At 50.1% G+C, this 288,358-nt stretch overlaps 1 protein-coding gene across 1 annotated transcript; it reads right to left on the bottom strand.

The window, feature by feature from the left end:
* Nucleotides 1–85,673: 85,673 nt before the first annotated feature.
* LOC138301822 (uncharacterized) lies at nucleotides 85,674–226,838 on the bottom strand. The gene is made up of 13 exons (XM_069242320.1): nucleotides 226,629–226,838; nucleotides 194,836–195,093; nucleotides 192,439–192,720; nucleotides 188,429–188,557; nucleotides 184,376–185,034; nucleotides 177,192–177,308; nucleotides 135,410–135,589; nucleotides 131,538–131,697; nucleotides 111,627–111,914; nucleotides 106,210–106,491; nucleotides 94,606–94,722; nucleotides 90,443–90,478; nucleotides 85,674–87,839 (listed from the first exon to the last, which is right to left on the bottom strand). The coding sequence occupies exons 1-13, from the start codon at nucleotides 226,705–226,707 to the stop codon at nucleotides 87,832–87,834; spliced, it is 2,595 nt and encodes an 864-aa protein (XP_069098421.1). The 5' UTR covers nucleotides 226,708–226,838; the 3' UTR covers nucleotides 85,674–87,831.
* Between the last annotated feature and the right edge of the window lie 61,520 nt (nucleotides 226,839–288,358).

The raw sequence follows: 288,358 nt of genomic DNA, 5'->3' as shown, positions 1-288,358 counted from the left end.
CACTGCTTTAGAGAGCTGCCTCTGCTGCCTGCTGATCTCTGCCCTGCTGAGGACAAGGACTGGACCCTCTCACTGGGACCCAGAGTGAGTCCAAGGGCTTGCTGGCTTCTCCCCTGTTCTCCTCCAATCTCAGGGATATCGAAGACTGTTAAAACCATTTTCCAAGAATTTGTTTGAAATACTACATTATTTTAACAAAACGTTCACTACAATTGACACCATTATATTTACAATTATATTTTTTAAAGTTAAATATTATTTATCAATTAATTTATAAAACACCCATTCCCTTACAATCCATACGTTCCAAAATCAAAAAAAAAAAACATTAATGTAATAAATTAATGTATAAAAACAAAAAATTATTTTACCCAATAAACTAACAATGACATATAAAAATCACATTTTATACCGAATTTGAGAAAAAAACAACCCACTGAATTCCCCTTCAAATCCAGAATTTTGCTCCTAAAACATTTGAACAATTTAGTTAAAAAGCTATAACATTTATAGTACTGCAATAATATCAAAAGATGATATAACATCCAAAGACATAATATACAATGGTTTTTGTAACAATGATATTAAAAACAACTCTAAAAAACGATATCCGTACCTGCTAAATTCCTGACCACAGCATTTTTGGTGTCATAAGATAAAGGCAATGGTAATATGGTGAGAAGATATTGACAACTTAATATTTTGGTCAAACGCCCTCTACGCTGCACTGAGCACACATTGCTGTAGTAAATGGCATACTGCGTTGGCTCACCTGTCCTATTTGTGTACTGCGATGCGTGTGCTGTAAGGTGCATCTAATGTACGCCCACTGCATGGTATGATGTACATTTTAACTGTTGTGTGCTTGAGGGCCCCTCCCTGCAAAGTACATGGAGGCCCCCCCCACTGGACTCTTTCAGGAGCTCTCAGGCCAGGGTACTGTGCTGAGGAGGGTGCCCCCGGAGCTCGCCCCGCCCCACACCCTCAGGGTGCGGGGCTAATGTTACTCCACTGGTGTGCTCTACGTTTCCTCTATGTGTGCACTCTATGCTATACTGACCCGTGTATGTGCTGTCCGTACTGTCCGTGATATACAGTGCAAACTGTAGTATGAGGCTGCTGTGTCCTGTGATCTCTTGTGTTTTGAATGTGAGTAATTTGTGATGTGTTTGGTAGACATACTGAGTGAGCTGTACACGGCTCTACCTGTTGTGCTGTACCATGAGTGTGATGTACGTCACATAACACAATACACGTTAGACAGCACAGAATACAGCACATGTATGTAAAAAGGGGCCCCATGTTATAGTATTTAGTTTGCATATACATGTGTGCAGTGCAGTGTGTGTGCACTGTAATGTATGTGTCTGCTGTGCATGCTGTGTTTCATTGAGTATTCACAATGGCCATTCTCCACACCTGCACCCTCCGATTGCCTCCAGTGCAGCCCGAGCTCTCCCTCTTTGACCATGAGCAGGACTTGTGCCCTGGGGCAGGGCAGTGCCCACAAGTAGGGGTCCATAGATACATTTCCACATCCTCAGGGGGGTAACTAGAGTGAGGTTTGGGGGTGGAAGGTAGAAACACGCCACCAGCAGTCACTTTAAAACTTGACGTTTTAACCAGGTGAGTACTAGGGCCCTTATTTACGGGGTTTTGGCGTAGCGCAGCACTGAAAGTCACCGTGCTGCGCCTCCCTACTCCAGAGTGAAAGGGCAGGAGCGCTCCGTATCTAGGCAATACAGCGCATTCCTGTCCTTTCCCTGGCACTGGTGGCGTGTTGGCAGTCTAGCTCCAATGTACGCACCCTTGCACCAGGGTGCATGGGTGCTTCTGTTGCATGCAGGATTGTTTTTGTGCAGGAAGGGACACCTTCCTGCACAGAAACAATCCAGAGAGGCATTGTCCTCTTTCTATGTGTGCTGCAGGACGCAGCCCACATAGAAAGAGGAAACAATGAGGAGAAATAAAAATATTTCTCCCCGTTACAACTCATCTCGGAAGGCATAAGGTTTTGGCACTTCCCCAGGTTTATGTGATGAACTGAACCTGGGGTAGTGTCAAAATCCATGGGTGCTGCGTGGAAACACCCATCCCAAAGCCCGTGGAACACCTTCCTGGTGCAGAGTAAGGCAACACAGTGACAAGCTTTGCCGTACTCCATATCTATGAGGCCATGAAAAGCCACGGAAAGTGGATTTGCGTGGCCTCATAGATATGGTTGAGAGGCTTACACCGTCAAAGCATCACAAAACGTGATGCTCCAGTGGCGCAAAGCGTCCCTAAAAAGCCCCTAAATCTCTGGGGTGCATGGGGGCCAGCTGGACTGCAGTCTAAGGGCCACACAAGGTGTCTGAGGGCTGGCTGGAGGGCAGTTGTTTGCATCCACAAGTGAGCTTTGAAATCCGGCTGAGATTCTCTGAGGATAAAGCAAGAGGGTACTGAGGGCCTCTGGGGGTGTCAGAGGGCACACTTAGGGTCTCTACGGGTAGCTGGGAAAGTTAGGACCAGCTGGGACGAACCGAAGACAGACTCAAGGTCATTTGGGGGCATGATGGAGGAATATGAGGCGTATCTTAATAATGTTAGTGGGTGTAGGTCTGAGATTCCCCAACAAGCAACCTGGTGGACCCACCAACAAAGGACAGGGGCAGGTTGAGGCAGTGGGGCAACACTGAGGGGATTGAGAGGCCTGACTTCAACTGCTGGAGCACTGTATCCCGGCACCCGAGGCAAAGATTGGTGTGGTCTGCAACCTCTTTTGTGGCAGGTCACTGGGAGTCATTCTAGCACTGGCAGACAGCTTTAAGTTAGAGTGTCCCCAACAGCTCTGAACTCTGCTTGCCAGTGCTTGAAGGGAGTTAAAAAAAGGTGGGGGGGCTGCTAAAGGGGTATTCCCACAGAAGCACAACTAGGAATCCTTTCTAAGGGGTATGGCCTATGTAATGTCATAGACTCTGGTTTTGGTAACAAGACTGTTGGATTTTGGGCAGCAGCACCACTGAGCGTGGGGGACTGAGGGCCAGATTTTCAAGGCCCTAGCCCCACCAGAGCATCACTTTTAGTGACCCACCGGTTGCGCTTTTCACTGCTCCATATTTACAAGGAGGCATTAAGCCACTTTTTGTGGCTTAACGCCTCCTTGTAAATACAGGCCCCTCTGATGCAGGTTTCTGCGGCAGAGGGGTGTGCAATGGGTGTTGTTGTGGGTGTTCCCCCGCAACACGCATTGCTTTTGAGTCTGCCCCAGATTTATGAGAAATCGTAAATCTGTGGCAGCGCCAAAAACTAACGCCACCGCAGGGTTGGCCTTAGCATGGCGTAACAAGGAGGAATGCTTTTATTCCTCCTCGTTTTTGCTTTTTCTATGTGTGCTTCATCCTGCAGCACGCATAGAGAGAGCAAAAGGCCATGAATGATTGTTTATGTGGAGGAAGTTGTCCCTTCTTGCACATAAACAATCATTCAAAAATGACGATTTGGTACTTCTATGTGTGTTGCATCCTGCAGCACACATAGAAGTGCCAAATCACCATTGTAGGTTGTTTATGTGCAGGAAGGGGCACCCTCCTGCACATAAACAATCACACCCCTCAATGCAGACACTCTTGCACTATGGTGCAAGGATGTCTGAGTTCGCACTGGCTGATAAATTTTGCTCTGGCACAGGGGTAAACACAGGCGTGTGCTGTATATCTGTAAATGCGATCCATCACTGCCATTCAAAAGTGGTGCAGAGCAGAGCTGCAAATGTTGTCGCCACTTTTTGTAAATCTGGGGCTAAATCTAATCCCACACCATGTGACAGCTGTCGGCCCAACTCTTTCCAGCTAGCTAGCATCCCCTCACAAGTACCAGAGGTGGAAGTGATGTGTGGCAGCCTATCGCATGACACTCAGACTCCTCAGGTACGTCGTGGTGGAGCAGATCTCATCCCTTTCTCTTAGTTATACAAGTCTCATACATGCAAGGACAAAAGAGAAGCAGGGTTGTGGTTCAATAGGTTTGATTGAAACAAGTGCATTCTGTGTAGAAAAGCATGAATTGCATTTATGAGGATAATGAAACAGCGTGTTATGACAGCAGTGACCAAAAGAGTGAAACACAAGAAAAATCCCATATTGTCATAATTGGGTGCCAGGTATTCCTACCTCCACTACTGAGTTTCTACATGAGAGTTAGTAACAGTGATAGCCCTAATCCATCCTTCTGGTCTCGGGGAGGACGCCCAACCCCTATACCTGTGCTAGGGTAGAGAAGAGATCTGCTAGTCCGCTGGGAGTCCGCACACGTAGACGAAGAGGAAGAAAAAGGTTTCAGCAGAAACTGCGACAGCGTGCAGCATGAGATGGCGGGATGGCGGATGGACCCCAGATGATGTGGGCAGTGTGATGTTTTATAATAACATATCTGTTGTTCGAACTGCCCTGACGTGACAACGCGGTCCAGCGCACGATGAGAATGTCGTGCAAATAAACAAATAACAGTTTCTGTAAGGAAAGACATCAGATAAAAGGAATAAAAACATCTCTATTAAAATGAAGCGTTGCTAAAATAATAAAAGGAAAAAAAACGAAAGGTAACTGGGTAAAAGGTCACAGGCCTCAGGCCCAGGGCGAAATAATGTGCCCGTGTAAAGCGCTCAGTCCCCTCAGGACAGTAATGAATGGGTTGGTGTGACCCCCTGTGTGAGACGCTGCTGTGCCTCTCAGCGGGGGCAGCTGGCCGGTATTTGCCCTGTGAGTTTTCTATTATTGCAGCCAGATAGCACAACACGCCTAAAATAAGGCAGGCCTATTGGCTTTGCTGCGTCTTGTTAGCTGCTTGAAATAAATGCGTGACAACAATGATCTCGTGTTGGGTATTTAGGAGGATGCAAGGTGAACATTACTGATGTCTGTGGAAGAAGTAGCGGTCTTCTAAGCGCCTCCGTCACTTCTGTTGCCGCCTTCATAGCACTATCTTCTGCAGTCTCACTCTTCTAGAAACTCGCACCATTTTTCTCTCCCCACCTTTCTGAAATTCTCATGTGCAGATCTCACCCATCATCGGTCCTCTCTCCTCCACATACTTCATTTCATCTCTTTCACTTCACCCCCCCCCCCCCCCCCCCAGTACAAATCCCATCCGCTCACCTGGGAGCACTGCGTGCTCTTTCCCTTTGGCGCCGACCACATTTTGACAGCTCTGCACCTTCTCAGTTTCTCATGGTTACATCTGTCATGCACCTGACCAACGCTCTGAAGAGAGGCCAAAGATTAAATGTGCATGTGGCACCTTCACCACCCAATGCCAGGGACTGTGAAAAACTCACTCTTCCTTAGGTCTCGGCTCCAGAGTTCTCAATGTCCACCGTCATAAAACCCCCACCCACAACCTGCCCTCACCCACAACCTGACCTCACAACCTGCCCTCACTCACAACCTGCCCTCACTCACAACCTGCCCTCACCCACAACCTGCCCTCACCCACAAGCTGCCCTCACCCACATCCTGCCCTCACCCACAACCTGCCCTCACAACCTGCCCTCACCCAGACATCTCGAGCAAACTCAGCTCCCAGAATGCACCACACACGAGACATAGGCTGCGTGATAAAACGACCTAAACACAACATCTGGAAAAGCAAATAATCTGAGGGGATGCACAAAAGTAAAACACGTGAAATGTGAGCAGAGACTGCATTGCTGACATAGATTATATTAATGGGTTTTACAATCAGGTTTGAGAAGTTGATCCATGTGAAGTACATGAATACGAGGCCCAGTCGGGGCGAGCTTCACAGGTGGGTTTCACCTGCTCCCTCCCCTGAAGGCACTGCTGATGCACTTCAGAGGCTGGAACCCCTCCCCCCCCCCCCCCCCGGCTGTGATAAGGTGGTAACTGCACCCGGCTGTCACTGCTGAGCCGGGCCCCCTATGAGATTATCTGGGGGAGTTCTACCCCATACACCCCCACCCCCTTGGAGATTTGCCCCTCCCCCTGAGAGCTGATTGGGTGAGGTTTAGGACCAGCAGAGAGCAGTAATGGTCGGAGGGTATCAGCGCCTGCTTTTGATTTTTGAGGGCGTGCTGTGTAGTGTCCAGCTGGACGCGTTCTAGTGTTTATGCCAGCCACTCTGCTGAGGGCTGGTCTTTCATTCACACCCCACACCCACCCAACAAAGGAGTCACCAATCAGGTGACCCTGCCAACAAAAAGGGCCGGGCGCACGTGCCCGTGGCCAGTTATAACTACCATGCTGCCGCGGATGTATCTATTATTTTAGTAGCATGAGGGCCTAGGGCCCCAACACTATATGCTGGAGGTGTCTGGGTCACAGCAAAGCTCTCGGACAGCACAACAGGCTGTTTAGATACCCAGTGGCCTCAGTGTAGACAGGGTAACTGTTGGGCATGTCTACTGCACACATGGGGGTGTCTACGGCCAAACTAACAGGCTGCTGGAGTGATCCAGAGGGCCAATTGAGGGTTTCTGAGGGTGGTACGGGGAATCTTCACAGACAGTGCGTCTAAGGGCTGGCTAGGGGGTCTCTGTGGACCGGATGCCAATGTCTGAACAATGGTTTTTAGTCTCTGAGGGACATAAGGCCTTTAATGACACATTATAAATCCTTGAATATGGGATGGAGACTGCCCAGCTAAGGTCCAACAGAGATATGCCTTGGGATGTTGGAGTGCTGGCTCAAGGGCCTCTCTGCCTTCTTGCAGTGCAGAACGTGTGCCAAGAGTTCATAGAAACATCTGGATGTGACTTCCAACAGCGAGCTGTGGATTTTCAACATGGATTTAGTGCTGTCTGACGACCAAATGGTGGGGTCTGTTTACGGGTTGAGCTCTAAGACATGGAGGGGGGCATACTGAGGATAGCTGAGGGCTGGCTCAGACTGTCTGAGGGTGTGCATTTGTGCAAACAACATATTTTTCTGAAGGTTTCCAAAATCAACAATTAAATTCAAGCCTCTATTTGTTTCACAATATCCATAACCCGTTTTACATAGCTTGTAACTTTGTGTGCTCCATTACTGTACGATTGAATAATTTATTGTACAGATAATAAAATCCAATACAATTGGACAGAGAGAAAAGAAATACAAATACAGTCAGAAGCTAAATGCATGCTAAAAACACGTCATGATTAGAACACACATAATATATTAAAAAGAGGAAGCCTTCCTACCTAAAAATATGAAACAGTCCTAAATATAAAAAATTCAATAAACCACCAAGCCCGGAACTCCGCATAATGCAAAACAAAACAAAAAACATAAGCCCAGGTCCTAAAGTGCGTATGGCATTAATGATGGCTTACAATAAATACCAGCACATGCCATTAAAATCCACAACTTAACCAACAGTGAACAGTGTGGCAAGAGCAGGGAAAGAGAAAAAGAAAAGAAAACATTCCAATCCTGCCTATCCTTTGCTTGCAGTGCCACTAAATTTAGATTGAGCAATTCTAATAAATGTAATCAATAACACCTTTAGCATTGAGTTAGCAGGGTCCAGAGACTGAATAATAGCCTGTCGACAGGAGCGAACTCCCAATTCATTCCATTTGCGTTTAAGTAAAATCTACACTCCTTAAGTAAAGCTGGACACAGATAGACCACCTGATCTAGGGTTTCATCCTCAATATTTCATCCTCTGCATGTCACCCCTTCCCCAGAGGATAGCCACCATTGAGGTAGATGTTTCAGGAAACACCAATCTCCCATCCTTAAGGCCATAAAGGCCCTTTTCAACCGAGACCCATAGAAACAGGAAAAAAATCTGGAAGGCGTACCTGGCTTGAAGGATTTAATTACTGACCAGGCATGCTTCTGTTGAACAAGGAGGGAGAGATCTGAGTGATACGAACACTGTTGAATAAGCCTTTTTACACCTAATTTGAACAGAGAATGGGGGGAATTATTTTCCCAAAAGTCATCAACGCCCAGTCGCCATTTGCATTCGGACAAAAATTGGAAGTATGATCCCTTCAATTTAGACTCACTAATTTCTTGCCACAGGACTGCCTCTAAACGGCCATCTGTGGCACGAAGCAGCTTATGACAGAGCTTCAAAAAAGCACCAACACCATCTGCCACCAAATCCAAAAGCCCAAATGCCAACCGTGCCTGCGCGGGTGAGGCAAGACGCGGAATATGAAAGACACTCTTATAGATTTTATTAACCAGCCTATTTAATAGGCAGGAACCTTTGCCCAACAGAATTTCTTGACCATAGGCCAATGAAGGGATAATCTTTACTCTCATAACTTCCATTAAGGGAAGAAGGGTCGGCCCCTTAGAAACTTTGCATAATTTGGATACGGCCACCTGCAATGCCACAGCTTTGAGTTCGATCTCCTTCTTGTGTTTAACGAAGCTGCCCCTGGAATCGTAATGCACTCCTAAATATTTGTAAGACTGGTCAGAAACAAGTTTACAGCTTTTATAATACCAACTGAAACCCGAAGGTTTTTTCCTTCCAAAGGAAACCACTTTGGTTTTAAGCAGATTAACTTCCAGTTGATTCTTGGAAGTATAAGATGCAAGTTGATTAAGCAGTCATTGAAAGCCGATTTTAGTATAACTAAATAGTACAAGGTCATCGCAGTAAAGCAGATGACTGAGCCTCAGGCCACCAATCTTAGGGGGATGAGAATTAACAACATCAAGAGATGTTGATACATCTGCAATAAACAAATTAAAAAAAGAGGAGCAAGCACACAGCCCTGTTTCACACCACAAGTGGTGGGTATTTTTCTAGAAAGAGAACACCCATCAACGAGCTTAATGTGAACCCAAGTATTTGTATGGAGTTCTATGATGGCTCCCAGGAGCACTGAAGGGATACCCCAGTTCTGTAGTTTAGTCCACAAAGCGCTCCGGGGGACCCGGTCAAAGGCCGCCTTAAAATCAACAAAACAACAATTCAGCGTTAGTGCTAGCATATTTGTCTAGGTGCCTGAACCAGCAGAAAACCCTATTTGAACAGTGGGAGTTAGGGCCTTTGAGTCAGCCCAGGCATGAAGATCTTGCAACAAAAGACCGGCATACAACTTTGCCTCGCTATCCGGCAGGGCTATCATTCTAAAATTAGTGGGGTCTGACCTTGAATCACTTTTATATAAGGGATGGAGAATGGAACCCCGCCAAGACTCAGGAATTGTTGAAGTCAGAAGGCAATGCTCAAACAAATGGGCAAGATGATTTGCCTAAAAGAGAGGATCCTGTTTGAACAGTGCCTGCGGAAGACCGTTGGGGCCGGGAGATCCAAATTGCTTAGTCCTGAAGATGATATGAGGAAGGTGTAATTGAAAGGACTTCTTCACTCCCTGTAAGGGAGTTGGTGACCCAATAAACATGGGACACGTCTTAGACAGAGCAGAAATAGGGCTATAAGCCCCCACTTTCAACAGTTTCCCATCCAACTTACTTGCAGAAAAGTGGGTCGTCAGATAAGACGTCCAGACTCCTACAGAAATGTTGGCAATGCCAATGCCCCTTTGATAGCTATTTAGATTGTTAATAAGGGACCAAAATTTCATAGAATTTGAATCTTTGCTTGCACTTAAACGTTTAGCCCAAAACTGATTAAGGTAGGACTGGTGGTCATCATAAGTAGCCTTCCTGTAGTTTTTCCTTAATTGTTTGTATTTAATGAGTAAACACTTGGGGCCATATTTATACTTTTCGACGCACAACTGCGCCAACGCAGTTGTGCGTCAAAAAATTTAACACCGGCTAACGCCATTCTGAAGCGCCATGCGGGCGCCGTATTTATTCAATGACGTTAGCCGGCGTTAGCCGGCGCTGCGGAGTGGTGTGCGTCAAAAAAAATGACACACACCAGGCAGCGCCGGCGTAGGGGAAAATGGAGCTTGGGCGTCAATAAATGGGGCAAGTTAGGCTGAGGCAAAATTATCGCCTCAACCCGATTTGTGCCATTTTTTTTTTTTACGCCCAGACGCCATTAACATGACTCCTGTCTTAGCAAAGACAGGAGTCATGCCCCCTTGCCCAATGGCCATGCCCAGGGGACTTTTGTCCCCTGGGCATGGTCATTGGGCATAGTGGCATGTAGGGGGGCCCAAATCAGGCCCCCCATGCCACAAAAAAAAAAATACTTACCAGCACTTACCTTAATGTCCCAGGGGTGGGTCCCTCCATCCTTGGGCGTCCTCCTGGGGTGGGCAAGGGTGGCAGGGGGTGTCCCTGGGGGCATGGGAGGGCACCTGTGGGCTCCTTCCGAGCCCACAGGTCCCTTAACGCCTGCCCTGAGCAGGCGTTAAAAAATTACGCTAACGCGGGTAGACGTCATTTTTTTTGACCCGCCCACTCCCGTGCGTCATTTTTGCACGGGAGTGTAAATAAGGCGCACAGGCCTGGGAGTCATTTTTTAGACGGGAACGCCTACCTTGCATATCATTAACGCAAGGTAGGTGTCCACGCTAAAAAATGACGCAAACTCCATGAACTTTGGCGCTAGACGCGTCTAACGCCAGAGTATAAATATGGAGTTCGTTTTGCGTCGAATTTGCGTTAAAAAAACTACGCAAATCCGGCGCAAACAGAGTATAAATATGGCCCTTGGAGTCAGGACTTTTCCTAAGTGCCACCCACCGCCTGCATAACATCATGGAAAGGAAATCTAGATTTGAAGGATACAATTTGTGGATGGTGGTCGCTCTCACTTCGAGGCAGAATCGAAAACTTTTCAATGAAGGGAAACAATTCACTGTTGCAAATAGTGTAGTCTAAATAGGAGTAGGATCGACCATCCGATCTTGTCCAGCGGGAAGGGCCATTGTCACATAAATGCCCGTTCAGGACTTTAAAACCCATACTATTACGGTGCATTACTGTGTACTTTCCCAATGGGCAATGCAAACTGAGGCCTCAGTTGTTCGGGAATTAACTGATGGTTACAGAGATCAAAGCCATCAAGAGTCTCCATTGTGTCTTGAAACAAGCTTGTATTAAAATCACCGGTTATAAGATAGTTAGCACAAGGATATTCCCGAACTAAATCGGCCACAATCTGCATCAATCAAGACAACCTGCCCCTTTTATTTTTTGTGCCAGGCGCAATGTAAACATTAACTACTATAAGGGTTTGCTATGAAGTCCCGTTCCTGATGACTGTCCCCTGAATCCAATTATCATCTCAGACCAGTGGCAGAATACTCCCATTTAGGTTAACAGTTACATAGGTGGCTAGCCCTCCCTTGGCACAGCCATTCTTGCTCGTTCTAAGAGCAGGTTTCCACATTTCTAAATACCCAGACAGCGGACAGCTGTTCTCAGCCCAGGATTCCTGAAGAGCGATTACATCATAGCTCTTCAAGAATGCTAAGAGATCAGCTGAGGCAAACTTGTGCACAATCCCATTGATGTTCCAAGAGCATAGGGACAGACATCCAGATGTTGTCCCAAGACCACCCACCCATGATGGTCAATGAGGACGTCCGTGTAAGAGAGTAGAGGGCAGCCAGTCCCAGCTGGATGCCCCCTGGGAACCAGAACCAGTGCGAGGGGTGCCATTGAAGGTAGACGTTCCACCTAGAGCACCTTTCAAAATTGAAAAAGGCTTCAAAACTATAGGAGCCGTTGGACATTGAAGTTCAGGATAACCAGCCTCAAGGAATAATTGTAATACCCAACAAGTGAAATAGGTCTCTCTTAGAAAAAATAGACTGAGCTATTGAAGCAGAGAATAAAGAAACTAGTGTGGACTCCTTGAACTAGACCCGCTTGAGTCCAGAAATTCAATAGACACAGAGGGGGTCATTACAACCCTGGCGGACGGCGGAGAAGCGACGGTAAGACCGCCAACAGGCTGGCGGTCAAATTTTTGCAATTTTGACCATGGAGGTTACCGCCATGGTCATCCGCTTCTTCTCCGTTCCGCCCGCTGGGCTGGAGACCTGGGTCTCCAGCCCGGCGGTCGTCACTATATCACCGGCGGTATTTGGACCCAACTGACCGCCATGGATTTCATGCGGTTTGAAACCGCCATGCAATCCATGGCGGTAAGCACTATCAGTGCCAGGGAATTCCTTCCCTGGCACTGATAGGGGTCTACCCCACCCCCCACCAATCACCCCCACCCCAACTCCCTCCCCTACACACCGCCCCACCCCTGCCACTCCCCAAAGGTGGCAGGACCCCCCCCCCACCCCTACCCCCAATATCACATCACTCATACACACCCGACATGCACGCAGGCACCACCAACACACATACACGCACAAACACCGACATGCATGCCAACAGCCACACACACAGTCAGACATGCACATCCACATTCAAACATACACACACTCATTCCCAAACACACAACACCCCCGCAAGCATACACGCACTCACACACCCCCTCTACATACACACACGCACACCCCCATGCACGCACATAACACCCCCCCACCCCCCTCCCCTAACAGACGATCAACTTACCTGGTCCGTTGATCCTCCGGGAGGGGACGGGATCCATGGGGGCTGCTCCGCTGACACCACACAGTCAACAGAACACCGCCACGCCGAATCACAAGACGTGATTCGGGAGGCGGTGTTCTGTTGACGTGGCGGTGGAGGTGGAGCAACCTCCACTTCCCCGCCGACCGCCAGTATAGCTGTTGGCAGCTCTCCATCCGAAAAAGGACGGAGGGCTGCCAACAGTCATAATACGCCAAGTGGAAAACCGCCACCACTGGCGGTCTTCAGCACGGCGGTCCCTCGGCGGTCTTGACAAAAGACCACCGAGGTCAAAATGACCCCCAATGTCCTTAGAGATGATGTTATTGAGATCCGAGATAGCATTGAAGAGCCTTAAAATGTTCCCTCTATTCAAAATGTCATGCCTTGAGCGATATTCAGGAATCAACACAAGTTTAGACGTTATACCCTCCAGTAAGGCCGTTGGGGGACATAGGGGGAATAAAGGTTGTAACTGATCTGTTACAGTATGTGAGCCTACAAGACCCACCAGGTTCAGCATATCCGCAGGAACGGACTGAAGGCTTAATGGCAAAATTGCAGGAAGGCATCTTATGTTATCAAAAGGCAGCTTAAAGGAAGTAGGAGAACCAGGGACCAGAACCTCACCACCAGCATTTCCACAGAATGTTTTAAGTTCAAACAATGTGGCCGTGGAGCAGGAAGGCCCTCCAAGTCCCCGGTGTGAGGCTACTGTATCCAATACACTGCCTAAGTTACCTTCTTCAACCAAAGTCAAAGGGTCCTTGGAAGGGACCTCAGTTCCCAGCACAGTAGTACCTGCAGAAGGGTCCTTAACAAGCTCAATCGAGGGAGGAAGAGCAACCAGTGGGGTCAACGGAGAGTTGGACAGTGATGACACCCGGGGGACCACCTGCGACTGCGAGAGCTGCAGCACCTCAAGACGGACCAACGGTTGAGCATTAGTTCGGAATCCTTGAGGGGGTTGGCTCCGCCTTTTGTTCTGTTGTTTGCGGAGTCCTTTTTTTCCCTCTTGCTCAGCGAATGTTGAGCCCCAAGATCAGCTCCTAGGGGCGTTGGATGTGTTAAAGCTGGTTGAGCAAGACTGCAGGGGGAGTGGGTGGTGACAGGCACCATAGACTCAAGTTCAAGTAAAGGAGAGATCTTGGGAACACAATTGGCCAAAATAACATGCTCTGAGGCTTCTGTAGCAGCTAGCCAAGAAGGGTTGGAAGAGGTTTCACTTTTTACTGGAAAGAAGTAATCAACCAATGGTTTTGGTTTGAGAGGATCCTGAGCCAAGTCAGAATGGGAGCTTGAATTCGGCTGGGGCACCACAGGCGCAGAAGCTGGAGATAACCTCTTGATTTCGCATAGAACCGAACTTAAAAAGGTGGGCAAAGACAAAAGGCTTTCAATAATTGGAGAGCAGCAGCATGTTGGTTGCGCAAGATTAGAGCTCACCTGGGCTCTGGAAATTAGCTGGCTAAGATTTTCTATTTTTTGATCAATACCAGCTACGCAAGAGGCCAGTGTATTCAGCACATCGACTTGAACGTCCAGCTTATCGGAGTGATAGTTCAAGGCTAGTACAGTGGATTGAAGAGTTTGCAGGAGCTGAGGCCAGACAGAGCCGGTTGCTGCGACCAAAGAAGAAGGCACAGGGTTAGATACCCTACCAGCCCCTCATGAGAAATTGGGTTGAAGACAGGAAAGATCAAGGAGCGATTGACCCTTGAACTCACCCTTGATAGGACCCTATTGGTAACATTAGATGAATACCGCCAGTTGAAATACAAATCCATTGGGCTGCTGGTGGGCTGGATGACATGGAAATGCTGCAGTCCTGTGGAGGCTCGTGTCAACTCACAGCCAGCCTGTCCTGCCGAAGGAGGAGAGCTGGAGAGGCTACCAAGGAGGTCTCCCACTCTCCAACATTGAAAGAATGATCGCTGGATATAATAATTGGTGTAAGTTTATGTGTTGACAAGGACGCGGCCGGCTGGCCCTCATAGGGTGGCAAAGGGCATACTTCATCCTGAGATGCTAGCTGAGAGAAGGCGGATAGAGCAGGACGATGGACTAGAGCCGCTGTTGTTGAATAACCGAAAGCCATGGGCAGAACATCAATGGTTGCAAATTCCGAAGAGACGCCCCAGCCTGGCACCGGCTCATTCTCCCCACCTGTTGCCGGATGTTCCTGCTCAGGGTTTTTCTTAAAGTGCGTGCTCTGTTTTCTGGGGCACACTCACAGAATACTTCAGGAGAACCGGGGTCCCCGTGTTAAGTGGTATTTTTATCCTGGTAGTCTAAAGTTGTTGAAAATGGCCAACCTTCTGTGGCACAGCCATTATGTTCTACCATGTTTTGACAAACATATAGTGCTAACATATTGGCCTTTTGTCCCTGCTTTTGAACCAAGGCTTACTGGGGGCGCCAGCTGGACCACCTAAGCGCCCAACAGCACCAGGACATACAGCATTTGCTGCCTGAACCACGCTCTGGCAGAGCTGGCTAAACACGCACAGTACCTGGGAACCGCATATTGTGTGTACGTCGTTTAGTTCATGGGGGGGCGGATAAAGATGTTACTGTAGCACCGGCACTGGCCAAGAGATGGCGGTATCCCCACACAGTTATCACAGGATGCTTTAATAATACACGGTGACTGAAATAAAGATGTTACTGTAGTACCGGCACCGGCCAATAGATGGCGGTATCCCCACACAGTTATCACATGATGCTTTAATAATACACGGTGACTGAATGTGACTGAAATAAAGATGTTACTGTAGTACCGGCACCGGCCAATAGATGGTGGTATCCCCACACAGTTATCACATGATGCTTTAATAATACACGGTGACTGAAATAAAGATGTTACTGTAGCACCGGCACCGGCCAAGAGATGGCGGCATCCCCACACAGTTATCACAGGATGCTTTACTAATACACGGTGACTGAAATAAAGATGTTACTGTAGCACCAGCACCGGCCAAGAGGTGGCGGTATCCCCACACAGTTATCACAGGATGCTTTAATGAGACACGGTGACTGAAATAAAGATGTTACTGTAGCACCGGCACCGGCCAAGAGATGGCGGTATCCCCACACAGTTATCACAGGATGCTTTAATAATGCACGGTGACTGAAATAAAGATGTTACTGTAGCACCGGCACCGGCCAAGAGATGGCGGTATCCCCACACAGTTATCACAGGATGCTTTAATAATGCACGGTGACTGAAATAAAGATGTTACTGTAGTACCGGCACCGGCCAAGAGATGGCGGTATCCCCACACAGTTATCACAGGATGCTTTAATAATGCACAGTGACTGAAATAAAGATGTTACTGTAGTACCGGCACCGGCCAAGAGATGGCGGTATCCCCACACAGTTATCACATGATGCTTTAATAATGCACGGTGACTGAAATAAAGATGTTACTGTAGCACCGGCACCGGCCAATAGATGGCGGTATCCTCACACAGTTATCACAGGATGCTTTAATAATGCACGGTGACTGAAATAAAGATGTTACTGTAGTACCGGCACTGGCCAGGAGATGGCGGTATCCCCACACAGTTATCACAGGATGCTTTACGGTGACTGAAATAAAGATGTTACTGTAGTACCGGCACTGGCCAAGAGATGGCGGTATCCCCACACAGTTATCACATGATGCTTTAATAATGCACGGTGACTGAAATAAAGATGTTACTGTAGCACCGGCACCGGCCAATAGATGGCGGTATCCTCACACAGTTATCACAGGATGCTTTAATAAGACACGGTGACTGGGAGAGGGGGTGACTGCTGAATACAGAGGGTTCAGCAGAGAGTCGGGGCCTCGGCGGGTGGGGGTGTCTGTCCGTCGTGGCTAAGAGAAGGGGACACAATCTACACCTCAGCAGCAGAGCACCAGGTGAAGGTCGGCAGAAGTGAGCGATACTGGAAGTATAAATATACTCCTACAATCCACAGCTCGGGGGTGGGGGGCTGTAGGAAAAGGGGGGATGAGGGACAGGGTCCCAAGGAGCCAATGGCAGTCAGCCTACGCCTTCCAGTGTGTACACGTTGTATACCAAGTGTCCCCCGAAACAGGATGAGGCGAACCCTTTAAAGGACACGTCCTAGCATCACCTGCTCCGTTGGCCAGGAAGCCACTGGTCCCTGAATGTGAAGCACGTGGGCTTCTTGGCAGCTCTGGTGGTTAATGCACGGGCTGCCGGGGTCTGCATATAATCTCTGGTCAAAGCTAAGAATAATACAATAATCTAGACAGTTCTGTGTCTGTTCTGCGTGTAATTTGCAGATGAACGTTTTTAGTCTACGCATGATGGATGAGTGGGTGAATGTTTCTGCTGCAGAGATCTTTGTGCAACAAAACGTTTATAAGCTTCATGTATGGTTAAATAGCTCAATGGTTCTGCAGCTAATGCCACCAGCCACGTGGGATCTGTCAAGCTCCTCTGTTAAGTCTTGCACGTTTTCATTTTTCTGAGAGTAATTAACTGGATTCATTGGAATGAGCTTAATAGATAACACTAATTATTGACAAGGATAATTCATTTTCAACTGAGTTCTGTAGAAAGTGCATGCATTGGTGCAATCACATGAGCAAATGTGCACAGGTTACACCTGAGAATGGCAAAAAGCAAGACAGACCCGGGTTCGGGCTCCGACCTTAGGGGGGCGGCAGACCCTGGGGGACCCGCTCTAGGCCGGCACTGAGTGCCAATGAAACCACAGAGGGGTTCCCTGAATGGGGTAGGAGCAGCCTGGGTTACAATATGAGAGTGATTGCAGCCTACCTGCGGCCCACCCCTGTTACCACCCTATCCACACACACACAACACACACACAACAAACACACACACACTCCACAAACACACACACACTACACACACAGACACACTCCACAAATACACAAACACACACAAACTACACACACAGACACGTATACATACAGACGCGCAGACGCGCACACACCCGCACAGACACATACACACAGACACATACACACAGACCCACACACACACTATACACACACTACATACACACTACATACTCACTACACATACACACACTCTACAAACACACACACACTACATACACTCTACACATACACTACACAACCCCCCAAACACTAGACACACACACACCATGCACACTACATACACACTATGTACCCACTACACACACACACACACACAATACATGCACACTACATACACACCACACACACACAGACACGTACAGGAACACACAGACACGTACAGGTGCACACAGAGACGTACACACACGCGCATTTTTTAAGTACTAAAATATAAGTTCATTCGGACTTTTGTCCTTTAAACATATTGAGAGACATTATAAAAATACAACACAGTGTGTTTAAAATAATAACAATATAAATCTTCCTCACACAGAACATTGATGAAATCATCAAAACACTCGAGGGCGATACCTGTGCATTTAATAGTCTTTGAAAAACGTTAATTTCCTACCCTAACGTCGAAAGAGTGCACATTCGCCAAAAGTGCAATAACTTCAAGTATCGGCCGTGTATGAAATGATCAAAACTGGTTTAAAATCCTCTTACGTCCAGTTATATAAAAGACCACTCAGTAAGTGTAAACTTACAGAGCATTTTGTATTTAAATTGCACAAGCAGTTACTACTTTTTCTCGTACTTTCATATAAAATTCACGTCTCAAAAACTGGGCGACAAGCCAGCATAGTAGTAGGAATTTCAGTCCTCAAACCTAGGCTCAGGTAAAGAATATATATATGGGAACAGATCTGTATCCCCCAATGTATCCAAAGAACCCGTCACTGAGGATTCATTAGGCAGACAGTTCCTGTCCAAGGAGTGAGACACGCGGAGGGTGGACTCACTCACAGAGTATTTATTTGGCAGCTGAGCCACATTAGTCCAGGACAAACTGACTATGTATGGGGTTCATTTCATGGGATCTTTAACCAGGAGCGAGGCCCCCTTCTTTCCACTAGTGAAGGTTTCCACCAAACATAGCTTCGATATTTCTTAAATAAGATTCGCTTGAAGACAATATGTTTAAAAATCTTAAAATCTAAGAGCCCGCCACAAGTTGCCAAAACCTGAGATTTAATTCTCAGCTCATGCTTTGAATTACTGTTCTCTTTGGCAGCTTCTATGTCTGGACCGAGGCTCCTGACTCTGCTTCTCTTTCCTTTACTGTAAACACACAACAGCCAATGAAAAACTTTAAATACATTTCCCATGAGTCTCGGCTCCAACCTCACCCCCAATCAGGGCCTATCCTCGTATTTAAATGTCCTTAACAACGAGGTTGGTTCTCTTTCTTTGCTGCTAACGCACAGAGCTAAGTACCTAATCACATGATCTTTGTTTTTTATGCAAACTTTGTTCGAATCTGTCAGCGCGGCTTTGTGCCTACAGGTGCTTTCTTCTGATTGCATTATCGCTTCATTTTGACTGTTTATTTACATTATTTCTTGCCCGATATTGTGCGTGTACACATTGCTTTAACACGCTGTTTACCGGTGGTGAGGAGTCCTGAAGGGCACATCCTGACAGGCCGTTTTTCATTTGTCGAACTCGTGAATGCGCACAAACGACGTGTTTAGTGCCAGCGCGATGTTTCGATGAGTGGAGATGTGCTTCTTCCCCTCCGTGTGCAGAAGCTCCTTATTTCAACATAACTTCAGGAAATAGGCCCGGAGGGGCTGTAAACATACAGCAGAGCTCTGCTCTAGGGAAAAATGATTGCTTTCTGTGCCCCCTCCACTGATATTTCCGGCAGCAATAATATTTTTGTGTGACACTTGTTTTTTTCCCCCCCAATTCTGATACTTGTGCAACTGGGACCTCTAATTATACTGCTTGTGCACAAAGTGATCATATATCAATATACAGAAGATGATCAATATGGGGGGTATGATGCTGGTCATTTCAACCAACCCATGGAAGAACACCTTGTGGAAGCTTTGGACTTTCACATGCAGGAGTCAGTTAACAAAGCCTTGGTGAAGGCATTGCATCCTTTTGCACAACCCATATTTAATTATGGGGTTAGGCGCTTTGGAGCAGGCTCGGGGAACCCCACCCCGGTTGAGGTCAATATTAATGAGCCTGGCCGGTCTTCTAATGACCTTATTGATCAGATTGTTAACACGTCTTGAACGACCATGAGTATGGGGCTTTCCAGGGTCGGCTACTGTACAGACTAGCCAACAGACTTCTGATTCTGATTCTTCAGCTTTGGACTCTTCCCTTATTCAAGATAAACCTAAGGGTAAGCGCAAGCACAAGGCTCATCACGCCGAAGATCCCGTAATGCCATCTTCTGGCAAAAATTTACAGTTTGACCCTGGCGCTATTCTGCATCCTAGGTCCACCGAATGGATGCCCTGTCAAGAAGTGGCTGATTATGTGCAGTCTAGACTGCGAAAAGATTTTGAGAAAGACGTTCGGAATACTCTCTGGTCAGAAGGCCCCCAGCCGACTCTCCCTTGCAAAGTTGCGGAAACTCCAGAACTTGATCCACACAAGGTGACTTTTCTAAAGAAGTACGCTAAGGATCCCAAAAAGGGTATCGATACAGCCTGGAGGGGCTGTCAAGATAACTTGTTAGATATTGCTGGGCCTCTTACGAAGATTTTAGACTTAGCTGTTCAAGCTAAAAAAACTCAGGGAGCTATAGATCATGAGATTCTATTGGAATGGTCTCAACTGGCCATTTGTCTATTAGGTAACGCCAACTGTTCCATTTCCACTGGACGTAGAAAATCGCTGATCCTTCACATAGATCCAAAATTGGCAGATTTAGCCCCATCAAATGCAGGACCTTCAGCAAATGGACCTTTATTTGGGGATAGATTTGTGAAAGACTTGGCCAAGTATGTGGCCACCTTCTGGGCCCTCGATAAGGCTCAAACCTCCATCAAAAAAGTTTTCAATAGTGGCCTTTTTTGCAGGGCCGGACGTTTTGGAGGTCGAACGTCAGGCCATTTCAATCCTCAGGCTTCCAGAACATACTACAGAGGCAGGGGCTGTTCAGGATCCCAAAATAACCCCAACTTCTGTTCTGCAAGAGGACGAGGCTACTGAGGCTGCAACCCCAGGGGTCCTTACGGAGGAGGACAATACAACCAGAACACAGCTCAAGCAGGTAACTCTTCTTCTGGCTGGGGAAGTTATCCTGGGGGGCAGAGTGAGTTTGTTTGTACACAACTGGTCTCTAATCACACAAGATGTTTGGGTGTTAGAAACAACTCAAGGTTATCAACTGGAATTTTATTCAAACCCAGAACAGTCCTCCAATCCTCCTCCTCTCCTTTTTTCCCAACAAGAGAGTTTCTTTATAAATCAAGAAGTAGAAGCTTTGCTTCAGAAAGGAGAAATAGTTCATTCTTTCCCACATCCCAGAGGGTTCGTCAGCACAATCTTTTTGGTGCAAAAGAAGGGAGGGGGTGCCCGCCTGGTACTCAATCTACGTTCCTTCAACTCATGGATTGTCTACCGTCATTTCGAAATGGAGGGCATACAACTCCTTCGAGACCTTTTGTTGGACGGAGATTGGATGGTACGGCTAGATCTCAAAGATGCCTATTTGACCATTCCCATCTTCGCTCCTCATCGCCGTTTTCTTCAGTTCTTCTGGAGGACAAGATGTTACGAGTTCTCAGCTCTTCCCTTCGGCCAGTCTTCAGCTCCTTAGTGTTTCACCAAGCTTATGCCCCCAGTCATACAATGGCTCAGAGAAAAGGGTGTTTGTCTTATAATCTATCTAGACAACTTAATCATGGCGCAGGAGAAGAGTCTAGTTCTTCTCCATCTTTCATGGACAATTCATCTGCTCCAGGATCTAGGGATTACCATAAACAAAGCGAAATCCCAATTGATTCCATCCCAACAGATAGACTTCTTGGGTTTCCAGATAGACTCAATTTCAGCACAATTGAAACTTCCGCTGACCAAGAGGTTGGCCAACAAGAAGGAATTGAAGAGAGCATTGTCTGTTCCTATAATTTCCTTGAGGGTTCTTGCCCGATTGGTGGGCCTCCTTGCCTCATCTATTCAGGCCATTTTTCCCAGCCCTCTTCATTATCAAGCCCTACAGAGAATGAAGATTCTGCACCTTCGCAGGGGCCTTTCCTATTCGGAGCAAGTCAACTTGTCACAAGAAGCCTAGACTGAGATTCATTGGAGGTTGACTCACATGGATACCTGGAACAGCAGAGCAATCTTTGCTTCGGTTCCGGAGATAGTCATGGAGTCAGATGCCAGCAGATGGGGCTGGGGAGCCAGATGTGGGCAGATGGAGACGGGGGGACAGTGGTCCCCAGATGAACTTCAAATGCATATCAATTGTCTAGAGCTTCTGGCGGGATCTTTTGCAGTGAGGACTCTATCTCCAATCAGAACACAATGTTGTATCCTCTTGAAAATGGACAACATGTCTGCCATCAGATACATAAAAAAACTGGGGGGAACCTGGTCCAAGTTGCTTGCAGAAATTGGAAAAGATTTTTGGCACTTCTGTCTAGCTCAATAGATATCTGTCACAGTGGAGTATATTCTGGGCAAAACGAATGTGAGAGCAGATTGGAATCCCCGACATCTTCGGAATGTCAGCAACTGGAGGTTGCATCCCAGAGTGTTTCACTTTCTCAATCTTCTTTGGGGTCCTTTTCCGATAGACTTGTTCGCGTCACGTCTGAATACGCATCTTCTGCGTTTTTACAGTTGGAAGCCAGATCCACAGGCTCTCAGTTTGGACACCTTCCTTCAATCATGGACGGGGGAGTTGGCTTATGCTTTTCCCCCCTTTTCAATGATTCCCCGAGTTCTCTCCCAGGTCCTTCATCAGAAGGCGGAGATGGTCCTAGTGACCCCTTACTGGAAAGCTCAATCCTGGTTCTCAGTGGTGTTGGACATTTGTTTCACGCCTCCAGTAAGGATTCAGTGGTCAGAGAATCTCTTGTTAGATCCGATGGGCCTTCCACATCCTCTCATTATGGAGAGGCAGTTATGGCTCGTGGCATGGAGGATTTCAGGAGATCGGAACAAATCCCTCAGGTTTCAGAGAGCACTAAATTCTTTCTCGCCCAATCCTTGGCCCCTAGCACACACAAGCGATATGCTTCTGCATGGAAGAGATGGTTGAATTGGTGCGGTCAAAGGAACGTTGATCCCGTGGGGGCCTCTGTGCAAATGATTGCAGATTTTTTATCACATTTGGCTACTCAAGGTTTAGCTTATAGAATGGTTAACAATTTCAGATCAGCTATTTCTGCTAAGCATCCTAGAATTGATGGTAAGCCGGTGGGCGAGCATCTGCTGATTTGTAAACTTCTGCATGGTATTCGTTTGGTTCATCCCCCTCAACCTAAATATTCTGTTTTGTGGGACGCTAATATAGTTCTTACATTTTTGGCAGCGTGGCCAGCTAATGAAGGGCTATCGCGGAAACAATTGTCAGAGAAATTGGCTATGTTATTATGCCTTATTTCATGCAGAAGAGTGTCAGACGTTAAAGCACTGGACATTGCAGGTAGAGCATTTACTTCGAATTTCAAAACAAGCAGGAATTGATATTTCGATCTTCGGGGCCCATTCTGTTAGAGGGGCCATGGCATCGAAAGCTTTTAATTCAGGAGCCAGACTGGAAGATATTATGCTGGCGGCGGATTGGTCTTCAGATTCCCCCATTAAACTTCTCTATCATAAACCTGTAGTGGATGTTGCTTCTGGAACTGTAGATCAGTTTAAACGAGCATCATCCGAAGCCTCCGGTCCTGACATAGGATCAATGATTTTATATTGCAACAAGAATTTTCGGTTCTATTAAGGACACGGAGGTGAGGATTATCCCACCCGTAATTTGAATGCTTAAGAATTTTATATGACATGATGTATTAAGATGTTTATGTCTCTCCTGAATTTGTTAAGATATCTACGATGTTATCCTCAGACGTGGATATCATGGTATTATTTTTCCCTTGTTTCAGATGACAAGACTACCTGAACAGTTTTCCAAGAAGTGGTTCCAGAGGTTTTCCGATGTATATTGCACCGGTTGTGCTGCTCCATCGCGATGAAGAGGTCACGATTGGAGTTCATTTGTTACAGTTGTTATCCTTTTGAGGAACAAAGAAAGAGGACTGACTTGGTTGTTAAGGACATTTATATACAAGGATAGTCCCTGATTGGGGATGAGGTTGGAGCTGAGCCTCATGGGAAATGTAGTTAAAGTTTTTCATCGGCTGCTGTGTGTTTACAGTAAAGGAAAGAGAAGTATAATCCTCGCCTCCGTGTCCTTAATAGAACCGAAAATTCTGGTTGCAATAGCTAGAAATTTTTTGATTCCTCTCCAGTTCACTGTGGACTCCAGACCCTGCTGCGTTTACAGACACTAGAGCCACCCCCACCCCAGGCCCAGACTGTACAGCATGCACTGCAACCTGACAAAGGACAGTGCCACAGCTGTGTATTCACACATCCACCACCACAACACTCACTACATGCAAAAACACACGTGTAAACACCAAAATGCACACTAACAGACTCATTACTTACTACACATACAAACTGACACTCATACAACACATACACACTACCACTCACACTTACTACATACAACACATATACACTACTACTCACAATAACTACTTACAACACATACACAGTACCACTGACACTCACTACTTACAGTTCATTCACACTACCACTGACACTACTTACAACACAATAACAGTACCACTGACGCTCACTACTTACAACACATACACACTACCACTGACAGTCACACTTACTACCTACAACACATATACACTACCACTCACACAAACTACTTACAACACATACACACTGACACTCATACAACATACACACACTACCACCGACACTCACTACTTACAACACATACACACACTACCACTGACACTCAGAACTTACAGCACATACACACCAGCACTGACACCCAGATCCACTACTTACAACACATACACACTTCCACTTACATTATGAAATACAGTATCCAATACTGTGAACCACAACACAGCCTCGGACACCATGGACCACGCCATGGCTAGCTCATCTTGCCAAGGCTGTGTCGGGTACATGGTGTGGGAGTGGCCCAGCCCCTGTGGGAGTGATGGCCCTCAGAGTCACAGGTGACATCATTGGCTCAGCCCCGGACCTGTGGGGTCCCTCAGGAGTCCTGCTATTCTTTAATATGTGTCGTCAGCTCCTACTGCAGGACCGGAGTGGACAACCTGAACCAGCCCTGGCAGAAATGCTCAAACCAGCCCCACTCCTTCGTCTCCTTGCACTCTCTCTCTTTCCATCCTCTCTGACTCTTTTTTGGTTTTATCTCTTCTCCTTCTCTGATCCCATATTCTCCACCAGCTGTGCCAGCTACAGTTATCCTGAGGGGACTGGGGAAAGTGACAGATGGAACAGCAGGGGTCCTAGTCTTACTAAACCGGCCACTGGGGGCTCCAGCCCACTGCGGAAGTGCCTGCTGGAATGAGAGGCCCCTTCAGCCCTGTGTACTGCAGCAGACATTGTCACATGTTGAACCTATGTCCTTCTGCTGATGAGATGTAGGATATGCCGAGGGCATGGGCATCGGACAGAGCCTCAGGAGACGAAGTATGGGGCTGCCAGATTCACACTGACTGATGGGTGATACTCAGTCTCTTAACTACCCATGTGGTCCTGTTTGGGCCTCCAGAGCACCCCTGGAATGAACTGTATTGGGTGCCTCATGAAGCACCTTTCTTCATCCCTCACATAAAAGGTGAAGGTCAAAGTTCTGCTTTCACAACATCTGAGTGCCCCCAGAGCATGTCACAGCCACTCGCGCACTTATTTGCTCAGGCAAAAACTGGAGGACTGGGACCCTCAGGCATCTCCATGCGCTGTGAATACACTTCAGTTCCAGTGGTGCAACCAGTGGTTTGAGTATTGACCTCTTCCCTTCGGCCCATCATCCGCTCCTTGGTCTTTCACCAAGTTGATGAGACCTATAGTGATGACCTTGAGAGCTCCAGGGGTAGGTCTCATAATCTACTTGGGCGAGCTCCTCATTCTAGCGCAGCACAGAACTCTTCTCCTGTTTGATTTGTCTTGGATGATATCCTTCCTTCAACAGTTAGGGTTTCCTCTGAATTACAAGAAGTCCATGTTGACCTCATCTCAATTGGTAGAACTCCTGGGGTTTGAATTCATTCTGTGACAGCGCAATTATTGTTACTGACCCAGAAGATCTGTGATGTCAAGCGGTGTCGCGTAGGTTCTCATATCAACGAGGCTACTGGATTTTGGTGGTAGGATCACATGGGTTGCGGATACTGAGTAAAATTCCACACCAGGTGACACCTGTCAGCCTAAACCGGGTTTTCCGGCTAACTAGCAGCGCCTCATCTCGAGCCGAGATGATTGTGGCAACCGAGCACATGGCAAGATAGACTCCTCAGGGAATCGTGGTAATCAGATCACATCCCTTTCTGTCAGTCACCAAAAGTCTCACTCAGACAAAGACAACAGAGGCAGGATATAGTTCAATAAGTATTTATTGAAATAACTGCATCTTAGATAAAAGCACATGTATAACAATAACTAGGATGGTAACACACAATAAAAGCAAGCATGTGACTAGAAGTGTAAAACACAAAATAATCCCTACCGTACTGTCAAAAGGGGAGGGGTCTATAATCCTCCTGCCTACGCTAAGTATGAGCACAGCTTACTAAGGGGGTCATTCCAACCCTGGCGGACGGTGATAAAGCGGCGGCCAATCCGCCAACAGGCAGGCGGTCCAAAAAATGGAATTCTGACCCTGGCGGGAACCGCCAACACAGCCCGCCACTTTAACACTCCGACCGCCACGGCGGTAGAGACAAACAGGTTGGCGGTCACCGCCAACAGGCAGGCGGCAGACAATGTACCACCCACACTATCACAACTCACCAATCCGCCACCTTTTCCGGGGCGGGAGCCCCGCCGATAAAAACACGGCGGAAACAGACTACGAACGGGAAAACGCTCGCCGAAACACACTCCACGAGGAATCTGGACAGTATGGAACCCGAATTAAACATCCTACCAGCAATTGTCTACCTGCTCATCTACCACGAGTACGAACGCCGGCGCAGACAACAACGGTTAGTACTGCACCCACGACACAGGGGAGGGGGGAGGAGGAAAGGTTAGGGGCACACACATAGGCGACACACCCACCCCCCCACCCCCAATCCCCACACACCAATGCAGAGCAACAAGTCAGAGTGACACCCCCCTAACCCCCCAGAATAACGCAAAGACATAATTAAAATGATCATAAATATTTATGTATAAAATAGGTTCATTTAAGTTGTGGTAAATATGCAATATTAAATATACAAAAGTACGAATGAATGAACTTAGTGTAAATTTGAAACATAGGCAATAAGTCCTGCACAGTCAGTTAAATTCCCATAGTCCGTGGGCCAATGTGTAAAACACATGGGCAAAGCCCACACAGGAGACCGGATACCATTGGAGAGAACACTGCAGGGGCATCAGATGATAAAACTACAGGCACCTCAGGGGGAAGGGAAGGGGGGGCACCTCAGCCACATGAGTCCACGACGCCAGATCCACGAGGGGCCTCCATGCCCACTGGAGTGCAAAGCCACAGTCTCTCAAGTCCATACAGTGGGTGGGTTGCCCACTGGACCATCCTGGGGAGTGCAAAGCCACAGTCTCTCAAGTCTCTACAGTGGCTGGGTTGCCCACTGTACCATCCTGGGGAGTGCAAAGCCACAGTCTCACAAGTCTATACAGTGGGTGGGTTGCCCACTGGACCATCCTGGGGAGTGCAAAGCCACAGTCTATCAAGTCTCTACAGTGGGTGGGTTGCCCACTGTACCATCCTGGGGAATGCAAAGCCACAGTCCATCAGATGGATAACAGACTCCACTGGTATAGGAGGAGGCATGGTGCCCAGAGTGCTTCGTGAACACCTGCTCGACACAGAACCGGCACTGTCAATGGGCCAGCGGTGCTTGAGACGGCGGTGCCCAGCGGAGCGGTGCTTGACAGGAAGGGCCCAGCGGAGCGGTGCTTGAGACGAAGGGCCCAGCGGAGCGGTGCTTGAGATGAAGGGCCCAGCGGAGCGGTGCTTGAGACGGCGGTGCCCAGCGGAGCGGTGCTTGACAGGAAGGGCCCAGCGGAGCGGTGCTTGAGATGAAGGGCCCAGCGGAGCGGTGCTTGAGATGAAGGGCCCAGCGGAGCGGTGCTTGACAGGAAGGGCCCAGCGGAGCGGTGCTTGAGACGGCGGGGCCCTGTTCAGCGGTGCTTCTCACGGCGCGGCCCTGTTCAGCGGTGCTTCTCACGGCGGGGCCCTGTTCAGCGGTGCCTGTCCTGGCTGGGCCCTGTTCAGCGGTGCTTCTCACGGCGGGGCCCTGTTCAGCGGTGCCTGTCCTGGCGGGGCCCTGTTCAGCGGTGCCTGTCACGGCGGGGCCCTGTTCAGTGGTGCTTCTCACGGCGGGGCCCTGTTCAGCGGTGCCTGTCACGGCGGGGCCCTGTTCAGTGGTGCTTCTCACGGAGGGGCCCTGTTCAGCGGTGCCTGTCCTGGCGGGGCCCTGTTCAGCGGTGCCTGTCCTGGCGGGGCCCTGTTCAGCGGTGCCTGTTCTGTCTCTCTAGGGAGGCAGACCTGGCCAAGACTCCCCGCTCAGTCGCCCTCCGACCTTGTGGTTGCGGGGCCCTCCTGTGATGGAGTCCTGGGCCCGTGGGTGTCCTCCATCACACCCGGAATGGGGCTGGTGGGGCCCTCCTGGTCAGCTCTCCTGCTGCATGACTTCTCCGCCCTGCTGCCCTTGCCTTCGCTTGTGTGGTTTGGAAGAGGGGGTGACAGACACAGTGGGAGAGGACACAGGTGACGTGTAAATGGCAGTGGGGGTGGTGACTGCACGTGTGCGGACTGTACTGGAGGGTGTGCTGGTGATGGAAGTCCTGGCTGATGGTGGTGTGCATGCAGGTGTGAGTGGAGACGTCACAGGGAGGGAGGAGGGAGACGAGGAGGAGGGGGACACAGAGGTGGCAGTGATTGTTGCCATGTCTGCATCTGGATGTTGCTTGGGTGAATGCTTGTGGGATCTGTGGTGCTTATGTCTGGATGAGCTGCCCTTGGGTGTTGAGGTGTGTGCAGGCTGGTCTGATGGTGTGGATGGGATAGGCTGAGGAACAGGAGACTGGGACTGGGTGGAGGCAGTTAGAAGAGGGAGGCTGGAGACAGGGACAATGGCTGCCGTCAGTGCTGAGGCCAGAGCGTTGAACGATCGCTGATGGGCAGCCTGACCCGAATGAATGCCCTCCAGGTATGCATTGCTCCGATGCACCTCCCTTTCTACACCCTGGATGGCATTCAAAAGGGTAGACTGCCCAACAAAGATGGTCCTCAGGAGGTCAATGACCTCCTCACTGAGGGCAGCAGGGGTGACAGGGGCAGGGCCTGAGGTGCCTGGGGCGAAGGAGATGCCCACCTTCCTGGGCGAGCGGGCACGGAGCGAAGGCTGAGGGGCTGCTGGGAGGGCGGGGCTGGTGCGCTGGGTGGCGGCTGTACCTGTTGTGGCGGTGGGCACGGATGTTGCCGCCACCGCAAGGGAGCTCCCTTCTGAGGACGTGTCAGTGTCGCTGACGTCTCCACGGGTCCCCGTTGTGGAGCTCCCCTCGCCCTCCGGATCACTGGTGTACTCTGAGTCTGTTGCATGGCCCTCCGGGGCCATGTGAGTTGCAGCTCCCTCGTGCTCCGATGCCAATTCTCCTCTGCCTGATGATGCTAATGCACACATGCACAGGAAGAAAAACAAAAAGGGTGGGGGGACAAATAAAGACAGGTTGAGTGCATGCATTGTCAACACCGTTGGCGGAGAGGACAGACACAGAAGCCCCCTGCACTACGCCGCGCAATCGGGGTACACTACTCAGTACTTGTGACTAGGCCTACAGGTCTATGGACAACAAATGCACACATGGGTGATGCAGGACCATGGATAGCTGTACTTGGCATCCTACGGAGGTGGGGGGCGGGGCACAGGGCCATGCCTAACGGAGGGGCCTAGCCTACAGAAAGCGCCCTGGCCTAGAGTTACCCACAGCCCTCCTCCCCAACCCAGACACCTCCACTGCGCGCAAAGATAGCAGAATGTGCTTGTACTCACCCCCTTGTGTCTGCTGTAATGTCCTCACGCGCCCATCCAAATCGGGGTAGGCCACCGCCAGGATCCGGGACATCAGGGGGGTCAATTGGCGGCTGGCACCCCTCCTACGTTGGGAGGCCATCCCCAGCAGAGACTCGGCGGTCTTTCTGGTCCCGCGGCGGATGTCCTCCCACCTCTTTCGGCAGTGGGTGCCCCGTCTGTTGTGGACCCCCAGGGCCCGGACGTCCTTGGCGATGGCACGCCAAATGTCGATCTTCTGATGGGCGCTGACCTATGTGACGTACAGGGAGGGAAAGGAGATATTATCACTTTTCTGCATGGTCGATGTGAGTGGCCCCTCCTCCCCAACCTTGCCATGTGGCACATGCTCTCATCTGTCATGCGTTGCACTCCTCATTCGCTCCCCTCCCCACCATCTTACATCCACCCCACTCAACACAGGCAAAGCCCATACTACGTGCTCCCAGTGTACTTACCTGTTGGTCTGGAGGACCGTAGAGTAGCGCATACTGGGGAGGACCCCATCCACAAGTTTCTCCAATTCCTCAGATGTGAAGGCAGGGGCCCTTTCCCCAGTCGCAGCAGCCATTGTCTCTTCCAGACCGAGGTCACAGCAGCACTTGCAGTATAGGTCCTCTCCTGTGGATGATCAGGTCTCGAGTGATTAAGCTGCTAGAAAATGGCGGTCACGCCCGCGGCGGTGCGTACCGCTACCGCCGGCGCACATCGTCATTGGCTAATGAAACCCATAGGCTTCAATGTTAACCAATGCGCCTTAGCACCGCGGTCTTCGACCGCCTACCACCACGGTGTGCCACGCCAGCGCATTGACCTCACATCCCAATGTCACACTTCACAGGTCAGGCAGCCGCCATTTCAAGGGCCCACATGGCATAATTTCAACTGCGTCACACAGTCCTAGGCCGTGCATTGCCACTCATACAAGCCTTTCTATGCATTGCGAATCTTTTACTGTGCAAGCTGTGTGAACGAACCTGTGGTTTGCCTGACTCTGTGCTCCATGTTGTCCTTCCTAGGCACCGTCAGCTGGGACTTGCGAGGAGAAGGATTAATCCTCCCGTGTACCGACCACTGGTGGACCTGTCGACAATGGAAGAACGACACATTATACTCAGATACAGGCTTGACCGAGCCACTATACATGAACTGTGTGCCCAGCTGGAGCCAGATCTGATGTCCCCCATCCGCCAACCCACAGGGATTCCCCCTCTGGTGCAGGTTCTGTCAGTACTCCATTTTTTGGCAAGTGGGTCTTTTCAGACAACAGTGGCCATGTCATCACGGATGTCTCAGCCTATGTTTTCTAAGGTTTTGTCCAGAGTGTTGTCTGCCATGATGAAATACATGCAGAGCTACATTGTTTTCCCTGAGGTGGAGGATTTGGCTACAGTGGCGGGTGATTTCTATGCCCTTGGACATATCCCCAACATCATTGGTGCCATTGATGGGACCCATGTGCCTTTGGTTCCCCCCAAAGGAAGTGAGCAGGTGTACAGAAACAGAAAAAGTTATCATTCGATGAATGTCCAGGTGGTCTGTTTGGCTGACCAGTACATCTCACATGTAAATGCCAAGTTCCCTGGGTCGGTGCATGACGCGTATGTTATGCGAAATAGCAGCATCCCTTATGTGATGGAACAACTACAGAGACACCGTGTGTGGTTATTAGGTGACTCTGGTTACCCCAACCTGTCGTGGCTACTGACCCCAGTGAGGAATCCCAGGACCAGGGCAGAGGAAAGGTACAATGAGGCCCATGGGCGTACTAGGAAGGTGATCGAGCGGACCTTCGGCCTCCTGAAGGCCAGGTTTAGGTGCCTGCATATGACAGGGGGATCCCTAATGTACTCACCAAAGAAGGTGTGCCATATCATCGTGGCCTGCTGTATGCTTCACAATCTTGCTTTGCGACGCCAGGTGCCTTTTGTGCAGGAGGATGGTCCAGATGGTGGTGTTGTGGCAGCTGTAGAGCCTGTGGAGAGTGAAGAGGAGGAAAACGACGGGGACGACACAGACAACAGGGATACAGTCATACAACAATATTTTCAGTAGCACACAGGTATGAATCACCCACGCCATTTCACATTTACTTGAGGCCTCCTGCGTCTCTACTGTCTGTGTTTCTCCCCAGTTCCTTTTAACTGAGTTGTGACTTTCCCTTCCCTTTTCAGAGCTGTGTGACCCGCTGCGTGACTTCTGCTTTGTTTGCCCATGGACTAAAGCTTATTGACATTGGTATGTTGTCAGCACAATGTAACTGGACATTATTGCACCGTTATGTGTAATACTTTTGTGAAAAATACAAGCAGAATCCTGTTATTGTAAGTGCAATAAGTGATTTATTTCAAGTGCTACATATAGGTACAGGATTGTAAAACGGTGATGGGTGGGGGTGGAGTAATGTCCATGGCAGAGTCCAGTTCTCAGACGCACAGGTGCATTGTCCATATGCCTGCGGAAGGATGGAACAGGGGCAGTTTAAGGTTGGACAGGGTGACAATGTGGGACAGTGGGATGACATCCGGGGGTATCTTATGCTGGCGGGGGTCTTGCAATCCTACTCTGTCTTCTTGTGAGATCTCAGGTTCCGCTTGCGGGGTGGTTGTTCTTCAGCAGGAGGTGGGGTTCTGGTGGCCTGTCGTTGTGTGGGGGCCTCCTGTCCACTAGCGCCGGCGGAGGTGGTAGGCTGTTCCTGGTCCAGGCTAGTGACAGGGGCCCTTTGGAGTGCCACATGGTCCCGCAATGTGGTGACTATCTGGTTAAGGGCCAGGACGATGGTCCCCATTGCGGAAGCAATGATCCTCAGTTCCTCTCTGTACCCCATGTACCGTTCCTCCTGCTGTGCCTGGATCTCCTGGAACCTGGCCAGTACCGTCGCCATCGTCTCCTGGGAGTGGTGGTATGCTCCCATGATGGTGGTGAGGGCCTCTTGGAGAGTGGGTTCCCTGGGCCTGTCCCCCCCCTGTCGCACAGCAGCCCTCCCAGTTCCCCTGTGTTCCTGGGCCTCTGTCCCCTGGACGGTGTGCCCACTACCACTGCCCCCAGGTCCCTGTTGTTGTTGAGGTGGTGGGTCAACCTGGGTGCCCTGTATTGGCGGACACACCGCTAATTGACGTGTCCTGGAGACAGAGGCATGGGCCCGCTGGGTGGGAGCTGTGCTGGTGTTCCCAGAGGGGGTTAGGTCTGCTGTAGCCTGTGGCTGTGTGTGGGGAACCGACTGTCCAGAGGTCCCCGATGGGCCGGGCTGGTCATCTGGGTCCAGGGAGACAGAGCTGCTGTCGTCGCTGGGGGCCTCTTCTGGGGGTGGGATGGACATCTCTGTACCCTCCGTGGCGGTGTGGTGGCGTTCGGGTCCTGCAGGGGTATAAGGGTATGGTTATTGCTTCTGTGTGTGGCATTTCGTGTGATGGGTGGGTGTCCGTGTACCCAAGTGCAGGCATTCCCTTGTGGGGGCTTTTGTGAGGGTGGCTGGTGGGGGTGATGTGTGTGTGCAGTGAGCATGCTTTGTGGTCGCATGCAGGGCTTGGTGTTGGGATGGGTGGGTTGTGATGGTGGGACATTTGCAAGGAGTTGGTGTGATGGGGGTGGGGGTGAGGGTGGGGGTATGTGCTGGCATGCAGGTGGGGTGGGGGTGGGAAGTAGTAGTTAGAATTGACTTACCAGAGTCCATTCCTCCAGATACTCCTGCGAGGCCCTCAGGATGCAGGATGTGCAAGACTTCTTCCTCCCATGCTGTAAATTCTGGGGGAGTAGGTGGGGGTCCGCCGCCAGTCTTCTGCACCGCAATGTTGTGCCTTGATACCATGGAACGCACCTTCCCCCGTAGGTCGTTCCATCGCTTCCTGATGTCCTCCCGATTGCGTGGATGCTGTCCCACCGCGTTGACCCTGTCGACTATCCTCTGCCATAGCTCCATCTTCCTAGCAATTGTTGTGTGCTGCACCTGTGCCCCGAATAGCTGGGGCTCTACACGTACTATTTCCTCCACCATGACCCTGAGTTCTGCGTCAGAGAACCTGGGGTGTCTTTGGGGTGCCATGGGGTGGTGTGGATGAGGTGAGGGAAGTTGTATGTGTTGTGGAGTGTAATGTGTGTGGTGGTGTGTGGTGTTTTGTGCGTGGTAATTGTGTGGGTGATGTTGTGATTTGCCTCTGTGTGATGGTCTACTCTAAGTAGTGCTGTCTCTCTCTGTCCTTGATTCGCAATTGTGGTCGTGAGGGTTTGTGGGTGATGTGGGTGTGTGTTTTATATTGTATTGGGTGTGTGGGAGTGGTGTGTATATGTGTCTCAGGTGTGTGTATTTTGAATTGTCCAATGTGGTTGTGTTTTGTAAGTGTGTGTGTATTTTGACCGCGGCGGTGTGTACCGCCAATGGAATACCGCGGTTGAAAGACCGCCGCGTGGATTCGTGGGTCGTAATGGCATGGGCGTATTTCTGTTGGCGTGGCGGTGGAGGTTTGGTCATCGCCATTTTTTCGCTGACCTTTGGTGTGGAGGACTTTTGTGGATGTCGGGTTTTTGGCGGTTTGCCAGTTGCGGGTCAGAATGACCGTGGCGGTTTACCGTGGCCGCGGCGGTGTTATGGCGGTCTTCTGACCGGCGGTAAGCGCCTTTTACCGCCGAGGTCAGAATGACCCCCTTAATTCTTAGAAATCAACAGTTGTCTCTTATTTGCATAAAGTACCTGGTTTGCGTCAAAATTACAAAGCACGGAGACCGCAGAGGAGGCAATGCGTGGAAAAATAAGGTGCACGTCGGATCTTCTGATGTGTTGTTTCTTTCCACGCTGCAAGGGGGTTTGCTTTGATTTCCGGTGCGCAGTACTGGTTCCGCGATGCGGGGATCTTTTTGTGCCTAGGGATGATGCGGGGAAAATCCTGGGTGTGCAGGAAGAAGTCACAGACGTTGCGTCGATCCGGTAGGTGATGCATCAAATTTTCTGTCGCACAACAGGCGCTGCGTCGATTCCTCACTCAGGAAGTCGGGCTGCATAATTCCAGCTCTGCTGTGCATCGATCCAGTAGGGCTGTGTGTCAAATTTCCAGTCACAACGCAGCCGCTGTGTCGATCTTCACTCAGGAAGTTGGGCTGCATCGTTCCGGTTTGGCTGTGCGGCAATTTCCCCGTTGCAGGGCAGGCTGTGTGTCGTTTCCTGCAGGCTGTGCGACAATTTTCGGCATACGTGATATACGTGTGACAGGAACATAATGTACTTTTGGAGGGAATTGTTTATGTAATTGCCGCCCCAAGCATGCCTTCTAATCTATTGTTTGGGAACATACCTGCGTCAGGGGTCCTACAAGATCTGTATAAATAAATTTCAGGCAGACAAGTTTATCAGAGGGATTCTTACCATATACCATCAAAGCTATCTATACTACACATCGCTGTGATGCAGACCTAGCCTTTGTGTCCCCACGGAGTCTGACCTAGAGGCCTCATTCCAAGGTACCAAGGGTTGGGGGGCGCTTCTCATGGACACAGTACTGGCAGATTAGGTTTAGCACACATAGCTCTCTTTAGGTTAGAGATTAGGTTCATTATGCTAGGGTATTAGTCTACTCATTGCAGTTCATGCATTTTACAGTAGATTGCAGTCTTGTTGATAAAATCTTTTGGAAACTTTACTGCATCTCTTTCATTGTCTGTGTGTCACTGAAACTTGTTGCTCATGTGAGAAAAGGGTAATCTCTGTTTAACTACATCTCCCCTAAGATGCTGCACTCTAGAGGAAGATAGGTGTTGAACTCATTACTCCTGTCCCTACCATTCCAAGGGTAATTTGGTCATGGAGAAAAGGAATCGAGATCTAAAGCAGTCCTTAACATCTAAAGTATTAGGTTCATGCCGCAGTTGGCTTCATCAACTATATGTGGTCTAGAGAGCACTGAATAATCTGCCATGATGGCCCTTGAGAGGACACACTCCTTATGAGGTCCTCTTTGGGATACCTACAGATGTCCCAGATCTAGATGACCCTAGTTTGGCAGCAGACACACCTTTTGACATAAATGCACATCTCACTGTCTTACATGAGCTTCAGCAATTTTGTGATAATTCATCTGCCTGAGCTGCCACTTTAGGAAAAAGGGATTTGCCAACAACTTCTACAGGCTGGATTCCTAAAGTAAGGGATCTGGTTTGTGCGAAGATTGCTGTGAAGAAGGAATTGGGCCCATTTTACAGAGCACCAGTCCCAGTCCTGGGAATACAAGGCACCAGAACAGTCATCTTACCACTGCAGCCAGGCTCTAAAGCAAATAGATTTGTCTCCATTGACAACATCAAACTTCACCATGTGGCCGATCCTGCACAGTAGACCCAGAGGTCCCTTGGGTAGTCCCCGGTTCCCCTTCACTACGCAACAGGACATACCTCTCCAAAGAAGAAGCAACAACACTTCTGCATACACTAGCATGTACTACACTGCTACAAATGCCTCCAACAGCATGGGAAGGGTGGAAAATTAACTTCTGCTAATATCTGTTACCACCTCACTGACAAGAACTGTCCAAGATGTGTCTGTCTTTTACTCCAATTCGACTCAAACTGATGACACCATCTACTATGAACCTCCTCATAAAGTGAATCCATCCACCAGTAATGCACCAGCTCCTGGGTTTGAAGAGACTTCTTCTGGTCACTTCGTCGACCTTGATTACTTTTCTTCAACTTTTTCCACACCTACAACTGAAACTGCTTCAAAGGCAAGTAAGCTGTACATATTTAGTTTATCCATAAAATTATCTGTGGATATAGCTGAAATTGCTATCTTTTCTATTAAGGATAGGCTTTGTGATTGTCTTCCTTAACGCTCTTCTGTCGAGCTAGTGAATGAAGTTCTAACTGCCTATCTTTCCTCACATAAGGTCCAGAGAGACTTGTCCCGTGAACATTTCACTGGAACCAATTCCAGATAGGAGTGTTTGGGATAAAGTTCCATTTGATATATACGCGACTACTGAGGTCATTCAAATTCCATACATGTTTAAAATTTCAATGACTGATGTAAGTTCACCTGGTGTTGTTTCTGATGACTGGGATGTTGAAACAGTTGATTCAATGCTTGCTGAGGTGAAAGACTATACTGTATTTGAAAGTGATGATGTGTATACTAACACAAATAATTATTGGGAAATGTTTTACTATAATCATTGGGGACATTACTACCTGCACCGAGCAACTAGACATAGATCAGTATTCAATTGTACACAGTGGGAACACTGTTCTCTACCTCCAGTGGGGAGTCCCAAGAAGTACACAGACAAATTTCCATATTGTTTTGGGCATGACACTACAAATGCAGATTCATATTATTTCAAATTACCACCTTCCAAAATTAGAAAGATTTTGCTAACTGACACTAAATTGATCTATTTAGATTCCTTTTTTCCCAACTTGCAGTTGAAGGATACGAATACTGGAAGAACACTATTGATGTAAACATTGTATGGGGATATCAAGATTGGGAAATTCAGTGTAGGGAAGCTTTGTTCAGAGCATGTCTTATTCCTGTTCAAATGATCTTTTTAAATGATACAATTCAACAGACATCCTGCCTAGGGTTGGCAAAAATAAGGGAACTCAATATGCCCAGTATCCCCACACCAGCCAAATTCAATGATTGGTAATCGATCCTAAATGTCACAGAGAAAGAATTAGATGCTACGGATTGGGATGGTACCTATAATTCTTCACTTTCCAGTCCCAGCGGGTGGTTATTATGGCCAATAGACACAAATGGGTGTCAGGTGCATTTTGTTAATTCCTCAGGGGGTTTCAAGATTAGCCGGCGGGAGCTTCGCTTTGTCTTGGGTCAGCGCTCGGGTATAGTTACCACATACAGTGTGGGCGAACTGTGCCAACAATGGTTACCGACTAACACCTTAGCGGCAGTTAAAGAACATCTTAATATGCTATCTAAGGTAATAGACTTGCAAGACTTCTTGTTAGGTCCAAGAAAACCCCGCTCTAATGGATTTGTGTATGCCATATATAATGAGATCTGGAAGCTTTCTCAGGGGGAAGTGGCTGCATGTTTAAGGCAGGTAAATAAGGACAATTTACAAAAGGCTTTAGCTGTTGTCAATAATGGCATGAATACTTTGTCCAACAGAATATACTCACTTAATAACATATGCCCTCATTATGACACTGACTGCCGCCAACATACAGCCACGGAGGCGGACATCCATCTGCCACATTGTGACAACTACATCCAAAACTGACAGAAAACAGCCACAACCACAAATCCGCCAGACCCACTGAACATGATAAATTGTCAGTACTACCACCCATACCATTACGCCGCTAACACTACGCTCTCCCAATAATGACCCACCAATCACCACAGCAGACATTCAATGACAGTAAACCATTGGCAGTGAACACCGCCGTGGCAGATAAGGCCACCGAAAGACAAAACAAGACAACACTGGCCACAACAAAAAACCCACACCACACACACCCACCAACAGCCCTATAAAACACACACCCACATCACCCACAATCCTTTGCTAATACAACAAGACCACAATAGCTAGCCACTCAAATCACAGAGACAACTTCACACACACACCACAACCACCCATTTATCCATCACGCATGGAACACCCCACACCACACCACATTACTGTACACCCTCTGCACAACACACACACCACACAACACCCATGTCCCCACAAAGGCACCCCTGTTTCACTGATGAGGAGTTGCCGGTCATGGTTGAGGAAATAGTCAAGGTAGAGCCACAGCTGTTTGGAGCACAGATCCAGCAGGTCTCCACTGCCAGGAAGATGGAGCTATGGCAGTGGATCATGGACAGGGTGAACGCCGTGGGACAGCATCCATGAACAAGGGACGACATCAGGAAGAGGTGGAACGACCTACAAGGGAAGGGTCAACCATTCAAGCAAGGTACCAGCTCGCCATCCAGAGGACTGGCGGTGGACCCCCACCTGCTCCCTCACAGCTGCCATCATTGGAGGAACAAGTCTTGGCAATCCTGCATCCTGAGGGACTCACTGGAGATGCTGGAGGACTGGACACTGGTGAGTCAATTTTACTACCTATCCCCCATACCTGCATGCCACCATGACCCCTCACCCTGAAACACATTCACTCTGCTCCATCCTGCACAGTGCACCACCACAATTAACTAACCCCAATGCCAAGCCTTGCATGCATACCCACTGCATGCACATCCTTTCAAGCCCTGCATGTACACCCACCACCAATACATGCACAGCATGGAGAACTAACAATACCACAATACATCACCATACAAAAACAAAGGTGGCAGGGCAAAACAATGAAATAGGGGAAGCTAGGGATGCTGAATATGTCACAGACATGTAGCATAATACACCACTTACATCCCCACAGGTGCCCCAGCCACTGCCAGCAGCGAGGAGGTGCCACAGCTACCCAATCCCCCAACAGAAGATGCTCCCAGTGATGACAGCTACTCTGGAGTTCTGGATATGGATGAACTCCCTGGCCCATCAGGGTCACTGGTCAGTCGGATGCCCCAGCCCACACCCACTCCTCCACAGAGCACCCCCCTCAGTATTCAACACCACAGCAGTCACTCAACATCCCCAGACCTCTGTCCCTAGGACACGTCAATCAGAAGTATGCCCACCTGTACAGGGACCCCGGTCCACACCTCACAGCCAAGACAATGAGGGTCCTGGGGTCGGTGGCAGTGGGCACACCGCTCAAGGGACACAGGCACCGGGGCCAGGGACACTCGGAGGACAGCAGTGTGCCAGGGAGAGGACAGGCCCAGGGAACCGACTGTCCCAGAGGAACTCACTAATGTCCTGGGGGCTTACCAACACTCCCAGGACAAGATGGGTCAAGTGATAGACATCATGCAGGAGAACCAGAGGCTGCAGGAGGAACACCACCAGGAGATCAGGAAAGAATTGCAGGCCCTCACCACCACCATGGTCTCCATAGCAGGGGTGCTGGGTGATACGGCCAACATCATAAGGGACTACACATCACACCAGTGGGCCCCTTCCACTAGCCAGTCAACTGACCAGCCCCCCACATCTGCTGCAGCTAGTATCATCTGCCACAGGCCACCAGCACCCCTCCCCCTGCAGAAGGTGAACCACCCTGCAAATGGTCCCTGCAACCTAGACAGACAACAGAGACACTTGCCAAGACCAAGACCAACTCCAGGAAATTAGACCCTCCTGAATGTCCCCCTTGTGTTCCACTGTATCACCTTGTCCACTTGTGAACTGCAATTGCCCCCCTTCCTATGGCCCCTTGGACACTGGACCTGTGCTACAAACAGACTGGCCCAAAACCCTGGACTATTCCCAACCATCACCCCACTCTACTGCACTTCCCATTGTAGAAATATTTTAAATAAACACCATTGGGCACAACTTGTGTAATAGAGAATTATCTTCAGGTAATGTACAATGTAACGAACTGTAATGAACTGCAAGATCCTGTGTAAATGTCCGGGAACATGTTGGCCCATCCAACAAATGTGTCTCAGCAGTCTGTACACATCACAGCAGTACACTTTTGGAACAACACCAACATCTTCAATAAGGGAAGATATAGGTGACAGTCAGGTGGGATGCAAAGGGAAAGACTGGCATCATGCTGCAGTCACACAGTACAACACTAAAATGTAGTTTTGCTTAGTCAACAGTCTTACCTGAGTGTCATTGGAAGTACTGCTGGATCAAATGTGACCTGTTGTCCACATCCTCCTCTTCCTCCTCCTCCTCACTGTCCTCAGTGTCCACTGCTGCCACAGCTGCATTGTCACCCCCCTCCTCCTGCAGATAGGGCACATGGCGTCTGAGGGCCAAATTATGCAACATGCAGCACACAATAACGATTCTGCAGGCCTTCTCAGGGGAGTAGCATAGGGATCCACCTGTCAGATGGAGGCACCTGAACCTGGCCTTCAGGAGACCGAAGGACCTTTCAACAATCCTCCTGGTACGCTCATGAACATCATTGAACCTATTTTCAGCCCCTGTTCTTGGACTTCTAACAGGGGTCAGGAGCCTGGACAGGTTTGGGTAGCCGGAAGTACCTGCAAGAAGTGAGGGACGCACATTAACCTTGCACATTCGCAGGTGGTATGACTCATGAAAGCATACACTGACATACATTGGGTGGCAACTCAGGCTCACCTATACGCCACACTCTGTGCCTCTGTAGTTGTGCCATCAGCTGTGGGGCACTGCTATTCCTCAGGACAAAGACATCATGCACTGACCCAGTATACTTGGCAGTGACGTGGGAGATGTACTGGTCAACCAGGCACACCATCTGGACATTGAGTGAGTGGAAACTCTTCTGATTCCTGTGCACTTGTTCATTGGTCCTTGGGGGGACTAAGGCAATATGGGTTCCGTTGATGGCCCCAATAACATGTGGTATATGTCCCATTGCATAGAATCCAGCCTTCACAGTGGGTAAGTTATCTACCTGGGGGAATGCGATGTAGCTGCACAAGTGTTTGAGCAAGGCAGACAAAACCCTTGCAAGTACAATAGAGAACATTGGCTGTGACATCCCTGCAGCCAAGCCCACTGTCACCTGGAAGGAGCCTGTTGCCAGGAAATGGAGCACTGAGAGTAGCTGCACAAGAGAGGGGATTGCTGTGGTGCTACGGATAGCAGGTAGCAGATCTGGCTCAAATTGCGCACATAGCTCTGTGATTGTGGCCCTCTCCAGACGATAGGTGAGTATGATGTGTCGGTCCTCGAGTGTAGCCAAGTCCACAAGGGGTCTGTACACAGGTGTTTGCCTCCTCCTGTTCCTCCGCAGTGGTTGGTACCTAAGGGACCCAAATGTAGAAAAGAAGTGTCAACAGGAACCATGAACACACTACAGCAGTATACACAGAGCATGTTTGTATGTTGGACACTGAAACTGTGTAGGTGAGTACATTTGACTACAATGACAAACTAATTAATCTGTACATGTGTACCAGCGTTAGAAAATGGCATCCACCAGTCCTGTATTCAGGGACAGGTGGAAGTGACCTCATGCCGCTGGCGTTGCCATTATGACGGAAGACAGTATGCACCGCCGTGCAATTCCTCATTGGCTAACAAGGCTCTTCATGGAGTATGGGAACCAATGATGAGCAACGCCGTGGACGTGACCGCCATTTCCTTTCTAACACTTCACTTGATTCCTGACTTTTCACAGAATGACATCTCCACTGTGTGTGTTGCTGTGACCTGTGTCTGGAACCTGCCACGGCTTGTGCTACAAGGGAAAGGGCCCCAGCCTTAATGTCAGAGGAGTTGTAGTGCCTTGTGGACTACCCCAGCATGGCCAGATGTATGGGCCTCCAGACCAACAGGTGAGTACATCATGGGTACGTTGCATGCAACATGACTGCATAGATGTGTGTGTGTGTGTGCTGGCAGTGTGTCAGGTGAGGGGGAATAGCTGGTGGCAGCGTCAATGCAGGGGTACAGGTCATGTGTGTGCCTGATGAGGAGAAGGGCTTTTTGTGGGCCATATGTGTGACAGGCTAGATTGTCAGGTTTCATGGTGTACTGCCTTCTGTGTTTCCTCTGCAGGTCACCGCCCATCAGAAGAAGGGATTGTGGTGTGCCATCGCCAAGGATGTGTGGTTCCCGGTGGAAGGACCTGAGACACTGGGACCGGAAGACTGCGGAGGCCCATCTGGGGATGGCCTCCCAACGAGTGAGTGGTGCCTGTCGGAGCCTGACCCCCCCTGATGGCCCGCATACTGGTGGTGGCCTACCCAGAGCTGGATGGGCGCTTAAGGGCATCACAGCAGCCACAAGGGGGTGAGTACAGTGTGCATGTCAACCATCTCTGTTGCCTGGCATTGGATTTGGTTGCAGGAGAATAGTCAGTGGGCCCCCCAATATGCCAGTTCAGATATTTCTGTGTGGTCCAGCTCAGGATAATAGGGCTGAAAGCATGTATTAGTTAACTAGGTAGCTGATGTCCCATGTCAGGCAGGGCTTAGCTGGTCCCAGTTGATGTGTGGCTCGCAGGGTTTGGCTCCTACCTGCTGTGGTACTTAGCCAATGATATGCCAGTGTGGTCCATACTGCCCATTCACAGTCTCAGTGTGTGACAGTGATGTGTCTGCTATCTGTGCTGTTGGTGCTGAGATTGACTCTGTGCTCCCTTTCTCTCCCACCCCTCTTCTTTTGTCATCCTTTCCATGTGTGCATGAGCATCATCTGGCGAAGGAGCAGGGGCTCTGGTGAGTGAGGGAGCTGCAGCCCACGGGACCCAGGAGGCAGAGTCCACCGACGCTGAGAGGAGCAGTGGGATGGAGAGTGAGGGGAGCACCACGGCAGGGACAGGAGGTGACACCACTGACTCTGAACCATCCTCCAATGGGAGCTCCCTGGTGGTGGTGGACTCCTCTGGGACCACACCAGCTACAGGTTCTACCACCACCCCCAGTACCAGCACTGCCCTCCCAGTAGTCCCTCACCGAGTTGCCCGTGCCTGCTCACCCAGGAGGGTGGGCAGCTCCTTTGCCCCAGGCACCTCAGGCCCTGCCCCAGTCAGCCCTGCTGCCCTCAGTCAGGAGGCTATTGACCTCCTGAGATCCATCTCTGTAGGGCAGTCAACCATTGTGAATACCATTCAGGGGCTGGCATCCTAGATGCAGCAATGCAATGCCTTCCTGGAGGGCATCCACAGTGGGCTGGCGGCACTACAGAGATCATTTCAGGCGCTGGCCTCTTCACTGATGGTAGCCAGTGTCCCTGTTTCATCTATTCCCCCTCCTACTACCACTACCCAGTCCCAGTCTCCTTACCCCCAACCCATCCCACACACATATTCTGACAAGGATGCACCCAAAACAACAGACAAGACTCGCACAAACAAAGACGGGCAGCACACATCAGTCCACAAGCACTCACACAACCAAAACCCAGATGCACACACAACATCATCCACTGCCTCCACTGTCTCCCCCTCCTCCCCCCTCACAGTCACATCCTCACTCACACCTACATGCACTGAATCAACATTCCCAGATCCTTCCACCTGCACAACCTTGCCCACAGTCCCCACAATAGCAGACCCACAGACATGCACCCCACACACCACATGTGCAGTCACTACCACCACCAGCACATGCAGCACACCCACCTCACTTGCAGACACCACCACAACATCCATTCACACGTCATGTTTGTCCTACCCTACCCTGCACTCAGACCCCCAAGTGCCATGCACCTCACACACACACTGTCCATGCACCTGAACCCAAGTCCAGCACAGCTCCTCCTCCTACAACCACTCCGTCTACCTCTACTCCCATCCCTCCTCCCACATCCTGACCCATTGTCCCTAAGAAGCTTTTCCTTTTCCTATTTGACCTCTTCCCTCCCCCCCGTCCTGCCCCTAAAAGGAATGTCCAACCATCCCAGGCCAGTACCTCAAGCACCCATTCCAATACAGCTGCTCCCCCAAAGTCTCCAGCTGGCACTATGGGGCACATGAGTGTTAGGATGGGCCCACGCAACATGGACACTCCCCCCACCAAACAGAGGGCTAAGGTGCCACCCCCTCCCAAACAGACTGGCAAGACCATGGGACCACCTACAAAATCGAGAGCCAAGGAGACCCCAACAAAGTCCCTGCCCAAGGAGGCCCCCCAGAAATCAAATGGCAAGAAGGACCCCCAGACAATAAAGGCCAAGAAGGTCCCCCAGAAAGCAAAGGCCAAGGTGGTGCCCAAGAAATCAAAGGCCAAGGAGGCCCCTCAGACACCCAAGGCCAAGGAGGAGCCCCAGACATCCAAGGCCAAAGAGGAGCCCCAGAAATCCCTGGAGAACGAGGCCCACGGATATCCCTGGACAAGGAACAGCCCCAGGAATCCATGTACCAGGAGACCCACAATATAGTGGCCGTGGAGCAGCATCCGGATCCAGTAGCCTAGGGGCACACAGTAACCAGTGGGCAGCCAGCCCCCTCCTCATCCTGTTGGCAGCCAGCCCCCTCCTCATCCAGTGGGCAGGAAGCCCCCTCCTCATCCTGTGGGCAGGAAGCCTCCTCCAGAACCAGTGGGCAGTCAGCCCCTCCTCATCCTGTGGGCAGCCAGCCTCCTCCTCCTCATACTGTGGGCAGGAAGCCCCCTCCTCATCCTGTGGACAGGAAGCCCCCTCCATAACCAGTGGGCTAGGAGCCCCCTCACAATGAGTTGCAATCTCCACCCACCCCACACTGCCCCCTGAGGTGCCTGCCCATTTCCAACTGATGCCCCTGAACAGTGGAGTCCCGATGTTGTCAGGAGTCAAGTTGGGGCTTGGACTTTGCCCTGTGGGCATTAGTGACTTTGGACTGGCCTTTGGGCCTGCATTTCTTTATTTCTGCAGTTGTGCATGTTTTTGCATTTTCCATGTTCATACAAAAGGAATACAGTGGTTGGAACTGTGTATGTGTCCTGCTTTTATTCACTCCGGGTTTCTATTGTTGTTTGTTCCTGTGCATGTGTTACAGGGTGTGTGTTGTGTGTATGGTGTGTGTTGTGCGTGTGTGTGTCACTTTCCCCTCCTCTCCGACCCTTGTGTGCTAGACGGCTGTACTCACCGTCGTCGTCTTCGTCGGCATTGGTGCTGCAGGATGGCCATGGCGTAGTACAGGATCGGGAATACTTGCAGTTCAGGTTCCATGACAGCCATGGACTCCTGTGTGTCCCTGGAGGTGAGTGTCTCCTTTTCAGTGATGTGTTTCCGCCAGGCTTTTGGTGTCATTGCTACTGCCCGGGAAATTGTGGCGGTGTGTTGTGTCATAAAATGGTGGGCGTATCCTTGTCTCCCACCTGCCTGTAGGTGGCTACCAGCGTGTTCGGTGTTCGTAACGTGCTGGGCGTTGGTGTGGTATGTTGGCTGTCTATGGGAGGGATCACCACCATGGTCATAATTTAGGGTTCTTTACCACCAGTCTATTGGCGGTTATACCACCACGTTAAGATCATAATGACCAGCATAGTGTCATCTGTGATTGACATAATTCAGAATGACATGTCCCTTTTATACCATTGACTATGTCAACTGCGTTCCATCATGCAGTTAGGTTGGACACTACAGATTCTGAAAAACGGCCACGTTCCATGGAAATATATTAACAGTAGTGACTTGTTAGCTGCTTTTAATTTATCCAAGGAATAACAGACAATGGCTAAAAAGGAAGCAACATACACCATGCTTGATATAAAAAACGTTAGACAAGCTGCCTTTCACTGTAGCAGAAAGTCATTCATGGCATTATAAATCTGCCAATTTCCACCTTTCGTTTCACGAAATGTTTGAAACATTTTGCTGTGGGCAGATACGAGCGGTTAGGCGATAGATATATTAAAGAAGAGTGGGAGTTGCCCTTTCAATATGAATGTCTGAATGGTGAAACAGAGGTATTTTTCAGCAGAAGCAAATGTGAGACTACTGTTAATCATTTAATGATTTGCAAACAGGTCATGGCCTTTGCAATACGGGGGTCACAAACTTGGCCTGTTTTCTAAATGGCACTCCCGTCCCTTTGATTCATCCAGCATTTAATATACTTTGAATTGGAAGTTATGTGGTCCTGAACGAACAAAGCTATTGCAGTATGAGACCATGAATTGCCTATGCAATTTCTGTCTCTAAGATTGTAACTTGTTTTGGACATGTTCTAGTCTCCCCACACAAGAGATAACAGTAGCAGAAATGTGGCCTCAGGTTGCTCTACTAAAGTACATTTTGACAGGCTGAGCAGACTAAAGGTGCTACTGTTCCAGAAACAAGTTGCGTTAACATCGGCTAAAGAGATGTATGCTCTCCAGATAGCAAGATCATCAACCGAGATACAATCCTAATTAACTATCAACTTCCCCAAGCACTTTAGAGAGTTGGTATCCAGAATATTCAACATTTCGAGCACTATCAGGATTGTGCACTTCTTTAAGGCTGTCGGGTCTGGGTTCATGTCCATCTTCCAGACTGTTTTCGGAGTCATTCCTTCAGCCATCCATTCACTCTTTTCAAGTGTGTTTGGCTGCTTTCCGGTGACTTTAGCATTGATTGGCGAAATACTACTGCTACTGTTCCTGATTTTAATACAATTTTACTATGGTTTTAGCTTGTTTTTAGTTCAGAGCATTTTAGCTTGGGATCATGCACCTTCTCTGGCGTCATCATTGTGGCATCATAGTTGTTCCGGCAAAGGGGAGGGTGTAATGGATCCTATTTAGTTTTATTGGGAACCAGAAGATCTCTTAGCAGTTTTGCTTGCCGGCCTGTGCCCCATCACCTAGTGACCTTTAACATACTTAGCCTGCTCTGATTTAGTTTAATTATTTCTTCTAAGATGTCTGCTATGTTTATAGTTAGGAAAACGTTTGGATTTCCCGTTATCAGTGTCATTCTGTGAAGGCATCACTATCAGCTACAAAGAAAAGTGATATACATAGGTATTCCGATTATGTTTCTTTCTCACTTATGTGTGACAGGAACATAGGCTCTCATAACAACCCTGGCGGTAAGACCGCCAACAGACCGGCAGTAAAAAAAATGGAATCACGATCATGGCGGAAACCGCCAACATAGACAGCCACTTTAACACTCAGACCGCCACGGCGGTAGAAACAAACAGCTTGGTGGTCACCGCCAACAGACAGGCGGAAGACAATGTACCGCCCACACTATTATGACAGGCCAACCCGCCACCTTTTCCGGGGCGGAACCAATGAGAACAAAAACACGGCGGAAACAGGACTTGGAAGGGAAAACACTCACCTCTATACATTCCATGAGGAACCAGGACGCCATGGAGCCAGAACTACAAATACTCCCTGCGATGGTATTCCTGCTCCTCTACCAGGAGCACGAAAGACGGCGGCGACAACCACGGTGAGTACTGCACCTACAACACAGGGGAGGGGGAGGGAAAAGAGAGTGACACACCCACGCAACATGCAACACCCCCACCCCCACCCTCACCCACAACAAAATACACACAAATACATACTGCAACATCACATTTACAACCCCTCACCCCCCTGGAAGAACGCAAGGACAAAAGGAAATGAGTTGAACGATTGTAGTAAATAAAAATCCATTAGTCAAAACTTGAAATACAGAATAAACAGTAACTACACAAGTCCGGATAGTGCACCATTCGTAGTCCATGGACCACTGGGCCCAAAATGCATGGGCGAGGACCACACTCGATACCAGACATCAAACGGAGAGAACACTGCAGGGGCATCAGATCGAAATGAAACAGGCACCTCAGAGGAAAGGGAAGGGGGGGACCTCAGCCGGATGAGTGCACGATGCCAGCTCCGCGAGGGGGCCCCATGACCACTGCTGTAGCCTGGGGAGTGCATAGCCACAGTCTCTCAAGTCTCTACAGTGGGTGGGTTGCCCACTGCTCCATCCTGGGGAGTGCAAAGCCACAGTCTCTCAAGTCTCTCAAGTGGGTGGGTTGCCCACTGCTCCATCCTGGGGAGTGCAAAGCCAAAGTCACTCAAGTCTCTCAAGAGGGTGGCTTGCCCACTGCTTTATCCTGAGGAGTTCAAAGCCACAGTCTCTCAAGTGGATAACAGTCTTCACTGGTTCTGGAGGGTGCTTTGTGCCCAGAGTGCTTCATCCTGCCAAGGACTGAGGTAGTGGATGCCTTTCTCCACTAGTTCTGGAGGGGTCTTGGTGCCCAGAGTGCTTCATCCTGCCAAGGACTGAGGTAGTGGATGTGATACTCCACTGGTTCTGGAGGGGGCTCTGTGCCCAGGGTGCTTCATCCTGCCAAGGACTGAGGTAGTGGGTGTATCTCTCCACTGGTTCTGGAGGGGGCTTTGTGCCCAGAGTGCTTCATCCTGCCAAGGACAGAGGTAGTGGATGTGATACTCAACTGACGGTGGTGCAACATGCAAGCTGCCCAGGCTCCTGGAACTGACCACCAGCCTCATACGACTGACCACTGGGGATGGCAGCCATGTCAGCAGTGGTGCCACTGGCTCAGGATGTCGCGGGCCACTGGCGGTGCTGGCGGCGGTGTCAGTGGCATCAGTGCTTGCGGCGGACTCTGTGGCATCGGTGCTGGCGTCGGGCTCTGTGGCCTGGGTGCTGGTGGCAGGCTCTGTGGCATGGGTGCTGGCGAAGGGCTCTGTGGTGGCGGTGCTGTTGGTGGTCTTTGTGGCGGCGGTGCTAGCGGCGTTCTTTGTGGCGGCGGTGCTGGTGGTTGTTTTGTCCACCGTGCAGGTTGGTGTCGACGTGGACCTGCCCTTGATTTTCTGCTCCTTCCCCACCTTGGATGGTGGCGCTGCCACTATCCAGTTTTGTTTTGCCTGAGCCCTTGGTGGCAGGTGTCTTCGCCTTCTCCCTCCGGGATGTGGGCAACTTTTTTACTTTTGGAGGTGGCGGAATGTCCTTGCCCTCGCTCCGTTGAACACTGGCAGCCCTGTTGCTTGGCGCACTCCAAAAGCCCGCAGTTGCTGGCACCACTGTGCCTGGTGATGTGGTGACTGAGGTGCTGGGTTGGGACCTGGAAAGGCGGGCCCTAGGGGACGGACGGGTGGAGGTGTAGGGAAGAGGTCAATTTAGACAGGAAAAGCTTTTTAAACACACTGGGACGGGTAGATGGAGGGGGTTTGGGAGTGGGGGAAGAGGTAGTGGTTGTAGGATGTGTACGTGTGCTGACTTGGGTGAAGGTGTATGGGCTGGAGGCTGTTGTGTGGTGGATGGCTGTTGGGTGGGTGTGTGGCTGCATTTGTGTAGTTTGGGAGGAGGGCTCACAGACACACTGGTAGAGGACACAGGGGATGTGTGAATGGTAGTGGGGGTGGTGAGTGCGCGTGAGCGGTGTGTAGTGATGGGCGTGGTGGTGATGGAGGTAGTGGCTGAAGATGTAGTGCATGCAGGTGTGAGTGGAGACGAGACAGGGAGGGAGGAGGGAGACGTGGAGGAGGGGACACAGTGGAGGCAGTGGATGTTGGTATGTGTGCATGGGTATGATGCTCCTGTGGGATGTGTGGTGCTTATGTTTGCCAGAGCCACCCTTGCTTGTTGAGGTGTGTGCATGCTGGTCTGATGGTGTGCTTGGGACAGGGGATTGGGTCTGGGTGGAGGAAGTTGGAGGGGGGAGGCTGGACACAGGGACAATGGCTGCCATCAGTGCTGAGGCCAGAGCCTGAAATGCTCTCTGTTGGGCTGCCTGGCCAGAATGAATGCCCTCCAGGTATGCATTTGTTTTTTGCAACTGCCTCTCTACACCCTGGATGGCATTCAGAATGGTAGACTGCCCAACCGTGAGGGATCTCAGGAGGTCATTAGCTTCCTCACTGAGGGCAGCAGGGCTGACTGGGGCAGGGCCTGAGGTGCCTGGGGCGAAGGAGATGCCCACCCTCCTGGGTGAGCGGCCACGGGACACACACTGAGGGGCTGCTGGGAGGGCGGTGCTGGTAGGGGGGTGGCAGCTGTACCTGTTGATGCGGGAGGCACAGAGGGGCCCGCCACCGCAAGGGAGCTCCCATCAGAGGAAGAGTCGCTGTCGCTGATGTCACCTCCTGTCCCTGCCGTGGAGCTCCCCTCGCCCTCCGTCCCACTGGTGGCTTCAGACTCCGTTGTCTCGCCCTCCAGGGCCATGTGGAATGCAGCTCCCTCCCGCTCCGGTGCCACTGCTCCTCCGCCTGATGATGCTAATGCATACAAGAACATGTATCCCACAAAAAGGGGGGGAAGGACAGAAGAAAGACATGTTCAGTGCATGCAATATCACTACCGTTGGTGGACACTACAGACACAGCAGCCCTCTGCACTACGCCATGCACTTAGAGTTCCCTAATTAATCACAGGGACATGGGGTACAAGGCCTATGCCCGATTGCTGCACACATGGAAGTCACAGGACCCTGACTAGGTGTAGTTGGCTCTTACCACTGGTGGGGTTGGGGTGCCACACAGCCTGCCTCACGAAGGGACCTTGCCTACAAAACTCGCCCTGGCCTAGCGAAACCCACAGCCCACCTCCCCCACCCAGACACCTCGTAATGCGCGCAGAGTCAGATGGATGTGACTGCACTCACCCCCTTGTGGCTGCTGTGATGCCCTCAAGCGCCCATCCAACTCCGGATAGGCCACCGCCAGGATCCGGAACATCAGGGGGGTCATGGTGCGATGGGCACTCCTCCCACGTTGGGAGGCCATCCCCAGCTGGGCCTCCACCGTCTTCTTGCTCCAGCGGCGAATGTCCTCCCATCTTTTACGGCAGTGGGTGCTCCGTCTGTGGTGGACCCCAGGGTCTGGACGTCCTTGGCGATGGCACGCCAAATACCCTTCTTCTGGTGGGCGCTGACCTAGAGGAATAGTACAGGGAAAAAGGAAAAACTTTAACCATCCGGACGGTCACAGTCATTGGCCCACGTTCCCACCCTTGCCCTGACGCACATACACTCACCGTCCGCTCATGCAGGGCTCAGTCCCCCCATGTATCTTCCATCCACACCATTCCAAACAGGCATTGCCCATACAGCATGCTCACAGTGTACTCACCTGTTTGTCTGGAGGACCGTAGAGTAGCGTGTACTGGGGGAGGACCCCATCCACTAACTTCTCCAACTCCTCCGAAGTGAAGGCAGGGGCCCTTTCCCCGAACACATGAGCCATCGTCACTTCCAGACTGAGGTCACAGCAGCACTTGCAGTGCAGGTCCTCTCCTGTCGAAGGTCAGGTATCAAGTGAGTGAACAGACAGAAAATGGTGGTCACGTCCGCGGCGGTGCGTACATCGTCATTGGCTCCTGGGACCCAGAGGGTCCAATGTTAAACAATGCAGGATTGCGCCACGGTCTTCGACCGCCTAACGCGACGGTGTACAACGCCAGCGCAGTTACCTCATATCCCCTTGTTCCACCTTACTGGTCAGGCAGCCGCCATTTCAGGGGGCCACATGGCATTATCTTTAAATGCGTCACACCTATCTAGGCCTTGCATACACACAGTGACAGGCACATTGCGGATTGACAAATGTGTGCAATAATTAATTTTTTAATACCTCACTGTTGGCTGACTCTCTGCTCGCTGTTCTCGTCCATAGGGCATGTCCGCTGGGGCAGGTGAGGAGATGGCGGCATCCTCCGGTGTACAGACCGCTGGTGGACCTGTCGACAATGGAAGAGAGACACGTAATAGTCACCTACAGACTTGATCGTGCAACAATCTATGAACTGTGTGCCAAGTCGGAGCCAGACCTGTTGTCAGCTATCCGCCGTCCCACAGGAATCCCCCCTCTAGTGCAGGCCCTGTCAGTACTCTATTTCCTGGCAAGTGGGTCTTTTCAAACAACAGAGGCCATTGCATCAGGGATGTCCCAGCCCATGTTCTCAAACGTGTTGTCTAGAGTGTTGTCTGCCCTGCTGAAACACATGCGCAGCTACATCATTTTCCCTCAGGTGGAGGGTTTGCCCACAGTGAAAGGTGACTTCTATGCCCTGGGACATATCTCCAACATGTGGCATTGGTACCCCCATTCAGGAGTGAACAGGTGTACAGAAACCGGAAGAGCCACCATTCAATGAATGTGCAGATGGTGTGTTTGGCCGACCAGTACATCTCCCATATGAATGCCAAGTTTCTAGGCTCAGTGCATGACGCTTACATTTTGAGGAATAGCAGCATCCCTTATGTGATGGGGCAACTCCAGAGCCACCATGTGTGGCTCTTAGGTGAGGATAAGGACCCTATACTGTGTGAACAGTTGACTTGGTCTGGGGTTGTCCCTAAGGGTTAGTGTGTGTCTAACAGTTGCCCCTCAACATTTGCAGGTGACTCTGGTTACCCCAACCTGTCATGGCTACTGACCCCAGTGAGAAATCCCAGGACAAGGGCAGAGGACCGCTACAATGAGGCACATGTGTGAACTAGGAGAGTGATTGAAAGGACCTTCGGCCTCCTGAAGGCCAGGTTCCGGTGTCTCCATATGACAGGTGGTTATCTCTACTACTCACCAAAGAAGGTGTGCCAGATCATCGTGGCCTGCTGTATGCTGCACAACCTGGCTTTGCGACAACAGGTGCCTTTTCTGCAGGAGGATGGTCCAGATGGAGGTCTTGTGGCAGCTGTGGAGCCTGTGGACAGTGAAGAAGAGGAGGCAGAAGAAGAGAATATCGAGAACAGAAACAACGTTATCCAGCAATACTTCCAGTGAGACACAGGTAAGAAGATGTCACTGCCTCCCACATCTCATACAATTGTTAGACCTATCATAAGTCTGTCACTTTCACCCAGTGTATGGACCCTGACTTGTCACTTTGCCTTTCCATTTCACAGATGCGGCTCCCACTGTGTGACCTCTGCTATATTACCTCATGGACTAGAGCTGTGTGACATAGGTATGTTGACAATACAATCGACATTGCTATTTTCCTTAGTTATTTCAAATACATATTTTTTGTGAAAGCACAGATTGACTCCAGATTGGTTTGTGATTCAAGGGTGTTTATTTCAGTGCAAGTTAGTGGAGGGGGGTGTAAAATGGGCAGGGGTGATGGTGGAGGATTGTCCACGGCAGAGTCCAGTCTATTTGTTTCACAGGTGCATTGTCCAAAGTGGCATAGGAAGTGGAGCTAGGGCAGTTGATGGATGGACAGGGTGACGAAGTGGGATAGAAGGATGACATTCAGGGTGGTCTCATTTCTTGGCGGGGGTCTTGGCATTGTTCTCTGTCTTTGTCCTGGATCTCAGGGACCATTTGCGGGGTGGTTCTCCATCTGCAGAGGGTGGGGTGCTGGTGTCGTGGTCCTGTGGCGGTACCTCCTGTCCACTAGCACCGGCGGAGGTGGTGGGCTGTTCATCATCCAGGCTAGTGTCAGGGGCCCCTTGTTGTGCCACAGTGTCCCTCCTGGTGTTCACAAAGTCCTTCAGCACCCCTACAATGGTGACCAGGGTGGTGTTAATGGACTTGAGTTCCTCTCTGATTACCAAATACTGTTCCTCCTGCAGCCGCTGGGTCTCCTGAAATTTGGCCAGTACCGTTGCCATTGTCTCCTGGGAATGATGGTACGCTCCCATGATGTTGGAGAGGGCCTCATGGAGAGTGGGTTCCCTGGGCCTGTCCTCCCCCTGTCGCACAGCAGTCCTCCCAGTTTCCCTGTTTTCCTGTTCCTCTGTCCCCTGAACCGTGTGCCCACTGCCACTGCCCCCAGGTCCCTGGTTTTCTTGGGGTGGTGGATTTGCCTGGGTTCCCTGTAGTGGTGGACACACTGCTGCTTGACGTGTCCTGGGGACAGAGGGATGGGCCCGCTGGGTGGGTGCTGTGCTGGTGTTTCCTGAGGGGGGAGGCTCTGTGGTGGCATGTGCCAGTGTCAGGGGAACCGACTGTCCCGAGGTCCCAGATGGGCCGGGCTGGTCATCTTGATCCAGTTGGACAGAGCTGCTGTCATCACTGTGAGCCTCTTCTGTGGGGGGAGTGGACATGTCTGGAACCTCCTGTCTGGTGACGTTGGGTGGGGGTCCTGCAGGGGTGTAAAGGCATGATTATTGCATCTGTGTCTGCCATCCTGTGCAATGGGTGAGTGACCCTGTACTCCAGTGCTTGCATTCTTGTGGAGGACCCTGTGTGATAGTTGGTTTGTGGATCTGTGTGGAAATCTGTAGTGGACATGCTTTGGTGATGGGTGTCCATGCTTTGTTGTTGCATGCAGGGCTTGGTATTGGGATGTGTGGGTTGTGATAGTGGGGCATATGTGAGGTGTTGGAGTGATGGGGGTGAGGGTGGGGTGTGTGATAGCATGCAGGTAGGGTGGGGGATGTAATAGTTAAGATTTGACTTACCAGAGTCCATTCCTCCTGCTACTCCTGCAAGGCCCGCAGGATGCAGTATAGCCAAGACCTGCTCTTCCCATGTTGTTAGTTGTGGGGGAGGAGGTGGTTGTCCTCCGCCAGTCCTGTGAACTGCAATCTGGTGTCTTGAGACCACGGAATGCACCTTCCCCTGTAGGTCGTTTCACCTCTTCCTGATGTCATCCCGTGTTCTTGGATGCTGTCCCACTGCGTTGACCCTGTCTACGATTCTGCGCCATAGCTCCATCTTCCTAGCTATGGAGGTGTGCTGCACCTGTGATCTGAATAGATGTGGCTCTATCCGGACGATTTCCTGCACCATGACCCTGAGCTCCTCCTCAGAGAACCTGGGGTGTCTTTGCGGTGCCATGGTGTGGTGTGGGTGATGTGTGGGGTGGTGTGTGTTGTGATGTGTGAGGGGATGTGTTTGTGTGTGTTGTCTGAGGTGCGTGGATGTTGTGTGAGTGATGGTGTTGTGTGCCTGTGGATGTTAGTATTGTTGATGGTGGTGTCTCTCTCTGGGCTTCTCTCTCAATTTTTGTTGTAGGGGTTTGTGGGTGATGTGGGTGTGTGCTTTATATTGTATTGAGTGTGTGGGAGTGGTGTGTGTATATGTATCAGGTTTGTGTAACTCGAATTGTCCAATGTGGTTGTGTTTTGTAAATGTGTATGTATTTTGAGCGCGGCGGTGTGTACTGCCAATGGAACACTGCGGTTGAAAGACTGCCGCGTGGATTCGTGGGTCGTTATAGTGGGGTGTATTCCTGTTGGCGTGAAGGTGGAGGTTTTGTTATTGCCAGTTTATCACTGACCTTTGGTGTGGCGGACTTGTGTGGGTGTCTGGATTTTGGTTGATTCCAGCCTGTGGGTTGTAATTCCGCTGCCGCAGCGGTGTGTTGGCGGTCTTCTGCACGGCGGTAAGCGGGATATACCGCCAATGTTGTAATGAAGGATATAATGTACTTTTGGAGGGAATTGTTTATATGATTGCCGCCCCAAGCATGCCTTCTTATCTATTGTTTGGGAATATACCTGTGTCATGGGTCCTACAAGATCTGTATAAATACATCTCAAGCAAACAAAGTTATCAGAGGGATTCCTACCAGATGCCATCAACGCTATCTATGTTACACATTACCTTGATGCAGACCAAGCTTTTGTGCCCATACGAAGTCTGATCTAGAGACCTCATTCCAAGATAACAAGGGTTGAGGGCGCTTCTAATGGACACAATACTGGCAGATTAGGTTTATCACACCTAGCTCTCTTTAGGTTAGAGATTAGGTTGATCATGCTAGGGTAGTAGGACCTACGTTACATCTTATGTTTATTGCAAGATGGTGGGAGTGTTTGTATTCATGACGCTCATTTTCACAAAAACGCTTCTTGCACTGTGCATTATCCTACTAATTGCAGATCATGAATTTTATAGTAGATTGCAATCTTGTTAATAAAACCTATTGAAACTTTGCTGCATTTCTTTCACTATCTGTGTGTTACTGAGACTTGTTGCTCATGTGAGAAAAGAGAAATCTCAGTTTAACCACGACTCCCCAGAGATGTCTGCCAGAAATCACCTTTTACTTTTGGGATTTTGGTGAGGTACTGCTTATGAGCTGGCAGGGCTGGGCCGACAGTTGTGACTTGTTGTAGGATTTACTTAGTCACCTACAAACAGAAGTGCTGTCATCTCTAAACCAGCACTCTTCCCTAGAGCAAGAGTCCAACTACGACACCAATGACGAAACCATATCAATCATGGAACACATGAACATCCAGCTCCACGCAGAAGAGAACACCACTATCAAAGGCACCCTCGCAAACAGACCACCAGGACCAAGAACCATCTTCAGCAACGCCATCACTGAACTCATTACCCCGTTCCCCATTGAACCCGAACACTACGTCATCCTGGGAGACCTCAACTACCACCTGGACGACTTCACCAACTCCACCGACCTACTGGAAAGACTGGGCAACATCAGCCTCAAGCATCTGGTCATGGGCCTCATGCACAAAGCCTGACCCACGCTGGACCCCATCTTTACGTCCAGCAACAGAATAGGCTACAGCCACACCACAACACTCACCTGGTTGGACCACTTCACCCTCGTTGGATCCCTAAGCACCGCCCTATCTTCCATAGCGCCCCCTCCTGCAGCTCGACCAAGGTTACTCCACAGCAATGGACCGATGCCCTCAGCACCTCACACCCCAACACTACCACCAACTTCGATCAGGCAGTACAGAACTTTAACTAGTAGATCATCAGCTCTGCTGACCCAGTCGCCCCGACCAAACCAGGAAAGCCCCCAAAAAAACACAAAAAAAAGCCAGCTGGTACACCCCAGAACTCAGCAATCTAAACAAAGGTGCTAACAATGGGAGAGAAGATGGAGCACAAGCAAGAGCTACGCCAACTAAGCCACCTTCAAAATGGCCGTCAATGATTACCACCGCCTGAAAGCTGCGATAAAGAGGCCCTGACCTGCCGGATCGAGAACAGTGCCAACCAAACCAAGGAGCTCTTCACCATCGTCAGAGTATTTGCCTGCCCATCAGCCATCAAAAATTTCCACTACCATACAAGAACTCTGCGATGCCCTTGCCGATCTCTTCCACAACAAGATTGAAACCATTCTACAGTAACAAAGAACCCAAGCCCTCCAACCTCCACTTCTAACCTCCTGCTCACCACATAGGGACAACTCAGCACACCGAACACAATCTCACTCATGAGCTCAGTCCACTCTGGAGCACCCACCGACCCCTACCCCCCACAGGATCTTCAACCTCGGACGAAACAAGATCAGCCTCCAGCTCACCACCATCCTCAACACCTTGTAAAGCACGGCCACATTTCCAGAAGCCTAGAAACACACAGAGATAAGACCCCTCCTCAAAAGCCCTCTGCAGACATCAGTGAGCTCCAGAATTACCGGCTGATCTCTCTTCTCCCATTCTCCGCAAAAGTCGTGAAGGTCATCAATCTCCAAGTCACCGAACACCTGGATAGAAACAACCTGCTAGACCCCTCCCAATAAGGCTTCAGACTCAATCACAGCAGTGAGACAGCTCTCATGGCTGCAACAGATGACATCCGAGCCCTTCTTGCCAGTGGAGAAGCAGCTGCTCTGATCCTGCTAGACCTCCCCACTGCCTTCAACACCGTCTCCCATCAACCGACTATACCAGATTGGGATCACAGATGATGCGCTCAGATGGATGGCATCCTTCCTCAAAGGACACACCCAGAGAGTCTGCCTTCCCCCATTCACCTCACAGGCCAAGCATACCATCTGCGGCGTCCCTCAAGACTCACCTCAAGCCCAACACTCATCAGCGTCTGCATGACACCACTCGCAGACATTGTGAGATGGCACAACATCAACTTCATCTCCTACTCTGAAGATACGCAGCTTATCCTCTCGACCCCACCAAGATGAAGACCAACTTCCATAACTGTAAGAAGAACATATCCACCTGGATGAAGAACAACTGAAGCTCAACATGGACAAAACAGAGGCTCTGAGCTTCAGCAGACACTCAACCCTCTAGAACAACTCCTGGTGGCCAGCAGAGCTCAGACCCACTCCCACACGAAAGATCACACGTGCAACCTCGGCATCGTTTTCCGCAGCGAACTCTCCATGAAATACCAGGTCAATGCCATTTCCTCAGCCTGCTTCCACATGCTCCACATGCTCCACAAGATCTTTTAAGCGGCTCCCCACTAGCATGAGGAAGACAGTGACGCAGGTCCTCATCACCAGCTGACTGGACTACAATCCAGAATGCAGCTGCCAAGCTGATCTACAACCTGCGCAAGAGAACCTATATCATCCAGCACCTGAAGGACCCCATTAGCTCCCGATTCAGAAACAATGCCACTTCAAGCTCCTGACCAATGCCTACAAAGCCCTCCATTACCAAAGACCCACCAACCTGAACCACTGCCAACACCTCCACCAACCGACCAGGAACATCTGCACGGAACACATCGCTTTTGCAAAGATAACACACATACGCCGCTGCTGCGCCGGAAGACACTCCTTCTCCCACATCACAACCTAAGCCTGGAATGCCTTCCACCTCCACACTGCACCCTTGTTGACCCACTTCTGGAAGGAACTGAAAACCTGACTTTTTGAATAAACACCTGCAGCAAGCGCTTAGATACCCACTCTGGTGACAAGCCAGTCTATAGAAATAGCACCTGATTGATTTATGGACTGCCTCAGATCACACACAGAGAACTTCACACTAGCCTATTTTGATTGCAGACAGACTAGGACCAGGGCAAGGATGCAGGACATGTCTGTGGGGGAAGACTCCAGAAGTTGCTTTCACTTCAAAGCAGGCACCAGGTGTAAAATCAGGACCTGCAGGACTCTCAGAGGACTTCCCTGCTGCCTGTGGCATTTTGTGTACTTCAGAGGACTGTCCTACTGCCTAAACCCCACCCTGTGCCCTCAGAGGACTGTCCTTCGGCTAGAGACCCCCTTTCCTGCTTGAACCCAAGACTTCCAGAGTGACTGCAAGGGCTTGTTGGATGGCCTCCTGATCAGAGCTTTAGGGACAGCAGGGGCTCCAGCCATTTTGAACCCACACTTGGACCTTGCCTGAATGATTCCTGACCCTGCAAATGGTGCCCCTCCAATCCTAGACCCTTGGAAGTAGTGCTAAAAGTGTCCAGATAGCCCAGATCCAAAACTTTTCTGCCAGAAAGTGCTCTGAGAACTGAGAGGGGATCAGGGCCTACCTGCTTGCTGATCTGCCCAACGCACATCTCCGGTTGACCTGACATCAATGCAGCTCCCAGCACGTTCTTCTCCGCGGCACAAAATACAGTTCAGCAGCTCCTTGCAGAAGGGTTATCTTGCCTTGTGGAGCCCTAATGGGCTACAGCCTGCAGCTTTGTCCCACTGGAGATTTTCAACTTCCATAAAAGAGACTAAGCTCCTGATTTAGATATTGGCAGAAGAGAATACTCTGTCACAAACGTGATGGATATCATGTCCACCATACTATTATCCCATTATTACCTATGGAGATCGTAATACCGCAGATGGGATATCCGTCACGTTCTGACAGAATAGTCTATCCGCCAAGATCTAAATCAGGCCCCAAGTCCAAACGTAGAAATCTTCACCGCGACTTTGGCCAGCAGCTTCCCAACAATGACCTCTTCTACTCCCACAAGTGGTCCAGACTGTGGCCGCTAGAACTTATTTTAAATTCCCCAAACATGTATCAATAAAAGGGTCTACTGCAACTCTGCTCTGGCTTCCAGTGTCAGAAACAATAACAATAAGACACTGGGCTTGGTACAAAGGGTCATTAATCAGAAGCGGCCCATTATAGTTAGGGCCCCTCTGTCTCCGTAAACCCAATCAGGACTTTGAGGTCCTCCTACGAGAACCTTCTGAAGGTTCCAAGGATTCAAAAGTCTGGATGGGGGGGAGGGCGTTTTCTTATCTGCCCCCTAAACTTTGGAATTCTTTACCATCTCAGTTGAAAAAGGAAACAGTGGTGGTCATTACAACCCTAGCGGTCGGTGTTGAAGCGGCAGTAAGAATGCCAACAAGCCGGCGGTAAAAAATTTGCAATTACGACCGTGGCGGAAATGCCAACAAAGACAGCCACTTTAACACTCAGCCCGCCACAGCGGTACAAACAAACAGCGCAGCGGTCACCGCCAACAGACAGGCGGGAGACAATGTACCGCCCACACTATTATGACAGGCCAATCCGCCACCTTTTCCGGGGCGGATTCAGCGTGGATAAAAACACAGCGTAAACAGGAATTCCGAAGGGAAAACGCTCACCTCTACACACCCCACGAGGAACGAGGACACCATGGAGCCGGAACTCCAAATTCTACCTGCAATAGTCTTCCTGCTCCTCTACCAGGAGCATGAACGCCGGCGGTGAAGACCACGGTGAGTACTGCATCTACGACACAGGGGAGGGGGAAGGGAAAAAAACAGGGACACACACAAGCAACACCCCCACCCACTACAATACACACATCAGTGCATATTAATACATCACAGTTACACCCACCAACCCCCCCGGAAGAATGCAATGACAATAGAAAATGAGTGTAACCATTGTAATATATTATATAATCAAGTAGGCAGAAATATATATATATACACCATTTACAAAATATATACCAATCATAGTAGTCCAGGTAGTGCTCCAATTAAGTCAGTGGAACACTGGGACCACACGGTATGGGCGAGGCCCACACAAGATCCCCGACCATGACAGAGAGAACACTGCAGGGGCATCAGAGAGCAACTAAACAGGCACCTCAGAGTAGGGAAAGGGGGGGCACCTTAGCCGCTTGAGTGCATGACACCAAATCCACGAGGGGGCCACATGCCCACTGTTCCATCCTGGGGAGTGCAAAGCCACAGTCTCTCAAGTCTCTACAGTGGGTGGCTTGCCCACTGTTCAATCCTGGGGAGTGCAAAGCCACAGTCTCTCAAGTCTCTACAGTGGGTGGCTTGCCCACTGTTCAATCCTGGGGAGTGCAAAGCCACAGTCTCTCAAGTCTCTACAGTGGGTGGGTTGCCCACTGTTCAATCCTGGAGAGTGCAAAGCCACAGTCTCTCAAGTCTCTACAGTGGGTGGGTTGCCCACTGTTCCATCCTGGGGAGTGCAAAGCCACAGTCTCTCAAGTCTCTACAGTGGGTGGGTTGCCCACTGATCAATCCTGGGGAGTGCAAAGCCACAGTCTCTCAAGTCTTTACAGTGGGTGGTTTGCCCACTGTTCAATCCTGGGGAGTGCAAAGCCACAGTCTCTCAAGTGGATAACAGTCTCCACTGGTTCTAGAGGGGGCCTTGTGCCCAGAGTGCTTCATCCTGCTAAGGACAGAGGTAGTGGATGTATCTCCCCACTGGTTCTGGAGGGGGCCTTGTGCCCAGAGTGCTTCATCCTGCTAAGGACAGAGGTAGTGGATGTATCTCTCCACTGGTTCTGGAGGGGGCATGGTGCCCAGAATGCTTCATTCACCCCGTGACGGACTCAGTAGCATCAGTGCCCTTGGCACTCATGGGCCAGCGGTGCTTGAGACGGCGGTGCCCTGTTCAGCGGTGCTTGAGACGGCGGTGCCCTGTTCAGCATTGCTTGAGACGGCGGTCTCCATTGCAGGGACTCAGCTGCTAGCGGACCTTCATGGCCCAGCGTGGCTTTTGATGGCGGTCCTACATGGCCCAGCGGGGCTTTTGCTGGAGGTCCTTCATGGCCCAGCGGGGCTTGTGCTGTCGGTCCTTCATGGCCCAGCGGGGCTTTTGCTGGCGGTCCTTCATGGCCCAGTGGGGCTTTTGCTGGCAGTGGCCTCCTGGGCAGCTGGGCTGGTGCTGGCCTCCTGGGCAGCTGGGCTGGTGCTGGCGGTGGCCTCCTTGGCAGCGGGGATGATGGCAGTCTTCTCCGCCGTGCTGCTCTTCTCAGACTTGCTGGGTTTCTTGTGGCCCTTCCCCACCTTGGAAGGTGTCACAGCTGACTCCAGACTCCCACCGGGACCCCTGGGACAGGCTTTGGTGGCTGGAGTCATCCCCCTCTCCCGCCAGGCACTGGCCAACTTCTGATGCTTCACAGGTGGGGGACTGTCTGTGCTGTGGCTCCGTGCCACACTGGCTGCCCTGGTAGCCGGTGCACTCCAGATTCCGGTGACTACAGGCACCACTGGTCCCGGAGATGTTGTGGCTGAGGTGCTAGTTCGGGACCTATGAGACGGATGAGGTGGGGGAGGTGTGGGAAAGAGGTCAAGGTTGGACAGGAAAAGTTTTTTTGACACACTGGGATGGGTAGCTGGAGGGGGTTTGGGAGTGGAGGAAGAGGTGGTGGTTGCAGGAGGTGTTCGTTTGCTGACTTTGGGTGAAGGTGCATGCGCTGGAGGCTGTCGTGAGGTGGATGGCTGTTGGGTGGGTGTGTGCCTGCGATTGTGTATTTTGGGAGGGGGTGTCACAGACACACTGGGAGAGGACACAGGGGATGTGTGAATAGTAGTGGGGTGGTGACTGCACGTGAGCGGGATGTGGTGGTGGGTGTGCTGGAGAAGGACGTAGTGGCTGTAGAGGTAGTGCATGCAGGTGTGAGTGTAGACGAGACAGGGAGGGAGGAGGGAGACGAGGAGGAGAGGGACACAGTGGAGGCAGTGGATGTTGGTATGTCTGCATGTGTGTGATGCTTGCATGAGTGCCTGTGGGATGTGTGGTGCTTATGTTTGCCTGAGCTTCTCTTGTGTGTTGACGTGTGAGCATGCTGGTCTGTAGGTGTGCTTGGGATAGGATGAGGTACAGGGGATTGGGTCTGGGTGGAGGAAGTTGTAGGGGGGAGGCTAGACACAGGGACAATGGCTGAATCAGTGCTGAGGCCAGAGTCTGAAAAGCTCGCTGAAGGGCCGCCTGACTAGAATGAATGCCCTCCAGGAATGCATTGGTTTGTTGCAACTGCCTTTCTACACCCTGGATGGCATTCAAAATGGTAGACTGCCCAACAGTGAGGGACCTGAGGAGGTCAATGGCCTCCTCACTGAGGGCAGCAGGGGTGACTGGGGCAGGGCCTGAGGTGCCTGGGGCGAAGGTGATGCCCACCCTCCTGGGTGAGCCGGCACGGGGCGAAGGCTGAGGGGTTGCTGGAAGGGCGGTGCTGGAAGGGGGGGTGGCGACTGTACCTGTAGATGGGGGTGACACAGATGTTGCCGCCACCACAAGGGAGCTCCCATCAGAGGACGAGTCTGTGTCACTGGTCTCAGCTCTTGTCCCCGCCCTGGAGCTCCCCTCGCCCTCCGTCCCACTGGTGAAGTCTGATTCCGTAGTGTGGCCCTCCTTGGCCATGTGGGATGCAGCCCCCTGGTGCTCCGGTGCCACTGCTCCTCAGCTTGATGATGCTAATGCACACAAGAACAGGGCGACCACAAAAAGGGGGGACGACGACAGAAGAAAGACATGTTGAGTGCATGCATTACGCTACAGCTGGCGGACACGACAGACACAGAAGCCCCCTGCACTACGCCGCGCTATTGGGCTCCACTGTTCAATTCCTGGGAAATGGCCTACTAGGCTATGGACGACATCTGCACACATAGATGACACAGGGGCATGACTAGGTGCAGTTGTCACTCTACAGAGGTGGGGTGAGGTGCCACATGGCCTGCCTTACGGAGGGACCTTGCCTACGGAACTCGCCCTGGCCTGGGGAAACCCACAGCCCACCTCCCCCACCCAGACCCCTCCACTGCGCGCAAAGTCATCAGAATGCGAGTGTACTCACCCCCTTGTGGCTGCTGTGATGCTCTCAAGCGCCCATCCAACTCTGGGTACGCCATAGCCAGGATCCTGAATATCAGGGGGGTCATGGTGCGACGGGCACCCCTCCCACGTTGGGAGGCCATCCCCAGCTGAGCCTCCGCCGTCTTCTTGCTCCAGCGGCGAATGTCCTCCCATCTTTTCTGGCAGTGGGTGCTCCATCTGTGATAGACCCCCAGGGTCCGGACGTCCTTGGCGATGGCACGCCAAATATGTTTTTTCTGGTGGACGCTGACCTACATGATTTGTACAGGGGAAAGAGAAAGTAATTACCAACTGCACCGTCAAAGTGATTGGCCCCCATCCCTACCCTTGCCATGTGGCACATGCACTCACCGTTGTTTCATGCACGCCTCACTCTTCCCCCCTTCCTTCTTACATCCACCCCTCTCCACACAGGCATAGCCCATATATCATGCTCCCAGTGTACTTACCTGTTTGTCTGGAGGACCGTAGAATAGCGTGTACTGGGGGAGGACCCCGTCCACGAGTTTCTCGAACTCCTCCGATGTGAAGGCAGGGGCCCTTTCCCCAGACACTTGAGCCATTGTCACTTCCAGACCGAGGTCACAGCAGCACTTGCAGTGTAGGTCCTCTTCTGTTGAAGATCAGGTATCGAGTGATTGAACAGATAGAAAATGGAGGTCACGTCTGCGGCGGTGCGTACCGTCACTGCCGGCGTACATCGTCATTGGCTCCTAGGACCCATAGGGTCCAATGTTAACCAATGCAGCATGGCGCCACGGTCTTCGACCGCCTACTGTGATGGTGTACAACGCCAGCGCAGTTACCTCACATCCCATTGTCCCACTTTAGAGGTCAGGCAGGCGCCATTTCAGGGGCCCACATGGCTTTATTTTCAACTGCGTCACACATACCTAGGCCTAGACTCAACACACATATAGGCCACTTTTTGATTATGGATGGTGTTCTGTGTAAGCTGTGGGTACGTACCTCTGAGTTGTTTGACTCTGTGCTCGCTGTTGTCCTTCATAGGCACCATCCACTGGGACATGTGAGGAGATAGCGGCATCCTCCGGAGTACCGACCGTTGGTGGACCTGTTGACAATGGAGGAAAGACATGTTATAATCACACACAGGTTTGACCGTCCTACAATCCAGGAAGTGTGTACCCAGCTGGAGCCAGACCTGATGTCAGCTATCCACCATCCCACAGGAATCCCCCCTCAAGTGCAGGTGCTGTCAGTGCTCCATTTCCTTGCAAGTGGGTCATTTCAAACAACAGTGGCCATAGCATCAGGGATGTCCCAGTCTATGTTTTCCAACGTTTTGTCTGCCCTGCTGAAACACATGCGGAGCTACATCATTTTCCCTCAGGTGGAGGATTTGCCTACAGTGAAAGGTGATTTCTATACCCTGGGACATATCCCCAACATCATAGGTGCCATTGATGGGACCCATGTGGCTTCGGTCCCCCCCCCCAGGAGTGAACAGGTGTACAGAAACAGGAAGAGTTATCATTCGATGAATGTACAGATGGTATGTTTGGCAGACCAGTACATCTCCCATGTGAATGCCATGTTCCCTGGCTCAGTGCATGACGCTTACATCCTGCGGAATAGCAGCATCCCTTATGTGATGGGCAACTCCAGAGGCACCGTATGTGGCTATTAGGTGAGCACCTGGAAGGAAGACAGTGGGAATGGTTGTCTGGATCTGGGGATATCCCTACAGGTTAGTGTGTGTCTAACAGTTGTCCCTCGCCATTTGCAGGTGACTCTGGTTACCCCAACCTGTCATGGCTACTGACCCCAGTGAGGAATCCCAGGACAAGGGCAGAGGAACGCTACAATGAGGCACATGGGCGAACTAGGAGGGTGATCGAGCGGACCTTCGACCTCCTGATGGCGAGGTTCAGGTGCCACCATATGACAGGTGGATCCTATTCTACTCACCAAAGAAGGTGTGCCAGATCATCGTGGCCTGCTGTATGCTTCACAACTTGGCTTTGCGATGACAGGTGCCCTTTCTGCAGGAGGTTGGTCCAGATGGCGGTGTTGTTGCAGCTGTGGAGCCTGTGGACAGTGAAGACGAGGAAGCAGAGGAAGAAGACATGGACAACAGGGACTCAGTGATCCAGCAATATTTCCAGTGAAACACAGGTAAGGATACAAACCTGCCTAGTACATGTACTTAAACACTACTGCCTCTCTACTGTCTGTCTTTTTCACCCAGTGTATGGTCACTGAGTTGTCACTTTCCCTTACGATTTCACAGATCTGGGTCCCACAGTGTGACATCTGCTTTGATTCCTCATGGACTAGAGCGGTGTGACATATGTATGTTGACATTACAAATGAAAGAACTTTTTGCCACAGTTATTGCTAATACAGTATTCCGAAATCACAGACAGACTCCAAATTGTTTTGTGCTTTAAGGGTGTTTATTTTAGTGCTCAAAATTGGAGGGGGTAGCAAAATGGTGAGGGGTGATGGCAGAGGAATGTCCATGGCAGAGTCCAGTCTATTAGTCTCACAGGTGCATTGCCCATATGGGCATAGGAAGTGGAGCTGGGGCAGTTTAAGTATGGACAGGGTGACAAAGTGGGACAGTAGGATGACAATCAGGGTGGTCTCATTTCTTGGCGGGGGTCTTGGCAAGGTTCTCTGTCTTGTTCCTGGATCTCAGGGACCGTTTGTGAGGTGGTTCTCCCTCTGCAGGGGGTGGGGTGCTGGTGTGGTGGTCCTGTGGCAGGGCATCCTGTCCACTAGCGCCGGCGGAGGTGGTGGGCAGTTCATCATCCAGGCTAGTGTCAGGGCCCCCTTGTTGTGCCACAGTGTCCCTCCTGGTGTTCAGTACTTCCTTCAGCACCCCTACGATGGTGCCCAGGGTGGAGCTGATGGTTCTGAGTTACTCCCTGAAGCCCATATACTGTTCCTCCTGCATGCGCTGGGTCTCCTGAAACTTGGCCAGTACCGTTGCCATCGTCTCCTGGGAGTGGTGGTAGGCTCCCAATGTAGGAGGAGAGGGCCTCGTGGAGAGTGGGTTTCCTTGGCCTGTCCTCCCCCTGTCGCACAGCAGCCCTCCCAGTTCCCCTGTGTTCCTGGGCCTTCGTCCCCTGGGCCGTGTGCCCACTACCACTGAATCCAGGTCCCTGTTATTGTTGGGGTGGTGGGTTATCCTGGGTTTCCTGTAGTGGTGGACACACAGCTGATTGACGTGTCCTAGGGACGGCGGTATGGGCCCGCTGGGTGGGTGCTGTGCTGGTGTTTCCAGAGGGGGGAAGGTCTGTGGTGGCCTGTGCCTGTGTGAGGGGAACCAACTGTCCAGAGGTCCCCGATGGTCCGGGCTGGTCATCTAAATCCAGTTGGACAGAGGTGCTGTCATCACTGTGGGCCTCTTCTGTGGGTGGTGTGGACATGCGTGGACCCTCCTGTGCAATGACGTTGGGTAGGGGTCCTGCACTGCAAGGGTATAAAGGCATGATTATTGCATCTGTGTGTGTCAAGGTGTGCAATGGGTGGGTGACCGTGTACCCCAATGCTTGCATTCCTGTGTGGGACCTTGTGTGATGATGGTTTAGGGGGGTGTATGGGTATGTGCAGAGGGTATGCTTTAGTGATGGGTGTACATGCTTTATTGTTGCATGCAGGGCTTGGTGTTGGGATGTGTGGTTTGTGATGTTGGGACATTTGTGAGGAGTAGGAGTGATGGGGTGAGGGTGGGGGATGTAATAGTAAAGCTTTGACTTACCAGAGTCCATTCCTCCCCCTACTCCTGCAAGGCCCTCAGGATGCAGAATCGCCAAGACCTGCTCCTCCCATGTTGTTAGTTGTGGGGGAGGAGGTGGGGTTCTTCCCCCGTAGGTCGTTCCACCTCTTCCTGATGTCCTCCCGATTTCTTGGGTGTTGTCCCACTGCGTTGACCCTGTCCACTTTTCTTCGCCATAGCTCCATCTTCCTTGCAATTGAGGTGTTCTGCACCTGTGATCCGAATAGCTGTGGCTCTACCCGGACGATTTCCTCCACCATGACCCTGAGCTCCTCCTCCGAGAACCTGGGGTGTCTTTGCCGTGCCATGGGGTGGTGTAGGTGATGTGTGGGGTGGTGTGTGTGGTGATAAATGTGCTGATATGTAGTGTGGTGTTGTGTGAGGTGCGTGGAAGTTGTGTGGGTGATGGTGTTGTGGGCCTGTGGATGCTAGTGTTGTTGCTGGTGGTGTCTCTCTCTGGCTTTCGTTCGTGATTTGTGGTCGTAAGGGTTTGTGGGTGATGTGGGTGTGTGTTTTATATTGTATTGGATGTGTGGGAGTGGTGTGTGTATGTGTATCAGGTGTGTGTATTTCGAATTGTCCAATGTGGCTGTGTTTTGTATATGTGTGTGTATTTTGAGCACAGCGGTGTGTACCGCCAATGGAATACCGCAGTTGAAAGACCGCCGTGTGGATTCGAGGGTCGTGATAGTGTGGGCGTATTTCTGTTGGCACGACGGTGGAGGATTTGTTTTCGCCAGTTTATCACTGACCTTTGGTGTGGCGGACTTGTGTGGGTGTCTGAATTTTGGCGGATTCCGTGCTGTGGGTCATAATAGCTGTGGCGGATTTCCGCGGCGGTGTGTTGGCGGTGTTCTGCACGGCGGTAAGCGGCTTTTACCGCCAATGTTGTAATGACCGCCAGTGTGTGTATGAGGCTGGCCCTCTATGTAGTGTACAAACTAGGCACACCCTGTAAGTGGTCTAGGCAACCACACATTGGTTTCCAGAGACAAAAACTAGATCACCTAATGCTTTAATGTTTGTAGGTGGTCTAGGCAACCACGCGTTGGTTTCCAGAGACAAAAACTAGATCACCTAATGCTCTAATGTTTGAGCTAGCTTGGTCGAGCAGTTAGGCTAATGTTGAAGAAGTGCAAAGCATTTGTTGTACTCACAGTATCAATCATGCAACTCACAAACTCAAAGGAATAACGAGATCAATTTATAAAAATACTTCAGATTTGTATATAATTTTTAAAACTAAGATTATCAAAATCAGTTAAGTACTTTTTAAGTTATGGATTTTTAAAGTTTTAATAAATGCAGTCTTTCTGTGCGTAATTACACACCCTAGGAATCAATGAAAGCCCACCCGTAAAAATGCATATAAAATTGTACGTTCACTTTACGAAGTTCAGCTTTGGCAGGCTGGATGCAGTCATCGGTGGGCACACTGTGTCAGCAGGAGAAGTTTGGGTGGCTCCAGTTTACGGCTGGAGCAGTGTTGGAAAGACTCTTGGAGCTGGTGCAGGAACACTGTGAGGGACCACTTGGAAAAGATCTGCAGGAGCAGGGTTAAAGGTGGTGCGTCGCGGTCCTCTTGTGGTGTCGAGGTCACAAGGGGTGAGGGACCCTTGGGGCATAACTGGTTCCTCATTGCAAGGCGCAGGGCGGCAGGGTGCAGGGCGAGTTGTTGATCCAAGGGCTGTGCACAAAGATGCTTCTCTGGTCCAGATGCGGGATGTGGCCAGGGTCGCTTGCAGGACAACAGGGGCACTCTGGTGGGAGGTCTGGGGTGTTCCTAAAGTCTCTCGACTGGGGCTTCCTTCTGGTCCAGTTGCAGCTCAGGGGAAGCTGTTTTAATGGTTTCCGACATCCACTGACCTGTACCTGGGGTATTGGCATGACTCGGCCACTGGAGGTTGCAGTGCCTCCAAGTTTAGCACACTGATGGGGTTTGTCCCGGCGTTTGTAGGTGTGTCGTCCCGCCCAGCTGCGACTTCCGGTTTGGGAGATATTGGCCAGTCAGTGAAGTGACCCTCACTGGCTTGTTGGTCTTTGTTGGTTTGTACAGTGGTGGAGCCACTCAGAAGGGAGATCTAGGGCGATTTGTGACCCCAAGAAACCCTGGGCTTCTTGGGGTCAGTCCAGTGTCCAGCTCTTCTGTAGCGGGGATTTTCCGGTCCTGGGTGCAGCAGGAAGGGTTTGACACCTTTTCTTGATGCAGGAGGTCCATGGTTCTCTTGCTTTGGATCTTCTTTGGTGCTGTTCTTCTTTGTCATTTTGAATCTGAAACCTTGATCTAGGTGTGTCCACTAAGCATTGAATTTAGAGGGCGTTTTAGGGGGAACCTGGTAGTACCCAATGGGACACTTACGTTTGGGTGGCTACACCCACTATAATGACCACTTCCTGTGGGAAGGGTCACTACCCTAAACCTCATTGGCTATTTTCCTCTATCCCAAGATGGAGGAAACAGAAAAAGAGGGTCCACCTCACAGGCAACACCTTAGGGGTGGTGCATGCCAGGTGAGGCCACGCCTCCTACCCTTTGTTAGGTCTCCCACCTTTGCTCCCACCAAAAGTGGGGGTTTGCAAAACGGGATGCCAGCTGCTGCTAGAAGGCTTGCAGTCGGGTTTCAAGGGCACTAAGCCCTTTAAAGCTCACCACCAGGACAGTGCACATTCCCGAGGGAGGGGGTGTTAGCTCCTCCACCCAGGAAAGGTATTGTCTTTCAAACCGAAGAGGCAGACCTCTCCCCCAAGGTTTGTATATTGGCTGTCTGGAGGTGGCATCTGGATAAGACCAGTAAGCAACCATGCCAGGATAGTTAGCTTTTGCAAGGGGCCCCTCTAAGGAGGGCCCTGGGTACATTTAGGGGAAGACTGACACCAGTTTGGATTTATCATTCTGAGTTATTTGATGCCAAACAACCCAGAGTTCAGAGTAGCTATCATGTAGCTGGGAAACTTGTGTTGACCTGTGTCCAGCACATGTATTAAAATGGCTTCTTTGTTCACTCACTATGTCCCAGGTTTGGCAAGGACACAGTGGGGGCATATTGCTCATGCAGCTATGCCCTCACATATAGTATGGTGCACCCTGCCTTAGGGCTATAAGGCCTGCCAGAGGGGTGACTTACCCACAGTAAATGCAGTGTATGGTGGACAGGCACACAGGCAGTGTGCCATGTCGAGTTTTTGAGTTTTAGGTTTGCACCAGAACACTCAGCCTACAGTGGCAGTGCTGGGTGTATCTGGATGCATGGTCATAGAGAGTGGCACAATCAGTGCTGCTGCCCTCAGGGGCCTAACCCTAGTACCCCATGCCCTGGGCACATAGGTGCCCACATACTAGGGACTTCTGATGGTAGCTAAGGGTGTATCCAGTTGTGCCAATGCATCACAACAGATTTAGGGAACCTGGTAAGCAAGGGCCCTGGGCACCACAATTTCTAGAACACACCTACATAATGCAAAAGGTGGGGAAATAATCATGTCAAAAAGAGGACCTCTCTCACAGTGAGTCCTCCTTTAGGAAACTACTAAAGACCTGGCTATATCCACATTAACCCACTATCTTCCCCCCCAGTTTTGAGTCCTCACGCATGCATACTCTTACCTAGCGTGGGAAAGCCTTCGGGTAGCCAGATACTATACAAACCCTCAATACAATACCCGGACACCGCCGGCTACCTTGTCCTGCTGAACTTTACCTCTTCAGAATAGTTTTTTCAAGATTTCTTCTAAATCTGAAGGTAAGCAGAGACCGCGCCTAATCCACTTTGTGTATCCGAACCGCACTCCATCGTGGTGGGCCATAACTCTTGGTCTCGTGCGACTAGATGTCTGCCGTTGGTGCGTTGATCTTTTAGATGCTTTTAGATGCTATTTTTCACTTTAACATTTAAGAAATCATATCTCCGGTACTACTGATTGGATTTTTGGTGTTTGTGTGTCAAATAATTTATTGAAATATACTTTGTTTTTCTACATTGGTGTGGAATTTTACTTGTGTTGTGTCTTCACTTCATTACTTTTTAAGTGCTGCACAAATACTTTGCACAGTTTTATGCCAAGCTACTAGAGGGTTGAGCACAGGTTAATTTGGTGACTTTTTGTGGTTCGAGCTGACAAAGAGTGTGGTTGCTGCTTGAGAACCCCCCAACCAACAACTCAATTTCTCACATTCGCCACATGGGAACCTTTTTCCCTTGTTGCAGAAGGCACTGACTGTAGGAAGGCTGGCCTGGTGTGTGGTGGACACCAATGCTCTTTGCACCTTATCCCAGGTCCAGGCAAACCCTATCAGTTAGTGAAACAGTGTCTAGGAAGCCAAGGCTCTCTGGTGGTAGCTGTGGTGAGCAGCCAAGACGTATCTAGGAGGAGTGTAAAGCACTTGCAATACCACAGTAGTAACACAGTAGCTTATCTCACATGCAAGGAACCATAAAGGGTTGCAAAAATAAAGGTACTTTATTACAGTAACACTGAACAAGATAACTAGAGGCAGACCTCGACTGAAAGTAAGTATAGACTATATATATATATATATATATATATATATATATACAGGGAGTGCAGAATTATTAGGCAAGTTGTATTTTTGAGGATTAATTTTATTATTGAACAACAACCATGTTCTCAATGAACCCAAAAAACTCATTAATATCAAAGCTGAATATTTTTGGAAGTAGTTTTTAGTTTGTTTTTAGTTTTAGCTATGTTAGGGGGATAGCTGTGTGTGCAGGTGACTATTACTGTGCATAATTATTAGGCAACTTAACAAAAAAAAATATATACCCATTTCAATTATTTATTATTACCAGTGAAACCAATATAACATCTCAACATTCACAAATATACATTTCTGACATTCAAAAACAAAACAAAAACAAATCAGTGACCAATATAGCCACCTTTCTTTGCAAGGACACTCAAAAGCCTGCCATCCATGGATTCTGTCAGTGTTTTGATCTGTTCACCATCAACATTGCGTGCAGCAGCAACCACAGCCTCCCAGACACTGTTCAGAGAGGTGTACTGTTTTCCCTCCTTGTAAATCTCACATTTGATGATGGACCACAGGTTCTCAATGGGGTTCAGATCAGGTGAACAAGGAGGCCATGTCATTAGATTTCCTTCTTTTATACCCTTTCTTGCCAGCCACGCTGTGGAGTACTTGGACGCGTGTGATGGAGCATTGTCCTGCATGAAAATCATGTTTTTCTTGAAGGATGCAGACTTCTTCCTGTACCACTGCTTGAAGAAGGTGTCTTCCAGGAACTGGCAGTAGGACTGGGAGTTGAGCTTGACTCCATCCTCAACCCGAAAAGGCCCCACAAGCTCATCTTTGATGATACCAGCCCAAACCAGTACTCCACCTCCACCTTGCTGGCGTCTGAGTCGGACTGGAGCTCTCTGCCCTTTACCAATCCAGCCACGGGCCCATCCATCTGGCCCATCAAGACTCACTCTCATTTCATCAGTCCATAAAACCTTATAAAAATCAGTCTTGAGATATTTCTTGGCCCAGTCTTGACGTTTCAGCTTGTGCGTCTTGTTCAGTGGTGGTCGTCTTTCAGCCTTTCTTACCTTGGCCATGTCTCTGAGTATTGCACACCTTGTGCTTTTGGGCACTCCAGTGATGTTGCAGCTCTGAAATATGGCCAAACTGGTGGCAAGTGGCATCGTGGCAGCTGCACGCTTGACTTTTCTCAGTTCATGGGCAGTTATTTTGCGCCTTGGTTTTTCCACACGCTTCTTGCGACCCTGTTGACTATTTTGAATGAAACGCTTGATTGTTCGATGATCACGCTTCAGAAGCTTTGCAATTTTAAGAGTGCTGCATCCCTCTGCAAGATATCTCACTATTTTTGACTTTTCTGAGCCTGTCAAGTCCTTCTTTTGACCCATTTTGCCAAAGGAAAGGAAGTTGCCTAATAATTATGCACACCTGATATAGGGTGTTGATGTCATTAGACCACACCCCTTCTCATTACAGAGATGCACATCACCTAATATGCTTAATTGGTAGTAGGCTTTCGAGCCTATACAGCTTGGAGTAAGACAACATGCATAAAGAGGATGATGTGGTCAAAATACTCATTTGCCTAATAATTCTGCACTCCCTGTATATAGGTAAGTGCTAGGAATTGGTATAGAAAACAACAACCATTGGCAAGAAATAGCAGAAAATAACTAGGGCCCTATAGGGGGGCAAACCATATACTAAACTAGTGGAATGCGAAGTTAGTTCCCAAACCTAAGGATGTGGAGTCGTTAGTAGGGAGCTGGGAGAACTTGGAACCCCAAGGGGTGAGTACTTAGATGGCCCCCAGCGAACAGGAGAGCAGAGGTAAGTTACCTGGTCTTCCCACAGACTACAAAGGTACTTGGAGAAAGAAGTTTGCAAGAACAGGAACAGTCCAGTGGAACCCAATGGTGGATTCCGGAAGAAGAGAACCTGCAGGAGGAGGGGACAGAGCACAGTCCACGCAGGAGTGTCTAGGTGGAGCAGGAGCCAATGCCCTTCCTACTGTGGATGAAGATCCAGGATGACGGTGGATGATGAAGGCCAGCTCTGGAGTCCAGGAGCTGCATAAGAGTCCCAGAAGTCATGCAGATGCTGTCCCACGCTGGTTGGCGGGTAACAGATGGGTCAGTGGTCAGGAGGACCCCAACAAGCCTTGGCAAATGCAAATCAGGGCAGAAGAGGATTTGCAGAATTGAAGAAGACCAGCAAAGTCCTGGAGACTCAACCCTTAGAGGGGAGTCTGGGAAGTAGTTATAGCCCCCACAGGCAACCCACCGGCAGCAGGAACATTAAGTTGCAGTGAGGCCCAGTCAGCACACCTGGAGAGGAGTCCCATGTCACTGGAGCAGCAGAGAGGAGACTGTCCTTGCAAGGATGAAGTGTTGGAGGCCAGGGCTACTTGGAGCCTGAAGATACCTTGGAGCAGGAGTCAACAAGCCTTGGTTGCTGCAAGAGTTGCAGTGCACAGGTATCCTGTCCTGCAAAGAAAGGCAAGGGTTCACCATTTTCCAAGTTGGACAGAAGGCCAAGACGACAATGAGAACCACTCAGAACCACCACCTGTGTTTGGGGATACACGCAGTTCCAGAGGAGAGCAGATCCCAGCAGCCAGATGTTGTTGCCTTAGGTGCCTGTGGATGTATGGGAGTGACTCCTTCACTCAGAGGGAGATTCCTTCTTGCTTCTTTGGACCCCAGGGCATGCACAGCTGTGGAAATGTTGATTTGCTGGAAGGAGCTAGAGAAACAATGTTGCAAGGCAAGGTCGTCTCGGGTGTTGCAGGCTTTTTCAGTTCCTGAGAAGTTCAGCAGCGGTTCTGGTGACCAGGGGCAGAAGAGGTCACTGCAGAGGAGTCCTAGTGAAGTCTTGCATACCGGATCTGGGGACCCGCTTGTAAGGGATTCCATAAATAGCCCTAACGGGGGCTTGGTCACTCTGCAAGGTGACCACCTATCAGAGGGGGTCACTGAAGTCAGCTAAGTGTCACGACCAACCAGATGCTCCCAGGGGCCTCTGCACATCTTGTTTCTAAGATGGCAAAACCAAATGGCCACCTGGAGGCTCTCTGGCCATCACCCCTTGGGTGGTGATGGACAGGGGAGTGGTCACTGCCCTTCCCTTTGTGTAGTTGTGTGGCAGAGCAGGGTCTGGGTGTCCCTGGACTGGCACAAACCAGATTATGAAAGGAGGGCACAAAATGTGCCCTTCAAACCAGTCTGGTGGCGTGGGGAGGCTACCACTCCCCAGCCCAGTAACACCTATTTCCAAGGGAGAGGCTGTTGCATCCCTCTCCCACAGGAAATCCTTTGTTTTGCCTTCCCCTGCTTGAGCTGGTCAAGCAGCATGAGGGCAGAAACCTGTCTGAGGGACTGCAGCAGGGCAGACTGCTTGCAAACCCTGTAAGACTGGTAGGAGCACTACTGGGGAGATCTCTAAGGAGCCACTAGAGTGGACTGAATCATACCACCAATTTTAGAATCAGTATTGGGGTATGACTCTGACATGTTTGATGCCAAATATGCCTAGGTTCAGAGTTACCATTATGTAGCTGGACCACAGGTATTGAGTGACCTGTGTCCAGTACACACGTAAAATGGCTTCCCCGCACTTACGAAGTTTAGTGCATTGTAACTGAGGTTCATAGGGGCACATCTGCTCATGCAGGGGTGCCCTCACACACATGAACCTGCACCTGCCCTTTGGTCTGAAAGGGCCTAGTGTAGGGGTGACTTACAGTGACCTGGTGTAGTGACCAGCAGTGCATGGGTGCATGCACCTTTTCACACAAGCTGCAATGGCAGGCCTGCAGACACATTTTGCATGGGTTCCCATGGGTGGCATAATACACGCTGCAGCCCATGGGAGACCTCTAGTGTACCAATGCCCTAGGTACCTGGGTACCATATACTAGGGATTACAGTGGTACACCAGTATGCCAGTTGTGGGGTGTATGAGGTCTGAAGACAGGGGGAGAGAGCACAATCACTGGGGTCCTGGTTAGCAGGATCCTAGTGAAAACAGTCTAAGCACACTGATAGCAGGCAAAAAGTGGGGGTAACCATGCCAAGAATGAGGGTACTTTTTTACACTGACCATTAAAGCCCCATCAATGTTGGAGGTGTGTGCCCATTCCCTTCTGGATACAGATTGACATCTGCCCTTGACAGGAGTGGATATCTAAGTGACATCCAAACATTTGTGAATGTGTTCCCCTTGTTAGGCGGATATCCCTGCCCTCAAAAGCTCACAACCTGCTGGGAGCAAATATGCTGCCACTGTGAAGTGTAAATTCCCATTTTGTTAACACAACACGTTATATTTTTAGGCAGGTGTTCCAGCAGCCTTGCGATTTGTGAGAAGGCTTGGAGGACTGGGTTTGTCCTCTGGGAGGGCAAGGGTTCCGGGCCATAGACTGAGAAGGCCTGGGGAGGACTGGGTTTGTCCTCTGGGAGGGCAAGGGTTCCGGGCCATAGACTGAGAAGGCCTGGAGGGGCTGGATCTGTCCTCTGGGGGGGCAAGGGTTCCCGGCCATAGACTGAGAAGGCCTGGGGGGGATGGGTCTGTCCTCTGGGGGGGCAAGGGTTCCGGGCCATAGACTGAGAGGGCCTGGGGGGGCTGGGTCTGTCCTCTGGGAGGGCAAGGGTTCCGGGCCATAGACGGAGAAGGCCTGGAGGGGCTGGGTCTGTCCTCTGGGGGGGCAAGGGTTCCCGGCCATAGACTGAGAAGGCCTGGGGGGGATGGGTCTGTCCTCTGGGGGAGCAAGGGTTCCGGGCCATAGACTGAGAAGGCCTGGGGGGGCTGGGTCTGTCCTCTGGGAGGGCAAGGGTTCCGGGTCATAGACTGAGAAGGCCTGGAGGGGCTGGGTCTGTCCTCTGGGGGGGCAAGGGTTCCGGACCATAGACTGAGAAGGCCTGGGGGGGATGAGTCTGTCCTCTGGGGGGGCAAGGGTTCTGGGCCATAGACTGAGAAGGCCTGGGGGGGACTGGGCCTGTCCTCTGGGGGGACAAGGGTTCTGGGCCATAGACTGAGAAGGCTTGGGGGGCTGGGTCTGTCCTCTGGGGGGCAAGGGCTCAGGGCCATAGACTGAGAAGGCCTGGGGGGCTGGGGATGTCCTCTGGGGGGGCACGGGCTCAGGGCCATAGACTGAGAAGGCCTGGTGGGGCTGGGTCTGTTCTCTAGGGGGCAAGGGTTCCGGGCCATAGACTGAGAAGGCCTGGGGCGGGGCTGGGTCTGTCCTCTGGGGGGGCAAGGGTTCTGGGCCATAGACTGAGAAGGCCTGGGGGGGCTGGGTCTGTCCTCTGGGAGGGCAAGGGTTCCGGGTCATAGACTGAGAAGGCCTGGAGGGGCTGGGTCTGTCCTCTGGGGGGGCAAGGGTTCCGGGCCATAGACTGAGAAGGCCTGGGGGGGATGAGTCTGTCCTCTGGGGGGGCAAGGGTTCTGGGCCATAGACTGAGAAGGCCTGGGGGGGACTGGGTCTGTCCTCTGGGGGGACAAGGGTTCTGGGCCATAGACTGAGAAGGCTTGGGGGGCTGGGTCTGTGCTCTGGGAGGGCAAGGGCTCAGGGCCATAGACTGAGAAGGCCTGGGGGGGACTGGGTCTGTCCTCTGGGGGGCAAGGGCTCAGGGCCATAGACTGAGAAGGCCTGGGGGGCTGGGGCTGTCCTCTGGGGGGGCACGGGCTCAGGGCCATAGACTGAGAAGGCCTGGGGGGGCTGGGTCTGTTCTCTAGGGGGCAAGGGTTCTGGGCCATAGACTGAGAAGGCCTGGGGCGGGGCTGGGTCTGTCCTCTGGGGGGGGCAAGGGTTCTGGGCCATAGACTGAGAAGGCCTGGGGGGTGCTGGGTCTGTCCTCTGGGGGGACAAGGGTTCCGGGCCATAGACTGAGAAGGCCTGGGGGGGCTGGGTCTGTCTTCTGGGGGGGCACGGGCTCAGGGCCATAGACTGGGAAGGCCTGGGGGGCTGGGTCTGTCCTCTGGGGGGGCACGAGCTCAGGGCCATAGACTGAGAAGGCCTGGGGGGGGGGCTGGGTCTGTCCTCTGGGGGGGCACGGGCTCAGGGCCATAGACTGAGAAGGCCTGGGGGGGCTGGGTCTGTCCTCTGGGGGACAAGGGCTCAGGGCCATAGACTGAGAAGGCCTGGGGGGCTGGGTCTGTCCTCTGGGGGGGCACGGGCTCAGGGCCATAGACTGAGAAGGCCTGGGGGGGCTGGGTCTGTCCTCTGGGAGGCAAGGGTTCCGGGCCATAGACTTAGAAGGCTTGGGGGAATTGGATTTCTGTCCTGGGCTGGAGTTCAAGGCTCACAACCCAGACTCTGAGGACGTATTAGAGTTTGGTGGTTACTGGAAATCTTTGAATTGGTGAAGGAAGCACTGAATATGGAGGCGGGCCCGCTGGTGGTATTCTCCGCATCATAGCGTCCGGGCAGTGGTGGAAACTCCACCTGATTTTTTTCCCTTCGGATTCAGTGCACCCTCCACAAATCAGTATTTTCTGTTACTCTAAACTCCAAATCATCAGAAGGCTTATTCACAAGCCCCCTGGGCCATCTGCGTGTCACTTTTTGTGACGCACTAAAGGTGCAGGCTGCAGACGCATATCTACAAGACCACACAAAGCAACGTTGCGTGGCTTTTCAGGGCCTTGTATATATGGAGTAAGACAAGGCAGTGCAAGCCGCTCCATTGCCTTATTCTATGTCAAAGAGGTATTCCATCGGCGCTGCAGCGGGTGTTCCGATGCAAAAAACGATTTTGACGCATTCCCAGATTTACAAGACCATGTAAACCTGGGAATGCGTCAAAAGCCTATGCGTCCCCCAGAGAGGCGTAAAAAGGAGAAATATCTTAATTTCTTCTCGGTTTTTTACCTCTTTCCTTGTGTGCTGCATTCTTCACCACACATAGAAACAAGAAAGCGCCTCCATTGATTGTTTGTGTGCAGGAAGGTGTCCCTTCCTGCACAAAAACAATAATTTGTCTAACGTAAACACCATTGCACCATGGCACAAGGATGCCTGCATTGGTGCGAGGCAGCTAAATGTGCGCCAGCGCAGGGGGCGAGGACAGTAATGCACTGTATCTCAGTCACACACTGAAGATACTGTAACACCTAAAACTGCACAAGAAGTCTGGGCTTATATGTTAGAGATTCCTCGCACGTTTAAGAATAGTTCTCATCCAAACTATGCTTCTACATGTCAAAGATGGACCCATGAACCAGGACCCATAAGCCCTTGCACCCTCCAACTCAGCAGGTTCTCACCCATGCGAGACCCTGCCCGGGTATAAACCTCTAAACTCTCTGGGGTAAACCTCACTGCACAAGTCAGTGTTATATCTGAGACCACCTCCTGTGTCCACATCAGGGGATCCCCCTTCTCACTAGCCCCCACAGGTTCAACATGACTGGTGCAATTTCTATTTCTTTGCTAAGTTGTCTTAACAAGCACTGACCAAGACCACTGGTCAACTCCAGAGAACACAGATCAACCCCAAGTTATGTTATGTTTGAAAACGTATAGAGCGTGCATACACACAAGGGTTTCTTGTGCTGTGACACCCAGGAGGGAAAGCAGAGAGGGGTCAGGCTAATCGAACGCTTGCTTAAACAGCCCACCCTACAAAAGCTTCCTCAATCTCAGGAAGTTAGGTTCCAGGCTGACCAAGGAAGGGAGAGAGTTCCATAAGATGGGGGCCAGGACAGAGAAGATCCTTCCTCCTGCTCTCTGTCGTGTGAACCGAAGGGTCCTCAACTGGTTGGCAAGAGAGGATGTGTCCCCATCCCTGACAAACTGAATGTGGGCTAGAGATGAAGAACAGATTTATCTGGAATACAGACTTTCTAGTGCACAAGTCAATGCATTTATTGAATTTTGGATACTTCAGCAAGCTCTTCCACCCCAAAAGCCGACCAGATGTCCAAACTATCCGTGCTGAGCCAGTTAGCCACCCAGCTAGGTAAGTAGTTGGGCTTCACAAAAGCTCCTTCCATGACAAGTCTCCACACTCTGACACACCACCACCTGTTGTCTCAAGCTAGAAGACTTTCTGACATTTGGCAGAGAGCTCAAGATGCATGTGTCCACCACAGCCCTTAGATGGCAATGCCCCCAGAAGGACTGGCACCTCACAGTTGGCTCACATAAGTCTGGCTATCCTGCCCTTTCCCAGATGCCCTGAAATGCTGCAACAGATCAGCCAAAAACACTCCCGTAAACCTCCCACTACACGACAACAAAACCCCTCAAGCAGAAACTGCTCAGAAAGGTTGATGGTCTCTTTACAGATCCCCCTGGGACCTTATGGAGAGAGGAGAGTTGGGAGACACAATACACCACAGACAACATTTAATAAAATGATCAAATAACTTTATTACATCCTATGAAGGTTTCCTCTGAAATGTGCTCCATCCTTTACAAAGTGATCATGTCCTGAATTACACATTAGCCAAGCAGGCATCCAGTGGTCCAGTGCTCGGCTCAGTAGTACCCAAGGCTTTCCCCTTCAATTAACCAATTAATAGATTTCTAGAGTGCTAGTTGTCACCCGTGAGGAGCAAGGACCCATCACCTCTGCATGCCTCTGAGCAAGAACTCCTGGTCAAAGAAGCCTATAGGTCTTGAAGCCATTGCTTACCCTTCCGTAAGGCGTAAATCGGAGGGTAATGGCGTGCCACGTGCAAGGGTCAGAAGGCAATCTTGGGGTCCCACATGGTGGCCACATGGGAGGGTGTAACCTGTATTCATTATTGTTGGATGAACTGGGGCGGGGCCATGTTGTATCTTGTGCTGAAGGTTCTATGACTCTATAAGCTATAGGACACGACTATTCTTCGGTTACACCTTTTCTGCTCAGGCTTTTAGGTGCTTGGGTTTTTCCATCAGATAAAGGGATCTGCATCTTTTTATGAATAAATGGATGTATCAATACATACATCCAGATATATATATATTGCCCTGTTTTCCGACCCCCGTGCAAACTCCTCTTTGCTGTAGTACCACTCATGCGGTGTTACCACCTTAGTTTTACTGGGTGATTCCAAGGTCTGCATCTCGGAATGGGGAACAACATGTCTTTTCTGCATTTACCAAACGAAAGCAATGCATGTTCACCACCATTTGTGTAAATTATCCCAGGGTGTATCCCAGGTTGTATGACAGGGTGTATCTCAGGGTGTATGCCAGGGTGTATCCCAGGGTGCGTCCCCGGGTGTATCCCAGGGTGTATCCCCATGTGTATCTTAGGGTGTAGGTCAGGGTGTATCTCAGCATGTATCTCAGGGTGTATGCCAGGGTGTAACCCAGGGTGTATCCCGGGTGTATCCCAGGGTGTATCCCAGGATGTATCCCCAGGTGTATCTCAGGGTGTATCCCAGGGTGTATGCCAGGGTGTATCTCAGCGTGTATCTCAGGGTGTATGCCAGGGTGGATCTCAGGGTGTATCCCAGGGTGTATGCCCAGGTGCATCCCAGGGTGTATTCTGGGTGTATCCCAGAGTATATCCAAGGGTGTATCCCAGGGTGCATTCCAGGGTGTATCTCAGGGTGTATACCTGGGTGTATCCCAGGGTGTATCCCCAGGTGTATCCCAGGGTGTATCGCAAGGTGTATCCCAGGGTGTATTCTGGGTGTATTCCAGGGTGTATCCCAGGGTGTGTCCCAGGGTGCATTCCAGGGTGTATCTCAGGGTGTATCCCCGGGTGTATCCCAGTGTGTATCACAGGGTAAATCCCAGATGTATCCCAGGGTGTATCTCATGGTGTATCCCCGGGTGTATCCCAGGGTATATCCCCAGGTCTATCCCAGGGTGTATCGCAGGATGTATAGCTGGGTGTATCCCAGGGTGCATCCCAGGGTGCGTCCCCGGGTGTATCCCAGGGTGTATCCCCATGTGTATCTTAGGGTGTATGCCAGGGTGTATCTCAGCATGTATCTCAGGATGTATGCCAGGGTGTATCCCAGGGTGTATCCCGGGTGTATCCCAGGGTGTATCCCAGGATGTATCCCCAGGTGTATCTCAGGGTGTATCCCAGGGTGTATGCCAGGGTGTATCTCAGCGTGCATCTCAGGGTGTATGCCAGGGTGTATCCCGGGTGTATCCCAGGGTGTATCCCAGGGTGTATCCCCAGGTGCATCCCAGGGTATATTCTGGGTGTATCCCAGGGTGTATCCAAGGGTGTATCCCAGGGTGCATTCCAGGGTGTATCCCAGGGTGTATCCCATGGTGTATCCCCAGGTGTATCCCAGGGTGTATCCCAGGTGTATTGCAAGGTGTATTCTGGGTGTATTCCAGGGTGTATCCCAGGGTGTGCCCCAGGGTGCATTCCAGGGTGTATCTCAGGGTGTATTGCCGGGTGTATCCCAGTGTGTATCACAGGGTAAATCCCGGGTGTATACCATGGTGTATCTCATGGTGTATCCCCGGGTGTATCCCAGGGTATATCCCCAGGTCTATCCCAGGGTGTATCGCAGGATGTATAGCTGGGTGTATCGCAGGGTGTATCCCCGGGTCTATCTCATGGTGTATCCCCGGGTCTATCCCGGGGTGTATCGCAGGATGAATACCCGGGTGTATCCCAGGGTGTATCCCCCGGTGTATCTCATGGTGTACCTCCAGGCCTATCCCAGGGTGTATCCCCGGGTCTATCCCAGGGTGTATCGCAAGATGTATACCCGGGTGAATCCCAGGGCGTATCCCCGGGTCTATCTCATGGTGTATCCCCGGGTCTATCCCAGGGTGTATCCCCCAGTGTATCCCAAAGTGTATACCCAGGTGTATCCCAGGGTGTTTCCCAGGTGTATCGCAAGGTGTATCCCCAGGTGTATCCCAGGGTGTATTCCAGGATGTATCCCAGGGTGTGTCCCAGGGTGCATTCGAGGGTGTATCCCAGGGTGTATCCCCAGGTGTATCTCAGGGTGTATCTCAGGGTGTATGCCAGGGTGTATCTCAGCGTGTATCTCAGGGTGTATGCCAGGGTGTATCTCAGGGTGTATCTCAGGGTGTATCCCAGGGTGTATCCCCGGGTGCATCCCAGGGTGTATCCCAGGGTGCATTCCAGGGTGTATCTCAGGGTGTATCCCAGGGTGTATCCCTGGATGTGTCCCAGGGTGTATCCCCAGGTGTATCCCAGGGTGTATCCCAAGTGTATCGCAAGGTGTATCCCCGGGTGTATCCCAGGGTATATTCTGGGTGTATTCCAGGGTGTATCCCAGGGTGTGTCCCAGGGTGCATTCCAGGGTGTATCTCAGGGTGTACCCCAGGGTGTGTCCCAGGGTGCATTCCAGGGTGTATCTCATGGTGTATCCCCGGGTGTATCCCTGGGTGTATCCCCATGTGTATCCCAGGGTGTATTCTGGGTGTATTCCAGGGTGTATCCCAGGGTGTGTCCCAGGGTGCATTCCGGGGTGTATCCCAGGGTGTATCCCCAGGTGTAACTCAGGGTGTATCCCAGGGTGTATCTCAGCGTGTATCTCAGGGTGTATGCCAGGGTGTATCTCAGGGTATATCCCGGGTGTATCCCACGGTGTATCCCCGGGTGCATCCCAGGGTGTATTCTGGGTGTATCCCATGGTGTATCCCAGGGTGTATCCCTGGGTGCATTCCAGGGTGTATCTCAGGGTGTATCCCCGGGTGTATCCCAGGGTGTATCCCAGGGTGTATCGCAAGGTGTATCCCTGGGTGTATCCCGGGTGTATTCTGGGTGTATTCTGGGTGTATTCCAGGGTGTATCCCAGGGTGTGTCCCAGGGTGTATCCCCAGGTGTATACCAGGGTGTATCCCAGGTGTATTGCAAGGTGTATCCCCAGGTGTATCCCAGGGTGTATTCTGGGTGTATTCCAGGGTGTATCCCAGGGTGTGTCCCAGGGTGCATTCCAGGGTGTATCTCATGGTGTATCCCCGGGTGTATCCCAGGGTGTATCCCCAGGTCTATACCAGGGTGTATCGCAGGATGTATAGCCAGGTGTATCCCCGGGTCTATCTCATGGTGTATCCCCGGGTCTATCCCAGGGTGAATCGCAGGATGTATACCCATGTGTATCCCAGGGTGTATCCCTGGGTGTATCTCATGGTGTAGCCCTAGGCCTATCCTAGGGGGTATCCCCGGGTCTATCCCAGGGTGTGTCGCAGGATGTATACCCGGGTGTATCCCAGGGTGTATTCCAAGACATCGTCCAGGACTCATGCAATGTCAGCTAAACTCAGAATATCACATGGCTTCAGTCTGGTGTGATGGGAAACAGCCTTTACAGCGCAAGCATTACCACGCAACGCCTTTACCATAAGTATCACATGGCTTTCGTATGGTGTGATGGGAAACAGCCTTTACAACGCAAGCATTACTACGCAACGCCTTTACCATGAGTATCACATGGCTTCAGTTTGGTGTGATGGGAAACAGCCTTTACGGCGCAAGCATTGCCAGGCAACGCCTTTACCATGAGTATCACATGGCTTCCGTCTGGTGTGATGGGAAACAGCCTTTACGGCGCAAGCATTACCATGCAACGCCTTTACCATGAGTATCACATGGCTTCAGTTTGGTGTGATGGGAAACAGCCTTTACGGCGCAAGCATTGCCACGCAATGCCTTTACCATGAGTATCACATGGAACACTGCAACCTGCTGTCCATCAGAGGAAGCACATAGGCCCTCATTCTGACCTTGGCGGGCGGCGGAAGCCGCCCGCCAAAGTCCCGCCGTCAGGTTACCGTTCCGCGGTCGAAAGATCGCGGCGGTAATTCTGACTTTCCCGCTGGGCTGGCGGGCGGTCTCCTTCAGACCGCCAGCCAGCCCAGCGGGAAAGAGGCTTCCACGATGAAGCCGGCTCGGAATCGAGCCGGCGGAGTGGAAGCTGTGCGACGGGTGCAGTTGCACCCGTCGCGTATTTCACTGTCTGCGCAGCAGACAGTGAAATACATGTAGGGGCCCTCTTACGGGGGCCCCTGCAATGCCCATGCCAGTGGCATGGGCACTGCAGGGGCCCCCATGGGCCCCGCGACCCCCCCTACCGCCATCCGGATCTCGGCGGTCCGACCGCCGGGATCTGGATGGCGGTAGGGGGGGTCGGAATCCCCGCGGCGGTGCAGCAAGCTGCGCCGCCGCGGAGGATTCAATGGGGCCGCGGTACACTGGCGGGACCACGCCAGTGGTGCCGGTCCGACCGCGGCTTTACCGCCGCGGTCGGAATCCCCATTGGAGCACCGCCGGCCTGTCGGCGGTGCTCCCGCGGTCCTCCGCCCTGGCGGTCAAAGACCGCCAGGGTCAGAATGACCACCATAATCTGCCACCTCTCATGAGACATGACGAGCACTGCCACCTGCTGGCCATCAGAGGAAGCACATGTTCTGCCACCTCACATGGGACAATAGGAACACTGCCACCTGTTGTCCATCAGAGGAAGCACATATTCTGCCACCTCACATGAGACAATAGGAACGCTGCCACCTGCTGTCCATTAGAGGAAGCACATATTCTGCCACCACACAAGGGACAATAGGAACACTGCCACCTGCTGTCCATCAGAGAAAGCACATATTCTGCCAACACTCAAGAAACACGAACATTTCTAGGAAGTGAAAGCTCTCTGGAGAGAAAGGACAGGACACTTCTTTTTAATGGCGTAGAGTTCTTTTTTATTTGGGTAGCAACAGCTGCCAAGTTTGGTATTACGGATAACATGGGACTAATCATTGAAAATGTTACATTTCTACAGGTTAAATATTTAATCCTTAGATTTTCCATCACTTCCTCGTTCCAGTCGCGACACATGAGGTAATTTGAGGTAAATCCTCCTTCCCAGACAGACAGTCCGTCCGTTGCCTGAGCTCAACCTACTAAAAACGTGACCACCTCCCCCCAGCTGTGGTGGGTATTTCAGGATCACCTACTTTCAGGAAAATCTCCCTGTCTTGTTTATAAAGATGAAAGCAACGACCGAACTGTTGGATATTGCTCTCTGGCGTGTAGGAGACTTTTCATGGCAGGGATTGGTCACCCCAGAGGGCTGGGCTCGCAGATATATTGTTAACTTGTGCAGAATTCACCCCAGTCTCTTCAACACTTGACTGCAAATAAAAAGATAAAGTTCGAAGTTTTTGGCTCAATCCATAAACCGTGGTGTATGTCTGAGCAGGAGTGAATCAGGGATAACGTACTCCTGCTCTCAGCAGCCTCTGTGTGACTCAGGTCAGCAGTGTTTGCATTCACTCCGAGGGGCTCGGGTCAGGTTATCTCCGAGGTCAGGAACACATTTGTATGTGTTTTAAAACTGATTGTTTTGTATACAAATATACTGCCTGTGACGTTGTAACTTCAGATGACGTAAGGGTGCCAGGTGACCCCAAACACGAGGGGAGATGGGTGGAGTTAAGCCCCATCCCTAGAGTCCGGGTAGCCGGGGTGCCTGCTGCCTACATGGGAGGCTGCATTAGGGCCCCCCAGGGCTGTCACAACTTTCACAAACACTTCCAACTGCTTCCAAACTCACTTAAGAGGAATGACGTCTCTTACTGTCGCCGGATGAAGCCTCGTAGCGGCCTCTGTGGCCGGTGGAGAGGCCACGTTCACAGATGTTAGGACCCAACTGACTCATTCTAGGAGGCCTGTCTTTAAATTATATAGATAAAACAAGTGAATTCTCTTTAATGCAGTTTGGTGTCATGTACCTCACCGGGCCATTGACCAGGAGGCAGACGCAGCAACATTCACAAACATCATCGCCTGAGTTCTGTCTTGTACCCAGGGAGGAAGGCACTCTGTGAATACTGCCGCCTTGTGGCTTAGTGGACTAGTGCATCCATAGTAGGAGCTTGTGTTGGAGTTCATGTTCGCAGCTCCAAATGACAGTGGGTCCATTGAGCCTTTCATCCTTCTGAAGTCGATAAAATGAGTACCTTTGAGTTGTGTTACAAACATCTGTTATTCAGCGCCAAGAGGCCCTTCTGAGCGAGCGCGTGCTTTGCAGTACACGTAATGTTATACTAGGAGGGCAGAGGTAATCAGATTCATACCACTTTTTCCCAGAATCCTCCTCCGAAGTGAGCCGGTCCTTCTGTGATGGACCAGTGACTCAGCCCTGCAAATAAACCCAGTGAGACCGAAGCGACTGCGTTCGAGGTGTGGCCACTTCTACATGAGACCTGTGCTTCCTCCTGCCCTAAGGTCCAAGCCTCACATCAGCCGGGCACCCCTGAATCTCACCATGTTTACTGCATAGTCCCAAATAAGAGGGGACGCAGAACCCTAGTACCACAAGGACTTGTGCGAAGGAACTACTTCCGATAGGACATATTATCAGACACAAACATCACCCGCTTAAAGAACCCACCGGAAATTATAAACAAACATTCACTGAGTGCAGCAAAGATCGCATCTGGGCCCTGGGCTGTGCATGTGATGAAAGGCCCCAGAGACTTGGTTGACCCTCTTGTCAAGTGACTACCCTTTTTAATTCATGTGCTAGGACTTTTGATAACAGATTTGGACATCAGGCTCGGTACTCGGGTCCACCTTCCCCGTAGGACACACCAGAGCCCTCTTGGGTTGGAATGACAGGCCACCAGTGATTGGCCCCTTCCATGGTCTTTTGGCCCCACTTGGCTTCCTGGCCCAGGAGAATGATGTCATGCACAAGGGCTGAGCTCCATCGCGGCCGAGTGGAGAGGGCAGGTCAGGCACAGCGAGCTCCAGGTCCAGTGTCCACTTGAGGAAGGAGCAGTGGGCGATGGACACAGAAGGCGTAAAGTGTCCCCCGCACCACGAAGGCGGCTGTTCTAGGAGACTGAGAAAAGAAGACACAGAGTGGGCAATGTTTGTGGTGCTACAGGGAGTCGCACTGATACAACATAGGTCTCTGAAGAAGCACTAGACTAGATAAACATATATAGAGAAAAAGTAAAAATAACGCACTGAGCTCAGGGCAGAAACAAATGGCAAAATACAAACTCGGCTGAGTGCAGAGAGCTAAGGACATTTTTTTAGAAATACGTAAAAGGCATAATTAACTTTAAATGTAACAAAAAACGTATTAATCTACAGGAAGAGACAAATCAAAACCATGCTCCTTTGTAAACACAGCTGCAGGCTAACATTGAAATAAATGCCACACCTGGATGCAGAAAAATAGAAATAAACAACACACTCAGCAGCAGACAAATCTACTACAAATGGAAATAAATGACATACTCAACAGCAGACAAATAAATACTCAGGAGTAAACGGAAATAGACATAATCCGCCAGAAAAGACGACATTAAAGTGTACACTCAGGGCCTCTGGAATTACGCAACTGCGCAGCTGCAGCGTTTTCACATAATTATGGATTTGCCACTTAATCCATCGTCTACTGCATAATCTGCAGATTTTAACAAAAAATTATCTTGTTTCCAGATCAAACGGTTCAAAAGTTACTAAAAACGCAGCGACATGTGTTGCTACACAGCGGAAGGCCCTTTGCAAAGGCTGACGGCTACTCTTCTGTAGCTTATTGATACATCTGGGTATTGAACTGGTACTAATGGATGCAACCAGTACCCAGACAGTGTTAACAAGTGAAAAAATGACACAATCATTAAGTAATACTTCAACGAAATATGCAGCATTATGCAGCATAATTTGCCTTTTCTTGACACACAATTTACTCAACCCAGCCGCATTATTTGCCCCCCACATGCCGCATAATTCCAATGGCCCTTGCAATACTCTGTAGGAAATAGAGAGATATAGGATGTAGTAACTATCCAGAGTTTAGACATAAAAGAAAGACTCAACTTCAGACAGATACAGAAACAAAATACAGTCAGCTGTAGGCAGTTAGTTCTAGAAGTCAGAGAGAGTTACTTAGAAGTTCGTGGAAGCAGGTCATGTTGCACAGATCTGTGGACACCCTGCCCACCAATTTTGCAGTTCTCTTGTCTGATTTACAGACAAGGAACCCACAGTTTTTTTGACAGAGGAGCCTTGGTTGCTTTGCTGATCGAAAACGTTTGCCAGTCGTCCACCAGCTTACTGTTAAAAAGGCCCATCACACCCTAATTAGGGTGGGCCTTCCAACATTGATTTTTGGGTCCAGAATACCTGGCAGGCTGTCTGTTTGTGAAAGACATATTGTTGGCTTACCAAGAACAGACAGGGACTTGGAACCTACCAGTTGCTTCTCATTGATTGGCCACTCATTTGCCTGTTATTTATTCATGTCCCAGTTTATCAGGCTGTTTCTCCCTCCCATGGAGCATAGCCTCTTTACCGTCTCTTTGGATTAGATGGCTTCAATGCTTCCGCTGCTTACTTTTCAAGCACTACTTTTTTTGTTAAGCACTTCACAGGAGTGCATGTTTTTTCCAGGTGTCACCCTCGTGTACCGCACTCTGGTGGGCGGAAGCACACTTGCTCACAGTTGCCGTGTGCTTCCCTCCACCAACTTCCATGGTGAGCTGCTTCCATGTTTCATTTATCGCCTGTGCGCCTCTCCTCTCCCCTCTCCATGCTGCTATCTCAACCTATCTTTGTTCTTCCAACCACTCCCCTCTGTGATGCTTCCCAGGGGCCTCCTTCTCCGGTACTGGCCTCCCTTCCTCCGGCGATGCTCCGCACACCCACACTTAAAGAAGCACGTATGCACATTATTTTTTTTTAATTGCTGATCCAGCTCAGATCACCAGACACAAGGAATGAAAATAGAAGCATCGTGGATTTGTTTCTTATTTAGCCCTGCTGCAGAGCATCTGGGATGCTGTGCAGCATGGTTAAAACCAAATGACAAAGCTAATAGGTCTCAAAGGTGAGACCTTTGGATTTGCCAATGCTTATTTCTGCTTGTGATGAAAGCTGGAAGGTTTACCCCGAAAGGCATGATGGTCGCAAACAAGATAAAAGAATCACTGCATCCTACTAGCTGGGAAATAGTAAAACCCCAGGGTATCAGGAACACTGCAGTGAAAGACATGCTGAGCAACAAACATGGATAAAAGTAAGAGATGTGCTTGGTGGTAAATAAGAGATTGTAACAAACGAGATTCAGCTGTAAACAGAAATACACACTCAGCTGTAGACAGAGGTAGATAAAGGCAACAACATGAAGTTTCTAGAGTCAGAAACAAGAGGCAGACTCAACTGTAAAACTGAAAGAGACAGAGAAGACCTGCTCAGCCGAGGACTGACAGATAAACCAAGCCAGCTTTTAAAGACTTTGGTACTGCTGTAAGGGGGGGGGGGGGGGGTATAAATATTGAAAGGTTTAAGGAAAAGTAGAAAAAATGCAGACGAAATAAAGATAGTTCCCTGGTGTGGGGACCCTCCCTTCAGACTTGGGCTAAGAGAAGAAAGCCCCTGAATGACAGGACATGACAGCAGAAGTCAGAGACAAGAGGTCAGGAGGGAAGTCACCTTCAGGGTAGCTGTCTCCAGGGATAGGGACGTAGCCTGTGTAAGAAAAGAAAAACAACACAATTAGAAAAGCCACCTACTAAACCCTGCCACCAGCAGCACCCGACACAGCCAACATCTGGGAGAACCTCAGAATCAGCAGAAGAGCAGTCCCACTAATCACTGGCCCCTCAAAACTAGCCCCTCAGTAAATCTAGCGAGCACCACCGCCTGTTAGAGGCAGAACTATTACAAAGACACCCAGTTACAACCGACACTCACTACAACCTCTCAGAACCTACGACCAACATGAGCTCTCAGAACTAACCTTCACCATATACCCAACCAACCTCTAGAGTCAAGAGCTAACAAGTCCTCAGGGGGCCCCAACCAGCGTGGCCTCTCGGAGCCAACACACAACATGAGCTCCCACCATATACCCAACCAACCTCTAGAGTCAAGAGCTAACAAGTCCTCAGGGGACCACCAACCAGCGTGGCCTCCCAGAACCAACACACAACATGGGCTCCCACCATATACTCAACCAACCTCTAGAGTCAAGAGCTAACAAGTCCTCAGGGGGCCACCAACCAGCGTGGCCTCTCAGAACCAACAAGGCTGTCGGAGCCAACACACAACATGGGCTCCCACCATATACCCAACCAACCTCTAGAGTCAAGAGCTAACAAGTCCTCAGGGGGCCACCAACCAGCGTGGCCTCTCAGAACCAACAAACAACATGGGCTCCCACCATATACCCAACCAACCTCTAGAGTCAAGAGCCAACAAGTCCTCAGGGGGCCACCAACCAGCGTGGCCTCTCGGAGCCAACACACAAGATGGGCTACCACTATATACCCAACCAACCTCTAGAGTCAAGAGCTAACAAGTCCTCTGGGGGCCACCAACCAGCGTGACCTCTCAGAGCCAACACACAACATGGGCTCCCACCATATACCCAACCAACCTCTAGAGTCAAGAGCTAACAAGTACTCAGGGGTCCACCAACCAGCGTGGCCTCTCAGAACAAACACACAACATGGGCTCCCACCATATACCCAACCAACCTCTAGAGTCAAGAGCTAACAAGTACTCAGGGGTCCACCAACCAGCGTGGCCTCTCAGAACCAACAAGGCTGTCGGAGCCAACACACAACATGAGTTCCCACCATATACCCAAACAACCTCTAGAGTCAAGAGCGAACAAGTACTCAGGGGTCCACCAACCAGCGTGGCCTCTCAGAACCAACAAGGCTGTCGGAGCCAACACACAAGATGAGCACAGACACAACTGCCCTGAGCTAGCACTGCCTCTCAGCCTCACACTCGTCACATAACACACACCGCCTCGGAGTCACAGTCAGCGCCACCTCACAGAGCAAACTATCCGTCTCGTAGAATGAGCGCTGCCTCTGAGGACCGAAACCTCCTCTTACAGATGACCAGTGCTGGCTCTAGGGAGGCGTGACCGGTGCAGCTGCACCTGGCGCTGACCTCAGCAAGGGTGTGTGTGGGGGGGCGAGGTGGAGACCATGTTTGGAAAAACGCTGAATTAAAAAGCAGCTGCTACATTTGTTCCTTGTGTGCAAAAGTGTTTTCAGGCAACAATAAAAATGTCACAATAACTCTGGTGATTACAGTCCCTGCTGGAGGGAGATTGGAGTTTTTTCTAGCGGCAGTTCCTGTACATGATAAGGTAGCGCAGAGGGTTAACATGCCTGCTGCAGAGAATGTGTACCACGGAAGTCACTGGACTGTATTTGATGTGGTTTCTCAGTATATGGCTGCTTTTGTCACAGAGATCCTTCTGTGACTTGCAGTTCATGCCTTAGAACCCTAATCTAGCACACTGAGCTATGAACTGGCTTCAAAGAGCTACGTGTGAACTGCATGATATAGGTTAGAATGTAATGTTTTTACTCAGGCTTTCCTAATCCCAATATTGCTAAAAAGGGTTCCTCTGGGTAGAAATACATTGTTATTGGTAAACCCAAATCCCAACCACTGTGGTAAATTTTAATTCCTGAGTTTGTGCTTCTCCAGACCAAACACACTTAAAATATAGCGCCTACCAGAATCGGTGACGTATGGTTCCTACACCTTGTAACCCTCATTGTTTTTATAACATTTCCTATGAACTCATTTACACACTTATCATTCGTTGTCTCTGTATAATGTGTGTTTGATGTAATGTGCTCCGACACCTTCCATTGGTAGGAGAGGCACTATAAAACAAATGAAATGCATTGGAGAGAGGGACTGTGGGGCGAGAAGGGGCACTGGTGATGCGTGGTAGTGAGGGAATTAGTGGAGAAGGGGGGTTCTGGTGGGCACTGACAAACACTGTCGCACTGGTCCCCACCAGCACTAAGGCTGGCCCTGCAGATAACACACAAACCGTCACAAGCAGTCTCCCACAGCAAGAGATACCCTATGAGAACCTGTACAATGCTCAGTGCTCGAGGCAGGGCCCGGCCCCACCGGGGAGGACCTTCCTGTCGTAACAACCTCGCGAGAGGCAGCACACAGCGCCATCGGTGGGTGTCACTATACCGCTCAGAGATAGCAGACAATGTCACCCTTCAGACAACCACTCTCATCATCTGTGAGAGTTAGTACCACCACTCAGAGATAGCAGACAATGCCCCCTTCACACAACCACTCTCACCATCTGTGAGAGTTAGTACCACCACTCAGAGATAGCAGACAATGTCACCCTTCAGACAACCACTCTCATCATCTGTGAGAGTTAGTACCACCACTCAGAGATAGCAGACAATGCCCCCTTCACACAACCACTCTCACCATCTGTGAGAGTTAATACCACCACTCAGAGATAGCAGACAATGTCACCCTTCAGATAACCACTCTCACCATCTGTGAGAGTCAATACCGCCACTTAGAGATCACCGACAATGCAACCCTCCAGACAACCACTCTTAACCTCAGACCGTGCACCATCTGTGAGAGTTAAAATACCCCCTCCAGACAACCACTCTTATCTTCAGACAGTGCACCATCTGTGAAAGTTAATACCACACCTCAGAGATCACCGACAATGTCACCCTTCAGACAACCACTCTTATCCTCAGTCAGTGCACCATCTGTGAGAGTTAATACCACCACTCAGGGATCACAGACAATGCCACCCTTCAGACAACCACTGAAAACCACCCATCAGCCACTTCAATCTCTTGAAGCTCAGACACTGCACCATCTGTGAGAGTGAATACCACCACTCAGATATAACAATGCCACCCTTCAGACAACCACTCAACACCACCCATCAGCTAATACAGTCTCTTGAAATTCACACACTGCACCATCTGTGAGAGTTAATACCACCACTCAGAGATAACAGACAGTGTCACCCTCTTCAAACAACCACTCAAAACCACCCATCAGCTACTTCAATCTCTTGAAGCAAAAACAGTGCACCATCTGTGACAACATGGCCTGTAAGAACCAACACACAAAACAGCTTGTCAAAGCAAACATCTGCCATCTATTAGAGGCAAAACCCAACACTCTCTCTCACAACCAAACACCTTGTAAGAGATAAGAAGGAACAATACTGTCAGCACACACAAACAGCACTGCTCCTCAAACCTAGCAAGCTGTGACAACTATCAGAGCCAAAGACCACCACAGCCTTCGAGGATCAACAGGTAACAACCTCTGTAAGAGCAAAGAAGCAGCAAAACTGTCACACCAGCCTTCAGGGTCAACACTTCACATCAGCTGTCAGAGCCAAGACCTGTCAGAACAAACATGCAACATCATCTCTTAGAACCATAACTACAAACAGCAAGAGCGTCCTTCAGTACCAATAACACCCGTCAGAAGCAAGAGCCTCTCTCTGAATCCATCTAAGCCAACACCCAGGAGTCAATACTTGTTCTTAACACAACATCCATCTCACCACCGCTTGTAAGAGCTAACACTGCTACCGGCCAGCAGGCATTGCCACCAGTAAGAAGAAAAAAGTTCCGGACCCAACCACTAGATGGCGGAATAATGCACAGCATATGAGTCCAGAAAAGATTGACGCGGCAAAATAACACCTTGTGTTAAGTGTCGAGATTCCACAAAAGGGTTAGAGATGGGACAATGACTCACTCTGTCAGCACTCTCACACCGCACAGCACTGGCCCTTGCACTCCTTGAGTGGTAGAGTCACTTACCATCAGCACGTGACTTCTTCCAGCTGATGAGGCCGGCAAGGAGGAAGATGAGACCGAGGCCCAAGACCACCGCAGAGATACTGATCTTCACCATCTGCACCTGCGTCAGCCCAGGAGCTACAAGACAGCAAGGGAGAGGAGTTAAAGGACCAGTGAAGGAGGAAGGAGGAAGAGAGAGGTGACAGGACCGGTCATGGAGGAAGAAGGAAGAGTGATGTGAAAAGACCTGTCAAGTAGGAAGAAGGAAGAGAGAGGTGAAAGAACCGGTGACGGAGGAAGAAGGAAGAGAGATGTGAAAGGACCTGTCCAGTGGGAAGAAGGAAGAGAGAGAGATGAAAGGACCTGTGAAGGAGGAAGACGGAAGAGAGAGGTGAAAGGACCAGCTAGTGAGGCCAGCAAGGAGGAAGATGAGACCGAGGCCCAAGACCACTTCCGAGATACTGATCTTCACCATCTGCAACTGTGTCCGGGCAGGAGCTACAAGACCGCAAGAGAGAGGGGTTAATGGACCTGTGAAGGAGGAAGAGAGTGGGGTGAAAGGACCTCTGAAGGAAGGAGAAGGAAGAGAGAGGTGAAAGTACCTGTGAAGGAGGAAGAGAGAGAGGTAAAAGGACCAGTGAAGGGGCAAGAAGGACGAGAGAAGGAGAAAGGACATGTGAAGGAGGAAGAAGGAAGAGAGAGAGGTGAAAGGACCGGTGACGGAGGAAGAAGAAAGAGAGATGTGAAAGGACCTGTGAAGAAGGAAGAGAGAGAGGTGAAAGGACCTGTGAAGGAGCAAGAAGGAAGAGAGAAGGTGAAAGGACATGTGAAGGAGGAAGAAGGAAGAGAGAGAGGTGAAAGGACCGGTGACGGAGGAAGAAGAAAGAGAGATGTGAAAGGACCTGTGAAGAAGGAAGAGAGAGAGGTGAAAGAACCTGTGAAGGAGCAAGAAGGAAGAGAGAAGGTGAAAGGACCTGGGAAGGAGGAAGACGTAAAAGAGAGAGGGTGACAGGACCTGCAAAGGAGGAGGAAGAAATAGAGAGGTGAAAGGACCTCTGAAGGAGGAAAAAGGAAGAGAGAAAGGGTGAAAGGACCTATGAAGGAGGAAGAAGGAAGAGAGAGGTGAAAGATCCTATGAAGGAGGAAGAGAGTGAGGTGAAAGGACTTGTGAAGGAAGGAGAAGGAGAGGACCTGTGAAGGGGCAAGAAGGACGAGAAAAGGTGAAAGGACATGTGAAGGAGGAAGAAGGAAGAGAAAGGTGAAAGGACCGGTGACGGAGGAAGAAGGAAGAGAGATGTGAAAGGACCTGTGAAGGAGGAAGAGAGAAAGGTGAAAGGACCTGTGAAGGATCAAGAAGGAAGAGAGAAGGTGAAAGGACCTGCGAAGGAGGAAGAAGGAAGAGAGTGGTGAAAGGACCTGTGAAGGAGGAAGACGGAAAAGAGGGGTGAAAGGATATAGGAAGGAGAAGAAAGAGAGAGAGGTGAAAGGACATGTGAAGGAGGAAGAAGGATGAGAGAGGTGAAAGGAACTGTGAAGGAGGAAGACGGAAAAGAGAGGTGAAAGGATATAGGAAGGAGAAGAAAGAGAGAGAGGTGACAGGAAAAGAGAGGTGAAAGGACCTGTGAAGGAGGGAGAGAGGGACCTGTGAAGGAGGAAGACGGAAAAGAGAGGTGAAAGGATATAGGAAGGAGAAGAAAGAGAGAGAGGTGAAAGGACATGTGAAGGAGGAAGAAGGATGAGAGAGGTGAAAGGAACTTTGAAGGAGGAAGACGGAAAAGAGAGGTGAAAGGATATAGGAAGGAGAAGAAAGAGAGAGAGGTGACAGGAAAAGAGAGGTGAAAGGACCTGTGAAGGAGGGAGAGAGGTGAAAGGACCTGTGAAGGAGGAAGAAGGAAGAGAGAGGTGAAAGGACCTGTGAAGGAGGAAGAGAGAGAGGTGAAAGGACCTGTGAAGAGCAAGAAGGAAGAGAGAAGGTGAAAGGACCTGTGAAGGAGCAAGAAGGAAGAGAGGTGAAAGGACCTGTAAAGGAGCAAGAAGGGAGAGAGAAGGTGGAGGAGGAAGAAGGAAGAGAAAGGTAAAAGGACCTGTGAAGGAGGAAAAAGGAAGAGAGTGGTGAAAGGATAAAGGAAAGAGAAGGAAGAGAGAGGTGAAAGGACCTGTGAAGGAGAAAGAAGGAAGAGAGAGAGGGTGACAGGACCTGCAAAGGAGGAAGAAGGAATAGAGAGGTGAAAGGACCTCTGAAGGAGGAAAAAGGAAGAGAGGGAGGGTGAAAGGACCTATGAAGGAGGAAGAAGGAAGAGAGAGGTGAAAGATCCTGTGAAGGAGGAAGAGAGTGAGGTGAAAGGACTTGTGAAGGAAGGAGAAGGAGAGGACCTGTAAAGGGGCAAGAAGGACGAGAGAAGGTGAAAGGACATGTGAAGGAGGAAGAAGGAAGAGAGAGGTGAAAGGACCGGTGGCGGAGGAAGAAGAAAGAGAGATGTGAAAGGACCTGTGAAGGAGGAAGAGAGAGAGGTGAAAGGACCTGTGAAGGAGCAATAAGGAAGACAGAAGGTGAAAGGATCTGTGAAGGAGGAAGAAGGAAGAGAGAGGTGAAAGGACCTGTGAAGGAGGAAGACGGAAAAGAGAGGTGAAAGGATATAGGAAGGAGACAAAAGAGAGAGAGGTGAAAGGACATGTGAAGGAGGAAGAAGGACGAAAGAGGTGAAAGGACCTGGAAAGGAGGAAGAAGGAAGAGGGAGATGAAAGGACCTGTGAAGGAGCAAGAAGGAAGAGAGAAGGTGAAAGGACCTGTGAAGGAGGAAGAAGGAAAAGAGAGAGGGTGACAGGACCTGCAAAGGAGGAGGAAGGAATAGAGAGGTGAAAGGACCTCTGAAGGAGGAAAAAGGAAGAGAGAGAGGGTGAAAGGACCTATGAAGGAGGAAGAAGGAAGAGAGAGGTGAAAGATCCTGTGAAGGAGGAAGAGAGTGAGGTGAAAGGACTTGTGAAGGAAGGAGAAGGAGAGGACCTGTAAAGGGGCAAGAAGGACGAGAGAAGGTGAAAGGACATGTGAAGTAGGAAGAAGGAAGAGAGAGGTGAAAGGACCGGTGACGGAGGAAGAAGAAAGAGAGATGTGAAAGGACCTGTGAAGGAGGAAGAGAGAGAGGTGAAAGGACCTGTGAAGGAGCAATAAGGAAGACAGAAGGTGAAAGGACCTGTGAAGGAGGAAGAAGGAAGAGAGAGGTGAAAGGACCTGTGAAGGAGGAAGACGGAAAAGAGAGGTGAAAGGATACAGGAAGGAGACGAAAGAGAGAGAGGTGAAAGGACATGTGAAGGAGGAAGAAGGACGAAAGAGGTGAAAGGACCTGGAAAGGAGGAAGAAGGAAGAGGGAGATGAAAGGACCTGTGAAGGAGCAAGAAGGAAGAGAGAAGGTGAAAGGACCTGTGAAGGAGGAAGACGGAAAAGAGAGAGGGTGACAGGACCTGCAAAGGAGGAGGAAGGAATAGAGAGGTGAAAGGACCTCTGAAGGAGGAAAAAGGAAGAGAGAGGTGAAAGATCCTGTGAAGGAGGAAGAGAGTGAGGTGAAAGGACTTGTGAAGAAAGGAGAAGGAGAGGACCTGTGAAGGGGCAAGAAGGACGAGAGAAGGTGAAAGGACATGTGAAGGAGGAAGAAGGAAGAGAAAGGTGAAAGGACCGGTGACGGAGGAAGAAGGAAGAGAGATGTGAAAGGACCTGTGAAGGAGGAAGAGAGTGAGGTGAAATGACCTGTGAAGGAGCAAGAAGGAAGAGAGAAGGTGAAAGGACCTGCGAAGGAGGAAGAAGGAAGAGAGTGGTGAAAGGACCTGTGAAGGAGGAAGACGGGAAAGAGAGGTGAAAGGATATAGGAAGGAGAAGAAAGAGAGAGAGGTGAAAGGACATGTGAAGGAGGAAGAAGGATGAGAGAGGTGACAGGAACTGTGAAGGAGGAAGACAGAAAAGAGAGGTGAAACGATAGAGGAAGGAGAAGAAAGAGAGAGAGGTGACAGGAAAAGAGAGGTGAAAGGACCTGTAAAGGAGGGAGAGAGGGACCTGTGAAGGAGGAAGACGGAAAAGAGAGGTGAAAGGATATAGGAAGGAGAAGAAAGAGAGAGAGGTGAAAGGACATGTGAAGGAGGAAGAAGGATGAGAGAGGTGAAAGGAACTTTGAAGGAGGAAGACGGAAAAGAGAGGTGAAAGGATATAGGAAGGAGGGAGAGAGGTGAAAGGACCTGTGAAGGAGGAAGAAGGAAGAGAGAGGTGAAAGGACCTGTGAAGGAGGAAGAGAGAGAGGTGAAAGGACCTGTGAAGGAGCAAGAAGGAAGAGAGAAGGTGAAAGGACCTGTGAAGGAGCAAGAAGGAAGAGAGAGGTGAAAGGACCTGTAAAGGAGCAAGAAGGGAGAGAGAAGGTGGAGGAGGAAGAAGGAAGAGAGAGGTAAAAGGACCTGTGAAGGAGGAAAAAGGAAGAGAGTGGTGAAAGGATAAAGGAAGGAGAAGGAAGAGAGAGGTGAAAGGACCTGTGAAGGAGAAAGAAGGAAGAGAGAGAGGGTGACAGGACCTGCAAAGGAGGAAGAAGGAATAGAGAGGTGAAAGGACCTCTGAAGGAGGAAAAAGGAAGAGAGGGAGGGTGAAAGGACCTATGAAGAAGGAAGAAGGAAGAGAGAGGTGAAAGATCCTGTGAAGGAGGAAGAGAGTGAGGTGAAAGGACTTGTGAAGGAAGGAGAAGGAGAGGACCTGTAAAGGGGCAAGAAGGACGAGAGAAGGTAAAAGGACATGTGAAGCAGGAAGAAGGAAGAGAGAGGTGAAAGGACCGGTGACGGAGGAAGAAGAAAGAGAGATGTGAAAGGACCTGTGAAGGAGGAAGCGAGAGAGGTGAAAGGACCTGTGAAGGAGCAATAAGGAAGACAGAAGGTGAAAGGACCTGTGAAGGAGGAAGAAGGAAGAGAGAGGTGAAAGGACCTGTGAAGGAGGAAGACGGAAAAGAGAGGTGAAAGGATGTAGGAAGGAGACGAAAGAGAGAGAGGTGAAAGGACATGTGAAGGAGGAAGAAGGACGAAAGAGGTGAAAGGACCTGGAAAGGAGGAAGAAGGAAGAGAGAGGTGAAAGGACCTGGGAAGGAGGAAGACAGAAGAGAGAACTGAAGATAAAGTGGCAACTGGGAGGAAGCAGCATGAGGATAAATAAAGGGGGATTAGGAGAGGAAGGCAAATTAACTAGAAAGCCTGGAAAAAGAGGGAGAGGAAGAAGGGAAGTGTGGGAGATGGATGCGGGAAGAAGGGAAGGTAATAGATAGGGAAGGAAGAGGGGAGTACAAAGAAGGAGTAAAGGGAAAAGGAAGAGTCCACAGGGAAATAATGGGTGAGAGAACAGAGTAAATGGAGGAAGTGAAGAGCGAGAGAACAGAGGAGGAACAAAGGGAATGCGGAAATGTACAGAGAAGGAATGAAGGGAGAGTATAGAGAGGAACCAAGGGAAGAGGGAGAGTGCAGAGAGGGAATGAAGTGAAAAGGGAGAGTACAGAGAGGGAATGAAGGGAAAAGGGAGACTACAGAGAAAGAACGAAGGGAGGTGGGAGTACAGAGAAGGAACATAGGGAAGAGGGAGGGTACAGAGAGGGGATGAAGGGAAGAGGGAGAGTACAGAGAGGGAATGAAATGAAAAGGGAGAGTACAGAGAGGGAACGAAGGGGAGAGGGAGAGTACGAAGAGGGAATGAAGGGAAGAGGGAGAGTACAGAGAGGGAATGAAGGGAAGAGGGAGAGTGCGGAGAGGGAATGAAATGAAAAGGGAGAGTACAGAGAGGGAATCAAGGGGAAAGGGAGGCTACAGAGAAAGAAAGAAGGGAGGGGGGAGTACAGAGAAGGAACGAAGGGAGGAGGGGAGTACAGAGAGGGAATGAAGGGAAGAGGGAGAGTACAGAAAGGGAATGAAGGGAAGAGGGAGAGTACAGAGAGGGAATGAAGGGAAGAGTACAGAGAGGGAACAAAGGGAAGAGGGAGAGTACAGAGAGGGAACGAAGGAACAAAGGGAGAGTACAAAGATGGAAGTATGGGAAAAGGGAGAGTGTAGAGAGGGAACGAAGGGAAGAGTACAGAGAGGGAGTGAAGGGAAGAGGTAGAGTACAGAGAGGGAACAGAGGGAAGAGGGAGAGTACATAGAGGAACAAAGGGAATAAGGAGAGTACAGAGAGGGAATGAAGGGAAGAGTACAGAGAGGGAACGAGGAGAAGAGGCAGAGTACAGAGAGGGAGCTAAGGGAAGAGGGAGAGTACAGAGAGGGAACGAAGGGAAAAGAGAGAGTACAGAGAGAGAACAAAGGGAAGAAGGAGGGTACAGAGAAGAAATAAAGGAAAGACTACAGAGAGGGAACGAAGGGAAGAGGGACAGTAGAGAGAGGGAATTAAGGGAAGAGGGAGAGTACAGAGAGGGAACTAAGGGAAGAGGGAGAGTACAGAGAGGGAGCGAAGGGAAGAGTACAGAGAGGGAACAAAGAGAAGAGGGAGAGTACAGAGAGGGAACGAAGAGAAGAGGGAGAGTACAGAGCGGGAGCTAAGGGAAGAGGGAGAGTACAGAGATGGAGCGAAGAGAAGATTACAGAGAGGGAACGAAGAGAAGAGGGTGAGTTCAGAGAGGGAGCTAAGGGAGGGAGAGTACAGAGAGGGAGCGAAGGGAAGAGTACAAGGAGGGAACAGAGAGAAGAGAGGGAGTACAGAGAGGGAACGCCATCAACCACTGACTGAACCTCCATCAGCCTGCCAGACACCTGCGCTCCTCCTCACTCGTCCTCGCGCACACACCCCACATCCGTCGCAGCCGCAGCGCTGGCCGTTCTCTTCTCCTACATCACTGCAAGCCCTGGAACGACCTGCCCCTCCACCTTCGAGCAGCACCCTCCCTTGTGGACTTCAGAGAGAAACTCAAGACCTGGCTTTTCAACTGGACATTGCCCCCTAGCGCCCAGATACCCCTAGGGGTGACAGTGCTGCACTCTACAAATACTGATTGATTGTTTGATTGACGGATTGGTACTCTGCACGAGAAGCAAACTATGCAACGTGATCAGGTCTTGGAGGAAATTGGACAACTAGAGCAAAAAATAATAATGTGCTAAGGAGCTCCAGACTGACGATTAACACGACACTGCCTGCGACCAGTCACAATGCCGACGGCTTCATGAAATATTGCAGGGCTTATTACACCCCAAAATAGGAGGTGCTGGCTTAGTATTACACTTCAATACCTATCAAACAATCTGTTTTAAATAAAAATGAACAACTAACAACTATTTGTTCCCAAACTTCACTAGCTTTGAAATATTGGCAGATGAGCTTCGCCTATCAGAGATGGAAGACCTAGCACCTGGTTTAGGCCCATATTAGGACTTTGGCGGTACAACCCATCTACCGGCGCAGTGACGGCCGCCACCCCTCTTGCTCCCCTGTATCTCACTTCAGCTCCTTGTAATGGGCTCCGTGGGGTGTTCTGGTATTCCCCTACCTCCCTTGTGTCCCTCTACCTCCTTGTATCCCTCTACCTCCCTTGTATCTTACTCCAGTTCCTTGTCATAGGCTACCTCCCTTGTATCCCTCTATCTCTCTTGTATCCTACTCCCTGTATCTTATTCCAGCTCCTTGTGATGGGCTCCATAGGGTGTTCTGCTACCCACCTTCCACTCTTGTACCCCTCCAACTCCCTTGTATCCATCTACCTCCCTTATATCCTACTCCTTTGTATCTTACTCCAGCTCCTTGTGATGGGCCCCATGGGGTGTTATGGTACCCTTCTACCTCCCTTGTATCTACTCCCTCACTTCAGCTCAATGTAATGGGCTCCGTGGGGTGTTATGGTATTCCCCTACCTCCCTTGTGTCCCTCTACCTCCTTGTATCCCTCTACCTCCCTTGTATCTTACTCCAGTTCCTTCTCATAGGCTACCTCCCTTGTATCCCTCTATCTCTCTTGTATCCTACTCCCTGTATCTTATTCCAGCTCCTTGTGCTGTGCTCCATAGGGTGTTCTGCTACCCATTTTCCTCCCTTGTACCTCTCCAACTCCCTTGTATCCATCTACCTCCCTTATATCCTACTCCTTTGTATCTTATTCCAGCTCTTTGTGATGGGCTCCATAGGGTGTTCTGCTACCCATCTTCCTCCCTTGTGCCCCTCCAACTCCCTTGTATCCATCTACCTCCCTTATATCCTACTCCTTTGTATCTTACTCCAGCTCCTTGTGATGGACTTCATAGGGTGTTCTGGTACCTCTCTACCTCCTGTGTATCACTCCACTTCCCTTGTATCCCTCTACCTCACTTGTACCCCTCTACCTCCTTTGTATACCTGTACCTCCCTTGTATCTCACTCCAGCTCCTTGTGATGGGCCCCATGGGGTGTTATGGTGCCCCTACCTCCCTTGTATCTACTCCCTTGTATCTCACTTTAGCTCCTTGTAATGGGCTCCAGGGGGGATTATGGTATCCCTATACCTCCCTTATATACCTCAACCTCCCTTGTATCTCACTCCAGCTCCTTGTAATGGGCTCCATGGGGTGTTCTGGTATGCCCCTACCTCCCTTGTGTCCCTCTACCTCCTTGTATCCCTCTACCTCCCTTGTATCTTACTCCAGTTCCTTGTCATATGCTACACGGGATGGTCTGGTACCCCTCTACATCCTTTGTATCCCTCTACCTCCCTTGTATCCCTCTACTTCCCTTGTAACTTACAACAGCTCCTTGTAATGGGCTCCACAGGTTGTTCTGGTACCTCTCTACTTTCCTAGTATCTCTCTACCTCCCTTGTACCCCTCTCCCTCCCTTGTAATGTACTCCAGCTCCTAGTGTTGGGCTCCAAAGGATGTGCTGGTATCCCTATACTTCCCTTGTATCTCTCTACCTCCCTGTATCTTACTCTATGGACTCTGTAGAGTGTTCTGGTACCCCTCTACCTCCTTTGTATCCCTAACCTCCCATGTATCCCTCTACCTCGCTTGCATTCCTCTACCTCACTTGTATCGTGCTCCAGCTCATTGGGATGTGCTTCATAGGATGCTCTGGTCTTCCTCTACCTCCCTTCCATCCCTCTACCTCACTTGTATCTTACTCCAGGTCCTTGTGATGGACTCTGTAGATTGCTCTGGTACTCCTCTACCTCCCTTGTATCCTTCTACAGTCCTTGTATCTTACTCCTGCTCCTTGTGATGGGCTCCTTCAGGGTGCTTTGATACCCCTTGGCTCCCCCCAAGGTATCTTACTCCAGGTCCTTGTGATGGACTCCATATGTTGCTCTGGTACCCCTCTACCTCTCTTGTATCCCTCTACCTCCCTTATATCATACTCCCTTGTATCATACTCTAGCTCCTTGTGATGGGCTCCCTAGGGTGCTCTAGTACCTCTCTACCTCCCTTGTATCCCTCTACCTCCCTTGCATTCCTCTACCTCCCTTATAACCTACTCCCTTGTATCGTACTCTAGCTCCTTGTGATGGGCTTCATAGGGTGTTCTGGTACCTCTCTACCTCCCTTGTATCCCTCTACCTCCCTTGTATCCCTCTATCTCTCTTGTATCCTACTCCATTGTATCTTACTCCAGCTCCTGGTGATGGGCTCCAGAGGGTGTTCTGGTACCCATCTACCCCCTTGTACTGCTCCAACTCCCTTGTATCCTATTCCCCTGTGTCTTACTGCAGCTCTTTGTGATAGGCTCCATAGAGTGTTGTAGTACCCCTCCAACTAGCTTGCACCCCCCTACCTCCTTTGTATCCCTCTACCTCCTTGTATCCCTCTTCCTCCCTTTTATCTTACTCCACTCCCTGTGATAGTCTCTATATGGTCTACCTTGCCGTATCCATCTACCTCCCTTGTATCCTACTCCTTTGTATCTTACTCCAGCTCCTTGTGATGGGCTCCATAGGTTGTTCTGGTACCTCTCTACCTCCCTTGTATCCCTCTACCTCCCTTGTATCCTACTGCAGCTCCATGTGATGGTCTACCTCCTTTGTATCCCTCTGCCTCCCTTGTATCTTACTCCAGGTCCTTGTGATGGACTCCATAGAGTGTTCTGGTACTCCTCTGCCTCCCTTGTACCCCTCTACATCCCTTGTATCCTACTCCAGCTCCTTGTGATGGGCTCCAGAGGGTGTATGGTACCTCTACCTCCCTTGTATCCCTCGTCCTCCCTTGTATCCCTCCACCTCCCTTATATCCTACTCCCTTGTATCTTACTTCAGCTCCTTGTGATAGCTCCATAGGGTGTTCTGGTACCTCTCTACCTCCCTTGTATCCCTCGACCTCCCTTGTACACCTCTACATCTCTTGTATCTCACTTCAGATCATTGTGGTGGGCTCCATAGAGTGTTCTGGTACCTCTCTACCTCCCTTGTATCTCTCGACCTCCCTTATATCCCTCTACCTCCCTTGTACACCTCTACATTCCTTGTATCTTACTTCAGCTCCTTGTGATGGGCTCCAGAGGGTGTATGGTACCTCTACCTCCCTTGTATCCCTCTACCTCCCTTGTACACCTCTACATTCCTTGTATCTTACTTCAGCTCCTTGTGGTGGGCTCCATACAGTGTTCTGGTACCTCTCTACCTCCCTTGTATCCCTCGACCTCCCTTGTAGCCATCTCTCTGTATCCTACTCCCTTGTATCCTACTGCAGGTCCATGTGATGGGCTCCATGGGGTGTTCTGGCACCCTCTACCTCCTTTGTACCCCTCGACCTCCCTCGTATCCCTCTATCTACCTTCTATCTCACTCCAGCTGACCCCACCAGTACTTTACCCCGGCTCCTGCTGATCGGTGCCCTCCTGCTCCTGCCCTCAGTACTTTATCCCAGGTCCTTCTGAAGGGTGCCCCCCTCTGCCCCTACCAGTACCTTACCCCAGCTCCTTTTCATGGGGTCCAGCCGTCTTCTGTAATACCTTGTACCCAAACACGTCCTTCGGTTTAGTGTACCCTCAGGCTTTAGTGGTACTTATGGGGCTCCAAAGTATCTTATCCTAGCTCCTTGTGGTGCCCTTCTGATCCTCTCCCCCAGTATTTTACCCCATGCCCTCACCCCAGATCCTGGTGATAGGTGCCCTCAGGCTGCTTTGGTACCCATTTACCCCACCGATACCTAACTTCAGCTCTTGGTGATGGGTGCCCTCAGGCTGCTGTGGTACCCCTATACCACTTCAGTACCTTACCCTACCGTCTGGTGATGGGTTCCCTCAGGCTACTGTGGTACCCTCGTACCCCACCAGTACCTTACCCTACCGTCTGGTGACGGGTTCCCTCAGGCTGCTGTGGTACCCCCGTACCCCATTAGTACCTTACCCCAGCGCCTGGTGATGAGTGCCCTCAGGCTGCTGTGGTATCCCCGTACCCCACCAGTACCTTACCCCAGCGTCTGGTGATGGTTGCCCCTCAGGCTGCTGTGGTATCTCTGAACCCTACCAGTACCCTTCCCCAGCTCCTGGCTATAGGTGCCCTCAAGGTGCTGTGGTACTGTACCACTCCAGTACCTTAACCCAGCACCTGGAGATGGGTGCCCTCAGGCTGCCCTGGTACCCCCGTACCCCACCAGTACCTTACCCCAGCACCTGGAGATGGGTGCCCTCAGGCTGCCCTGGTACCCCTGTACCTTACAAGTACCTTACCCCAGCTTTTCTTCATTGGGTCCAGCAGGCTGCTGTGCTCCGCCCAGCAGCTGTACACGTCTCCTGGCCTCGGGTTCACCTCCAGGTACACCTGGGCCTGGTAGCTCCAGTCCCCGTTGGGCCGCAGGGTGCCACTGGTCATGCCTTCAGGGATTGGATCCCCGTTCTTCAGCCAGGTGATGGTAATGGGCATGGGGTAGAAGTCAGACACGTCACAGACCAGCGTCATAGGGCCCCCCGCGGTCTCAGGCTTGATGGGGGTGATGCGCACGGTGGGTGGACCTGGGGGACAGAAAGAAGTAGATGGGTGAGGGTCCTGAGTCTACAGCAGGAGGCAGCAGACAAAGACTTCAGCACTCCTCAAGGATACTGACATAAAGTGAAATCAGGGTGCATCTGAAAGGCCTGTAGGGCTGGAGCAGGGTCAGTCACGTACCCACTTCTGCCCTTGGATAAGTTAGGGTGAGCCTTAGACGGGTGAGTGAGACTAAGAAGGATCGCTTAAGGTCAGAGTGCAAGAGTGCATCATGGGAAGAGTTAGAATTAATTAAATGCACAGAACAGTGAAATGAATCCCCTGAGATGACACAGTCAGTCAGTGGCAGATCTGGGATTTGACACGTGCATGGAGGTAGGTGGGGATGGACTATAAAGGCCTGATTTGGATATTGGCTGACTAGGTACTGCGTCCCAATGGTGACAGATAGACCGTCTACCTAAATCTAAATGAGATAGGATATGTAGCAGAGTATCTCATCCTCCAAGATCTAACTCAGGCCCTAAGACCTAACATGATCTGGGGACAAAACAGGCGCAGACGAGGCACAGATTTTGGGGTGAAGCTGTGGTGAGTGATTTACAGACACAGGGGATGTCTGCTACTTAAGCAGAAGAGGAGAACAGGACGGTGTGTGTTTTTTTGGATAGGACTTGAAAGGAGCCCACAGTCACCTGAGAGGTCCTTCTTGGCCTCAGATGATGATAATCAAAAGCTTGGCCCTCTCCCCAACCCCTCAAGATGGCCCTTAGAGAGACCGCGGCGGTGCCTAAGACTCCGGTCCCCATTATAAGTTTGAAGAATAGGGTAAGGGGTTTACCACACATGGGAAATACCACTTCCTTTGGGTAAAGTATTTACCATGTGTTGGCAATACCTTTGATTCCGAGTTTTGAACTTGAAAAGTGGAATAACAGGCAGAATCGATATTTAACACACCAAAAGTCACATGTTTTGCCCTTTTCTGGGTCATTTCCTGGATTAATTTTGGCCAGTCTTACCTGCTGATTTCCGTCAGGGGTAAACTGTGAGGGTTTGATAATTATCACACAACTAGTAATTCCAATACATGTGCAAACTCCGCTTTTCTCAGGAATCAGAATTTAACACTAGGATCTCATTACGAGTAGGCCCTGATGATTGTGGCAATTAACTAAATCCAAGAAAATTCAGCACAGAGGGGTTCAGAATTTATCAGATGTGATCCTTATCGCCTATTTCTTTTTTGGGGGAAATAGCATGCAAATTTGCTTCCTGCAAACCAATCCATAAATACCAGGGCTTTCCCGCTGATCATTTTTGGCAGGTATCATCTGCTGAAAATGTTATTGCACTTGTAAATACCAGGTGTGATAAACATTGCTCTACTTATAATTGTGATCCTTAACGGGCCACCTATAACCAGGGCCCAAGCTTGTAATGAGGGCCTGAGTGTGAGCTGCAGCTGGAGACAGTTCCTCTTTTATAGTAGGAGGAGAATGAGCTATATCTAGCTCCTTGAAGACAAGGCGCCTTACGACTCGGGGTCCATGGAGGGCAGAGGAGATCCAGGCCCTTCTACTCACACCCAGCATGGGTCCAGGAGCTGAGGTTCCGATGAGCTGCGGCTTCCGACTCCGGCAGAGGGGGGCACACCCCCAGTAGCAGTACCAGTACTCCAGTCTAGACATCATGGCTGCCAGGACCGTAGTTGTTGTAAAGAGGAAGGGAGACGTTTTCATGTTCCACCAAGATCAGGCTGATGTCACGTAGGAGTCCAGGATGCGGACACATTTTACAAGGTCATGGGGTCCAAAGCTGACAACGGAAGGAGAGGGCTCATGGACGGGATCAGCCAAAGCAGGTGGAATGAGAGGGCTCATGGACGGGATCAGCCAAAGCCAATGAAAGAAGAGGGCTCATGGACGGGATCAGCCAAAGCGGATGGAATAAGAAGGCTCATGGACGGGATCAGCCAAAAGGGATGGAATGAGAGGGCTCATGGGTGGGATCAGCCAAAGCCGATGGAATAAGAAGGCTCATGGACGGGAGCAGCTAATGTGGATGGAATGAGAGGACTCATGGGTGGTATCAGCCAAAGCCAATGGAATGAGAGGGCTCATGGACGGGATCAGCCAAAGCGGATGGAATGAGAGGGCTCATGGGTGGGATCAGCCAAAGCCAATGTAAGGAGAGGGCTCATGGACGGGATCAATCATAGCCAATGGAATGAGAGGGCTCATGGATGGGATCAGCCAAAGCCAATGGAATGAGAGGGCTCATGGATGGGATCAGCCAAAGCCAATGGAATAAAAGGGCTCATGGACGGGATCAGCCAAAGAGGATGGAATGAGAGGGCTCATGGGTGGGATCAGCCAAAGCCAATGGAATAAGAGGGCTCAAGGACGGGATCAGCCAAAGCCAATGGAATGAGAGGGCTCATGGGTGGGATCAGCCAAAGCCAACGGAATTAGAGGGCTCTTGGGCAGAATCAGACAAAGCCTATGGAATAAGAGGGCTCATGGACAGGATCAGCCAAAGTGGAAGGAATGAGAGTGCTCATGGGTGGGATCAGCCAAATCCAATGGAATGAGAGGGCTCATGGGTGGGATCAGCCAAAGCCAATGGAATGAGAGGGCTTTTGGGCGGAATCAGCCAACACCATGGAATAAGAGGGCTCATGGACGGGACCAGCCAAAGCGGATGGAATGAGCGGGCTCATGGGCGGGATCAGCCAAAGCCAATGGAATAAGAGGGCTCATGGACGGGATCAGCCAAAGCGGATGGAATGAGAAGGCTCATGGGTGGGATCAGCCAAAGCCAATAGAATGAGAGGGCTCTTGGGCGGGATCAGCCAAAGCCAATGGAATAAGAGGGCTCATGGACGGGATCAGCCAAAGCGGATGGAATGAGAGGGCTCATGGGTGGGATCAGCCAAAGCGGATGGAATGAGAGGGCTCATGGGTGGGATCAGCCAAAGCCAATGGAAGGAGAGGGCTCATGGATGGGATCAGTCAAAGCCAATGGAAGGAAAGGGCTCATGGATAGGATCAGCTAAAGCGGATGGAATGAGAGGGCTCATGGGTGGGATCAGCCAAAGCCAATGTAAGGAGAGGGCTCATGGACAGGATCAATCAAAGCCAATGGAAGGAGAGGGCTCATGGACGGGATCAGTCAAAGCCAATAGAAGGAGAGGGCTCATGGACGGGATCAGCCAAAGTGGATGGAATGAGAGGGCTCATGGGTGGGATCAGCCAAAGCAGATGGAATGAGAGGGCTCATGGGTGGGATCAGCCAAAGCAGATGGAATGAGAGGGCTCATGGGTCGGATCAGCCAAAGCCAATGGAAGGAGAGGGCTCATGGACGGGATCAGTCAAAGCCAATGGAAGGAGAGGGCTCATGGATGGGATCAGTCAAAGCGGATGGAATGAGAGGGCTCATGGGTGGGATCAGCCAAAGCCAATGGAAGGACGGGGTTCATGGATGGGATCACCCAAAGCCAATGGAAGGAGAGGGCTCATAGATGGGATCAGCCAAAGCCAATGGAAGGAGAGGGCTCATGGACAGGATGAGCCAAAGCGGGTGGAAGGAGAGGGCTCATGGACGGGATCAGCCAAAGCCAATGAAAGGAGAGGGCTCATGGACGGGATCAGTCAAAGCCAATGGAAGGAGATGGCTCATGGACGGGATCAGCCAAAGTGGATGGAATGAGAGGGCTCATGGACGGGATCAGTCAAAGCCAATGGAAGGAGAGGGCTCATGGACAGGATCAGCCAAAGCGGGTGGAAGGTGAGGGCTCATGGGCGGGATCAGCCAAAGCCAGTGGAAGGAGAGGGCTCATTGGATAGGTTCACCGAAAACCAATGGAAGGGCAGGGCTGCTTGGTGGGGGTTCAATACCAATGGAAGGAGGGGGCTCATGGGTAGGATCACTCAAAGCTAATGGAAGGAGAGCGCTCATGGATGGGATCAGCCAAAGCCAGTGGAAGGAGAGGGCTCATGGATGGGATCAGCCAAAGCCAATGGAAGGAGAGGACTCATGGACGGGATCAGCCAAAACCAGTAGAAGGAGAGGGCTCATGGAAGGGATAAGCCAAAGTGGGTGGAAGGACAGGGTTCATGGACGGGATCTCCCAAAGCTGATGGAATGAGAGGGCTCATGGGCGGGATCACCCAAAGCGGATGGAATGAGAGGGCTCATTAGATGGGATCACCGAAAACCAATGGAAGGGCAGGGCTGCTTGGTGGAGGTTCAATACCAATGGAAGGAGGGGGCTCATGGGTGGGATCACCCAAAGCCAATGGAAGAAGAGGATTCATGGGCGGAATCAGCCAAAGCCAATAGAAGGAGAGGGCTCATGGACGGGATCAGCCAAAGCGGTTGGAAGGAGAGGGCTCATGGGCGGGATTACCAAAACCAACAGAAGACCAGAGCTTCTGGGTCTGGGGTGCAGGAGCACAATTCCAGGCAAAGTTGGGATCATCCATTGATGTGCTGGGGTTCCTGGGTTGGGTCACTCAACACAGTGCAGGGCTGCAGGGTGTGAACAAGGCCATAAACTGAAAGGGTAGTACTTCTGGGTGAGGGTCACTCACTACCACTGAAAGGGCAGTACTTCTCTGTGAGGGTTACTCTTGACCACTCAACAGGAAGTACGTCTGGGTGAGGGTCATTCACAGCCACTGACAGGGCAGTACTTCTCTGTGAGGGCAACTCCTGACCACTCAACGGGCAGTACATCTTGGTGAGGGTCCCTCACTACCACTGAAAGGCCAGCACTTCTGGGTGAGGGTCACTCCCTACCCCTAAGAGGCCAGCCCTTCTGGATGAGGGTCACTCACTACCACTGGAAGGGCGGTACTTCTCTGTGAGGGTTACTCCTGACCACTCAAAGGGCAGTACGTCTGGGTGAGGGACACACACTACCACTGACAGAGCAGTACTTCTGGGTGAGGGTCCCTCACTACCCCTGAAAGGCCAGCCCTTCTGGGTGAGGGTCAGCCCTTCTGGGTGAGGGTCGCTCACTTCCCCTGAAAGGCCAGCCCTTCTGGGTGAGGGTCAGCCCTTCTGGGCGAGGGTCGCTCACTACCCCTTAAAGGTCAGAGGTCCTGTCCTGGGCACGCGGCGAGTGGTCTGGGCTCAGGGGGGCGTGGTACTCACTGGTCCTCAGCGCCGTCTCCTTCCAGAAGCGCTGGGCGTTCAGCTTGCAGGCCTGAATCTTGGCCTCCATCCAGGCGCTGGTGTGGCTGTCCATGTTCAAGAAGGTGGTGACATTCGCGATGGCCTTGTGCACGTCAGGGATGAACTGAGTGCAGGGCACGAAGACGCCGCCGCTAATGTCGTACTTTGCGAGGACCTGCTTGTTGAAGATCAGCGCGTTAACAAACTGCATGTTCTCCAGGCCATCGCGGGTGGCACAACCTCCAAACATCTGCAGAAGGAACCCAGCTGTGGGGAAAGAGGGCACAATAGTGTCAGCCAGGCCTCTGGCAGTGGCTCTTAACATTTAGACTTCTGTTGACCCAAACGTAATCATTACTGCAATCCGAGGACCCCCACTGAGTCATTATTGGAAGCCAGTGACCCCACCACCCCATTGACTCATTCCTGGAAGTCAGGGTCACTGGCTAAGCATTTTCGATGATTTGAACCACAATGGAATGCACAAAACAAACAACCACTCATCAAACAAATATACAAATTATTATGGGGGTCATTACGACCCTGGCGGACGGCGGAGAAGCGGCGGTAAGACCGCCAACAGGCTGGCGGTCTGTTTTTTGCAATTATGACCATGGCGGTTACCGCCATGGTGATCCGCTGCTTCTCCCTTCCGCCCGCTGGGCTGGAGACCTGGGTCTCCAGCCCGGCGGTCGTCACTATACCGCCGGCGGTATTTGGACCCGGCTGACCGCCATGGATTTCATGCGGTTTGGAACCGCCATGAAATCCATGGCGGTAAGCACTATCAGTGCCAGGGAATTCCTTCCCTGGCACTGATAGGGGTCTCCTCCACCCCCACCCGACTCCCTCCCCTACATCCCCCACCACTCCTGCCACCCCCCAAGGGTGGCAGGACCCCCCTCCCCACCCCGACCCCCAACATCACAACACTCATTCACACATGACACGCACGCAGGCACCACCAACACACATACATGCACACAAACTGACATACATGCCAACATCCATACACACAGTCATACACGTACACCCACATTCAAACATACACGCACACATCCATACAGACATACCTACAGACATACACGCACTCATTCCCAAACACACAATGCCCCCGCAAGCATACACGCACTCACACACCCCCTCTACATACACACACGCACACCCCCAGGCACGCACACAACACAAAACACCCTACACCCCCCTCCCCTAACGGACGATTGACTTACCTGGTCCGTAGATCCTCCGGGAGGGGACGGGATCCATGGGGGCTGCTCCGCCGCCACCACACCGTCAACAGAACACCGCCACGCCGAATCACAGGACGTGATTCGGTGGACGGTGTTCTGTTGACGTGGCGGTGGAGGTGGAGCAACCTCCACTTCCCCGCCGCCCGCCAGTATGACTGTTGGCGGCTCTCCGTCCGAAAAAGGACGGAGAGCTGCAAACAGTAATAATACGCTGAGCGGAAAACCGCCACCACTGGCGGTCTTCAGCACGGCGGTCGCTCGGCGGTCTTTACAAAAGACCGCCGAGGTCAAAATGACCCCCTAAATATTTTATTTGATCCACAACAACAACAAAAAGTGTTAATTTTAATGGGAAGTTTGGAGCTTTTCTAAATTCAGTTTAGGCCACCCATCGTCCATGCAATATTCTGTTTGATGCACTTGCAGTGTTGCTAGAAATCAGTCTGATGATACCGACCTCATTCTTAGCCTCCAGTGTCACATTCTTTCACATTTACAGAAAGCTTTAAAAAGTTCAGTTCTACATTTTGCTTCTTCATTTGTATAAAGGTGAGTCCTGTGTTAATACTGTACAATTCTCTAAGCAGTGGTGGAGACCCGGAGGAGGCTCCACAAATTCCCGGGGGTCCACGGACCACAAGTTAAGCACCACTGCGCCAGGTGGTGGAAGGGCAGGCAGAGGAAGGGGAGGCGACTGGTGATGAGTAGGTGGGACTGTGGGGCAGGAGGGCGTCTGACTGAGAGGTGGGGGGCATGAGGAAGGAAAGAAGAGGGGGGTGGTGGAGGTAGAAAGGACGCCTGGGGGCAGCGAGGAGGGAGGGGGGGTAACGCATCCATGATGGAAGAGGGAGATGGCACCTTACAGCACGGAGGACGCAGCAGAGAGGAGGGTGGAACAGGGCGAGACCTTCAGGAGGAAACAGGGGTGGCCACAGAAGAAGTAAGGGGGCGGCACTGAGGCAGTAACGGGACAAGGCTTGGAGACAGGGGTGGAGGACAGAGGGGCTCTGACTTTTAGGGGGGCGCCAGGGGGAGCAGTCGATGCCCACACTTGGGGGAGGGGCGTGAGGCGACACGTCTGGTGCAGGCAGTGCTTTCATCTCTCAAAATAAACTTACAGCGCAAGCAGCCACAGTCTTGTATTAAAAAGATATCAGTACGGTTCTTCGTCATAGGACACGTGTGTTCTGCTAGGGGTGCCTTTGTTACTCAGTTTCTTGAGGGTGCCTACACCAGGGAATGCACTACCAGGGCTGATGCCACTCTAATGGCTGCCTCATGCCTGGCCTTGCCAGCACAGTTCGTTTCATTCCTCAGCAGCTCTGCCCAGCATGACTAGGAGGGTCGGACGGGGGCCGAGCGGCAGGGCCGGCCCTGGAGGACAACACACAGCGGCCACCAGTGGGCGCTCTGGGGCCATCAGGTGCTGCAGGAGTGGGGGGTCTCACGGTGCATAGGGAGGCTGTAAAGACTGAGTGACGGAACGTGGCCACTCAGCAGGGGCTCTCAGCAGGAATGAGGGCAGAGGGACCCTTGAGCCTTACGCAGGCGCCAGCGTCACACCCAGAAGATGTGCACAGGCACCTGGACCTCACACAGACATCAACGCTTGAAGAACAGACACCCTTTCATGCAAGGAGCAGACGCAAGGGCAACGAGCGGACGCGAACAGCCACACGATGGCACAGGGTGCAGGCACGCGGACTTCAGCAGCGCTTATCTAAGCCCCCACTGAGGCGGCTGAGGGGACACATGGGCGAGGGGCTGCAGCCTGGCTTCTCGGACCCCCTCACAGCTAGGGTCTGAACGCTGAGCTGTGGCTGAATCCCGCAGCCCTCCTCCTCGCCCCCCACTGCAGCAGCCACAAAGCCTTCTCGTCAGCCCTGAGGGATGGGGGTCCTTTGCCTCAAAGGATGCAGGCGAGAATACTGCCCCCGAGCCCTGCTTTCCGCTACACAGGTCTGCACTGAACACCGCAGAATTATTTACAGTCCTTGGGTATTTGGGCGAATGAAACTATACAATCAAATTCAAAGTCAGCCTCAAACGTTTAGGGGGACACATCCGGATAAAGTATATGTTCCTTTCAGTGTGCCACGTCTCCATGGCAACCATTACAAAATGTGCCGCCCTATGTTGCATAATTTGACTTTTTTTGTTGCATAATTTACTCAGCCCGAATACTCTTAAACGATTTTGGAAAAATATGCTCATAAGAGGCAATGTTGTACATCTTTTTTATAAAAAAAATATTAAATGTCCATGGAAAGCACATTACAACTAATCCGACATAAGGTGAGACAGAGAGGGCCCTCTCGACGGCCCATACTGATGATTGGTGCCTCATGCAGTTCTCCATCATGCCACGAGATGGCGATGCGCACAAGCTTCCTTCCTCCTGCCTGGGAAGTGAAAGCATCCTGGCCCCTGCGCACCTGTCCTCACCCTCTCTCTCGTGTTGTGCTTGTACACAGCAGGCTTCATCCTGGCCCCTGCGCTGCGCACCTGTCCTCACCCACCCTGCGCTGCGCACCTGTCCTCACCCACCCTGCGCTGCGCACCTGTCCTCACCCACCCTGCGCTGCGCACCTGTCCTCACCCACCCTGCGCTGCGCACCTGTCCTCACCCTCTCTCTCGTGTTGTGCTTGTACACAGCAGGCTTCACCCTGGCCCCTGCGCTGCGTACCTGTCCTCACCCACCCTGCGCTGCGCACCTGTCCTCATCCACTCTCTGGTGTTGTGATTGTACACAGCAGGCTTCATCCTGGCCCCTGCGCACCTGTCCTCACCCTCTCTCTCGTGTTGTGCTTGTACACAGCAGGCTTCACCCTGGCCCCTGCGCTGCGCACCTGTCCTCACCAACCCTGCGCTGCGCACCTGTCCTCACCCTCTCTCTCGTGTTGTGCTTGTACACAGCAGGCTTCATCCTGGCCCCTGCGCACCTGTCCTCACCCTCTCTCTCGTGTTGTGCTTGTACACAGCAGGCTTCACCCTGGCCCCTGCGCTGCGCACCTGTCCTCACCAACCCTGCGCTGCGCACCTGTCCTCACCCTCTCTCTCGTGTTGTGCTTGTACACAGCAGGCTTCATCCTGGCCCCTGCGCTGCGCACCTGTCCTCACCAACCCTGCGCTGCGCACCTGTCCTCACCCTCTCTCTCGTGTTGTGCTTGTACACAGCAGGCTTCACCCTGGCCCCTGCGCTGCGTACCTGTCCTCACCAACCCTGCGCTGCGCACCTGTCCTCACCCTCTCTCTCGTGTTGTGCTTGTACACAGCAGGCTTCATCCTGGCCCCTGCGCACCTGTCCTCACCCTCTCTCTCGTGTTGTGCTTGTACACAGCAGGCTTCACCCTGGCCCCTGCGCTGCGCACCTGTCCTCACCAACCCTGCGCTGCGCACCTGTCCTCACCCTCTCTCTCGTGTTGTGCTTGTACACAGCAGGCTTCATCCTGGCCCCTGCGCTGCGCACCTGTCCTCACCCACCCTGCGCTGCGCACCTGTCCTCACCCACCCTGCGCTGCGCACCTGTCCTCACCAACCCTGCGCTGCGCACCTGTCCTCACCCTCTCTCTCGTGTTGTGCTTGTACACAGCAGGCTTCATCCTGGCCCCTGCGCTGCGCACCTGTCCTCACCCACCCTGCGCTGCGCACCTGTCCTCACCCACCCTGCGCTGCGCACCTGTCCTCACCCTCTCTCTCGTGTTGTGCTTGTACACAGCAGGCTTCATCCTGGCCCCTGCGCACCTGTCCTCACCCTCTCTCTCGTGTTGTGCTTGTACACAGCAGGCTTCACCCTGGCCCCTGCGCTGCGCACCTGTCCTCACCCACCCTGCGCTGCGCACCTGTCCTCACCCACCCTGCGCTGCGCACCTGTCCTCATCCACTCTCTCGTGTTGTGCTTGTACACAGCAGTCTTCACCCTGGGGCTTGGTGCCACTCAGACTCGGCCTGGCACCTCCACTGGGACAGGGCTTGTCCGGGGATCTGCTGACCCCAGAGTGAGCGTCGTCCTCCTGCCCGGGGTCGTTCTGCGCCCTTTCCCGTGGAGATACGAATCTAAACGTGTTGCATGGTCCGTTCCGAGTGTACGTGCGCCCAGGTGCCCGGTCTGCAGTGTACGAGTGCCCACGTGTCCAGTCTAGAGTGTATGTGTGCCCAGCTGCCCGGTCTGCAGTGTACCTGTGCCCAGGTTTCCAGTCTGCAGTGTACATGTGCTCAGGTGTCCAGTCTAAAGTGTATGTGTGCCCATATGTCCATGTCACAGTGTATGTGTGCCCAGATGTCTAGTCTGCAGTGTACGTTTGCCCAGGTGTCCAGTCTGGACTGCACATGTGAAAGTGTCCATTCCGGAGTGTACATGTGCCTAGCTATCCGGCCTAGGATGTACCTGTGCCCAGATGCCCGGTCCAGAGTATGCGTGTGCCCAGATGTCCAGTCCAGAGTGTACCTGTGCCCAAGTGTCCTGTCTGCAGTGTACGTGTGCCCAGATGTCCAATTCAGAATGTACCTGTGCCCAGGTGTCCGGTCTGCAGTGTACGTGTGCCCAGATGTCCAGTTCGTAGTGTATCTGTGCCCAGGTGTCCGGTCTGCAGTGTACATGTGCCCAGATGTCCAGTTCAGAGTGTACCTGTGCCCAGGTGTCCGGTCTGCAGTGTAGATGTGCCCAGATGTCCCCTCCAGAGTGTACCTGCCCCCAGGTGTCCGGTCTGCAGTGTACATGTGCCCAGATGTCCAGTTCGTAGTGTATCTGTGCCCAGGTGTCCCGTCTGCAGTGTAGATGTGTCCAGATGTCCAGTTCAGAGTGTACCTGTACCCTGGTGTCCTGTCTGCAGTGTACGTGTGCCCAGATGTCCAGTCCAGAGTGTACCTGTGCCCAGGTGTCCGGTCTGCAGTGTACATGTGCCCAGATGTCCAGTTCAGAGTGTACCTGTGCCCAGGTGTCCTGTCTGCAGTGTACATGTGCCCAGATGTCCAGTCCAGAATGTACCTGTGCTAAGGTGTCCAGTCTGCAGTGTAGATGTGCCCAGATGTCCAGTCCAGAGTGTACCTGTGCCCAGGTGTCCTGCCTGCAGTGTACGTGTGCCCAGATGTTCAGTCCAGAGTGTACCTGTGCCCAGGTGTCCGGTCTGCAGTGTGCGTGTGCCCAGATGTCCAGTCCAGAGTGTACCTGTGCCCAGGTGTCCGGTCTGCAGTGTACGTGTGCCCAGATGTTCAGTCCAGAGTGTACCTGTGCCCAGGTGTCCGGTCTGCAGTGTACGTGTGCCCAGATGTTCAGTTCGGAGTGTACGTATGCCAATGGCATAATGAAACTTGAGGGGGCCCTTACACAGTTGTTGCAAGGAATAACACTGTAACAGGGAGGCTTCGAGGAAGTTACTTTCATGTAGGTTCATATTCTAATAAAGGAGCCCACATCCCGCATGTGGGTCTCCACGGAGTCCAGTCTCTAACTGCCAGAGTTGTAGATGGATACCACAGAGAAGGAATGAGGAGTGTAAGGAAGTCAAAATTAAATACATACAAAAATAAAGACCATGCTGGGTGCGAGACCATTGACAATATGAATATAGTTTACACTAAACATAAACAAAGGACTAAACTAACGTACATGCCTACCACTACAAGAGTATGTGGAGCCCCGTTCCTCCTCCCCCGCCCCCCGGACTCACGCTGGAGCTCCGAGGCCAGAGCACTGTGCTAAGGGGGCCCCCTGGAGCTCGCCCTCCCTCTGTACCATGGGTACCTTTGTTACACTACTGACGTGGGCCCAGATGTCCATTCTGGAGTGTGCGTGTACCCAGATGTCCAGTCCAGCATATGCATGTGTCTTGGTGCCCATTCCAGAATGTTTGTGTGCCCAGATGTCCAGGTGTCATTCTGCAGTGCACGTGTGTCCAGGTGTCCATTCTGCCGTGCACGTGTGTCCAGGTCTCCATTCTGCCGTGCACCTGTGTCCAGGTTTCCATTCTGCAGTGCACCTGTGTCCAGGTCTCCATTCTGCAGTGCACCTGTGTCCAGGTCTCCATTCTGCAGTGCACCTGTGTCCAGGTCTCCATTCTGCAGTGCACCTGTGTCTCCATTCTGCAGTGCACCTGTGTCCAGGTGTCCATTCTGCAGTGCACGTGTGTCCAGGTGTCCATTCTGCCGTGCACCTGTGTCCAGGTCTCCATTCTGCAGTGCACCTGTGTCCAGGTCTCCATTCTGCAGTGCACCTGTGTCCAGGTCTCCATTCTGCAGTGCACCTGTGCCCAGGTCTCCATTCTGCAGTGCACATGTGCCCAGGTCTCCATTCCGCAGTGCACGTGTGTCCAGGTGTCCATTCCGCAGTGCACGTGTCTCCAGGTGTCCATTCCGCAGTGCACGTGTCTCCAGGTGTCCATTCCGCAGTGCACGTGTCTCCAGGTCTCCATTCCGCAGTGTACATGTGTCCATTCTGCACTGCCCGTTTGTCCAGGTGTCAAGTCCTCATTGTACGTGTGTGCAGGTCTCCATTCTGCAGTGTACGTGTGTCCAGGTCTCCATTCTGCAGTGCACGTGTGCAGGTCTCCATTCTGCAGTGTATGTGTCCAGGTCTCCATTCTGCAGTGTACATGTGTCCAGGTCTCCATTCTGCAGTGCACGTGTGTCCAGGTGTCCATTCTGCAGTGCACGTGTGTCCAGGTGTCCATTCTGCAGTGCACGTGTGTCCAGGTCTCCATTCCGCAGTGCACGTGTGTCTAGGTCTCCATTCCGCAGTGCACGTGTGTCCAGGTCTCCATTCCGCAGTGCGTGTGTGTCCAGGTCTCCATTCTGCAGTGCGTGTGAGTCCAGGTCTCCATTCCGCAGTGCACGTGTCTCCAGGTCTCCATTCCGCAGTGTACATGTGTCCATTCTGCACTGCCCGTTTGTCCAGGTGTCCAGTCCTCATTGTACGTGTGTGCAGGTCTCCATTCTTCAGTGTACGTGTCCAGGTCTCCATTCTGCAGTGTACATGTGTCCAGGTCTCCATTCTGCAGTGCACCTGTGTCCAGGTCTCCATTCTGCAGTGCACCTGTGTCCAGGTCTCCATTCTGCAGTGCACCTGTGTCCAGGTCTCCATTCTGCAGTGCACGTGTGCCCAGGTCTCCATTCCGCAGTGCACGTGTGTCCAGGTGTCCATTCCGCAGTGCACGTGTCTCCAGGTGTCCATTCCGCAGTGCACGTGTCTCCAGGTCTCCATTCCGCAGTGTACATGTGTCCATTCTGCACTGCCCGTTTGTCCAGGTGTCAAGTCCTCATTGTACGTGTGTGCAGGTCTCCATTCTGCAGTGTACGTGTGTCCAGGTCTCCATTCTGCAGTGCACGTGTGCAGGTCTCCATTCTGCAGTGCACGTGTGCAGGTCTCCATTCTGCAGTGTACATGTGTCCAGGTCTCCATTCTGCAGTGTACGTGTGTCCAGGTCTCCATTCTGCAGTGCACGTGTGTCCAGGTCTCCATTCTGCAGTGCACGTGTGTCCAGGTGTCCATTCTGCAGTGCACGTGTGTCCAGGTGTCCATTCTGCAGTGCACGTGTGTCCAGGTCTCCATTCCGCAGTGCACGTGTGTCTAGGTCTCCATTCCGCAGTGCACGTGTGTCCAGGTCTCCATTCCGCAGTGCGTGTGTGTCCAGGTCTCCATTCTGCAGTGCGTGTGAGTCCAGGTCTCCATTCCGCAGTGCACGTGTCTCCAGGTCTCCATTCCGCAGTGTACATGTGTCCATTCTGCACTGCCCGTTTGTCCAGGTGTCCAGTCCTCATTGTACGTGTGTGCAGGTCTCCATTCTGCAGTGTACGTGTCCAGGTCTCCATTCTGCAGTGTACATGTGTCCAGGTCTCCATTCTGCAGTGCACCTGTGTCCAGGTCTCCATTCTGCAGTGCACCTGTGTCCAGGTCTCCATTCTGCAGTGCACCTGTGTCCAGGTCTCCATTCTGCAGTGCACGTGTGCCCAGGTCTCCATTCCGCAGTGCACGTGTGTCCAGGTGTCCATTCCGCAGTGCACGTGTCTCCAGGTGTCCATTCCGCAGTGCACGTGTCTCCAGGTCTCCATTCCGCAGTGTACATGTGTCCATTCTGCACTGCCCGTTTGTCCAGGTGTCAAGTCCTCATTGTACGTGTGTGCAGGTCTCCATTCTGCAGTGTACGTGTGTCCAGGTCTCCATTCTGCAGTGCACGTGTGCAGGTCTCCATTCTGCAGTGTATGTGTCCAGGTCTCCATTCTGCAGTGTACATGTGTCCAGGTCTCCATTCTGCAGTGTACGTGTGTCCAGGTCTCCATTCTGCAGTGCACGTGTGTCCAGGTGTCCATTCTGCAGTGCACGTGTGTCCAGGTGTCCATTCTGCAGTGCACGTGTGTCCAGGTGTCCATTCTGCAGTGCACGTGTGTCCAGGTCTCCATTCCGCAGTGCACGTGTGTCTAGGTCTCCATTCCGCAGTGCACGTGTGTCCAGGTCTCCATTCTGCAGTGCGTGTGTGTCCAGGTCTCCATTCTGCAGTGCGTGTGAGTCCAGGTCTCCATTCCGCAGTGCACGTGTGTCCAGGTGTCCATTCCGCAGTGCACGTGTCTCCAGGTCTCCATTCCGCAGTGTACATGTGTCCATTCTGCAATGCCCGTTTGTCCAGGTGTCCAGTCCTCATTGTACGTGTGTGCAGGTCTCCATTCTGCAGTGTACGTGTCCAGGTCTCCATTCTGCAGTGTACATGTGTCCAGGTGTCCATTCTGCAGTGCGTGTGTGTCCAGGTGTCCATTCTGCAGTGCACGTGTGTCCAGGTCTCCATTCTGCAGTGCACGTGTGTCCAGGTCTCCATTCTGCAGTGCACGTGTGTCCAGGTCTCCATTCTGCAGTGCGTGTGTGCCCAGGTCTCCATTCTGCAGTGCACGTGTGTCCAGGTCTCCATTCTGCAGTGCACGTGTGTCCAGGTCTCCATTCTGCAGTGCAAGTGTGTCTAGGTCTCCATTCTGCAGTCCACGTGTGTCCAGGTCTCCATTCCCCAGTGTACGTGTCCAGGTCTCCATTCCGCAGTGCGTGTATGTCCAGGTCTCCATTTTGCAGTGCATGTGTGTCCAGGTCTCCATTCTGCAGTGCACGCATGTCCAGGTCTCCATTCCGCAGTGTACATGTGTTGTTACATTCTATTTGTATCTCCTCTCTTCCGAAAGGGTGTGAAGCCCAGAACTTACATCAACACTACTGTAGACACCACCGTAAGTGTCCACAAGAGGGCGCCACATTGCAACAAACAGCTCTCAATAGACGTTACTGACAGTAAAACACAAACACCCAAGTGTGGGAAAGCTGATTTGCCTGGGGCACCAACTATCACTTCCCTGAGGGGCTGTGCATGCAGGAGCTGAGGTGCAGTGAACACCTGCAACCGCGGCCTGTCCTTTGGGGCTGAGGAGCCACGTCCCCACGCCTTTTACCCCTCAAGAGCCAAGGTCAGTCTGAGAGACAGACACCCTTCATTTTCAGGTCAGGCAGCCAGGAGCTAGACATAGCTATTTGTGAAGGCTCCTGGCTGCCTGATCTGAACTTTGTTGACCTCTGTCGCTCAGCAAAGGTCCCCGAGGTCCTCCCTATTAGTGGCAGTGTCACTTGTTGCCTTCGACCTGGGTGCTTCAGCTTTAAGCCCTGAAGTTCCCAGGATGAGTGTCAGTCAGTGAAGCAGCTCTGTGAACAGGATGGGACTGCTGCCTTCCCTCATTGACTGACCTAAGGTCAACCAATGAGGGAAGGCAGCAGTCTCAATCCTCTTGGGACCTCTGAGGCTGAGCTGCAGGTAAGAGTGTGTGTGTGTTAATTTTAGTGGATGGTGAGTGCGTGCATGTTTGAATATTTGGTAATGAGTGTTGTGAAACGATGTGTGAATGAATGAGTGTGAGTGTGCATGTGTGTCCCATCTGCCCCCCCCCTCCTAAGGTTACCGGAGCACCGGGCTCTGCGGTGTGACCTGGCAGGGCTTGCCAAAGACTACTTCTGCCCACATCCGCTGGCCGCTTTGGAGCCTCTGTGCCCTGGTCGTTGAGGCGCTGTAGCTAGAGGTGGGGGAGCCTCTGAAAGCTCGAGCCTGAAGCCGGGCTCTGGCTTCTGCCTCTCTCCTTCCCCCCGGGATGTGGCCGACTCTGAAGCTGGGGAACCAGGTTCAAGTCTCAGCATCGGCTCAACATCCTGTGATTCTGCACAAATCACCTAAACATGACTAAAAAACATTAGTCTGTCCTCATGTAATGTAGCTGGTGCTCATGCAAAGCACCCCAATACCTTTGGGGCAAGTTCCTGCTGTATAAAAAATACAGAAAAATGCACAAAGTGGTAAGAACAAAGCCTCAACATAGGGAAAAACAAATAGCTGGCATTTACTGGCTGACTTGTACGAAGTGAGACCAGAAAACCTGGATGAATTGCAGCTCCTCTGCTTAAATTGTGAGATCTTAGGCAAAAAGTATATTTCACCGAAACTCCTTTTTCTTCAATATCGTGTATGAAAGCACGTTCAAATATGTGGGATCAGGGCACCAGTTGTACAAAAAACTTTTTTTTTGCAGTTTTATGTAGCACGAACTCGACCCAAAGGTATTGGAGCGCTTTACATTAGCACCAATTGCATTACACGAGGACACATTTATTTTTGGTAGGCATAAGGAGATGAAGTGATTTGCACAAAATCACAGGATGTTGAGCCGACGCCGAAACTTGAACCGGGTTCCCCAGCTCCAAAGTCGGCCGCGCTAGATGTTTGATTTAATAGACTATAATGTCGCTCTATAGTAATATGGGTCATGTACAGGGTTTCCATGACAATTGTTCTTGTCTCTTAGTTTACTAATGGTTTGTGTTTAACAACTATCACTTTCAATGAGCACTTCTCAGTGCAGAGCTGTAATCTGACAATTAATGTCAAAGGTTGCACAAGTTAAATAGACTTTTTGAATTTGTTGAGACTTTATTATTATATTTTATGCAATGTTTGTTCTAGGATGTACATAGCAAGCATTGTCAGGACTTGTCTCAATCACGGGCTCGAAGATCCGCGCCGGACGCCTCCCATGAGACACCTTACTGCTGGATTGAAGATGTTTACCATTACCCAACTCATTGTTACTCATGTCATTGACTTCAGGAGGATGAAAGGCTAAGTGGACCTGCCAAGAATCATCCCTGCGACCATGAGGTCAAAGAGATATTGACAGTCGGGTTACACCGTCACAAAAGGTGACCGATGTCCCGATCCCATAGGAAATAATGGGATTTAGATTTCAGCAGACGAGATATCTGTCCGCGTTGTGCCGGGAGTAACCCATCTGCCAATCAGGCGGATGGGTTACTCCGGCACAACGCTCGAGGCCCGTGCTCGAGGAGAGGACACAGTCCACTGAACCACCGGGCCTGACATCCTTCCTTGTGGTGGCCACCTCATGAGGTCTTTGCCTCCCGGGCCCTCGATGCTTCCGCCTCTGCCTCATTGTAATCACAACTGGAAGTCTCTTCTGGTTCTAAGCCACAAAACTGGAGCAATGTCTGGTTTCTGAAACCACCTGGTGCCAACTTCGTAACATGATTTCTGTGCTGTGGTAAACAGCACAACTTCTCACTAGAAGAGCACCCCAGGTGCTCCCATTCCCATCCCAGCTGACCCTGAACCAGCCCAGCAGACTATCCGTAGATTTAGATGTGCATCACTGGAGCGCAAACTATGAACCTGGTGGACCACACCCCAAGGCAGTGAGGTCTCCAGCTCTGTGGTGTACTGCACCCTGGGGCAGTGATGTCTCCAGCTCCACTGTGGACTGCACCCTGGGGCAGTGATGTCTCCAGCTCTACTGTGGACTGCACCCCAAGGCAGTGAGGTCTCCAGCTCTGTGGTGTACTGCACCCTGGGGCAGTGATGTCTCCAGCTCTACTGTGGACTGCACCCCAGGGCAGTGAGGTCTCCAGCTCTACTGTGGACTGCACCCCAGGGCAGTAAGGTCTCCAGCTCTACTGTAGTCTGCACCCGGCGGCAGTGAGGTCTCCAGCTCCATGCTGTACTGCACCCCGGGGCAGTGAGGTCTCCAGCTCTATGGTGTACTGCACCGTGGGGCAGTGATGTCTCCAGCTCTACTGTGGACTGCACCCCAGGGCAGTGAGGTCTCCAGCTCTACTGTGGGCTGCACCCCAGGGCAGTGAGGTCTCCAGCTCTACGGTGTACTGCAGCCCAAAGCAGTAAGGTCTCCAGCTCTATGGTGGACAGCACCCCGGGGCATTGAGGTCTCCAGCTGTACGGTGTACTGCAGCCCAAAGCAGTAAGGTCTCCAGCTCTACTAGAGTCTGCACCCGGGGGCAGTGAGGTATCCAGCGCTATGGTGTACTGTGCCCTGGGGCAGTGACGTCTCCAGCTCTACTATAGTCTGCCCCCGGGGCAGAGAGGTCTCCAGCTCTGTGATGTACTGCAGCCTCATGCAGTGAAGTCTCCAGCTCTACTGTGGACCCCACTCCGGGGCAGTGAGGTCTCCAGCTCTACTGTGGACCACACCCTGGGACAGTGAGGTCTCCAGCTCTATGGTGGACAGCACCCCGGGCAGTGAGGTCTCCTTTGTGGGCTGCACCCTGGGGCAGTGATGTCTCCAGCTCTACTGTGGACTGCACCCCCGGGCAGTGATGTCTCCAGCTCCATTGTGGGCTGCAGCCTGAGGCAGTGAGGTCTTCAGCTCTATGGTGGGTTAATGGAAGATAATAGAAAGGCATGGGTGCTTGTGTGGAAGGGCAGACGGGTGGATTAATGGACACATAGATGGGTGCTTGGGTGAATGAATCGGGATACATGGGTGGATCTTGGTGGGTGGGTGGATGAATGGGAAATGGATGATTCTTTGTGGGTGCAAAGATGGATGGATAGATCATGTTGTGGGGGTCATTAGTGTTTTTTTTTTTTTTTTAAACAAACTCCGGCTTTTTTAGTTTGTTTTTAAAAAAAAACAAAATAAGTTACATTTTTGGTGAGTGGCTATGAAAAAGTGAGAGATATCTATCAAACTGTTAGTACATTGAAGGGAAGCGCCATGTACTGAGATGGCCACTGGGACTTTGGTGGGCAGTAGTCCCACCTGGGGCAGGAGGCACTCTGCCTGCCACATCCTAAAACCGGCCCATAATTATTTGCGTTATCCATGCACTCTAAAGAAGTCACTGTCTTGCGTGGCTGCGGGATTGTCACTGCTTGGGTCAGCAGCATTGGAAAAACCTTGCCAGATGTCCTGATAGCAAATGAATATCACGGGAGGGGATAGCAATGTCGGCTGCGAGAGGCGCGAGGACAAAATCTGCAATGTGGCCCGAACTCCGCCAACTCGGCCGGGGTATTGCGCCCACCCTGGTGTTGTCAGAAACAACCCTAGTGAAATACGCACACAGACACAAACACACTCTCCGATGTACTCCCTCTGTCCCTCTGGCGGTGACACCACTGCCCACGTCCACGGGTCCCATGGCTCGAGCAAGGGGCAGGATGGCACGCGACTGGCCCCGGGTCTGCTGTCCACCTTGGCCTGGTGTGCGCGCGTCTCCAGGTCTGGTGTGCGCGAGTCTCCTCCAGGTCTGGTGTGCGCGAGTCTCCTCCAGGTCTGGTGTGCGCGAGTCTCCTCCAGGTCTGGTGTGCGCGAGTCTCCAGGTCTGGTGGTGCGCGCGCGTCTCCAGGTCTGGTGGTGCGCGCGCGTCTCCAGGTCTGGTGGTGCGCGCGCGTCTCCAGGTCGGGTGTGCGCGCGCGTCTCCAGGTCTGGTGGGCGCGCGAGTCTCCAGGTCTGGTGGTGCGCGAGTCTCCAGGTCTGGTGGTGCGCGCGCGTCTCCAGGTCTGGTGGTGCGCGCGAGTCTCCAGGTCGGGTGTGCGCGCGCGTCTCCAGGTCTGGTGGGCGCGCGAGTCTCCAGGTCTGGTGGTGCGCGAGTCTCCAGGTCTGGTGGTGCGCGCGCGTCTCCAGGTCTGGTGGTGCGCGCGAGTCTCCAGGTCTGGTGGGCGCGCGAGTCTCCAGGTCTGGTGTGCACGAGTCTCCTCCAGGTCTGGTGTGCGCGAGTCTCCAGGTCGGGTGCGCGCGCGCGTCTCCAGGTCGGGTGTGCGCGCGAGTCTCCAGGTCTGGTGGGCGCGAGTCTCCAGGTCTGGTGGTGCGCGCGCGTCTCCAGGTCTGGTGGTGCGCGCGAGTCTCCAGGTCGGGTGTGCGCGCGAGTCTCCAGGTCGGGTGCGCGCGCGAGTCTCCAGGTCGGGTGCGCGCGCGAGTCTCCAGGTCGGGTGCGCGCGCGAGTCTCCAGGTCTGGTGGTGCGCGCGCGTCTCCAGGTCGGGTGTGCGCGCGAGTCTCCAGGTCTGGTGGTGCGCGCGCGTCTCCAGGTCTGGTGGTGCGCGCGCGTCTCCAGGTCTGGTGGTGCGCGCGAGTCTCCAGGTCGGGTGTGCGCGCGAGTCTCCAGGTCGGGTGTGCGCGCGAGTCTCCAGGTCTGGTGGTGCGCGCGCGTCTCCAGGTCTGGTGGTGCGCGCGCGTCTCCAGGTCTGGTGGTGCGCGCGCGTCTCCAGGTCTGGTGGTGCGCGCGAGTCTCCAGGTCGGGTGTGCGCGCGAGTCTCCAGGTCGGGTGTGCGCGCGAGTCTCCAGGTCGGGTGGTGCGCGCGCGTCTCCAGGTCTGGTGGTGCGCGCGCGTCTCCAGGTCGGGTGGGCGCGAGTCTCCAGGTCTGGTGGGCGCGAGTCTCCAGGTCGGGTGGGCGCGCGTCTCCAGGTCTGGTGGGCGCGAGTCTCCTCCAGGTCGGGTGGGCGCGAGTCTCCAGGTCGGGTGGGCGCGAGTCTCCAGGTCGGGTGGGCGCGAGTCTCCAGGTCTGGTGGGCGCGCGAGTCTCCAGGTCTGGTGGGCGCGCGAGTCTCCAGGTCTGGTGGTGCGCGCGAGTCTCCAGGTCGGGTGGTGCGCGCGCGTCTCCAGGTCGGGTGGTGCGCGCGCGTCTCCAGGTCGGGTGTGCGCGCGCGTCTCCAGGTCGGGTGGTGCGCGCGAGTCTCCAGGTCGGGTGTGCGCGCGAGTCTCCAGGTCGGGTGTGCGCGCGAGTCTCCAGGTCGGGTGTGCGCGCGAGTCTCCAGGTCGGGTGTGCGCGCGAGTCTCCATGTCTGGTGGGCGCGAGTCTCCAGGTCGGGTGTGCGCGCGTCTCCAGGTCTGGTGGGCGCGAGTCTCCAGGTCGGGTGTGCGCGCGTCTCCAGGTCTGGTGGGCGCGAGTCTCCAGGTCTGGTGGGCGCGAGTCTCCTCCAGGTCTGGTGGGCGCGAGTCTCCAGGTCTGGTGGGCGCGAGTCTCCTCCAGGTCTGGTGGGCGCGAGTCTCCTCCAGGTCGGGTGGTGCGCGCGCGTCTCCAGGTCTGGTGGGCGCGAGTCTCCAGGTCTGGTGGGCGCGCGAGTCTCCAGGTCTGGTGGTGCGCGCGCGTCTCCAGGTCTGGTGGGCGCGAGTCTCCTCCATGTCTGGTGCGCGCGCGCGTCTCCAGGTCGGGTGCGCGCGCGCGTCTCCAGGTCGGGTGCGCGCGCGCGTCTCCAGGTCGGGTGCGCGCGCGCGTCTCCAGGTCGGGTGCGCGCGCGCGTCTCCAGGTCTGGTGCGCGCGCGCGTCTCCAGGTCTGGTGCGCGCGCGCGTCTCCAGGTCTGGTGCGCGCGCGAGTCTCCAGGTCGGGTGGGCGCGAGTCTCCAGGTCGGGTGTGCGCGCGTCTCCAGGTCTGGTGGGCGCGAGTCTCCTCCAGGTCTGGTGGGCGCGAGTCTCCTCCAGGTCTGGTGTGCTCCAGGTCTGGTGTGCGCGAGTCTCCAGGTCTGGTGTGCACGAGTCTCCAGGTCTGGTGTGCACGAGTCTCCAGGTCTGGTGTGCACGAGTCTCCAGGTCTGGTGTGCACGAGTCTCCAGGTCTGGTGTGCACGAGTCTCCAGGTCTGGTGTGCGCGAGTCTCCACCTCTTTAATCCTGAAACAAGCCCGGGTACACGGGAGTGTCTGCCCAACGCTGGTGTGTTGTACACACGCCAAAGAACGCGCACCTTGTGTGGCTCCTACTCGAGTCCGATGTTCACTTACGTGTATATCTTGCCCGACCTACTCTGATGTGTCCCAAAGTTGACTTTTTGTCCTGAATTTTCAGTCTCTGCCCAGATTTCGCCTCCGTGCCAGGTGGTCGCCGTTTTCCCATCTTTGTCCAGCTTCCGAGGTGAAGAGCTAGATTGGGGGGCCTAATACTGGGGACCCGTGAGCAAGCGAAGTTCAGCACACTGAATTACCGTTCTACAGCCCCTGGACGCCAACCTACCACTGAATGTAAGGTAGCGCCCACCCTGCTCTGAGCCAGAGCGCTGCCGTGTGGTGGGGGGTCCCTGACTCGGGGATCCCCCGGCACTGGACAATCCTGGGGTACAGTCCTAGGAACCGGGACACCCTCGGGTGCTCCGCAAGGGGCCAGTTCCACGCCGGCCTCTCCCGACTGCCTCAGCTGAACTGTGGATAGTTTCACACCTGCCTGACTGCCCGAACTGGGGCGGGTAACTTTTATGTGGGGTCACTGGGTGTCACCCTTGGGGACCCCCTCGCCGACAGTCGCGGACTCCTCAGTGACATTTCTTTCAGTCACTGAATGCAGCAGCTCATGCATGTTTCTGGTGCAGGCAGAACCAAGTGCTCAGTCCTTTCAACTGCTGAATTCAGCAGTCAGGGTTCCTTCTCATTACTAGGGAGTCAAAGCACCAACTACTGCAGTTTTTGCTGCCAATTTCGTTAGGTAAAAGTTAATAATATTGACCGTGCTCCTCCCAACCCTGCTGCGTGGCCCCGCCCAGCTGTCACACTTCATGGGTCAGGGGGAGATGTCTTCCCGTCCCCAGCAGTGCTTGGGGGTCACACCTGGGCCGGCTCTACACAGAGACGGTGGTGAGTGAAGTGAAGGGAGGGCTGATTGAGGAGGAGAGAGGCAGGCCGGCCCAGCCCCCTCGTGGCTCCGCCCAGGTGTTTCAATTCATGGGCCAGGGGGGGATGTCTTCCCGACCCCAGCAGTGCTTGGGGTTCACACGCACCTGGGCCGGCACTACACAGAGGAGCCGGTGGTGAGTGAAGTGAAGGGAGGGCTGATTGAGGAGGAGGAGAGAGGCAGGCCGGTCCAGCCCCCTCCTGACCCCTCTCAGCTGTCACACTTCATGGGCCGGGGGGGATATCTTCCCGACCCCAGCAGTGCTTGGGGTTCACACGCACCTGGGCCGGCACTACACAGAGGAGCCGGTGGTGAGTGAAGTGAAGGGAGGGCGGCCCCTAGGAGGAGGAGAGAGGGAGGCCGGTCCAGCCCCCTCCTGACCCCTCCCAGCTGTCACACTTCATGGACCGGGGGGGGATGTCTTCCCATCCCCAGCAGTGCTTGGGGGTCACACGCACCTGGGCCGGCACTACACAGAGGCGGTGGTGAGTGAAGTGAAGGGAGGGCGGCCCCTAGGAGGAGGCGGGGGGAGGCAGATCGGTCCAGCCCCCTCCTGACCCCTCCCAGCTGTCACACTTCATGGGCCAGGGGGGGATGTCTTCCCATCCCCAGCAGTGCTTGGGGGTCACACCTGGGCCGGCTCTACACAGAGGCGGTGGTGAGTGAAGTGAAGGGGAGGGAGGGCTGGTTGAGGAGGAGGGAGGCGGATCGGTTCTGCCCCTCCTGCGACCCAGACAAGGAGACAGTTTCACTTCCCCGGACTTCCCGGAGCTGGGGACAGTACCCAGAGGTCCCTGGTAGGGGGGGGGGGGGGGGCATTTAGCCGGTGTGTGCGGCGGGGCCTTAGGGTGGGTATGGGAGAGCCAGGCCATGAGCCAAGAGAGGGGTCGCGGTGTGAATCCCGGCAAGGCCCAGCCTTGAAGGAGGAGGGGGTGTCAGAAATAACACGTTGCGTCAGTAGATGAGCCAGGACCAGCGCCGGGGTCAGGCCCAGAAGCCATGAATGTTAATCCGGAGATGGGACAGGGGTCCGCACTGTCAGAGACCCTAATCCGTGAAGTGCGTCAGAGCGGCATCAAGATACCAGCTCAAAGGGTCCGAGGGGCCTTTAAATACAATTATTCAAACAGAGAGATGGATTAACACATGTATAAAGCGTCCCACTAAGCCTAGCAAGGCTTCCAGGCGCTAAAGAGACGATTACAGAAGAGAGATAAGCACTGATGTTCTCAGTAATGCCCGGCCACGCGGTCCTTGGTGAATGAAGCAGGGAAGGGTGAAGGTGCAGTTTAACCAGTCACAGCTCTGCCACGGGCACATTAACCCTCTGCGCTATATTTTGTGAATGCATTCCTCGTACCAGGGCTCGCGCCCCTTCAGGAACAGAACTGAATCTCTCTATATCTATGGTCAGGCCTCGGTAACAGGTGCATTAACCGATCGAGCCACCCAGTTCTGTTAAAGAGCCTGGGCTCCTGGACATACAGCGCTGCGAGTCTGGATGTAGAGCCCCAGGCTCGGAGTACAGAGGATGCTCACCTGCCCCCACCCTCCTATGCTCATCCGTGGTGAGAGGAGCGGTGATGGAGAACACCGCGCCGCAGCCTTCCCCTGCACGGTGTGAAGTGTCTGTCCCGACCCTACCTGCCTCTCCGCAGCCCTCACCCCAGACCTCTGCCCCCAGGGGTTCGTGCTCCCCCCCGGGATGCAGATGATGCTCACCTGTACTTAGAGGACATGTGATGGCGAACAGCAGCGCCGCAGCCTTCCCCTGCATGGTGTAAGGTGTCTGTCCCGACCCTACCTGCCTCTCCGCAGCCCTCACCCCAGACCTCTGCCCCCAGGGGTTCGTGCTCCCCCCCGGGGTGCAGATGATGCTCACCTGTACTTAGAGGACATGTGATGGCGAACAGCAGCGCCGCAGCCTTCCCCTGCATGGTGTAAGGTGTCTGTCCCGACCCTACCTCCCTCTCTCCAGCCCTCACCCCAGGGATCTGCCCCCACGGGTGCTCGTGCTCCCCCCCTCGGGTGCAGATGATGCTCACCTGTAGTTAGAGGACATATGATGGCGAACAGCAGCGCCGCAGCCTTCCCCTGCATGGTGTAAGGTGTCTGTCCCGACCCTACCTCCCTCTCCCCAGCCCTCACCTCAGACCTCTGCCCCCAGGGGTTCGTGCTCCCCCCCGGGGTGCAGATGATGCTCACCTGTACTTAGAGGACATATGATGGCGAAGAGCAGCGCCGCAGCGTTCCCCTGCATGGTGTGAGGTGTCTGTCCCGACCCTACCTGCCTCTCTCCAGCCCTCACCCCAGACCTCTGCCCCCCAGGAGTGCTGGTGCTCCCCCCCTCGGGGTGCAAAGGATGCTCACCTGTACTTAGAGGACATGTGATGGCGAACAGCAGCGCCGCAGCCTTCCCCTGCATGGTGTAAGGTGTCTGTCCCGACCCTACCTGCCTCTCCCCAGCCCTCACCCCAGATCTCTGCCCTCCTGCCCCCACCTCCCTGGCCCCTCCCACAGTCAGTGCCACGGTAGCCAATGCGCTCCGGCCGTCACCAGTCACCGGGTGAACCCTCGGCGGAGGAGCCTGGCCGCGGAGATGCTTGTGAAAGTGAAAGCGGAGGTGGAGGGCCAGGGCAGGGAGGGTGGAGAGGAGGCAGGGGTGGACCCGCAAACACTGCCAGGGTGGCCCCTCCCCGAGGCTGGGGGCAGGAGAGTGACTCACCGTCACATGAGAGCAGCCTACAGCGCACTCATCTGACCAGGCTTTGTTTTTCAGTTTTATATAGCGCTAACTCGACCCGAAAGTATCGGAGCGCTTCATATGAGCACGAGTTACGTCACACGAGGACACATTCATTTTCCTTTTTTAAGTCAGGGGGAGGTTACGTGATTCGCCCAGAATCACAGGATGTCAGTGACTGCAGCCTTAGCCCTTGCTATTAAAGCTCCCCTAGGCAGGTACTTGGGGGCACAGGCAGTGTCCCCATGTCCAGTACGGGGCCCGGTGCATTCTGGGCCTTGATGTTTGACTGTTAACAATGCAACCACGGCTCCTGTTACATAGCTGAACAGGGTTCCCAGGTCCACGCCTATTGTTCTGCCCCGTTCAGTCCCCCCCCCCCCCACCCCCTTTGAGTTCTGGGACTTGTAGTCCTGTTTAATAATGCAATAAAGACTCCTACCGTAGTAACTACTCCACGCAGGATGCCCATGAAGTATGTTTATTTATAGCCCCTCACACCATAAACCTTCTCTTCTCCTCCCCAGCTGTCTCCAGCTGACCCCCAGAGCCCTCTAACACCACCTTATCTATTCCAGGTTCACATTCTAACAATCCCTAAAGACCCACTTACATGACCATTACTACACATCTTCCCGCTTCAATAACAGTACACACAGGTTTCAAACATATTCCAGTACACCGTTGCTTTATATTGTCCAATAACCTGCATTTTTATTTTCATTCTAGTCTGTTAGTTTAACAGGAATTTTAATGTGTCCACCATATCTGCCACTTCACACTCGTCCCTACTCTGATTATTCACTCCTTCACTCATTTGTTTCTCATTTTCATTGTCATTCCTCAGTGCTGCAAAATTATCATCCATCCAATCCTAGTTTCCGTTGCCTACTTCTCCATTTCTCTGCCTACATTTTGCCAGGTGACACAGGTGCCACACCTTCCCGTCACTTAATAATGCAGAATTACAAAATAATTTACACACTTTCATGGGCTTTAAAAATTTGCTTTTACCTTTGTGTACTTTACAACCTTTTTTCGCTCTGACCCACACTCAACTTCTATTGGTACTATTTTAACAGTTTGTTTCTTATTGTACCAATCCTTCTATGCTTGTTTTGCAGCTATAATTTTCTTTTTTTTACTTTCTCAGGAGACCATTCTATCCTTCTACTTGCTGGCAACCATGCCATATCCTTATTTATAGGTTCTCGACCTCTCATTATCACAAACTGCCTTTTTCCAGTACTACTACTAGGAGTTATTCTGTATGCCCAAATCATTTTGTTTATCTCCAATTCCCAATTCGCTCCACTACTAATGGCTATTTGTGTAGCCCCTTTTATGACCCGATTAAGGCGTTCTACTAATCCATTTCCTTCAGGATGATACACCAACATTAGCTTATGAACAATACCATTCCTTCTAAAAAATGTCTTCAATGCTTCCGCTGTGAATTGTGGTCCGTTGTCTGATAGTATACATTTTGGTAAACCTTCCTTCATAAATATTTTATTAGGAAATCATATTACATCTTCACAGTATACCTTATCAGTTACTTTCATTTCAGGCCATTTTGTAAAATGATCTATGACTACAATAATGTATTTTTTTCAAAATTCTTGTTCTCTATAGGTCCCATGATGTCGATACCAGCCTTTTCTCATGGCATATTGGGCCACAACACCGGACATAAAAGTGCTTTAATTGTTTTCTGCATTTTGTCCGACCTATTGCAATCCATACTTTCCTGCACTAATCTTTCAATTTCGGTGTCTAAACCTGGCCACCAATATATATTTTTAATTCTTGCCTTTTTTTAAATGCCCAAGTCTCCTTCATGACACACATTTCTAATTTTACTTCAGAATGTTGCTGGAGGTACACATTTTCCACATCTCAACAACATACCCTGTTCTTCACCTAATTCATTCCGAACTTCCCAAAAACTGTGACCAATCTGATTTAGATGCTTCTTCTCTGGCCTTCCTTCACATACCACAGGATGGTTTGCAAGTCGTTGTCCTCTTTTATTGCATCTCTCCATTCCTGTTTATTGATACCAACCGCCCCATCATCAAACAACATAGCCACTCACTCTTCTTCATCTTCACTCTCTTCACCTTTATCTGCTGGTATCGGCATCCGACTCAAACAATCTGCTCCCCTACTTCTGATCCCAGGTATGTACATTACATCATAATTGAAATCCAATAACTTCACAGAAATCCTGGATAATCTGGGTGATGCCTTTTGTCAACCTAATGTAGTAAGTACTCTGGTCCATGGCTTGTGATCTGTTCTCAGTGTTACTCTATAACCCCATATATACTGGCGAAAATGGCTTAAACCCCATGTACACGCAAGTGTTTCCCTTTCTATAAAAGAATATTTTTCTTCTGCCGAAGTTAAAGTTTGTGATGCAAAACCAACCACCCACTCATTATTTTCCTCATCCTGTTGTGACAACACTGCACCAATTCCTTTTGTACTGGCATCTGTGGTAATATACATTTTACATCTTGAGTCAAATCCCTTCAAGAATGGTGCATCACTTATTTCTTTTTTACTTTTTTCAAACTCTTTCTGGCACTCTACCATCGACACAAACCTTACTTTATTTTTAATGAGTTGTATAATAGCGTAAGTCTTTTCAGATAATGTTTTTACAAATTTCAGATAGAACTCTACCAGTCCTAAAAAAAGCTCTCACCTCATCTTTACTTTGTGGAAACGGAGCATTCTGAATAGCTTTCACTAATTCTACTTTTGGTTTTATTCCTTCCCCACTTATTACGTGTCCTAAATACTTCTCTTTTCTCACAGCTATTTTACATTTTCCTTATTCTACCGTAAGACCTTTTGTTTCAAATATTTCTAACACTTGTTTTAATTTTTCATCGTGCTCCTCCTTTATTCTTCCCATTATTAACACATTGTCCTGGAAAAACATGACATCACTGATATCTTCTAATAAATTACTCATTATCCTCTGAAACATTGCAGCAGCTGAGGCTAAATCAAAAGTTACCTGTAAGAATCGGAAACATCAAAATGGTGTAATAAATGTTGTTAGTTTCCTATTGTCAGGATGTAACCTCACTTGATGATATGCAGATTTTAAATCTAATGTCGACAAACAACTAATTCCTCTTGTATTAGCAAACATCTCATTAAAGTTTGGTATAGGATATTGATCTACCAATATATTTTTATTCAATTCCCTTAAGTCAACACATAGTCTAACTTTTCCATTCGCTCGTCTCACAAACACAAATTGGGAAACCCATTCAGCTGATTCCACCTGTTCTATTATTCCATCTCCCATTAGCCTTTTCAGTTCCTGGGATTCCTCATTTCTAATTGAAAATGGTACATAGCGTACCTCATGGATATAGGGTTTAGCATCATCCTTTAATTCTATTTTATGACAAAAGTCATTCAAACATCCAACCTTTCCTGAAAATACTTTTGCGTAATTTTTTTACATTTGCATCATATCAGAGGTATCCTGTTCACTCCCAATAGACAGAACAGAATCTGCACAGTTGGGGTTTAAGAGAATACCTAGTTTCCCTTGGTCATCCCACCCTAGCACTGAAGGTTCCCCTTCTGTTATTGCCTTCCTACCGTTAAATAAAATTCAATGTTTCGATATCCTATTACCTCTATTTTTTCACCTGTGTAACTTTTTGCTTTTACATCTGTTTTTTTTAAGTGATCTCCACACTCTTTATGGAACTTATTATTCCATACACTCTTATAAACAATAGCAAATGGTGAGCCAGAGTCCGCCATCACTTTTACTATAACGGCGCCAATATTTATATCACACATTGGTTTCTTTCTTTCCTCATGTTCAATGTTTAGCAGATCATATTCTATGCAAAATACACCCTATGTATCTGTATCTTCATCCTATGTATCCGAACTCTCTTGGTATAATTTTTCCTCCTGAATATATTTAATTTTAATGTTCATATTACTTCTACATACTCTCTCTAATGCCCTATCCTCTTGCAAACTGAACATTTTTGTTTTTTAGCTGGACATTTGTTATTGTCAGCTAAGTGCTCTGTACCTCCATACCGGTAACACTTCCTACTGCAGCTACCCCTGTTACTCGGTTTGCTCTCTTCTTTGTTTTTCTCTGTACATGTCTCATTTTTATTATACTCTTTACCACCCTTGACGATGTTCAACTGTTTGAATTCCTGTATTTCACTCTCTACAGCTTTGGCACATCGCCCTGTAAATTCTGCTTTCTTCACCAGCGCAATAACCTCTTTTAAAGGTGCTTTACCACTAACCCACAGCTTATCTGGGGTTGCTAGTATGCATTATTATTTGATCACGAATATGTTCCTCTTGCAACATCCCAGATCTACAGGTTTTTGCTAACTGCTTGAGTGCAGCCACATACTCATCCACGCCTTCCATTTTCCCTTGTTTCCTCTGGAAAAATGTATATCGTTCCACAGCAACACACACTATTGGAGAAAAATGCGCATCTAAGTCTTCCAAGGCTTGAGTGAATACATCACCCCCTTCTCCATCCAGTCAATTTTTTTGTATCCATTTCACTGTAAATTTTCAATCCCCCTGGACCAATGCAATGTAGTAATATTTTCTTTTTTTTTGTTGCTGAAAACTCGTCCTCCTCGAATGTCTCTATGTAATTAAAAAAAAAAAAATTCCATTCTTGCCATCTCATTGAGGGTTCACCTTTAGCAAGAAAGAATGGTTATGGTGTGGATACATTTAAAGTATTCATGCTCCCACAACACCAACAAAATAACAAAATAATTCTGTACTATAGCTGCTACAATTTAAGAGTTTCCGATGTAAGTTTCCTGATTCTATCCTCATGCGATCGTGCCTGAATTTGTAATCCACATACTCTATTGACAAGAAAACCAATCCAAAATGGCGCCTGCACGTTTAATTTACGTAGTCACATACATTGTACATAATGAGTGTTCTGCTCGTGCTTCCGCTAGCACGCGTTCAACGCTTTTTGAAGCTTCCAGCTAGTGCCTTCTCTTATGCTCGCTCTGCGCCTCTCATTGCTTCCAGCTTGCACGTCCACATTCCCCTTTGCACCCCAATCACCTGTAAATGCTGCCCTTCTGGGTACATTTCTGAATGTAAATATTAACAGTACCTTTGAGTTTACATTTAGTACTCTGTTTCCATCGATATTTCTTATTTTCCGTCCGTCTGCACGTCGCACATTGAATTTTTTCTGAACTGCATTTTCTTTCTGTGTGACTTGGTTGGTGTAGGGGCTAATGAATGTTGTTTTCCCTCATCACCAATTCTGTAGTAAGTGCTCCATGCAGGATGTTGATGAAGTATGTTTATTTATAGCCCCTCTGTAGGAGGCTGGACTGGCTTGTAGTGAGTACCAAGGGGTACTTGCACCTTGCACCAGGCCCAGTTATCCCTTATTAGTGTATAGGGTCTCTAGCAGCTTAGGCTGATAGATAATGGTAGCTTAGCAGAGCAGCTTAGGCTGAACTAGGAGACGTGTGAAGCTACTACAGTACCACAAGTGTCACTTGCACAATATCATAAGAAAACACAATACACAGTTATACTAAAAATAAAGGTACTTTATTTTTATGACAATATGCCAAAGTATCTTAGAGTGTACCCTCAGTAAGAGGATAGCAAATATACACAAGTTATATGTACACAATACCAAAAATATGCAGTATAGTCTTAGAAAACAGTGCAAACAATGTATAGTTACAATAGGATGCAATGGGGACACATAGGGATAGGGGCAACACAAACCATATACTCCAAAAGTGGAATGTGAACCACGAATGGACCCCAAACCTATGTGACCTTGTAGAGGGTCGCTGGGACTATTAGAAAATAGTGAGAGTTAGAAAAATAGCCCTCCCAAGACCCTGAAAAGTGAGTGCAAAGTGCACTGAAGTTCCCCAAAAGACAAAGAAGTCGTGATAGAGGAATAATGCAGGAAAGACACCAACCAACAATGCAACAACTGTGGATTTCCAATCTAGGGTACCTGTGGAACAAGGGGACCAAGTCCAAAAGTCACAAGCAAGTCGGAGATGGGCAGATGCCCAGGGAATGCCAGCTGCGGGTGCAAAGAAGCTTCTACTGGACAGAAGAAGCTGTGGTTTCTGCAGGAACGAAAAGGGCTAGAGACTTCCCCTTTGGTGGACGGATCCCTCTCGCCGTGGAGAGTTGTGCAGAAGTGTTTTCCTGCCAAAAGAGCGCCAAAAAGCCTTGCTAGCTGCAAATCGTGCGGTTAGCGTTTTCGGACGCTGCTGAGGCCCAGGTGGGACCAGGAGGTCGCAAAGTGGACCAGGAGAGAGCGGGGACATCAAGCAAGACAAGGAGCCCTCTCTAAAGCAGGTAGCACCCGGAGAAGTGCCAAAAACAGGCACTACGAGGATGCGTGAAACGGTGCTCGCCGAAGTTGCACAAAGGAGTCCCACGTCGCCGGAGACCAACTTAGAAAGTCGTGCAATGCAGGTTAGAGTGCCGTGGACCCAGGCTTGGCTGTGCATGAAGGATTTCCGCCGGAAGTGCACAGGGGCCGGAGTAGCTGCAAAAGTCGCGGTTCCCAGCAATGCAGTCTAGCGAGGTGAGGCAAGGACTTACCTCCACCAAACTTGGACTGAAGAGTCACTGGACTGTGGGAGTCACTTGGACAGAGTTGCTGGATTCGAGGGACCTCGCTCGTCGTGCTGAGAGGAGACCCAAGGGACCGGTAATGCAGCTTTTTGGTGCCTGCGGTTGCAGGGGGAAGATTCCGTCGACCCACAGGAGATTTCTTCGGAGCTTCTGGTGCAGAGAGGAGGCAGACTACCCCCACAGCATGCACAAGCAGGAAAACAGTCGAGAAGGCGGCAGGATCAGCGTTACAGAGTTGCAGTAGTCGTCTTTGCTACTATGTTGCAGTTTTGCAGGCTTCCAGCGCGGTCAGCAGTCGATTCCTTATCAGAAGGTGAAGAGAGAGATGCAGAGGAACTCTGATGAGCTTTTGCATTCGTTATCTACAGTTTCCCCAGAGACAGAGACCCTAAATAGCCAGAAAAGAGGGTTTGGCTACCTAGGAGAGAGGATAGGCTACTAACACCTGAAGGAGCCTATCAGAAGGAGTCTCTGACGTCACCTGGTGGCACTGGCCACTCAGAGCAGTCCAGTGTGCTGGCAGCACCTCTGTTTCCAAGATGGCAGAGGTCTGGAGCACACTGGAGGAGCTCTGGACACCTCCCAGGGGAGGTGCAGGTCAGGGGAGTGGTCACTTCCCTTTCCTTTGTCCAGTTTCGCACCAGAGCAAGGGCTAAGGGGTCCCTGAACTGGTGTAGACTGGCTTATGCAGAATTGGGCACATCTGTGCCCAAGAAAGCATTTCCAGAGGCTGGGGGAGGCTACTCCTCCCCTGCCTTCACACCATTTTCCAAAGGGAGAGGGTGTAACACCCTCTCTCAGAGGAAGTCCTTTGTTCTGCCATCCTGGGACAAGCCTGGCTTGACCCCAGGGGGGCAGAAACCTGTCTGAGGGGTTGGCAGCAGCAGCAGCTGCAGTGAAACCCCAGGAAAGGCAGTTTGGCAGTACCAGGGTCTGTGCTACAGACCACTGGGATCATGGAATTGTCCCAATAATGCCAGGATGGCATAGAGGGGGCAATTCCATGATCTTAGACATGTTACATGGCCATATTCGGAGTTACCATTGTGAAGCTACATATAGGTAGTGACCTATATGTAGTGCACGCGAGTAATGGTGTCCCCGCACTCACAAAGTTCAGGGAATTGGCCCTGAACAATGTGGGGGCACCTTGGCTAGTGCCAGGGTGCCCTCACACTAAGTAACTTTGCACCTAACCTTTACCAGGTAAAGGTTAGACATATAGGTGACTTATAAGTTACTTAAGTGCAGTGTAAAATGGCTGTGAAATAACGTGGACGTTATTTCACTCAGGCTGCAGTGGCAGGCCTGTGTAAGAATTGTCAGAGCTCCCTATGGGTGGCAAAAGAAATGCTGCAGCCCATAGGGATCTCCTGGAACCCCAATACCCTGGGTACCTCAGTACCATATACTAGGGAATTATAAGGGTGTTCCAGTAAGCCAATGTAAATTGGTAAAATTGGTCACTAGCCTGTTAGTGACAATTTGAAAGAAATGAGAGAGCATAACCACTGAGGTTCTGATTAGCAGAGCCTCAGTGAGACAGTTAGTCACTACACAGGTAACACATTCAGGCACACTTATGAGCACTGGGGCCCTGGAGAACAGGGTCCCAGTGACACATACAACTAAAACAACATATATACAGTGAAAAATGGGGGTAACATGCCAGGCAAGATGGTACTTTCCTACACAACCCCCCCGCAAACGAAGGACAATAAGACTAGCCATGACCTGATGAGTCTTCATTGTCTAAGTGGAAATATCTGGAGAGTCCATCTGCATTGGAGTGGCTACTCCCAGGTCTATGTTCCACTGTATAGTCCATTCCCTGTAGGGATATGGACCACCTCAACAATTTAGGATTTTCACCTTTCATTTGTTTTAGCCAAAGTAGAGGTTTGTGGTCTGTTTGAACAATGAAGTGAGTGCCAAACAGGTATGGCCTCAACTTCTTCAGAGCCCAGACCACAGCAAAGGCCTCCCTCTCTATGGCAGACCAACGCTTTTCTCTAGGGGTCAACCTCCTACTAATAAAAGCAACAGGTTGATCCTGGCCCTCAGAATTAAGTTGTGATAGGACTGCCCCTACTCCTAATTCAGATGCATCAGTTTGGACATATAATTTTTTAGAGTAACAAGGGCTTTTCAGGACAGGTGCAGAGCACATGGCCTGCTTCAGCTCCTCAAAAGCTTTCTGACAGTTTGCTGTCCATAATACCTTTTTAGGCATCTTCTTGGATGTGAGGTCATTAAGAGGGGCTGCAATGGAGCCATAGTTCTTAATAAACCTCCTGTAATACCCAGTGAGGCCTAGGAAGGCTCTCACCTGAGTCTGAGTAGTAGGGGGAACCCAATCAATAATTGTTTGGATTTTCCCCTGAAGTGGTGCAATCTGTTCCCCACCAACAAGGTGTCCCAGATAAACCACCTTACCCTGCCCTATCTGGCACTTTGAAGCCTTGATAGTGAGGCCTGCCTTTTGCAGAGCCTCCAAAACTTTCCATAGGTGGACCAGGTGATCATCCCAGCTGGAGCTAAAGACAGCTATATCGTCCAGATATGCTGCACTGAAAGCTTCCAGCCCTTGCAGGACTGTGTTCACCAACTTCTGAAAAGTGGCAGGTGCCTTTTTACAAACCAAAAGGCATTACAGTGAACTGGTAATGTCCTCCAATGGTTGAAAATGCAGTTTTAGGTTTAGCATCTTCTGACAATTTGATCTGCCAATACCCTGCAGTCAAGTCAAAAGTGCTTAGATACTTGGCAGATGCCAGTGTATCTATGAGCTCATCTGCCCTGGGTATAGGGTGAGCATCAGTTTTGGTTACCAAGTTGAGACCTCTGTAGTCTACACAAAACCGCATTTCCTTCTTTCCATCTTTGGAATGGGGTTTTGGTACAAGTACCACAGGAGAAGCCCATGGACTTTCAGAGTGCTCAACCACTCCTAGTTCTAACATTTTCTGGACCTCTTGCTTTATGCAGTCCCTGACATGGTCAGGCTGCCTATAGATCTTACTTTTGACAGGCAAGCTGTCTCCAGTATCTATAGTGTGCTCACACCAAGAAGTGGTACCTGGCACAGTAGAGAAGAGTTCAGAGAATTGATCTAGGAGATTTATGCAATGATCTTTCTGCTCAGCAGTTAGACAATCAGCCAAAACTACACCTTCCACAAGAGCATCTTGTTCTGTGGAAGAGAAGAGATCAGGTAGAGGATCACTGTCTTCTTCCTGTCCCTCATCAGTTGCCATGAGCAGGGTGAGATCAGCCCTGTCATAGTAGGGTTTCAGGCGGTTTACATGGAGTACCCTAAGGGGACTCCTTGCAGTGCCTAAGTCAACTAAATAGGTGACTTCACCCTTTTTCTCAACAATTGTGTGGGGTCCACTCCATTTATCTTGGAGTGCTCTTGGGGCCACAGGCTCCAAGACCCACACTTTCTGCCCTGGTTGGTACTGAACCAAAACAGCCTTCTGATCATGCCATTGCTTCTGGAGCTCTTGGCTGGCCTGAAGGTTTTTACTGGCCTTTTTCATATACTCAGCCATCCTTGATCTGAGGCCAAGTACATAATCCACAATATCCTGCTTAGGAGCTTTTAAAGGTTGTTCCCAACCCTCCTTCACAAGTGTTAGTGGACCCCTAACAGGGTGTCCAAAAAGAAGTTCAAAGGGGCTGAAGCCCACTCCTTTCTGGGGTACCTCCCTGTAGGCAAAAAGGAGCCATGGTAAAAGGATATCCCATCTCCTGCGGAGTTTTTCAGGGAGACCCATAATCATGCCTTTGAGAGTTTTGTTAAATCTCTCCACCAGTCCATTTGTTTGTGGATGATAGGGTGTTGTGAACTTATAAGTTACACCACACTCCTTCCACATGGCCTTTAAGTATGCAGACATGAAATTGCTTCCCCTGTCTGATACTACTTCCTTTGGGAAGCCCACCCTGGAAAATATTCCCAGGAGGGCCTTTGCCACTGCAGGAGCTGTAGTGGTCCTTAAAGGAATAGCTTCAGGATATCTTGTGGCATGGTCCACTACCACCAAGATGAATCTATTGCCTGAAGCAGTAGGAGGGTCAAGGGGGCCAACTATGTCAACCCCTACCCTTTCAAAGGGAACCCCAACCGCAGGCAGTGGAATAAGGGGTGCCTTTGGAGTGCCACCTGTCTTGCCACTGGCTTGACAGGTTTCACAGGACTTACAAAATTCCTTTGTGTCCTCAGACATCCTAGGCCAATGAAACAAGGGAACAAGCCTGTCCCAAGTTTTCATTTGTCCCAGATGCCCAGCTAGGGGAATGTCGTGAGCCAGTGTTAGGAGGAACTTTCTGTACTCCTGAGGAATCACTAATCTCCTGGCAGCTCCAGGTTTAGGATCCCTTGCCTCAGTGTACAAGAGGTTGTCCTCCCAGTAAACTCTGTGAGAGTCACTGACATCCCCATTAGCCTGTTTGACAGCTTGCTGTCTCAGACCCTCTAATGTGGGACAGGTTTGCTGTGCCACACTCAGCTCCTCTCTGGCAGGCCCCCCTTCACCCAAAAGCTCAGCAGTATCTGCTTCCAGCTCCTCTGGTGTAGGTTCTGCACAGGGAGGGAATTCTTCTTCCTCTGAAGTTGAATCCACTGTAGAGGGAGGGATAGTAGGAAGTGGTTTGCTTCTACTAGCCCTAGCTTTAGGGAGCACTTGGTCCATTGTACCAGGATCCAAGCTTCCCTATCCTTTTTGCTTTTTGGCCTGAGCCCTGGTTAAAGCAAAAATATGCCCTGGAATGCCCAGCATTGCTGCATGGGCCTCCAACTCCACATCTGACCAAGCTGATGTTTCCAAATCATTTCCTAGTAGACAGTCTACAGGTAAATCTGAGGCTACCACAACTTTCTTTGGACCAGTAACCCCCCCCCCAGTTGAGATTAACAACAGCCATGGGTTGGCTAAGTGTGTTGTTGTGAGCATCGGTTACTTGGTACTGGTGACCAAGTAGGTGTTGTTCAGGGTGGACCAGTTTCTCTACGACCATAGTCACACTGGCACCAGTGTCCCTGTAGGCCTGAACCCCAACACCATTTATTAGGGGTAGCTGCCTGTACTTATCCATATTAAGGGGACAAGCAGCTAAGGTGGCTAAATCAATAGCCCCCTCAGAGACTAACACAGCCTCTGTGGCCTCCCTAACAAGGCCAACCCCAACTAAGTTACCAAAAGTGAGCCCAGCTACTCCCTTGGATTGGCTATTAGTAGGTTTGCTCCCACCACCACTGCTATTAGTAGGGACACTAGGTGTAGCAGTAGGGGTTGTAGTGGTAGGAGGCTTGGTGCTTTTCTTTGGACAACTGGAATCTGTTGCCCAATGGCCTTTTACTTTACAAAAATAGCACCATGGTTTCTTTTCCTTGTTCTGATTAAAGGAGGATTTGGTCCCACCACCCCCACCAGAGTGTTTTTGTGGGCCTGATGAAGACTCATTTTTAGATTTGTCCCCACCCTTGTCTGAAGACTTACCATCCTTCTTTTTGTTGCCATCTTTGTCACCCCCTGTATGAACTTTTCTGTTCACTCTTGTTCTGACCCATTTGTCTGCCTTCTTTCCCAATTCTTGGGAAGAGGTCAGATCAGAGTCCACCAAGTACTGGTGCAACAAATCAGACACACAATTATTAAGAATATGCTCTCTCAGGATCAAGTCATACAGGCTTTCAAAGTCAGTAACCTTACTGCCATTTAACCACCCCTCCAAGGCCTTCACTGAATGGTCAATGAAATCAACCCAGTCTTGTGAAGACTCCTTTTTGGTCTCTCTGAACTTTATCCTGTATTGTTCAGTGGTTAAGCCATAACCATCCAGGAGTGCATTCTTAAGTACTTGGAAATTATTGGCATCACTTTCTTTCACAGTAAGGAGCCTATCCCTACCTTTTCCACTAAATGATAGCCATAGGATAGCAGCCCACTGCCTCTGAGGGACATCCTGTACAACACAGGCACTCTCAAGTGCAGCAAACCACTTGTTAATGTCATCCCCCTCCTTATAAGGGGGAACTATCTTGTGCAGATTCCTGGAATCATGCTCTTTTACAGGATGACTATGGGGAATACTGCTGCTGCCACCATGGGTTTCAAAACCCAATTTCTGTCTTTCCTTCTCTACTTCTAAGGATTGTCTATCTAAATCCAGCTGTTGCTGTTTAAGCTTCAGTCTGGATTGCTCCACTCTCAATCTATTGAGCTCCCTTTCTAACATTCTGTCATCAGGGTGGGTGGGAGGGACATTCCTAGACACAGAAGTATGGTGAGAATGGACAGAAGGAGACCTGTCCCTTACAGAAGCCACCCTAACAGCTTGGCTAACAGAAACATTACTACCAGTGTGGTGAGAATAAATGCTTTTGCTATGATGTGAGACAACACTATTTGTATGGTGTGGCCCTCCATCATTACCAACTATGCTAGACTGTCTAGTAATGGGCAGGCTAGGAAGTTTCTTTCCTGAATCTTTTCCTGGGGGAGACCCTGAATCAGATTGGGAACTATTAGGTACTTTTTCAACAGATGGGGCACTTATGGCCTTATCTTGTTCTCTAAGCATGTTAATTAACAATTCCAAGGAAGGATTCTTCCCTACACTCAAACCTCTCTCTATGCAGAGACTCCTTGCTCCTTTCCAGCTAAGATGATCATATGCAAGTTTGGACAGATCAACATTTTGGCCTGTGCCAGTCATTTTTAGAGAGAGTTAAAAGTGATAGAAAAAGAGAAAAAAGTTTTCAGAACTTTTTAGAAAGACAGAAAAAAACTTTTTAAACTTTTAAGAACTTTTTGAAAGTTTAGAAGTACTTTTCAGCACTTTAGAAAAGAGTGAAAAGAGGAAATGCAAAACTTTTTAGCAATGTGTACACACACTGAACTTGTTTTGTATATTTTTCTCTTATGAAAAGTACAATGACAAGAGTGGTAAGTAGTCTCAAAGCACTTATCCCACCGCTGCACAACCAATGTAGGAGGCTGGACTGGCTTGTAGTGAGTACCAAGGGGTACTTGCACCTTGCACCAGGCCCAGTTATCCCTTATTAGTGTATAGGGTGTCTAGCAGCTTAGGCTGATAGATAATGGTAGCTTAGCAGAGCAGCTTAGGCTGAACTAGGAGACGTGTGAAGCTACTACAGTACCACAAGTGTCACTTGCACAATATCATAAGAAAACACAATACACAGTTATACTAAAAATAAAGGTACTTTATTTTTATGACAATATGCCAAAGTATCTTAGAGTGTACCCTCAGTAAGAGGATAGCAAATATACACAAGTTATATGTACACAATACCAAAAATATGCAGTATAGTCTTAGAAAACAGTGCAAACAATGTATAGTTACAATAGGATGCAATGGGGACACATAGGGATAGGGGCAACACAAACCATATACTCCAAAAGTGGAATGTGAACCACGAATGGACCCCAAACCTATGTGACCTTGTAGAGGGTCGCTGGGACTATTAGAAAATAGTGAGAGTTAGAAAAATAGCCCTCCCCAAGACCCTGAAAAGTGAGTGCAAAGTGCACTGAAGTTCCCCAAAAGACAAAGAAGTCGAAGTCGTGATAGAGGAATAATGCAGGAAAGACACCAACCAACAATGCAACAACTGTGGATTTCCAATCTAGGGTACCTGTGGAACAAGGGGACCAAGTCCAAAAGTCACAAGCAAGTCGGAGATGGGCAGATGCCCAGGGAATGCCAGCTGCGGGTGCAAAGAAGCTTCTACTGGACAGAAGAAGCTGCGGTTTCTGCAGGAACGAAAAGGGCTAGAGACTTCCCCTTTGGTGGACGGATCCCTCTCGCCTTGGAGAGTTGTGCAGAAGTGTTTTCCTGCCAAAAGAACGCCAAAAAGCCTTGCTAGCTGCAAATCGTGCGGTTAGCGTTTTCGGACGCTGCTGAGGCCCAGGTGGGACCAGGAGGTCGCAAAGTGGACCAGGAGAGAGAGGGGACATCAAGCAAGACAAGGAGCCCTCTCTAAAGCAGGTAGCTCCCGGAGAAGTGCCAAAAACAGGCACTACAAGGATGCGTGAAACGGTGCTCGCCGAAGTTGCACAAAAGAGTCCCACGTCGCCGGAGACCAACTTAGAAAGTCGTGCAATGCAGGTTAGAGTGCCGTGGACCCAGGCTTGGCTGTGCATGAAGGATTTCCGCCGGAAGTGCACAGGGGCCGGAGTAGCTGCAAAAGTCGCGGTTCCCAGCAATGCAGTCTAGCGAGGTGAGGCAAGGACTTACCTCCACCAAACTTGGACTGAAGAGTCACTGGACTGTGGGAGTCACTTGGACAGAGTTGCTGGATTCAAGGGACCTCGCTCGTCGTGCTGAGAGGAGACCCAATGGACCGGTAATGCAGCTTTTTGGTGCCTGCGGTTGCAGGGGGAAGATTCCGTCGACCCACGGGAGATTTCTTCGGAGCTTCTGGTGCAGAGAGGAGGCAGACTACCCCCACAGCATGCACAAGCAGGAAAACAGTCGAGAAGGCGGCAGGATCAGCGTTACAGAGTTGCAGTAGTCGTCTTTGCTACTATGTTGCAGTTTTGCAGGCTTCCAGCGCGGTCAGCAGTCGATTCCTTATCAGAAGGTGAAGAGAGAGATGCAGAGGAACTCTGATGAGCTCTTGCATTCGTTATCTACAGTTTCCCCAGAGACAGAGACCCTAAATAGCCAGAAAAGAGGGTTTGGCTACCTAGGAGAGAGGATAGGCTACTAACACCTGAAGGAGCCTATCAGAAGGAGTCTCTGACGTCACCTGGTGGCACTGGCCACTCAGAGCAGTCCAGTGTGCTGGCAGCACCTCTGTTTCCAAGATGGCAGAGGTCTGGAGCACACTGGAGGAGCTCTGGACACCTCCCAGGGGAGGTGCAGGTCAGGGGAGTGGTCACTCCCCTTTCCTTTGTCCAGTTTCGCGCCAGAGCAGGGGCTAAGGGGTCCCTGAACTGGTGTAGACTGGCTTATGCAGAATTGGGCACATCTGTGCCCAAGAAAGCATTTCCAGAGGCTGGGGGAGGCTACTCCTCCCCTGCCTTCACACCATTTTCCAAAGGGAGAGGGTGTAACACCCTCTCTCAGAGGAAGTCCTTTGTTCTGCCATCCTGGGACAAGCCTGGCTTGACCCCAGGGGGGCAGAAACCTGTCTGAGGGGTTGGCAGCAGCAGCAGCTGCAGTGAAACCCCAGGAAAGGCAGTTTGGCAGTACCAGGGTCTGTGCTACAGACCACTGGGATCATGGAATTGTCCCAATAATGCCAGGATGGCATAGAGGGGGCAATTCCATGATCTTAGACATGTTACATGGCCATATTCGGAGTTACCATTGTGAAGCTACATATAGGTAGTGACCTATATGTAGTGCACGCGTGTAATGGTGTCCCCGCACTCACAAAGTTCAGGGAATTGGCCCTGAACAATGTGGGGGCACCTTGGCTAGTGCCAGGGTGCCCTCACACTAAGTAACTTTGCACCTAACCTTTACCAGGTAAAGGTTAGACATATAGGTGACTTATAAGTTACTTAAGTGCAGTGTAAAATGGCTGTGAAATAACGTGGACGTTATTTCACTCAGGCTGCAGTGGCAGGCCTGTGTAAGAATTGTCAGAGCTCCCTATGGGTGGCAAAAGAAATGCTGCAGCCCATAGGGATCTCCTGGAACCCCAATACCCTGGGTACCTCAGTACCATATACTAGGGAATTATAAGGGTGTTCCAGTAAGCCAATGTAAATTGGTAAAATTGGTCACTAGCCTGTTAGTGACAATTTGAAAGAAATGAGAGAGCATAACCACTGAGGTTCTGATTAGCAGAGCCTCAGTGAGACAGTTAGTCACTACACAGGTAACACATTCAGGCACACTTATGAGCACTGGGGCCCTGGAGAACAGGGTCCCAGTGACACATACAACTAAAACAACATATATACAGTGAAAAATGGGGGTAACATGCCAGGCAAGATGGTACTTTCCTACACAACCCCCCCCCAAACGAAGGACAATAAGACTAGCCATGACCTGATGAGTCTTCATTGTCTAAGTGGAAATATCTGGAGAGTCCATCTGCATTGGAGTGGCTACTCCCAGGTCTATGTTCCACTGTATAGTCCATTCCCTGTAGGGATATGGACCACCTCAACAATTTAGGATTTTCACCTTTCATTTGTTTTAGCCAAAGTAGAGGTTTGTGGTCTGTTTGAACAATGAAGTGAGTGCCAAACAGGTATGGCCTCAACTTCTTCAGAGCCCAGACCACAGCAAAGGCCTCCCTCTCTATGGCAGACCAACGCTTTTCTCTAGGGGTCAACCTCCTACTAATAAAAGCAACAGGTTGATCCTGGCCCTCAGAATTAAGTTGTGATAGGACTGCCCCTACTCCTAATTCAGATGCATCAGTTTGGACATATAGAGGGTCATTCTGACCCTGGCGGCCGGTGGCCGCCAGGGCCACCGACCACGGGAGCACCGCCGACAGGCTGGCGGTGCTCCAATGAGCATTCTGACCGCGGCGGTTCAGCCGCGGTCAGAAGCGGAAAGTCAGCGGTCTCCCGCTGACTTTCCGCTGCTCATTGGAATCCTCCATGGCTGCGGAGCGCGCTCCGCAGCCATGAGGATTCTGACCCCCCCTACCGCCATCCAGTTCATGGCGGGAAAGCCGCCATGAACAGGATGGCGGTAGGGGGGGTCGCGGGGCCCCTGGGGGCCCCTGCCGTGCCCATGCCAATGGCATGGGCACGGCAGGGGCCCCCGTAAGAGGGCCCCAAAATGTATTTCACTGTCTGCCTTGCAGACAGTGAAATACGCGACGGGTGCAGTAGCACCCGTCGCACCTTCCCACTCCGCCGGCTCGATTACGAGCCGGCATCCTCGTGGGAAGGTCGTTTTCCCCTGGGCTGGCGGGCGGTTTAACTGGAACCGCCCGCCAGCCCAGGGGAAAACTCGTAATACCCACCGCGGTCTTTTGACCGCGGCGCGGTAATTTGGAGGGCGGGATCCTGGCGGGCGGCCTCCGCCGCCCGCCAGGGTCATAATGAGGCCCATAATTTTTTAGAGTAACAAGGGCTTTTCAGGACAGGTGCAGAGCACATGGCCTGCTTCAGCTCCTCAAAAGCTTTCTGACAGTTTGCTGTCCATAATACCTTTTTAGGCATCTTCTTGGATGTGAGGTCATTAAGAGGGGCTGCAATGGAGCCATAGTTCTTAATAAACCTCCTGTAATACCCAGTGAGGCCTAGGAAGGCTCTCACCTGAGTCTGAGTAGTAGGGGGAACCCAATCAATAATTGTTTGGATTTTCCCCTGAAGTGGTGCAATCTGTTCCCCACCAACAAGGTGTCCCAGATAAACCACCTTACCCTGCCCTATCTGGCACTTTGAAGCCTTGATAGTGAGGCCTGCCTTTTGCAGAGCCTCCAAAACTTTCCATAGGTGGACCAGGTGATCATCCCAGCTGGAGCTAAAGACAGCTATATCGTCCAGATATGCTGCACTGAAAGCTTCCAGCCCTTGCAGGACTGTGTTCACCAACCTCTGAAAAGTGGCAGGTGCCTTTTTACAAACCAAAAGGCATTACAGTGAACTGGTAATGTCCTCCAATGGTTGAAAATGCAGTTTTAGGTTTAGCATCTTCTGACAATTTGATCTGCCAATACCCTGCAGTCAAGTCAAAAGTGCTTAGATACTTGGCAGATGCCAGTGTATCTATGAGCTCATCTGCCCTGGGTATAGGGTGAGCATCAGTTTTGGTTACCAAGTTGAGACCTCTGTAGTCTACACAAAACCGCATTTCCTTCTTTCCATCTTTGGAATGGGGTTTTGGTACAAGTACCACAGGAGAAGCCCATGGACTTTCAGAGTGCTCAACCACTCCTAGTTCTAACATTTTCTGGACCTCTTGCTTTATGCAGTCCCTGACATGGTCAGGCTGCCTATAGATCTTACTTTTGACAGGCAAGCTGTCTCCAGTATCTATAGTGTGTTCACACCAAGAAGTGGTACCTGGCACAGTAGAGAAGAGTTCAGAGAATTGATCTTGGAGATTTATGCAATGATCTTTCTGCTCAGCAGTTAGACAATCAGCCAAAACTACACCTTCCACAAGAGCATCTTGTTCTGTGGAAGAGAAGAGATCAGGTAGAGGATCACTGTCTTCTTCCTGTCCCTCATCAGTTGCCATGAGCAGGGTGAGATCAGCCCTGTCATAGTAGGGTTTCAGGCGGTTTACATGGAGTACCCTAAGGGGACTCCTTGCAGTGCCTAAGTCAACTAAATAGGTGACTTCACCCCTTTTCTCAACAATTGTGTGGGGTCCACTCCATTTATCTTGGAGTGCTCTTGGGGCCACAGGCTCCAAGACCCACACTTTCTGCCCTGGTTGGTACTGAACCAAAACAGCCTTCTGATCATGCCATTGCTTCTGGAGCTCTTGGCTGGCCTGAAGGTTTTTACTGGCCTTTTTCATATACTCAGCCATCCTTGATCTGAGGCCAAGTACATAATCCACAATATCCTGCTTAGGAGCTTTTAAAGGTTGTTCCCAACCCTCCTTCACAAGTGTTAGTGGACCCCTAACAGGGTGTCCAAAAAGAAGTTCAAAGGGGCTGAAGCCCACTCCTTTCTGGGGTACCTCCCTGTAGGCAAAAAGGAGCCATGGTAAAAGGATATCCCATCTCCTGCGGAGTTTTTCAGGGAGACCCATAATCATGCCTTTGAGAGTTTTGTTAAATCTCTCCACCAGTCCATTTGTTTGTGGATGATAGGGTGTTGTGAACTTATAAGTTACACCACACTCCTTCCACATGGCCTTTAAGTATGCAGACATGAAATTGCTTCCCCTGTCTGATACTACTTCCTTTGGGAAGCCCACCCTGGAAAATATTCCCAGGAGGGCCTTTGCCACTGCAGAAGCTGTAGTGGTCCTTAAAGGAATAGCTTCAGGATATCTTGTGGCATGGTCCACTACCACCAATATGAATCTATTGCCTGAAGCAGTAGGAGGGTCAAGGGGGCCAACTATGTCAACCCCTACCCTTTCAAAGGGAACCCCAACCGCAGGCAGTGGAATAAGGGGTGCCTTTGGAGTGCCACCTGTCTTGCCACTGGCTTGACAGGTTTCACAGGACTTACAAAATTCCTTTGTGTCCTCAGACATCCTAGGCCAATGAAACAAGGGAACAAGCCTGTCCCAAGTTTTCATTTGTCCCAGATGCCCAGCTAGGGGAATGTCGTGAGCCAGTGTTAGGAGGAACTTTCTGTACTCCTGAGGAATCACTAATCTCCTGGCAGCTCCAGGTTTAGGATCCCTTGCCTCAGTGTACAAGAGGTTGTCCTCCCAGTAAACTCTGTGAGAGTCACTGACATCCCCATTAGCCTGTTTGACAGCTTGCTGTCTCAGACCCTCTAATGTGGGACAGGTTTGCTGTGCCACACTCAGCTCCTCTCTGGCAGGCCCCCCTTCACCCAAAAGCTCAGCAGTATCTGCTTCCAGCTCCTCTGGTGTAGGTTCTGCACAGGGAGGGAATTCTTCTTCCTCTGAAGTTGAATCCACTGTAGAGGGAGGGATAGTAGGAAGTGGTTTGCTTCTACTAGCCCTAGCTTTAGGGAGCACTTGGTCCATTGTTCCAGGATCCAAGCTTCCCTATCCTTTTTGCTTTTTGGCCTGAGCCCTGGTTAAAGCAAAAATATGCCCTGGAATGCCCAGCATTGCTGCATGGGCCTCCAACTCCACATCTGACCAAGCTGATGTTTCCAAATCATTTCCTAGTAGACAGTCTACAGGTAAATCTGAGGCTACCACAACTTTCTTTGGACCAGTAACCCCCCCCCAGTTGAGATTAACAACAGCCATGGGTTGGCTAAGTGTGTTGTTGTGAGCATCGGTTACTTGGTACTGGTGACCAAGTAGGTGTTGTTCAGGGTGGACCAGTTTCTCTATGACCATAGTCACACTGGCACCAGTGTCCCTGTAGGCATGAACCTCAACGCCATTTATTAGGGGTAGCTGCTTGTACTTATCCATATTAAAGGGACAAGCAGCTAAGGTGGCTAAATCAATAGCCCCCTCAGAGACTAACACAGCCTCTGTGGCCTCCCTAACAAGGCCAACCCCAACTAAGTTACCAAAAGTGAGCCCAGCTACTCCCTTGGACTGGCTATTAGTAGGTTTGCTCCCACCACCACTGCTATTAGTAGGGACACTAGGTGTAGCAGTAGGGGTTGTAGTGGTAGGAGGCTTGGTGCTTTTCTTTGGACAACTGGAATCTGTTGCCCAATGGCCTTTTACTTTACAAAAATAGCACCATGGTTTCTTTTCCTTGTTCTGATTAAAGGAGGATTTGGACCCACCACCCCCACCAGAGTGTTTTTGTGGGCCTGATGAAGACTCATTTTTAGATTTGTCCCCACCCTTGTCTGAAGACTTACCATCCTTCTTTTTGTCACCCCCTGTATGAACTTTTCTGTTCACTCTTGTTCTGACCCATTTGTCTGCCTTCTTTCCCAATTCTTGGGAAGAGGTCAGATCAGAGTCCACCAAGTACTGGTGCAACAAATCAGACACACAATTATTAAGAATATGCTCTCTCAGGATCAAGTCATACAGGCTTTCAAAGTCAGTAACCTTACTGCCATTTAACCACCCCTCCAAGGCCTTCACTGAATGGTCAATGAAATCAACCCGGTCTTGTGAAGACTCCTTTTTGGTCTCTCTGAACTTTATCCTGTATTGTTCAGTGGTTAAGCCATAACCATCCAGGAGTGCATTCTTAAGAACTTGGAAATTATTGGCATCACTTTCTTTCACAGTAAGGAGCCTATCCCTACCTTTTCCACTAAATGATAGCCATAGGATAGCAGCCCACTGCCTCTGAGGGACATCCTGTACAACATAGGCACTCTCAAGTGCAGCAAACCACTTGTTAATGTCATCCCCCTCCTTATAAGGGGGAACTATCTTGTGCAGATTCCTGAAATCATGCTCTTTTACAGGATGACTATGGGGAATACTGCTGCTGCCACCATGGGTTTCAAAACCCAATTTCTGTCTTTCCTTCTCTACTTCTAAGGATTGTCTATCTAAATCCAGCTGTTGCTGTTTAAGCTTCAGTCTGGATTGCTCCACTCTCAATCTATTGAGCTCCCTTTCTAACATTCTGTCATCAGGGTGGGTGGGAGGGACATTCCTAGACACAGAAGTATGGTGAGAATGGACAGAAGGAGACCTGTCCCTTACAGAAGCCACCCTAACAGCTTGGCTAACAGAAACATTACTACCAGTGTGATGAGAATAAATGCTTTTGCTATGATGTGAGACAACACTATTTGTATGGTGTGGCTCTCCATCATTACCAACTATGCTAGACTGTCTAGTAATGGGCAGGCTAGGAAGTTTCTTTCCTGAATCTTTTCCTGGGGGAGACCCTGAATCAGATTGGGAACTATTAGGTACTTTTTCAACAGATGGGGCACTTATGGCCTTATCTTGTTCTCTAAGCATGTTAATTAACAATTCCAAGGAAGGATTCTTCCCTACACTCAAACCTCTCTCTATGCAGAGACTCCTTGCTCCTTTCCAGCTAAGGTGATCATATGCAAGTTTGGACAGATCAACATTTTGGCCTGTGCCAGACATTTTTAGAGAGAGTTAAAAGTGATAGAAAAAGAGAAAAAAGTTTTCAGAACTTTTTAGAAAGACAGAAAAAAACTTTTTAAACTTTTAAGAACTTTTTGAAAGTTTAGAAGTACTTTTCAGCACTTTAGAAAAGAGTGAAAAGAGGAAATGCAAATCTTTTTAGCAATGTGTACACACACTGAACTTGTTTTGTATATTTTTCTCTTATGAAAAGTACAATGACAAGAGTGGTAAGTAGTCTCAAAGCACTTATCCCACCGCTGCACAACCAATGTAGGAGGCTGGACTGGCTTGTAGTGAGTACCAAGGGGTACTTGCACCTTGCACCAGGCCCAGTTATCCCTTATTAGTGTATAGGGTGTCTAGCAGCTTAGGCTGATAGATAATGGTAGCTTAGCAGAGCAGCTTAGGCTGAACTAGGAGACGTGTGAAGCTACTACAGTACCACAAGTGTCACTTGCACAATATCATAAGAAAACACAATACACAGTTATACTAAAAATAAAGGTACTTTATTTTTATGACAATATGCCAAAGTATCTTAGAGTGTACCCTCAGTAAGAGGATAGCAAATATACACAAGTTATATGTACACAATACCAAAAATATGCAGTATAGTCTTAGAAAACAGTGCAAACAATGTATAGTTACAAAAGGATGCAATGGGGACACATAGGGATAGGGGCAACACAAACCATATACTCCAAAAGTGGAATGTGAACCACGAATGGACCCCAAACCTCTGTGACCTTGTAGAGGGTCGCTGGGACTATTAGAAAATAGTGAGAGTTAGAAAAATAGCCCTCCCCAAGACCCTGAAAAGTGAGTGCAAAGTGCACTGAAGTTCCCCAAAAGACAAAGAAGTCGTGATAGAGGAATAATGCAGGAAAGACACCAACCAACAATGCAACAACTGTGGATTTCCAATCTAGGGTACCTGTGGAACAAGGGGACCAAGTCCAAAAGTCACAAGCAAGTCGGAGATGGGCAGATGCCCAGGGAATGCCAGCTGCGGGTGCAAAGAAGCTTCTACTGGACAGAAGAAGCTGCGGTTTCTGCAGGAACGAAAAGGGCTAGAGACTTCCCCTTTGGTGGACAGATCCCTCTCACCGTGGAGAGTTGTGCAAAAGTGTTTTCCTGCCGAAAGAACGCCAACAAGCCTTGCTAGCTGCAAATTGTGCGGTGAGCGTTTTCGGACGCTGCTGAGGCCCAGGAGGGACCAGAAGGTCGCAAATTGGACCAGGCGAGAGAGGGGACGTCGAGCAAGACAAGGAGCCCTCTCTAAAGCAGGTAGCACCCGGAGAAGTGCCAGAAACAGGCACTACGAGGATGCGTGAAACGGTGCTCTCTGAAGTTGCACAAAGGAGTCCCACGTCGCCGGAGACCAACTTAGAAAGTGGTGCAATGCAGGTTAGAGTGCCGTGGACCCAGGCTTGGCTGTGCACAAAGGATTTCCGCCGGAAGTGCACAGGGGCCGGAGTAGCTGCAAAAGTCGCGGTTCCCAGCAATGCAGTCTAGCGAGGTGAGGCAAGGACTTACCTCCACCAAACTTGGACTGAAGAGTCACTGGACTGTGGGAGTCACTTGGACAGAGTTGCTGGATTCGAGGAACCTCGCTCGTCATGCTGAGAGGAGACCCAAGGGACCGGTAATGCAGCTTTTTGGTGCCTGCGGTTGCAGGGGGAAGATTCCGTCGACCCACGGGAGATTTCTTCGGAGCTTCTGGTGCAGAGAGGAGGCAGACTACCCCCACAGCATGCACAAGCAGGAAAACAGTCGAGAAGGCGGCAGGATCAGCGTTACAGAGTTGCAGTAGTCGTCTTTGCTACTATGTTGCAGTTTTGCAGGCTTCCAGCGCGGTCAGCAGTCGATTCCTTATCAGAAGGTGAAGAGAGAGATGCAGAGGAACTCTGATGAGCTCTTGCATTCGTTATCTACAGTTTCCCCAGAGACAGAGACCCTAAATAGACAGAAAAGAGGGTTTGGCTACCTAGGAGAGAGGATAGGCTACTAACACCTGAAGGAGCCTATCAGAAGGAGTCTCTGACGTCACCTGGTGGCACTGGCCACTCAGAGCAGTCCAGTGTGCTGGCAGCACCGCTGTTTCCAAGATGGCAGAGGTCTGGAGCACACTGGAGGAGCTCTGGACACCTCCCAGGGGAGGTGCAGGTCAGGGGAGTGGTCACTCCCCTTTCCTTTGTCCAGTTTCGCGCCAGAGCAGGGGCTAAGGGGTCCCTGAACCGGTGTAGACTGGCTTATGCAGAATTGGGCACATCTGTGCCCAAGAAAGCATTTCCAGAGGCTGGGGGAGGCTACTCCTCCCCTGCCTTCACACCATTTTCCAAAGGGAGAGGGTGTAACACCCTCTCTCAGAGGAAGTCCTTTGTTCTGCCATCCTGGGACAAGCCTGGCTTGACCCCAGGGGGGCAGAAACCTGTCTGAGGGGTTGGCAGCAGCAGCAGCTGCAGTGAAACCCCAGGAAAGGCAGTTTGGCAGTACCAGGGTCTGTGCTACAGACCACTGGGATCATGGAATTGTCCCAATAATGCCAGGATGGCATAGAGGGGGCAATTCCATGATCTTAGACATGTTACATGGCCATATTCGGAGTTACCATTGTGAAGCTACATATAGGTAGTGACCTATATGTAGTGCACGCGTGTAATGGTGTCCCCGCACTCACAAAGTTCAGGGAATTGGCCCTGAACAATGTGGGGGCACCTTGGCTAGTGCCAGGGTGCCCTCACACTAAGTAACTTTGCACCTAACCTTTACCAGGTAAAGGTTAGACATATAGGTGACTTATAAGTTACTTAAGTGCAGTGTAAAATGGCTGTGAAATAACGTGGACGTTATTTCACTCAGGCTGCAGTGGCAGGCCTGTGTAAGAATTGTCAGAGCTCCCTATGGGTGGCAAAAGAAATGCTGCAGCCCATAGGGATCTCCTGGAACCCCAATACCCTGGGTACCTCAGTACCATATACTAGGGAATTATAAGGGTGTTCCAGTAAGCCAATGTAAATTGGTAAAATTGGTCACTAGCCTGTTAGTGACAATTTGAAAGAAATGAGAGAGCATAACCACTGAGGTTCTGATTAGCAGAGCGTCAGTGAGACAGTTAGTCACTACACAGGTAACACATTCAGGCACACTTATGAGCACTGGGGCCCTGGAGAACAGGGTCCCAGTGACACATACAACTAAAACAACATATATACAGTGAAAAATGGGGGTAACATGCCAGGCAAGATGGTACTTTCCTACACCCTCACACCATAAACCTCCTCTTCTCCTCTTGAGATGTCTCCAACTGCCGCCCCAGAACCCTCTTACATCATACTTTCTATTCTACGTTCACATTCTAACAATCCTTAAAGACCTACTTATATGACCATTACTCACCTACAATTTCTATATTTCAAAGAAAAAAAACTGGACTGGAGCAGCACATCATGGCAGTGGCGTAACAAGGCCCCCCACATAGCCTCCCCCCTTGGTGCAGGAGGCCCTGAGCTCCAGGGGGCCCCTCAGCACAGTAACCTGGCCTGAGAGCTCCTGAGTGAGTTCCAAGGGGAGCCCTCCATGTACTTTGCGGTGTGAGCTCAAGGGAGCTCAAGTTTCGGTTACGCCACTGCATCACGCATGCAGCTGGGAAACTTGGCAGACTTGCTGTTAGACTGCTACTGGCCCACAAGCGGACTGATGAGGAGGAGAGTCGTGGGCTATGAGAAAGGTGGCGCTGATCACCACTAATGTGTTACCATTGGTGAACTGGTTGATCGCTATATCAGGAGACATATATTAGCAATTGATGCTACGAAGTGTGTAAGAAATTGGTTTATTAGCTAAGAGGGGTAAGTACCCACCTCAAGTAATAATCATAATCTTTGTCAGGACGAACCACTGAAGTCACTAAATTAACCTGCGTCAACCCCCTGGAGGTAATGGCACAGAGCAGACAAGCTTAACTTAGAGGCACCATGTAAAGTATTTCTGCAGTAACAAAACAGCAATACAGTCAAAATGCAAAGCAATAAAAATCCCAAAATGCATTTGAAAAAAATAGACTAAAATTTAATAAAGAAAAGGACACAAAAATGACACTGATCCAATAAAGGGAAACAGAAAACCCAAGATGACAATGATAGTCGGGGTAGACTGGAAACTAGGCACAGATTGACACTGACTGTAATGGAGCGTGGATCAGATACACCAAATGTGTTTCTCCTGGTCAAATATTTTACCTTCTGACTTAAGTCCTTCAAGCCCCAGCCCACAACATGACTACACTTCTAGAGCCCCCTGGACCTCAGGGGAACTTAGAGACTCACAAGGTGTCAGAGAGAGGGCAACAACCGAATCCATTCCAGGTCCAGTTGCAGGAAAGGCCTGTTGTAGCTTGTTCTGTCCCTGTAGCTTTACCTTGAGGTCAGCATCATGACCCTCAGAGTCCACTTCTTTGTCCTGGGTACATGAGGGAGATCAGGCCCAGCCTTCTAGGCTCTTTTCAGGTCTCAGACAGCAGGGTCAGTCATCTTCCAATCTTCCACAGGTCCAGGTGTTGTCTGAAGTGGGTGTCCTCAGATGACACATTTTATGCCTGGCGGGGGCTAGTGGGTGGCAGTGACCACTGTGGACACCATAACCCATGGGGTAAAGGTTTCCGGGCCAAACCCTACCCACTTTGAACATTTTCAAGATGGCTGAAGTCTCCGGCCACACTAGACTGGAACTCTGAGGGCTGGTGGTGTGTGTGTGGAGTGTACTATTGTACTCCTAGTGGTCTCCTACATCTCACACTAAAATCCAGTATTAGGACATCCCTGTACCCACAGCAAACTCATAACCAGCAGTATGGTAGGAGAAGGCTGAACTTTCAACAAACAAACAGTGGAAACACACAAATAGTTTTGGCATTCGGTTTTGAGGGTCTGACTGGGCAAGAGGGCAATCAGGCAGTGCCCAATGGGCAGGTCTGACAGACCAGTGTGTGGTCCATTTTATTTGAGCAGTTATAGAACGATTTTATGGCCAGTTGGGCTGTTTTTTTCTGTTGATGGCCCTGATATTATCACCTTTTTAGCTATATGCTATATTCTTTGTTGATGGGGGCCACTTTTAGTTTGGTGACCGGGCCTATGTTTTTCCCAATCTGACCTTGTCTGTTTCTCTCCTTTGATGTGTACCCCAAGTGTCATATGAAAAAACCCAGCTGACCTGTGAAGCAGGTCTTGACTCTCCAGCAGGATCTGAAACTATGATGTCAACAAGAAGCCCACTGTGATGGAGGCCGGTTTGGCTGGGGGGGATAAAAGAAGAGTGCAGGCTGGTGTTAGCTGCATCTGCTTGTGACAGCGTAGGCGTCTTTGAAGTTAATCCAGTCCTTGGGCCCAGCCCGCAGGCCGTCCCAACAAGGGCACTACAACACCTCCCCACACCCATGACCTTTTGTCTGTGTCCTGGGAGCATGTACACACCTCATTCATGCCTACTGGAATACTAATTACTGGCTGGCAGAAGTGTGAGAACAAAATGCAGATTTAGCTTCCAGAGACTTCAGGGAGGGCAAAGGTGACTTTTCAAAAGTCATCTGTCCAAATTATTAATCACAAACCAGACTTCACCAGCAAATTGCGCTTATAACTACTATTTCAGAAAGTCCAAAAATTAAATTTGTGTCTCTTTCCTAACATATATGAAAACTAATATTGTATTCCAATGCGTTCCTACGGAACTGCCAACCTTGATACAGTGAAGACATCTTTTAGGGATTTTTCACTGTAAAGACATAGATAACATTAAACTTTCAAATGCCCTACCTTTTAAATACCATGCACCCTGTCTTATGGGAAATAAGGCCTACTCAGGGGTGACTTATACACATTTAAAAGAAAGGCTGAAGCTTGTCAAAGGGATTATTCTGACAGGTCCAATTTTTAGTTAAAACTGGCACAGGAAGGCTGCTGCTGGCAGGCCTGGAGTCATGTTCACATCACCACTGTATGACACAATAGGTGCTGCAGTCCACTTATTCCATTTAACTTACAGGCCCTGGGTACACCTTGGTACCATGTACCTTTGCATCCAAGTCGTGGATCTACCTCCCTGAGTACATCAGAGCGTCCTCCTCACTCCTTGAGTTCTGCAAGAAGCTGAAAACCTGGCCCTTCGTATAAGCATCTTGGGGACCATACACACTTGGCCAAGTGCCTGGATACCCTCTTGGGTGATTGGTGCGCTATACAAATGAATATATCATAACATAGGGACTTGTAGGTCAGTTAAATATGCCAAACAGGTGTCTAACAATCTCAATCTCATCATGTTGAGAGGAGGAGCGAGTTGCCACTGATTAGCAGCTAGTTCATTGCAATGAGTTCTATAGTCAGCAAAAATAGGGTTCTAACTAATTCAGGGTGCCCCTATTTCCAACAAAGTGACATATGTTCTAGTCTCTCTATAAACTGATTTTAGACTCTTTAGTTCCCCCAGAATACAAGCTCCTTAGTAAGGATTTAGCGAACATCTTCAAAAAAGTCCTTAATGTTCACAAGTTCCACCGTCCCCAATCTCATCCTTTGAATGCCTCAAAGTTGCGGTCCAGCTCTCCCCCTCCTTCACCCACTTTCTTTAAATCATATACCACCAGACTCCTACGTCTGTGTGCCTGTACACAGTGGACGCGTCCTGATGGCCTGGGCGGTCATGATGGTATAATTAAGGGGGAGATCAGCTGCTCGGGCTCACTTCCAGACATCACCATAAGTTGTACGTTGTATGTGTGCTTGCGAGAGGACCCTGCACATATGGCAACTTTACAACATTCTCCCATTACCACGGAAGATTTTGAGCAACAGATGGAGGAGTATATTACCACATCTCCTAGATGATTAGTGAACAAATCTTTTCTCAAAAATGCAAACTTGGGCTCCTTCATACAAGTGCATGATCTAAAGAATTACTTTACCATCAAAACCCACAACAAAAGCCAGATCTTGGTGCGCATCATCGCCACTACCACTTTGATCCACTCCATAGATCCTATGAGATCCACTGGTGTGAGCTCTCCAGGTCACTTTTTGAGTCATCCTCCCATGCTGCTCCACAATCTCCATGAAATAAAATCTGGAGTGCTCCTTCAAGGACATGCTACCCACCTGCTCAAGGACCTGGTCACCTGCACTCAGTTCTTCATAATGATATTACTAGCTCCATGCTGGACCCTTGTAACACAACCATCCCCAAGCTCTACACACCGTTACGCCTGTGAAGCTGAAACAACTGCAGCTCAGACCCTCTCAGCCTTGGTTTTCTCCCGTCTTTAACCCCAAAAGACTTGAAATCCTGAAGATCACAAGAGGATTGAGACTGACAAAACCATCAATCCTCATGAAACGCAAAGTCCAAAGAAAAAGAATTAGCAATCCTTCCTCACGGCCAGATCCACAGGTCAACATTCAGAGCTTCGGAATCTCTTGAATCTCTCTATGTCACTGCTTCCCAAACTGTGGGTCGCGACTTACAGGTGACTCACAAAGCGAATCTGGTGGGTCCTGAGAATCCAAACAATAAATAAAGATGCCTTTAAATTCTGTACTGATTTTCTCATATTTGTTTCACTTCAAAGACAGGGGTCAGAAGTCAGGGTGCGCCTTCTGAAAAACTGCTGCTCATTTTTTAACAAAAAGTATAGTGAATTATGAGACAATCTATGTGGGGCACAGGGAGTGTGAAAGGAAAGGCTGTATTTTCGTAACACACAACAAAATATAAACAACTGTAAATTAACTCAACAAATGACTTAGAAAAGATGGCGGGAGGAACCAGTGCCACACTTACCACTTCAATGTGTGGAATTCAATTCACAAAAAAGAATACAATTTGGTGCACAAGTGTGAGGGACAAGCCGCCACCACCAATTCCCTACTAGGCAAAAGTGCTCCAAAATTATGATATTACTCGGTACTCCAAGTACAGTCACCAGTACCATATGCTCAAACATAATATAAACCAAGTGTACATGTTTCAATGAAGTGACACAAAATCCTGGATTCAATTTCTGTTTCTTTCTTTACTTAGCATATTGTCATAGAATTATAGTGATTATAGCCATAGACAACGCGTTGTGTCCCCTTTGGGGCTTCTTCAGGGCATCTTACAATTTCATTTAGAGTTCAAGAATTTTTCTGTCACTTTTCAGTACCTAATGAATAATGTTCTATCGGAGCTTGATGAGTGCTGAGTGACCACCTTTCCTGAAAATACTTTCTGAAGCAGTTTGTGGGGGAACCATCTGGGGCACCTAGAATAGATGTTGGTCAGGTTACAGGATCAAAATTGACCATCAAGACAACTGAATGCCAGGCAGGGTAGTTATTTAATGCACAAAGGCCATTCGGTGGATGATGGGAAGAGCCACCCCTTGGATGCCAAGATACATTAATTTTTAAAGTGGAAGGATCGCATCACCCAAAGCCAAGTGAGAGCCTTTTTGTTACTCAGAGGATATCATAGAAGCGTCGGCCGCCACTGCTGGCCCATAGTTGTACCTTAACAGCCCTGACATCGAAGAAGCAGCCTACGACAGTGATCTGGACTGCAAAGTGTCAGAAGGCCACGAAGACCTGAATGTGTTGAAGGCATCTGACTGTGGTCAGCCCTTCATTGTGTAGACAGATGTCTCCGACAAAGGAGTTGGAGTGGTACTCGCTCCACTGGAAGACCAGGGTAGAGGACCTCCAGCGGCATTCACCAGTTGCAAACTCCTGCCTAGGGAATATAACTGGTCTGCCATTCTAAAGGATGCTTTGTGATTGTGTGGGCCCTGAAGAGCTCCCGGGTTTAGTTGTTGGGTTCAAGGTGTGCCTTAAACAAATATAAGCAATTCAAGCAGTTGATGGCAATGCATGTGAGAATTCCATGCTGCTGGGATGGCCTGTCTCATTACAAGGCATGGAGTTCACTGTACAACACAAATCAAGAGTGCGGGTGAACTTTCCTGTCAGTTTCGCTGATTTTATGATCATACTTCTCCAATGGTGGAGTGAAGTTTCGGGTATCTGATACCGGAGGGACGTCCTTTCAGAAGGTTGTTTTCCCTGCTTGATGAACAAGCATACACCCCTGCCCTGACATGAATACTTCTGAAACTGGTATCTTGAGTTTTGTTGGCCCAGTGGGCATGCTAAGGTAGCATGTGTGCTGTGTGCCAGTCCATGTTAATTTCATGCTCCAAAACATGTTCTGTCTGTGACCTGGTGAAGTGCATCAAACATGTTTTCTTTGCTAACATATGACTGATGTCCATTTCTTGGGTTGTCTATTTGGGCTGTGATAGTAGTATATTGGTTTTTGTGAACTGACAGAATGGAACAGAACTTTTTCTTTGATCCAGGGAGAGTGCTGCCTTCAAGAGCCACCTGTGGAAAGTTCCTCTTTAATATGACACGTGTGTGTGTGTGTTTTGAGTGCATGTATGTAATATCAGTATGTGTTATGAGTGTGTATATGGATGGTACGGTTGGTATCAGGACTGTGTGTTGTGGTGAGAGTCTGACTGCTGGGACAAATGGGGTCCATTTTGGAGAAGCCGGGTCGAACATAGCACAAGATGATGGAGAGATACGGCTTCCCAGAAGTGTCGACATATGTTGCCTGCATTCCTGGAGTTGGAGGGAGGAAACCAAGACACAGAAATGCAGGATGATGGAGACAGGGCTATTTTTGAAAAATTCTATAATGACTTTCAACCATAGGGTACCTGAATAGTATTTCCTGAGCACTGCCATTTGATGGGTGGGTGGGTGGTAGGAGAGAGGGAGTGAGTCAGCAGAATCTGTTGTTAAAGTTGATTGTCCTTCCTTGATTGCTACTTCTGGAAGGCTAATGTCAGGAAAGTGAGGAGACGTCCCACTTCTTTTAGGACATGCTTAGGATGCACCTGCTTGCAGACAGCCCCATCACTACCTGCTGCAAGACCCATCACCTTGCACAAAGGCTGTGCCTACACTGCAGCCAGAATATGACATTTGAAAGGGGACCACTGCAAACCAGTTCTATGACTTTAGACAGTTGATCAACATCCTCTGTCTAGAGAATGTGCATACATGTGGGATCCAAAGCATCCCATGTTCCATTTGCAAGTTCGTCTTGGCCAAGGAATAGAATGATCTGCTGAGTACTTGAAGAACTACTTTGATGCAAGAATGGTGGCAGCCGACAACCAGCCTCTCAGAGGTGAAAGAACCTCACCTGCTCGCCTGAGATCTGAGCAACTTGCTGGAAAAGCTGTGGGTCTCCATGGTGTATAGAGGTCTGGCCGACTGCTCAGAGGCAGGAAGGGAGTTTCTGGCCCTGCAGGAGGAGGGACTGTCCAGGAGAAAAAGCCCAGCCATGTTCCTAGTGCATGGAACACCCAGGTGAATCTGGCTGGTTTTCAGGAGGGTACCCAGCGCCAACTCAAAATGTCAACTCTGCCATCGCCAGAGGAGTCTCTGACGACCTGGAGGCCGCAACTGACAAAGAAGGGCGACCGCAGACTCAAAGCTGTCATGCCATCTCTACAGTGATGTGACCTGTAAGGCTGAATCCCGGGGTAGTGAGTGCGACATAAATTGGTTCTAACCCCTAGCCTTGGAGGACCCTGTGACTGAGCCCAATTTATGTATGTAATATTTAGTTTTACTATTCATTAAATACTTTTCTTTTCCTAAGACAAGCACTGAGGTGGGCAACACATTCATACGGCTGTAGGCAGACTGTTCAGTCCAAAGTCCCTGCCTCCTTGAGTTGCCTCTGCCCACTTGTCCTCACTACCCAAGAGTCAAGTGCAGAAAGGGTGCACTTGGTCCAGTTTGCAGAGCCAACGTGTGGCCCAGAATCCTCTGTCTGCCCTGTGGGCCCCCAAATCCCAATCAGGATGCCAACTTCCACTGACGCAGTCTTGCCTCCAAGGAACAGACCATTGGGGACCATGCAGAATGAAATCTCACAACTGAGTGCATCTCGTTCACTGAGGTTTTTGGGTGGTCTGTCTGACCGCCTACGTTCCCCCAACACTGGCTGTTGGAGCAGGTTATGCAGTACTGTCCAATATATACACCCAAATGAGAAAATAATCTTTTGGAGGTCTTCATGCCTCAAAGATGTCCTTCTAAAGGATGAATCTGGATCACTGCATGAGGACGCTTGTGTGGCACCTCTGCTGGGTAACCAGCCTCCTTCTGACTCCATGCCCTTGATGAGCGATGGACTGAGCATACAGGGGGCCCGTCTCATCAGAAGACTCTACAGGTCCAGATCCCTCTCGTTCAGACTGTGTTTGAGCCAGGCTACACAAACATACATTCTGCCTTGTGCTTATGCCCCTTTATAACCAGTTCTCAATGAACTCTAAGACAAGGCACTGGGCTCTCCTAATCTAGCACATACTTCACTCTCAGTGACTGGAAAGCCTGTGGGCTCTCTTGACACCTCCACAGGTTGAAGCTGCCCTCTGCCTTGATCCTCTGTTACAACCTCTGGAGTCTTTTCCCTAGAACGCTGCATCCAAGAGCGTGCATGGAAAGGATCACAGAAATATTTGCCACGTTAGAAGTTGTTTGGACCTTTCATAAACAGTCAAACTATCGATCCATTACCATCCCAGCCGTAATCGTAAATTACTTCTACATCCCTCATCCTCATCCCAGTCATTACATAGTGAAGTGAAGCCACCTCCAAGACAGGAAAAAGAACACAGAAGAATTCTGAAGCTCCACCCCCTTACTAGGCGTTACATATACAGCAGCATACCTAGAATCCTCCTGTTTTTAGGGTCGAGCGTGCAATCGCTCTAGCCTGTTGTAATCCCTCTGTGGGATTTTAACTATGCCCACTGCACGCCCAATAGTTTTGTTGGTCCGTGAGCTTGCCTTTTAAAATGAGCTTGATTCAATTAGTGAAAGGCATGCATAAATCATGCCTTTTCAGGTGTTTAGCCCTCCTCGAGCACACTGACCAACTACTGAAAACATATGAGGCTTTGTGTTTTCTGCATGGCTTCTGGACTACTTTTTCTGTTTATTTTGTACGCAGCGTGGTGTCGCTGGGCAGTATTCAAGCGTTTTGCATGACATCGACCCTCTTACATGGATAATTACATAACTGCCGATAGGTTTGACTGCGAGCAAACTTCTGTTTCCTTTTGTGTCTCTCCTTCGCGCTGCATGCTCATGCCGAAGTGCTTTAAATCGCTTATGTGAAACTGTTTTTCTTTTCATTTTCAATTTATGAGGCAAGAAAAGTCGGGTTAGAACTTTACAATGCTAATAGATCTAAGTCGAGCAAATGCGAGACCCATTGCATTGCAAAAACTTGTTTTTCCTGGGTCCTGACAGGAAGTACTTGGTTGGGTCAGTAGCGGAATCCTTACCTGCGGGGCTTGTGCAGGACTTTTCCTGCATCGTGGGACTTGAGATCTTACAGCGCTGGGCAGCAATGCAAATGTCTCTCACGTGAAGCCTCCCTCCCTGGTTTAGCGCAGAGGCAAGTGGCTTCCTTTCAGAATTCTCTTAATTCCCTCCTGCCGGACGGGGCAGAGAGGAGAGAGTTTATGGCACTGAGTGTGTGCAGCATTCTGGCAGTCGGCAGGAGTGGATATTCTCACTTTTTGAGCATGAGGATCAGTGTCCCTACAACATTTCAGGTATGGTGGTGTGGTTCCCATTATAGCAAAATGACTGTGTGTTTTAGGATAACATAGCTTCAGAATACGGGGACTAAGTCCATCCACACCAACAGAATATGTTGGTCTGTTTCCTGGCTAGCTCGCCGTGCCTCACCCATACCCCTACTCTTTCGGGGAGCAGGTGATTTGTGGCAACCTAAAACATGACACTCTGACTCCCCAGGGCAGCCTTGGAAACAGATCTTACCTTTTCATTAGATTACACATGCATGCCATGGCGCAAAATAAGAAAGATACATGGAGAGTTATCAATATATTTTATTGAAACTAACATAAACTTATGTAAAGTATATTTGCTGAGATTATAAGGCAGATAAAAAGAAAAAAGGTGATCAGCATTATAAAAAGTGTGAAGACAATGAATGCACCCACCATAGCTAATCAGTTCAGGAGGATCTAGAGCTTCCTACCTACCACAGCCTAATGTCTCGATGCGATGCCTAATGACGGCATTATGGGGTGTACCCTTCTGCCTGTCCAATCAGAGGAATTGGCCTAGCCTCATACCTGAAACAGGTGTCACGAGTCTGCCTGTGATACGATTGGCACTCCTCGCCAGGAGGCTGGTGGATCAGTGCCACATAAACTGCATGTGTTGAACACAGCAGCCCCATGATGGTCGTGGCTGAAATGCCTCTCTCACCTTTCAGGCCCGTGATTGGCGTATATAATAAAACTGCACTGTTAGAAGATGGAGCCCTGACGTGATGCTGTGTCTTTCTCTTAGAAGGTGTCGTCTGAGATAGCAAACTCAGAACTCAGAATAGCACGTTCCATCCTTGGACAGTGTGTTCCTCGCTAACTGGAAGCAGGTGTCATGTACACTGACTTCCCAGATAGAAAACATGCAAGCTTGAAAGTGAAGAATACGGCATCTAGAACGTAATGTGGCTACAATGTACAACATACAAAATGTGCAATGCGACAAAGCTGAAACAAGGAGAACTAAACCGGGTCCAAGATGGATATCACTACACTTATAGGAGTCTGCATTTTGGAAAGCTATGTATGGTGTTTTGTGTGCTTTTCTGTGCTGATTTCTTGTTGCCTGGCATTTTGCCCTCGTTTGTTTTGCTGCTATGGTGAAACATTCAACCAAAAGGAGACATTTATCTCCTCATTTTGCTCCTTCTGATTCCTCTGGTGTCCCACCTTCTCCTCTTTCACCACAGAGGACACGAATGGGCAAGCATGAGTTGGAGTAAGACAAGATTAGGAGAACTGCTGTGGACACTCTGGAAGAATTCCAGAAAGACACCTCCAAGATGCCTGGGAGGCCTGTTTTGGATGTTCTGTTGGATTCTGATGTCTTCTGACTCGGAGAGTTCTTTTCCGGCACCAGAATGAATTGAAAAATATATTTCTAAGGAGCTGTTACCTGGAGTATTGTCCCAGATCAGGGAAACTATGAGTTTTTATCCAGTGGAAAGTCCTTCTGCCTCCCAGGAGGGCGTGCTTCCTCAACTCCAGAGGCCCACCAGTGCTGGTCCTGCGATTCACCAGTTTGTTTTGGAAGTTGTCAAACAGGAATGGAAGAACCCAGAAAGAATGTTCTTACCAGGGTTCATACTCTGGAGAAGATAGAGGCCCTTTCACCAGACACCATTCAGTGGTTGCTGGTTTGATTGGTAGTTCCTCAGTGGTGGAAGAGAATATTCTTACGGGTCCTGCTGATAGAATAGTTGATTCTTCTCTGAAGAAGGTTTTTTCCGGCACCTTGTGGTTATGGGAGAGGAGTTTATGGAGCCTACACAGCCTGGTCCTTGATCACCAACGTCAATACTTTGTGTTCAGGAGCCCACTGGGTGTTCTCAACCTTTGGAGCCTGTGGCGCGCCAGGGGGAGCTGCGTTCGGATATTTCTTTTAATGTTGTTCATTCCACAGCTTTGGATAGTGGTGCTTCGGTGGCTGCTAGGCGCAATCTTTATTTGAAAGTCTGGAACATGAACACAGCCCAGTGAGCTACAACCCTTAAAATGCCTTTAGAGGGAGCAAGCGAAGCTTTTTGGCACAGGTTTGGAGGACAAGCTTCATCGCCTGTTAAAAAAACAGAAGCATTCCTCATCTTTCAGAAACGATGCTTCAAACTCTTCTAGATGAAAGTCTTTCAGGCAGCCTTGAAGGTCTCAGAGATATGATAATTCTGTGAAAAAAAGGAAATATCTTCTTGTTTTTCCTTCTGCAGGTGGAAGCAGGAATCCAGTTCCAAGATTCATCCATCCTGGCTATCGCCAAGGATCACAGCGCTGGCCAGGTACCAAGGGTTGGGGGTGGAATAACAAGATGGTAAATTCCAAACGACAAATGGGTGCTCCACATTGTACAAAAGGTCTTTTAGACGGAGTTTCCCTCCCTCCCTCCATCTTCGGAGATCATACTTACACCTGTATTTATGAACCCCATCAAGAGGAATGCCTACGGAAAACAGCGGCACTTCTAGGCATAACTTTAAAGCAAGAAGGGCCTGATTTCGATTTCGGGGGATGGGTTACTCTGTCACAAGGGTGATGGATATCCCGTCCGCCAAAATATAAATCCCATTGTATCCTATGGGACTTAGATTTCAGCAGATCGGTTATTCCATCACAACGGTGAAGGATATCCTGTGTGCCGAAATATAAATCCCATTGTATCCTATGGGACTTAGATTTTGGTGGATGGGTTACTCTGTCACAACGGTGATGGATATCCCATACGCCAAAATATAAATCCCATTGTATCCTATGGGATTTAGATTTTGGTGGACTGGCTACCCGGCACCATTGTGACAAAGTAACCCGTCCGCCGAGTTCTAAATCAGGCCCAAAGTAATTCAATATCCAAAACAGCTTTACGCACTTAACGCTGTTGTAAGACAATCATGCAAAAGACCACCACAATAATAACAGCATTTGTGACAGCCACAGCGATAAAGTAAATTCATTACTTGAAATGAAATAGTGTGCATAGTGTCCCCACAAACCACACAAAGGAGTATAAACACACTTTTTATAAGCGTAAAACACCATCTGTGTTACTCAGAACAAACAACCACAAGAAATCTGCATTGATCGCCCATGAGCCTTAAAAACAGCATTGGTGTGTTTCTTATACTTGGTCGACGATGTTCGAACTGGGAGGTGGCGGGCCTCAACAGGACCAGGTAGGACATTGGGAGCATCTGGACCCGCAGATAGTAGCGAAGCATTACTGACAGCGAGAAGCAATGGTTGGGGTGGAGCGTGACGGGATCAATAAACAAGTATGTGACCCGCCTCTTGATATCGATGTGTTTGACTCGTGCAGCCATTAAGCTTAATGTCATTGTAATTGATCCACCTTCTACTGGTGTTGTCTATCCCAGGTAAGGAGATTCATACACTCTCTTTATTCACAAGGGTGCATTGCTCACTCTCCCTCCTCATGTGTTGGGTGTAAGGTCGTGTCCTTGCATATCACAAACCCCTTGACACTTCACACAACAATTCCTTTTACCTGTCACAGCTGTCACGAGTCTCTCAAGGACTTTGATGAACAGTTGCTATTCAGAAGATATGTCGCCCCTCTTCCAGATGAGAAGTTGGTTGACTATTTGTACTGTGTCCAAATGGCAACAAATGTGTGAGTGAACCTGTGTAGCGCATCGCTGCTCTACGGGTGGGGGTCATAGAGGTGGCTGAAGATGAGATCCTTCCAGTGGGTTCCTTTGGGTACATTGGTTTACACAGGATCTAACCCCCCGGGCCCTTTATATAGGCTCAACACCATTGACTCTGGAATAGTGCTGAGTGCTGAAAACAGCCCTGTCAGGACCTCTGGGGCCCACCCTAGGAACCTCTAAACCCTCCCCTGCACCCCCCTCAAGCAGGGGGTGCCACTTGCACTGTGAAAGATGGAACCGCTGCTTCAAGCAACCCCTCTGGCTCTCACTAATGTGTTGGGCCCAGGGCAGCCACATCCTGGTGGCAGCGCGTTGATGGTTCTAGGGCGCACTGTCTCCGCAGCGCCCGCCGCTCCATGCTAAAGATGCTCACAGCGCAGACCTTGGTGCTCACCCCTTCCGTGATACAAACCCAGACTGGCTCTTTGGTGGCTCTGACCCAGGGCAGCCACACCCTTCTCCTGTAGGGAAGGTTCTCTCAGTCCCCCAACACCATTAAAAGAAATGATGCTGGGCATAAATGACAACCTTAACCTTTGACCCTGATTGCCTGCGCCACTACCTGTGCTCTGTACTCTAGCGTGGGCCCCGGGTGAGTAGTCTGGAGCTGTTGTTTGTGGGGCTCCTGCTGTTTGCTGGGTCCCTCTTCCTTTCTGGTTCATCATGTTTGTAGCCACCAGTCTGCAGCTACAGCTCTAAGCTTAGGATCTGCAGTCGGAGACCCTGGCAAGGGTTGTCCAGCTCTTTAGGCCAAGAGTCCAAGATGCGCTTAGGCCAAGAGCCCAAGAAGCGCTCTACCAGCAACTTGGAAGATTTACCTTTTCACCCAGTCATTCAGAGTTTTGGTCCCTCCATGTCCAATCACAGGCTGCTTTTAATGGGTCTCTGTAAACACCTCTAAGCCCCAGTTTCCGTACAGTCTCCTCTTTGATGCCATATGCACGTTTCAGTCCCTTGCATCTCATTATTCGATGGCGTGACTCCTACTCCAGCCAGGACACCTCCTGTACAGATCCACGTTGGATTCTTGGGTTCCCCCCAGGTTCATCGCCCAGTCTGGCCTTATTCAATGTTTATAGGATGCTTTTGGCTGACCTCATCAACCCTTGGGCTTCACGGTTTTTGTATCTATCGATGATACCACGATGTAGTGAGCTGCCAAGAGTCCAGTACAAATGCACCTCCTCCTTGCCGCCCCAGACTGCAGGAACCACGGAATGGGGGCCGGAAGCCCTTCTAGTATTCACAGAGTCAACACCAGGCTGAGGGGTGCCCAGGCTGATGTATGAGGACTGCCCTATAGGCTTCCAGCCAGGGCACTCCCCAGTACCCTCAACCATCATTCACTGGTTCACTTTGACAAGGAACTCACCACTGGCCCACAAGTTATTGTGACATCAGAAGAGTACTTTGCAGCAATGTATAGATTAGAAAGATGCTTGCTTTGCTATGCTATGATGTCTTCAAGGTTGGGCACCAGAAACTCTTCAGGTTGTGACTTCCCAGACCTTCCTATTACTATGTCTCAGACTTCAAAATGTCGCTCCTCGTTTGCGACTGTGATTCCTCGTCACAGGACCTTCGAGCACACATTGGAGAGATCTTCTCCGGGTCTCTATTGCTGTGTGTGACTCACCCACCGAAGCAATCCAAAGCCATCCCTTCGGCCCTGAGTCGATTTCTAAGACAGAAGTATCAGAGCCTCCTCCGAGGACCAGAGCTGAGGGATCCGGGGAGGGAGGGCGTTCGTCTCATCTCTCGTCCCAAGGCTACAGAAGGGGCTTTGTGAATGAGCAGCTGCATTTTGGAAAAATACCTACAACCTGGCCCTTCATTGATAAACCCAGGTCACCCGTCTGCCTCAGGGGCTACACCTGGCTAGCTCTAGGAAGCCCTTCACAGTGGATAAAACACACACTTCCTCCCCTCCACCCCCCGCTTTAGGACGTGCCACTTTCAAGGCCCCAGGAGTGGGGTAGGTTGGAGCCACACTCAGGATAACACACTGGACACAGTTTGGAACACACCAGATCCACGGCCGATTGTAACAAATATACTTTATTGTCCTAAGGTTAAGGCCAGACAGGAAACAGAGCTCAACAAGGTTCAAACAACGTTCATTGGGATCAAACTGCAGCAGAAAAACTTTGCGCCCTTCTCCACCAATCACAGGTGGAGGAAGCCACGTTCATTAGCTCGAGCCAAAGTCCCTGAGAGCGGGAAGCGGGTTTGAGGGGCAAAGCGGTCCAAGTGCAGATGGGCGTCGGATAATGAGGGATCTTGTAAAAGTCCTGTGCAAAATCTGGAGGTAACATCTGAGGCGTTAATCCTACTGCTCAGCATGAACTCAGATTTAGGGTTACTGGGGGAGAAGTCAGGAAAACTGGGGTACAAGCATTACCAACATCTTCAAATGTCATCTGGCAGAACAGTCAGTATTTTGGCACAATGACTGCATTGAACATACACCCTTCGCAAGGAATTAAATAACTCTGGTCTCATTACTGCAGGGAAAGGATTAGTGATTGACAGCAGCCCTGTCCTATTCAAAAACAGAACTGCCATTTTGTGACTGGCATTTGGGGGCCTTGCACCGCCCAAAAGTTGAACGCTGGACCGGGGGTGAGGGTGGGGTTGGGGGCACTTTATGAGGGGGTGCCTTGCACTTTGGGTAGGGGTTCTCTGAATAATGCTTCACCCTAGCGAATGATGCATTCTGTCGCGAGTCACAAAGCAGGAAGGAACCCACCCATATCCTTTTTATTTTGTAGATGATCATGGGTCGCAGAGAGAACTTTCTAAGTTGGAAAGACATTTTACGTTAGTATATGAGCAGATTCCTACATTGTGACCTTCCTTTTGAGCTGTCACAGCCTGTGATTTCGTGAATAAGGCTTTGCGACCGGGGAAAGATTTCACACAGGAGGCCCTCTGTTAGCAGCAGCATTAACACCACATGCGGTCGGAGTTGAGGGAAACACGTTGCGGCAACTTGATTTACACACATGGTAGCCCTCCTGTGGAACGCGAGAATGCACCCTTTGTTGTCCGAGTGGAGTAGGCCTAGAGCCAGGGAGCTCGTTTACATGTTGGGACAGGGCAGTGCCACGAGGCTTCTTGCTGTACTGCCCTGCATCACAAGAAGGAACGGACCGTGCCCACGAGATATGGCGCATTCCTGTCCTCTCCCCCTGCACTGGCACACAGTTAGCTGCCTCGCACCAATGCAGGCATCCTTGCACCGTGGTGCAATGGTGTTTACGTTAGATGAATGATTGCATTAGTGCAGGAAGGGACGCCTTCCTGCACAAAAACAATCAATGGATGCGTTTTCTTGTTTCTGTGTGTGGTGAAGAATGCAGCACACATGGAAAGAGGAAAAAAACTGGAGGAAATTAAGATATTTCTCCTTGTTACGCCTCTCCTGGGGAGGCGTAGGCTTCTGACGCATTCCCAGGTTTACATGGTGTTGTGAATCTGGGAATGTGTCAAAATCCACGGCTGCTGCGTGGGAACACCTGCCGCAACGCCGATGGAATACCTCTTTGACACAGAATAAGGCAACTGAGCGGCTTGCACTGCCTTGTCTTACTCCATATATACAAGGCCCAGAAAAGCCACGCAACGTTGCTTTGCGTGGTCTTGTAGATATGCGTCTGCAGCCTGCACCTCCAGTGCGCCACAAAAAGTGACACTCAGGTGGCCCAGGGGGCTTGTGAATAAGCGTCCTGATGATTTGAATTTTAGAGTAACAGAAAATACTGATTTGTGGAGGGTGCACTGAATCTGAAGGGAAAAAAATCAGGTGGAGTTTCCACCAGCGCCCGGACGCTATGGTGTGGAGAATACCGCCAGCGGGCCCGCCTCCATATTCAGTGCTTCCTTCACCAATTCAATGATTTCAAGTCACAACCAAACTCTAAATCCGGCCTCAGAGTCTGGGTTGTGCACCTTGAACTCCAGCCCAGGACAGAAATCCAGCCCCCCCAGAGGACAGACCCAGCCCCCCAGGCCTTCTCAGTCTATGGCCCGGAACTCTTTCCCCCCCCCAGAGGACAGACCCAGCACCCCCAGGCCTTCTCAGTCTATGGCCCTGAGCCCGTGCCCCCCCAGGGGACAGACCCAGCCCCCCCCAGGCCTTCTCAGTCTATGGCCGGAACCCTTTCCCCCCAGAGGACAAACCCAGCACCCCCAGGCCTTCTCAGTCTATGGCCCTGAGCCCGTGCCCCCCCCCCCCCCAGAGGACAGACCCAGACCCCCAGGACTTCTCAGTCTATGGCCCTGAGTCCTTGCCCTCCCAGAGGACAGACCTCAGAAGATGGCCGATGTTCTCACCCCTTCACCATCCCCTGGCCTACAGACTGCCAGGGGCGCAGCATGTCCAGGTCAAAACCCAAATATTGACCTCAGAATGTGCCCTTCCGATGTCCATCTTCCCTCGTGCTCTGCTTCTCAGCGCTATACTGTCATCGCCACTGCTGACCAGACTGTGGTGGAGGCCGTGAGGTCAGTGCGCACCCCTGGCCGCTGGCCGCCAGCTGTCCAAGGGGTCAAAGAGATGGGTGTCCAGAGTAGGAGCACCAGGGCCATGTCCAGGCCAGGACAGCTGGTGACAGGATATCCTTGCAGGAATATCCCCTGACATAAAGATGCCCTCCTGGATGTCGAGGTCCCCTATTAGTAATAGAAATCTACACCCAGCGGAGAGTATTTTTGTACTTGGGAAACAATGTTTACATGAGACGCTATTTCTGCAAACAATCTTCGGATGCAACACCCCATTGACTGACTAGACTATTCGAATGACCTGTGTGTAAACGTATCTTTCTTGGATATCCTAAAACCAGCCATGGATCGGCCGTCCCCGTCCGACTCTGTAAACCCCGGGGACAGAGGGACACGCCCCGCCACTGGAGGGCGAAGCCTCCCAAAGTCCAGCGCCGACATGTCCACGCTAGGACAAGGCGGTTCCAGTACAGTGGCGTAACAAAGGCCCCCGCAGCCCCGCGCTCCAGGGGACCCCTCAGCACAGCACCTGGACTGAGTTCGGAGGGGCTTTCCTCCTTGGTCTGTGCATGGGGGGCTCCAGTTTCGTTACCCCACTGTCCCAGCACACGCTCTGGGACAGTGTTACACCCTAGGAGGCTGTGTGAACGGCATGCTTCTTTACACGGCAGGGGGCGATGCTCCCGGTCCAGCAAGGTTCCGCACATGTTAATTATATGTACGTGTTGTCCTAACAGGATAGGCGACAGTGCTCCTGATCTTGTAAAGTTCAGGACATGTTAGTTATATGTTATATGTTATGTGTTCTGCCTGCAGGGTAGGCCACAAAGCTCCTGACCCTGAAATGTTAAACACATGTTGAATATATGTTACCTGTTCTTCTAACAGGATAGAGTGAGGTTCATGGTCCTGGAAGGTTCAAGGCATGGTAATTCCATGTTACGTGTTCTGCCCTCAGGGTAGGCCACAATGCCGCTGATCCTGGAAAGTTCAACACATGTTAAATATGTTACGTGTTCTCCTAACATTCTAGCGTGAGGTTCATGGTCCTGCAAGGTGTAACATCCCTGAGTTGTATGACACATGTCCAGTGCATGTTAATAAATGTTACATGTTCTCCTAACAGGATAGGGTGACATTCATGGACTTGCAAGGTGTAACATCCCTGACTTGTGTGACACATGTCCAGTGCATGTTGGCTCTCCGTCACATGTCCTCAAGGAATGGGGGGGCACAATACACAAGATCCTGAAGGGTTAACCCCTGTGGACTGTATGACACATGCCTCCTTGGCAGGGAGGGGGGACGGTCTAGGAGATGGAGCTGTGAAGCCCTCACATCTTGGGTGTGTGAAGGTGGAGGGTGGTTGTGTGTCTGTCCCCGCTGGTCTCGAGGGTCTCTTGACTCCCTGGATCCCGGGACAGACCGCTGGACATCACCTTGGCGCTCAGGGCGGGAGAGAAGTCAGAATCCAGGATGAGACGACTGGATGCTGGGGGCAGCAGGAGGGCACGACGGTGGTCGATCCTCTGTCCATCTGTCTGTCCAGGCTCATTCTGAAGGAAAGACACAAGAGAGAGAAATGAGGTCAGAGATGAGACTGTGGTGGCGTCGATGAGCATTTCAAAGCGCCTCGTTACCTCGCAGCGGCAAACCAAACTCAAAAACCTAAACATGCGGCTTGGACAAAGAGGGGACCGGAGAGGAGACCAGGAGGAAAACCTGAAACACCCAGAGTGGCAGCCAGCCAGATGCAGGAACCCCTCGCACCGCCCGTAACCCAAGTTAAAACAAGCATGTGCAATGCAACAAGTCCCGCATTTTTTTGCGTTAGAGCTATTGGTGTTGTAAATGCCTAGGTGGACTTTTTTTGACATAAATTGTTCAACTCTGCTGCACACTGAGGTCCTTTTTGCAATAAAAATCTAGTGGCCCTGTATATAACTAGAGCAGTGGTTCCCAACCTTTTGGTTTCTGTGGACCCCCACTTTAACATTAATGGAACCCAGGGACCCCCACTGAATCATCATGGGAATCCGGGGACCCCCGTCTGAGTCATTACTGGAAGCTGGGGACCTAATTTGTCAATATTTGTTAATTTTCTAGGCTCTCGCGGACCCCCTGAGAAGGGTTCGCGGACCCCCAGGGGTCCCCGGACCACAGGTTGGGAACCACTGAACTAAAGCATTTCTATGTACCTTCTTCCTTTACCTGCAGTTGAAATTGAAAATGTTGCTGATTTTTTTTTATTGTTTTATATTTCTATTTTGAGGTCTCTTTTACTATATATATATATATATATATATATATATATATATATATATAATATATGTGTTTAAAAAGCAATACAAAAATTCAACATCGCATTTAAAAGTGAATAATTCATCTACGCACAGCCAGCTTTATAGCGGTGCAAGTGGTGCGGCTGCACCGGGTGGTGAGCCTCGATTTAGGGGCGCTAACCTCCAGGAGGCGCTGTGTTTAGCAGTAACTTGCAAAACGTGCGCTCTTAAAGCACCTGTTGAAAAGCTCCGTTTGTGTCCAGCCTTCAGCAAATAATTTAAATATCTATTTACTTCTTGTGATTAATGTTCCTGCCAAGGAAAAAGATGGGAGTTTTATACAAAGCAGCTATAACTCGCCATACAGTAGCGTAGAGAGTTAACGTGCCTACTGCAAAGAACAGAACTATATTTTATGTCAATAATTGAGTGGATTAATAAAGCCATGTTTTACAAGTGCTTTAAAACAAATACATGTATGTGAAATTGGGGCTAAAGAAAAATGAAGGGTTCATTTGCCCAGTGGTAGTAAGGAATTCTAAGGAGTTAGTCATGGGGTGGGGGGACCACAAAAACACTGTCGCACAAGGCAACACCAGTGCTAAAGCAGCCCTGCATTTACATAAGGAGTGGTGTGAAACAGTTAAATAGTCTGTCAATGTGTTAAAGTAGCAGAGAACTATTCATGAAGAAAGTGAGAATTTAAACAGCCAGCAGTAAAGATTTGTACCTTTGCTAGAACCAGCATCTGTGAATGTTTATTTCAGAAAGGCAGTGAGTTTCCTGGCCGAATGCATGGATGCTAAGCTTCACAGTTAAGTTTCACACAAAGACATGATAATACTTCCCAAGCTTTCAAGTTGTTAAGAAGAAAACGTATTCCAGGGTGCTACATAATAAAGAGATTATTTCAAAAGAAACATTTGCTTTACAAACTTCCATGTTGCATTCAACATTAAATAATTTATATGCTTTGCTGTGTGATTAAAAATGAACTTTATTTTATGGCATGTGTTGTTTTGCTTAGCTTTGTAACCAGTTTTGCAATAAATAAAGTTAAATCACCACACAGCCTACCTAATGCCAAAAACTCACATTGACCACCATATAAACAGACCTATAAATACAATGTATCTTTCATCCTGCTACAAAGTCGATAAATGTTAATGTTTACCCAAAAAGCAAGTTAATGAAACACACAAAAACATCAATATTTAAAAAGCAATAAAAAATCAACATTGTATTTAAAAGTGAATAATTCATCACTCTATAATGCAACATCTACGTCTAAAAAATGCGGGATGAAGAGTAAGGAATGGAATAAACAAAGTCACACATGACTGCAGATGAAAATAAGTAATAGACCAGAGGCCTGTTAACAGAAACAGCCTGGAGCCTCTGAAACATCCAGCGCTCTGGTCAAATGCTATTAGCCTTTGAAAAAAGTAATCCCTAAGCACATGCTACATATGCACAAGTGGAAGTGTACAAGTACTAGGGCCATGCTCCAGGGGAGTGTACAACTGTGGAAAAGGTGGGACAAAGAGCACGGATTGACCACTAGCAAGCAAGGATTTTTTTTATAAGGGCACTGAAACTAACCAGTGAAAAAGCAGAGTCCCCACAAAGTAGTATAGAAGTATATACTAAAGTATATACAAGAGGTCTCAAATGCACGACCTAATAAAACAATGAATTGGCCCACACTTTGCCTCAGACAGGATTCCTGAATCCAGCACCAAGTTGGCACCCGGAGGTCTCTACTCTGGGTCATCCACTCGCTCAGTTACCTGTTGCAAAGCAACGGCCTTCAAGAGCGCACACAGACCATGGCCCCTCCTAGAAGCCACTTGACAAACAGACTTTCAGGAAGGAACTGCCTCGGTCCTGGGATCTCACAAGAAAACTAAGGCTTTATCAGCTGCAAACTACAGGCCCCTTGGTAACCTCCACGTCCAGGATTCTGGGTCAAACTGTCCTCTCCTGTCCCAGATGCACTCCTGCCCTCTCAGCCAGCGACACTAGGGCGCTGTCCAGAGGCTACGGGCCAGAAAGAGCTCTCCTCAAAATGTACAGCGATCCTTCAACGCTGCAGATGGAAGCAAGAAGGCCCCCCAGGGCTCCTAGACAGGAGTTGTGCTACACAAAAGCTCAGGTTCCCTCAGCTTGTGAGCCAGCAGCAGCGGTGTAACCTACAATGATGGGGCCCCTGCAGAACGTGATGAGAGAACCACGGACATTCATTGGCCTTGGGCTCAATGGGGCCCCTGAACATTTGTTCCCCCATGATGGGGCCCCTGCAGAACATGCTGAGAGAACCACAGACTTCCATTGGTCTTGGACTCAGTGGGGCCCCTGAATGCTTGTTTCCCCCCATGATGGGTCCCCTGCAGAACGTGATGAGAGAACCACAGACATTCATTGGTCTTGGACTCAATGGGGCCCCTGAACACTTGCTTCCCCCATGATGGGGCCCCTGCAGAACGTGATGAGAAAACCACAGACATTCATTGGTCTTGGACTCAATGGGGCCCCTGAACGCTTGTTTCCTCCATGATGGGGCCCCTGCAGAATGTGACAAGAGAACCACAGACATTCATTGGTCTTGGGCTCAATGGTCCCCCCGAACGCTTGTTTCCCCCATAATGAGGCCCCAGCAGAATGTGACAAGAGAACCACAGACATTCATTGGTCTTGGGCTCAAGGGCCCCCTGAACGCTTGCTTCCCTTCATGATGGGGCCCCTGCAGAATGTGACAAGAGAACCACAGACATTCATTGGTCTTAGGCTCAATGGTCCCCCCGAACGCTTGTTTCCCCCATAATGAGGCCCCAGCAGAATGTGACAAGAGAACCACAGACATTCATTGGTCTTGGGCTCAAGGGCCCCCTGAACGCTTGCTTCCCTTCATGATGGGGCCCCTGCAGAATGTGACGAGAGAACCACAGACATTCATTGGTCTTGGGCTCAAGGGCCCCCTGAACGCTTGCTTCCCCCATGATGGGGCCCCTGCAGAATGTGACGAGAGAACCACAGACATTCATTGGTCTTGGGCTCAATGGGGCCCCTGAACGCTCGTTTCCCCCATGATGGGGCCCCTGCAGCATGTGACCACAGACATTCATTGGTCTTGGGTTCATTGGGCCCCTGAACGCTCGTTTCCCCCATGATGGGGCCCATGCAACATGTGACCACAAATATTAATTGGTCTTGGGTTCATTGGGCTCCTGAACGCGTGTTACCCCCATGATGGGCCCCCTGCAGCACGTGACGAGAGAACCACAGACATTCATTGGTCTTGGAATTAAGGGGCCCCTGAACGCTTGCTTTCCTTCATGATGGGGCCCCTGCAGAATGTGACAACAGACATTCAATGGTCTTGGGTTCAATGGGGCCCCTGAACGCGTGTTTCCCCCATGATGAGGTCCCTGCAGAATGTGAGGAGAGAACCACAGACATTCATTGGTCTTGGGTTGAATGGGCCCCATGAACGTTTGCCCCCCTCCCGGGCCTGCTTGGGTGCAGGCTGGGGCTTGACAGCAGCCAGACGCTTCATGGTTCAATGAAAGCCCTGCGAGGCGCACTCTCGATGACGCCAGCAATGAAGCCAACCACCTCGCATTAACTAACATAACAGCCTCTCTTGATCCCATGCCCAGACGTGCCGCAGCGCCTAGAAGGAGCCGAGTGTGTTGGCCAGTGTATAAACGCTCTCCATCCACTCAGAGCACGTGTACGTGTGTGGTGAAAGAGACTGTGTGTGTGTGTATGCCTGTGTGTGCATCTGTGTGTGGATGTGTGTGTTTGTGAGTGTGTGTGTCTGTGTGTGTGTACGTGTGTGTGTGTGTGTGTGTGGATGTGTGGATGTGTTTGTGTGTATGGATGTGTGTGTGTGTTTGTGTGTGTCTCTGTGTGTATGTGTTTGTGCGTGTTTAAGACTAGGTGTGCACGCTACTATGTACTTACTGCGTGTGTTCCGAGCTGTGGCTTTGTAATTAGGGGCTGTGTGTGTGTGTGTGTGGATGTGTGTCTGTGTTTGCGTGTGTCTCTGTGTGTGTGCGTGTTTAACACTAGGTGTGTGCGCGGCTATGTACTTACTGCGTGTGTTCCGAGCTGTGGCTTTGTAATTAGGCGCTGTGTGGCTGTGTGTGTGTGTGTGTGGATGTGTGTCTGTGTTTGCGTGTGTCTTTGTGTGTGTATGTGTGTGTGCGTGTTTAAGACTAGGTGTGCGCGCGGCTATGTACTTACTACGTGTGTTCCGAGCTGTTGCTTTGTAATTAGGGTCTGTGTGTGTGTCTGTGTGTGGATGTGGGTATGTGTTCGTGTGTATGGATATGTGTGTGTGTTTGCGCGTGTCTCTGTGTGTGTATGTGTGTGTGCGTGTTTAAGACTAGGTGTGTGCGGGGCTATGTACTTACTGTGTGTGTTCCGAGCTGTGGCTTTGTAATTAGGGGCTGTGGTGTGAGTGTGGTTGTGTGTGTGTGTGTCTAAGGCTGTGTGTGTTTGTCAAGCCGGTAAAAGCAGATATTGCTCCTAGATCCAAATGTGGGTAACTGTTACTCTGGGGAGTTTAATCGCTTCGAAATTAATGTGGGATGACAAGTCTCAAACTCTGGCCTTTTTTAAGTTTGAGATACTTTTTTTCATGAGTTTCGAGGTTAGTATCAACATTTCATTTTGAGTGACTCTCCCTCCCTTTAACAAATGAGCCTCATCACACGAACCCTCCCCCTTCCCCAGGTACTCGGACTCCTCCTCCTCGTCTATTGTTTTATTTTGCGGGAGGTGTCTCCACCTTCCCCTCCTCCCTTGTTGTTTTAACACACTCCTTTCATCTTTACTACATTTTACTCTTAATTTTTCTTTTTTTCCCAACGCTCAGTGTTTTACTTCCCGATTTTATTCATTGCGGTTTTTGTTTACTATCTTAATATTTCTTAAATTGATCCTAAATGTCACCAGCATTTCTGGGCAATAATCCACAAGTCTTGGTAAAACCAACTTCAGACGAGTGTACATTATAAAATAGTTACAGCTTAACTGAAAACAAAATGTGGTACTGTATGAGGTAAGGGGTGGTAAAGCTGCCCCTGGTGCCGGCTGGTCTGCCTCTGGTGCCGGCTGGTGTGGCCTCCGGTGCCGGCTGGTCTGCCACCGATACACGGGTATCCCTGAGGGTACAATGTGCGCATCTTCCCGCTCTCTCGCACATCTGTCCTCCTCTGCAGCTGCTGGCGAGAAAACTGGGGCGAGGGCTCCATTTAGAGCTGGCGGACCGGGTTACTCTACCACAAACGTGACGGATATTCCATCTGCCGTATGACCAGTCGGATAGCATCTAACGGGATTATAATACGGAGAACAGGATATCAGTCACATTTGTGACAGAGCAACCCCATCAGCCAAACTCTAAATCAGCCCTTAGAGTTTGGGGAAACGGGTTACTCTGTCACAACAGTGACGAATATCTCATCTGCCGTACTACGATTCCTATAGCATCTAACGGGATCGTAATACGGAGAACAGGATATCAGTTACATTTGTGACGGACCAACCCCATCAACCAAACTCTAAATCAGGCCTTTAGAGTTTGGGGAAACGGGTTACTCTGTCACAACGGTGACGGATATCGCATCCCATATAAAATCCCATCGAATATAATGGGATTTATTTTTCGGCGGCGGGATATCCATCACCGTTGTGACAGAGTAACTTGTCTTCCAAACTCTAAATCATGCCCCATGTCCGAAGCAGAAATTCCAGTTAACCATAGGTGCTGGAAGTAAGGGTGCGGGGTGCAGCACCCCCAAAATAACCACGATGGGGTTTCAAAGGTGAACAAGCATTTACAATGACTTTAAATTTTGTTTTTATCTTGTCACATTTGCAGTGAGTTCAAAGGCAAAGGTCAAATGTCAGTCTATGTCTTCTGAGAAATTGCTTCTAATTGTTTTAAAATGGAGATTGGTCTTTGCTTTTCTTTCTTTGACTGCAAAGTGAGAGGATGGTGTGAAGTGAACTATATGAACATCTTGCTGCTGTGAAAGAGAAGGCTGTAGGATGTCGTTTTCGTCTGACACACAACCTCTAAATACCTATAAATGAGCGGTGCAAACCTGATTTCCATGCATTAGCATTTGTGTGCAAAATAGTTTTATCAATTAAACTGTGTACGTGCAAATTTAGTGGTCATTTGAATGCAGAATGTGAAGTGCTTAGTTTGTAAAACAATTAAGCACTGGGGCTCTCGTCTGGAGGCCGCTGCAGCTTGTACCGGGGCTCCTGTCTAGAGGCCACTGCAGCTTGCACCGGGGCTCTAGTCTGGAGGCCGCTGCTTGCACCGGGGCTCTCGTCTGGAGGCCGCTGCAGCTTGTACCGGGGCTCCTGTCTGGAGGCTGCTGCAGCTTGCACCAGGGCTCTAGTCTGGAGGCCGCTGCTTGCACCGGGGCTCTCGTCTGGAGGCCGCTGCAGCTTGCACCGGGGCTGTCGTCTGGAGGCTGCTGCAGCTTGCACCAGGGCTCTCGTCTGGAGGCCGCTGCAGCTTGCACCGGGGCTCCAATATGGAGGCCGCTGCAGCTTGCTCCGGGGCTCTCGTCTGGAGGCCACTGCAGCTTGTACTGGAACTCCCGTCTGAAGGCCGCTGCAGCTTGCACCAGAGCTCTCGTCTGGAGGCCGCTGCAGCTTGCTCCGGGGCTCTCGTCTGGAGGCCACTGCAGCTTGCACTGGAACTCCCGTCTGAAGGCCGCTGCAGCTTGCACCAGAGCTCTCGTCTGGAGGCCGCTGCAGCTTGCACCGGGACTCTCGTCTGGAGGCTGCTGCAGCTTGCACCGGGACTCTCGTCTGGAGGCCGCTGCAGCTTGCACCGGGGCTCCCGTCTGGAGGCCGCTGCAGCTTGCACCGGGGCTCCCGTCTGGAGGCCGCTGCACTTGTACCGGGGCTCTCGTCTGGAGGCCGCTGCAGCTTGCACCGGGGCTCTCACTTGGAGGCTGCTGCAGCTCTGCTGCAGCTTGCACCAGGGCTCTCGTCTGAAGGCCGCTGCAGCTTGCACCGGGGCTCTCGTCTGGAGGCTGCTGCAGCTTGCACTACACATTCCCGCTGCCAGCGCTGCCAATGATAGTAACAACACACCTACTAACCGTCACACTCCTACAAGTGTGACAGTTTGGACTATCCCAGACCCTCGTAGCTATAAGATTGGCTTGGGCAGCAGGTAATAGTCATTCTTAATGTATATTGATCTAATAATTAGCTGTTCTTGTGGTCATCTCTAAATTAGCCAGACAGCGCCACCATGTGGCAGACTGTCACAAGTGCCGGTGTTGACAATTAAGTGCCGGTGGCAAGCACCGGAAACCACCGGCTCAAATTAAGCACTCAGAATGTGCTGACTGTAGATGACAGTGGATACCACAACGTGGTTTAGTGACATAGTTGTGACCGTGTGCACCCCATCGACTTACTACACCCCTACCACTCTCCTGCTGAATGTGCGTGGCTCCTTTGATGCCCTTGTTCTCTGTGTGACGCTTGATTTGTCAGAATCCCTGTATATTCAGTGATGCAACCTTGATGTCAGCACCACCGCTCTCAAAACTGTCCCAGCCCCATTGCAGGTAACCTGGTACTAATGGTTTACAAATGGTCAACTGACCACATTTAGGTTGTCAGAGATGTGCTTGTAGCACACAGTGCATAAACAAGGCACAAGCTGACACTGAGGAACAGCTACACCAACAGACCACTTCACTACTATCACCAGTTGGACGATGCAAGTGGAATACACTGGATTTACTTCTCACTCATTTGCAGTTGACCAAAAACGGGCATCTAGTAACGGATCCAGCCGAACCCATTTGTAACAGGTCAACAGGAATGTACAGAGGGAGAAGCCTTCGTAAGCTGTGCCAGAACGCTGTCTAGAGCTTCGCAGGGCCTACCAGGGCATTCAGCTTTAGTCTCCACCTTAACCAATGCGACAGAGTCGACTGTGCCCATCCAGGCAATCCCTCCACTTGTGGCTTTTGCATCTCTTTGGAAGTGCTTAATTTGTAAATAACATCGGTGCCAGGGCACTCGTCAGGAAGCCACTGCAGCTTGCATGACTTAGGGCCTCATTATGACCCTGGCGGGCGGCGGAGGCCGCCCGCCAGGATGCCGCCCTCCAAAATACCGCGCCGCGGTCAAAAGACCGCAGCGGGTATTACAAGTTTTCCCCTGGGCTGGCGGGCGGTTGCTGAAAAACCGCCCGCCAGCCCAGGGGAAAACGACCTTCCCACGAGGATGCCGGCTCGTAATCGAGCCGGCGGAGTGGGAAGGTGCGACGGGTGCAGTGGCACCCGTCGCGTATTTCAGTGTCTGCAAGGCAGACACTGAAATACTTTGCGGGGCCCTCTTACGGGGGCCCCTGCCGTGCCCATGCCATTGGCATGGGCACGGCAGGGGCCCCCAGGGGCCCCGCGACCCCCCCTACCGCCATCCTGTTCATGGCGGCTTTCCCGCCATTAACAGGATGGCGGTAGGGGGGGTCAGAATCCTCATGGCTGCGGAGCGCGCTCCGCAGCCATGGAGGATTCACACGAGCAGCGGAAAGTCAGCGGGAGACCGCTGACTTTCCGCTTCTGACCGCGGCTGAACCGCCGTGGTCAGAATGCTCGTTGGAGCACCGCCAGCCTGTTGGCGGTGCTCCCGTGGTCGGTGGCCCTGGCGGCCACCGGCCGCCAGGGTCAGAATGACCCTCTTAGTGTCCCTATCAGCGTTGCCAACGACAGTACCAACAAAACTACTAACCATCACACTCCTACGAGTGTGAAAATTCAGATTATCCCAGGCCCCCAAAGCTAGAAGAATGGCTTGGGCAGCAGCTATCAGGCATTTTTAGGTCGAGTGTGCAAGCTCTTTGACCTGCTGTAAGTATTGTGGGCTTCTAAACACGCCCACCTCATGCCCATCACTTTCTTTCATTTGTGCGCTTGCCTTTCAAAAATCACTTGAAGTCAATGGTAAATGCTTTACGTTTCTCCTGCCCTGGGGCGGTTTGGTTACCGCCTTGGACACCAACCCTGTTACAGGGATAATCGCATGATTGCCGATATACTTCAGCTTGCGCGAACTACTTTTTTCTTTTGTCTGCACTCCGTGGCTGCCATGGCGCTCAAAGCCCGAACTCGATTGGCAGTACTGTTTTTACATTATAGGCACTCTGATCTGTGTAGTACACGTTCTTTGCAGCAGGCATATTAACCCTATGTGCTACCTTATGATGACTACAAGCTTCCACTCGACAAAAGTACATTCTCTCTCCACAAAGAACATAAATCTCCAGAGATATTTTAACATTGTACCATTATATGCACTTTTTGATTTGCCTACTACACGTTCTTTGCAGCAGGTACATTAACCCTCGGGGCTACCTTATAATGAGTCCAAGCTTCCACTAGACAAAAGTACGTTCTCCCTCCAGAAAGAACATTAACCCTCAGGGCTACCTTATAATGAGTCCAAGCTTCCACTAGACAAAAGTACGTTCTCTCTCTAAATGGACAATAATCGCCAGAGTTATTTTGGCATTTTGACATTATTTGCACTCTGATCTGCCTAGTACACGTTCTGTTCAGCAAACATGTTCATCCTGGGACATGTAGTTTTATTTTTATAACGTGATACAAGCTGGAATACTTGCAGTAGTATTCATAGAGTTGTCCAGATCCCTAGTATGAAGAGTGATTCGCTCATTTAGTTTTTGTTTCGGCTTTGCATTCTGGGACTTGTAGTTTTATTTTTATAATGTGATACAAGCTGCAAATACAAAGCAGAAACCTGGCTAGAATAACTACACACTGTGTGTGCGTGTATTCATAAAACTAACCTCAAGGAAAGCTTACAGTTGATTATGCTGTACAGTGGTCAATATTTTATAACAAATATTTCAGTTCAGGACTGACTGAGGATCATTAATATCATGTGAAGTAAATGTGAAACCAATTGCGTTGCAAATGTTTGTTAAAGTATATTAACCAACCAACAACTGTGGGTGTGCTCAGCTTTAAATTAGGTAACCAGCACCACTATGTGGCAGACTGTCCTAAGAGCTGGTGATGACAACTAAGTGCCAGTGATGAGCACCAGAAACCACTGGCTCAAATTAAGCTCTACTCTGTGCCCACCCTTCTGGGTGGAGTTTTGGGTGTTAAGGGGTGCCTGCTGGAGCTCTTGACACCCCATTAAATGAATGAGTCCTTTCCAGACGTGGCAGTTCTCTGAATAAAAATATTCACCAGATTCATCCATCAGGCCCCCACCACATGCAGAGGCCCCAGTGCAAGGCATGTGCCAGCTCCCAGGGGGCTTGGTGAACAGCTACCACCCCCCACTCTCCACAGACCACCCACCCTCACCTGTCTGTTGGGGCTTCCTGCACTTCAACAGGAGGACGATGCCCACAGCGATGCCCACCACTCCAAGGCTGAGCGCCAGGCCGCACAGCGCGTTCTCCAGCAGGTCAGAGGGCACGGGGTTCCTGGGCACTAGATGGGGGTGAAGAGAAGGCATAAAGTTAACAGAGGGTCTGGGTAGTGACACCCCAGAGAAAAGGGAAAGCTGTGGCAGCATGGATAACCTTATGGGGGACAAGAAGCGCTATACAAATCTACTGATTGATTGATAGTAGCCAGCAAAGAGAAGGTACACACTTAACAGACCATGCTCCACTACTGCACGCATAACACACTACTACCAGTGCCCATTCTCCACACTGCTCACCCCATACGGAACTGCTCAATTACCCACACTGTGCCCCACTCATCCCGGATATGTCCATGCCACTAACTGATGGGATGGATGCCCACTTATCCAGGATGTGACTATGGACAGATCGATGTATGCCACACTACCCAGTGTGTGCCATACCCACCCAGTATCTAACTGCAGTGCTGGCAAGTCTGTGCCCACTCATTCACTATGAAAATGGGGTAATGTCCCATAGGTGCCCCCATGACCCACACCACCCACCCTGCCTAGCAATGCCCAGCTGGCCACACTAGGTATGTAACACACCTCCAGCACATGTCACTGTAACATATCCAGTGTGTGACAGACATGGGTATGTCACTTTGCTGCCCAATGGGTGACAGACATGGGTACCTCTGCCACCCAGTATGTGACAAATGTGGGTACCTGTGCCACTCAGTACGTGACAGATGTGGGTACCTGTGCTGCCCAGTGAATGACAGACATGGGTATGTGACAGACATGGGTACCTCTGCCGCCCAGTATTTGATAGACGTGGGTTCCAGTGCTGCCCAGTGTGTGTCAGACATGGGTATGTGACAGGCATGAGTACCTGTGCTGCCCACTGTTTGACAGGCATGGGTACCCGTGCTGCCCAGTATGTGACAGATGTGGGTACCTATGCCACCCAGTATGTGACAGGCATGGGTACCTGTGCAGCCTAGTATGTGACAGACATGGGTACCTGTGCTCCCCAGTATGTGACAGACATGGGTACCTATGCTGCCCAGTATGTGACAGACATGGGTACCTGTGAAGCCTAGTATGTGACGGACATGGGTACCTGTGCTCCCCAGTATGTGACAGACATGGGTACCTGTGCCGCCCAGTATGTGACAGACATGGGTACCTGTGCCACCCAGGATGTGACAGACATGGATACCTGTGCCACCCAGTATGTGACAGACATGGGTACCTGTGCCGCCCAGTATGTGACAGATGTGGCTACCTGTGCCACGCAGTATGTGACTGATGTGGGTATTTGTGCTGCCAGTATGTGACAGACGTGGGTACATGTGCCCCCCAATATGTGACAAATGTGGGTATCTGTGCCCCCCAGTATGTTACAAACGTGGTTACCTGTGCCCCCCAGTATGTGACAGATGTGGGTACTTGTGTCGCCCAGTGTATGACTGAAATGGGTACCTGTGCCGCACAGTTTGTGACAGACATGGGTCCCTGTGATGCCTAGTATGTGGGTACTTGTGCCACCCAGTATGTAACAGATGTGGGTACCTGTTCCCCCAGTATGTGACAGATGTGGGTACCTGTGCCCCCAGTATGTGACAGACATGGGTGCCTGTGCCACCTGGCATGTGACAGATGTGGGTACCTGTGCCCCCAGAATGTGACAGACATGGGTACCTGTGTCCCCAGTATGTGACAGACGTGGGTACCAATGCCACCCGGTATGTGACAGACGTGGGTACCTGTGCCACCCAGTATGTGATAGACATGTGTACCTGTGCCGCCCAGTATGTGACAGATGTGGGTAACTGTGCCCCCAGTATGCGTCAGAGATGGGTGCCAGTGCCCCCAGTATGTGAGAGGAATGGGTACCTGTGCCTCCAGTATGTGACAGATGTGGGTACCTGCGCCCCCAGTATGTGACAGACGTGGGTACCTGCGCCACCTGGCATGTGACAGACGTGGGTACCTGTTCCCCCCAGTAAGTGGCAGTCATGGGTACCCATACTGCCCAGTATGTGACAGACGTGGGTGCCTGTGCCCCCAGTATGTGACAGGCGTGGGTACCTGTGCCACCAGTATGTTACAGACGTGGTACGTGTGTCACCCGGCATGTGACAGACGTGGGTACCTGTGCCCCCAGTATGTGACAGATGTGGTTACCTGTGCCCCCAGTATGTGAAAGACGTGGGTACCTGTGCCCTCAGTATGAGACAGACTTTGGTACCTGTGCCACCCAGCATGTGACAGACGTTAGTACCTGTGACCCCGTATGTGACAGACATGGGTACCTGTGCCACCTGGCATGTGACAGACATGGGTACCTGTTCCCCCCAGTATGTGGGAGACATGGGTACCTGTGCCCCCAGTATATGACAGACATGGGTACCTGTGCCCCCAGTGTGTGACAGATGTGGGTACCTGTGCCACCTAGTATGTAACAGACGTGGGTACCTGTGCCCCCCAATATGTGACAGATGTGGGTACTTGTGTCGCCCAGTGTGTGACTGATGTGGGTACCTGTGCCACCCAGTATGTGACAAATGTGGGTACCTGTGCCACTCAGTACGTGACATATGTGGGTACCTGTGCAGCCCAGTGGATGGCAGACATGGGTATGTGACAGACATGGGTACCTCTGCCGCCCAGTATGTGATAGACGTGGGTTCCAGTGCTGCCCAGTGTGTGTCAGACATGGGTATGTGACAGGCATGAGTACCTGTGCTGCCCACTGTTTGACAGGCATGGGAACCTGTGCTGCCCAGTATGTGACAGATGTGGGTACCTATGCTACCCAGTATGTGACAGACATGGGTACCTGCACTGCCCAGTGTGTGACAGACATTGGTACCTGTGTTCCACAGTACGTGACAGACATAAGTACCTGGTCCGCCCAGTATGTGACAGACATGGGTACAAGTGCCGCCCAGTGTGTGACAGACATGGGTACCTGTGCTGCCCAGTATGTGACAGACAATGGTACCCCTACTGCCCAGTATGTGACAGACGTGGGTACCTGTGCTGCCCAGTATGTGACAGACGTGGGTACGCCTGCCCCCAGTATGTTACAGATGTGGGTACCCGTACTGCTCAGTATGTGACTGACGTGGGTACCTGTGCTGCCCTGTGTGTCACAGACATTGGTACCTGTGCCCCCAGTAAGTGACAGATGTGGGTACCTGTGCCCCCAGTATGTGACAGAGGTAGGTACCCATGCCCCCAGTATGTGACTGACATGGGTACCTGTGCCCCCAGTATGTGACAGATGTGGGTACCTGTGGCCCCAGTATGTGACAGACATGGGTACCTGTGCCCCCAGTATGTGACAGACTTGGGTACCTGTGCCCCCAGTATATGACAGATGTGGGTACTTCTTCCACCTGGCATATGCCAGACATGGGTACCTGTGCCCCCCAGTATGTGACAGACGTGGGTATCTGTGCCCCCCAGTATGGGACAGACGTGGGTACCTGTGCCTCCAGTGTGTGACAGACATGGGTACCTGTGCCCCCAGTATGTGACAGACCTGGTTACCTGTGCCCCCAGTATGTGACAGGCGTGGGTACCGGTGCCCCCAGTATGTGACAGATGTGTGTACCTGTGCTGCCCCAGCATGTGACAGGCATGTGTACCCGTGCCCCCCAGTATGTGACGGATGTGGGTACCTGTGCCACCAGTATGTGACCGATGTAGCTACCTGTGCCCCCAGTATGTGACAGACATGGGTACCTGTGCCACCTGGCATGTGACAGACGTGGGTACCTGTACCAAAAGTATGTGACAGACATAGGTACCTATGCCACCCGGCATATGACAGATGTGGGTACCTGTGTCCCCAGTATGTGACAGACGTGGGTACCTGTGCCCCCAGTATGTGACAGACGTGGGTACCTGTGCCCCCTAGTGTGTAGCCCATCCCCGTTCCACCTACCCCAGTTCTTGACGGAGGAGTACTGCGCGTTGCCCTGGGTGACGCTGCAGGTGTAGACATCATCTGGCCTTGGAGTGATGTTCACATAAGAGAACACGTAGAATCCGCCATCAGTGGTTGGAGAATAGTCTGTGGTCCAGACACCACTGGTCACTGGGACCCCCTGCCGCTTCCATGTGATGTTCAGAAACGGGGGGAAGAAATTGCTGATAAAGCAGATCAGGGTGTTGGGCTTCCCAAACTCCAGGGGGTGGCGGGTGAATACATCTAGCACAGGGGCTCCTGTGAAGAGAAGAAGGAGGATGTCAGAAACAGGGGTACATGAAAAGAAAATTCATAGTCAACAACCACAAACTTCTGGCAACAGCCACAGACTACTGACCATAGCCACAAACCTATAGCAACAACCACAAACTTCTGGCAACTGCTGCAAACTTATTGGCAATAGATGAAGACTACTGACAACCACCACAAACCTCTAGCAACAACTGCAAACTTCTGGAAACAGCTTCAAAATTCTGGCAACAAAGTAATGCTAACAACTGCAAACTATTGGCAACAGCCGCAGGCTCTTGTTAACCATTGCAAACCTCTGGTAGCAGCCGCATACTACTGACAACAGCCACACTGGCCACTGCTGCAAACTTCTGGCAACAGATGTGGACTACTGGCAACAGACACAAACTTCTAGCAGCAACCACAACTTCTGGCAACAGCTTTGAAATACAGGCAACAAAGTAATGGCAACAGCTGCAACAGTCAACTGCTGCAAACTTCTGGTAGCAGCGGCAAACTACTGGCAACAGCTGAAGACTACTGGCAACAACTGGAAACTTCTAGTCAGAACTTAAACATTACTGACAGCACAGTAATGGCAACTGCTGCAAGCTCCTGGCTGTAGTTGCAAACTTCTGGCAACAGTCAAAAACTACTGGTAACAGCTGCAAATGTCTGGCAACAGCTGCACACTTGTGACAACTGCAAACTTCTAGCTGCAACTGCAGATGTCTTGCAACAGCTGAAAACTAATTACAACAACTGCAAACTTCTGGTAAGTGCTTTACAATGCTGCCAACAAAATAATAGCAACAGCCACAAACTTCTGGCAGCAGCCGAAAACTATGGCAACTGCCTCAAACTTCTGGCAACAGCTGCAAACTTTTGAGAACAGCTGCAGACATCTGGCAACAACTTCAAACTTCTGGCAATAGCTGCAAACTTCTAGGACTAGTTTCAAACATCTGGTCACATCTGCAAACTGTTGGCGACAGCCGTAAACCTCTGGCAACAGCCACAAACTTCTGGAAACAGTCACAAAGTACTGGCAGCAGCTACAAACTTCTGGTTCAGCCACAAAATACTAGCAGCAGCTACAAACTTCTGCCAACAACTTCAAACCACAGACGTCTTGCAACAGCGGCAAACTACTGACAACAGCTTCTGTTGCCAGGTAAAGAAAGAAATAAGGTCATACAGCTAAGGTTGGCAGGGTTACAAAGATAGAGCACACTCATGGGCTTATATTCAGAGTTCCTGTGAGTTGCTGGTATGGTGTGAAAAAGCAGAAGTCAGATAACCAGAGGTAACTTCAAAAGGAATTTACAACATCATTGGCAGGAGACAGGAACTGATAAATCTGAACTGTGCCCTGGGCTCATATCTGGGAAAAAGCCTCCTGCTATCACATCAGGCTATAAACGCAAAGCCAACACCTAATTCTAAATTAAAATTAAAACACTGCCACTGAAGGGAACCACCTTGTGTGCGGATGTGCTCCTTTGTGAAAGGGCTAAATGGAGTCACTCAAAGTGAAGTTAGTCAGTGGCTGAAGTCGGCTGACCCACTGCCCCATGCTACGTGCTGTAGTGGGCGGAAGCAAAATGTGAATGACACAACAACAGACCAATGGTGAAGAGAGGTGGCTGAAAGACCCTTTATGTAAATATATTATACATATAATTTTAGTAAAATCAAAAGGTCTTGGCTAATGCCAGACCTGAAAAGTTCTCCCCTTCATTGATCCCTCTTTACATGCATCAGGAGTGAACACTAGTATTCAGTCACGTCTTGAGTAATTCACTGTGAAAAGTCCCCAGTATGGGAGGACTGAAAATGGAACGTGGTAATAAGTGCATAATGTGATACTCAGCAAGAGGATATGCATGATGGAAAAAAGAGTGTGCTACTGCTTGTAGACATTTAGAATTTATGACTGGAGGTTTCAATCACAGCAGCTCAAGCACATTGTGATCGAAGAAAGTGATGAAGATCACACATTGTCATCACAGAACCTTAGCCTCACATTCAGGACCACAGGAGCTTCTCCAGCCCTGGAAAGACTTACCTCCCACCTCTTATCCAGACCCCCTGAGAGGCGGGTCCTCCTTTTGTGCTCACCTGTGGCCTGAGGCATGATGTCTTTTAGGAATCCGTCCAGACGCGCCAGGATAAACTGGCACAGCTGGGCCTCGTAGGGTACGGTGGAGAGGTCGAAGGGATACTGATCCCACTTCCTGAAGTCAGGCAGTCGGGCCTCCGTCCTCTGAGTCTGGAAGTTGTAGTGGAACATCTGGTTGTTGTTGAAGGTGGCAGACAGCAGGGTGCGAGGGGTCCCGGGCTGGCAGGAGAAGACGTATGAATACATCTGTAAGTCACCTGGAATGGAAAGGGACAGGGCTGTCTTTAGGGCAGTGCGACTGGTGTGGCTGCACTGAGCGCTGACCTGGGGAGGGGGGCATTGACCTCAGACGAGGCGCTGTGTTTAGAAATAACGTACAATTTAAAAACACCTGCTGCAGAGTTCCTTGTGTGTCCAGCTTTCAGACAGCAATCGAAATGTCAAGATAACTTGATATGAATGTTCCTACTACAGAGAGAGATCACAGTTTTGTTTAGTGACTGTTTTAACTTGCTATAAAGTAGCTCAGAGGCTTAATACGTCTGCTGCAAAGAACATGCACCATGCAATTCACATATCTGTATTTTATGTGGATTGCTGAGTGGATTACTGCTTTTGTCACAGAGATTCTTTTGTTACCAGAGGTCATAAGATACAACCCTAATATAGAACAGCGACTGTTATGAACTGTCATCAAAGAGCTGCATGCAATCTGCATAAAATGGGTTAGGGCATTATGTTTACTCCCCAGTCTTTGTGTCTATATTCCAAATATTGCTAAAAAGAGATCATTTGGGTAGATATACATTGTTGTTGGTAAAGCCAGCCTTTATCAGTGATTTATAACAAATTAAAGGTATGTGAGAGGGGCTGAGGAGAGGTGAGGGACGCTTTTGCAGCGTGGTAGTGAGGGAGTCTGAGAAGGAGGTCATGGGAGGGGAGTGGTAGTTCCAAAAATGATTGTCGCCCCTGGCCCTCAGCTCTGAAACAAGCCCTCGAAAGGGAAGAGGACTTCTGGAAATACTGGGCTCATCAGAGCCTGACAATAGGACCTGATGAGTAGCTCGGGAGACAGACAGTGCGAGAGGGAGAGTGGGCATGTGGGAGCTATTTCTGGAGTCCCAGGGCTGTCAGGCATTACTGGGCTCAAACTGAAACATGTCCTGGGGTTTTACCGTACTATTTACACAAAAGTGATCATCGAGTACACCCTTTTAGTACTCGACTCTCAGGGTAGTGAGTGACGTTGAGCAGACCGAGGCTTAGTTGTGGAGGCAGTGACTGAGAACTCCTTTAACATGTAACAGAAATCAATAATTCATTGTCTGCCGGTGCTTTTACTAAAAAAGAAAAATGATTTTATTCACAACACATATAATAATATGAATCTGCAATCTAGTGGGTTTCACATTTGCTTGAGTTTGAGCTATTGGTGTTGTGAATTCATAACTGGACTTTTCTTGTCACATAAATTGGTCAACTCTGCCTCATAATTTGGTCTTTTCCTGCCACATAATTCCAGTGGGCCTGCATATAACTAAAGCACTTCTATTTACCTTCTTCCTCTCCCTGCCGACAAAAATGAAAATATTGCCATGTAGCATCATAATTTAAATCTCCAGGCTAATTTCAACAGAATACCACTTTCACCACCCACCATCAGAGCTCCTGGCTGGCTAACACAATTCCCCCAAAAAAGACACAAGACAGTCATGGAGCAGTAATGAGAGAAATAAACCAGAAGGGTCAGCCAAACATATCAAGAGCGTTCAAACAGTCATAGTGCAATAAGGATGTTTAGTTGGTCTGGCTTATTTATTGTAACATTCAGCACAATGCAAATATCTGTAAATGAACTGTATACATTCAGTAGTTTGGAAAGAAAAAATTAAACATTTTTTTTGTGATTCTGAAGTGTGGTGGAAATATAGATTTTAAGAGGATGAAAAAAATCGCATTGAACCCTGATTCCACACATTATCACTGTGTTCAATATAATTTTATAAGTAAAACTGTATGTTTGTGCAAATGTAGTGGTCATTGTAGGAAAGTACCCTCTTTTGTGGCATGGTTACCCCCACTTTTTGCCTGCTTCAGTATGCTTTGACTGTTTTCACTAGGATTCTGCTAACCAGGACCCCAGTGATTGTGCTCTCTACCTCTAAATTTGGTTGCCTAGGACTTTGCACACCACATAATTGGCATACTGATGCCCCCTTATAAGTTCCTAGTATATGGTACTTAGGTACCCCGAGCATTGAGACACCAGGGGCTCCCCACAGGCTGCAGCATGTATTGTGGCACCCATAGGAACCCATGCAAAATGTGTTTGCAGGCCTGCCATTGCAGTCTGTGTGAAATGGGTGCATGCACCCTTTTATTAAAGGTCACTGCACCAGGTCACTGTAAGTCACCCCTATGGTAGGCCCTCCTAGCCCCGAGGGCAGGGTGCAGGAACCTCTGTGTGAGGGCACCTCTCCATGAGCAGAGCTGCCCCTACGAACTCCAGCCCCGTTTCACTGGACTTCGTAAGTGCGGGGAAGCCATTTTACCAGTGTTCTGGACACAGGTCACAACCTTTGCTGAGCTACATAATGGTAACTCCAAACCTGGGCATGTTTGGTATCCAACATGTCCGAATCACACCCTAACACTGTTACCAGTATTGTTTGCATGATTCCGTACACTTTGGGGGCTCCTTAGAGGACTCACTCTATTTGTATTTTGTATTTAAATAGCGCCTACTACCCCCTGACGAGGCGTCCAATCGCTTTTCAGCAAGTAGCAAGTAGCAAGCTACTCCGGAACCCAAGAGGAATTTGTGGTGGATTAGTATAGGGAAGTATAACTACAGCATTAGTATTATTATGAGTTAATTTGAGCGGAGGACATGTGAGTTTGTTAGTTGGATTGACTAGAGTAATGGAGGGGTAGAGGAGGGAAGAATCCAGAACTGTTTATTGGGAGTTTATAGTAATGGGATGAGGCTTGGGATGAGTAAAGGAGAGATGGAGGAGTCTGTGGAAAGGGTCAGGGAGATCAGCAAGAGGCATTTCGGATGAGTCCCAGGTGAGATAAATGAGGGAGAATATATATATATATATATATATATATATATATATATATATATATATATATATATATATATATATATTTAATGTTTCTGTTAGTTATTTTTTTATTTATAATTATGATTTTTTTTATTTCATTATTTATAATTTGAATTTTATTTATAGATTTTATTTTATTTATTTTTTCCCTAGTACAGTAGGAGTAGAGTAATAATTAAATAGATATGTAAATGCATAGTAAGCGAATATATGTGCAAGGAATATAATAACAGGTATAAAAATATGAGAAGAAAAGTTTTATTGTAGAAACACAGACTTTCAAAATTTTAATATTTGAAGTTAATTAATAAGTGTACTTTTCTAACATTCATTTATCTTTCCTCAATTTTTGAACAGCGAAATGCTTATGATAATAAAACATTTGATCAGTGTGATATAAAAACGAAAGCAGGGATTCATAAAAATCTAATAACTACTTATCTAGGAGCTATGCAATGACCTATGAACATGTTAAGCATAGAATAATATACACATACATATGTATATACACACATATATACATACACACACGCATATATATATATATATATATATATATATATATATATAAACCATGAGCCGATATAAATTTGTTAAACCAGCTTAAAGAGAATGTGTATAATTTATTATTATTATGAAATAGTAACTATACATATTTCTTAAAGAACTATACATATCTAGAATATACACATAATCAGATTATAAATATTTATCAACACAGGCACATGCAGTCCGTTGCTGTTTGAATATGATGGTTATAAAGGAAAGAGCCAACTCTTGAGTAGTCTTCTGAAGACAAGATATTCATCCATGTATCTTATATTTGGGGGTAATGAATTCCATAATTTGGCTGCTTGAACAGAAAAGAATGTGCCACCTAATGTCTTTTTCTTGATAGTGGTGTTCTAAGGCGGGGTGCCAATCTTGAGCGGAGGTTTCTCTGTTGAATATATTTAGTTATTTTGTTTCCAATGAAAAGCAGGCCTTAGATAGAGATGATACATGGTAGAGGCCATTTGCATAATCCAGTTTGGATAGTACAAGCAAGATAGTAGCCTGCACCTGGTGTGGGAATCTGAGGTGGGGGAAGATGCGTTGCAGAGTCTTCACGGTGATGAAGCTTGATCGTGCTAATTTGTCCATTTGGGCATTCATAGTTAACTTGAAGTTCATGGTAATTTCAAGGGTTTTGACGTCCTTGGATACTTGAGGAGGTGGTCCCAGAGCGTCAGGCCAGGCGCACAGTGGGTCATAATTTTTCCATTCACCACATGTGAGTATTTCTGTTTTGGAAGCATTCAGTTTCAGATGGCTCCAGGTCATCCACTGATTTATGGCTCTGAGGCAACTGAAGATTTGTGAGTTTTCAATGTCTTTGTTGCATTCCAATTTAAGTAGTATTTGTGGTCATCTATATAGTTATAGCATGTGAGTTGAAAATCATTGATCAATTCAGGTAATGACATAATGTAGATGTTGAAAAGCATAGGTGAGATGAATGATCCTTGGGGGACCCCTACTTTTGTGAGGTAGGGTTTGGATGAGAAGGGGATGAGAATAGATAATATTAGTTGTGTTTTGAAGGTAGGATGTAATCCAGTTGAGAGCAGTCCCTTCTATGCCGGCTTCGTGGAGTCTTTGAATTAGGGTGTCATGGTCAACCGTATCAAAGGCAGCCGAGAGGACCAAGAGAGGTAGTGCAGCAACTCCATTGCGTGTTTTCTCTCCTACCAGTCTTCTGGGGTTTTCTAGGCAGGCCGTGCTGCTGCCATCCCTTAGACAGGTTTCTGCCCTCCTGCTGCTTGACCATCTCAAGTAGGGGAAGGCAGAACAAAGGATTTCCTGTTGGAGAGGGAAGAAACACCCTCTCCCCTTGGAAATAGGTGATACAAGGTTGGGGAGGGGTAGCTTCCCAAAGCCACCAGTTTGCTTTGAAGGGCACATTTAGTGCCCTCCCTGCATAAATTGGTTTGCACCAGTCCAGCGACCCCCGGTCCCTCCTCTAGCCCGAAACTGGACAATGGAAAGGAGAGTTACTACTCCCCTGTCCATCACCACCCCACGGGTGGTGCCCAGAGCTCCTCCAGGTGGCCACTTGATTCTGTCATCTTGAATTGAAGATGTGCAGAGGGCCCTGGGAGCATCTGAGTGGCCAGGTCAGGTAGGTGACGTCACAGCCCCCTCCTGATAGGAGGTCAGTCTGATAGGTGACCCATCCCCCTTCCTAGACTATTTAGGGTGATCCTCTTGGTGGGTCCTAAGATTCAATGTGCAAGATTCCAGCAGGACTCCTCTTGAACTTTTACTTCATCTTCTGGCCACTGGAACCGCAACTGGACTCTTCAGGAACCAACAATCTGCAAGTCCAGTGACAACTCCACTTTGCAACATTGTTTCTCCGGCTCCTTCCAGCAACTGCTACATTTCCCCAGCTGTGCATCCTCTCAGGTTGACAAGACTCCAGCCGCACCAAGAAGTAAGAAGGAGTCTCCCTTGGAGTGAAGGAGTCACTCCCCTGCATCTGCAGGCACGAACTGCAACGATGACCAGCTGTGTGAATCTTCTTTCCTCCGGAATTGGGTGTATCCTGCATCACAGGTGGTGGTCTGGAGTGGTCCCCTTGATCGTCTCTACAAGATGGGCGACAGTAAGCCCTTGCCTCTCCTTGCAGGACAGTACCCCTGGGCACAACAATTCTTGCAGCTACCAAAGCTTTTTTGCTCCTCCTCCCAGGGATCTTCATGCTTCGTGTAACCTCGTCCCCCAGCACTTCTTCCTGCCAAGCACAGTGTCCTCTCTGCTGCTCCAGCGAAGCGGGACTCCTCTTCAGACGTGCTGAGTGGGCCTCACTGCGACTGCTGAGCATGCTGCGCCAGCGACGTGGGACTCCTCTCCAGGTGTGCTGAGTGGGCCTCACTGCGACTCCTCTGCCTGCTGCTCCAGCGACCTGGGACTCCTCTCCAGGTGTGCTGTGGGCCTCACTGCTACTCCTCTGCCTGCTGCTCCAGCAACGTGGGACTCCTCTCCAGGTGTGCTGAGTGGGCCTCACTGCGACTCCTCTGCCTGCTGCTCCAGCGATGTGGGACTCCTCTCCAGGTGTGCTGAGTGGGCCTCACTGCGACTCCTCTGCCTGCTGCTCCAGCGACGTGGGACTGCTCTGCAGGTGTGCTGCGTGGGCCTCACTGCGACTCCTCTGCCTGCTGCTCCAGCGACCTGGGACTGCTCTGCAGGTGTGCTGCGTGGGCCTCACTGCGACTCCTCTGCCTGCTGCTCCAGCAACCTGGGACTCCTCTTCAGACGTGCTGAGTGGGCCTCACTGCGACTCCTCTGCCTGCTGCTCCAGCGACGTGGGACTCCTCTCCAGGTGTGCTGAGTGGGCCTCACTGCGACTCCTCTGCCTGCTGCTCCAGCGACCTGGGACTCCTCTTCAGACGTGCTGAGTGGGCCTCACTGCAACTCCTCTGCCTGCTGCTCCAGCGACCTGGGACTCCTCTCCAGTTGTGCTGCGTGGGCCTCACTGCGACTCCTCTCTGCTGCTCCAGCGAAGCGGGACTCCTCTTCAGACGTGCTGAGTGGGCCTCACTGCGACTGCTGAGCCTGATGCCAGTGGGTTGCCTGGTGAACCCGGAAGATCCACTTTCCTGCCCACCCGTTTGGGCATTAGGCCAATTTAAATTTCATGTAGTCGCAAATGATTATCTGGATTTCCATCATCAATTTGTAGCAAATCTGCAGCCGTAGCCATAACTCCAGGTTTTATAGAGATGCCCATCAGATTGTGTGAAAGATGCACTGCGGAAGAGATGAGGACGTGTATCATACGGCGTCACTTTGAAGTAATGCTTTCAAATGATTTAGAGTTGGAAGCACAGCCCGGAGAACACAAAATAATGTTGTATCACTAGGTTTTTGAAAAGCTTCACAAGTTGCTGTTCTCAATCAGACGATTTTTCATTTTTCTTATTTCCTTCAACATTCTCATCGAAGTTTGAAAGAAAGTGGGATTTCAGGGAGTCCCTTTGCTTTGGCATTTTCTCAGCAGACTTTCCCAACCTTAGCTACCTAGTGCTGACATGTTTGACCACTTTCCTGACTTCTGTCTCAGTAAAACCCTTGTTCTGTCTGAGTACCTTTGTGCTTAAGGTGGTAACATCTGTCCAGGAGCATGTCATCAACACTGACAGACAAAGCTTTGGAAGCTTTTTGGGCACTCATGTGGCATCCATGGCCATCATGACTGACATCAGACATCTCTTGTTTCGCGTCCTTTCGATCGCTCCTGATGTTCCTGAGTGGACTGCTGTGGTCGCCATCCATGCCCCTAGCATTGTCACAGGAATATGTTGCACAGTTGCTCCAGCTAGGATCTTGTCTTCTGATAATGCGGTGAAACAAGGCTTGGGCATCTCCTGCAACGATAGACGAGACACCAAGCAGTGATGTAACTATGTCCCCGTAGATGGATCTTCATGAGGCACTAACACAGGACCAGGTTCATCACTTTCGCCACCTCCATCCGATGCTCGGCCGAACCACGCTTCTTCTCTGGAGGCTTCTTCTCCTAGCTCCGTTGACAGTGTGACTGGCTTTGGGCCTCGGGCAGGAGTGTTCTGCAGCTCATCTGAGAAGGGAGTCAGCATGAGGTGTGTCATGTTGGACAGGAAGCCAACAAAGCTCCAGATTTGATTACCCAATCTGCCATGTTTGTAGCATGAGACTGCGGCAGGGCATTCATTCTGGGTTTTGAGCACTGACGCGCTTCGCTATATCATCCCTGACACCACAGGTAATGCTGGACTCTGATGCAGAAACACCACAAAGTGCCCTGCATGGCCCATTCCCAGATCTCAAAATGATTGGAAATTCATGTTTCCATTTCTCTTTGAAAGTACAATCATACTTGGGTTTATTTCTCCCCTTGGGGGCCTGTGATCTGATTACCTCCAGCTCTTGCTCAAACACTCTTCTTGTATTATCCAATCAAAAGGAAGTGGGTAAAACTGCCTGACCTAAAGATGGCCTCTTGATCTGACTTGTAGTAAAGCTGCTGCTCGTGGCAGCTTCTGGCCTGTACTAGCCACAGTAAGAATTTACAAGTTCACGCTGCATAAAATCAGTACCGATAGGAGGTTACCCTCTATATCAAATCACTACATACTCATGTTACTCAGGTTACAGATATAAGGGGAAAGAATGGAGATATGCAGTATAATCATGTCTGAAACTCTGCCCATTTAGGGCCTTTCTTTATCATGCAACTTGAGTGTGTTGTCAGCCTGCCTGTACTTCAAATCCCAGTCCTGAATGAAGAATGCAAATTACTTTGTATTTCATGTAGAACATTTACCACAGAATAAGTATAATGTGATACAAATTAGCCTTTTATATCCGGGGAAGCGCTAAAGTACAAGGGGGCGAATTTGTCAACATTTGGCACCAGGTTTGCACCACAAACATGATACAAACCGGCGCAAAGTGTCAGTTTGGAGATTTACTTTCCACGGCTAACAAGGTTTGCACTGGAAAGCAGCCCCAAGTAATGCAAAGTAGTGCTATGCTTGGCTTTGCCTCAAGGGGGCGTACCCGGGTGGTTCGTCTGCCATTCCCATGCAACCACCCATGGTTTTTGACACAATTCCCAATCTACTACAAAAGGCAGTTAGGAATTTGCGAGAAAAAGGGCCTCAAACCAGATCTCCCGGGCCCGAGGTGCAAATCTTTAGTGGGTCCCAATGATACAACAGGCATTTTCAATGCAATGGGTCTCCCATTAGCTCGAGTTAGAGCTATTAGCATTGCAAAGAAGAAAAAAAACACAGTGCGATAGCACTATGTAAAACTGAGCGCGCTCGTGCTGCGTAGACAATAAACAGATAAAGTAGTCCGGAGACCATGCTGAAAACATTGAGCCTCGTATGTTTTCAGTAGTTTACCGGTGCTGTCTAGGTGGGATAAACACCGGAAAAGGCATGACGTATGCATGCCTTTCAGGAATGAAAGCAAGCGGATTTTAAAAGGCAAGCCCACGAACCAATGAAAGTGACTGCCGTGACATGGGCGTGGTTAGAAGCCCAAAGAGAGATTACCGCAGGAGACGGAGCGCTTCGCTGCGCGCCCCTAACAAGATGGTCACTTGTAAAAGATCAGTGCAGCTAACCCTCACTCTGGCTCCTCCCGGCTTTGAACAAGTGACCCAGCCCATCCTGCTCGGGTCTCCACCCACACCCGGTACCGCCAGGAGGCATTTCATTGGCAGACTGAGGCGCAAAGATGCAGCAGGGAAGTGTGGGCAGCAAGAGGGCACTGTCATAGCGGGTACTTCCAGCTTTGGGTGAGTACCCTGACTCCCGGGTCTGTTCTTTTCTCCATCCCTCATCTGTGTCATCAAAGGCCGGGATGCAGCGCTGGAGATCCAGCGGCCGGAGCGGACCTCCGCAGAGAGTGCGCCGGGGACAAGTCTGCCGAGCGGCATCAATCCCGCACACACCGGGGGCACTGCCATGCTAAGGCCGCCTCAGCTCGGGCCCAGGAACCCGTGGTCTCAGGTACCCCATGGTCTGTGCCAGCCACTTGGAAAAAACTCCCAACACTAGTCATTCAAGAGGGAGACAGTAGACTGAGCCGACATAGCGGAAGAAATGGCGCAGTCATCAGGAGATCTTAATAACACCGCCTGCCTTGTCTATAGCGCTTCGAGTCGTTTCTAGGTGTTGTAAATAGCCGATGTTTCTTTCAAAGTGAACCTTTCCCAGTGGCATGAAAACAGCCCACTAACGGCCAGGTAAGATGAAACATGTCAATCCCTCCCATCAGAGGAAAGGAGGCGGCGATCTACTCTCCAACGGAGTAAGGAGTGAGTATTAATACTACTGCTAACAAAGAGAGGCACTGAAATCCCCACCAACCGGCACCGGCGCACGGAAACACCCAAGTAAGAAATACATACTCAGTTCTCACAGTGAGTGTGGGACACTGACATTCCGCCCTGTCAGGGGGACACTGAGATCGCCCTCTTTAAAGCCAGCGCTCAGACAATCAAACATTGATGCCTGCTCCAGTGACGTAGCCAGTGTGTCACGGGCCTCAGTGCAAGGCAGGACATAGGCCCTCCAGCTGCTGCTGTACTGAAACAAAAGACAATAATCTGATTTCCGTGGGTCCCTCAAGCTTCTGGGCCCTGGTGTCACTGCACCTGCTGCACCGAGGGAAGGTACACCACTGGTCTACTCACCTGAAGCTTGTGATACGAACAGCGAGCAGAAATACCTTTACTACTCCTCGTTTTTAGGGTCGAGCTTGCGTCGCATGCGTTTTGCTAGCGAGACACTTTAGGAATTAAAAAGGGTCGGATCCCAGTCCACGTTGTAGCTTCGGCGCACACACAGTGTCAATGAACACACGGAGACCTTGCTGCTAACACACGTGGAACTGCGTCACCGCAGTTCGTCCTTTATTTATACCCGTGCTCTGCGCCCCTCCCGGACACGCAGAGCACGTTATACAAACAGGGAGAGCCCGAATGGCTCTCCGCATACTCTTTACATCCCCCCCATGTTTTACTCCACATGGATAGGGATTAACAAATAAATTCAAAGAAACGATTCAACAATAACCCACGGACCCCACACAGGGAATGAGTGAAAGACGATAATAGAAATAACAAATAAACCAAACTGCTGAAATTCCGGAACAACCTACGTCTCTATCTCCACAAATACTGTCCCCTTTAGACATCCGGACACCTTCTCGAGCTATCAGTATCGGTCTTAAACAGTGTCCCATTGCTGGAAGATGATAACGAAACACAGCTCACGAACAGCCTGCTTGACAGACAAAATCTTTCAGCTGACTACTTGGTACGGGATTGGGGCGTAAGTCATACCTCGCACTTCTAGTGCGCACACCTCTGTGCTCAGGAGAAAAACCAGGCTAGTTTGCTCAGTTAGCACTGGTCCGGAAACACTCTCAGTCTCTTCAGACGTCCTTGATGGACTACATATTATGTCATCCATTTCTTCTTCTTCTTCAGCCGACGCTCTCATGCCAGCTCTCCGAAAATGTGACACATTTCGTGTCACTCTCTGTCTTCCTCTAGCCGCAGTTATCATCGACCCTTTTACACCAATAACCTCTCACACCTCAGGTTCGAACGGTGTCCTGAACTTTCCTCCACCTCGTCGACATCTCACCACCACACGGTCACCTTCACGAAAACCACGATACTTGGCTCTTCGTTTGACACTGGCCTTCTGATTCGTGATTTCCCATCGTCTTTGAGTGGCCTTAACATCCAGCACAGGAGGTTTCCACCTCGGACCTGATGGAATACAGTCACATGTAGACACCTTGAACATTAGAGCGGAGGGGGCACACACAGTGGTGCTATGGGGTGTTTGACGATAAGTGCTCAAAAACTGATACAAACACTGTTCACTGTCTTCTCTTTGCTCAACTCCAATCCTGAGGGCCCTATTTAAAGTTCGCATAAACCTCTCAACATCCCCATTTGCCTGAGGCCAGTAGGGCATTATCTTACGATGATGAATCGCCAACCCATCCAGGTACGATCGAAACTCTTGCCCCTGAAATGGAGGACCATTGTCCGTTCTAATTTCGTCGGGCAGGCCGAACAACGCAAACACCTTCTGCAGAACTGGCCGTACATTTTCAAACGCAGTGGACGCTATAACCTCAACCACAGGGAATTTTGTGTAGGAATCGATCAAAACAGCGGTCAACCTTCCATCTGGAAAACTCCCAAAGTCCATGCTCACCTTGGCCCATGGTTTCAAAGTAGCAGGCTCAGTCACCACTGGACAACTTGGAGGTTCCACCGATGTGATGATACAGGAGTGACACTTCCCTACCATTTCATCCACTTGACTATCCATTCCAGGGAACCATACTTTGGCACGTAACCTCGCTTTGGTTTTAGCAGCACCTTGATGCCCTTGATGAGCCAACTCAATCACTCGAGACCAGAGACACTGAGGAAGTACAATTCTCCTCCCCCTCAGAATCAGCCCAGCATCATCAGTAGATAGTTCATCACGCACCTTCCAAATACTTTTCATTGCCAGCTTCTGACCTGGGCAGGACACGTTTGTCTTTTCCAAAAAATATTTCCATTTCTTGTGGTTCAATACCTCTTTAACATGACTCAGCATCACATCATCCTGGGTAGCACTTACAATGTCAGTTACGAGAAGAGCCTTAGGACATGCTGACTGCATGACCATGCTGACAAAAACCTCGGTGCTCTCTTCATCCTGCTCTTGACGAGCATCAAGTACCTTCGGAGAAGGGTGGCGAGATAAATAGTCTGCAGGATTGTTCGCCCCAGGTCGATATATGACTGTAAACCTATCAGGTTGAAGTAGAACAGTCCATCGTTCAATTCTCAGAGGTGCAAGGCATGTGTTACCCGCAAACAACGAAACTAAAGGCTTATGATCCATTACTATTTGAAACTCATGCCCATACAGATACAAATGAAAGTGGCTGCATGCCCATCCAATAGCTAGAGCCTCGCGCTCAATTTGCGCATATCTTGTTTCCACCGCCGACCAAGCCCGGCTGGCATATGCAACAGGGATCCATTCTTGATGTCTCTGTTCTTGAAGTAGAACGGCCCCAAGCCCAACAGGGCTCGCATCCACCACCACTTCAGTTCGCCTGCTAGGGTTAAAATACGTCATTGTAGACCTATCCAGTAACGCGGCCTTAATGTCTACGAACGCCTTTTGTGCGTCTGGAGTCCAGTCCCAACGGTGTTGCCCTTTCGTGAGCTGTCGAAGGGGTTCAGACATGGTGGCAAGCTGTGGTATGAACCTACCACAATACGTGGCCATCCCCAGGAAGCTGCATACTTCCGTTGGATTTTTGCGGAATAGGGGCTTGTCGGATTGCTTCAGCTTTTCGTGGGTCAACCTGCAGACCATCTTTTGAAAAAATGTATCCGAAAAAATCTACAGAAGTTTGATAAAAGGCACACTTCTTTTTGTGCAGTGTCAACCCTGCTTCGGCTAGTCTCTGCAATGTCGCTCTCAAGTGACGGTGATGTTCCTCTCTCGTCCTGGAGTGTATCAAAATGTCATCACTCAAATTGATTACTCTGGGCAATCCAGACAAAGTCTCTCTGATTACATTCTGAAACACCTCGGCGGCCGAAGACACTCCAAAACTTCGGCCCGTATTTATACTTTTTGACGCTAAACTGCGCTAACGCAGTTTAGCGTCAAAAAATTTAGCGCCGTCTAACGCCATTCTGAAGCACCATGCGGGCGCCGTATTTATTGAATGGCGTTAGCCGGCGCTAGCAGACCGGTGCTGCCTGGTGTGCGCGAAAAAAAAACACGTACACCAGGCAGCGCCGGCGTAGGGGAAAATGGCTTTAGGGCGTCTTAAAATGGGGCAAGTCAGGTTGAGGCAAAAAAATCGCCTCAACCCGATTTGCGCCATTTTTTTACGACGCCCAGGCACCATTTACATGACTCCTGTCTTAGTAAAGACAGGAGTCATGCCCCCTTGCCCAATGGCCATGCCCAGGGGACTTCTGTCCCCTGGGCATGGTCATTGGGCATAGTGGCATGTAGGGGGGCACTAATTAGGCCCCCCTATGCCACAAAAAAAAAAATCTAAAAATAATATATATATACTTACCTGAACTTACCTCAATGTCCCTGGGGTGGGTCCCTCCATCCTTGGGTGTCCTCCTGGGGTGGGCAAGGGTGGCAGGGGGGGTCCCTGGGGGCAGGGGAGGGCACCTGTGGGCTCATTCTGAGCCCACAGGTCCCTTAATGCCTGCCCTGACCCAGGCGTTAAAAAGAGGCGCAAATGCAGGTTTTTTTGACCCGCCCACTCCCGGGCGTGATTTTTGCCCGGGAGTATAAATACGACGCATATGCATCGGAGTCATTTTTTAAGACGGGAACGCCTACCTTGCATCTCATTAACGCAAGGAAGGGGTTCACGCCAAAAAATAACGCTAAATCCTAAGACTTTGGCGCTAGACGCGCCTAACGCCAAAGTATAAATATGGCGTTAGTTTTGCGTCGAATTTGCGTCGAAAAAAACGACGCAAATTCGGCGCAAACGGAGTATAAATATGCCCCTTAGTCTCTTGTACCTTCTCAACCCTACATGCGTTGAGAAAGTGGTGATGTTCCTACTTGCAGGATCTAGTTCCAGTTGATGATACCCGGCGTTCAGATCCAGTTTTGAAAACCACTGTGCGCCATTCAGATCCCCAATGATGTCATCCATTGTGGGCGTGATATGTCTCTCCCTTCGGATGGCTTTATTTGGCAGCCCCATGTCGACACATAGGCGAATAGCTCCAGGTTGTTTAGGTTTCGGTGCAATCACCAACGGTGACACCCAGGGCGTAGGCCCATCTACCTTCTCAATGACTCCTTGATCTTCAAGCAGTTGCAACTCTCTTTCAACGCCCGGGCGCAAATGAAACGGCACCCGACGATGCCTTAGCGCCACAGGAGCCACACTGTTGTCGATATGCAATTTGATGTGCTTCCCTTTTAGGCATCCCAGCCCCTCAAAGAGTTGTGGGAACTCATCGAGAAGGTGTTCCACCTGAGTATCATGCACTTGACGTGCAAAGAACACCAATTCTAACTCTTCTGCTGTGTGACATCCTAGCAGAGTGCCGCGATTTCCAGCCACCACATAGAACTTTGCTTCTGTTGATCTGTCCCCACTGTTCACGGACACTTCCACCGTTCCTTTAAGAGGAAGGGGGTCTCGTCCTCCATAGTTGTATATCTTGGTGGCCGTAGGGGTAAGTGATGGGGTAGGAGTCAATTGCTGGAAGAGTGTTTCATCCATAACATTGACAGACGCCCCTGTGTCGATGAGTACTGATACCAACATGCCATTGACATGTACATCGCTCATGGGAGGCGGTCTCCTTTTTTGTTGCCTCCCTCCCGTGAAAGAAATTACAAAAATTTCCTCTTCCTCATCTTCCTCAAAAACAGGGCCACTTGACGTCACGTGATCCCTTGTCTCCTCAGTATTTTTGGATACAGCTCTGATGTTAGCATCCTTTCCCTTCTGATCTCCTGGCTTATTCTGTCTGGATCGGCACACTTTTGCGAAATGATTAGCTTTACCGCATCGGTTGCACGACTGCCCTTTTGCTGGGCACCCCATATTTGCTCGGTGTTCATAGCCACAGCTTCCACAGGCCCTCTCGCTGGATCTGGCAGGGTTCAGCTTGCGCGGCGCCACCTGGCGTGTCTGGACAGCGTCTACCTGCTCCTCCTTCACTTGAACAGTACGGGTCGATGACGCTGCGGCCAATGACTGACCTCTCACAGCCGTCATCGCGTCTGCCCGTACAGCAGACAGTTCATGCGACCTTGCAAGGATCAGAATATCGTCAAGGGACATACCCTGCTGTCGAAGAATGATCTTTCTTAAGGCATTGGACCTGCAGCCTTGAATGATCTGCGCTCGGATCTCTTCTTGTTGGTTGAGTCCTGTGCACGAACTCACCAGCTTTCTCAACCTGGCGTAAAACATGTCCATCGACTCGACTTCTGTTTGTTGCGCCTGTCTCAGTTTGAAACGTTCGTAATCAGAATTAAGCTGAGGATCAAAGTGTCTATTTAAAGCAGTTACTGCTGCGTCAAAATCAGACTTGTCCCCTGTATCAGGAAGGGAGTCAAAAAGCTCTTGTAGTTCTTCCCCACCCATCAACAGCATTACAGACCTTCGTACTTCCCCATCCGTTTCCCTTGTAGCACAAAAGTAGTTTTGTAGGCGATTTATCCACAAACGCCACCTGGGTGCAGCAGTGGCCGGGTCAATCAGTTGGCTAAACGGTGGAAATGATGTAACTGAAGAGTGAACACTGTTGTTTAACTGTGCCGGGAGCTGGGGATTTCCTGGTGGTGGTGGTGGTGGATTGGCATTATCTTGGGGCGGAGCACTCATATTTGCACACTCACGCTCCACTGATTTGCAGAGGCTAGCGTTTTATCCTTATTTTCTTTCCTTTGAACTCCACCCTCTTTTATTTTATTTTTCTTCTTTTTTTTGTGCTTTGTGTTCTTTTTCCTTCTGAAATGCCCCTTGTGGTCAGTGTCCAACACCTCTCTACTCATTTATACTTATTTTTCTTTCTTTAGAGCTCAGGTCTCTGCCTGCCAGCTCAGCTTCAAGCTTACCGCTTGCACCAGCCTCCGTTATCTGATGCAAAGACACGCCCACTCCGAGCCTCTGCAGGGGAGATTCCTCGGCCTCGTGAGCGCACTCGGCATTCACTGTTGCTCTCCCGTGGCAACAGGACGCTCATGGGCGGAGCGCTCGACGAAGCGCTTCACTCTGCGTGCTGTTTCCTTTCGGGGCAGGGGCGTGGCTCACCGTCTCCAGCGTCCCAGGGCAGGAAGCCAGGCTGCACCTCGAGCCGCACAGCTCCCGGGCAGGACACAAAACGGTCGGGCTCTCTCTCGAGCCAGGATCAGCGACCGCCCCAATCACCTACACAGCGCCTCCGCCTTCACAGCATTCAACACCGCACCCTCATCCGCGCAGGTACGGCTTCACCGAGGGTGGAGAATGACTTCCCCTCACTATTACTGTTGGATATACCGCATCACAAGCGTGGTATGTTCGTTTCCCGCTCGTCGCCAATGTAGCTTCGGCGCACACGCAGTGTCAATGAACACACAGAGACCTTGCTTGGCTGCTAACACATGTGGAACTGTGTCACCGCAGTTCGTCCTTTATTTATACCCTTGCTCTGCGCCCCTCCCGGACATGCAGAGCACGTTATACAAACAGGGAGAGCCCGAATGGCTCTCCGCATACTCTTTACACACGTCACATCAGTGTCTTTCATTGGTTCGTGGGCTTGCTTTTTAGAATCTGCTTGATTTCATTAGTGGAAGGCACCATATGTCATGCCTTTTCCGGTGTTTTCCGTCTGGTTCGTGGACTACTTTTTCTCTATTTTCGCTGCGCGATCTCGCTTGGCAGTCGAGCACTTTGCATAATATCGACCCTGTTACACAGTTAATTGCACTTTTTCTGGTTACGTACATAATTGCGCTTTTGCCAATAGGTTACATTATGAGTGAAAAGTCCGGTTAGGAGTTTACAACGCTATTAGCTCTAACACGAGAAAACGCGAGACCCGTTGCATTGTAAATGCTTGTTTACTCTTTCTATGTGTACTGCACTCTGCAGCACATAAAAGGAGGAAAACGCTATTAATGATTGTTTATGTGCACGAAGGTGTCCCTTCTTGCACATAAACAATCATCCCTGCAACGCAGGCACCATTGCACTATGGCACAAGGTGGCCTGCGTTGGTGGTCGGCAGCCCACTGTGCGCCAGCGCACAGGAAAGTACAGGGATGTGTCATATTGCTGTAAATACAACGCATCCTGTGCTTTCCTAATGGCGTAGAGCAGTGCGGCAAGCTGGCTTGTGGCGCCATGCTGCATCATTTTCTTGTAAACATGGGCCTCTGGTTTTGTTTGTGCTATGTAAAACTTCCAAAAATAAAACCTTGGGGCCTGTCACACACGCTCTAATCTCCCCCTCCAAAAATGAAGGACAAAACATTAAACTTTGATGTTTCAAGTCAATATTACTAGTGGCTAAATCGCACCACGTGAAACACTAGTGGCTGAATTGCACCGTGTGAAACTGCACTATCAGGACTCAATGCTTTGTCCTTAGTTATCGGAGGAGGAGGTTAGAGCATGTGTGACAGGCATCCACAGTTTTTTTTACAAAACTCGAGCAAAAACAAAATTCGAAACTGTTTGACACACATTTCTTTCTCCCAGTGGCTTATAGTTGGGGTCCACAGGATGCTTAAGAGTCGAGGCAGCCATTGAGTCGAACCTGCATCCCTCTTGGCACAGCAGCGGGACCAGAGTTGCAAGTGTGATGCTGCGAGATCGGATGTCAGAATCAGAACCACAGAGTTAGCGCTATGGCGGGCAGAGAGAGCGTGACAAAAATGTTGTGCATGGGCCTGCAGGAGCATGTTACTGACAATGCGTAGTCCGAGTCAGACGAGACCAGTCCATGTTGGTTGGAGCACTCTGAGGAATACTTTTACTCAGAGCGTGGACATGTAAATTAATTCCTTTCCAGAGTCCGTGACTCTGGGCCTGCCCAAGCCACATTTAAACCAATAGGTTTAGTGCGTGCTCAGGATATATGGCGTTGACAACTACTGGGACAGAGATCATTTCCACGTTCAACCTGCCTGTTCACCCGCAGACCGTGACTCAGCCATCGGGTTGCTGCATGCAGGAATCAGATGATGGGAGATTAGCCCTGAAATTGTAGCCTCCCGCCTGAATCAGAGAGTTGGCAAATATGACTTTCATTTACTTATAAGTCACTAGTATATGGTACTACAGCTACCTATTGGCTGTTAATTAAATGCTACCAGTGGGTTACAGCACGGATTGTGCCACCCATTAAAGTAGCCCCGTAAAATGTGTCCTAGACCTGCCATTGCAGCCTAAGTGTCTAGCCTAAAACTGCCATTTCGACCTGGTAAAATAAACTTTATGCCACACCTAAGCCCTCCTTTTTAAGTCGAGCGTGCGAGTGCTCTGATGTGTTGTAATCTATCGCTGGGCTTTTAGCCAAGCCCACCGCATACCCATCACTATCACTCATTCATGAGCTTGTCTTTCAAAAATCCTTTGTTCTCATTGGTAAATGCTTTATGTTTGTCCCTCCTTGGGGCAGTTTTGTTACCGCCTTGGCCATCGACGCTGTTACATGGATAATTGCAAGTTTGCCAATACGTCTGACTGCGAGTGAACATCTTTATCCTTTTGTGTCTCCCCTTCGCGCTCATGGTGGCCGTGGTGCTTTCAATTGACTTGCTTATGTCAACTGTTTTACTTTTCATTTTCATTTTATGTGGCAAGAAAAGTCAGTTAGGAATTTACACTGCTAATAGCTCTAACTCGAGCAAACGTGAGACCCATTGATTTGCAAATGCTTGTCACTGCTTATAAGTCACCACAAAGATAGGCTTTAAAAGCCCATATGGCATGGTGCATGGTATATACAAAGTAGGACATGTATATTTAACGTTTTAGATGTTCTGACAGTAAAATAAATCTCCAAAGTTGTTTTTCACTGTGGCAAGGCTGGCTTCTCAAAGAGTAACACTGGTTTACCCTGGTACATTTAGCAAGGGCTACATTCAGTTTGGGGACAGCTAGAGAAATATTTCAAAGACTCATTTTTAATAATACTTTACAATCCAATTTAGTGGCAAAGTCAGGTTTTATATTAGAACGTTGCTGTTTTCCTGCCTAAGCCTGAAAGGCTTTTCTGTTAGTGTCCAGTGTCACCTGACCCCTGGTGGTGTTTTGCTGGCAGACAATGGAAAAAGGGCCTTAAGCGTGGAGGGGCAGGGGGGTTCCCTTCCTTTGCCAGGCTGGCCTGGGTACTGTGCCTATGATGTGATTAACTTCAAAAAAGTCCTCTCCTGTCATAGGCAGATGCAGTTAACACCTAGGCCTGCCCCCTCTTGTATCCAGCTAGCCAGTCAGGCTCCAATCATAGTGGAATGCTTTTTGACATTACAGTGCCAGGTCTGTTGGAGTTTTACATATAACACTTTGGCGCGCTTCAAAGGGCTAGGACAGGATACCAAAACAGCTCTTGTATTTTCACTGTTTGGCTGTTAAAAAGGCAGCTTTTGTTGTACTGGCCTGATGTCTCTGATGTCTCTGAATTTCTTGTGTATACAAGGACTGCCTCCAACTGGATTTTGTTGTTCGATGTAGGAGGACACTGGCAGTACCATAGTAAACTTCCCACATACACAGCTTTAAACCGTAGAGCGCAGGTTTAATGTGGCCAAAGACTTCTGCCATCTTGAAAATGTCCACAGTGGGTGGGATTAGCCTTTGGAAGCTTAACCCCATTGGTTAGGGTGTCTGCAGGGGTCATTTCCACTCTCTAGGTCATGATAGGCATAGACATGGAACCTCCAGGCACCCACTTCAGAAACATCTCTGGTCCTGAGAAGAACAGAAGGAGGACTGCCCGTCAGTCTGAGACCTGAGAAGAGCCCAGAAGACTGGATCTGCTTCTCCCCTTGTGCCCAGGACAAAGACGTGGACTCCAAAGGTCATAAGGCTGACCCCCTGTTAATGCTACAGAGATGCAACAAACTACAAGAAGGCTTTTTCTGCCACTGCCCAGCTGATCAGTGGCAACTAGCCCTGGCTAGACTCAGATGTGATCTCTACCTGCTGCCCTGAAAGTCTCTAATAGATGTGGGCGTAACTAGTGTAGTTTGCTGAAGCATAATTAGGGAAATTACAGTAAAATTATGGAGATTAATCAGATTTCTGAAAGGAACATAAACTAGAAGGTAGGACTATTTTTTTTAGCACAAAAAGCACCCTTGCATCCAAAATGGAGGAGAGGATACATTTTGCGCTAAGAAAATAGCGCTGCATGCAAGAGAACACCAATACCAGCAGCAGCTGCTTGCGCTCAGTAGGTTTGTAGTTCCTGTGCTCCTGCTGTAGGATTTGTTGCCAAAATATTCCTAACAAGACAAATAGGAGTCATTTTAGGCAATTTTATAAATGTACTGAAATTACTCTGATAACTGATGTAATTAATTGTTTGCCCAGGCGTAGCCTCTAAGTGCCTCCCCTGAGGTCCTGGGGGGGGCTTTAGAAGTGTACTCCTGTGGTGGATTGCGACTTAAGGACTAAACGTAGAAAGTAAAATCTTTGACCAGGACAAACCTGGTTGGCGTATCTGACCTTAGCTCCCTTGTGGTCATTGTCAAATTGAGCCTAGGTCCTCTTCCACCATGACCTTTGAGTATTATTTGCACTTTTTGCTTCTTGGCGCTGTTTTTACTTAAACCTTTAAAAAAATCGTTACTTCTGTTCTTCTTATTGGATTTTTGTGAATTTGGTGTCATTTTGTTTATTACATTGTGCTCTATTTTTCTAATTTGTTTGTGGATTTTTCTTGTTTTGCATTTACTGCTTTAGTGCTGAATGAATACTTGACACACTGCCTATAAGTTAAGCCTGCCTGCTTTTTTGCAAAACTACCAAAGAGTTAAGTGCAGGTTTATTTATTGTCTTTTGCATTTCTCCCTGGCTAGAACTGTGATCATTATTTTTGGTGGGTTCACACTCCCCTCAACTAAAACTCCAATTTCTTACAGAAATGTCAAGCGGTCTGACAACTGGCTGGATCTGCAGTCTGTCAACAAGTGTGTTTGAAAAACCCAAGAACATGATATTAATGCAGTAAGAGGCATTCAAGACCTTCCTTAACTATCTGTAGGAAGGACTTTTTCATCTACCAGAAAGGAGAGAGCTCCGGAGACTGACGCTGCTGATGTTATTTTCTTAACGATGGAGGGCACTTGTTGCTGTTTGCTATTTCATGACACATGAAACCACTTCATCATCTCTGTCACCAGCTTGGGGAAGATTTATAATCATGACTGGTGTCTGGGCCCTCAGCCAATAAAACTAAGGTAACCAAAGGGGCGTGTCTGCTGGCTTAGCCTCAATGGTATAATCAGTTCTGCTGTCTGAGCCTGTGAGATCTGATCAAATTGTGGGGTAGCTCGGCTGATCTGCAACGTAATGTGTGTGATTACTGCATCTGGTAAACACGAGTACCACAGGATCTGATATTGACAGGGGTAGCCCCAGCCGCCTATTCCTGGTTCCACCCTGTGACGGAGGCATAATATGTGGGTAGGTGTTTTCTGCTCTGATTATCATATTTTGCCTTTTATCCAATCATTTTTTTACCCACTCAGTTATGCCAGAGTTTTCCTGGCAAAACAACAGAAGAAAGTGTAGTTCTGCAGCTGTCTGCTCAATATTTGCACTTCTGATTTCTGTGTAAATGAGCAGATTGCACACGGGTGGTGGCTGGCCTGTGACTGGACACTGAGGGGCATATTTACATTTCTGCAGCACACACAGAAAGAGGAAAACACCTCCATTGATTGTTTTTGTGCAGGAAGGTGTCCCTCCCTGCACAGAAACAATCCTGCATTCACTGGAGGCACCCTTGTACCACTGAGCAAGGGTGCCTGCGTGGACACCTGGCAGCCAAAAGGGCGCCAGCTTAGGGGGAGAGGACAGAAATGCACCTTACCTCATTCTGCCCTTTCCCTGTGGCGTAGGCAACGCAGCAAGGTCACCTGCTGAGCTTCCCTGTGCCACGAGGCTTGCAGATATATGCCCCTGAGTTTATTGTGTGTAAGTGCCGGGTCCTGTAGTGTCTGAGGTCATGACCCTCAGAGCAAGAATACATTTATTGTTCACTTGGACATCCCTGCTCCCTGTGACTCTGAGACTGAGTGGTCAGCAACAGGTCCCATGGATACTGCCCAGCAGCCTCTGCCCACTGACCCAGAGAGAAGGACTCTCAAGTAGTGATGAATTGCACTACATTTCCATAGGAGGCCAGCGAGAAGTGACACCCCCCCCCGCGGACAGTGAGGGTCCCTGACACATCATAAGGGTATTGGAATGTTTCAGAAGTGCCTCTTTGAGATGTGAGACTTTTATCTTGATTATTTGTCAAATGTATAAACTTTGGAAATGCACCTCTAACTACTGCCCCTTCCCTCGTCCCCCACCTGCGCTCTTAGCCACTATCATCTCAGGGGGCAACAGGATCCCGGCTGGGTCTCCCGCAACTGGAAACAGTCTCCTTAATCGTGATTGTGATTTGTGAGCAAAAACCTCCCTGAAGTGCACAGAGTTACACAATGAACCTTCGTATTGGGATCTTTCGCCGTCAAATTCCCCCTCTAGAGCCAGCAAAAAAAAAACACAACAACAAGCATTGGCAAAGCCAATAGGTGTCACCTATGTGAGAGCTATTGGCTTTGCCAATGTCTTTTAGCCATGTTGTACACCAGTGTACCTGCTGTTCAGTCTGGCTAAAAGTTAGTGGCATGGCATAAGGAAAAGTGGGTAAAGGACAGTAGAGTGGAGTGGCATAGAGGTTTGTATAGTGGAGTGGCTTGGAGTGGTGAAAAGTAAAGTTGAGTGGCATAGACTAGAGTGGTATAGAGTAAAATGGCGTGGAGTGGAGTGATGTAGAGTGGAGTGGCATAGAGTAGAGTGTTGCGGAGTAGAGTGGCATGGCATAGAGTTACAAGGAATGACGTAGAGTGGAGTTGAGTGGGATAGAGTAGAGTGGCGTAGGGTGCGGTGGCATAGAGTGGAGTGACGTAGAGTGCAGTTGAGTGGCATAGAGTAGAGTGTTGCGGAGTAGAGTAGCATGGCATAGAGTTACAAGGAATGACGTAGAGTGGAGTTGAGTGGGATAGAGTAGAGTGGCGTAGGGTGCGGTGGCATAGAGTGGAGTGACGTAGAGTGCAGTTGAGTGGCATAGAGTAGAGTGGAGTGGCATAGAATGTAGTACTGCACAGTACAGTGGCGCAGAGTGCAGTGGAGTGACAGAGTACAGTGGTGTAGAGTACAGTGGCATTGAGTAGGTTGTTGTAGAGTACAGTGGCTTGTGGCGTAGAGTAGATTGGTGTAGCGCAGAGTGAGGTAGTGTAGAGTGACACAGAGTAGAGCAGCGTAGAGTGGAGTGGAGTGGCCCAGAGTAGAGTGGCGTAGAGTACAGTGTTGTAGAGTGGAGTGGCATTGAGTAGATTGTTGAAGTGTACAGTGGTGTAGAGTGGAGCGGCTCTGAGTGGAGTGGCGTAGAGTAGAGTGTCATAGAGTACAGTGACAGAGTAGGGTGGAATAGAGTACAGTGGCGTAGAGTGGAGTAGCATTGAGTAGATTGTGGTAGTGTACAGTGGTGTGGAGGGGCCCTGAGTATAGTGGTGTAGAGTACAGTGGCATAGAGTACAGTGACAGAGTAGAGTGGCATAGTGTGGAGTGGCCCTGAGTGGAGTGGCATGGAGTACAGTGTATTAGAATGGATTGGCATTGAGTAGATTGTTGTAGAGTAAAGTGGTGTAGAGTGGAGTGGTGCAGAGTGTAGAATAACGTAGGGTGGCATAGTGGTGGTTGAGTGGTATAGAGTGGAGTGTTGTAGAGTAGATTGGTATAGAATAGAGTGAGGTGATGTAGAGTGACATAGAGTAGAGTGGAGTAGAGTGATGTGGAGTGATGTAAAGTAGAGTGGCATAGAGTAAATTGGCATAGAGTACAGTGAGGTGGTGTAGAGTGACACAGAGTAGATGGTGTAGAGTGGAGTAGAGTGGGATAGATTAGAGTAGTGTAGAGTGGAGAGGAGTGGCATACAGTGGTACAGATTGGAGTGGTGCAGAGTGGAGTGGAGTGGAGTGGCGTAGAGTAGCGTAAAGTGGAAAGAAGTGGCATACAGAGGTACAGGTTACAGTGGTGTATAGTAGAGTGGAGTGGAGTAGAGTGGAGTGACATGTAGTAGAGTGGTGTACAGCAGAGTGGCGTAGAGTACAGTGGCACAGAGTGGAGTGGTGTAGGGTGCCATACAGTGGGTTTGTGTGGAATGGTGTACAGTAGAGTGATGTACAGAAGAGTAGAGTGGAGTGGCATAGGATGGAGTGACAGAGTGGAGTGGCATCAAGTAGAATGGAGTGGCGTACAGTAGAGTGAAGTGACATAGGGTGGAGTGGTGCAGAGTAATATGGAGTGGGGTAGAGTAGAGTGGAGTAGAGTGGAGTGACAGAGTGGAGTGGCGTACTGTAGAATGGAGTGGCGTAGAGTAGAATGGAGTGGTGTAGAGTAGAGTGGAGGGGGGTACAGTAGAGTGGTGTAGAGTGGAGTGACAGAGTGGAGTGGTATACAGTGGAGTGGCATAGAGGGGAGTGGTGTAGAGTGGTATGGAGTGGTGTAGAGTAGAGTGGTGTAGAGTGAAGTGACAGAGTGGAGTGGTATAGAGTGGAGTGGCGTAGAGTAGAGTGGTGTAGAGTAAAGTGACAGAGTGGAGTGGTATAGAGTGGAGTGGTGTAGAGTAGAATGGAGTGGCGCAGAGTAATATGGAGTGGGGTAGAGTAGAGTGGCATAGAGTGGAGAGACAGAGTGGAGTTGCATAGAGTGGAGTGGTGTAGAGTAGAACAGGGTGGCATAGAGTAGAGTGAAGTGGTATAGAGTGGAGTAGTGTAGAGTAGAATGGAGTGGCGCAGAGTAATATGGAGTGGGGTAGAGTAGAGTGGCATAGAGTGGAGTGACATTTAGTAGAGTGGCGTAGAGTGGAGTGGCATAGAGTAGAGTAGTGGAGAGTGGAGAGGAGTGTCACACAGTGGTACAGATTAGAGTGGTGTAGAGTAGAGTGGAGTTGAGTGGAGTGGCATAGAGTGGAGTGACATGGAGTAGAGTGGTGTACAGTAGAGTGGTGTAGAGTATAGTAGCACAGAGTGGAGTGTTGTAGAGTAGATTGGTATAGAGCACAGTGAGGTGGTGTAGAGTGACACAGAGTACATGGTGTAGAGTAGAGTGGCGTAGAGTGGAGTGACATGGAGTAGGTTGGTGTACAGTAGAGTGGCGTAGAGTACAGTGGCACAGAGTGGAGTGGTGTAGGGTGCCATACAGTGGGATTGTGTGGAATGGCGTACAGTATAGTGATGTACAGAAGAGTAGAGTGGAGTGGCATAGGGTGGAGTGGCGCAGAGTAGAATGGAGTAGGGTAGACTAGAGTGGCATAGAGTGGAGTGACAGAGTGGAGTGTCGTAGAGTAGATTGGAATGGCGTAGAGTAGACTGGAGTGGCATAGGGTGGAATGGCGCAGAGTAATATGGAGTGGCGTAGAGTAGAGTGGCGTAGAGTGGAGTGAGAGAGTGCAGTGGCATAGAGTGGAGTGGCGTAGAATAGAATGGAGTGGCGTAGAGTACAGTGGTGTAGAGTGAAGTGACAGAGTGGAGTGGCATAGAGTGGCATGGAGTGGAATGACAGAGTGATGTGACTTAGAGTGGAGTACAGGGGAGTGGCATAGAGTGGCATGGAGTGGAATGACTTAGAGTGGAGTGACTTAGAGTGGAGTACAGGGGAGTGGCGAATAGTGGCGTGGAGTGGAATGACTTAGAGTGGAGTACAGGGGAGTGGCATAGAGTGGCATGGAGTGGAATGACTTAGAGTGGAGTACAGGGGAGTGGCGTAGAGTGGCATGGAGTGGAATGACTTAGAGTGGAGTGACTTAGAGTGGAGTCCAGGGGAGTGGCATAGAGTGGCATGGAGTGGAATGACTTAGAGTGGAGTACAGGGGAGTGGCGTAGAGTGGCATGGAGTGGAATGACTTAGAGTGGAGTGACTTAGAGTGAAGTACAGGGGAGTGGCGTAGAGTGGCATGGAGTGGAGTGACTTAGAGTGGAGTACAGGGGAGTGGCGTAGAGTGGCATGAAGTGGAATGACTTAGAGTGGAGTGACTTAGAGTGAAGTACAGGGGAGTGGCGAATAGTGGCATGGAGTGGCATGACTTAGAGTCGAGTGACTTCGAGTGGAGTACAGGGGAGTGGCATAGAGTGGCATGGAGTGGAATGACTTAGAGTCGAGTGACTAAGAGTGGAGTACAGGGGAGTGGCGTAGAGTGGCATGGAGTGGAGTGACTTAGAGTGGAGTACAGGGGAGTGGCGCAGAGTGGCATGGAGTGGAATGACTTAGAGTGGAGTGACTTAGAGTGGAGTACAGGGGAGTGGCGAATAGTGGCATGGAGTGGAATGACTTAGAGTCGAGTGACTTAGAGTGGAGTACAGGGGAGTGGCGTAGAGTGGCATGGAGTGGAGTGACTTAGAGTAGAGTACAGGGGAGTGGCGTAGAGTGGCATGGAGTGGAATGACTTAGAGTGGAGTACAGGGGAGTGGCGTAGAGTGGCATGGAGTGGAGTGACTTAGAGTGGAGTACAGGGGAGTGGCGTAGAGTGGCATGGAGTGGAATGAATTAGATTGGAGTACAGGGGAGTGGCATGGAGTGGAATGACTTAGAGTGGAGTACAGGGGAGTGGCGTAGAGTGGCATGGAGTGGAATGACTTAGAGTGGAGTGACTTAGAGTGGAGTACAGGGGAGTGGCGAATAGTGGTATGGAGTGGAATGACTTAGAGTGGAGTACAGGGGAGTGGCGAATAGTGGCATGGAGTGGAATGACTTAGAGTGGAGTACAGGGGAGTGGCGAATAGTGGCATGGAGTGGAATGATTTAGAGTCGAGTGAGTTAGAGTGGAGTACAGGGGAGTGGCATAGAGTGGCATGGAGTGGAATGACTTAGAGTGGTGTGACTTAGAGTGGAGTACAGGGGAGTGGCATAGAGTGGCATGGAGTGGAATGACTTAGAGTGGAGTGACTTAGAGTGGAGTACAGGGGAGTGGCGTAGAGTGGCATGGAGTGGAATGACTTAGAGTGGAGTACAGGGGAGTGGCATAGAGTGGCATGGAGTGGAATGACTTAGAGTGGAGTACAGGGGAGTGGCGTAGAGTGGCATGGAGTGGAGTGACAGAGTGGAGTACAGGGGAGTGGCGTAGAGTGGCATGGAGTGGAATGAATTAGATTGGAGTACAGGGGAGTCGCATGGAGTGGAATGACTTAGAGTGGAGTACAGGGGAGTGGCGTAGAGTGGCATGGAGTGGAATGACTTAGAGTGGAGTGACTCAGAGTGGAGTACAGGGGAGTGGCGAATAGTGGCATGGAGTGGAATGAGTTAGAGTGGAGTAGAGGGGAGTGGCGAATAGTGGCATGGAGTGGAATGATTTAGAGTCGAGTGAGTTAGAGTGGAGTACAGGGGAGTGGCATAGAGTGGCATGGAGTGGAATGACTTAGAGTGGAGTGACTTAGAGTGGAGTACAGGGGAGTGGCGAATAGTGGCGTGGAGTGGAATGACTTAGAGTGGAGTACAGGGGAGTGGCATAGAGTGGCATGGAGTGGAATGACTTAGAGTGGAGTACAGGGGAGTGGCGTAGAGTGGCATGGAGTGGAATGACTTAGAGTGGAGTGACTTAGAGTGGAGTCCAGGGGAGTGGCATAGAGTGGCATGGAGTGGAATGACTTAGAGTGGAGTACAGGGGAGTGGCGTAGAGTGGCATGGAGTGGAATGACTTAGAGTGGAGTGACTTAGAGTGAAGTACAGGGGAGTGGCGTAGAGTGGCGTGGAGTGACTTAGAGTGGAGTACAGGGGAGTGGCGTAGAGTGGCATGAAGTGGAATGACTTAGAGTGGAGTGACTTAGAGTGAAGTACAGGGGAGTGGCGAATAGTGGCATGGAGTGGCATGACTTAGAGTCGAGTGACTTCGAGTGGAGTACAGGGGAGTGGCATAGAGTGGCATGGAGTGGAATGACTTAGAGTCGAGTGACTAAGAGTGGAGTACAGGGGAGTGGCGTAGAGTGGCATGGAGTGGAGTGACTTAGAGTGGAGTACAGGGGAGTGGCGCAGAGTGGCATGGAGTGGAATGACTTAGAGTGGAGTGACTTAGAGTGGAGTACAGGGGAGTGGCGAATAGTGGCATGGAGTGGAATGACTTAGAGTCGAGTGACTTAGAGTGGAGTACAGGGGAGTGGCATAGAGTGGCATGGAGTGGAGTGACTTAGAGTAGAGTACAGGGGAGTGGCGTAGAGTGGCATGGAGTGGAATGACTTAGAGTGGAGTACAGGGGAGTGGCGTAGAGTGGCATGGAGTGGAGTGACTTAGAGTGGAGTACAGGGGAGTGGCGTAGAGTGGCATGGAGTGGAATGAATTAGATTGGAGTACAGGGGAGTGGCATGGAGTGGAATGACTTAGAGTGGAGTACAGGGGAGTGGCGTAGAGTGGCATGGAGTGGAATGACTTAGAGTGGAGTGACTTAGAGTGGAGTACAGGGGAGTGGCGAATAGTGGCATGGAGTGGAATGACTTAGAGTGGAGTACAGGGGAGTGGCGAATAGTGGCATGGAGTGGAATGACTTAGAGTGGAGTACAGGGGAGTGGCGAATAGTGGCATGGAGTGGAATGATTTAGAGTCGAGTGAGTTAGAGTGGAGTACAGGGGAGTGGCATAGAGTGGCATGGAGTGGAATGACTTAGAGTGGTGTGACTTAGAGTGGAGTACAGGGGAGTGGCATAGAGTGGCATGGAGTGGAATGACTTAGAGTGGAGTGACTTAGAGTGGAGTACAGGGGAGTGGCGTAGAGTGGCATGGAGTGGAATGACTTAGAGTGGAGTACAGGGGAGTGGCATAGAGTGGCATGGAGTGGAATGACTTAGAGTGGAGTACAGGGGAGTGGCGTAGAGTGGCATGGAGTGGAGTGACAGAGTGGAGTACAGGGGAGTGGCGTAGAGTGGCATGGAGTGGAATGAATTAGATTGGAGTACAGGGGAGTCGCATGGAGTGGAATGACTTAGAGTGGAGTACAGGGGAGTGGCGTAGAGTGGCATGGAGTGGAATGACTTAGAGTGGAGTGACTCAGAGTGGAGTACAGGGGAGTGGCGAATAGTGGCATGGAGTGGAATGAGTTAGAGTGGAGTAGAGGGGAGTGGCGAATAGTGGCATGGAGTGGAATGATTTAGAGTCGAGTGAGTTAGAGTGGAGTACAGGGGAGTGGCGTAGAGTGGTATATTGTAAGGTGCCACAAGGTGAAGTGGCTTAGGGTAGAGTGGAGCAAAGTAGCGTACACTATTATAATTATGGGTGTAGGTAACTAAAGCTTTCATAGAGACAGCTGGGAGGGTGAAAGTACCATAAATGTGACGCAGTGCGCCTGTGTTAAAAGTAGGAAGACGCTTTGCGCATCAGGGAACAGTACTGAAATACTTACAATGTTAAAAGAAAAAGCTGGTGAGTAGAACAAAGACCAGGAAGAATGCCTATACTTGGCCCATGCGTCAGGGAGGAGCTTACGCAAGAAAGGAAGGGAAGTCCACAGGACCTAAGCAATCAAAAGACTGCAAATGAGAGTGGCAAGCAGAACAGCCAATGGTAAGCGGGGGCGGGTTGAAAGCCCACAGAATTGTAAACATTACATCTCCCCGCACAGCGCATGCGCAGAGTAGGGGAGACCTAAAAGTTTTGTTTCTCTCTGGCTGGTGAGGGGCACCCCGCCGGCCGGCGGCTCGGTCCCCCTCGGCCCCCAATCATAAACCTGTCAGATATGAGTACAGACCGGGCAAGGGTGGGTTGAAATAAAAGCTGTGCCCTGTATTAAATGGCTTGAATGCAATACTGAGGTGAAAGTTGACACTCTGTGGGGTTGCTGGTGGTGCTCCCAGCCGTGGATCAGGGTTGTGTTTGCTGCTCAAGGAGGGTGGGGCGGAAATAAAGGGAACCGGAAGAGTGAGCCCTGGAGGGGGAACCCCGAGGTCTGGTATTCCCCTCAAGCTCAGACTGGTCTAACAGGAAATCAGGGCGCATACCAGGCCAGAGCGTGCCTGGCTTCACCCCAGTCCTACCAGCCTTCAGAGGCCCTTGGGGGCCTGTTACCAGCTGAGATGCAGCCTTTAGGGGTACGCAGAGCCCATGAGTCACTGCCACAGCCAGGCCTGCCAGCCTTCAGAGGCAAAAGATACAAATGTCGGGTCCTCTCAGCCCTCCCAGTCTTCAGAGACCCCGAGTGGCCTGGCTGTTACCATCTGTGATGAAACCTTTGGGAACATGCCCGTGTCTGATAGACAGCTAGGCCTGGCCGGCCTTCAGAGACAGACGTCACACAGGTGACTGACTCCGCTCCAGCCCTACCAACCTTCAGAGACCCTGAGTGGCCTGGCTGTTACCATCTGTGATGAAACCTTTGGGAACATGCCCGTGTCTGATAGACAGCTAGGCCTGCCCGGCCTTCAGAGACAGAAGTCACACAGGTGACTGACTCCGCTCCAGCCCTACCAACCTTCAGAGACCCTGAGCGTCTAGCTGTTACCATCTGTGATGATACCTTTGGGAGCATGTCCGTGTCTGATAGACAGCTAGACCTCCCGGCCTTCAGAGACAGACGTCACACAGGTGACTGACTCCGCTCCAGCCCTCCCAGCCTTCAGAGACCCTGAGTGGCCTGGCTGTTACCATCTGTGATGAAACCTTTGGGAACATGCCCGTGTCTGATAGACAGCTAGACCTCCCGGCCTTCAGAGACAGACGTCACAAAGGTGACTGACTTCGTTCCAGCCCTCCCAGCCTTCGGAGACCCGGAGTGCCTGGCTGTTACCAGCTGAGATGCAGTCTTTGGAGGCATGTCCGTGTCTGATAGACAGCTAGGCCTCCCGGCCTTCAGAGCCAGGGGTCACAGAGGTGACTGAATCCGCCCCAGCCCTCCCAGCCTTCAGAGACCGAGTGGCCTGGCTGTTACCAGCTGATATGTGACCTTTGGGGGTATGTCCGTGACTACGTGATACAGCTATCCCTGCCGCTTCAGAGACAGACGTCACACAGGTGGCTGACTCCGCTCCAGCCCTCCCAGCCTTCAGAGACCCTGAGTGGCCTGGCTGTGGCCTTTGGGGGCATGTCCGTGACTAAGTGATACAGCTATCCCTGCCGCTTCAGAGCCAGGGGTCACACAGGTGGCTGACTCCGCCCCAGCCCCGCCAGCCTTCTAAGGCACAGATAGACACACGGCGCAGGTATTTGGCGCCAGCTCTTCAGCCTTCAGAGGGGCTACATGAGTTGTGGCTGCCTTTTCCCCAACCCTGACACGTCTGCCTCTGCCCCGGCCCTACTGAACTCTGGGTGGCATCACATAACGCTTCTCCGGGCATGGGGCTGGGAGGGGTGCCGAGGCCTTACCTGTGTGTGCCAGGGGCAGTGCGAGGAGCACAAGCAGTGCCAGCCCGGGGCAGCCTTCGGCTCCGGTCACCCTCGCCATGGTGCGGGCTCAGGCCTTCCTGGTCCGATAGTGCCCTGTTCCTCCTGGTGCTCTGCCCGGGTAGTCCTGCCTGATCCGGCTCCCTGGTGCTCAGCCCGGTCACTCCCAGTAGATTACTGGCGCTCCGTACGAACAGGTCCTCTAATGCTCAGCCTGGCCAGTCCTGGTGCATTAGCGCCCGCAAAGTCCTGGTGCATTTGTGCCCGCTCTGTCCTGGTGCATTAGTGCCCGGTTAGTCCTGGTGTATTAGTGCCCGGTCAGTCCTGGTGCTTTAGTGCCCGGTCAGTCCTGGTTCATTAGCGCCCGGTCAGTCCTGGTGGATTAGCGCCCGGTCAGTCCTGGTGCATTAGCGCCCAGTCAGTCCTGGTGCATTTGTGCCCGCTCTGTCCTGGTGCATTAGTGCCCGCTCTGTCCTGGTGCATTAGTGCCCGCTCTGTCCTGGTGCATTTGTGCCCGCTCTGTCCTGGTGCATTAGTGCCCGCTCTGTCCTGGTGCATTAGTGCCCGGTTAGTCCTGGTGTATTAGTGCACGGTCAGTCCTGGTGCTTTAGCGCCCGGTCAGTCCTGGTTCATTAGCGCCCGGTCAGTCCTGGTGGATTAGTGCCCGGTCAATCCTGGTGGATTAGTGCCCGGTCAGCCCTGGTGCATTAGCGCCCAGTCAGTCCTGGTGCATTAGTGCCCGCTCTGTCCGGTATGTCCTGGTGCATTAGTGCCCGGTCAGTCCTGGTTCATTAGCGTCCGGTCAGTTCTCGTGCATTAGCGTCCAGTCCTGGTGCGTTAGCGCCCGCTCTGTCCGGTCAGTCCTGGTGCATTAAAGCCCGGTCAGCCCTGGTGCATTAGTGCCCGCTCTGTCCGGTTTGTCCTGGTGCATTAGCGCCCGGTCAGTACTAATGCATTAGCGCCCGTCTGCAGTAGTGCCAGGCTGTGTCCTTACTGCCCCAGGGTCCCGGGGCTGATCCGGTCTCTAGATCCTCTGCTTCCCCAACTAGTTCTGATCCTGATATGCCCCACTGTACCTGCTGCCTCCAGCCCAGGCCTCAGCCAATCACAGCCTCCATCCGTGACGCGTCATCTGTGCACGGGCAGACTGTGTGTCTGAGCTGGCAGCACTGCCGAGATGTGCACAGACTGTTCATGTGAGGCAGAGCTGGGAGACCTGTACATCCCCCCCCCCCCCCCGTCACTGCCCATCTCTGTGCCCAGACTGTGCTTCTGAGGCAGAGCTGGGAGCCCTGCCCCTCCCTACTGCCCCTTTCTGTGCACAGACTGTGAGGCTGAGTTGGGAGCACTCCCTCCCTCCCACTGTACATCTGTGCACAGACTGTGAGGCTGAGTTGGGAGCACTCCCTCGCTCCCCAATGTACATCTGTGCATAGTCTGTGCGTCGGAGGCTGAGCCGGGAGCACTCCCTCCCTCCCTACTGTACATCTGTGCACAGACTGTGCGTCTGAGCGGGGAGCACTGCCCCCCCCTACTGGACATCTGTGCACAGACTGTGCGTCTGAGGCTGAGCCGGGAGCACTGCCTCTCTACTGGACATCTGTGCACAGACTGTGCGTCTGATGCTGAGCCGGGAGCCCTGCCCCTCCCCCTCACTGCCCATCTCTGTGCACAGACTGTGCATCTGATGCTGAGCCGGGAGTCCTCCCTCCCTCTCAGCTGTACATCTGTACTCCAGGGCCCTCATTTATGGGGGTTTGGCGCAGCGCAGTACGGTGGCCTTGCTCCGCTGCCCTGCGCCACAGGGAAAGGACAGGAATGTGTGCAGAATGGCACATTCCTGTCCTCTCCCCTGCCCCAGAGCACAAGTTGCTGCCTAGCGCCAACGCAGGCAACCTTGCAACGTGGTACAGGGGTACCTGCGTTCTAGGCAGGATACTTTTTGTGCAGGAGGGGGTTCCTTCCTGCACAAAAACAATCCATAGTGGCGTCTTCCTCTTTCTGTGTGTTGCAGAATGCAACACACCTGGAAAGAGGAAACAACCTGAAGATATAAAGATATTTCGCCTGGTTACTCCTCACCTCAGGAGGCGTAAAGTTTTGGCGCATACCCAGGTTGACATGGTTTAGTAAATCTGGGAGACCGTCAAAATCCATGGGTGTTGCGTGGCAACACCACTGCAACGCCCATGGAACACCTCCCTAACGCAGAGTAAGGCACCAGCGCAACGCCCGTGGAACGCCTCCCTAACGCAGAGTAAGACACCAGCGCAACGCCCGTGGAACGCCTCCCTGACGCAGAGTAAGGCACCAGCCAACGCCCGTGGAACGCCTCCCTGACGCAGAGTAAGGCACCAGCACAACGCCCGTGGAACGCCTCCCTAACGCAGAGTAAGGCACCAGCGCAACGCCCGTGGAACGCCTCCCTAACGCAGAGTAAGGCACCAGCGCAACGCCCGTGGAACGCCTCCCTAACGCAGAGAAAGGCACCAGTGCAACGTCCGTGGAACGCCTCCCTAACGCAGAGTAAGGCACCAGCGCAACGTCCGTGGAACGCCTCCCTAACGCAGAGTAAGGCACCAGAGCAACGCCCGTGGAACGCCTCCCTAATGCAGAGTAAGGCACCAGCGCAACGTCCGTGGAACACCTCCCTAACACAGAGTAAGGCACCAGCGCAACGTCCGTGGAACACCTTCATAACGCAGAGTAAGAAGGCACCAGCGCAACGCCCGTGGAACACCTCCCTAAAGCAGAGTAAGGCACCAGCGCAACGCCCGTGGAACGCCTCCCTAACGCAGAGTAAGGCACCAGCGCAACACCCGTGGAACACCTCCCTAACGCAGAGTAAGAAGGCACCAGCGCAACGCCCGTGGAACACCTCCCTAAAGCAGAGTAAGGCACCAGCGCAACGCCCATGGAACGTCTCCCTAATGCAGAGTAAGGCACCAGCGCAAAACCCGTGGAACGCCTCCCTGACGCAGAGTAAGACACCAGCGCAACGCCCGTGGAACGCCTCCCTGACGCAGAGTAAGGCACCAGCGCAACGCCCGTGGAACGCCTCCCTAACGCAGAGTAAGACACCAGCGCAACGCCCGTGGAACGCCTCCCTGACGCAGAGTAAGGCACCAGCGCAACGCCCGTGGAACGCCTCCCTGACGCAGAGTAAGGCACCAGAGCAACGCCCGTGGAACGCCTCCCTGACGCAGAGTAAGGCACCAGCGCAACGCCCGTGGAACGCCTCCCTGACGCAGAGTAAGACACCAGTGCAACGCCCGTGGAACGCCTCCCTGACGCAGAGTAAGGCACCAGCGCAACGCCCGTGGAACGCCTCCCTGACGCAGAGTAAGGCACCAGCGCAACGCCCGTGGAACACCTCCCTAATTCAGAGTAAGGCACCAGCGCAATGCCCGTGGAACGCCTCCCTAACGCAGAGTAAGGCACCAGCGCAACCCCCGTGGAACGCCTCCCTAACGCAGAGTAAGACACCAGCGCAACGCCCGTTGAACGCCTCCCTGACGCAGAGTAAGGCACCAGCGCAACGCCCGTGGAACGCCTCCCTGACGCAGAGTAAGGCACCAGCGCAACGCCCGTGGAACACCTCCCTAATTCAGAGTAAGGCACCAGCGCAACGCCCGTGGAACGCCTCCCTGACGCAGAGTAAGGCACCAGCGCAACGCCCATGGGACGCCTCCCTAACGCAGAGTAAGGCAACGCAGCAACTTGCACTGCCTTCCTTACTCCATACCTGAGGCCACCAAAAGTCACGCTAAGTGGCTTTGCCTGACCTCATGGATAGGCGTTTGTTGTTTGCGCCATCCTTGCAGCATAAAAAGTGGTGCATGGGACTCATAAACATGGCCCAATGGTGTGCCTAGTGGCAGGAGGTAGTACTGCACACAGGACGGCCTCTGGGAGTGGTGAGGTGGGCTCATGCCCAAGGGCGCCGACCCTCGAGGGGCGCAGGAGCTGTGTACAGCGCCCTCCCTCTGGCATGGATCTAAGGTAAAGGGTGTTAACCGCTGCCCCTGGAGGCCCTGGCACTCCTGCCCACATCTGGTGTGTTTCATCTGTTAGCTGCCCTGGCTCTTGCCCCATCACCTTACCCCTCCCCCACACAGACACTTGAAGACGGCAGGTGGGGGGCAGGTTTTGTCCAAGGCGCTATCTGTGCACAGGCCATGACTGACGCAGGGGATCACACTCATATTGTTCAGTGTGACCCGAGGGACTGTGCGTCTGAGCCAGAGCTCGGCCCCGTCTCCCTCTGCTGTAAAAGCGCCGAAGAGCACACACTGCGTCTGCGGCTGAGCCGACCACCTCTCTGCCGCGCATCTCTTGCAGACATCTGGTAGCCGCTCCACAGCTCTCTGTAGTTTTGTGACTCACTGTGTGTCCCGAGCTCCTGCGCTTTACGCAGAAGGTTAGGCCCTCATTACAAGTGGCCTGGTGTCCTCCTGCTCCCCGAAGCTACATTTTACTGAAATCTCCATCTTTACAATTTGAGGAACGGGGCAACGCATTATTTAGCCCACAATCACACGTTCGGACAAGCGCCAATGCCGAGATCCGAACCCAAACATTTACGCGCAATGCTTAATTTGTAAATAAAAACTTGCCGGTGCCTAAAGCCCTCCTCTTAAATACTCGACCGCTTCAATTAAATGTGGGAACACGGAATACTGAGGCAGCGGAATCCTGAAGCCATCTCAGGCCTCTTTAATCCATTTACAGCCACTCCCTGCCCCTCCAGCTCACTGCTGCAGCTTTTTGCTCTCTCCATTGTGACGCTTTTTCGTTTTCTTTTCCTCCGTCTTTCGCTCGCAATAAACGCCTGAGGCAAAAAATTAAGCGCCGGCTCTCAAAAATGAGTGCCGGTGCTCCGCACCGGAAACAACAAGAACAAATTAAGCACTGTTTAGGCATCAAGAGCAGGTCGTCGCCTTCCGTCTGAGGCTTTCTTCTGGGGTCCTGGGGCAGGGGTGTGTGTGCGGGGGGTGTTACTGGACAACATCCTTCCGGTGCAGTTAAGCATCACTGGCGTCCCACCCATGCAGGTGGGTATGGCGCCCCCACTGACCCGCGGCCCTTGTGACGCAGTTCCTGGGCAGATGGTTTTGGGGGTCATTTATAACATAACAGTATAGATGGGTAAAAAGTGAGGGTGGGGGATGCTTGTCACCCCGGGGTTGTGAATGACATGAACAAGTTAAGCTTCGCCCTCAACTATTTAATGTCAGTCAGAAACTGGGGCACACTTCGGGGGCGTTTGGGGTGCCACATCCCCTAATGAGTCTATTCTGTAGTAAACAGTTGAGGGAGATGCTTTCAGTCGGGTACAGTGATGTGTCTGCGATTTCACCCAAGATTTTAACCTGCACACACAGTGTAAAACACACTGTCCTCTCTGTTTTAAAGTTCTTAAAACTGTTGGTTGTTTTACAGAATATTTTGTTAGAAGTCTCTCCCTTTCCGCCGCCCCTGAACCCCCTCCTGTCCAGCTTCTCATATGACCAAGCTGCGCCCCGCTCAGAAACCCTGGATATCACCCGTTATTCACAGCTACTCACGTGTAATAAGTTGTTACAGTTGAGCTGCTGCACCATTTCTGCATCCCAAACATCAACGTAGGACTAAGATCTCCCAAATAACCCTTAGTAGCCCCTCCCTCCCCTCTCCATCCGACATTCTGTTACATCCAACTAACACCACGTGTCCGCCCTTCAGATGAACAACTTATACTTCTCTTCACTAATCCATGTTGTGTTGTGAGTAGCGTGCTACTTGCCAAAAAGTGCTTCAAGTAAGCGCTATATAAACTGGAGACCAGAGATGCCACACGTGGCCCGTAGACAGGACACGGAGAGAGGGTACAGTCCAGTAATTATATATAAACAAGAGACCAGAGATGCCACACGTGGCCCGTAGACAGGACACGGAGAGAGGGGTTTCAATGGATTTCAGGGCCTGTGTGCTACAGTCCAGTAGTGATATATAAACAAGAGACCAGAGATGCCACACGTGGCCTGTAGGTAGGACATAGAGGATTTCTATGGGATCGCGGGGGCCTGTGCGTTACAGTCCAGTAGTGATATATAAACAAGAGACCAGAGATGCCACATGTGGCCCGTAGACAGGACACGGAGAGAGGGTTTACAATGGATTTCAGGGCCCGTGTGTTACAGTCCAGTAGTGATATATAAACAGGAGACCAGAGATGCCACACGTGGCCTGTAGGTAGGACATGGAGAGAGGGTTTGTATGGGATTTCAGGGTCTGTGTGTTACAGTCCAGTAGTGATATATAAACAAGAGACCAGAGATGCCACATGTGGCCTGTAGGTAGGACACTGGAGAGAGGGTTTACATGGGATTTCAGGGCCTGTGTGCTACAGTCCAGTAGTGATATATAAACAAGAGACTAGAGATGCCACACGTGGCCTGTAGGTAGGACACGGAGAGAGGGTTTACAATGGATTTCAGGTCCTGAGTGTTACAGTCGAGTACTGATATATAAACAAGAGACTAGAGATGCCACACGTGGCCTGTAGGTAGGTGTAGGAGGCTGGACTGGCTTGTAGTGAGTACCAAGGGGGTACTTACATCTTGCACCAGGCATCCCTTATTAGTGTATAGGGTGTCTAGCAGCTTAGGCTGATAGATAATGGTAGCTTAGCAGAGCAGCTTAGGCTGAACTAGGAGACGAGTGAAGCTCCTACAGTACCACTAGTGTCACTTGCACAATATCATAAGAAAACACAATACACAGTTATACTAAAAATAAAGGTACTTTATTTTTATGACAATATGCCAAAGTATCTCAGTGAGTACCCTCAGTATGAGGATAGCAAATATACACAAGATATATGTACACAATACCAAAAATATGCAGTATAGCAATAGAAAACAGTGCAAACAATGTATAGTTACAATAGGATGCAATGGGAGCACATAGGGATAGGGGCAACACAAACCATATACTCTAGAAGTGGAATGCGAACCACGAATGGACCCCAAACCTATGTGACCTTGTAGAGGGTCGCTGGGACTGTAAGAAAACAGTGAGGGTTAGAAAAATAGCCCACCCCAAGACCCTGAAAAGTGAGTGCAAAGTGCACTAAAGTTCCCCACAGGACATAGAAGTCGTGATAGGGGAATTCTGCAGGAAAGACCAACACCAGCAATGCAACAACAATGGATTTCCAGACGAGAGTACCTGTGGAACAAGGGGACCAAGTCCAAAAGTCACGATCAAGTCGGGAGTGGGCAGATGCCCAGGAAATGCCAGCTGTGGGTGCAAAGAAGCTGCCACTGGACAGTAGAAGCTGAGGATTCTGCAAGAACGACAAGGGCTAGAAACTTCCCCTTTGGAGGATGGATGTGTCACGTCGTGAAGAGTTGTGCAGAAGTGGTTTCCTGCAGAAAGACCGCAAACAAGCCTTGCTAGCTGCAAAGCTTGCGGTTAGGGTTTTGGGATGCTGCTGTGGCCCATGAGGGACCAGGATATTGCCAATTGCGTGAGGGGACAGAGAGGGCATCCAGCAAGACAAGGAGCCCTCTCAGAAGCAGGCAGCACCCGGAGAAGTCCTGGAACAGGCACTACAAAGTGGAATGAAATGATGCTCACCCGAAGTTGCACAAGAGAGTCCCACGCCACCGGAGGACAACTCAGGAGGTCGTGCAATGCAGGTTAGAGTGCCGTGGACCCAGGCTTGGCTGTGCACAAAGGAAATCCTGGAAAAGTGCACAGGAGCCGGAGTAGCTGCAAAAGACGCGGTTCTCAGCAATGCAGTCTGGCGTGGGGAGGCAAGGACTTACCTCCACCAAACTTGGACTGAAGAGTCACTGGACTGTGAGAGTCATTTGGACAGAGTTGCTGAGTTCAGGGGACCTCGCTCGTCGTGCTGAGAGGAGACCCAGAGGACCGGTGATGCAGTTCTTTGGTGCCTGCGGTTGCAGGGGGAAGATTCCGTCGACCCACAGGAGATTTCTTCGGAGCTTCTAGTGCAGAGAGGAGACAGACTACCCCCACAGCATGCACCACCAGGAAAACAGTCGAGAAGGCGGCAGGATCAGCGTTACAAGGTTGCCTTTGCTACTTTGTTGCAGTTTTGCAGGCTTCCAGCGCGGTCAGCAGTCGATTCCTTGGCAGAAGGTGAAGAGAGAGATGCAGAGGAACTCTGATGAGCTCTTGCATTCGTTATCTAAGGAATTCCCAAAGACAGAGACCCTAAATAGCCAGAAAAGAGGGTTTGGCTACTTAGGAGAGAGGATAGGCTGGCAACACCTGAAGGAGCCTATCAGAAGGAGTCTCTGACGTCACCTGCTGGCACTGGCCACTCAGAGCAGTCCAGTGTGCCAGCAGCACCTCTGTTTCCAAGATGGCAGAGGTCTGGGGCAGACTGGAGGAGCTCTGGGCACCTCCCAGGGGAGGTGCAGGTCAGGGGAGTGGTCACTCCCCTTTCCTTTGTCCAGTTTCGCGCCAGAGCAGGGCTGGGGGATCCCTGAACGGTGTAGACTGGCTTATGCAGAAATGGGCACCATCTGTGCCCATGAAAGCATTTCCAGAGGCTGGGGGAGGCTACTCCTCCCCTGCCTTAACACCTTTTTCCAAAGGGAGAGGGTGTGACACCCTCTCTCTGAGAAAGTCCTTTGTTCTGCCTTCCTGGGCCAGGCCTGGCTGGACCCCAGGAGGGCAGAAACTACTCTGAGGGGTTGGCAGCAGCAGCAGCTGCAGTGAAACCCCGGGAAAGGCAGTTTGGCAGTACCCGGGTCTGTGCTAGAGACCCGTGTGCCAACAATGCCAGGATGGCATAGAGGAGGCAATTCCATGATCATAGACATGTTACATGGCCATATTCGGAGTTACCATTGTGAAGCTATACATAGGTAGTGACCTATGTATCGTGCACGCGTGTAATGGTGTCCCCGCACTCACAAAGTCCGGGGAATTTGCCCTGAACAATGTGGGAGCACCTTGGCTAGTGCCAGGGTGCCCACACACTAAGTAACTTAGCACCCAACCTTTACCAGGCAAAGGTTAGACATATAGGTGACTTATAAGTTACTTAAGTGCAGTGAAAAATGGCTGTGAAATAATGTGGGCATTATTTCACTCAGGCTGCAATGGCAGGCCTGTGTAAGAATTGTCAGAGCTCCCTATGGGTGGCAAAAGAAATTCTGCAGCCCATAGGGATCTCCTGGAACCCCAATACCCTGGGTACTTCAGTACCATATACTAGGGAATTATAAGGGTGTTCCAGTATGCCAATGTAAATTGGTGAAATTGGTCACTAGCCTGTTAGTGACAATTTGGACAGAGAGAGCATAACCACTGAGGTTCTGGTTAGCAGAGCCTCAGTGAGACAGTTAGGCATCACACAGGGAACACATACATATAGGTCACAAATTTATGAGCACTGGGGTCCTGACTAGCAGGGTCCCAGTGACACATAACAAACATACTGAAAACATAGGGTTTTCACTATGAGCACTGGGCCCTGGCTGGCAGGATCCCAGTGAGACAGTGAAAACACCCTGACATACACTCACAAACAGGCTAAAAGTGGGGGTAACAAGGCTAGAAAGAGGCTACTTTCTCACAGTAGGACACTGAAGAGAGGGATTATATGGGATCGCGGGGGCCCGTGTGTTACAGTCCTGTAGTGATATATAAACAAGAGACTAGAGATGCCACACGTGGCCCGTAGACAGGACACGGAGAGAGGGTTTACAATGGATTTCAGGGCCCGTGTGTTACAGTCCAGTAGTGATATATAAACAGGAGACCAGAGATGCCACACGTGGCCTGTAGGTAGGACATGGAGAGAGGGTTTGTATGGGATCACGGGGGCCTGTGTGCTACAGTCCAGTAGTGATATATAAACAAGAGACTAGAGATGCCACACGTGGCCCGTAGACAGGACACGGAGAGAGGGTTTACAATGGATTTCAGGGCCTGTGTGCTACAGTCCAGTAGTGATGCTCTGATGCCTCCCGCCAGACTCAGCATCCGGGGTGAAGGGAAGGGACGGCGCGTAATTGCAGCCTCAGTTGATACAAAGCCTTTTCCTGCCTGTGAGCTGTTTTCAGAAACAAGCGGTGATGGGCAGAAGCGAGATATTTATAGAAGTTTTGTTTTTTCCACACTAAAGGTCATTAGAGGAATCTCTCTGCCTTTTCTACCCTTTCTGAGCCCCCGCACGTTTTTACCCGTTTTACATTAAACTGGTGGGAGCGTGAATCGGTGCAGCTCTGAGTTGTGGCTGAAGGCAGCGCGCGGTTCTCTCTGTGCCTCAGTGCGGCAGCGCGGTGTTCATTCAATCCTTGGCCTCTCTGCAGAGCGCAGAGCAGTGGCCACATGGCAGGGTCTGTTTCAACCGTCATTCTATGCAACTGTGCCCGAAGGGTGGCACTCTATTTTAGTTTATATATTTAAGCCACGCCCTTAATGATATAGGCCTCAATCATTTCAGGACCCTGCCCCCCCCCCTCCACTACACACTTTTCATCCCCCTTAACAACCTCCTGGTGCCCATTGTAGCCGAGGCTCATACTGGCTGAGGTCTGCGGCCAGGCCCCGCCGAGATCCAGCTCAGAGAGGCTCATGCTGGATGAAGGTCTGCGGCCAGGCCCTGCAGAGATCCAGTTCAGCCGAGGCTGATGCAAGTCCAGGCTGTGCAGCCGGGCCCTGCCGAGATCCAGTTCAGCCGAGGCTGATGCTGGCTGAAGGTCTGCAGTCGAGGCTCATGTTGGATTAAGGTCTGCAGCCAGGCCCTGCACTGATCCAGGTCAGCCGAGGCTCATGCTGGATGAAGTCTTCAGCCGGGCCCTGTAGAGATCCAGTTCAGACGAGGCTGATGCAAGTCCAGGCTCTGCAGCCAGACCCGCTGGTAAGCAGTTCATCCGAGGCTCATGCCGGCTAAAGCTTTGCAGCCAGGCTGCTTTCCAGAGGTCCAGAGGCTCATGCTGGCCAGTCCCAGTCAGCCAGGCTATCTTGTGTCCAGAGGGGCAGAGGCTTAAGCAGGCGCCAGTGAGCCAAGGTTCATGCTGACCGTAGCTTTGCAGCAATGCTACCAGGTCCTCTGGTATCCAGTTCAGCCGAGGCTCGTGCTGGCCCGTCTCAGCATCCAGGCCCTCTGGTATCCAGGGTAGCCGAGGCTCATGCTGGCCTGTCTCTGCAGCCAGGTCCTGCTGGTATCCAGGGCAGTGCTTAATTTGTAAATAAAAATGTGCCGGTGCCCAGAGCCCTCCTGTTAAACGGGCGGCTGCTGCAATTAAATGTGGGAACACGGAATACTGCGGCAGCGTAATCCTGAAGCCATCTCGGGCCTCTTCAATCCGTTTACAGCCCCTCCCTGCCCCTTCACCTCACTCCTGCAGCTTTCTAGTTTCTCCCTTTGTGGCGCTTTTTCGTTTTTCTCTTCCTCTGCCTTTCCCGTGTGTCTTTTGCTCGCAGCAAATGATTGAGGCAGAAGAATAAGCCCCGGCACTCAGAAATAAGTGCCGGTGCTCAGCACCGGAAACAACAAGCACAAATTAAGCACTGATCAAGGGTAGCCGAGGCTCATGCTGGCCCGTCTCAGCAGCCAGCCCTGCTAGTAACCAGGGTAGCCGAGGCCTCTCTGTTTGTTACCAGTTTGGGAAGCTCCGGCTCACACAATGGGAGGGCGGGGAGGGCCTCCCCAGCAGCCCCGCGGCGCTATGATGTCGAAGGTAACAACAACAAGGGGACAAACACAGGAGGGGGCAGGGCACGGACGGACTCTTCCTCCGGACCTGCCCCCTCCCTCCGTTCGTAAAGCTGCCAGTGTTTGCTCCGAATACCTGAGGAAATTCTCCAACCCCACCCCCCCCCCCCCCCCCAAAAAAAAAACAGAGCTTTCTCACAGGCTGTGCTCGGGGCAGGAAGGAGGGTGTAGGACTCAGAACTGGCACATGGGTACAGAGCTCTGGTCTGGCACAGTACAGGGGTATAGATCTCAGGACTGGCACAGGGGTACGGAGCTCTGGTCTGGCACAGTACAGGGGTATAGATCTCAGGACTGGCACAGGGGCACGGAGCTCTGGTCTAGCACAGTACAGGGGTATAGATCTCAGGACTGGCACAGGGGTACAGAGCTCTGGACCGGTACAGGCACAGGGGTGTAGAAATCAGGACTGGCACAGGGGTACGGAGCTCTGGTCTGGCACAGTACAGGGGTATAGATCTCAGGACTGGCACAGGGGTACAGAGCTCTGGTCTGGTGCAGTACAGGGGTATAGATCTCAGGACTGGCACAGTACCGGGGTATAGATCTCAGGACTGGCACAGGGGTACAGAGCTCTGGTCTGGCATAGTACAGGGGTATAGATCTCAGGACTGGCACAGGGGTACAGAGCTCTGGTCTGGCACAGTACAGGGGTATAGATCTCAGGACTGGCACAGGGGTAGAGAGCTCAGGATTGGCACAGGGCTACATATCTCTGGATTAGTACAGGCACAGGGGAATAGATCTCAACACTGGCACAAGGGTACTGCACTCTGGACTGATACTGGCACAGGGGTTTAATTCTCAGGACTGGTACAGGGGTATAGGTCTTAGGACCGGCACAGGAGTACAGAGCTCTGGACCGGTACATGCACAGGAGTATAGATCTCAGAACTGGCACAGGGGTACAGGGCTCTGGACTGATACCGGCACAGGGGTATAGCTCTCAGGACTGGCACAGGGGTACAGAGCTCTGGTCTGGCCCAGTACAGGAGTACAGCTCTCAGGACTGGCATAGGGGTAGAGAGCTCAGGATTGGCACAGGGCTACATATCTCTGGATTAGTACAGGCACAGGGGAATAGATCTCAACAATGGCACAAGGGTACTGCACTCTGGACTGATACTGGCACAGGGGTTTAATTCTCAGGACTGGTACAGGGGTATAGGTCTTAGGACCGGCACAGGAGTACAGAGCTCTGGACCGGTACATGCACAGGAGTATAGATCTCAGAACTGGCACAGGGGTACCGAGCTCTGGACCGGTACAGGCACAACGGTATAGAAATCAGGACTGGCACAGGGGTACAGAGCTCTGGTCTGGCACAGTACAGGGGTATATATCTCAGGACTGGCACAGGGGTACAGAGCTCTGGTCTGGCACAGTACAGGGGTATAGATCTCAGGACTGGCACAGGGGTACAGAGCTCTGGTCTGGCATAGAACAGGGGTATAGCTCTGAGGACTGGCACAGGGGTACAGAGCTCTGGACTGATACCGGCACAGGGGTATAGCACTCAGGACTGGCACAGGGGTACAGAGCTCTGGTCTGGCCCAGTACAGGAGTACAGCTCTCAGGACTGGCACAGGGGTAGAGAGCTCAGGATTGGCACAGGGCTACATATCTCTGGATTAGTACAGGCACAGGGGAATAGATCCCAACACTGGCACAAAGGTACTTCACTCTGGACTGATACTGGCACAGGGGATTAATTCTCAGGACTAGTACAGGCACAGGGGTATAGGTCTTAGGACCGCCACAGGAGTACAGAGCTCTGGACCGGTACATGCACAGGAGTATAGATCTCAAAACTGGCACAGGAGTACAGAGTTCAGGATTGGCACAGGGCTAAAGAGCTCTGGACTGGTACAGGGGTATGGAAATCAGGACTGGCACAAAGTACAGCACTCTGGACTGACATGGGTGCAGGAGTATAGTTCTCAGGATTGGCACAGGGTACAGCATCGTGGACGGGTACAGGGACAGGGGTATAGCTCTCAGGACTGGCACAGGGGTACAGAGCTCTGGACCGGTACAGGCACAGGAGTATAGATCTCAGGACTGGCACAGAGGTACAGATCTCAGGATTGGCACAGAGGTACAGAGCTCTGGTTGGGTACCGGGACAGGGGTACAGATCTCAGGATTGACACAGAGGTACAGCACTCTTCACTGGTACAGGCACAGGGTATAGATCTCCCATGTGTACAGATCTCAGGATTGTCACAGGGGTACAGAGCTCTGGACCGGTACGGGCACAGGGTATAGCTCTCAGGACTGGCACAGGGGTACAGCCTCGTGGATGGGTACAGGCACAGGGGTATAGATCTCAGGGCTGGCACAGGGGTACAGAGCCTTGGACCGGCACAGGGGTATAGATCTCAACACTGGCACAAGGGTACTGCGCTCTGGACTGATACTGGCACAGTGGTATAATTCTCAGGACTGGTACAGGCTCAGGGGTATAAGTCTCAGGACTGGCAGAGGGGCACAGATCTCCGGACCGGTACAGACACAGGAGTATAAATCTCAGGACTTGCACAGGGGTACAGCACCGTGGACCAGTACAGGTACAGGGTACAGATCTCAGGACCGGCACAGGGATACGGAGCTCTGGACTGGTACAGGCACAGGGTATAGATATCCCATGTGTACAGATCTCAGGATTGTCACAGGGGTAGAGAGCTCTGGACCGGAACAGGCACAGGGTATAGCTCTCAGGACTGGCACAGGGGTACAGAGCTCTGGACTGGTACAGGCACTGGAGTATAGTTCTCAGGACTGGCACAGGGTACAGCCTCGTGGACGGGTACAGGCACAGGGGTATAGCTCTCAGGACTAGCACAGGGGTACAGAGCTCTAGTCTGGCACAGTACAGTGGTATAGATCTCTGGACTGGCACAGGGCTACAGAGCTCTGGTCTGGCACAGTATAGGGGTATAGATCTCAGGACCGGCACAGGGGTACAGAGCTGTGGACTGGTACAGGCACAGGGGTATAGATCTCTGGACTGGCACAGGGCTACAGAGCTCTGAACCTGTAAAGGCACAGGTGTGTAGATCTCAGGACTGGCACAGGGGGACAGCACTCTCCTTTGGTACAAGCACAGGAGTATAGATCTTGGGACTGGCACAGTGGTACAGCAGGCCTGGCACTAGGATTTAGGATCTGGAAGGGCCATGAAGATGGCTGGTTTGGCCATAAGGATGGGTTCTCCATAGTCTCCCAGGTGTCTGAGGGCTGGGTCAGGGTGTCCGGATGGTCATGTATAGGTGTGATGTGCACACCGTACCTACTGCTGGGTTCTGTCTACTAGTTGTCACTGTGTATTTCTAGAGGTTTAAACCTATGGTTTGATCTATTCTGCTCTCCCCACCTCACCCTCTCTGTGCTTCATCTTCCCCTCTCTTCACCCACCATCCTCTCTCTCCACAGCACCCTGGACTCTCATCTCACCCTCTGGTGCCAGCCTCGCCTTCGTTGCTGCTGCCTCTGGGGTAATCTGGTGCATGTAAGAGAATGAGGAGTGTGTTTGTGTACATGCGCAGGTGTGTGCAATCAGGCCTGGCACATGTGTGTCCCTGGGTCTGTTCTTCACTGGTAGCTCCCCACATTCCAGACAGTGGCAGCACCAAGGCCTGGATTATATAAGGCACACTCATGAGCGCACAGAAGCTCTAAGGAGACCTGGGGTTTATACATATTACAGCTGAATAGGTGAGGGGACACATGGAAAAGTGATCCCAGGTGGCAAACTGAGCATCAAACCCAAACCAGGCATCAAGTGGGCGCCTGTTTGTGCCCCTGTCTGCCCCCTGTGCCAAGAGCACATCCTCCAAGGGTGACAACTGCACGTATAATTTGGTGGCTACTTTCTCAACCACTGTTCTGTTTTTAGTCTTTTGAGCAGAATGTATCTCAGTGGGAACAAAGAGGTAATGTACAGCTCACGTGAGTGCCTCAGGACTGACCCTTCTCTCCTACACAGTGAGGGCCATGGGACCTCTTCTTCCCCGTCTCCTGTCTCCCACCCATATCTGTCATCCCCATCACCCCCTCTGCACGTCACCCTCCCTGTCCATCAGCCTCTCCTCCCTCTTGTTCTACCACCATCCTCCTGTCACTCCACACTCCTCTGGCCCCTCCCCCACCACTCATCATTTGCTTGTGGTACTGCAATGTGACTCCCTTCCCTCCTCCTCATCCCCATCCATCAAAAGCATCACCCTCCGCCTTCACCCTCCAGTGCTGTGCTCAGTCTGTCCACCTACTACCCCCAACTAACCACCTCCCCCTCCCCTACTCCTTTCCCTCCTCAGTACCCCTCTCCATCCATCCTACTCCTCAGACTCCATTTCCATCCTCCTCGAACCTCCCCTCGTGATGGCTACTTCCCCATCTCTACTCCATGATGCCCATCCCCCCCTAATGAGGCCCCTGTCAGATCACGTGTCTCCCTTTTAACCACGTCTTCACTCTTCTTTCACTCACCGGTTTCCTTACCATTGTCTCCTCCTTCCTTCCCTTCTTTCCTTACTCTTCTAACCTCACACTCCTCTCTCTTCAACCTCCATCTCTCATCTCCGCACCCCATCACTGCTTCCTCTTGGTCTAGAACCACTGGTCGTGTTCTGGCCCACTGGAGCCGCGCTCTGAAGGTGGCCGTGGCTATTCCATCCCGCCAATGAGAGGCCACCACCGGTTCCACAGCGGTGAGCTCATCTTCAGCCAAGATCCTCAGTGGTAGCAACCAGTCTTGGGCTCAATCTTTCAAAATGCCCCAGAACATCACATCTGTTTGAAGCTTAAATAAGTGCGTTGTTTATCCAGATCAGGGACCCCTGGCAGGTCAGAATTGTTATACTGAGGCCCACGTCAATGCACAATAACACTTCTTGTCAGGGTGAACCCTCAAAGTCATTGAATTAATCTGAGCTGAAGCCCCTACAGTGATGGCACAGAGCACATAGGCTTAATCTAGGGAAATGTGTAAAGTATTGATGCAACACCAAAACAGTACAAAACGTCAAAAAAACAAGTAATAAAAATCCCAAAACGAATTACAATAATAGAGTAAAGTTTTATTAAACAATTACACCAAAATATCAAAAAATCAATAAGATGTACAGGAGATATGAGTTTTTAAAGTTTTAGGTAAAAATGATACCAGGGATTACACAGCGTCAATGGCAGCAGTGGTTGCGGTAGAGCGGGTCCCGTGTGTGATTTTCAGCCAATCTCAATGGAGCTTGACTTGGATACACTAAGTGAATTACTTCTTGTGAAAGTCTGGAAGTCAAAAAGTAAAAAAAAAACTTTCTAAGTCACACTTCAGTAAGGTATTTTGTCACTTTTTTAGAAGAAAAATCCTCACTCTGCCGGCGTCGCTTAGGCTATAGGTGCTGCCACGGAGCCAAATCCCAGATATCTGAAGCAGCGCGGTTCCACTAACACGCTAAAGCTTTGGAGATTCTTACTGAAAATCTTTCAAGTCTCAACTCGGAATGAGAGGCTGTCAGGATGTTAGGCAGAGACCAACTGCAAACTCCAATCCAGGTCCAGTTGCTGCTGGTCAGCTGGGCACTTCAGGTAAAGGCGTCTAGCAGCTTGTTGAGTCCCTCTAGGCACACAGGAGGTCAGCCAACTGTCCCTTTGCGTCCACTTCTTTGTCCTGGGTACAAGAAGGAGCAGCTCTAATCCTCCAGGGTCCCTTTAAGGTCACAGGAAGCAGGTCCCGTCCTCTTCTGATGTTCCACAATTCCAGACCCTGTCCTGAGGAGTGTGCCTTGGGTGCTACATTTGTGGTTGCCACTAGCTAACAGGTGAGTTGATGCCTGGGTGTGGTTAAAGTTGCCAGACCCCAACCTGCCTACTTTCTCAGTTCTCAGTAGTTCCTGTTTGCCTTACTGCAATCAGGCCCAACATGGAGCCAGGGCAATCCCAAGATGGCCAAAGTCTTCTTCAGCCAGATGAACTTGGGCTTTGACAGCAGAGTGAGTGTAGAAGAGTGTGCAATGGAAATGACTAGTGTCCTTCCACTTCTAACACTAAATCTCACTTGAAGCAGTCCCTGGACCAACAACAAAAAATGAGACAGAGGTCTGGAAAGGCAAACCAGGGTCCGTCAGCAACCAGACAGAGGATACACAAGAATTGTGATCTGATCCTGTTTGATCCTTTTCAAGGATGCAACATGTTTACAAGGACCTCAGACATGCCTTGCTGGCAGGATTGGACATTGCTGTGCCAACAGAAGGGGCAGCAGCCCTCACCATGAATGCCCAGCTAAGCTCAGAGGAGTCTTAAGTGCCCAATCAGGATGGCCGGTCTACCAAAGTGGTCTATTGTGTGGATCCTGGAAGAAAGTTCACACCTCATTAAAGTACTGGCTGGGCAGCTGCTGGGAAGCTAATGCAAATTAGCTTCCAAGTGCTTCGGGCAGGATAAATGCAACTTTCTAAAAGTTACTTTTCCTTTACACTTATTAAAATCCAACTTCACAGTTAAATTAGGTTTTAATAATTATCAAACTCAGGGGTTTATTTATTTTCCTTGCTGGTCCCAAACCCAAGATAGCAGTGTTAATATTTTACCCTGCACTCTGAATCTCCTTACAGGGCAGCCAGGCATGCCACAGTGAAAGCAGCTTTTGGGGTCTTCTCACGGTAGGGACATGGTGACATTAATTTTGTATTTCTCCCACTTTTAAAGGTGATGCACCCTACCTTCTGGGCTACAAGGCTTACGTAGGGATGACTTTTTCATATGTGAAAGAGAGGTCTTTGCCTGTAAAAAAAAAGGCTACTTTAATTGGTTGCAGTGCCGGTTTTACACGACAGCAGTCAGGTTACAATAGTGAGCCTGAAGCCAGGTGTTGAAGGCCCACTTTGTAGGTCGCACGATTGGTGCTGCAGTCCACAAGCGCTAGCTAACTTCCAGCCCTAGGTGCAGTTTCTAGGCCAGATACTAGGGACATTTAAGCAAGATAAATGTGTCACTTAGAAGTAAGTCAATTTACCCATGATTAAAGGAGAGCACAGACACTTCACTCCTGCTTAGTAGAGGTAAAATGCACAGAGGTTCAAAAACAAAAACAGGGTGCAGAAAAAGATGAGAACATCTGGGGTGCCCAGGGTGAAAAGGCAGATTTCTTACACTCAGTCTTTTTCCAGAAATGAAGGCTGATTATGAAGAGTTGAACTTGTGAAGGCACAGATTGTAGGAACTTCTCCGCAGCATGTGCATTAACCCAGGGTGTTATCTTATCAGTTTAGTACTCGGGGAGTAACAGCAGCATTATGATCAGGACACTGAAATGATACAACGAGGAAGGTGAATGTTGCAGGGTTGGATATCCCATGCAGCGTAATGCAGTGTATTATTACTTCATTATTTTCTCATTTTTTACCTTATTTTTCTGCCAGGAACAAAGTTTTACCTCATTAGTCCGAGTTTCAAACACAGCTACAGCAATAAGCAGCTGAAAGTTGGCCACTAAACATTTGCGAAGGGCCTTCAACTGGGCAACAACATGTCACTTCGTTTTTTTAGTAACTTTTGATCTGGTTAAGTTGGCTTTTTGTCAACATCTGGAAGTTGTGTACCAGACGAAGGATGACACAACATATGTGACACGTGCATAACTGTGCCCAACACCCTGCATCTGCAGAATGGCACAATTCCAGTGGCTCTGACTGGAACCCATTTCTATTAACCTGACAAAATGAGAACATTTTGAGGGAAGAAGTGCAAGACACCAGTGCCCCAGAGAGGGGTGTGTGTCCTTCTGGGTATATTAGTGAGCCCCGCCGTCTGCAGGCACCTCGGGAGCCTGGGTAGCAGGGCAGAGGCAGCACAGGCTGCCAGGGCTGCCAGGCAAGTGTTGCCAGTGCTTGCCCTTGTACCATGGACACTGCTCCGTCCTTCTCTGTCTCTGTGATGCATTAGTGAACCCTGCAAGCCATGGACACTGCTCCTTCCTCCTCTGTCTCTGATGTATTAGTGAACCCTGCAAGCCATGGACACTGCTCCTTCCTCCTCTGTCTCTGATGTATTAGTGAACCCTGCAAGCCATGGACACTGCTCCTTCCTCCTCTCTCTCTGTGATGCAATAGTGAACCCTGCAAGCCATGGACACTGCTCCTTCCTCCTCTGTCTCTGATGTATTACTGAACCCTGCAAGCCATGGACACTGCTCCTTCCTCCTCTGTCTCTGATGTATTACTGAACCCTGCAAGCCATGGACACTGCTCCTTCCTCCTCTCTCTCTGTGATGCATTAGTGAACCCTGCAAGCCATGGACACTGCTCCTTCCTCCTCTCTCTCTGTGATGCAATAGTGAACCCTGCAAGCCATGGACACTGCTCCTTCCTCCTCTATCTCTGATGTATTAGTGAACCCTGCAAGCCATGGACACTGCTCCTTCCTCCTCTGTCTCTGATGTATTAGTGAACCCTGCAAGCCATGGACACTGCTCCTTCCTCCTCTGTCTCTGTGATGTATTAGTGAACCCTGCAAGCCGTGGACACTGCTCCTTCCTCCTCTGTCTCTGTGATGCATTAGTGAACCCTGCAAGCCGTGGTCACTGCTCCTTCCTCCTCTCTCTCTGTGATGCAATAGTGAACCCTGCAAGCCATGGACACTGCTCCTTCCTCCTCTGTCTCTGTGATGCAATAGTGAACCCTGCAAGCCGTGGACACTGCTCCTTCCTCCTCTGTCTCTGTGATGTATTAGTGAACCCTCCAAGCCATGGACACTGCTCCTTCCTCCTCTGTCTCTGTGATGTATTAGTGAACCCTGCAAGCCATGGACACTGCTCCTTCCTCCTCTGTCTCTGTGATGCATTAGTGAACCCTGCAAGCCATGGACACTGCTCCTTCCTCCTCTCTCTCTGTGATGCAATAGTGAACCCTGCAAGCCATGGACACTGCTCCTTCCTCCTCTGTCTCTGATGTATTACTGAACCCTGCAAGCCATGGACACTGCTCCTTCCTCCTCTGTCTCTGTGATGTATTAGTGAACCCTGCAAGCCATGGACACTGCTCCTTCCTCCTCTGTCTCTGTGATGCAATAGTGAACCCTGCAAGCCGTGGACACTGCTCCTTCCTCCTCTGTCTCTGTGATGTATTAGTGAACCCTCCAAGCCATGGACACTGCTCCTTCCTCCTCTGTCTCTGTGATGGATTAGTGAAACCTGCAAGCCATGGACACTGCTCCTTCCTCCTCTGTCTCTGATGTATTACTGAACCCTGCAAGCCATGGACACTGCTCCTTCCTCCTCTCTCTCTGTGATGCAATAGTGAAACCTGCAAGCCATGGACACTGCTCCTTCCTCCTCTGTCTCTGATGTATTACTGAACCCTGCAAGCCATGGACACTGCTCCTTCCTCCTCTGTCTCTGTGATGCATTAGTGAACCCTGCAAGCCATGGACACTGCTCCTTCCTCCTCTGTCTCTGTGATGCATTAGTGAACCCTGCAAGCCATGGACACTGCTCCTTCCTCCTCTGTCTCTGTGATGCATTAGTGAACCCTGCAAGCCATGGACACTGCTCCTTCCTCCTCTGTCTCTGATGTATTAGTGAACCCTGCAAGCCTTTCCACTAAAGAAGAGTCAAAACGATGCCAATGACAGTGTTGTTTTGCTTAATAGAGTGCCATATGCACGGACACTGCAAATATGCGATTCTGCGGCTGTAGAGTATTCCGCATAATTATGGATTTGCCACATGATCTGTCATCTGCTACAAAATTAGCATATTTTAACAAAAAAATTGTTTGTGACTCCAGCAGATCAAAAGTTACTAAAACACAGTGACTTGTGCTGCTGCGCAGTGGAAGGCCCTTCACAAGGGTTCACTGGTCACCTTTCAGTCGCCTATTGGTGTTCCTCGGTGGTAAAAGGGTACCAACACACTGTAACCTATGCCAAGCCCGTGTTAATGTGCAATAATAATCAAGTAATGCTGTCACAAAAGCTCCCACATTAGCTCAATAATTTGCCTTTTCTTGCCACATGAATGAGACACACCTTAGGCATAAGTTGCTTTTCCCCAGCTGCGTAATACCACTGGCCCTGGCCCTGGCCCTGGCCGTAAATGAGGAATAAAATCAAGTAAAAATAAAATGTAACCCAACACTACTAAATTATAAATCCTGAATGTACGTACATAGTCATCTTACCTTTCTTGCAATGGCAGTCCTGCACACTGTTTCTGCTGTAAACATGTTTTCTTCTCTTAATTACCATGTGACATGCTTAAAATATAATTCAGCCTTGTTTTACATCATCTGAGCACATTGTCAGTTCGGGTAGGCACAATGTTTGTCATAAATATATAAACGTCTACACTTTTTAAAATACGCGTCAGAGCAGCCTCTTCTATATGTTAGGCTTTTAAACGTGAATATAAATCACACCAAATACTGACGTCTGGTGCACTAAAAGCATTACTAAAAATTACACTCCAACACTGGCACAGGGTACAGCACTCTCGACCGGTACACGCACAGGAGCATAGGTCTCAGGGCTGGCACAGGGTACAGCACACTGGAACGGTACATCCACAGCAGTGTAGATCTCTGGACTGGCACAGGGTACAGCACTCAGGACTGGCACAGGGTACAGCACTCTGGACTGGTACACGCACAGGAGCATAGGTCTCAGGGCTGGCACAGGGTACAGCACACTGGAACGGTACATCCACAGCAGTGTAGATCTCTGGACTGGCACAGGGTACAGCACTCAGGACTGGCACAGGGTACAGCACTCTGGACCGGTACATGCACAGGAGCATAGGTCTCAGGGCTGGCAGAGGGTACAGCACTCAGGACTGGCAGAGGGTACAGCACTCTACACTGGTACACACACAGGAGTGTAGATCTCTGGACTGGCACAGGGTACAGCACGCTGGACTGGTACACGCACAGGAGCATAGGTCTCAGGGCTGGCACAGGGTACAGCACACTAGACCGGTACACGCACAGGAGCATAGGTCTCAAGGCTGACACAGGGTACAGCTCTCTGGACTGGCACAGAGTACAGCACTCTGGACCGGTACACACATAGGAGCATATGTCTCAGGGCTGGCACAGGCTACAGCACGCTGGACCGGTACAGGCACAGGAGCATAGATCTCAGGGCTGGCACAGGGTACAGCACTATGGACTGGCACAGGGTACAGCACTCTGGACTGGTACACGCACAGGAGCATAGGTCTCAGGGCTGGCACAGGGTACAGCACTCTGGACTGGCACCGGGTACAGCACTCTGGACTGGTACACGCACAGGAGCATAGGTCTCAGGGCTGGCACAGGGTACAGCACGCTGGACCTGTACAGGCACAGGAGCATAGGTCCCAGGGCTGGCACAGGGTACAGCACTGTGGACCGGTACACGCACAGGAGTATAGGTCTCAGGGGTGGCACAGGGTACAGCACTCTGGACCGGTACAGGGCACAGCAGCATATGTCTCAGGGCTGGCACAGGGTACAGCACGCTGGACCGGTACAGGCATAGGAGCATAGATCTCAGGGCTGGCACAGGGTACAGCACTATGGACTGGCACAGGGTACAGCACTCTGGACTGGTACACGCACAGGAGCATAGGTCTCAGGGCTGGCACAGGGTACAGCACTCTGGACTGGCACAGGGTACAGCACTCTGGACTGGTACACGCACAGGAGCATAGGTCTCAGGTCTGGCACAGGGTACAGCACACTAGACTGGTTCACGCACAGGAGTATAGGTCTCAGGGGTGGCACAGGATACAGCACGCTGGACCTGTACAGGCACAGGAGCATAGGTCTCAGGGCTGGCACAGGGTACAGCACTCTGGACCGTTATGTGCACAGGAGTATTCATGGTTGGCACAGGGTACAGCACTCTGGACTGGTACAGGCACAGGAGTATAGGTCTCAGGGCTGGCACAGGGTGTAGGTCTCAGGGCTGGCACAAGGTACAGCATACTGGACTGGTACATGCACATGAGTATAGATCTCAGGGCTGGCACAGGGTACAGCACTCTGGACCGGTACAGGCACAGGAGCATAGGTCTCAGGGCTGGCACAGGGTACAGCACTCTGGACCGGTACAGGCACAGGAGCATAGGTCTCAGGTCTGGCACAGGGTACAGCACGCTAGACCGGTACAGGCACAGGAGCATAGGTCTCAGGGCTGGCACAGGGTACAGCACACTAGACCGGTACACGCACAGGAGTATAGGTCTCAGGGCTGGCACAGGGTACAGCACTCTGGGCCGGTATATGCACAGGAGTATTCAGGGCTGGCACAGGGTACAGCACTCTGGAATGGTACAGGCACCGGAGTATAGGTCTCAGGGCTGGCACAGGGTGTAGGTCTCAGGGCTGACACAGGGTACAGCATACTGGACTGGCAAAGGGGACAGCACTCTGGAACGGTGCAGGCACAGGAGCATAGGTCTCAGGGCTGGCATAGGGTACAGCACTCTCAACCGGTACATGCACAAGAGCATAGGTCTCAGGTCTGGCACAGGGTACAGCACTCTGGACCGGTACAGGCACAGGAGTATAGGTCTCAGGGGTGGCACAGGGTACAGCACTCTGGACCGGTACAGGGCACAGCAGCATATGTCTCAAGGCTGGCACAGGGTACAGCACTCTGGACTGGTACAGGGACAGGAGTATAGGTCTTAGGGCTGGCACAGGGTATAGGTCTCAGGGCAGGCACAGGGTACAGCATACTGGACTGGCACAGGGTACAGCACTCTGGAACTGTGCAGGCACAGGAGCATAGGTCTCAGGGCTGGCACAGGGTACAGCACACTGGAACGGTACATGCACAGGGTACAGCACTCTGGACCGGTACATGCACAGGAGCATAGGTCTCAGGGCTGGCACAGGGTACAGCACTCTGGACTGGCACCGGGTACAGCACTCTGGGCTGGTACACGCACAGGAGCATAGGTCTCAGGGCTGGCACTGGGTACAGCACGCTGGACCTGTAAAGGCACAGGAGCATAGGTCCTAGGGCTGGCACAGGGTACAGCACTGTGGACCGGTACACACACAGGAGTATAGGTCTCAGGAGTGGCACAGGGTACAGTACTCTGGACCGGTACAGGGCACAGCAGCATATGTCTCAGGGCTGGCACAGGGTACAGCACTCTGGACCGGTACAGGGCACAGCAGCATATGTCTCAGGGCTGGCACAGGGTACAGCACTCTGGCCCGGTATATGCACAGGAGTATTCAGGGCTGGCACAGGGTACAGCACTCTGGACTGGTACAGGGACAGGAGTATAGGTCTCAGGGCTGGCACAGGGTATAGGTCTCAGGGCTGGCACAGGGTACAGCATACTGGACTGGCACAGGGTACAGCACTCTGGAACTGTGCAGGCACAGGAGCATAGGTCTCAGGGCTGGCACAGGGTACAGCACTCTGGACCGGTATATGCACAGGAGTATTCAGGGCTGGCACAGCGTTTAGCACTCTGGACTGGTACAGGCACAGGAGTATAGGTCTCAGGGCTGGCACAGGGTATAGGCCTCAGGGCTCGCACAGGGTACAGCATACTGGACTGGCACAGGGTACAACACTCTGGAACTGTGCAGGCACAGGAGCACAGGTCTCAGGGCTGGCACAGTGTACAGCACTCTGGACTGGTACAGGCACAGGGGTATAGGTCTCAGGGCTGGCACAGGGTAAAGGTCTCAGGGCTGGCACAGGGTACAGCATACTGGACTGGCACAGGGTACAGCACTCTGGAACTGTGCAGGCACAGGAGCACAGGTCTCAGGGCTGGCACAGTGTACAGCACTCTGGACTGGTACAGGCACAGGGGTATAGGTCTCAGGGCTGGCACAGGGTATAGGTCTCAGGGCTGGCACAGGGTACAGCATACTGGACTGGCACAGGGTACAGCACTCTGGAAATGTGCAGGCACAGGAGCACAGGTCTCAGGGCTGGCACAGGGTATTTGTAGTTGTATTTGGTATTTATAAAGCACGTTCCGGCAGAAGTATCGAAGTGCTTAAAGGAGAGAAGTAAGTGTCAGATCACAGAGAAAAGAAAAAGAAATCTGGATTAGCCTGGAAAAAGCCAAGGTTTAATTGACTTTCTAAAACTCAGGAAATTTTGTTCTCGCCTTAGGGTTATAGGGAGTGAATTCCAGCATTTGGCCGCTACTACCGTGAACGCCTTATCACCCCATCTAATCCTGTTTGTACAAGGAACCTGAATCCAAAAGGCTCCCATGGATCTGAGTTGTCGGCTAGGTCTGTACCAATGTAGTCTGGAGGTTAAATATTCAGATCCTCTGCCATGAACAGCCTTATAGGTGAGGCATAAGGTTTTAAATCTAATACGCTTTGCTATTGGAAGCCAATGCAACTGTCTCAGACTATCCCTGGCGGATGCTGAGCAGGAGAGGTTTAAAATAAACCGGGCTGCTGTATTTTGAATAAACTGAAGCTTCCTGAGTGAAGCATTATCGAGATTTAGCAATAAAGCATTGCAATAATCTAATTTGGACATCACCAGAGCCAAAATGGCCGTCACTCTCCATTCCCTTGTTAAATAAGGGAGGATCTTTTTCAGCATTCTCAAGGTCCAAAAACAAGTTTTAACCACCTGGTTAACCTGCGGCTTAAAAGTGAGACAGTTGTCAAAGATAATGCCTAGATTTTGGGTGGCCACAATAGGGACAGGGGTGGCTCCACATTCTGATGGCCACCAGTGAGAGTTCCATAATTCTTTGCTGGGGCAAAAACACAGAATTTCTGTTTTGTCTCCATTGAGATTAAGCCAGTTTAGGCCCATCCACTTATTGATTTCTCGCATACAGTTGCTAAAAGGCTTTGCCACTTCCTCCCAGTTTTTGGACACAGGAAGGATCAGTTGCGTGTCATCGGCGTAGGAGGTGGGCATGAAACCAAATGTACGAATAACTCTGGCTAAAGGAGCCACACACAAATTGAATAATGTGGGACTCAGGGATGAGCCCTGAGGGACTCCCCATGGAAGGGAATAAGGCGGAGACTTGAAATCTCCGCAGCTAACTGTAATCGATCTATCTCTTAAAAAAGATCCTAAAATCTTCAAAGCATTTTCTCTAATCCCTGCTTGATAAAGCTGGGATAACATAATCTGAGGTGAGATAATATCAAAAGCTGCAGATAAATCTAATAGAACTAATATAGCTCCCTGTCCCTCATCCACCAAAGTACGAATCGTATCTGTGGGGGTGATCAGTGCTGATTCTGTGCTATGAGCCTGCCTAAAGCCGTGTTGTGAGGAGTCGAGTCCTCCTGAGGCATTTAGAAAGTTGGCTAGTTCCGAGTTAATATGTTTTTCAAAGATCTTTGCCTGGAAGGGAAGTAAGGAGATGGGCACAGGGTACAGCACTCTGACCGGAATAGACACATAAGTATAGGTCTCAGGTCTGGCACAGGGTATGTCATGCTAGACTGGCGCAGGGTACAGCACTGTGGGCCGGTACAGGCACAGGAGCATCGGTCTCAGGGCTAGCACAGGGTAAAGCATGCTGGACTATCACAGGCACAGGGTATAGATCTCAGGGCTGGCACAGGGTACAGCACACTGGACCGGTACATGCACAGGAGTATAGATCTCTGGACTGACACAGGGTACAATACTCTGGACCGGTACACGCACAGGAGTATAGATCTCTGGACTGGCACAGGGTACAGTACTCTGGCTTAGATATTGGGAATGGCATAGGGGTACAGATGTCATGACTGTATAGGCACAGGAGTATAGATCTCAGGAGTGGCACTGGGGTACAGCGCTTTGGACTTGTACAGGCACAGGAGTACAGATCTGAGGACTGGCCCGTGGGTACAGTGCTCTGGACTGGTACAGGAACAGGAGTAAAGATCTCAGGACTGGCACAGAGGTACAAAGCTCTGGACTGGTACAGGAACAGGAGTATAATTCTCAGGACTGGTACAGGAATAGGAGTACAGATCTCAGGACTGGCACGTGGGTACAGTGCTCTGAAGTGGTACAGGAATGGGAGTATAGATCTCAGGACTGGCACAAGGTACAGAGCTCCGGACTGGTACAGGCGCAAGGGTACAGATCTCAGGATTGACACAGACGTACAGCACTCTTCACTGGTACAGGCACAGGGTATAGATCTCAGGACTGGCAGAGGGTACATATCTCTGGACTGGCACAGGGGTACAGCACCCTGGACCGGTACATGCACAGGAGTATAGTTCTCAGGATTGGCACAGGGGGTACAGCACCCTGGACCGGTACATGCACAGGAGTATAGACCTCAGGACTGGCACAGGGGTACAGCTTCTGGACCCGTACATGCACAGGGGTGCACAAGACCGGAGCCTGGTAGCATTACAAAAAACATATTTTTAATGGACTTGACAATGACTAGGACCTTTAAAAAGGGAGTGAGTGATATGACAACCTAAAAACAGCTTCTACAGCTTTTACTACAAACCACTTTAGAACGGGTTTTCACTAAGTTATTACATGTGCTGCCCTTTTTTGCAAATTCCGCGAAAATTCCTTTTGCAAAATGACAAAGAGTTCATGATATATAATTATTTCCTTTTTTCGAAAATAGAATCCTGTCTCACTGCTGAATAAAGGTATGTTCTCAGTCTGCTCATCGAGACATTGCAACATATGTGTGTTTGTGGCCACATACATGTAAAGGTCTCATAATATTGAGCTCAGTGTGTTAATGTACCTGATTGCAGGATGTGTGATTGGCAAGTCTCAGGTCTGATTCCTAGTGCATCTTACATTCCATTAACTTGAATAAGTGACTGCCAATCGCTTGGCAAAGGAACCGCTTGTTAATTACTCTGCTAGGAATCTGCCATTTTCTAAATCAAAATAAAATAGTTTTTAGCTCCCCACATTGAGCAGTTTTCATCTGAGGTTACAGGAGCTACAAACAAAAACTGTAGTTTCCTAAAAATAACTTTGCAACAAATGGCCCTATAGCATGCAGGTATCCATTCAAGCTCCAGAACACATAGAATGTGTGACTGATGGACAAAGGTCCTGCAAAGAGGTCACTGTAACAGAAACAGTGTCAATTCTAACATATTTTATTTTGTTTGTGGACATCAAGTTTGCTTACCTCTCTTCATTCCTTGGTCTGTTGTTGTGTAACTCACATTTTGCTTCCGGCCAGTACACCTTAACGCATGGGGCACCAGGTCAACCTACCTCAGCCACCGGCTAACTTTAAGTGACTCCATTTTGCTTTCCCACAATGAGCATATCTGCACACGAGGAAGTTCCCTTCAGTGCTCATGTCTTTGTTTTCACTTTATCATCACTTCAGTGTTGCTTTTAGTTTGAGAGCCTGAGGTGAAAGCAGGACCCTTTATGCCAAATGTGAGCATATCACATCCATGCTTTATCAGTTCCTGTCTCTTGCCAATGCTGTAGGGAATTCCTTTTGGAGTGTACATTGTTCATCTGGCTGCTGGTAGTTCACAGCATCCATTTGAAACTGATGTGTATTAAGTTACCCTCTTTCTCGGCCTGAGCCTAGACAGTGATTGGGCTGCTGCTTAGTGACCTGTTGTATATGCTTTGTGGAGTTGAACTCTGCCCATTGCTTGCCATTGCTTTTCATTTGTCCATCCCAGTGTCCAATAAAAATCCTCGCTTGCTAGTAGTCAATCCTGCCTTTTTGCCCCTCCTTTTTCTCTTCCATCCCTCCTGCGGAGCAGGAACTAAGTACTGCATCATTACACTATGGTTCTTTATCTGTTCTTTGGGGGAATATTTTTTTCTTAATTTCCTGCTCTGTTACTGTTTGCCTGTGTTTAGCTTTGGCGCTATAGCTGCTTATATTTTAATATAGCATTTCTCCCTGCCACCTCTTCTTAATGCTGTAGTTGTGTTAGTGCTGCATCCTGTGCCTTGCCTCCTGCTCCATTGCTTGCATTTTTTAGCCTTTTTTAATTGTTGAAGTCGACCGTTATTTGGGCTTCTTTTAGTAACATATTAGTTTGGTTTTGGGCTTCCTTTTGATGGGGGTGTTGCTTGTTTCTAGCCTTTTTTCACAGTGACGAAACGTGAATTCACACGCCATCACTGTAACTGCAGCCAGGTAGAGTGGGGGTACTAAGCAGTGGGGGCCACCTGCTTCCATAAAGCCGTCATGTTGGTCCTTCGTACATACCCAAACAGGTCTCAGAAGCACCAGGAACAGCAGCTCCGGTTACAGCCACCCCTTTCCCTGCTCTCTGACACATTTCCTCTTGCTGCCCTCACTGAGCATAGCAACAATGAGCACTACCCGCAGCAAAGGTATGGTTTGTACCCCCTTTTACTGTGCCCAACTGAACTTTGTTTACTGCTGTTCTGATCTTTTTAAACATAACTTTAACTGTTGGAGGCAGCCTTGATGTTATAAGGGAATCCTCCATATCACTGCTGATTCATGCAGCTTGGCGAGAGCCCGCCCAGGAACCCAGGAAGCACTAAAGTCTCATTGACCCTGTTCAGAGTCACATGAGGTGCTGGGGAAGCAAACACTTAGGAAACAGAACAGCTGTCGGCCTCTGAAGGTGAAAGATGCACTTTTGAGGAGTTACCAAGGTGACCAATGTGTAGGAAGTTGGCTCTGTATATACTATCTCAAAGTGAGAGATAGTGTGCACAGAGTACAGCGTTCCCCTTAGAGATTGATAGTGGCAAAATCAGATAATACTCATGCTCTATTTTGTGGTAGTGTGGTCGAGCAGTAGGCTTTTAAGAGGGTAGTGTTAAGTATTTGTTGTACACACACAGGCAATAAATCAGAACACACCCTCAATGACTGAACACCAGGCCAATAGGTTGTGATATAGAAAAATATTATTTTCTTAAATTATTTAAGAACCACAAGATTCAGAATTTAGGTGAGTACATAAATTGTAAGGTGCTTCACACATGTAAGTATGGAACTTTGAATTAAAACAGTAGTATACACAGTTCTGGCAAAAGTGTCAATAAGCTATTTTAAAAGTGGACACAGTGCAAAAATCAACAGTTCGTGGGGGAGGTAAGTATTGGGTAGTTTCTCAGGTAAGTAAAGCACTTACAAGTTCAGTCTCCTGGGCATAGGCAGCCCACCGTTGGGGGTTCAAGACAACTGCAAACCCTCAGCACCAGCAGCTAAGGGCCGGTCAGGTGCAGAGGTCAAAGCAGGGCCCAAATAACATAGGTGCCTATGGAGAACAGGGGTGCTCCGGCTCCAGTCTACTAGCAGGTAAGTACCTGCATCCTCGGGGAGCAGACCAGGGGGTTTTGTAGGGCACTGTGGAGGGGACACACAGGCACACAAAATACACCCTCAGTGGCACAGCGGCGGCCGGGTGCAGTGTGCAAAGTAGGTGTTGGGTTTTGCGTTGAAAGCAATGGAGGGACCCTGGAGTCACTCTGGCAATGTAGGCAGGGCACAGGGGAGCTTCTCGGGTCAGCCACCGACTGGGCTAGAATGGGGGTTGCCTGCTGGTCACTCCTGCACTTGTAGGTGGTTCCTCTCGGACCTGGGGGCTGCGGGTGCAGTGCTGGGTCCAGGCATCGGGTTCCTTTGTTACCAGGCAGCCGTGGCCAGGTGGAACCTCTGGTTCCTCTCTGCAGGCGTTACTGTGGGGGTGCACGGAGGTCAACTCAGGATTGCCCACGTCATTGGAGTTGCCTGGGAGTCCTCTCTGCAGTGTTGGTTCTCCTGAACTTGAGCCGGGGGTGTCGGGTGCAGAGTGGAAAGACTCACGCTTCCAGAGTGAGGCGAGAGTCTCTTTAAAGTTGGTTTCTTGTTGCTGTTTTTGGACAGAGCCGATGTCCTTGGGATGGTCTTGGTCCTTTGGGTGCAGGTCAGCCCTCTGAGTCCTCAGAGGTTGCTGGCCCACTGGATGCATTGCTGTGCAGGTTCTTTGGGTCTGGAGACAGGACGGTAGGGCTGGGGCCAAGTCAGTTGTTGTCTCCGTCGTCTCTGCGGGCCTTTCAGGTCAGCAGTCTTTCTTCTTCCTTCAGGTTGCAGGAATCTTATTTCCTGGGTTGTTTTTAGGTCTGGGGGCAGTAGCCAATGGCTACTGTCCTTGAGGGTGGCTACACCCTCTTTGTGCCTCCTCCCTGTGGGGGGGGGCACATCCCTAATCCTATTGGGGGGAATCCTCCAAAACAAGATGGAGGATTTCCTAAGGCAGGGGTCATCTCAGCTCAAGACACCTTAGGGGCAGTCCTGACTGGAGAGTGACTCCTCCTTGTTTTTCTCATTATCTCCTCAGGACTTGCCGTCAAAAGTGGGGGCTGTGTCCGGGGGGGCGGGCATCTCCACTAGTTGGAGTGTACTGGGGCTTTGTAACACGAAGCATGAGCCTTTGAAGCTCACTGCTAGATGTTACACTTCCTTCCGGGGGGAGTTGTGAAGCACCGCCACCCAGTGCAGGCTTTGTTTCTGGCCCCGGAGAGCACATAGCTCTCACCCCAGGGTGTCAGAAACTTGTCACACTGGCAGCCTGGCACAGACGAGTCAGTCCTGCACTGAAGGATTGGGTAAAATACATGGGGCATCTCTAAGATTCCCACTGTGTGTATTTTTTTAATAAATCCAGCACTGGCATCAGTGTGGGATTATTATTCTGAGAAGTTTGATACCAAACTTCCCAGTGTTCAGTGTAGCCATTATGGAACTGTGGAGTTTGTTTTGACACTCCCAGACCATATACTTAATATGGCCACACTGTACTTACAATGTACCAGAATTGACTTAGACACTGTAGGGGCATATTGCTCCCTTACCTGTGGTATAGTGCACCCTGCCTTAGGGCTGTAAGGCCTGCTAGAGGGGTGACTTACCTATGCCACAGGCAGTATTTTGTGTGCATGGCATCCTGAAGGAGATGCCATGTCAACTTTGCCTTTTTCTCCCCACTAACACACGCAATCTGCAATGGCAGGGTGCATGTGATAGGTGAGGGGGCCCTTAGGGTGGCACAACACATGCTGTAGCCCTTAGAGACCTTCCCTGGTCACAGCGCCCTTGGTGCCAGTTTACCTTTTACAAGGGACTTATCTGTGTGCCAGGGGTGTGCCAATTGTGGACATTTTTTTACATTTTTAGTGAAAGCACACTGGTGCTGGGGCCTGGTTAGCAGGGTCCCAGCACACTTCTCAGTCAAGTCAACATCAATATCAGACAAAAAGTGGGGGGTAACTGCAACAGGGAGCCATTTTCCTACACAATGCTCGCAGCACAGAGCAGCCCGCATCATGCGTTGCTTCCGCTTCATCTCTCCTGCTCTCTTCTTTCCACGTACACACCACTCTCTCCGTCAGCCCACTCTCACCTCTGTCCCTTTGTTCCCTCCTCTTTTCTTCTGAAAGATATCACTCCTGGTCTGTCTTTCCCTTTCTTCTCTTCGGCTCTGCCCATTTATCCCCCTCCCCTCTGCCTTATTCTGTCTCTGACTCTCTACGTCCCTTTCTATATTGAATTTCCCTTCCTCCACCTCTCCCTCTGGCCTACCGGCGCACTCCTTCTGTCCATCTGTCTTACCCTCTTTCAGCTGCACTTCTTCTCTCCTCTTCCGTTCAGTGGTTGGTTAATCTCTTTCCCTCACTCTCTCTTTTTCTCTCCTCTCCCCCTGTATTCACCTCTCTTCCCTCTCATTATCACACTTGTAGGAAAGTACCATCTTGCCTGGCATGTTACCCCCATATTTCACTGTATATATGTTGTTTTAGTCTATGTGTCACTGGGACCCTGCCAGGCAGGACCCCAGTGCTCATAGCGTGTGCCCTGTATGTGTTCCCTGTGTGGTGCCTAACTGTAACACTGAGGCTCTGCTAACCAGAACCTCAGTGTTTATGCTCGCTCTGCTTTCTAAATTTGTCACTGCAGGCTAGTGACTAAATTTACCAATTCTCATTGGCACACTGGTACACCCATATAATTCCCTTATATATATGGTACTGAGGTACCCAGGGTACTGGGGTTCCAGGAGATCCCTATGGGCTGCAGCATTTCTTTTGCCACCCATAGGGAGCTCAGACAATTCTTACACAGGCCTGCCACTGCAGCCTGAGTGAAATAATGTCCACGTCATTTCAAAGCCATTTTACACTGCACATAAGTAATTTATAAGTCACCTATATGTCTAACCTTCACCTAGTGAAGGTTGGGTGCCAAGTTACTTAGTGTGTGGGCACCCTGGCACTAGCAAAGGTGACACAATTTAACGCGTGCACTATATATAGGTCACTACCTATGTATAGCGTCACAATGGTAACTCCGAACATGGCCATGTAACATGTCTAAGATCCTGGAATCATCACCCCAATACCATTCTGGTATTGGGGAGACAATTCCATGATCCCTCAGGTCTCTAGCGCAGAACTCAGGTACTGCCAAACTGCCTTTCCGGGGTTTCCACTGCAGCTGCTGCCAACCCCTCATACAGGATTCTGCCCTCCTGGGGTCCAGGCAGTCCAGTCCCGGGAAGGCAGAACAAAGGATTTCCTCTGAGAGAGGGTGTTACACCCTCTCCCTATGGAAATAGGTGTGAAGGGCTGGGGAGGAGTAGCCTCCCCCAGCCTCTGGAAATGCTTTGATGGGCACAGATGGTGCCCATCTCTGCATAAGCCAGTCCACACCGGTTCATGGATCCCCCAGCCCTGCTCTGGCATGAAACTGGACAAAGGAAAGGGGAGTGACCACTCCCCGGACCAGTACCTCCCAGGGGAGGTGCCCAGAGCTCCTCCAGTGTGTCCCAGACCTCTGCCATCTTGGAAACGGAGGTGTTGGGGGGCACACTGGACTGCTCTGAGTGGCCAGTGCCAGCAGGTGACGTCAGAGACCCCTTCTGATAGGCTCTTACCTTTCTTGGTAGCCAATCCTCTTTTCTTTGTAGCCAAACCTCCTTTTCTGGCTATTTAGGGTCTCTGCTTTGGGGAATTCTTCAGATAACGAATGCAAGAGCTCACCAGAGTTCCTCTGCATCTCCCTTTTCGTCTTCTACCAAGGATCGACCACTGACTGCTCCAGGACGCCTGCAAAACCGCAACAAAGCAGCAAGACGACTACCAGCAACATTGTAGCACCTCATCCTGCCGTCTTTCTCGACTGTTTCCAGGTGGTGCATGTTCTGGGGGTAGCCTGCCTTCACCCTGCACCAGAAGCACAGAAGAAATCTCCAGTGGGCCGACGGAATCTTCCCCCTGCTAACGCAGGCACCAAAAGACTGCATCACTGGTCCTCTGGGTCCCCTCTCATCCTGACGAGCGTGGTCCCTGGAACACAGAAACTCTACCCAAGTGACTCCCACAGTCCAGTGGCCCTTCAGTCCAAGTTTGGTGGAGGTAAGTCCTTGCCTCCCCACCCTAGACCGCAAACCTGTGTACTGCATGATTTGCAGCTGCTCCGGCTTCTGTGCACTCTTCCAGGATTTCCTTCGTGCACAGCCAAGCCTGGGTCCCCAGCACTCCGTCCTGCTGTCCCCAACCCACTGAGTAGGCCTCCGACGTTGTGGGACCCTCTTTTGTAACTCTGCGTGGACTCCGGTTCACAAATCTTCCAAGTGCCTGTTCAGGTACTTCTGCGGGTGCTGCCTGCTTCTGTGAGGGCTCTCTGAGTTGCTGGGTGCCCCCTCTGCCTCCTCCTCTAAATGGCGACATCCTGGTCCTTCCTGGTCCTCAGCAGCACCCAAAAACCTCTACCGCAACCCTTGCAGCTAGCAAGGCTTGTTTGTGGTGTTTCTGCATGGGAAATCCTCTTCTTTCTAGAAGACTTCCAAGCTTCTTCCATCCAGAGGCAGCTTCCTTGCACCATCATCCGGGGTTTTCTGGGCTCCTGCCCCCCCGGACACTGTTGCGACTATTGGACTTCGTCCCCTTGCTTTGCAGGTCCTCAGGTCCAGGAATCCGTTTTCAGTGCACTGCTGGTGTTTGTTGTTCTTGCAGAATCACCCTATTACGACTATTGTGCTCTTTTGGGGTAGTAGGTGTACTTTACTCCTACTTTTCAGGGTCTTGGGGTGGGGTATTGTAGGAGGTTTGGCCTGTCTTGTAGTAGGTACCAGAGGTACTTACACCTTATGCCAGGTCCAGTTATCCCTTATTATTGTAGAAGAGGTGTTTCTAGCAGCTTAGGCTGATAGAAGGTAGCTATGGCAAAGCAGCTTAGGCTGAACTAGGAGACATGTAAAGCTCCTACTATACCACTTATATCAAATGCACAATATCATAAGAAAACACAATACACAGAGTTACTAAAAACAAAGGTACTTTATTTTTATGACAATATGCCAAAAGTATCTCAGTGAGTACCCTCAGTAAGAAGGTAAGATATATACACAAGTTATGTGTACACAAACCAAAATGAGGTAAGTAAGAGCAAGAAAAGTAATGCAAACAGTGTAGAATTACAATAGGTTGCAATAGGCAAGCATAGGTATAGGGGCAACACAAACCATATACTCCAAAAGTGGAATGTGAACCACAAATGGACCCCCTAGGGACTTCTCCTTTGGAAGACGGATGTCCCACGTCACGATGAAGCTTGCAGAGGTGTTCCCATGCAGAAAGACCGCAAACACGCCTTGCTAGCTGCAAGGGTTGCGGTACAGGTTTTTGGGTGCTGCTGAGGCACAGGAAGGAGCAGGATGTCACCACTTGGAGGAGGAGACAGAGGGGGCACTCAGCAACTCAGAGAGCCCTCACAGAATCAGGCAGCACCCGCAGAAGTACCCCAACAGGCACTTAGAAGAAGAGTGAACCAGAGTCCATGCAAAGTCACAAAAGGGGGGCCCACAACGTCAGAGGACAACTCAGAAGGTTGTGCACTGCAGGACGGAGTGCTGGAGACCCAGGCTAGGCTGTGCACAAAGGAAATCCTGGAAAAGTGCACAGAAGCCAAAGCAGCTGCAAATCACGCGATACACAGCTTTGCAGTCTAGCGTGGGAAGGCAAGGACTTACCTCCACCAAACTTGGACTGAAGAGTCACTGGACTGTGGGAGTCACTTGGACAGAGTTGCTGTGTTCCAGGGACCACACTCGTCAGGATGAGAGGGGACCCAGAAGACCAGTGTTGCAGTCTTTTGGTGCCTGCGTTAGCAGGAGGAAGATTCCATCGAACCACAGGAGATTTCTTCGGAGCTTTTGGCGCACTGTGAAGGCAGACTAACCACAGAGCATGCACCACCTGGAAACAGTCGAGAAAGCCGGCAGGATTAGGTGCTACAAGGTTGCTGGTAGTCGTCTTGCTACTTTGTTGCGGTTTTGCATGCGTCCTGGGGCAGTCAGCGGTTGATCATTTGGTAGAATGTGAAGAGGGAGATGCAGAGGAACCCTGGTGAGCTCTTGCATTCGTTATCTGAAGAATTCCCCAAAGTAGACACCCTAAATAGCCAGAAAAGGAGGTTTGGTTACCAAGTTAGGAGGATTGGCTACCAAGAGAGGTAAGAGCCTATCAGAAGGAGCCTCTGACGTCACCTGCTGGCACTGGCCACTCAGAACAGTCAAGTGTGCCCCCAACACCTCTGTTTACAAGATGGCAGAGGTCTGGGACACACTGGAGGAGCTCTGGAGGAGCCCCTGGGAGGTACTGGTCACGGGAGTGGTCACTCCCCTTTCCTTTGTCCAGTTTCGCACCAGAGCAGGGCTGGGGGATCCCTGAACCGGTGTAGAGTGGCTTATGCAGAGATGGGCACCATCTGTGCCCATCAAAGCATTTCCAGAGGCTGGGCGAGGCTACTCCTCCCCAGCCCTTCACACCTATTTCCAAAGGAAGAGGGTGTAACACCCTCTCCCAGAGGAAATCCTTTGTTCTGCCTTCTTGGGCCAGGAGGGCAGAAACCTGTCTGAGGGGTTGGCAGCAGCTGCAGTGGAGACCCCGGAAAGGCAGTTTGGCAGTACCCAGGTTCTGTGCTAGAGACCCGGGGGATCATGGAATTGTCCCCCCCAATACCAGAATGGTATTGGGGTGACAATTCCATGATCTTAGACATGTTACATGGCATGTTTGGAGTTACCATTGTGACGCTATACAGAGGTAGTGACCTATGTATAGTGCACGCGTGTAATGGTGTCCCCGCACTCACAAAGTCCGGGGAATTTGCCTTGAACAATGTGGAAGCACCTTGGCTAGTGCCAGGGTGCCCACACACTAAGTAACTTGGCACCCAACCTTCACCAGGTGAAGGGTAGACATATAGGTGACTTATAAGTTACTTATGAGCAGTGGTAAATGGCTGTGAAATAACATGAACGTTATTTCACTCAGGCTGCAGTAACAGGCCTGTGTAAGAATTGTCAGAGCTCCCTATGGGGGGCAAAAGAAATGCTGCAGCCCATAGGGATCTCCTGGAACCCCAATACCCTGGGTACCTCAGTACCATATACAAGGAAATGATATGGGTGTACCAGTATGCCAATGTAAATTGGTAAATTTATTCACTAGCCTGTTAGTGACAAATTTGGAAAGCAGAGAGAGCATAACCACTGAGGTTCTGGTTAGCAGAGCCTCAGTGAGACAGTTAGGCATCACACAGGGAACACTCCCACAGCACACACTTATGAGCACTGGGGCCCTGGAGAACAGGGTCCCAGTGACACATAGACTAAAACAACATATATACAGTGAAATATGGGGGTAACATGCCAGGCAAGATGGTACTTTCCTACAGGTATCTTGGACACTCTGACTGTTTTCTTACAGTCCCAGCAATCCTCTACAAGCTCCCATAGGTCTGGGGTCCATTCGTGATTCGCATTCCACTTTTGGAGTATATGGTTTGTGTTGCCCCTATACCTATGCTTGCCTATTGCAACCTATTGTAATTCTACACTGTTTGCATTACTTTTCTGACTCTTACCTATTTGTGGTTTGTGTACATATACCTTGTGTATATTACTTACCTTCTTACTGAGGGTACTCACTGAGATACTTGTGGCATATTGGCATAAAAATAAAGTACCTTTATTTTTAGTATATCTGTGTATTGTGTTTTCTTGTGATATTGTGCATATGACACCAGTGGTATAGTAGGAGCTTTGCATGTCTCCTAGTTCGGCCTAAGCTGCTTTGCCATAGCTACCTTCTATCAGCCTAAGCTGCTAGAAACACCTCTTCTACACGAATAAGGGATAACTGGACCTGGTACAGAGTGTAAGTACCCCTTGGTACCCACTACAAGCCACGTTAGCCTCCTACAGTTTCTATCAGCATAAGCTGCTAGAAACACCTCTTCTACACTAATAAGGGATAACTGGACCTGGCACAAGGTGTAAGTACCCCTTGGTACCCACTACAAGCCACGTTAGCCTCCTACAGTTTCTATCAGCCAAAGCTGCTAGAAACACCTCTTCTACTAATAAGGGATAACTGGACCTGGCACAAGGTGTAAGTACCATCAGGTACCCACTACAAGCCAGGCCAGCCTCCTACAGCCTCTCACTCTCCACTTTGGCCATACTCTCCCCTCTGCATCTTACCCTTTCCTTCCCTCTCTCCATCTATTCCTTTCTCTCTTTCCCTTTTCGCACATCTGAATATGTTCTTCTCTGCGTCTGTCTTCATCACTCTCTCGGTGTCTTCGCCTCTTCATCAAAGCCCTATCGTGCCCCGTTTCTACATCTCTCCATCTCTTCTCCCATCTCTCATGGGCGTTTCCTTTTCCCTCACTGGCAGTCTCTTGATTTCCCGTTATTTCGTCTATTCCATGTTTCCTCCGTTCCTTCTCCTTTGCTGCATCTCTCCCTTTTCACAGTGTATAATTACATTTTCCTCTGTCTCCATCCGCACTCTTATTCACTGCTTGGGAAGTATCTCACTTTTCTTCGTCTTTCCTTTTCCTGCTCCCCACCTGCTCCCTCCTTCTGTCCCCCCTCTTCTGCTCATTTCTTCGCCCCCTCTTGGTATTCCTGTGCCTTCCTGCTCTCTCGCCCTCTGGCCCTTCCTCTGCTCTCATCTCTCCCTCCTCGGGCTGTTCTCTGTCCTGCCCTCTGCTGGTGCAGGGCCTCCTGGACTCTTTGTTAAAGGGGGTGAAACAGACATGGGTGGACTCTTCAGGAATCTTTCTTTTCAGCTGCGGAACGAGTGCAGATACCATTTTAAAGATTACGTAGTGAAAAGTAAAGCAGATTTGTTGCTAAAAAAACAGTTTTCAGATGGGTACAAGAGCATGAGACGCAGCAGTGCAACACCTTTGGTTGTTCGTGGCTTCCAGCTTTTAAAATATAAAGTTCTCAATGCTGTCAATCACCCTGTTCTTCTAACTCAGTATTTTGTTGGTGAGCAACCCCTACTGTCATATGGGGTTTGGGGGGGGTTTCTCCTCCGTGAACATTATGAAAAAAAGAGTGGGCAAATGGTGCATTTTCAAGCAAATTTGAGAAACCAAGAAGGTTACTAAAGCAATTGTGAAAGTGTAGTTATGACATCAATAAGGAGATTTCGCCGGCCTCAAGAGCAGACTAGTGCGCATGTGTCCACCTGAAGCGTTCCCAGGCCCCTGCTATGGACACATGGTTTCTATGCATCGCTGCCATTTAGGAGGGGCGGATGGGCCTGCTTTGGATGAGGCTGCAGGCCATAACCACTGGGCTCGGGAGGAGGCTCGGGCTGTTGGCTACGTTAGTGAAGGGAATCCCAGGCGCCGAGCCCTTGATGCGCACGCGCACCAGTGGAGTCCATTGTGAGAGTTACATCTATTTATCCATATGTGCAGCAGCAGACCACAAAAATCAAATCAACCGCAGTATATAAATAATGCAATGTATATATTGTATGGAAAACGAAACTGTTTCCTGAAAGAAAGTTGAAAAACGTTTAAAGTTGGTAAATACGTGGAAAGGACACAGATGTTTGTAATCTCTGTGTTATTTATGCCAATATCGTGAAAGTCTGCCATGGATTCAGCCTTTCTGGGCGGACTTTGACCACTTCTGGTTATGAAGGAAACTTCACTTGAGCCCCTGACTTGATGAAAGCGTTTTACCGAGGGCGTGTTACTGCTGCCGCACACAACTGGTTAATGCTGTAACTCAGAGCAGTCCAAGTGGGGCTGAGAGGACTCAACTGGAGAGCTCGACAGAAAGGATCTGGGGTGACCAAGAGGCCCTGAATACAGGCACCAGCACTCTGTTGTGAGGCGTGACACCCATGTCTCATGTGAGTCGCAGACTCGCAGCGCTTTGATATTCATGCGCCCCCTTGGCTTTAGTCTAGTGGTTTCCAACCTGTGGTCCGGGGACCCCTGGAGGTCCTGGGAGCTTCCTCAGGGGGGGTCCGTGAGTGCTTAGAAAATGAACTCATATGAACAGATTAATAAAGTGTGTATAAAGAAGTGGCTACGGGCCAGATGTATCAAGAATCCATTTTGAGATTCTCAAATAGCGATTTTTAAGAAATCGCTATTTCAGAGTCGCAAAATGCAATGTATCATATTTGCGATTCGGTAATAGCGATTTCTTAAAAATCGCAAATGCTATTACCGAATCGCAAATAGCGATTCTGACCCTATTCGCACCCATAGGCCTGTAGGCCCATATTGGCAAACTTTTTGCATTTCCCAAATTGCAAATTCCTAACTGGAATTTGCAATTTCTGAAATGCAAACCCCAGGGTGCTGGGGGCCTAAAGCCCCCTCTGCTGCACCCCCAAAAATTATTTTAGGACATGTAAAGCGCACACATGCCAAAGGGCATGTGCACTTTTAATGCATTTTTTTAATTTGCAGATAGTTACTGGTAATTGCGATTCCTAAAGGCCCAATTCACATTAAGGAAAAGCTTGATACATGTGATTTCTTATTCAGAGAATCACAATTTGCGATTCTCTAAGCCGGGTCGCAATTGTAAGGAAACACCATTTTAGCGATTCCTTAAAAGTGCACAGCGAATGCCTTTCACACATAATGAACGGCGTTTTTGCATTCGCAAGCGGCCGTTCGCACCGTTTGCGAATGCAAAAAGCTTTGATACATCTGGCCCTAAATGTACAATTGAAATGTTTAAAACGCACTGTAAATGTAAAGGAAGTTTAAATTGGAGGCTAAAAGTTACATTACTATCCTCAGATTGACTTGTGGGCACAGTGCAGGTGCATCATCAGAATATAGGCCCTCATTATAACATTGCTGGTAAAAACCGCCTACCGCTGCGGCAACAGCTGCCAAAATACCGTCGCCGCGGCTACCACCGGTCCGCCATATTAAGACCGTAGCCAGAATTCCGCCAGAAGGATGGCGGAATTCCGGCTGCGGACATGGTGACGGATGGCGGTAAGGTGGCGCTGCTGCCAGCAGCAGCACCACGGCAGTAGACCACCACAGAACGCATCTTGACACATGATACAGCCTGGCGGTGTTCTGCTGGCGGACGTGGCTGCAGGCAGCAGCGCCCGTCTCCTGCCGGAGGTCCCCCTGACATCAGGTAAGTTGGGTGCTCCGACAGGGGAGGGGGGTGAGGGTGTTGTGTGTGTGAGAGTGGGGGTGTATGTGTGTATGTTTGTGCATGCGTGAATGCGGGTGTGTATTGCGTGTTGTATGTGTGTGCATGTGTGGATGTTGAGTGCTTGTATGTTGTGTTGTGTGAATGCGTGTGTGCTTGTATGTATGTCAGTGTGTTTGGATGTGTGTGTGTAAATGGATGTATGCATGCGTGGGTGCATGTGGGTATGAGTGTGTGTGTGAGTGTGTACGATGGTGCGTGAAGGTGCGTGTATGTTGGGGGGTGGGGTGGGTTTGGAGTGGGAGGGGGTGGGGGAAACCTGGGGAGAGGGAAGAGGACAGGGAAGACCCCTATCAGTGACAGGGAAGGAATTCCCTGTCACTGATACTGCCTACCGCCACGGTTTTCGTGGCAGTAAGGAAGCCACGAAAACCATGGTGATAGGTGGGGTCATAATCCCGCGGGCGGGCTAGTGACGGCTGCCTGGCTGGAGACTGAAGTCTCCAGCCCAGCAGCTGTTACCGCCATGGCGGACGGAGTGGTACAGTGGCGGTTTGGCTTGAGCCAAACCGCTAATGTCTTATTATGGGGAAAAGTACCGCCAGCCTGTTGGCAGCACTTTTCTCCATTATTCTGCCATCCACCAGAGTGGTAATGAGGGCCATAATATGGACGATGTGTGTCTTCAATTGAATTTAGACTAGCTCCAACCTTCCTATTAAAATGAAAATTGTTATTTTTTATTTCATTTGCTTGTAAGTTAAATAAAATATGTTATCAATTATGAATGTGTTTGATCAATCCTTTTTTCTGTATTTTTTCTGTATTGTTTTGTGGTTCAAATCATCGATAATGTTTAGGCCCTGATCCTCGTTCTCCACTAATGACTAAGTGGGGGGGGTCCCTGGATTCCAATAATGACTAAGTTGGGTCCTCGGATTCCAATAACGATTCAGTAGGGATCCCGGGTTCCAGTAATGACTCCATGGGGGTGTCACTGGATATCAATAACAATTCATTGGGGATGCATGGGTTCCAGTAATGATAATGTGGGGGTCCACAGAATTCAAAAGGTTGGGAACCACTGCCCCGCTTCTGAACTTTTTAATGCTGGGAGGGGATGACCGCCAGGTGCCCCACTGGATAAGAAAGTGAAAATGACTGCAAAGTCCCTTTTGTAACCTCAGAGTTTCCCAGTCTCCAAATGTCAGCACGCGTCTAACAGTGGAGAATGGGAGCAATGAAGGCAGATATTTTAATGTCTCTTTAGCTGTGTTTCTCAATACTCAGACATCTATACATTCTGCTTTTAAACAATAACAAGCATTTGCAATGCAACGGGTCTCGCATTTCATCGAGTTAGAGCCATTAGCGTTGTAAACTCCTAACCAGACTTTTCTTGCCACATAAATGGCAACAAAAAAAAACGAGCATGATCACGCTTTGTAAAACCGAGCGCGATCGCACTGCGAAATAAAGAGAAAAAGTAGTCCAGAAACCATATGGAAAACATGGAGCCTTGTATGTTTCCAGTAGTTGGTCGGTGCGCTCGAGGAGAGCTAAACACTGGAAGAGGCATGATGTATGCATGCCTTACACTAATGAAAGCAATCGGATTTTAAAAGGAAAGCCCACGAACCAACCAAACTGATGGGCGTGGTTAGAAGCCCATAGAGAGACTACAACAGGGACTGAGTGCTTCTGCGCTCGCCTCTAAAAGGGATTTCTACGTCTGTAAATTAAGTACTGCGAGCGGGCAGTAACCCCCTCACATGTTATTACAGTAAATTTAAATGCCTTCAATAGCATTTGATGGCCTTGCTGTAAATAATGTTAATTATGATCTTAATTAACAGCAGAGTAATCCTAATAAATTGCCCATTTATACATATCAAACCACACAGGGAATTGCCTGGATGAATAAACATGCGCTGTTTTTTCACAGTTTAGTGCTAATGGTTCGTATTTTGAATAATAATATAATTTGTATATTTGATTATTGCGCTTTGAAGCAGTGGACGCTATATAGGCCAGATAATTACAATGAATGCATTCCTTTGCAAAGCAGAACACTTTCATGATAACCTGCCCTTGACACTTTGCCTATTTTAGATGAGGTAAGTGAACTGGGGGCAGCAGGAAGCTGGCAACAACCGCATTTCACAAAAAAGCTTATTTTTGATTTTGTTATTTTTAGCTTTTTCTTCTGTACATGTCTGTGAGCAGGGGCCTAGCTATAGTGGGGTGTTTGGGGTGTAACATCCTATTCCGATAAATAGTTGGTACGGGTGCTTTCAGGCTGGCATTGTGATATTTCAGTTGAATTTCACCAGGAATGTTTTCACACACACAGAAAAAAAACGGGTGAACACTCTCTCACTCCCCAAAATTATTGTTTATTTTTAAAAAAATATTGTGTTTTCTCACTTAGTACCCCTACCAATCCGCATTCGTCTCCTTGTCCCTTGCCCCTCTCATGCACCGGGTGATGTATAGTGTATTTAACATTATATGCCAGCCTGATTGTCGAAAATCTGAATCTCACCCCCCCACCCCCACCCCCAATCTTGCTGACGTTTTAGATTTCTACAAAAGTTCGAGAAAGGCTCCTGCACACCGTGGCAAATTTGGGAAGAGAGCCGCGAGCGGCCACCCCCACTCAGGAATGTTTTTTTTTTAAGGGGTTGTCACTCATGAAAGCGCCATGATGCAGGCCCGTTACGAGGCGCTATGTCGGGTGTTGAATTGTGTAGTGCAGTTGTTGTTTCACGTTGTGAAAACACCCTTTTACGTGGGTGTGGACATCATCAGGGTCCATCCACACACTGTGGCTCGGGCCTGCGAGCCACCCGGGGGCCTCTTTACCAGTCATTTATTTTCAATACAGGGAAAAGGCGTTGCTGTTTCTGCAGCATCACACACGGACGTGCTTTCGGCAGTTAAATATTAGGTGTTATCGAATGAACTGCACTCTGGCTAAATTATTTGGTTTTTTTTGGCAAACCAAGGTTTTTTTCTATTTTGGCTTTCGTGAGCATCTCTGCGCAGCTTTAACAGGACAGATGCTCTTCTCAAGAGTGCGGCAGCCTGGGCTCTGCTCTCATTAAGCTATCATTGATATCTGGAAACGCACCAGAGGAGCGCACGCAGACAGTTTTGTACAATATTTTAAATAATCAGTTTGAGTCACAGGCCGGCCTGACTGATTACGCGGGCAGCACCGCGCTTACGGGACGGGTGCCTAGAAAGAACAGCCACTTTTCAAGCCACTCAGTCTTATTGCCCTGTCTCCCAGCCTAATGAGCTCTTGCTATAATCCTACTGGAGGAGGCTGGCCCAGTGTGTGGTGCACACCTGCGGTGTACACCTTATACTGGATCCAGGCAACCGCTATTAGATAGGGTTACAGTGTCTAGAAGCCGGGGCTCTCTAGTGGCAGCTGTGCTGAGCAGCCAAGACTTATCTAGGAGGCGTGTGAAACATTTGCAATAGCACAGTAGTCACATGCCGGCCTGATTGATTACTCGGGCAGCACCGCTCTTAGGGGATGGGAGCTGCAAGGAAATGCCTCCTTGGCATGGTTACCCCTAACATTACCCCTTTGCTGATGCCAAGTTATAATCTGAAAGTATGCTGGGACCCTGCTAACCAGGCCCCAGCACCAGTGTTCTTTCCCTAACCTGTACCATTGTCTCCACAATTGGCACAATCCTGGCACTCAGGTAAGTCCCTTGTAACTGGTACCCCTGGTACCAAGGACCCTGATGCCAGGGAAGGTCTCTAAGGGCTGCAGCATGTCTTATGCCACCCTAGGGAACCCTCACTCAGCACATGCACACTGCTTCACAGCTTGTGTGTGCTGGTGGGGAGAAAATGACTAAGTTGACAAGGCACTCCCCTCAGAGTGCCATGCCAACCTCACACTGCCTGTGGCATAGGTAAGTCACCCCTCTAGCAGGCCTTACAGCCCTAAGGCAGGGTGCACTATACCACAGGTGAGGGAATAAGTGCATGAGCACTATGCCCCTACAGTGTCTAAGCAAAACCTTAGACATTGTAAGTGCAGGGTAGCCATAAGAGTATATGGACTGGGAGTTTGTCAAACACGAACTCCACAGCACCATAATGGCTACACTGAAAACTGGGAAGTTTGGTATCAAACTTCTCAGCACAATAAATGCACACTGATGCCAGTGTGCAATTTACTGTAACATACACCCAGAGGGCATCTTAGAGATGCCCCCTGAATACCTGCCCGACTTCTAGTGTAGGCTGACCAGTTCCTGCCAGCCTGCCACACACCAGACATGTTGCTGGCCACATGGGGAGAGTGCCTTTGTCACTCTGTGGCCAGGAGCAAAGCCTGTACTGGGTGGAGGTGCTGTGTGTGTGTGAAATTTGATAGATTGTACTTTTTTAAATACAAAGGTGGAGGGGGTTTCAGCCCTGCGTCTCTTCCCGTTAACTCAACTGGATGTCCCTAAGCTACCTCCAGTCTGTCCAACTCTCTAAAGAATGAAGCTTTCCTGTTTGTCGTATCATTATTGGTGTTTTCCTTAGCACTCTATAGACAGCACGCTGGCAGGTTCAATACACCAGGATCAGAGGTAGAGGTGAAACTTCATTGTACTTCCCCCTCTCCAAACGCGCCATTTCCCCTCTCTACTTAGAGTTGGTGGGTGGGCCGTGTTTGCACTGGTGGTGCCTCTGCTGGTTCTGCTGTTGTCAACATTTGACCTGCAGGCCATCTGCCAAAGGGCAACCAAGTCACAATGACGGTTGTCGCACGCTATTGAAAGCAGGGCTAACCAGCAATCATTTTCACTGTCTGAGGCATGGTGGATACAGAGAGGGTGTAGGAAAGCACCCTTTTTGGCATGGTTAGCCACCACTTTTTGCCTGGTGTTTGATGTGATTTCGACTTAAAGTACACTGTGTCCCGGCTAACTGGGTCCCCGGTGGCAGAGCTCTTTCCCAAAACTGCACAGCTGTTTTCCACAGTTTTTTAGCATGCAATGTAAGTCCCTAGTAAATGTACCCCTGGTACCTAGGGCCTGGGGTACTAAAGAAAGTCCCTGAGGGCTACAGCACTAGTTGGGCGACCCCCGGGACCCTTCGCCAAACCCAGTCAGTGCTGCCATCACAGACTGCGTGTGTTGGTGCAGGGAAAATTGAAACACGACCTGTCACACACCCCTGTGTGCCAGGTCCCCTACCACTGCAGGTGCCAGGTGTAAGTCACCCCTAAGCCAGGGAGCATCAGGGCACATGTGAAGGCATACGTGCACAAGCAGAAATGCCCCTGCTATGTCGATTCTGAGACATGGTAAGTGAACAGGGAAGCCATTTTAAATTAATGTCCCGGACATTGGTCAGTATGAGTTCCCAAGCTACATGATGGCTTCTCTGAACCCTGGGATATTTGCTATAAAATATCTCAGAATAATAAACCATTGTTAATTCCAGTGATGGATTTATTAATAAATGAACGCAGAGGGCACCTTAGAGGTGCCCCCCGAAAACCTTCCAGCTAATAGTGTGTTGACTGACTGATCCTAACTAGTTTAGCCACCACAGACGCGTTTCTGCCCACTACCCAACAGAAGTGGTCATAGAAAGGGTGTAGTTACCCTAAAGATCGCCAGACCATTGGATACCACCTGGTAATCCCTGTAACACCCCTGAAATAAGTATTTAGGTGGCACCCCTCAACCCTAGAACTCAGATCCTGACGACCTAAGAAGACAAGGACACAGAAGAGTTGCAGCTGTAGAAGAGAAAAGGAAGTATCTGACCTCACTGTCTGCTGACCTCACAAAACTCTGCCCAGAAAGCAAACTCATCCTGCAGCTGAGCCTCTAAAAACCCAGGACTGCCTGCCTCACATAAAGACTCAAAACTCCAGTGAGCAGAGGATGTGCTCAGCAACAAAGCCTCAAGAAAGGACTCTGCTGCCTTTGTACCCGCAAAAGACCCAACACCCAAAGTGACCACTGTACCCGATGTCCACAACCTGAGGTGAAGCCAACCAAAGGTGTCAACAAGGTTCCCCAGCTGTCCAGAGACCCATCCTAGACTCACCCAAGTCGCCTGCAGCCTCTGCACACAGGCCTCCTCTCCCACAGCCTTGTGGTTAGAGAAAACCTCACACCACCAGGAACCACTGCACCAGATCTGATGCAGGTCACCAGTGCCAACAATGTCCTCCGGCTCCTCCGAGCTTGAGTCCACCCTGGGTCCACCCCTGCCGGACTACCCGACAAAGCCTGCAGCCTCAACACACAGGACAGAGTGATCCTGGATGAGAAAACTCAATGCCTAAGGACCCCCCGCATCCGTCACCCCAGGGCCCTGGAGAAAAGGACCAAAGGTGCACCTGCGTCCCTGAGCACCCCATATCTACAACCTGTTTGTTATCCCTGACGGGCTCCCTAGCCAGAGCCTGGAGCCTGTTTGTCACGAGGACCAATTCCTACTGAGAACCATTGGGCATCTGATGCCTTACTGTATCCCTGCACGCGGATGCCTCAGTGCCTGCCGGTGTGAACTGCTGTGTGGGTCTGATCAGTGCCCAGTACTTACCTTTGCTTTCTGAGATTGGCCTCATAAGTTGTTAACCGTGTGTTTGCTGAACATTGTTTTCCTCCATAGGTTAACATCGAAGAACTCTGAGAATTGCACTGTGTTGATTTTTGAATCTGCAAAGTATTTACGCTTGAAAATTTGCCTTACCTGATTTTTACTTTCTTGGGTTTGAAACATATATAAAAAGAAGTGTTATTTTCTAATTTTGTCTCAGATTTATTCTCTTGGTGTGTGTCTCATGTATTGCGTCTGTGAGTACAGCAAATGCTTTGCAGTACCCTCTGATAAGTCTAACTGCTCGCCCACACTGCCACAAAAGACAGAATTAATCCTATCTACTCTTGCTTCTGCTAGCCAACTGGGGATCCACTGGACTCTGCACGGTGTTCTTTTTAGTGCACCATATAGAGAGCTAACTTCGTACAGGTGGAAAAATATAGAATGGCCCCCACATGCAAAGAGAATGCTCCCTGGATTTAATGCCACCTGTACTTTGCATTGAGAAAACAAACTCCCACTTTGAGAATTTATTTCCGCTGTACTTAGAAGTTTGCCAAGTTGGTGCTTTAAAAATAGCGTTCATTCTGCAAATTTGCAATGCTGTGAAGCAGGTGCCACCATCATAGCGGCCCTTACACCACAGAAATCGCAGCCAGGCATGTGAGCATCTTCAAATAGAGTTGACTCTACCTGAGTGACGGAGGCCATATTGCTATTCCTCCTGGCAGATCTGCTGGGTTTTCTATCAGATGCTAAATGTCCCCCTAAGCATGGTCTACAAAGATTTAGTACTCAGGGTATTTGACATATCAGGCGAGTCACGTGGTCTTTGTGAATCATCAATATCTATGTATGTGCTTCACACTCTTGGTGTGGGACCAAAGCACATTTGCGAAGGGGTAGCATGCTATTCCATGATGTGCCATAGATGGAACAGTGCGTGTCTGTTGTGCGGGCTTTATATGGAGTTTTTTTATGTTACGCGTCAGGCCCAGAGTTATGCTTTCAATATGTTTTGTTGCTATGCCTCTGTGTCAACGTGAAAAGAAAATAAGTGAGTGAAAGGTTCCTTATGTATCCACTTCTAAATGATAGACATAAGTGCGTGAGTATAGTCCAAAGTGGTTTGGTGTTTGGATACTGCTGAAACTCTCATAAATAAGAGTGTAGCTGCGCTCACTCAAGGTTGTAGGAGAGGCGCATTAGGACAGTTGCGGCTGCACAAGCCAATACCTTGCATATATGGAGCGGTGTGTGTGTATATTTAATTCTAACCATATATATTACATAACTTATGTACTGCACATATATGAAGAGATTTACCCCTGGGAGGTGAATACTCAGGGATTTAGGCAGTTGCAAGCCCAAGAGTGTATCCAGACAACCCCAAAACTGCCTTTGTGGAAGTAAAACTCAGAAATCAACAGGGAATACATGTTGCTTAAGGCAACAATTACCTGGAATCAGGAATGTGAACAAGCTACTGAAGTTAGAGTGTGGTAAACTACCCTACTTTGTTTTTGTAGATGTGGTAGGAAGTGATAACAGGGCCTTTCATTCTTGTCCGTCTATCCCCAGGCACTTTAAGTAGCCCACCACAGCCCTGATAATACATAGGCCCTCATTACAACCCTGGCGGATAGTGTTAATTTGGCAGTAGTACCACAAACAGGCAGGCGGTAATTACCGCCAAGTTATGACACTGGCGGTTTAGCACATGCCAAACCGCCAATGTACCACACCACACCGCCTGCCACAGCGGTAACGAATGCCAGGCTGGAGCGTTGTCTCCCGCCCGGTGGCCGTCACTAGTCTGCATGCGGGATAATGACCCCGCATACCGCCATGGTTTTCGAGGTTTTTGAACTGCCACGAAAACAATGGTGGTGGGCAATATCAGTGCCAGGGAATTCCTTCCCTGGCACTGATAGGGGTCTCCCCTGCCCCCTTCCCCAGAGTCCTCCCCCAACAGCCACGACCCCCCTACCACCGCCAAAGGTAGTAGGGACCCCTCCCCTCCCCCACCCCGACTTCCATGGGCCCCCCAGGCATACCCCCCACCCCCCCCCACACACGCACGCACACACCACCCACACACATACACGCGGACAGACATTCATACATACATACACAATACATCCTGCTACACATCCTGAACAACTAGGTCTAAACCACTACTTGCCCGAATCACTACTGCTAAACAACTAAAAAGTCTCTACAACTAAGTACTGAACAACTACTATCTAAACAACAATTGTGCCTGAATATCAATTGCCTGAACAACTAATATATATATATATATATATATATATATATATATATATACATATATATATATATATATATATATATATATTCTAAACAACTAATAAACCATAAAAACCCCAAAGAAAACCTTACCTTAAAATTAGTTGTTCAGGCAATTGATATTCAGGCACAATTGTTGTTTAGACAGTAGTTGTTCAGTACTTAGTTGTAGAAACTTTTTAGTTGTTTAGCAGTAGTGGTTCAGGCAAGTAGTGGTTTAGACCTAGTTGTTCAGGATGTTTCCTCTTTTAGCCCAATGGGCATGGTGCACCTGACTGGGATACAGAGCTCAAGGCTGATACAAAAGTACAGAGCTCAGGACTGGTACAGGGATGCAGAGCTCGTGATTGGCCCAGGATATACACCTCTGCACATGCATAGGAATACAGGGCTAAAATAGGGTCACCTGTTGCCAAACTATTATTGAGGGAATTGATACCTAGATTTGGCCTACAGGTTGCTCTGGAGTCAGATTGTGGCACATGTTTTAAAAATGAAATGATGAAATTGCTGTGAGTAACTTTGAAAATAGACAGTTACAGACCAGAAGCCTCCGACATAGTGAAACAGATTAACATCACTTTGAAATCGAAGATGGCAAAGGTGTGTGCTTCTACCTCTTTAAAATGGCCTGATGCTAGGGGGTGTGGCCTCGATGCCACACAAGATAGCTGCCTGACATGGATGCTCCTGACACAACACAGACTTTTCAAAGCACTGCGTCGTCCAAACATTAGGAAACAAGGTGAATACTTCTTCCCTCGTTTCCTTTTAACCAGGAACTTCTCTTGTTGCATGGCGGTTAAGGAAATGGCCACCTTTTTCATGCTTTTGTTCATTTACTCGGATGCCACGGGGTTTACACAGCACGAACGCTATTTTGAAGTTGACAATGTCTGCAGTTATCCTGGGAGAACATTTCACATGATCTGCATTGTCTAAAGAAATGGTCTGCCATTTATTTGAGGTACCTTTCTTCAATGTCTTGCTAAAATTTGATCCATGTGAGAAGTTTTCAAGTATTTCTGCCTCCGAGATGTAATCTATTCAGGAGTCTTTCAGACAGCTGTGTGGAAACGTACTTTTTGTCTTGTAGGACTATTTGTTGGCGGAATATTCTTTGTTGGTGATAGAGCCTGCTTGTGTGCTTATGTGACTTTACTGACTGAAATACATTTTCTGTGAGGAGATATTTTTCTTAAGTGACATTTAACAAACTTCTGTTCCTATAGTTTGTGATCAGTCAGTTTGTACCCTTTGCATCTGGAAGTCAATTATGTGGTTGAATATACTCTTAGGGGAGGATTGAGAAATTTATCCCTTACTCGTAATCTAAAATCGGGGCAGTAGGATTGTCCTTCATACTCTTTTTTAGGAAAGCTAAGAGATTGATAATCCAATTTCCTCTGAAGCTGTGCAGTCAACTCATTCTCGTAGTGTTTTCTCAGGTGGCTCTTCTAGCAAATCTCAATCACCAACTTCCACAAAATAAAGGTTTAAACAGAATCCCCGTCACCAGGCAAAGCAGTAAATCCTATTTCTATGGAACTGCTTTCCACCCATTTGTTGAGGAAACAAATGAACAAGTTCAAAACTGGGATGTCAAATGGTCTCAAATGGACTCAGGAATTTCTGTAGTGGAACAACATGCATCAGATGTATAAGACAACATTAATAAAATGATGGTCTTGGAAAAGGAAGTCAATCAACTTAAGCAGTAGACTGAGGTTTTGGAAAACAGAAATAGATGGAACAATTTACGGATCTATGGATTACCGGAAGGAATTGAAGGTCTGAACCCTGATGTCTTTTTCAAGTCCTTCCGACCAAAACTACTGGAGTTATCTCCCACTTCCAATTTTAATATACTGTACAGCAGGACCACAGGCTAGATCCTCGTTTGACCAATTTCTCATCTCCTTCCAAACCTAGTAATTTTATTTTTTCTGGAATTTACAGACTTACTAATAGTTCTGGAAGCAGTGAAATTAAAAAAAAGGCAAGTTCCTTGGTCTGGAAACAAAATTGTTATTTCCCAAGATGTCATCAATGTTACAGCTCAGAGAAGGAAGAAATTTCTTGCTCTCTGCCCGATGTAATCTTTGGGTGCTCGTTATGGATTGTTCCAGCCTTGTATTTTCAAGGTCACCTATCGGAATAAGACTAATACATATAGTCCTCCAGCTGAACTTAAGAAATGTATTGACTTACATTCATCATCAAACATGGATACTCTGGTCCTTCTTCTAGTCAAATCCTATTTTACTTTTTCTGTTCATCATATGCATAGTTGTTTATTACTTAATCCTGTGATATATTTAAATTCTTCTTAATATTAAGAAAATATTACTCTTTCTTGCAGAGTTATTTCATGTGTTACCTCGTTCGTTCTCCCCTTCTACCTCTCTTTGGTTCCGCTGTGGTGGAGATCCCACCTGTTGGGACACCATCATCATCGGTGTGTCACCACTCCAACATCGTGTGGAATTTTTTTTTTTCTCTTCAGGTATGTATTTCAGTCGACTTCATGGACATTTACTGTCTCTCTCTCGTCTATCCTTTTTCCTGTTCTTTTCTGTTCCCTTTCCTATTTTCCACTTTTCCTCCTTTTACAGTCCCCCATTATCTGTACTATTATATATCACCATTTCTGTATTTCTTTTACATGGTTTGTTTCTTATTTGTTCAAAGTATGTTAATCCTTATTATTTATAAGTGTTTTTATAATTATATCATTCAGAGTTATTTCATGGAATGTGAAAGGTTTTATTAATCCTGTTAAAGGACAGAGAATTTTATTTCATCTAGCCAAAGTTGCTCCTGATATTTTGTTATTACAAGAAAGATATCTTGATGAAACAGAAGCTTTGAAACTTTAACATAGTTGGGTTGGTCATGTATTTGTATCCCCTGCTGACAATAAGAACAACTGTACTATTATTCTATGTAATAAACAATTACATGTTAATGTTCTTTCACAAGAAGTAGATTAGAATGGTAGATGAATTATTTTACGACTTATGATCAACAACATACCTGTAGTTATTTTTAACATTTATGCCACGAGTCAGAATTATATCAATTTTTGGCCTACGATTTCTCATAAATGTCTTCAACATATTGATATCTACATGATTTGAGGTTGTGATAGTAACCAAATTATGGATTCCTTTTTAGGTTGGCAATCTTCAGTTACATTTTCTTTCCATAAAATGTATAAACAATTTCATTCTACTATAGCAAACTCCTCATTTATAGATTCCAGGAGACTCGCAAATCCCACCTCTTGTGATTACACTTTTTACTCACCTACTCATGGTTCACTCACTAGATTAGATCATATATTCCTATCCACACCTATGACGCAACATATAATTAAATCCTTCATTGACCCTATAGTACTTTCAGATCATGCCATGGTGGTTGTGGATTTGAACTTGGCTCTCCCAAATATTCAGTCCCGTAGATGGTGCTTCAATAATTCTTCATTAAATGATCCACAATTCTCTAGATCATTTTTTTCATTCATCTCTGAATTCTTTAAGATTAATGATGTCCCTAGTCTGTCACCCTTTCCTATTTGGGACTCGTTTAATATAGATTATTCTTCCAAAAAAAAAAAAAAGAAACTTAGTGTTAAAGAACATAAATCCCTATTATCAAACATTAAGAATTTGGAAACTAAATATTTCACATCTAAATCACACATTGATTTAAATAATGTGCTCACTGGTATCTTACAGTTGAATACTCTTTCTACTGAGGAGGCCTCTTCCATTGTGTTTAAAAGCAATGCTCGCTATTAGAAAGGTAGAAATAAGGTTGGCAAATTAGTAGCTAACTATCTGAAAGTTAGAAAACAGCGATTTCAAAATTATTTGATAGCTAGGTCAGATGGAACTATACTGAAGAAACATGATGATATTTTGATTGAATTTGTTAACTTTTATAGGCCACATCACTCTCAAATTGATGAATCTGTAATGCACATTTCTGCTGCTAATCTAGATTTTGCATCCCTAGAAACAAATATTTAAGATACAGAACTTTTACAAGCCCTAAATACATTAAAAAAGGGTAAAACACCTGGCCCTGATGGTTTTACTGTAGAATTTTATTTTCATTTTTCATAATTCCTTAATCCTCATTTGTTCACTTTATGAAGTTACTTTATCCCATCTGGGAACACTTCAGGTACTTTAAAAAAAAGCTACAATATGTTTAATACCTGAAGATGGGAAGGACTCTACATTATGTAAGAATTATAGACCTATTTCCTTGATTAAAGTTTAATATTATAACATTTTTGCAACGCTACTACCATTAAGATTAGAATCTTTCCTTCCGTAACTTGTTGGGAAGGAACCGTCTGGTTTTATAAAAGGTAGGTTAGCATCTAATAATACCAGATTACTCCTTAATGTTCACAGTACAGCCCCTTTTATTAATAAATCACTAGCTGCCATAACTATTGATGGAAAAAAAAAGCATTTGATAGAATTAATTGGGATTTTATGATTAAAACTTTATCCTTGCATGGTTTTGGTCTTAAAATTATTTCTCTTATAGCTTTATTATATAATTCCCCACGAGCTTCTGTTCTGATCAATGGTACAGTTTCTTCCCATTTTTGTCTTAAACGGGTGTTCGACAAGGTTGTCCTCTTTCGCCCTTATTATTTGTTTTAGCTCTTGAACCCTTCCTTACTCGTATTCGTCTAAATTCAGATGTTTCTGCTTTTCCATATTGAGATAAACAGCTAAAACTAGCTGCATATGCAGATGATATTCTTCTTTTCATCTCTTCCCCTGAAAAATCTCTTCCTGCTTTATTAAATGAAATAGATCTCTTTTCTCAGATATCTAGTTATAAAATTAATAAAGATAAAATGGAAATACTTCCACTAAATAAGTTTACCTTTAAGCATTCTTTTGTCGATTCTGGTTTCAATGGGCCTCCTTATCCAAGATTAAATATTTAAGCACTTGGTTTAATTCTTCCATTAAAGAGACAATTTACATTAATTTTAAAGAACTTCATCATAAAATTGACCACTTTATTTCCTTCTGGAACCCTTTGTATTTATCTTGGTGGGGTCTCTTGGACTCTTGGACTCTACAAAATTAGGATTTCTCCTTTATTACTAAATACTTTTTCTGTGTTACCGGTATGTATTCCAAATATTATTTTTAAACAAATAAATTCTATATTGCCCACATTCATGTGAAAAAAGCAATAATATCTCTTGCTTGTTTATAAAAATTGAAAACTGATGGAGGGGTGAATTTTCCAAATTATGCCAAATATCATAATGCTTTTGGTTTACGTCAAGCTTCTTTTTGGCTTTCTGATTCTGTTCATCCCTTTTCTCTGTTACGGCTCCAAATTGATTAAACCGTATTGAACCCCTTCACGACAAAAGAGACTTTGGGGCTCATTATGAGTTTAGTGGAAGGTTTACACTGTTTGCCAAACTTGGGGGCGTGGCCAAGGGTCTGGAGATGGCGCACGCCTAAATCCCTCGCTCCGGAGGGGCCGACTGGAAAGTCGAGCAGAAGCGTGTCGTCTCTGGGCCGATTCGAGTTCAATCGAGAGCGCTGAGTTGAGGACTGGCCTGGGAGCTGCTGTGCCCTTGCAGCGACTCCGGGAGGAATTCTTGGCCGGGATTGGGCCAGCCGGACGGAGAGGGATTGGAGGCCTAGCTCCTTGATCGGAGCCGCGGCCTCGATTTGTGGGGCGAGCCGCCGCGGAGCGGGGACGGACGGCCTGGAGGCAGCTTGGACCTCGGCTGGTTCTCCCTGCTGCCCCGGAGGTGCTGGGGCGGCCGGTAGGAGCCCGGGGGACCCGCCCTTGGAAGTGGACGGGGCGGCGCTGCAGTGAGATGCGGCGCGGCCCATGTAAACGCTGGGACCGGCCCGTGAAGACGCCGGGAGGCGGTGTGGCCCTGAGACTGACCTGGGCCGGGACCGGCTGCCACTCTGGCGAGTGAGGGCAAGTACCCGCTGTGAGCAGCGAGCGGCGGGGGACCCGGCGGTCGGGGGACCCCGGCAGGCCCCTGGGGGCCGTTGTGAGGCCATTGGAGGCCGGTACGCGTGGAGGAGCAGGTCCAGCTTGGGGCAGAAACCAATCCACAAACGCATCGAGCCGTGGCCCCTAGGGGCTTGGCTGGGAACGGGGGGGCCGACCCCCCGGACAGGACTTAACCGGCGAGGGACAGTGAAAGCCCCGAGAAGGCATCGAGGGAGAAGGCGATCCCTACAAAGAAAGCAGAGGGCAGATTGTCTGGCTGGTGGGGCCTGCTGACCGCCTCGGACGCCCCCGGGCGCCGGTGTCCCACTGCGGAAGTAGCACTGCTGATGGAACTCAAGGGGTGAGTGAGCGTGCATAATAGAGACGCTGGCGATGCAGGGGGAACAGCGTAGAGGTGGCTGAGATACAGCGGGGAAGGTCGACCGAACTGACTCCATGTCGCACTAAAGGGCCCGGGTGGAGGGGCGTAACACCAGTCACGCAGTGCGCGGTGGAGCGAGCAAGTGCATCGGAGCTGAAAAGAGCGACAGGTGGCCATGAACCTACAACGGGGGGTCCCCGGCTGCGTGACCGGAAATCAGTGGTGACCGGCTGGGTGGCTGGAACCTACCTCGGTCCACCTGGGGGCCACGGAGCGCCCTGCTAAGACCAAGGAGTGGCGGCAGGGACGGAGTGGCACACATGACAACGCCTGAATCGCTGCCGGGGCCCCTGGGGTGCGACCCCTGATACGTCCGATGTCCCCCAAGAGCCGGCACAAGAATAAAACCATGGACCCCGCAGTGCCACCGGGGCACAAAGAAGCGGACGCACAGGGCCATGCACAAATTAAAGTACATGACACCTTAGATAAAATACTAGGGGCGATAGAAGACACAAAGACAACATTACAACGGGACATCAACCAAGTCGCGGTTGAGGTGGGTCTACTAAGGGCCGATCACCATAAACTGGTGGACAGAGTCAAAGAAACAGAATCCACGTTGGCGGACATTGTACCGAAGCAAAAAAATCTGGAGGCTGAAGTGACTTCCCTTGCTGACAGAGTATCACCACTTGAAAAGAGAGCTGAGGACGCTGAAGGCTGGAACAGGAGGAACAACGTACGCGTGGTGGGCCTCCCGGAGGGGGCCGAGGGGACGAACATGATGGAATTCCTGGAGAAGTGGTTCAGCAAGACAGTTGCACCTGGGAGCCTGACTCCTTTTTACACGCTTGAGCAGACACACCGGGTACCATCGAGGCCTCTTGCCCCTGGTAGGCCTCCCTGAGCTGTGATAGTCAAACTGTTACACTATAGAGACAGAGACACTCTCTTGCAGAAGGCCAGAGAGTTTGGCCCGTTTAAAGTAGCGAACGGGGAGGTGACACTATTCCTGGACTTTACATTGGAGGTTCAGCACAAACGCGCATCATTCTTGGCAGTCAAGAGGGCCCTAAGAGAGGAGGGAATCCAGTACTCGCTGCTCTATCCGGCCAGATTAAGAGTGATGTTGGAGGGGAAGACCACATTCCTCTAGTCTCCGGAGGAGGCATGGGATTGGCTGGAGACACACGGGTCCCAGGCGGGGCGTTCAGCGCGAGGGGACCCGGTCGGGGGTGGGCCTCGCCGGCCCCCAAGGGGACAGAGAACCAGAGATCGCCCATGGCTAACGCCAACGCAAACACAGAAAGAAAAGGGCAGGAAGGCGGCAGCCCGCATGGGCGGTGAGGCATCTCCCCAGGAGGGCTCCGAAGGGGAGTCTGATGACACACTGGTGTCCTCTGCTGGAGAGATGGAGGGCTCGGCTCGTGCCCCAAAGGTGACTCCGCAGACGGCTGACGAACTTGGCTAACTCAAAACAGTAAGAGGCCCTGGAGAAACGGCACAACGTGAGAACAAGCGGCCCCTCTGGACCTGGCTGCCCCCCTGATCAGAACCTCGTCTGCCTAGCCAGGCTGGCGAGTACTGCTGGCACACGTTTGAACATGTTGCACTGTTACACAGGTTACTGGGCAACCTACAGTTTGGGAGGCACCCTGGGGTTTGGGAACATAGTCACAAGTTAAAATGGCAAAGTGGGTGGTGAAGTCCGACTATAGCAAAAGGCTGAATAAGCGAAGGGGCAAATCTGAGCCTCGGGAGAGCCGGGGACACTTTTTCCAGACTGATACACAGAGATGGCAGACTACAATCTCTTAACGTGGAACGTCAGGAGGATGGGCACGCCGGCTAAGAGGCACAGAATTCTCTCCTACCTAAAGAGAAGTGGGGTACAGGTGGCAATGCTTCAGGAGACCCATCTGGCATTAGGTGAGGGAGAAAAACTGAGGCGCAGATGGGGGGGGCAGGTGTTTGCCACAGAGTATTCCGCTTACGCAAGGGGTGTGCTGATATGGATCAGAGCTGGGGTCCCACTAACAGTAGAAGCCTCCAAAATTGACCGGGAGGGCAGACTTGTGATTCTGGAGGGGAGGATACATGGTACCCCGATACTCCTGAGGTGCATCTATGCCCCTAACCAGGACCAGATTTCCTTCATGACAGGTTTATCGAGCCACCTCACCCGCCAATGCACTGGAGAATTATTCATTGGGGGTGACTTTAATGCAGTACTTGACATAAATGCAGATAGGTCAACCCTGCCACTGCAAGGGGCAATGGCAACAAAAACAGCCAAAAGACTGGGCGAATGGTTGAGCACTTGGGGACTGACAGATGTCTGGTGAGAGCAACATCCAAATGTTAGAGACTACTCTGGCCTCCACCGAGTGCACACTAGAATTGATAGAGTGGTGTGCACTGCGGGGTTGACGAGCAATGTGATTCGCTCTGAATACCTGGCCTGCACGTTATCTGACCATAATCCCCTGTTGCTGACGTTGAGGACATCAGAGGACAGGCCCCCCATACCATTGTGGAGATTAAACCCCGCAGCACTCGAGGATCAGGCATACAGAGAGGCACTGCGTTGCCACCTGGCGGAACATATCGAGGTAAGCAGGGGTTCCACCCCCTCTAGGACTACGGAATGGGAAACACTCAAGGTGGCGACGAGGGGCTTCTGCCTGGGACAGTCGGTCGGGGTGAAACGTACACTCGAAAGAGAATTGGTTACCCTAGAGAAGGACATACAGAAGGGGGAGCTGAGACAGGGTCTCACAGCTCAGGAGAACGAGGAATATAGCCAGGTCCGCAGAGAGCACTCCCGGATTGAGGAGCAGCTCCGGTGCCATAGCAGGCAAAAGTACCTGGCATCCCTACAATCGGAGGAGGGCAGGTCGGGGAGACTACTAGCGTGGCTGGTGCGCCCAGGAGGACATAGCAAGCCCATCACGATTGTACTAGATGAGGGGGGACACCGTAGACTCAGACAAGGCCCCATAAATGATGCATTTAGGGAATATTACACTCGGCTGTACGGGAGGCCTGGGGCACTAGGTCCGGAGGCCTTTGATAAATTCCTACAGCACATCCCATTGCCAACACTGAACCCAGAAGTGAGGGTTAGTCTGGGTGGGCCAGTGACAGCGGAAGAGATAGGCGAGGCCATAGAACAATTAGCCCCCGGGAAGACCCCTGGCACAGACGGTCTCCCTATGGAGTTTTACAAGAAATATAAATCTCTACTGGCACCCCAACTTGTGGAAATGTACTCGGAGGCATTACACTGCGGAAAGTTACCATGCACAATGCGTAAGGCCTTGGTGGTGCCACTCCCTAAGACAAACGCCAAGGAGGCATCGGTGACGGACTTTCATCCATTATTGATGCTAAATAGCGATTTTAAGATCCTAAGTAAGATCATGGCCGGCCGGCCGGCTGCTCCCCTTCACGACCACACTTGTGCATGCGGACCAGAACGGCTTTGTTCCTGGTCGCAACACCTCCCTGAACCTGAGGCGGGTCTTTGCTGTCCTGCACATGCCTGACGAGCTGAAACCGCCAGCGGGGGTATTGCTCGCGGTGGACTTTGAGAAGGCCTTCGACTCGATCAGGTGGGACTTCTTGAGAGCCGTGATGCTGAAAATGGGACTCAGGGAGGGTTGGGTAAAATGGGTGGACCTATTGTATTCGTCCCCACTAGCAAGAGTGAAAACAGGTAGGATGATATCTAATGCATACCCACCATTCCGCGGAACCAGACAGGGATGCCTCCTGTCCCCGTTATTATTTGCCCTGGCTATTGAACCCCTGGCGCCCCGACTGCGGCAGGAAGGTGTAGGTAAGGGAATTGAATGGGGACCAATTAAGCACATTGTCTCTTTGTATGCCGATGATATACTAGTTTATCTGAGAGACGGGCTGATGGACTCCCATGGGTTCTGGAGCTCCTGGAAGACTTTGGAGTGTTATTGGGGCTCCGCCTCAACAGAGGAAAGACATTCATGTTTCCTGTGCGGCTAGGAGGAGCACGCCCCGAAGCATGCCCGGCGGACATGAGATGGGCCCCGCGGACCTTCAAATATCCGGGCATTCAAATGTTCCACGAATTAAGGGATCTCCGGGACGGTAACCTAGGCAGGGCACTCCGATCCCTGCGGTCCTCGGTTGGGTTCTGGGGCTCATTAAAGTTAACAATAATGGCCAGAGTAGCGCTATCTAAAATGATTATGGGTGGACTGGGTGCCCCTGACTTT

This window comes from Pleurodeles waltl, chromosome 6 (assembly GCF_031143425.1).
Source record: "Pleurodeles waltl isolate 20211129_DDA chromosome 6, aPleWal1.hap1.20221129, whole genome shotgun sequence".
Taxonomy (NCBI): domain Eukaryota; kingdom Metazoa; phylum Chordata; class Amphibia; order Caudata; family Salamandridae; genus Pleurodeles; species Pleurodeles waltl.
The sequence above is the reverse complement of the archived record's forward strand: the minus strand, read 5'-3'. Positions and strand labels throughout refer to the sequence as shown.

Excerpts from the sequence above, each read along its gene's own strand:
- LOC138301822 (XM_069242320.1), bottom strand. The coding sequence starts at position 226,707 with ATGGCGAGGGTGACCGGAGCCGAAGGCTGCCCCGGGCTGGCACTGCTT. Across the intron at positions 106,492-111,626 it reads GGAGACGGCGCTGAGGACCA|GTCCACCCACCGTGCGCATC; the intron begins GTGAGTACCACG and ends TCTGTCCCCCAG. Across the intron at positions 94,723-106,209 it reads CCCAATGAAGAAAAGCTGGG|CTCCTGGGCTGACGCAGGTG; the intron begins GTAAGGTACTTG and ends GCTGTCTTGTAG.